The 238,593-nt window shown below is 54.6% G+C and overlaps 6 protein-coding genes, 2 long non-coding RNA genes, 1 other non-coding gene and 1 pseudogene across 29 annotated transcripts; 6 read left to right on the forward strand and 4 right to left on the reverse strand.

Moving 5' to 3' along the window:
• Positions 1–3,420: 3,420 nt before the first annotated feature.
• Positions 3,421–122,011, forward strand: FAM178B (family with sequence similarity 178 member B). 3 transcript variants are annotated; one of them, XM_017339843.4, is made up of 18 exons: positions 3,421–4,328; positions 19,361–19,429; positions 19,622–20,046; positions 22,103–22,164; positions 25,044–25,151; positions 32,069–32,221; positions 46,659–46,764; positions 49,922–50,006; positions 73,197–73,311; positions 79,950–80,037; positions 80,388–80,564; positions 80,769–80,866; positions 100,684–100,771; positions 105,792–105,917; positions 119,845–119,922; positions 120,280–120,432; positions 120,780–120,869; positions 121,653–122,011. In XM_017339843.4, the coding sequence occupies exons 2-18, from the start codon at positions 19,384–19,386 to the stop codon at positions 121,683–121,685; spliced, it is 2,031 nt and encodes a 676-aa protein (XP_017195332.4). In that variant the 5' UTR covers positions 3,421–4,328; positions 19,361–19,383; the 3' UTR covers positions 121,686–122,011. The 3 variants fall into 3 exon arrangements, with proteins under 3 accessions (XP_017195332.4, XP_017195318.4, XP_008251903.4); XM_017339829.4 differs by having other exon boundaries at positions 3,424–4,328; positions 120,780–120,885; XM_008253681.5 differs by lacking the exon at positions 120,780–120,869 and having other exon boundaries at positions 3,424–4,328.
• TRNAM-CAU (transfer RNA methionine (anticodon CAU)) lies at positions 97,762–97,834 on the forward strand. Its single transcript has one exon. It is a non-coding gene; the product is annotated as a tRNA-Met (tRNA).
• LOC149128008 (uncharacterized) lies at positions 121,415–122,834 on the reverse strand. The gene is made up of 2 exons (XR_016229180.1): positions 122,087–122,834; positions 121,415–121,669 (listed from the first exon to the last, which is right to left on the reverse strand). It is a non-coding gene; the product is annotated as an uncharacterized LOC149128008 (long non-coding RNA).
• Positions 122,835–126,213: 3,379 nt separating this feature from the next.
• Positions 126,214–136,020, forward strand: SEMA4C (semaphorin 4C). 6 transcript variants are annotated; one of them, XM_089326044.1, is made up of 15 exons: positions 126,214–126,412; positions 128,837–128,991; positions 130,394–130,542; positions 130,871–130,933; positions 131,036–131,134; positions 131,226–131,322; positions 131,450–131,566; positions 131,654–131,805; positions 131,900–132,075; positions 132,354–132,498; positions 132,602–132,824; positions 132,917–133,029; positions 133,938–134,095; positions 134,191–134,261; positions 134,390–136,020. In XM_089326044.1, the coding sequence occupies exons 2-15, from the start codon at positions 128,883–128,885 to the stop codon at positions 135,217–135,219; spliced, it is 2,502 nt and encodes an 833-aa protein (XP_089182170.1). In that variant the 5' UTR covers positions 126,214–126,412; positions 128,837–128,882; the 3' UTR covers positions 135,220–136,020. The 6 variants fall into 6 exon arrangements, with proteins under 6 accessions (XP_089182170.1, XP_069924866.2, XP_051691751.3 ...); XM_070068765.2 differs by lacking the exon at positions 126,214–126,412 and adding an exon at positions 126,674–126,881; XM_051835791.3 differs by lacking the exon at positions 126,214–126,412 and adding an exon at positions 126,745–126,881 and having other exon boundaries at positions 128,840–128,991.
• Positions 136,021–137,678: 1,658 nt separating this feature from the next.
• ANKRD39 (ankyrin repeat domain 39) lies at positions 137,679–152,006 on the forward strand. Of its 2 annotated transcripts, XM_089326047.1 has the most exons (5): positions 137,684–137,870; positions 141,858–141,911; positions 146,662–146,765; positions 147,439–147,642; positions 151,643–152,006. In XM_089326047.1, exons 1-5 carry the CDS (start codon positions 137,684–137,686, stop codon positions 151,784–151,786), a joined length of 693 nt encoding a protein of 230 aa, XP_089182173.1. In that variant the 3' UTR covers positions 151,787–152,006. The 2 variants fall into 2 exon arrangements, with proteins under 2 accessions (XP_002710063.2, XP_089182173.1); XM_002710017.6 differs by lacking the exon at positions 141,858–141,911 and having other exon boundaries at positions 137,679–137,870.
• On the reverse strand, positions 148,624–148,806 carry LOC127490436 (small nucleolar RNA SNORA73 family; annotated as a pseudogene).
• A 1,887-nt stretch (positions 152,007–153,893) lies between the features above and the next one.
• On the forward strand, positions 153,894–158,557 carry ANKRD23 (ankyrin repeat domain 23). 6 transcript variants are annotated; one of them, XM_070068769.2, is made up of 9 exons: positions 153,894–153,944; positions 154,784–155,060; positions 155,172–155,300; positions 155,871–155,999; positions 156,146–156,244; positions 156,332–156,430; positions 156,566–156,664; positions 156,805–156,903; positions 157,011–158,557. In XM_070068769.2, the coding sequence occupies exons 2-9, from the start codon at positions 155,016–155,018 to the stop codon at positions 157,104–157,106; spliced, it is 795 nt and encodes a 264-aa protein (XP_069924870.1). In that variant the 5' UTR covers positions 153,894–153,944; positions 154,784–155,015; the 3' UTR covers positions 157,107–158,557. The 6 variants fall into 6 exon arrangements, with proteins under 6 accessions (XP_069924870.1, XP_069924872.1, XP_089182171.1 ...); XM_070068771.2 differs by having other exon boundaries at positions 155,874–155,999; XM_089326045.1 differs by having other exon boundaries at positions 154,842–155,060.
• Positions 158,558–160,499: 1,942 nt separating this feature from the next.
• On the reverse strand, positions 160,500–175,536 carry CNNM3 (cyclin and CBS domain divalent metal cation transport mediator 3). 5 transcript variants are annotated; one of them, XR_016229181.1, is made up of 10 exons: positions 174,280–175,536; positions 168,607–168,750; positions 166,688–166,837; positions 166,175–166,344; positions 165,915–166,011; positions 165,511–165,644; positions 164,768–164,903; positions 162,861–162,961; positions 162,481–162,541; positions 160,500–162,375 (listed from the first exon to the last, which is right to left on the reverse strand). XR_016229181.1 is itself a non-coding variant. In XM_008253715.5 (8 exons), the coding sequence occupies exons 1-8, from the start codon at positions 175,493–175,495 to the stop codon at positions 162,311–162,313; spliced, it is 2,112 nt and encodes a 703-aa protein (XP_008251937.4). In that variant the 5' UTR covers positions 175,496–175,536; the 3' UTR covers positions 160,500–162,310. The 5 variants fall into 5 exon arrangements, 2 of the variants coding, with proteins under 2 accessions (XP_008251937.4, XP_051691802.3); XR_007915565.3 differs by lacking the exon at positions 162,481–162,541 and having other exon boundaries at positions 161,368–162,375; XR_016229182.1 differs by lacking the exons at positions 160,500–162,375; positions 162,481–162,541 and adding an exon at positions 162,630–162,663.
• A 3,975-nt stretch (positions 175,537–179,511) lies between these two features.
• CNNM4 (cyclin and CBS domain divalent metal cation transport mediator 4) lies at positions 179,512–229,594 on the reverse strand. Of its 2 annotated transcripts, XM_017339876.4 has the most exons (8): positions 228,086–229,594; positions 192,786–192,929; positions 192,435–192,569; positions 188,992–189,161; positions 188,650–188,746; positions 187,150–187,212; positions 182,277–182,464; positions 179,512–182,023 (listed from the first exon to the last, which is right to left on the reverse strand). In XM_017339876.4, exons 1-8 carry the CDS (start codon positions 229,485–229,487, stop codon positions 181,826–181,828), a joined length of 2,397 nt encoding a protein of 798 aa, XP_017195365.1. In that variant the 5' UTR covers positions 229,488–229,594; the 3' UTR covers positions 179,512–181,825. The 2 variants fall into 2 exon arrangements, with proteins under 2 accessions (XP_017195365.1, XP_002710076.1); XM_002710030.6 differs by lacking the exon at positions 187,150–187,212.
• Positions 229,474–235,006, forward strand: LOC127488128 (uncharacterized). 3 transcript variants are annotated; one of them, XR_007915573.3, is made up of 3 exons: positions 229,474–229,610; positions 230,171–230,246; positions 234,564–234,701. It is a non-coding gene; the product is annotated as an uncharacterized LOC127488128 (long non-coding RNA). The 3 variants fall into 3 exon arrangements; XR_016229184.1 differs by lacking the exon at positions 229,474–229,610 and adding an exon at positions 229,795–229,908; XR_016229183.1 differs by lacking the exon at positions 229,474–229,610 and having other exon boundaries at positions 230,099–230,246; positions 234,564–235,006.
• The last annotated feature ends 3,587 nt before the right edge of the window (positions 235,007–238,593 follow it).

The raw sequence follows: 238,593 nt of genomic DNA on the forward strand, positions 1-238,593 counted from the left end.
TCATCAACTGCTCACAAGTGTTCTCACCCTGTTGTCTTCTGACCCATCCCACCTGGCCCCCAAAACTCTGTCCGGTTACCCTCACCTTCCTCCTGGCCAAACCCCAGCCTCTGTTTACAATCTCATTCTCCCAGCCACCTCCCCTCTTTGACCACCTCCTCCTGCTCTCGCTCAAGCCAAGCTTCCCCCCCCTCGGCGCCCCAGCCTCTCCTCTTTGCTCTTCTTCCTGGCTCGTTGGTGGGTCCCCCCACTGCCATTGTTCCATTCAGCTCCTACACAGACAGCAGAGAGGGGTAAAAATGTCTTCACTCAGAAACTGTACACTAGTGCTGACAGTGTAGCTAAACAGTAGGAAACCCCAAATGTTCAACAGCAGGTGAGTTTGGTTTTTCTGAACAAAATGTGGAACAGTTATACTATGGAATACTTTTTTTTAAAATATTTATTTTGAAAGGCAGAGTTACACACACACACACACACACACACAGAGAGAGAGAGAGAGAGAGATCTTCTGTCCTCTGGTTCACTCACCAAATGGCTGCAACAGCTGGAGCTGGGCTGATCTGAAGCCAGGAGCTTCTTCCAGTCTCCCATGTGGGTGCAGGGGCCCAAGGACTTGGGCCATCTTCTACTGCTTTCCCAGGCCATAGCAGAGAGCTGGATCGGAAGTGCAGTAGCCGGGTTTTGAACCAGCACCCACATGGGATGCTGGAGCTTCAGGACAGGGCGTTAACCCGCTGTGCCACAGCACGAGCCCCATCATGGAATATTATTCAGCCATAAAAATGGAAGAATTGGGGCTATCTGCCATACCACGGATGAGCCTTGAAAACATGCTACTTAATGGGGGAAGCCTGACACAAAAGACCACAGGTGATGTGATTCCACTTATATGAAATATTCAGCACAAAAGTAAAGAGCCAGAGAGTCGATTAGTGGTTTTCAGCAGCTGAGGGACAGGAGGAACGAGGAGTGACTGCTAATGGGCACTGGGTTTCTTTTCTGAGAAGACTCTGATATCACATGATGGTAATGACAGTAAAACCTTGTGCGTTTACTAAAAACCATTGCACTGCACACTTTAAAAGGATAAATTGTATGGTAGATTAATTTTATCTCAATTTTAAAAAAATCAGGGACCAGCAATGTGGTACAGCAGGCTAAGCTGCCTCCTGTGACGCTGGCATCCCATATGAGCACTGGTTTGAGTCCCAGCTGCCCCACTTCTGATCCAGTTACCTGCTAATGCACCTGGGAAAGCAGCTGAAGATGGCCCAAGTGCTTGGGCCCCTGCCACTCACGTAGGAAACCCGAATGAAGTTTTAGGCTCCTGGCTTTGGCTTTTTCCAGCCCTGGCCATTGCGGTTATCCGGGGAATGAAACAGCGGATGGAAGATCTCTGTCTCTCTCTCTCTCTAACTCTCCATCTCTTTCCATCACTCTGCCTTTCAAATAAACAAATAATCTTAAAAAAAAAAAAAACCACAGGTGTCCATATGGGTCGTTGGTGCTATTGGCAGCAGGTTAGCCCACTTGCGCCTTAGCACCAGCCCCTAAAACTATTTGTTAAATATTTATTTATTTGAGATGCAGAGACAGAGGGGTGGGCATTTAGCACAATGGTTAAATGCTGCTTGCATCCTATATCAGAGTAGCAGGGTTCAAGTCCTGACTCTGTTCCCAGTTCCAGCTTTCTGCTAATGTACACCCTGGGAGGCAGCAGGCATGTGGGTACTTGCTATCCATATGGAAGATCCACATGCAGTTCCAGCCTCCTGGCTTCCATCTTCCCAGCCCTATCTGTTGTGGGCATTGGGGGAGTGAGTCAGTGGAAGGAAGATAGATTTCTCTCTTTTTCAATTAAATTAAGTATAAAAAATTAAAGAGAGAGAGAGAGAGAGAGCGAGCTCCCATCTGCTGGTTCATTCCCCGGATATTTGCAACAGACTCTGAGTGAGGTCAAAGGTGGACGCTGGGAACTCATTCTGGGTCTCCCACGTGGGTGGCAGGTACCCAAGCACTTTAGCCATCACCACTGTCTCCCAGGATCTGCATTAGCAGGGAGGTGGAGTGAGGATCTGGAACTAGAAATTGAAGTAGCAGGAACTTTGATGTGGGAGGCAGACATCCTAACTGCTGGGCCAAATGGCCACTTCTCAAAACTTCATTTTTGTCACATAAATATTATTAAGATCTTACATGAGAAATTTCTTTTGGATCTGAAAATAAGAGAAAGAAGTTTCCTTTCCTTCTACCTTAGAGATTCTACACTGCAGGGGGAAGCTTAGCTCCCTGTGTCCCACTCCCTGCTTTTCTTGGCTCTGAGAAGCTCACTCAGATTTAACATTCATTCACAATAATCGCAATAAGTCTTCCAAACAAAACGTGACTCTTCCTCCTCTTTGTGGTTGTGGCTTTCTATCTTCTAACAGTCATTTTGATATCAGGATGCGGAGAGAAAGGCATAAGCCCTGGAGTCAGAGAAACACAAGTTCAAAAGGCCCTGCACCTACGGCTGTGCAACTTGAACAACTCAGTTTCTCCAAAACTCTAATTTCCCTTCTGTAGGGTCATTACCAGGATGAAATTACAACGTACACAGGATATGCAGCACACACTAGATGATCAATAAATGATCATTACATGACGCCAGGCTATAAATGAATAGAACAGTTGAAAGTGTTGCTCCAGGCTGACCTTTAGGAGAATAAGCCACCACTTAGGTGGGGTGATTGAGTAAGGAGCAAAGGCCAACTTGCCCAAGCAAGCGTCCCCCTGGCAGTCAGTCCCAGGATCACTATTAGGGCTCTTGGAAAGATGTCTTTTTAGCTTGGTTAAGAGATCAGCTCACCAGGAGTGGGCACACGGCACAGCACTTGAAGCAAGACAGGTCGGGGGTGGGGGCAGCTCCAGCGCTGGGAATGACCGGGCACTGCAGGACCAACTACTGAATGGTTGAGCTGCCTAAACCAGCCCCACTTGCCAAACTTCCTTTTCTGCTCTTTCCAGGATCCTCCGGGAAGAATGTAGAGGGTCTCAAGGACACAGAACCTGAACAAAGACAAAGAAATGAGGGCGATGAACTCCTCAAGCGAGGGCAGAACCTCGGGAGATGAGGGGAAAGGCAGGTCTGTAGCATCGAGGGCCCTGGACTTGGACTCTGGGCTCTCCTAAACCAGCGTGGGGTCCCACAGCAGGCAGGTGGCGGCCAAGCCTCGGTCTTGTCATCTGAAAAGGGAGACAAGTCATCGCACCCTCCAGTCAGCTGTGCTGATCAACCAAGGTAACGCTTCTGGAAGCAATTTGTACAGTGAAAAAAAAAAGGGTAATTCTTATGTAGGTTATTATTCTCGACTTTGCCTAGGGCTGACTCTGTCTCTTTATATTAAATTTCACAATGGTGCTTATTAAAATGGACCTTCCTGTATATGTTTAAAACATTTGAAAATGGCGGGAGGTCGCCAAGGCACAGTGAAGCTTCCGAGGGGGAACCTGTCTCTCCCTCTTCAATATTCCTTTTGACAACTGCAAGTCAGACGAATTAATGGGCCGAAACTCCTGCAGGAATTCATTAAACCAAGTACAAACTCCAGCGCCCACGTTCATGGTGAAGCCGCCGCCAGCTCACCAGGGCGGCTGCACCCGGAAGTCCCCCGGACACTGCCAGCCCAGCTGAGCTCTGCTGCGCCCCGGCCTGCAGAACCAGAGTGCGGATCGTTCATTAGCTCCTCAGAAGCGCACGGCGTGGGTTTTCCTTGGCGATGGGGCCCGCGGAGGAGAAGGTATGGGACAACGCATGTCAGTGTCCTAGCTCCACACCAAGCTTGGTGAGCGTGAGTGGAAGCGCCCGTATTCCACACGGAGAGATGCGTGCCCAGGGCACAATGAGAGGAATAATCACGGCGATGGTGCCTCTCAGCATGCACACCAGCCGTGTCTCAGCTCTGGAAGGACCTGAAGGGCCACCCCGTCGGTTGTGAGTTCAAATCTTGACGCCACCCCCTGCTAGCCATGTGCCCTTGCTCAAGTATGCCTCAGTTTCCTCATCTGTAAAAGGGAACGCATCAGTCCCCGCTGTGGGCCCACGCCCAGCACCGGCCCAGAAAAAGTAAGCTGTGGATGCGCGCGACCCGGGTGCGCCGCCGCGTGCGTCCCGCGCGAGCGAACGAGCGAGTGAGCGACCTTGGCGTCTCTGGACGCGTACGCGGCGCGGGCTGTGCGGACGCGTCCTGCGCGCGGGCCCTGGGCCCCGAGCCTGGAACTTCTCTTCTTGCCTGTTGCCTGCTCGTGTGCAACGTTGCCAGCACAGGGAGGCCTGGCCGTCTGAGGTAGGGGAGCCTTCCGCCGCCAGCCCCTGGCGGGCTGCTGGGCCGCCTTCCCCCGCTGGCTGGCATCCTCCTCCGAGGCTCGGGCCCGCGCTTCCGGCCAGCCTCCCGGGCTTCCCGACCCCTGCCCTTCCCGCCGTCTGGGTTGGAGTTCCCTGGGTGCTGGCGTTGACCGCAGCTCAGGTGGTAGGACACCAGCCCCTGGTTACAGGTGAGCAGGCGGAGGTTGGGCGCGTGGAGAGCCACGCAGGGAGTAAACGGCCCAGCTGCGGCTCGTGTCTGTCCCGAGCCTCGTGGCCTTGCTATTCCTGTGGGCTTTTATAGGTTCCTTGGTGCGCTGCTCGCGCCCGTGTTTTCTACTTTGAGCCCGGCCATTTCCTGAGCACCGGGCGAGACCCTCCCCTCCGTGTGCCCAAGGCATGGCTTGCTTTGTCGGGGTGGTCTTCAGAGGCCTTTGAGAAATGGCGTGTGTTTTGGTTGGCTTGGCATGCTTTGTTTAGTGTTTTAGTGTTCCCTCCCCGGGCCACAAAGGGAGCTGCTGTTTGTCGTTCCAGAAAGGTGTTCTGTCCCCAGCCCCTGCCCCATGTGGTGGATGTGGAGTTCATGACACTCGAGAATTTTCCATTTGACTTTCTGGCTAAAACTCATCTCCTTCCACCCTTCAGACTGCGAGCTGAGTTCTTGCTGACCAGAACCGTCGCCCTCGCTAGCATTCCGAGGCTGTTAAAGATTTGTTTAAAAGAATAGATATAAAATGTGATGTTAGGAATAAGACATCTTGGGCCGGCGCCGTGGCTCACTTGGCTAATCCTCCGCCTGCGGCGCCGGCATCCCATATGGGCACTGGGTTCTAGTCCCGGTTGCTCCTCTTCCAGACCTGCTCTCTGCTGTGGCCCGGAAGGGCAGTGGAGGGTGGCCCAAGTGCTTGGGCCCTGCACCCCATGGGAGACCAGGAGGAAGCACCTGGCTCCTGGCTTCAGATTGGCGCAGCGCAGGTGGTAACGGCTATTTGGGGAGTGAACCAACGGAAGGAAGACCTTTCTCTCTGTCTCTCTCACTGTAACTCTACCTGTCAAATAAAAAAAAAAAAAAAAAAAGAAAAAAAGAAAAAAAGGAATAAGACATCTTGACAAAGTGATAACTATAAAAACAGGGCACTTGTACTATTCTAAATTAATCTTGGGTCTTTGGACATCAGGACTCAAAGTATTTGGGATCCCATAATTATTTGATCTCATAGCTGTTGTTTAAGACAGATTGTTTTATTTTTATTGTAGCTGGAATGGGGGGGGGGACAGGAAAGTAAGGTGACACTGTTGAAATCACACTGAGGCTACATGGGAGAGTGGGGGAGGGAGGCTGTCTGGTAGAGGTTGTGGGCTTGGGTTTGTGGGATTTGGGGAGGCGCCCCCTCCCCAGGCCAAGGGATGCATTAGGCAGATGGAACCACATTGGAGTGGAGCCAGTTGGTGGGGGGGGGGGGGGCGGAGGCTCTAAGATAATTGCAGTCCTTAGTTGAGTGGTTGGAGTGTGGAGGGCTTGGGGGAGACGGGGGAATGTAGAATTTAGATGTGAAGTCTGCCTTCCTGTTTGACTGGAGGGGGCCTTTGTCTCCTGCTGTATTCCTGGCATGGCACCTACCATACAGCACGTGCAGCACGTCAGACTAAGCAGAATTATCATTTGTCACCCATTCCAGGAGGCATGTTGGTTCACATTTTCACAGCTCCGAAATTGGGCTGGGGCCCGCAATCCATGGTGTCTTCCTTGTGCCATCATTTCACTTGGCAGCCTCTTGGCTTTCTTTGTGGCACAGAAAGTCACGGTGGCCCTAAAAGGAGCCGCATCCTAGCACTGATGAAGCAGTGCCGTCCACTGCGGCCGTGGTCCAGGGACTGTACGTTTCAGAGCTGGAGATGGGGGAAAAAAGAGGAGCGTTTATCAGATGGCACTGCTGTTGCTTATTTCTTCCTCTTTAAAAGGGTCTTGTGTTTTCAAGGAATGTGAGAGCGGTTGGCAAGGCGTGGAAACAACAGGTACCTGGGTGATAGATGACAGGGAAGAAATAGCTGGCAGATGTGTCTCCTTTCCAAGTAAAATTGGACTGCCACATATGCACTGGCAGATGAGTCCCTCTGACTGAAGCATGCTTCGTGGCGGGCAGACTTAGTCACCCACTAAGCAGGCATCCCTGACCCATGAGCCGCATAACCAGCCAGTCTGAGTGTACCTGACTCCTTTGAGATCCAGGCTGCAGCACCTGCTGACTTCTTGGCCATCCCTGGCTCTGTCCCATGGCAGAAACCTCTCAGTGCTATAACCACCTTCGGAGAAGAGACCATAAGTGCCTCAACCATGGCTTTCCGACGCTCAGCACCGTGCCTGACTCCTGAGAGATGCTAATTTGGAGTTTGTACAACAGAGCTGTGTTGGACAGTCTGAGATAAGGTGTCTTCCTGGTGCCTGAGTTGGAATCTCCATCTCATAGGAATCACGTTTTGGGTCAAGGTTCCGTTCAAGGCCCAAGTCCTCTGAGCTGCTGGTTTTGTGAGCTGACGTGGAGACCTTTCTTTCTTTCCAACCCCCATCCTTCTCGTTTCAAACACTTGGCTTGCTAAACGAGCTTGTGGGACTCAGTGCACTTACAGATTGGAAGCCCCTTGTAAATGAGCCACTTGGTGGCCTGGCTGCAGACACTGCAGGAACGTGGAATTCCATTTGTTGCAGCAGGTTGTCTGTGCCAGGCTTGGTATTGAAACAGGTAGGCAGGTCCCCAGCCTGGGGACAGTCAGAAAACTGAGAAACTCCTGGAAATACAAGGCCAAAGTTCACCTTCCTCCCTGTCTCCAGGGAAGGCATGAGTTGGATCCCGAGGGAGGACCACCTCAGGATCTCCGGGCCCGCCCCCTGCGCCCACTCCCTCACCCTGGCTGACCGCCCTTACTCCTGCTAGAATTAGAGGCTTTGAGCATGCAGAGCATCCCTTCACAGTTGTTTGTGTTGACGGGGAGGCTTTCAGGAGAGCGTTATTCTCCTCTTTTGCAAGCTGACTCCCGGGCTCCAAGGACACAGGTTCACTTTGCCTGAGAATGCGGCCAATGGCCACTGCCCTGCCACCCACCAGTGTGCCAGCAGAGTATTCCTTTCATCTTTGAAGGTGACTTTGAGGTTGGTTTTGTGGTAAATGTCCCATGGGTTTTCACATTTCAGTTTGGTTTTGTTGAAAGTACTGATTATCTAAGGTGTTTTGTTTTGTTGTTGTTTCTGTTTTGTTTTGAAGCTATTAAAGACAAATGAGGAGTGAGTTTTTGGCACAGCAGTTAGGGTACTGCTTGGGACACCCAAGTCCCTTATCAGAACGCCTGTGTTTGAGTCCTGGCTCTGCTCCTGATTCCAGCTTCCTGCTGCTGCACACACTGGGACAGTAGTGATGGCTCAAGTAGTTGGGTCCTTGCCACCTGTGTGAGAGATCTGGATTGAGTTCTTGGCTCCTGGCTTCGGCCTGGTCCAGCCCTGGCTGTTGTAGATATTTGGGGAATTAAACAGTGGATGATAGATCTCTCTCTCTCTCTCTACCTTTCAAGCACATTTTTCAAAAAATGAATACTAGTCTTCAATTCCTACAGTAAAAATTGTTTCAGGCAAGAATCAGCAGTGGATGCTAAAACTAGGAAATGAAAATATAATAAGACACAATATGTTTGCACAATCTCAAAGCATTTTCCCTTGAGATACCAATTAATTACAAAGGGATAAATAGTAATATTATAACAGAGAAACCTGGCAGATCTCACCTTAGCCAAGTAATTAAAGTTGGTAATAACAGTGATAGGACAAGATGACATCGTGAGCTCTGATATAACAAAGCTGAGGACACAGCTTTGCATTCCTGTACAAAATATGTAACCTGTATCCAATCACGAAGAAGCAACACACAAACCCAAACTGATAAAACTTGCCAAAAACAAAACAAAACAAAAACAAAAACAAAAATCACCAGCACTCAATAGTGTCAAAATAATGCATTCATACACACACACACACACACACACGAGACAGAAAAATAATTAATTATAAAGTAAACATACTAAAATATTAACATTTGGAAAATTTGGATGAAGAGCATCTGGGCATTCTTTTTTTTTTTTTTTTTAAAGAAGATTTATTTATTTATTTGAAAGGCAGAGTTAGAGAGGGGGCACAGAGAGAGATCTTCCATCTGCTGGTTTGCTTCCCAAATGGCCACAACAGCCAGGGCTAGTCCAGGGGGAAGCCAAGAGCCTGGAACTCTATCCAAGTCTCCCATGTGGGCAACTGGGGCCCAAGCACCTGGGTCATGTTCCACTGCTTTCCCAGGCACCTTAGCAGGGAGCTGGATGAGAAGTGGTACGGCCACCCACTGCGCAACAATGCCAGCCCCTCTTTCTATTATTTTTGTAACTTTTAGTAAGTCTGAAATTACTCCCAAATTTAACAAAATAGAACAAAAAAGAATTTCACCATTTTTTTCCAATAAAAATAATGAATGTGGGAATAGAAAAAATTTGTTGTGAGTATTTGGCAAAGATAGCTTGACAAATCTGAATAGTTTTTATAGTGTGGTTACATGAAAATCTTGTGTGTCCTGGTAGATGTCCAACAGAAATTAATAATGTCCTTCAAAAGACATGTACACGATATTGAGAACAGGTGTATTACTAATGCTCCTGCAACAAGGAACATTCCAAACAGCCATCAACAGGAGAATGGATACAGGCATTGTGGTGTATTCCTAGGATGACGTAGGATTTGAACGTGAACAGGAATGGACTGCTATTGCTACATGCAGACATCTGGTTGACTCTCCCATGCATGATTTGAAATAATCAAACACAAAGAAGTATAAGAAGTATGTGAAGTTCAAGGACAAGCAAGATAATTGTTAGTGATAGAAGCTGAGTAGTATTACCTTTGGGGATTATTGACTACAGGAGGTGAGAAAGAATCTTCAACAATGTAAAACACGTTCTGTGTCTTGATGGGGTGGTGGTTACCGTGTGTGTGTGTGTGTGTGCGCGTGTATCTGCGTGTGTGCTTTACATACACACGTATATGTAAAAATACTTAAGCTAAGTTATACCTGAAAATATATCTTGGGTGTATTATATTCTTATCTCTAAATGTAAGATATAAAATAATAAAAATTCTCAAAGGTGACATGTGATAATATGTTCATGACCTTGGGGTAGAGAAAATTCCTTCACCAGGGCACAGAAAGCATTAACCACAGGAGAAAATGTTGATAAATTGGAATACATTAAAGTTAAGAACTTCTTGGCCCTGGGTTGTGGCACAACAGGTAGAACTGCCACCTGTGATGCCAGCATCCCATATGGGTGCCTGTTTGCGTCCTGGCTGCTCCATTTCCATTCCAGCTCCCTGCTAATGTGATGAGAAAACAGTAGAGGATCACCCACGTGTTTGGGCTCCTGCACCCATATGGGAGACCTGGAAGAAGCTCCTGGCTCCTGGCTTCAGTTTGGCCCAACCCTGGCCATTGAGGCCATTTGAGAAGTGAACCAGTGGGTGGAAGATATTCTGTATGTATGTATGTGTGTGTGTGTGTGCATGTGTGTCTCCCTGCTCTCTCTCACTATAACTGTGCCTTTCAAATAAATAAAGTTAACAACTTCCGTTTATACACTGAACCATTATGAGAGTGAGAGACAAGGCATTCAGCAAGAGAAGATCTTTGCAGCATCTATAATTGATGGAAGGCCATTTTGGGAACATAAAAAGAATGCCCGGCCAGCGCCGCGGCTCACTAGGCTAATCCTCCGCCTAGCGGCGCTGGCACACCGGGTTCTAGTCCCGGTCGGGGCACTGAATTCTGTCCCGGTTGCCCCTCTTCCAGGCCGGCTCTCTGCTGTGGCCAGGGAGTGCAGTGGAGGATGGCCCAGGTGCTTGGGCCCTGCACCCCATGGGAAACCAGGAAAAGCACCTGGCTCCTGGCTCCTGCCATCGGATCAGCGTGGTGCGCCGGCCGCAGCGCGCCGGCCGCGGCGGCCATTGGAGGGTGAACCACCGGCAAAAGGAAGACCTTTCTCTCTTTCTCTCTGTCTCTCTCTCTCTCACTGTCCACTCTGCCTGTCAAAAAAAAAAAAAAAAAAAAAAAAGAATGCCCACAGATCAACAAAGATCAGAAAGGGCAACTCCATAGGCAAATGGGCAGACGTGAGCAGAGCAATTTGCAAAAGAAGAGATCTAGGCAGATGCCACCCTATGAAAAGGTGCTCTACCTCATTACAATCAGGACAATGCAAATTCGAAATTAGAAGGAGAAGTTACACTATACCTGCTGGAATAATAAGCAGTTTAGAAACACAATCTCACCTGCTGGCAAAGATGGAACAAGGAAAACTCTACTATCTGACTGGTGAGAGAGTGAATTCACTGTACCACTTAGAATCTACTTGGCCTTGTCTACCGTAAGTTGATATATGTATTCCCTGCGACCTACAAGTTTGACACCTAGGTCCTCTCCCAACAGAAGAGTGTGTGTGTGTGTGTGTGTGTGTGAGCATGAAAGGCAAGTCTAGGTATACACTGTTCATTGAAACATTCATAATAAAAAAATGGAAACACTGAAGATGTCCATCATCAGTAGGACTACTAAGTTGTTATTCATACAATAAAATGCTGTACACAGAGAAAGATGAGCACTTCCAAGGGCAGGTGTTGTGGTGCCGCAGGTGAAGACACCCCGGGGACGCCTGCATCCTAGATTAAGTGACTGGTCCATGTCCTGACCACTCCTTGCTTCTGATCCAGCTTCCTGCTAATGTGCCTGGAGACAGTGTGTGATGGCCCAAGTACTTGGGTTCCGGCTACCCACGTAGGAGGCCTGGATGGAGTTCCTGGCCCTGGCTTCAGCCTGGCCTAGCCCGGCTGTTGTGGGCATTTGGGGAGTAAACCAGCAGATGGAAGATTCTCTCTCTGTCTCTGTGTGTGTATGTGGTATGTATGTGTCATTTTGCCTTTCAAATAACTCTTTTTTTAAATAAAGAAAACGAATACTCACAAAACATAACATTGACGAAAAAGGCCATACACAAAAGCAATCCACACTTCTAAATTGCATATATGCAGTATTTAAAAAGCAGACAAAACAAATCACAGTGTTAAGGTCTGGGTTTTGGGGAGTTGTGATTCACAGGGAGCACAAGGAAGTCACTGGTGTCACTGGTTTGTTGTTGTTTGTTCCCCCTGGGTCATGTGTACCTGGGTGTGTTCACTTTGTACAAAGTTCATTGAGCTGTATTTTTACTCTGCTCCTTTTTTCTCTGTGTGTTGTACTTTAATTTCAAGTTCATTAACCTGATTCGCACCTAGCAGAAGTGTTTAAAATATATTGCATCTTGATCTACAATAACCTCCCACTCAATATTGTAAGAATCCATTGTGAGCCAGGCCCTGGGCTCGGCACTGGAGTATAAGACTTCCCGTGGACACTGAAGTGGCTCGAGGGAACTAGAACTGAGTGACCTTCAGCCATTAACTTGAACTACATAACTGGGAAAGAGAGGGAGAAAGAGAAAAGAGAACTGACTTATCAGAGTGCAAAAGACAGACAGACGTCCTGGGGGGGGGAGCGAGAAACTGAGTCCTCAATTGCATTTTTGCTCCCCCTGACTTTAAAAAGTGCCCCCACCCCAGCCATTCTGCGCCCCTCCCAGCCCAGCAGTGAACTGCTGAACTTGCAGAAACCAGGGCGTGCTGGGCTTTGGGATCTCGAGGAGCAGCCAAAACTGGAACAGCAAAAAACCGTCAGCTCCAGCGTGGAACAAAGGCTGGTATTATGTTTCCTAAACTTAGTGGGCTCTGCATTGTCGGGATGACACAGAAAGCACTTGTGCCCAGAAAAGCAACCAATTTAAAAAGGAGAGAGTGCCCTGCCCTCCCACCCCACCCCCTCGCATGCAGCTTCTGCTGCGTGGAATTCGTTCATTGGTACGTTGTTAGTTTCTGCTGCTTTTTCTATTTTATCATCTCTATGGACTTCTTTCTTAACATTTTTATGTATTTAATTGAAGTGTGGAGAGACAGACACAGAGAACTTCCAGCCACTGATTCACTCCCTAAATGTCAAAACAGCCAGTGGTGGACCAGGTCGGGGCCAGGAGCCCAGAAATCCATCTGGGTCTCTTACGTGGGTGTCAGGAGCCAAACTACATGAGCCATGACCTGCTACCCTATCCCCACCCCGCCGCCCAGGGCATATATTACCAGGAAATTGGAATCAGAAGTGGAGCCAGGACTCGAACCCAGGCACTCTGATACAGGGTACAGGTATCCCAAGCAGCATCGGAACCACTGTGCCAAACAATCATCCCCTTCATGGACTTGTGAATGCTAACATGTTAGGTTGGTTTGGTTGGTTTTCTTGCCTTTGGCAAATGTTCCAGACTCATTTGGTACTTTAAGATCCTCCAAATAAAAGTGTTTTTAAAGAACAATTTTAATTCTTCCCCTCCCCATCATTTCTCAAAAGGCGTAATCCATTACATCATCTTTTTTTTTTTTTTGAAGGATCGAGTTTTATTTCTTATTCTTTGCTTTTCCTTCCTGCCTTTTGATCAACAGCTACAGTGTGAGCCACTTTTAGCATCTTTTCCAGCTTCCTGTCACTGTACTCCTTTGTTTTCCTAGGAGGTCCAACTTCGTCATCAGCAATGATCTTTAATTTTGTTTACCTTGTACTTTTTTTAAAAGCAGTCTTGGTGCGATAGAATTCACACGTCATATTATTCACCCATTTAAAGTGTACAGTCCAAAGACTCACGCTGTCTTTACCCCCAATTTAAGGAAGTTCTCATCACCAGGGGCTGGCGCTATGGCATAGCAGGTAAAGCCACCATCTGCTGTGCCGGCATCCCATATGGGTGCTGGTTCGAGTCCCCGCTGCTCCACTTCCAATCCAGCTCTCTACTATGATCTGGAAAAGCAGTAGAAGATGGCCCAAGTGCTTGGGTCCCTGCACCTGCGTGGATGACCCGGAAGAAGCTCCTGGCTCCTGGCTTCAGATTGGCACAACTCCAGCCGATGCATCCATTTTGGGAGTGAACCAGTGGATGGAAGACCTTTCTCTCTGTCTGTTTCTCCGCCGCTACCTCTCTGTAACTCTGCCTTTCAAATAAATAAATAAATCTTTTTAAAAAAAAGTTTTCATCAGCCCCCAAATAGACACCTTTGCCCCTTAGTTGTCATTCTCCATCTTCCCTTCTTTCTCCCCGCGTTAAGCACTTTTTTTTTTTTATTTGACAGATAGAGTTAGACAGTGAGAGAGACAGACAGAGAGAAAGGTCTTCCTTCTGTTGGTTCACTCCCCCAAATGGCCGCTATGGCCAGAGCTACACCGATCCGAAGCCAGGAGCCAGGTGCTTCCTCCCAGTCTCCCACATGGGTACAGGCACCTAATCATCTGGGCCATCTTCCACTGCCTTCCCGGGCCACAGCAGAGAGCTGGACTGGAAGAGGAGCAACCGGGACTAGAATCCTGCACCCATATGGGATGCCAGTGCCGCAGGCAGAGGATTAGCCAAGTGAGCCACGGCGCCAGCCCCGCGTTAAGCACTTACTCACCTGCTTTCTTTTTTTGTTTTTAAATATTTATTTATTTATTTATTTATTTGAAAGAGTTACAGAGAGAGGAAGAGACAGAGAGAGAGGTTTTCCATTTGCTGGTTCACCCTCAATGTGGCCACAACAGCCAGGGCTAAGCCAGGTGAAGCCAGGAGCCAGGAGCTTCTTTCGTCTCCCACGTGGGTGGCAGGGGCCCAAGCACTTGGGCCATCTTCTTCTACTTTACCCATGCTGTCAGCAAGAAACTGGATTGGAAGAGGAGCACCCAGGACTTGAACCAGCTCCTATATGGGATGCTGGCATCTCAGGTGGTGGATTACCCACTGTGCCACAATGCCGGTCCCTAATATGCTTTCTTTTTTGTCTCTGGGTTTGCCCACTCTGGATATGTCATAATAATGAAACCTTAAAAACTAAAAATAAATACTAAAAAAGAAAATATATGATTAAAAATCTGGAAAGAAATTTATATTAAAAAATAAAAGAATGGAACTATACAATATGTAGTCTGTGGGCACTGGAGTCTTTGGTTTAGAATGTTTTCAAGGCTCATGTGTGCTGTAGCATGTAATAGGACTTCACTCCTTTTTTACGGCTGGGTAATATCCCTTTATATGCATATACCACATTATGTTTATCCATTTCACAAACCGATGGCCATTTGGCCTGTCCTCACTTTTTGGCTATTGAGAATAATGCTACTGGGCCGGCGCCACGGCTCACTAGGCTAATCCTCCGCCTGTGGCGCCGGCACACCGGGTTCTAGTCCTGGTCGGGGCGCCAGATTCTGTCCCGGTTGCCCCTCTTCCAGGCCAGCTCTCTGCTATGGCCCGGGAGTGCAGTGGAGGATGGCCCAAGTGCTTGGGCCCTGCACCCCATGGGAGACCAAGTCCTGCCATCGGATCAGCGCGGTGTGCCGGCCGCGGCGGCCATTGGAGGGTGAACCAACGGCAAAGGAAGACCTTTCTCTCTGTCTCTCTCTCTCTCTCTCACTGTCCACTCTGCCTGTCAAAAAAAAAAAAAAAAAAAAAAAGAAAAGAAAAGAAAAGAATAATGCTACTGTAGATATTTGGGTACAGGTTTTTTTGTTTATATTAGTTAACAGTTCTCCCAGCTTTTGCACCTAGAGGTTTCTGTGGTGGTCAGAAGGTACTTGGTATGATTCAAGCCTCTCTGAATTGACTGAGAGCTGTTTTGTGGTACACCGTATAACCCACCCTGAAGAGCAGTCCATACGGGCTTGAGAAGGGTGTGCGACTGTTCTGCTGTCGGAGGTGTTCTGTTCATATCTGATCACAGTGTTGTGTCAATCTGTTTTCTTTTGCTTTTCTGTGTGGTTGTTTGATGATCAAAAGCAGCATAGAAAGCCTGCAGCTTATTTATAGCTGTCTATTTCAGTTCTGTCAGTTACTTCATATGGTCTGGGATTCTGTTTTTAGGTGCATGTATATTTATAATTGTTATAGCTTCTTTTATAAAGTAATCAGTTGTGCTTCAAATTGATAAGCAAATATTGTATACTTTATAGTGTATACAATGTTGTTTAAAACATGTATATGTCATGGTATGGCTAAATTGAGCTAATGAACATGTGTCACTTCACATACTTACTAGTTTCTGGTGAGAACACTTCAAATCCAGCCTTAACAATTTTCAAGAATACTGTTTGTTATTATTAACTGGAATCGTTGTGTTGTATAATAATAGATCTCTTGAACTTATTCCTCCTAACTGAAATTTGTATCCTTTGGCCAACATAATTTTAATAACTTCTTGATAAAGTTACAGTTAAATGACATTAACATACATTATTAATGTATATTAATTACATTAATGTAGTGTCTGCATTAATATAGTGTCTTTTATCTCATAGTAATTTGCAAACATATTTATTTATTTATCTGAAAGGCAGAGTTACAGAGAGAGAGAGAAATATCTTCCATCTGCTGGTTCATTCCCCAGATGGTCACAATAACCAGAGCTGGGCCAGTCTGAAGCCAAGAGCCAGGAGCACTTGGGCCGTCTTCTACTGCTTTCCCAAGCACATTAGCAGAGAGCTGAATCCGAAGTAAAGCAGCTAGGACTCAAACCGGCGCCCATACAGGGTGCTGGCACTGCAGGCAGCAGCTTTACCCGCTACACCACGGTGCCAGCCCTCAGTTCTGACAGCTTTGCCAGCTTGATGTCTGCATTTGTGGAACAACAGACTTTTGAGGGTCCCTGCGCCAGATTTTTGTTGATGTTACTCCTTTGAATGTACATTTTAGCAGGGTCCCCCCCCCCTTTTAAATTATGTTCATTTTATTTGAAAGAGAGAAAGAGAGAGGAAGGAAGACGGGGGTGGGGAGAGAGAGAGAGAGAGAGAGAGATCTCATCCATTGTTTCACTCCCCAAATGCGTGCAGGAGCTGAGGCTGAGGGGTCGGCGCTGTGGCTCACTTGGTCTGTGGCGCCAGCATCCCATATGGTCACCGGGTTCTAGTCCTGGTTGCTCCTCTTCCAGCCCAGCTCTCTGCTGTGGCCTGGGAAGGCAGTGGAGGATGGCCCAAGTGCTTGGGCCCTGCACCCGCATGGGAGACCAGGAGGAAGTACCCGGCTCCTGGCTTCGGATCGGCACAGCTCCAGCTGTTACTGCCATTTAGGGGGTGAACCAACAGAAGGAAGACCTTTCTCTTTGTCTCTCTCACTGTCTGTAACTCTACCTGTCAAATAAATAAATAAAATCTTAAAAAAAAAAAAAAAAAGGAGCTGGGGCTGAGCCAGGATAAGTCAAGAGCCCAGAACTCCATCTGAGTTTCTCATATGGGTGGCAGAGACTCCAGTACTTGAGCCAACATCTGCTGCTTCCCAGATGTGCATTGGCAGGAAACTGGATCAGAAGCAGAGGAACCAGGGCTTGAACTAGGCGTGTGGGCACCCAGCAGCAACTAAAGCTGCTGTGTTTTATCATCACTATTATTTTTTATTCAAGAGACAGAGACAGACAGGAAGAACTCCCTTCTGTCAGTTCACTCCCCAAATGCCTCCGAAGTCTGAGGCCAGAGCCAGGAGCTCAGTTCAATCCAGGTCTCCCACGTGGGTGTCAGAGGCCCAGTCACTGGAGCCCTTAGCACTGCCTCCCAAGGTCTGCATCAGCAGGAAGCTGGAACTGGGATCTGGGAATCAAACTCAGACACCTTGGAATGGTACACGGGCCTCCTAACTGCTAGGCCAAACAGCTGTCCCTGCAGTTATCATATAGAGCTAGGTTCCCTCTAAATAGAATAACTGTTGCAGGTGCTAGTAGTGATATATTTTCTTACCACTTTGTCAATACTTGTTGTTATAAATTCTTAATTTTTATGATTTTTAAAAAATATTTATCTATTTGAGAGGCAGAGTTACAGAGAGAGAGAGAGAGAGAGAGCGAGGGAACGGTCTTCCATATGTTGGTTCACTCCTCAAATGTCCACAACAGCCAGCGCTGGACTGATCCCAAGCCAGGAGCCAGAAGCTTCTTCCAGCTCTCCCACATGGGTGCAGGGCCCCAAGCACCTGGACCATCTTCTGCTGCTTTCCCAGGAGCATTAGCAGAGAGCAGAATCAGAAGTTTAGCAGCCAAGGCTTGACCCAGTGACCACATGGGATGTCGGCACCACAGGCAGAGGCTTAACCAACTACGCCAGAGTGCTGACCCCATGATTTCATTATTACTGAGTAATACATCATAGTCACATTGATTTGAATTTCTTTCACTTTATTTGAGTTTGAGGCCTTATTGAGTAGTGCCTGGTTTTTGCAAACTCATTTCCTTTGATTATTATACTTTCCTTTAAAACACTTGTTTATTTTATTTGAAAGATAGATTTAGAGAGATGTTTTTCATCTGTTGATTCACTCTCCAAATGCCCACAATAGCCAGGGCTGCTGGGCCAGGCTGAAACCAGGAGCCAGGAGCTCTATCCAGATCTCCCACGTGTGGGCAGGAACCCAAATACCTGAGTCGTTATCCTGTTACCTCCCAGGCACACCAGCAGGAAGCTGGATCAGAAGTGCAGAGTAGGGGCCAGCGTGGTGGAGTAGCAGATTAAACGGCTGCCTAGAACACCAGCATCCCATATGGCCACTGGTTCTAGTCCTGGCTGCTCCACTTCCAATCCAGCTCCCTGCTGATACGCCTAAGAAAGCAGCAGAAGATGGGCCAAGTGTTTGGGCTCCTGCACCCATGTGGGTGACCTGGACGAAGCTCCTGGCTTCTGGCTTCGGCCTGGCCTGGCCCAGCCGCAGCTGTTGTACCAATCTGGGGAGTGAACCAGCAGATGGAAAATCTCTCTCTCTGGATATCCCTCTCTCTGTGTAACTCTGTCTTTCAACTAAATAAAAATAATTTAACAATTAAAAAAAAAAAGAAATCCTTACAAAAAAAAAATATGTCCGAAGTAGCCAGGACTTGGAACTGGCCCTCTGATATGGGGTGCAGGTGTCGCAAGAAGCAGCCGAACTTGCTGTGCAGCAGTGCTGGCCCTGGTTGGTGAAACTCTAGCCTTTCTTTCAGTATTAAGCTTTCGTCTGTGTTGCAGTTTATCTGAACCAGGGCCTTATCAGTGGGGGATGTCTGTGTACATGACTGGGCACGGGCAGCCCCATAAACTTGAGGAGGCTTGTTGGACCAGCCTTGAGTCTCTCTTTTTTTAAAGATGTATTTATTTTATTTGAAAGAGTGGAAGTGACAGGGAGAGAGACAGAGAGACAGAGACAGAGAGATAAAGTCCATCCAGTGGCTCACTCCCCAAATGGCTACAGTGGCTATGGCTGGGCCAGGCCAAAACCAGGAATCAGGAGCTCCATCCAAGTTTCCCACATGGATGGAAAGGATCCAAGCACTTGGGCCTTCACAGGCCATTAGCAAGATGCTGGATTGGAAGTGGAGCAGCCAGGACACAAACTGGCACCCACGTGGGATACAGGCTTTGCAGGCAGCAGCTTAACCTGCTTTGCCACAACGCCAGCCCCTTGAGGTCTCTGTATCACTCATTCCTTCAGCAGAAATGCATCGATGCCTTCCTACCACATGCAGATCTGCTAGTACTTGAGAAATGGCAGGACCAGGCAGCCCTGCCCCAGCCCTTGTGAGCAAACAGCCATAGAGGGCATGCAAGCAGGTCATCGTCTCATAACTCAGTGTCTCTGCCGAGTTGTGCTAGTTTGGGTCTTATCTAGGGTTGTGTACATGCTGCTGTTCTTACACTTGCCCATCACATCTGAAGTAAGATGTCAGAGGATGCTGTCTTTGCCTCAGCAACATGACCTTGTGGTACCAGGATGCTTGGTCCTGGGAGTGGACCAGGAATCCCTCCAGGGCACCTGCAGGCCCAGGCCCTCCTCCCTGGGAAGTGTGGGGGTTCAGAACCTTTACTCCTTTACTTTTCCTTCCAGCACAGACGGCCCACAGTGCACAAATGGCCAGGTCCCAGAAGACTGTGGCAGCCCTGCCTCAGAACAAAGGTGAGTGTCCCTCCGCCGTATAGAGCCCGCTCATAACCACAAACCCGGGGCTGAGGGATTTGCCACGCTTCCCGCCCACAGCAGTCCCAAGTTGCTCCCTCACCAGGTTGTTCCTCTCTTCACCCAGCGTGGCTCCAGGTCTGGGATGGTGACAGGCGGGCAGGGGCATCACGCACTCTGTCCTGTCCACAGGGATCCGGGCAGCCACCAACACGCCCATCCTGTTACCCAGCCTGAAGCGGGGTGTCCTGGACCACACCTTGCAGCAAGGGCTCCTCCGCCGCACCCGGCGGCTCTGCAGCCCCACTGCACCTCCAACCCCGACACGGCCCAAGAAGCTCAAGATGCAGGCGCCCGTGGACATGTTCCCCACCGACTGGAGCCCACCACCCATAGAGTTCCTGAACCCGAAGGTGGTGCAGGCTGGCAGGGAGGACGCTGCGCAGAGGCAGCTGGGTGCAGCAGGCCCGCGAGAGTTGCAGAGTCTCGGCAGAGAGGTGAAGCAGGATCGCCTGGGCCCGGACCCGAAGGGGAACACAGCCTCACTGCAGAGGTTCTGGGACGTGGCAGGCCCAGGCCAGCCGGCTGTGGCAGCACAGGAGGATGACCACACCCCGGTAAGCCAGCAGCCGTGCCTTGGCCTCCTCTTTGGCAACCCCTTCCCAGTCGCCCCCAGGTTACCTCTTTTTTGCTGCTCTCTCAGCTCTTAGAGCCTTCAGGCTGAGGACACAACCCCAAGACCCCTTTGTTTCTGCTTCTGACCCCTGCTAAAACATGAGTGGGAGTTGGGACCAAATTTGATGTCACTGCTGCGTGGGACGCCTCAAGGCTCGCATGGCTCAAGTTGGGATCATGGCCCCAGAACAAGGAGGAGCCTTGGTGCCACTGGGTTCTGGCACAGAGGCTCGGGCTGACTCTGGGCGTGTGGATGAGGATCCCTACGCGATGAACTTCAAATTGCGAGTCAACAACTGGTGCTAGCTAGACTGGGGACACTGATGGGTTGACAGATCCAGGACAGTTATTCTACAAATAGGGCTTTTATGGTTTGAAATAGACTGAGGTTGTTGATAACCTCAATGTTCATCACTAAGAAACTAATAACAGAAACTATGTTCTAGCCATATATCAGAACACCCTGCAAATGTTACACACACACACACACACACACAGAATCACATTGGCACTGATGTCATACAGGATCACAAGACATATGAGGGTACTGTGAGAAGGTTGTGGGAGGGGCCAGCACTGTGGCTTAGTAGGTTAAACCTCTGTGGCACTGGCATCCCATATGGGCATAGGTTCATGTCCTGGCTGCTCCTTTTCTGATCCAGCTCTCTGCTACAGCCTAGGAAAGCAGTGGAAGATGGCCCAAGTCCTTGGACTCTTGCATCCACAGGGGAGACCTGGCTCCTGGTTCTGGATCAGCCCAGCTCTGGCTGTTGCGACCATTTGGGAAGTGAACCAGTGGATAGAAGACCTCTCTCTCTTTCTCTCTCTGTCTCTACCTATCTCTGTCCTTAACTCTACCTCTCAAACAAATAAAAATAAATAAAAATAAAAGTTCATGGGAAATGGAATTAAAAGATAAGTTTATTTTGGCACAAAAGATTTTTTTAAATCTGTGCATAGTTTTTCCATGGTATGTGTTTTTCATGAACTCTTTGAAGAACTCGTATGTTGATTGTTTTCTTTTTTTTTTAAGATCTATTCATTTTTTTATTTGAAAGGCAGAATGACACAGAGAAAGGGAGAGACAGAGAAAGATCTTTCATCCACTGGTTCACTCCCCAAATGCTCAGAACTGCTAGATCTCTACCAGACTGAAGCCAGGGTCTCCCACGAGTTTGGCAGGGGCCTGAGCACTTGGGTCATGCTCTGCGGCCTTTCCAGGTGCATTAGCAGGGAGCTGGATCGAAAGCAGAGCAGCCGGGACTTGAACTGATGCCCTGCTAGGGGATGCTGGTATTGCGGGCGGCAGCTTAACCCACTGTGCCACAATGCTGGCCTCATTATTGTGTTGTTAATTGAGCAGAGCAAAGTGCAGGATAGTGTGTAGAGTATGCTATTGTTTGTGTTGGAGAAGGATCTATGATATGTTACTGTTTGCTTGTCTATTTCTAAAGGCACCCAAGGAAGGGTCTGGGGAGGGAGATGAAGAGGTTTTATTGTATACATTTGTGGTTTTGATTTTTTAATTGTGAGAGTGTATTGCCTATTCAGAAAAAGTAAAATAAGGGCAGGCAGTTGACCTAGCAGTTAAAACTCAGGTTAAAACGCCCACATCCCGTACTGCACCCTTTATCAGAGTGCCTGGATTCGAATCCTAGCTCCACTCCTGATTCCAGCTTCCTGCTAATGCATGCCCGGGAGACGGCAGGTAATGGCTCAGGTTAGCTGAGTCTCTGCCGTCCACATGGGTAACCTGGATTGAGTTCCTGGCTCCCTGCTTTGTCCTGTCCCAGCCCTGGCCATTATGGGTATTAGGAGAATAAACCAGCAAGCGAGAGAGCCCTCTGTGTTTCTATCTACCTCTCAAATTAATTGCTTTATTAATTTTAAAAAGAATGAAGACTTCAAAAATATTTTTTAAAAAGAATTTAAACTAATTATTTTCCTTCCCCTCCCTCCCCATCTTATTTCTTTCCCATTCTCGTGTCCTGTCTCTAGCTCACCCCTGGGGGCTCAGAGAAGTATATCAACAGCTTGGATTACCTGCTGCAGGAGAAGAGGTGAGTGTGGGAGAAGACCCATCATGGCACTCACTCCTGTGGGTATGGCAGCGATTTCAGGACTCCCAGTGAACTCCTGCCGGAATAAAGCAGCCTCCCCCACCCACGCCCAGCGTGCCCGTGTCATCTGATGAATAACCACATGGGCTGGTAGCCAGGTCCAAGGGTGGCATCTCCAAGGCAGAAGGCTCCCAGACCCCCACCACGTAGGAAGCCCTCATTCCACCTAGGTTCCTCTCTCCACCTAGGTACCGTTCTGCCCAATTCATGCCAGTTTGGGGGTGTTCTGTTAGAGGGAAATGGAAAAGCAGGCAGCTTTGGGGCCAAGGTATACGACTTGACCATGGCCGTGAGTGTTATGCTGGATGGAGGAGAGACTTCCAGCACTTCCGGTGCCTGGTCCTGACCACGCACTGGAGCGGGCTTTGTTCCTTTTCCACCAGCACTTTATCTGTTTCACACCTGCCTCTCCCTGCTAGAACAGCACAGCATGTAGGAGTCGGTTTCTAAAGGAGCTTCTAGTTAACTCCTCTCTGCCCATAGCAGCTTCGAAAGGCAGCGCCGAGGGCGGAAGCCCTGTGTGATCAGCATTGGCAATCCCTCAGGGAGGCGCAGGCGGTGGTGAAAGAGTAGCTGTTGCTCTGTGCAGTTAAGACACCTGGCGATGGGGCCGACTTGCATCAAGGGGCTGTGTTGGGTGACAGCACCAGATTCCTGTGGTACACAGTAGACACCTGGCCCTGTGACGTGTCTGGGGGCAGCTGCTTGTGTGTCTGGGTCATTCTCCTGGGGATGTGACATGTGCCGAAGTTAAGGTAGGGAGGGCACAGGGCTGCAGTGGAGCACTTTGGTTCCCGCCTCACTGCACCTGCCAGGACAGATGCTCACTCGTCTTTCTTCCAGGGTTGCCCAGCCCCATGCTCTTGCCCACAGGAGAGAGGTAAACATATGTGTGGGCCAATTAGTTGATTTCTGCCTTTGTCCATCCCTGGCCCTCTGCCCACCCCAGAGTCATCTCATCTCCTCCATGCAGCTCCTCTGGGCCGTGTAGCCCAAGACTTTTGCTGTTCAGCTCCTGTACCTGAGTATATTCTCTCCCATCTAGATTGTAGATAAGGAAAGGGACTGTGTCTGTGTGCATCCCTGGGCTGTAGATACTTGAAAATGTTGGAGGAAAGCAAGCAGGAGGAAAGCCGTCACTCCTGGCCAGTGCACCTGGCCTTGGGAGGTGCTTGCTCTGTCTTAGCTCAGAACACCACACACTCTGGGCTGACACAATAGTTATTTGTCACAGCTCTAGAGACTGGAAGTCCAAGATGAAGGTTCTGGCCCATTCAGGTCCTGGTGGAGAGAAACAGCAGCCAGCAGTCGGCTGCCTTCTTGCTGCGTCCTCTGGAGTCTCGTTTTATAAGGACGCTGATGCTATCAGATCAGGGCCCACACCCTGTGACCTCACTTAACCTTAATCACCTTCCTACTCCAAGTGCAGCTACACTGAGGGCTAGGACTTCAGCGTGCAACTGCAAACGTTCAGTCTCAAGCACTGTGTGTGGGCCCCTCTTCAGGCAAGGGATACGGTATGCAGCTGAAGGGGCAGCCCCTGGCCATCTGGAAATGCAACACAATGATTCCGGTCTTTGCCATGCTGTGAGGTTGCCACGAGGGGCCCAGAATAGTGGAGCTCGCTTCCCAGAGATATGCTTGTCCTTGAGCGTTGCAGGATACGGTGTTTTCCTGGTGGGGAGGGTGACGGCTCCTGTAAAGATGGCTGGGTCAGGACCTGCCGCTGCTCCTGGCCGCCCAGGATGAGAAAGCTCAGTGCTGTGAGTCAGGACAGCAGGCCAGATATGAGAGCTTTAAGCAGCCATGCTTTCCCACATGTTTAAGAAAAGGCACACCACTGCCTTTGCAGAATCGGACAGGAGGGGTGAGAGGGTAACAGCACTGAAGTGGGGCTGGGAAGGGGCCCATACCCAGGAGGTCCCTGGGAGGAGAGGGATGGGGCTGTTCCTGGGGCTGTTGGCAGGGTGGCGGGATGCTGGAGCCTGTGTGTGGAAGAGGGATGCAGAATTGGACGCGGTATCTGAGCCTGCTCACTCTCTGCTGGAAGTCATACAGTTAGGAGTGGAGCTCCTGGGCTGGAGGGGAGGTATCTGGGAGCTGAGGTCCTGAAGGCACAGCCAGGGTGAGCACCTGGAGGGGTGCACAGGGGCTGGGGAAGCTCCCAGGCTCCCTCAACAGCTTGTGGGAACCGGGACAGGAAGGCTGAAGGGTGCATTGGTCTCCTCTCTGGGTTTGTGGGTCAGGAGGTCAGGGCTCTGGCAAGACAATGGTGGGTGCACAGGGCCTCGGTGGATGCTGTTTGAAAAGGGAGGTGAGGTACCCAGCTGGTAGGAGAAAACCAAAGGCCTAAGGGTAAAAGGTAGGGAGAGACCAGGAATGAGCAGGGGCTGGAGGGCTGCCCTTTGTGGCGGCAGAGTCAGGCCAGGAGTCAGAGACACCCAGGAGCCAAGGGCCCTGGACTCCCCCCGTCGTGCAGCTGGGACCCAGGGAGAGCAGAAGAACCAGGCCCAGGCCTAGGTGTATGTTAGCATTCGAATGCCAGAACAAGGTGCGCAGATAAGCACACACTTGCGCTAAAACGCCTTCCTTCAGGCCTTTCTGCTCACCCGAGGCAGCACTGTTCACGCAATGCACCCGCCACCCCCAAACCCAAACTGGAGAGCCTTGGTGCAGGGCGGCCAGAGCTGCACAGCCTTCTGGTCCCTAGGCCTGGTCATGTTTCTGGGAGGGCGGGGTGTGGGGGAGCTGAAGTCCAGAGATAAGGCTGGACGCCCGGGGCAGCACTGACACTGGCTTTGGCTGTCTCCTCCCCGCAGGGAACAGGCCCTGGAACAGGAGCGAGAGCAGCTGCTCCTGCAGAGCTGTCTGGACCTTGACTCCTTGGATCTCAATGAAGATCAAGTGTCACTCACACCCGAGCACAGGTGAGGCCCAGGGGCTAGGCAGTCACCTCTGGAGGTCAGGGGCTTAAATGCCAACCCACCCTTGGCTCTGGACAGTTTTCTGCAGCCATCTGCGTACCGCTCGTGAGGACTAAGGCTGCCACATCCATTCATCCGTTCAGGAAATAGCCAGCACCCACTGTGCATCACAGTCTAGTGTGGGCCTTTGAGAACACAGAGATCATAAAACAACCTGCTCTGCCCCAATTATCTGCCCGGATCTCTTGGGGAAATACACAAACCCACAGTCTAGCAGAAAACTGCCTTTTAAGGGAAAATTACAGGCACGTGACATTTTCATCCTCCCCTGTCTGGGAAGAATAAGGTAGCTCTTGGAGTGCTGTCATCTGGGGCTCTGCCGGCCCTGATTTAATTGGGCCATTGGCTGGTAGGAGGGCTGGATTGATCTGCTCCGCGGAGACGCGGCGATGCCCGGGGACCACAATTGAATCTACCTTCAGGGTACGTTTTCCATCTGTCTCGGTCCTTTCAGCCTGTTATTACAGCGCCACGGACCAGGCAGGCTGATGCACCACTAAAACCTCTCTCACTGTTCAGGAGGCTGGCAGTCTGAGATCAGGGTGTCAGCCAGCGAGGGTGAGCTCCGGGGAGAGCCCACCTCCAGGCTGCACACTGTTGACTTTTTGTTAAGTCTTCAAGCGGCAGGAAGGAATTGGAGAACTCTCTGGGTTTCTTTTATAATCCCACTAATCCCACTCATGTGGGCACCACCCTCCTGATCTAGTCACCTCTCAAAGGCCCCACCTGAAAGTAATGCCATCACATTGGGGATAAGGGTCTGTCTTTCTTTTCTTCCTCTCTTCCTCCATTCCTCCCTTCCTTCCTTCTTTCCTTTTTTAAGGTTTAGTTGAAAAACAGGGTTAGAGAGAGGGAGAGACAGAGAGATTGTTCATCCACTGGTTCACTCCCCAAATGGCCATAACATCCTGGCTGGGCGAGGCTGAAGCCAGGAGCCAGGAGCCAGGAGCTTCATCCAGGTCTCCCACGTGGGCGCAGGGACCTAAGTACTTGTGTCCCCAGAGAGAAGTCATGGGGTCCTTGTCTTCATGCAAGAAAGAATTCAGGCATGAGACAGAGAGCAAAGTAACAAGGTTTTACTGGGGACAGGGCATCCGTCAGAATGGAAGGGACGGAGAGAGGGAGAGAGAGCGCCCAGTCACTCAGACTGGGGAAAGCAGGGTTACATAGTTAAATGGAGAGAATAGGGCTGCAGGCCTTGCGGACGGCTCAGCAGAGAGCAGAGAGGAGAGCGCCATCTTTGTTTAGACTCCTGGTTTTTAAGGGAGTCTCTTTACCCCCTCCCCCTTCTCCAGGACAAAGGGTTTGTTGAGTGTAAATTAGGAAATTCCTTCCCAAGTTTGTTATCAGACGGGGGAGTCTTGCTGGTGCTGGGCCAAGGGGCTCCTCTAGGGTGTGTATCAGGCCAGGGAGTTTTCCGTGGGGGAAGGGGGACCACCTGGCAGGTTCTCAGGGTCTGGGCAGGACTTTGAAATGCATTTGCAGAGCTGCTGTAGATGGCGGTTTCCTTAGGCTCTTTTCACACACATAGGCTGGTTTCTGACTTCCTGACACATTTGAGGAGTGAACCAGAGGATGGAGGATTCTCTCTCTCCCTCCCTCATCCTCCCCCCCACCCACTTCTCTCCCTCTGTCACTCAGTCTTTCAGGGTTGGCATCTGGCCTGCAACAAGGTGAGCCTGGGAGTCCCTGTGTATAAATGACAAAGCTGTGAAACAATGAGGTCACTTGAGGAGCCACAACAGAGAAGAGGAGGGGTTCCGGGGTGCAGGGCCATGGCATTTGAAGAGGAAGCAGAGGAAAACCAGAGAGCAGAGCGCTGGGCAGCTGGAGGGTCAGAAACCACGGAGATCAGGGCGGTCAGCTAGCCTAGCAGTTATGACACTGGCATCCCACATCAGAGTACCTGGGTTTGATTCCCGGCTCCAGCTCCTGGAAATCTGACAACGCAGATCCTCGCAAGTATTCGGGTTACTGTCACCCACAGGGGAAACCTGAACTGAGTTCCCAGCTCCTGGCTTCAGGGACGCCTTCCCCTACCACCACCATTTGGGGAGTGAACTAGCAAATGAAAGTTTGCTCACTCTCTTGCTCTGTCTCCCCCATCTGTCTCTCTGCCTTGCAAATTAAAAAGACAATAATAAAGAAATAAAAAGTCGAGATCACGGTGGCCTTGACCAGAGCAGCTCAGGTGGGCTGCTGCGAATAGGTTCATGGGAGGACAGGGGAGAAGAGAAAAATGGGGAGTGACTGGAGGCGGAAGTGGGATCAGGGTATGCTGGTGGCTGTGTTGTCTTTCCTTTCTTCCTGTCTCTTTCATGGAGGAGGTAGTCCCATGTTTGGATGCTAATGGGCATGCCACAGGCCTGTGGAGTTGGGGTGGAAGGTGAACTTCAGGAAGTACATTCCAAGGAGGCCCTGGGTGGGCCACTGGAGAGGAGTGGCCTCAGCCACATGCCCTGGCTGGTCTGCTGTCCAGGCCCTGCTTTCTAAGCCTGCATGTATGAGGGGCCCTCAAAAAGTCTGTGGAAAAATACAATTACAAGGTAAGTTTATTTTGGTATAAAAAATTTTGAAATCCGTACATCATTTTTTCATAGTGAATATTTCCTGTGACCTTCTTGAAGACCCCTTATATAATTGGCTTTCAAAATGTTTTGCACCAAGATAAACTTATCTTTTCCGTGAACTTTTATAGAATTGTATATGTATATATGTCTACATGTATTTAAAAAACAGAGCAACAGAGAGGGAGAGGGAGAAACAGAGAAAAGAGAGACACATCTTTCATCTGCTGGTTCACTCCCCAGATGCCAGCTACAGCCAGGGTTAGGCCAGGGCAAACCCAGGTCTCTAACATGGGTAGCCGGAACCCAAGTACCCAGGCCATCTTCTGTTGCCTTCCCAGGTGCATTAGCAGGGAGCTGGATTGGAAGCAGAGCAGCTGGATCTCAAACCAGCACTCTCATGCTGACCTTGTAAGTGGCGGCTTAACCCACTGTGCCACAAGGCTGGCCCCTCTGTAGATTTTTTTGAAGGTTTGTTGTGTTTAGGAGAGGTCCAGGCTGGGGTGGGTGAAACACTGACATATACTCTGAGTTAGCAGCTGTGTCCAGTTTCCTGAGTGACAACTTAGGAAGTGACAACCCCACCCTTCCTCGGGGACCCGTGTCGTTAGGGTCCCCCAATGCTTTACACTGTGAGTCTTGTTAGAGTAGCCCAGAGATGCCCACGTGCAGTGCCTCGGCTGGCCGTAGGCGTTTTTCTCTTGTTTTTCTAATCTCCTTCTGTTTACCACAATGGTCAACAGACTTTTCCTGTCGAGTTTTTGAGAGTAAATATTTTAGGCTCCAAGGGCCAGGCAGTGTCTGTGGCGGTGACTCAACTGTGCCGTGGCTGCGTGAAACCCCCCACGAATGACAGGTCAGTGGGTGCAGCCGTGTCGCAGCAGGGCGGCGTTGGCAGATGCAGGCGATGATGGGCAGCAGCCAGCTCACAGGCTGCGGTCAGCCTGACCCAACCTGGGGCGATCCCCGCCTCCAGACTGGTCGCAGTCTTCACTGTGGATCTGTGGATGTGTTCGGGTTGAAGCAGTCATCCCAGACAGCCAGAGAGAGGGCTCCTCCCACACTGCCCGGAGACCCAGGGGAAAGTTAGGGCAGAGTCACAGGCAGACCCCAGGAGGGCAGGTGCTGGTTCCTGCGGGCTGTGTCGGGAAGAGTCTGCCGGATGTGGTGGAACAGGAAAGCTGAGTGGAATCAGCAAGCCGAGGGCCACTGGGCCTCCCCCAGCCTGAGCGCCTTGGTGGCATCCTGTGTGACCGATCTCTCAGTTCCTGGGTTCTCCACTCACTGGATAGAAAGCCTTGGAATTAAACCTTTTAAAAATGCCCAAACACGAATAGTAATTCTCACTCTTCACCTTTCTACCGTGTCCATCCAGGATTCTGGATGCCAGGGTTGGGTGTTTTGAAATCCCTGCCTGTGCAGCTGACTGAAATCACTGATCGTTGTCTGGGCACGTGATGTTTTTCCAGGGGTGCTCCGAGAAAGCCTCTTTGATGGCGGCTGCTTTGAGGTGGTGGTTTTGATGTGGAATCATTTTTGCTGGGACTCTTCAGCCTTCTGCAAAATAAAAAAAGCCTCACTGATAGACCAAGGCCACAGCCACTTCCATGCCTGAATGGGGCTGAGGAAGTGAGGTGTGGGGTGGGGGTGGGCAGGGAAGGGGTGCAGGTCAGGAAGGGACGAGGGGGAGGGCGGGGGCTACCCATCCTCTGTCAGACAGGCCGGCCTGTGTGTGTCATAACCGCTCATAGAAGGGACCCCTGGACATCCACAGCAGAGTGTCTGCCCATACTCAGAACTGGCTTGCATCTCAAACAGGCGCCATCCTAAGTTTTCTCCTTTCTTAAAGTCAAAAGACTGTGATGTGTGCTGAGACCGGGGTGGGGGTGGGGGTGGAAGTGGATGTCTAAATGACAGCGTCATCCTCCGTGCACAGGAAATCTTCAATTAGACTTGTACGAGTCATCTCAGAACTCCTAATAATGCACATGCATTATCGTTAATATCACAAAAGTCTCTTTGAGCGATGGTTTGGGGGACAGGGCTAGAATGCCTTCACAGCTGAGTCTGTGTCTTACAGACTTTAAATAACCCATTCACTTCCTCTTAACTGTGAAAGCAACGTAGGAAGCAATAGATACTGTACCTCTAACAGCAAAGACACGAACAAAACAGAAAATTACTTTGCCATTTGTGGGGTGGTTTGCTGAGACTGCTTCTAAAAGCCTACAGGATCAGAATTTTCCTGGATTTCCATCATTGTTCTCATTCATGGTGCCATTTCATCCTTAGGATGGCCCTGTGCAGTGGGTAGTCACTTGGCCAAACAGCAAGGCCGATTTCACCTAGCCGACCTGGCTGGCCTGCTGGCCGTAGGCTCGGCTGGTTGTGGCCCAGTTCTGATGGGGACCAGGCTGCTGCTCTCCTGGTCTCCTCAGCTAATGGACCCTGCTGGGGACCTTGATCTGGGCTGTCTCCTGGTGAGACAGGAGGGCACAGTGTCTGTAGTGTTTTATTTTGTTGTCATTATTGCTGTGTGTGTGTCCTGTTGCTACAGTACCAAGCAGAGCAGCCTTATGAAGGAAACAGGAAATGCCTCTTCTGCGTCTCCCCTCCCCAATTGTTTCCTTTGGGGTGACCCTAGATCTTAGTTGAGTGTATCCTATGTGTGTGGAGTATTGTATGTGCCTCTTACGTTTGAGTGTGTGCCTGCGTATACAGCACTCCTCCCCATCGATGGTTTTGTTTTCTGAGGTTTCACTCACCCACAGCTAGCCCTGTCCGAGAATATGACGGGAAGCCCAGAAATGAGCAGTTTGCACTTTTTAAGCTGGGTGTCGCCCTGCCGATGAGCTCACTCACTGCCCCGGCGCGTCCCACCAGGGACACGGAGCATCCGTTTGTGCAGCATTTCTGGGCTGTATGCACTCCCCACCCGTTAGTCACTTGGTGCCCTCTCGGTTATCAGATCAGCTGTCAGGACATCACCGTGCTTGTGTTAAAGTAACCCTTATTTTACTTAATCACAGCCCCAAGTGCAGGATTCTTGATGCTAAAGAGAAGCCTTAAAGTGCTTCCTTTCAGGGAATAAAAAGAAAAAGAAAGAAAGCAAGCTCTCAACTCTTAACAGGGAAAGAAAAATTACTGTATACTGCAATTGCGAAGCTCCGCGGAAGAGCAGATCTGGCTGTGAAATTGTGAGGGAAGAAAGGGAACTCACGCTAGTTTTGCTGACACACCTCAAACTGCAGGAGGTGCATCCGCAATGCATAAGTGCCTGGATGAAATGGAAAAGGCGCTCAGTGATAGGGTTTGGTTCTATCTGTGGCTTCGGGCATCCACCGAGGGTCTTAGAACATATCTTATGTGGATAAGGGGATTGCCGTTTAGGTACAGACACATGGGCGCACAGATTCTTGTCATTTTCTCCCACACGTGTGCTGTGGTCAGCCGTCCACGCCAGTCCTATATCATGTAGGGACTTAGCTCATTCTCGGACATCGTCTCAACTGCCTCCATTTTTTCTACCCCCATTTCGGTAGGACGTGAAGTCCCAATGGTCCCCTCTCTGAAGGAGTTCCTTGTTCCTCCCCCACCCATGGCCCGGTTCAGTGCTGCTCCATCAGACTCTTGGGCGGGACAGGGCCCGAGGATCTGAATTCCAGCAGGCCCCCTGGGTGTCCTCATGATGGCTAGAGCTTGAGGCCTGCTGGCCCAGAAGGAGCATCCAGGCTCCCGCACCTACCCCTGAGACCCTCCCACTGCTTCGTGGTTCTGCCCATGCTGCCCCCTAGGCCAGCGCCTGCTCCCAACACTCAGGATGACTTTCCTGATCCCGGATGCACCTAGCACTTCTGTCCCCTACCCATCAAAGCACCATGTAAGCCATCTTTTGGCCAATCACTGGCCAGAGGCATTGCAGTGGTTTGCTTGCTTTTCCTGGGTGGCTTGTGCCTGACTCAGCCTTCAGCACCTGGCATCACAGACATGCAGTGAAAGTCTGACCTGGCCAGAGCCAGTGGGTGGGGCTTGAGCAGGAACCACGTCTCCTGGCCCTCAACTCCTGCCCTGAGGGAGGCATTGGACACCCTGACAGAATGGCAGAGTGGGGGCTCCTCAGCCTGTGTCTCATGGTCTCCTCCTCCATCAGCTGGCGGCACTGTCCCCCCTGACCTGCAAGGGAGACCACAGAGCAGGGGTGCCCAACTCCACCTGGCTTTCCATGGGGCCCTCTCCATGCTGCAGCCCCCGGTGCTCCTCTGATCCCCACTGTCCTGCCCCTTGCTTTGCCAGGATGCTGGTGGAGAAGTTCTCCGTGTCGCTGCAGGCCATCCCATCAGTACATCCAGGAGAGACCGTGTTTCTGCCTAGACACCACCCTCTGCCCTGTGCCCTGGACTCCTCACAAATGGAGCCACACAGCCACCTGGAAGGGCTGTTTCTCAGGTGGGTGCGCATGGGGTCAGGTAGAGGGAGTGGGCATTGGTAGTCAGGGCCCCTTCCTCATGGATCCCAGGGATGGGAGCCACTCAAGGGTGGGCATTGTGATGTAGTGGTTAAGCCACTACTTGGGCCACCCACATTCAGCTTCCAGGCCAGCTTCCTGCTGATGCGCACCCTGGGGGGTGGCAGTTAATGGCTTAGTTCCTGCCACCCACGTGGAAGACCTGGGTGAAGTTTCTGGCTCCTGGCTTTGGCTGTTTTGGGCATTTGGATAGTGAGCCGGCAGATAGACCATCTGTCATCTGTATCTCTCCGTGTCACTCTGCCTTTCAAATAATTTTTTAAATTATTTTTTTGAAAGGCAGAGCAACAGACAGACAGACAGACAAGCAAAGATCTTCCATCTGCTGGTTCACTCCCCAAATGCCAGGGCCAGGCCATGCTGAAGCTGGGAGCCTGGAACTCAGTCCCGGCCTCTCACGTGGGCAGCAGAGAACCAAGTCCTGGAACCATCACCTGTTTCCTACCAGGGTGTTAAGCATTAGCAGGAAGATGGATCAGGGGCAGAGGTGGGACTCACACCAGATTTGGGACATGGGAGTCCCAAGTTGGGGTTTAACTGCTGTACCACAGTGCCTGTCCCCCAAAATCAATTTATTTTTTTTTAAATGGCCACCCTAAATAAGGAAATCCAAAGTGATGTTTTGGCCAATCTTCACATGTCAACTTTTAGAAATGTGACCATAGTTGCATGTATATGCTTACAATGTTTAATGATTTCAATGCCTATCCTTTAAAAATCCTACATTATTGCAAACACCCAGCCGTGCGTTTGTGTGTGCATGTTGCTTTCTCATCCCCCGTGCCGCGGTTTCCTGTAACAGTCTGAGTCAGACTGGTCCTGTGGGTCTCCATCAGCGCAGGGGCCTCTCTCTGGGCCTCCCAGAGCGTATGATGGTCACTTCCCTCTGTGGTAGTCCCCCCCGCCACCGCTGCCCACTATGCATGGTTTCCTAGTTTCCTGCAGTTTCAGTTAGCCACAGGCCAAACACTCGCAATCCAAAAATACTAAATGGGCAATTCAAGGGATGAGGCAGTTCGTAAGTTTTAAATGGCAGGCCATTCTGGGTAGTGTGATGAAATTGCCGTGGGCTGAGTTAGCCTAAAATTAATCTCTCTCCCTGACGTGTCCCATATCAAAATCTCATGCCATGCTGCTCCACTCTGCCCCAGACATAGCCCCTCCTGTTGTACACGGTACTCACACTGTAACCACCACCATCTGCCAGTCACTCCGTAGCTGTCTGGGTTATCAGATCAACCTCCATGGTACTGCAGTGCCTGTGTTCAAGTCGCCCTCATTTTACTTCTTAACGAACCCCAAAGCACGAGGATCCTGATGCTGGCAATTCACCTACGGCAAAGGAAAACTGTAAATGCTTCCTTTAAGTGAAAAGGTAAAAGTTCTCAATTTAATAAGGAAAGTAAGGGGCCAGTGTTGTGGCGTAGCAGGTAAAGCTGCCACCTGTGGTGCTGGCCTCCCACAGGGGCACTGGTTCATGTCCCAGCTACTCCACTTCCAATCCAGCTCCCTGCTAATGCACTAGAAAGTAGCAAAAAATGGCTAAAGTGCTTGGGCTCCTGCACCCACGTGGGAGACCTGGAAGAAGCTCCTGGCTCCTGGCTTCAGCCTAGCTCAACCCTGGCCATTACGGCCATCTGAGGAGTGAACCAGTGGATGGAAGAGCGCTAGCTCTCTCTCTCTCTCTCTCTCTCTGCCTCTCCCTACCCTCTATAACTCTTTCAAGTAAATAAATAATTTTTGTTTAAAAAAAGGGAAAGAAAAAACTGTATGTTGAAGTTGCTGAGCTCTATGGAGGAATGAATCTTCCGTGATATTGTGAAGAAGGACATAGAAATTGATGCTGTTCTTGCAGTCGCAACTCAAAGTGCCAAAATTAGGGCCAGAATGCATGATAAGTACTTAGTTAAGTTGGAAAAGGCATTAAATGATAGAATTGGCACTCTCTGCTGTTCTGAACATCCACTGGGGGTTTTGAAACACATTCCCCACGGATAAGGGGGTTGCTGTATTTGTTGGAGACACAGCTCTCCTCTCTTGCATTGATGACAATGCAAGAGTCCGTCCCCAGCCCCAGGACAGCTGCCCTGTTCCACTTTTCTGGGGTAAATTCTGAACAGTATCACGTAACCACTGAGTAGGTGGATGAGTTTTGAAAGATTTACCACGTTAATATCCAATACTTGCAATTATGAGCTAATGCATCCAAGAACAAGAACAAGAAGGAATCTTCAGGATCCAGGGCAATGGCTGGCCAGACTAGCGCCCTGCTGGGTTGGTTGTCAAGGGGATGGAGAAGGGGCCAGCCCACTTGGAGAGAAGCACAAAGGTGGGGCTGCTTCTATGGCCTCTTTGGCCACATCAGGACTTAAAACACAGGAGTTAGGGCCCGGTATTGTGGCATAGTGGGTTAAGCCACTGCCTGTGATGCCGGCATCCCATATAGGCACCTATTCGTGTCCCAGCTGCTCTACTTCCAATCTAGCTCCCTGGTAATGTTCCTGGGAAAGCAGTGAAAGATGGCCCAAGTGCTTGGGCCCCTGCACCCTCATGGGAGACCTGGAATAAGTTCCTGGCTCCTGGCTTCAGCCTGGCCCAGCCCTGAGTGAACCAATGGATAGAAGATTGTGTGTGTGGCCGGCGCCGCGGCTCACTAGGCTAATCCTCCGCCTAGCGGCGCCGGCACACTGGGTTCTAGTCCCGGTCGGGGCGCCGGATTCTGTCCCAGTTGCCCCTCTTCCAGGCCAGCTCTCTGCTGTGGCCAGGGAGTGCAGTGGAGGATGGCCCAAGTGCTTGGGCCCTGCACCCACATGGGAGACCAGGAGAAGTACCTGGCTCCTGCCATCGGATCAGCGCGATGCGCCGGCCGCGGCGGCCATTGGAGGGTGAACCAATGGCAAAGGAAGACCTTTCTCTCTGTCTCTCTCTCTCACTGTCCACTCTGCCTGTCAAAAAAAATAAATAAATAAAATTTAAAAATAAAAAAAATAAAAAAAAGAAGATTGTGTGTGTGTGTGTCTCCTTTCTCTGTCTCTGTAACGCTGCCTTTCAAACAAATAAATGAATCTTTTTTTTTTTTTTAATTTTTTTTTTGACAGGCAGAGTGGACAGTGAGAGAGAGAGACAGAGAGAGAAAGGTCTTCCCTTGCCGTTGGTTCACCCTCCAATGGCCGCCGCTGCAGCCGGCGCACCGCGCTGATCCGATGGCAGGAGCCAGGAGCCAGGTGCTTTTCCTGGTCTCCCATGGGGTGCAGGGCCCAAGCACCTGGGCCATCCTCCACTGCACTCCCTGGCCATAGCAGAGAGCTGGCCTGGAAGAGGGGCAACCGGGACAGAATCCGGCGCCCGGACCGGGACTAGAACCCGGTGTGCCGGCGCCGCAAGGTGGAGGATTAACCTAGTGAGCCACGGCGCCGGCCTCAAATAAATGAATCTTTAAACACACACACACACAAGTCCTCATCTTTTTCCTGGCTACTTAAGGGCTTCCTTATGTTTATTACATTCCTTCTAAGTCCATCTTACTTTTTAATATAAAGATTACTCTTAATGTTTTGACATATTTCCTTTATAGGTGTCTCTCGTGGCATATCCTAAGCACATCTAAAGGCAGAGTGAGCTGTAGGATGTACCCCTGTGTACCCATATCTTACCTTCCACAAGGACCGGCTCAAAGCCAGTCCTATCATGGTCTATCCCTTCCCACATCATCTCCTTAAGACTGCCTAAACAAATCTGCTAACACATAACTTAATCTGTAAATATTTCAGTTTGTGTCTCTAAAGCCTAGGACTCTATTTTAAGTGTAACTTTAATATCATTATTACACCCCCAAAATAGTAATTTATTTATTTGCATTTTATTTGAAAGGCAGAAACAGAGAAAGAAACAGATGCCCCAACAGCCAGGGCTGGGCCAGGCTGAAGCCACAATGCCACCTAAATCTGGACCTCCCAAATGGTAGGCAGGGACCTAAATAGTTCAGCCATCATCTCCTGCTTCCAAGGGGGCACATTAGCAGGAAGCTGCATCAGAAAGAAGTGGGAGAGCCAGGACTTGAACCGGCATTCCAGGATGGGATGCAGGCATCTCAAGCAGCCTTTTAAGTGCTGTTCCAAATGCCCACCCCTAATTTCTTAGTGTCATTTGTATAGGTCAGTGTTCAGACTCCCTCCATTGTTTTATAATTTTTTTAGAATTATTTTATTTATTTGAAAGACAGAGTTAGAGAGAGAGATAAAGCCAGAGAGAGAGGTCTTCCATTCCGCTGGTTCACTCCCCAAATGACCACAACAGCCAGAGCTGGGCTGATCTGAAGCCAAGAGCCAGGAGCTTCTTCCAGGTCTCCCACATGGGTGCCGGGGTCCAAGGACTTGGGCCACCTTCTACTGCTTTCCCAGGTCATAGCAGAAAGCTGGATTGGAAGAGGAGCAGCTGGGACTTGAATCGGCGCCCACATGGGATGCCGGCACTGCAGGCTTGGGCTTTAACCAACTGTGCCACAGCGACGGCCCCTATAAATATTTTTGTAAGTGGTTTTCATCAGGATCTGAACAGATCCAAACACTGCAGTTAGACAATGTGATGCCAAAGGCGAAATACTAGTGCAGGGGCTAGTGTTGTGGTGCAGTGGGTTAAACTGCTGCCTGCGGCACCAGCAACCCCTATAAACACCAGTTCAACTCAAGGCTGCTCTGCTTCCCATCCAGTGTCCTGCTATTGTGCCCAGGATAGCAGTAAAAGATAGCCAAGCACTTGGGCCCCTGCCACCCACACGGAAGACCCAGATGAAGTTCTAGGCTCTTGGCTTTGGCCTGGCCCAACCCTGGCCATTGCAGCCATTTGGGGAGTGAACCAGCAAATGGAAGATCTCTCTCTCTCTGTATCTCTCCCTCTCTCTTCTGTAACTCTATGTTTCAAATAAGTGAATAGACCTTTAAAAGAAGGAAATACTACTGCACTGTATTGCTGCTCTAACGCATTTTACTATTCTTATTTTTTTGGACATCTATGTTATTTCCAGATCTTTTGGACAATGTGGTAGAGAATATTCTTATACATAGATATGTATCCGGAGGTTTAGAATATACTTCTAGCTGTGATGTGAGATCATTCTGTCTGAGATATCACCATCGAAAAAACTTCACATTGATGTATTGAAAAGGCAGTAATTAAAGAGATGATGCAGGCTGGGCACTTGGCCTAGTGGTTAGGATGCCCGCATCCCACATCAGAACCACCCAGTTTGATACCCAGCTCCGGCTCCTGACTTCGGCTTCCTGCTAGTGCGAACCCTGGGAAGCAGCGGTGATGGCTCAAGGAGTTGGATTTGCCTGGGCTGAGTTCTCAGCTCCCAACTTCAGCCTTGTTCAGTCCAGCTGTTTTGGGCGTTTGAGGAGTGGACCACTAGATGGAAGTGTTCTCTGTCTCTCTCTGCCTCTCTAATACATACATACATACATACTATTTTTAAAGAACAGTTGGGATCCACATTTGGTGTAGCAGTTAAGATGCCACTAAGGACTTCCAAATCCCATATAGAATGTCTGGATTCAAGTCCCAGCTCCGCCCCTGATTCCAGCTTCCTGCTGATGCACACCCTGGAAGGTGGTGGGTGGTGGCTCAAGTCCTTGGGTCTCCGACACCCATATGGAAGACTTGGACTGAATCCTAGGCTCCCAGCTTTAGGCTCAGCCCTGGCTGTTGTAGCCATCCGAGGAGTGAACCAGTTAGTATATGGGCGATCTCATCTGTTTCTGTTTCTCTTTTTGTCTCTCTGGTTTTCAGATAAATAAAAAGAATTTTTAAAAAGAGGTGATGAAAGGGGGGAACGAAAGAGAATGAAGGAAAAAGATAGTGGAGCTGGAGAAAGGAGAGGGGCAAAGGCTGGGCCAGCAGGAATTGGAGCGGAGGAGAGCAGAGAAAGGAGGCATCTTCCTGCGCTGCCTTGGCCCGGAGTTTGTGCTGACAGCAGGTTTTCTGTGCAGGCCTGGCTGGCAGGCAGGATGTGTTTGACAGATGAGATGGCCCATGGCGCGGTGACCTGGGATCAGAGCAGCCTTGCCAAATGGGGCCAGGTGGCCGCCCAGCTTCCCTGGAGCCAGGAATTCAGCCCCTCCTCCCTCCGATATGCTCATGCTGCACAGTGGGGAAGGTGATGCCAGCGCCTGCGACTGCAGTCTTGAGAAAGCTGCAGGCCACTTGCTGGAAGAATGCCCGGGCCCCTGTAGCCTCCCGGGCCCCTGCAGGGCAGTGCGTAAGGGCCACTTCCTGGAGGTCACCATTTAACCTTGGGTCATCTTTCACTTCCTGTTTGTGTCCAGGATTTCAAGTGCAGACACGCGGCACAAGAGTGGGGGCAATGGTAGTCTCTCAGTTACGACCCATGGAATTCAGCCAGAAGCACGGCCCCACAGGAGGGGCCAAGTGACTGCATCTCTCTCTCTCTCTCTCTCTCTCTCTCTCTCTCGTAGATTTATTTACTTGAAAGGAGGAGATACAGAGATGGGGGTAGAGAGAGATCTTCCATCTACTGGTTCACTCTCCAAATGGTTGAAACAGCTTGGGATGGACCAGACTGCAGCTAGGAGCGAGGGACTCCATCTTGGTCTGTCCCATGTGGGTGGCAGGGGCCCAGGCACTTGGGCCATCTTCTTCTGCTTTCCTAGGTGCATCAGCAGGGAGCTGGATTAGAAGTGGAGAGGCCCGACGCTCACATGGGATGCCAGCATTGAAGGCACTGGTTTAACCCACTGCATCACAGCACCTGCCTGCCCCGATTATGTCTCTGAAGAAGCAGTTGAGTCAATTCTTGCCATGCAAAAAGTTAACATTTTCTGAGCAGATGGTTTTTTATTTTCCTCATTTCTTCTGTATTTCTTCCTACAATGAACATGTATCATTTCTTAAAAAAAAATTTATTTATTTGAAAGACAGAAGAAGAAACAGAGAGTGAGAGAGAGGTCCTCCATTTGCAGGTTCACTCCCAAATGGCTGCAATGGCCGGGGCTGGCTGGGCAGAAACCGCAAACTAGGAGCTCCTTCCAGGTCTCCCACATGGCTGCAGGGGCCCAATGACTTGGGGCCATCCTCCGCTGCTTTCCCAGGAGCATTAGCAGGGAGCTGGATTGGAAGTAGAGCAGCCAAGACTCAAACGGGCAGCCATAGGGGATACCAGCACTGCAGGAGGCAGCTTCACCCACTATCCCCCAATGCCAGCCCCTTCGTATCATTTCTGTTATTAGAAGGGAATTCTATTCTATTGAGCCGGTGCCACGGCTCAATAGGCTAATCCTCCGCCTGTGGCGCCGGCACACTGGGTTCTAGTCCCGGTCGGGGCGCCGGATTCTGTCCCGGTTGCCCCTCTTCCAGGCCAGCTCTCTGCTATGGCCCGGGAGTGCAGTGGAGGATGGCCCAAGTACTTGGGCCCTGCACCCACATGGGAGACCAGGAGAAGCACCTGTCTCCTGGGTTCGGATCAGCGCGGTGCGCCAGCCACAGTGGCCATTGGAGGGTGAACCAACAATAAAGGAAGACCTTTCTCTCTGTCTCTCTCTCTCTCACTGTCCACTCTGCCTGTCAAAAAAATAAAAAAAAAAAGGGGGGGGGGATTCCGAACCCTGTCTTGTAATAGATTCTCTTCATCTGAACCAACTGTGAAATGTAGACACAGATCACGCAAGCCCCTTGTCTGGGGTTGCACATCAAGTACTGCAGACTTGTCGTCTGGGCCCAAGTGGCCTCCCCGTGAACGGATGCAGGATCCTGTGCAACTGGAGATGGTCTGGACGACCTCCTCTCATCCTCTCATCCATCACCAGGCAGGATGCATGACCTCAGGTCAGTTCCCTGGGACCGAAGTCAAAGGCCTGGATGACAGAAGCCAGTACCAGCCAATTCCAGGAGCTGAACTCCTCCCTCCTCCCTCAACAGCAGCCCTTGAAGGAGATCCAGTCTTCCTGAGTGGAAGAGTATGTGTCAGGACCAGACCCACAAACCGCACAGCTCAGGGCAGAAGCCAACTTGTGCAAGGCTGGAGATTGCCTGCCCTGCTCAGTTCATCGCAAGCTCCCCGAGGCGCTTTCAGGAGTGTCGGGGCACACGTTTGTCCTGTGGATGCACCTGCCACCATGGTTGTGAGGACTACACACTCCCCCAGGCCAGGCCTACCACGTGGATGCTTCAGCAGGCAGGAAGAGGCAGGAGGCAGAGGGGTCCGAGATTTGTTGACCTCAATGGCGCTTGTGCACCGCTTCTCCCTGAGGCCCACAGCCCCTGGTTTGTTGTTGTTGTTGTTGTTGTTGTTGTTGTTTTGCCACAAATCCCTCTCCTTCCTGGAGGAAGATGACCAGGTTGAAGTGCAGGTGAAGTGTATTTGTCTAGACTGGAGTGTCGACTAGGCTAGGACTTCCTACTGGCTGCCAGTAGGGAGCCCCAAGAAGAGAGAACAAGAGGAGGCAGCGATGACCTTGACTGTGGCTGGGGTCCCTGGGCTTCTTGCCCAGGTTGTACTTACGTCTCTTTAAAGAAAGAAAAGAAAAAAAGCAGGGGCAGGCTGGCGTTTGGCATAGCAGTTAAGGCTTTGCCTGGAGGCTCCTGTTCCATTTCAGAGTGCCTGGGTGCGAGTCCTGGTCCTGCTTTCCATCCAGCTCCCTGCTCATGCAAACTCTGGGAGGCAGCGGACAATGGATCAAGGATCTGGAACCTTGGCACTCACGTGAGAGCCTCAGATGGAGTTCTAGGCTCTTGGCTTCAGCCTGGCCCAGCCCTAGCTGTTGCAGGCATTTGGAGAGTGAACCAGCAGATAGAAGATCTCACTCTGTCTCTTTCTGGGTCTGTCTCTCCACGGATGAAGGGTCTCTGTCTCTGTGTGTCTTTCTTTTTTTTTTTTTTTTTTTTTTTTTTTTTTTTTTTTGACAGGCAGAGTGGACAGTGAGAGAGAGAGAGACAGAGAGAAAGGTCTTCCTTTTTGCCGTGGGTTCACCCTCCAATGGCTGCCCCGGCCGGCGCACCGCGCTGATCCGATGGCAGGAGCCAGGTACTTATCCTGGTCTCCCATGGCGTGCAGGGCCCAAGCACTTGGGCCATCCTCCACTGCACTCCCTGGCCACAGCAGAGAGCTGGCCTGGAAGAGGGGCAACCGGGACAGAATCCGGCGCCCCAACCAGGACTAGAACCCAGTGTGCCGACGCCACAAGGCGGAGGATTAGCCTAGTGAGCCACGGCGCCGGCCTCTGTGTGTCTTTCAAATAAAAATTTAAAAATAATTTAGAAAATTTAGAAAAAGAAAAAGTGGCCGGCGCCGCGGCTCACTAGGCTAATCTTCCGCCTTGCGGCGCCAGCACACCGGGTTCTAGTCCCGGTTGGGGCGCCGGATTCTGTCCCGGTTGCCCCTCTTCCAGTCCAGCTCTCTGCTGTGGCCAGGGAGTGCAGTGGAGGATGGCCCAAGTGCTTGGGCCCTGCATCTACATGGGAGACCAGGAGGAAGCACCTGGCTCCTGGCTTTGGATCAGCGCAGCGCTCCGGCCTTAGCGACCATTTGGGGGGTGAACCAAACTTTTCTGTCTCTCTCTCTCACTGTCTAATTGCCTGTCCAAAGAAAGAAAGAAAGAAAGAAAGAAAGAAAGAAAGAAAGAAAGAAAGAGAAAGGAAAGGAAAGGAAAGGAAAGGAAAGGAAAGGAAAGGAAAGGAAAGGAAAGGAAAGGAAAGGAAAGGAAAGGAAAGGAAAGGAAAGGAAAGGAAAGGAAAGGAAAGGAAAGGAAAGGAAAGGAAAGGAAAGGAAAGGAAAGGAAAGGAAAGGAAAGGAAAGGAAAGGAAAGGAAAGGAAAGGAAAGGAAAGGAAAGGAAAGGAAAGGAAAGGAAAGGAAAGGAAAGGAAAGGAAAGGAAAGGAAAGGAAAGGAAAGGAAAGGAAAGGAAAGGAAAGGAAAGGAAAGGAAAGGAAAAGAAAAGAAAAGAAAAGGAAGAAAAAGAAAAAGCAGGGGCCGGTGCTTTGGTATAGCAGGTAAAGCCACCGCCTGCAGTGCCGGCATCCCATATGGGTGCCGGTTCGAGACCCTGCTGCTTCACTTCTGATCCAGCTCTCTGCTATGGCCTGGGAAAGCAGTAGAAGATGGCCCAAGTGCTTGGGCCCCTGCACCCACATGGGAGACCTGGAAGAAGCTCCTGGCTCCTGGCTTCGGATTGGTGCAGCTCCAGCCATTGCAGCCATCTGGGGAGTGAACCAGCAGATGGAAGACCTCTCTCCTTCTGTGTCTCTGCCTCTACCTCTCTGTAACTCTGCCTTTCATATCAAATAAATAAATCTTTATTAAAAAAAAAAAAAGAAAGAAAAGAAAAAGCAGGGGCTGTGGAGGGGAAGCCTCATCCGTTGTTTGTTTCTGTTCTACGCAGGCATTTTATTGAAACTTTGATTTGAGTAACTTGGCAGAGGGCCAGCAACAGAGCCCATGTAAATAACTATGCTTAGTGTTTATCCTTCTGCCATCACTCGGGATCCCAAGGCATGCAGAGACTGTGCCCTCGGGACTGCTGCCCGCGAAGTAGATGAGGAGGGAGAGGCTGCAAGAATCCTCCCTGGACGTTGTCAGGGACAGAAATGCCAGGGAGATGGCTGGAGCTCCCCCAGTTCTGTGCCGACTTGTTTGTGTGTTTCCCTTCCGGGCCGATTCCCTCCCTCCCCGCCTTCTGCTCCAGTGGGCGGCCAGGGGCGGGCTGGGGGTGGGGTGGACGCAGACATCTGCCCTCTGTCATTGCTGTCGCGGCTGGGGATTAGCAGGGCTCTGGCTGTGGCTGCGCCCCATGCTCCTCTCATCTCCAGTCATGGCTAAGGGACCTGGGTGGGAACCTCCCTTCCCTGGGGTCCTCGAGGGTGACAGCTGTGTGCCTCACGCTCAGCCAGGCCTGTGTGGCACCTGCTATCCCCCACCCCACCCCCACTTCTCACTCCAAAATCCTCTGGCATTCTCAGCATAACTTCTGACCTCAGCATTGGCCTAAGCGCGGACGAAGGCACCCGCTTGGGCCCAGGGACGGCCTTCTTGACGTGGAAGCATGACGCGGGATTTTGTAAATCTGATAACATCTGATTGAATCGCCCGCAGCTTTTGAGCTTCCCCTGCATGCTCCTCCATTGCTTCCCTTTTCCCCTGCTGTGCACCCAGCCAGGGCAGTGTGTGTGCCAAGAGAGGATCCTTACGGCACACTTGAGGTTACCGAGGTTACCAAGGTTACTGCATGCCATGGTGACCAGGTGGAGGCTCATGCGGTTCTGCGGAAAGGAAGCAGCACTCCCCTGGTGCCAGGCGGGCGGGCACCACACCGGCTCGTGACCCAGCCTGCACCGGAGACAGCCCATGAAGCTCTACACGGCTCCTTGAAAGCTGTTCACTCGCGTTCGCTCCAAGGAAGAGCAGGACTGTGTCTTTGCCGGCGCTCTCTCTCTCCCGAGATCTTACAGATGAGACCCAGCCCAGCAGCAGTGGACTCAGAGGCAGACGGATCATTCTGCGGCAGGAACTCGGCTGCGAGGCCTGCTTAGCAGGAGGAAGACGTTGCAACCCCAGGACATCTCTCACGCAGAGCAGCAGCTGCAAATGTGTTACTCTGAGCCAACGGAGGCTTGTACCACCACCCCACTGGGAAACTGGCAGAGCGCCCGCTCGCCCACCGCACCACGCCAGCTTCTCCTAAGTGCCCCTGGAGCTCCAGCCTCCTCGACACATGGCCTCTGCTGGGGTCCTGCCAATTTGCAAGGCCCTCCAGACTTTGTTTACTTGGGTATTGTGCATGTACTTGAAGGCATTGCCTGTCAGGGTCAGCCCGCAAAAGTATCCGTGTGACCAGGCACGTGGGGCAAAGTGGCGTGTGCCAGCAGCCCGGGGCCTCACGCGTGTTTGGATGTACACATCAGGGTCTGTTTTCCAGTGGTAAACTTCGTAAGCCCAGGAACAAAGATGCTTTCTCCTCTGAACTTAAATGACTTGGAAAAAAACACACACACTTTGCAAACTGCCTGGACATCCTCAAGGAGACAGCAGCTTGGCTTGGGGGATCTTTACTGTGGAGCGTTCTGTTCCTGGCAGATTAAAGTCCTATGTCCTTTTTTAAAAAAGGAGAAAACGGAGGAGGATGAGGAAGAGATGGAGGGACGAGGGGAAAAAGGAAGAGGTTGGACTAACCAAGGAAATTTCTACCTAGGGTCGGGACGTTAAATTCTATCTATCTGAAATGTTCTTGGTGTGGATCTGGCCATTGAAATGGAGAACAGGAGCTGGTAGGCTCCAAACACAAAAGATAAAGAAGTAGGAAGACTCATTGCTTGCCATGACGGATTTATGCTATGCATAGGTGTTGAAATATTGCACTCTGCCCGATAAAAATGTGCCAGTATTCTACGTTAATCAAAAAATGTGAGTGATAAAATATTTTTAAAAAGGAGAAAAAACAACAAACTTGAAATTACTTTTTTCATTTCCTGGACTCCATATTAATTCTCAATGGGACATTATCTAGAAAGAGAAATATTAATAGTCAGAAAACATACAGAGAGTGGAGAAATCCACCCCAAAGACAGTCTCTCTGGGTGGAGTTGGGAAGGTGACCAAGCCCAGCCAACCCCTCTAAAATGACTTGCAGAGCACCTGTGCCCATCACGAGCAGAGCCAGCGTTGTGGTGCAGCATGTCAAGCTGCTACGTGCGACAGTGGCATCCCCTATCAGAGTACTGGTTCTAGTCCCGGCTGCTCGGCTTCCAGTCCGGCTCCCTGCTTAGCAGTGCTCCTGGAAAGGCAGTGGATGATGGCCCAAGTACTTGGCTCCCTGTCACCCACATGGAGACCAGAATGGAATTCCAAGCCCCTGGCTTTAGCCTAGCCCAGCCCCAGCCATTGTGGCCATTTGGGGAGTGAACCAGTGTATGGAAGATCTCTCTGTTTATCCCTCTCTTTGTGTCACTCTACCTTTTAAATAAATAAAATAAATCTCAAACCCACACACACGACTACTTCAACTCATTTTATGGAGACCTGGGATAGACCAAGGTGTCCTACAAAGGCAATGCTGCACCTAAAGCAGGCCTCCTCCCAGGCCGGTGGTCTGACTGCCCAGGCCAGCCAGAGTGGACACACCACAGGTCACAGGCCCATGGTCAGCCCGAGCGCCATTCCTCTGACTCGGGGACAGCAGCTGCTCTCGGTTTCTGAGAGTCCTTTATGGAATCCTTGTTGACTGTTCCCTTCCCAGAATTTCCTAGTCCTGGGAAATTATTTTCTGTTATTTTCCCATCTTCTCAGGTGTCCCCTCTGTGTTGGAAAAAGCCACGACAGACAGAAACTCAGTGTGTAAGCAGATACTGTGACGCTAGCACGGCTGCACGGTAATCCCGTCTGCCCCTCAGGTCAGGGCCTGCAGTCAAGGCACCACGACCCTCTACTCACCCTTAGTAAATGCCTCAGTTTCCCTCTCCATCAAAGTGTGCCACACAGAAGTATACTTAAAACACTGTGAGAGGCCGACGCTGTGGCGCAGTGGGTAAAGCTGTTGCCTGCAGTGCTGGCATCCCATATGGGCACTGGTTTGAGTCCCGGCTGCTCCACTTCTGATCCAGCTCTCTGCTATGGCCTGAAAAAGCAGTAGAAGATGGCCCAAGTCCTTGGGCCCTTGCACCCATGTGGGAGACCTGGAAGAAGCTCCTGGCTCCTGGCTTCGGATCAGTCCAGCTCCGGCCGTTGCGACCATCTGGGGAATGAACCAGCAGATGGAAGACTCTCTCTCTCTCTCTCTCTTTCTCTCTCCCTCCCTCCCTCCCTCTCTCTTTATAACTCTGCCTTTCAAACAAATAAATAAATCTAAAAAAAAAAAAAGCCACTGTGAGGGAGGCTGGCAATGGATTAAGCTGCCACCTGCAATGCTGCCATCTCATATGGGTCTGGTTCAAGTCCTGGCAGCTCTACTTCTGATGCAGCTCCCTGCTAATGATCCTAGGAAAGCAACAGAAAATGACCCAAGTGTTTGGGCTCCTGTCATCCATGTGGGAGACCCAGATGGAGTTCCAGGCTCCTGGCTTCAACTGGCCCAGCCCTGGGCCATTGCAGCCATTTGAGGAGTGAACCAGCGGATGGAGGATCAATCTCATTGTCGCTCTCACTCTCTGTAACTCTGCCTTTCAAACAAATGCATAAATCTTTTAAAAAGGGTTGGGGGGGGGGGCCAGGAATGTTCCTGGAAAGCCCTTGTGACAAGCAGGCAAGTTTGATGAGGGCACCTCGTGTCGAGGACTGGAAAAGCCTATTAGCTCTTGGAGCGGCTGCGACGTGACCATCTCCCATGGACCTCCCTTAACCTTGCTGCCTGTCCCCCAGCTCCTCGCAGGCCCAGCAGCTCTCCTTCCTGCACCACGGCCTCCTGAGCAACCTCTACCTGCACAGGACCAGCTGCCCGGTGCCCCTTCTGCAGTGGCTGTTCCAGGTGAGGACCAGACCAGCCGCTAGGTGGCGGGAGTGCAGCAGCCTCCTAGCTGGGGCCAGCCTGCAGGCGGGAGGAGCTGGGCTGGGCATTAACCTTGTCCTGCCAAGTCTGGGGCTGAGGGCAGAGGAGGGAGGAAAGCTGATGGGGAGTTAATCCTCACGGGGACCCAGGTGTGGCCTCAGCCTCTGCCTCCCACTCGGTGTGCACCTCTCCGGGTGTTGCCTGTGCCACCCAGAAGCCTAGCTTAGCTTTCCGGAGGGGCCTGGCGCTCCCAGTGGACTTGAAGTCCAACCCCTCAGTGTGTGGATCCATGCTTCCCCAACGAGGGCTCCTGTTGTGTCAAAAATCTCTTCCCCGGCCACCAAGGTCCCCTAGCTGATAGGCAGCCCCCTGGGGCAGGGGGGTGCCCACAGATTTAAAGCCGAGGGTGCTGGTGGGTCGGAGGGCTTGCTTCCTGTCTGCTGTTAGTCGGCCAGAGAAACCTGCAGCTGCGGTCTCTTCCCTCCTGGTTGTCTTTGGAACATTTTGCCTTGGGGGAACATCCACCCTGCCTGGGGCTTGCAACTTTTGGAGAGACAGAGACAGTAAAAACCCAGCAGGGACGGGCCCAGGAACCAACTGCTACAATCTGAATGCCTGGCATGAGGATGCCTGCCTGGCCTGGGCCCCCTCCCAGGGCCCCTGGGGATGGGCTGGTCACAAGTTCCAGCTCGTCCTGTTGCTGCCAGTTGGAGCCTGGACCCCAGCTGTAAATCACAGCCACTGTGCAGGGCGGGTTCAAGGAAGTCCTCCCCCTCGGCAGGCTGGCCACACTCCAGGCAGAGCCCTCCAGCTCCTTCTGCTTCCCCCCACCCCCAGCCCCCAGCCCTGGGGCCGCCTTCGTGCGCTGGTCTGCTGCAGAGGAGAAAGACCCCAGGCTCCTGGGGCCCTGGTGTGGCCCTTGCTCTCGTGTCCCTCTCCCCCCACGGCCTGGTGGGAGTGGATGGGGAGGAACAGGGAACAGTGTGTCCATTATTCTCAGCCCAGCCAGGACAGCTTCTCTCTGCTCCTTGCACAGCAGATGACGAAGCACACAATTAGGCATTGGGAGACACAAAGAGCCCAACTGAGAGGGCGCCCACAGAGGGGCCTTGTGTGACCCTGACACGGCGTGGAGTGCCCTTCCTCTTGGGGGGATCAGTCTCCATGAGGTCCTGGGACCCCAGAGCCTCCCCCAAGACAAGGTCAAGCTTGGTCACCTGTGGGTGTGTTCCTTAGCATCTGCCCTGTGCTCCGATGGCCCCATGTGCAAGTGAAGTGCGTAACCCTTGCAGACCGCCCTGGCCACTGCTCGGCCCAGGGCCTGGCATTGTCAGCGGGTGGAGGCCCCGGTTCACGCTCCATCCCCCACCACGGCGGAAGCCAGGTTGGCAAGAGGGGTGCCCTTGGCTTTGGGAGACCTCTGGGCAGTATGCTCCGCGCACTTCAGAAGCTTATATAGTTAGTGAGGACTCTGGCTGCAAGAGGTAGAAATCCAAGAAGGGCCCCCCTGCAGCCTCCTGGGGAGGAGAGCAAGAACGGTCCTGGGGATCCCAGGACAGGGATGTGGGTGGCTCTCGGGTGGAGCTGGAACCAGGATGGGGAAGCATCAGGAAGCTGGACCAGCCTCCGCTTCTCTCTCCTCCCCAGGGGGCTCCCTGGCCAAGCAAGACCAGGCTGTGTCCACAAATCTGAGTCCCCAGGAAGGACAATATAGTTTTCCTGAGAGGATTAAATGGTCCCCTGGTCCAGTCAAGGCAGCTGGGTGAGCGGGGCTGCAGGAGCCTACACGGACACCTGGGGTCCATCCTGGGAGCTGGGGGTGGTGAGTCAGAGCTCTCCAGCTCTGCTCAGTCCACTGCGTTCTTGGAGAGGCCATGCTGAGTTCCCCTGGGGTCTTGGTCCTGCTGCCCCCGCCCCCCAGAGGCTTCAGCCGATGTTCTCTCGGGGAACAGGCTTCAGCCACAGTGCTCTTGACTTCCGTGGGCTTGTCCACCTCGTGTGGACCTTCCAGGTGAGCCTCACCAGGGAGGATGGGCACGAGCAGGTAGCGTATATCCTCAGTGAGTTTCTAGAGAGTCGAGTGTTCAGCTGTAGAAGTTACAAGAAGTCACAGAGGAATGGACCCCGAGGCAGTGGCTTCCCTGCGAGTGCCCCAGCTGTGACGGGGAGGGCAGTAGATCCAGCAGAGGGAGGGGCTGTGCAGCAGGAGGGGTCCCCGACAGTCCTGAGGGGCTCTGCAATCCGGTGACCCTTTCGGGTAGCCTGAGTTGAAGTGAGGGCTCCAGGCCCTCAGACCCCAGCATCAGCCTGTCACCAGACACAGGCTGCACTTGGAGAGGTCATACTCTCGGGCCAGGTCCAGGAGTGGCATTCAGCCCTCGGGCACTCCAGAGCCACTGTGTCTGAAAGGGGGAGTTCCCTACAGCACCCACCACAGCTGTGAGCTCTCAGGAACCCCGCCCCGAGGCCTGGCCCCGACTGTGTGTCCCCAGTCAAGGTGGCACTGTGGGTGGGTGCTGGGTACTTGTTTGTGCCCACATCCCCGGCGCAGGACACACTGACTCCAGGAGCATTCAAATAAGGATCCCTGTTGTCTGGAGTTGTTTGAGGTTGTGGATCTGCACTCAGGACCAGGATTTTCCACGCCAGTGGTCTCAGATGACTGTGAAAGTAAAGCACTGACCCGGAAACAATTCGAGGATCCCAGAGCGGGGCCAACCTGGTCCTGCCCAGCTGACTGCGGTTGGTCAGTGCTTGCAAGCTCCTTCTCTCCTCTACGCTGGCCCCCGCCCTGCAGGGACATGGAGGTGACCGCAAGGAGTGAAAAGCCAGAAGGCCCCAGACCCTCCCAGAGGGAGGTGGACAGAGAAGGGAGTTTCAAGTCCCACAGACCTGGCTTTCACTCCTGGGTTAGCAACTAACGGGCTGCGTGACCCGAGGGGAGTTGCTCGACCCCCAAGCATGGTTTCCTCATCTGGACGATGACAGCAGTGACCACATCCTCCTCCCACGTGGCCTAGTGAGGATGAAATGGGATTTATTTAATGCGGGGTAGTGGAAAGGCATTGCCTTTGTGCCTTAGAAATGACCCTGCTCACCTGTTTTGTTTTTGTTTTTGTTTTTGTTTTTCTCCTAGCTTCTGACATGGCCTCCAGAAACGTCTTCGAGAGCCTTTGATCTCCTCTGGGACCTGAGTGTGGATGGGCTTTTCCGTCAGTCTGGTCAGTACCTGGTGCAGGGTGGAAGACTGGCGCCCTTGGCCCCGTACAGCACACGGCTGTCAGTGCCCCAGAGCCCAGCACAGAGGGAGGGGCTGGTGGCGACATCAGAGCCATCTTCGGCCCTGGCTCCAGCATTAGTAAAAAACTGAGCTGGCAGGCTCATTGGCACCTTGGTCCGGCCTCAGATCCTGGTCTCCGAGGCCAAGTCCAGGCTGACCTCACAGTCTCCTGGGATTCCAGAGCAGTCTAAAAATTTGGGTTCACACTGGGGTAGTCTCTGGTTCGAGGGGGACAGAGCATGCCTGGGAGGGTTCCAGGAACACATCCACAGAATCAGACCAGCTGCCAGGGTTGGCGGCACCGACGGGAAGCACCTGAAGCTCACCGCCCTCCCCACCACTGGCAGCCTCCCTCGGCTACTCGAGCAGCAGTGGTCCAGGCTGAAATGGGAGCCTCCAGTCTGTCCCTTGGCCCTGTCGTCTGGGGGGAACATGTTTAATTCATCTTTACTCCTTAAGATGTCAGAGTTCCAGGGAGCCATTAATTTTCCTCTTAGCGACTGCACCCTTCCCAGGCTGTCATCACTTGGCACCTAAACTTAGACACTTTGGCACCAAAAAATATCAAGTAACCATCTGAAAGTTGCTGGCGGTCCAGGGTGAAAGGGATTCCTGGGTGCCCAGGCCCCGCCTGTACCGAAGCTGTAGTCTACCTCTCTCTCCCTCTCTCCCTCCTTCCCTCCCTCCCTCCAGGGCACAAGACCACAGGACTCTGAAGGCTACGGGCATAGTTGCAGGGTGCACTGTGCACCCCAGCCCTGTGAGCTTCAAGAGCTGGCTGAGCTGGGGGCTATCTGTCAAACTGGAGGATTCCAGACTCCCCCAGCCAGTCCCCCTGTGGGCCCCTCACGCCGAGCTGCTGAATATAGCGCCAGTCCCAGCATCCTCTCCCTTTGCATAACCTCTGCCCCTGCAGCCTGGGCCGCCCTCTGGAGCCCCCGGGGCCTTCTCTGCGGCGTGCCTGCCCTTTTGGGGAACAGAGGCCTCCCTTGTGCTGCCCCTCTCCTCTGTGCAGTGGTATGTGTCTCCCCCGCAGGCGCCCAGGGGACAGCCCACTCTCCTTTGCTGCTTGCCACGTTGTTGTCCCTCCTTTCCCTTCCATGGGACGTGGCACTCCTGGTCAGTTCGGGTCTGGTTCCCCTCACTCCAGGTGTTTGCCGTGGGCATGACCTGAGAGGCCAGCCTGCATTCTGTTTGCCTGCCCAGGGGAATAGAACCTGTCCTAGACAAGTCCATGCCAAGGTCAGGATCTGGACTGATGGGGGAAACAGCAGAGGCCGGGGGCACAGAAGGACAGGGGCTTGCGCGGACATTTACATACAGAGCGGCGTTATTCCCAGGAGGTGAGAGGTGGGAGGAGCCCAGCTGTCTAGATGAATGTCATGTTCATGTACGGTGGGACCTCGTTCACCTTAAACATGAGAAAATTCCGACAGGTGCCACAGCACGGGTGAAGCTTGAGGACATCTTGCTAAGTGGAAGAAGCAAAAGGGCAAATACTGTGTGAGCCACTTCAGTGGGGTCCACGGTGTAGTCAGCTTCAGAGATAAAAACAGTGGTTGTCAGGGGCCGAGTGGGGACTTGGGGTCAAATAGGTGTAGAGTAGTTTAGAATGATGAACACGTTTTTAATATATTCTTTTTAACTTGAGAGGTGGAAGAGAAGAGAGAGAGAGAGAAAGAGCGCTCCCATCCACTGGTTCACTCCCCAGGTGTCCCTCAATGTAGGGACCCGCCTGCTTGAGCCACCACTGCTGCTTCCCAGGGTCTGCAGAGCAGGGAGCTGGAGTCAGGAGCCAGAGCTGGGAACTGAGCCCAGAGTCCGTATGGGAAGCAGGCATTTCCCCAGCATCCTAACTGCCAGGCTCAAGCCTGTCCCTGATGAGAAAGTTCTAGAGATGGCCGGGGTGATGGCTGCACAATATTATGAATGTACCTAACACCACTGATTCACACACTTCACAGTGGTTAAGATGGTACATCTTTCATCTATTTTACCACAACTGAAAAAAATAAATAAAAAAGGGGGCTTGGTCAAGAACAAAGCAGCCAGGTGCCAGGAGAGAATCTACCGAAAGCTGGAACTAAAACTCAGTCGCTGGGGCAGGTGTTTGGCACAGTGGTTAAACTCACCTCTTGGGATGCCCACATCCCGTATCAGATGCCCGGGTTCAAGTCCTGGCTGCACTTCCGATCCTGCCTTCCTGTTTCCTGGGAGACAGCAGTCGTGGCTTAAGTTCCTGGGTCTCTGCCACCACATGAGAGACCTGGATTGAGTTTCAGGCTCCTGGCTTCATCTTGGCCTAGTGTGCTCGCTCGCTCTCTCTCTCTCTCTCTCCCCGCCCCCCTCCACCTTTCAAATAAAGTAAAAATAGATAAATCAAACTGTTAGAAAAAGGTCTTTACAGAAAAGTTTAAAGGGGCTGGCATTGTGGCATAATGGGTTAAGCCTCATGGACTTACTCCTCCAAGGTAGAATTCAAGAGACTTGCTTTTCCAGCCTTCTTTCAAATACTGGAATTTTTAGTTTTCAAATTCCCATCTAGTTCTTTTTTTCTTTCCATAGTTTCCACTTCTTTACTGAGATTTCCTTTGTGCTCGAGCAGCATGGGCATACAGTCAGCCCTCCATACCCGTGGGTTCAGCATCCACAGATTCCATCAACTGTGGATTAAAATACTCAGAGAGGGGCTGGCGCTCTGGCATACAAGTCAAGCCACCTCCTGCAGTGCCAGCATCCCTTGTGGGTGCCAGTTCAAGTCCTGGCTGCTCCACTTCCAATTCAGCTCTGCTAATGTGCCTGGGAAAGCAGCAGAGGATGCCCAAGTCCCTGGGCCCCTGCACCCATTTGGGAGCCCCGGATGAAGCTCCTGGCTCTGGCTTGACCCAGCCCTGGCAGTTGTGGCCATTTGGGGAGTAACCCAGAGGATGGAAGATCTCTCTGTAGGTCTCTTCTCTCTCTCTCTCTCTCTCTCTCTAACTCTGCCTTTCAAATAAATAAAGTAAATCTTTAAAAAAGAGTACTCAGAGAAACACTTGCATCTGTACTGATAATGTTCAGAATTTTGGAGGCCGTTATTCCCTAAGCAAAACAGCAACCATTTATGTAGTATTTACACTGTATTGGGTGTTACAAGTGCCCTAGAGATGAATGATGGGGAGATGCTTATAGGTTATGTACAAATACTATTTTTTAAATTTTATTTATTTTATTTTTTAAATATTTATTTACTTGAGAAACAGAGTTATAGAGAGAGAGAGGTCTTCCATCCGCTGGTTCACTCCCCAGATGGTCTCAACAGCCAGAGCTGAGCTGAGCCAATCTGAAGCCAGGAGCCAGGAGCTTCTTCTACATGGGTGTAGAGGCCCAAGCACTTGAACTATCTTCTGCTGCTTTCCCAGGCCATAGCACAGAGCTGGATCAGAAGAGGAGTAGCCAGGACTCGAACTGGTGCCCATAAGGGATGCCAGTGCCACAGGAAGATGCTTAACCTACTACACCACAGTGCCAGCCCCTGCTTATACCAGGAGTGTGAGCACCCTCTGACCTTGCTATGAAGGGCCTCAGATATCATGGAACGACTGTGTTTTCCTTTGTGACAATGAGCACAGTCACAATAGCTACTTTAAAACCCTTGCCTGTAATTCTAGCATGAGTCATCTAATTCATTATGTGGACAGTTCAGTATGAAAGCCAACATTTATTTAAAATGGGTAAAGAAATCATACCAAATGCTGGACCTCGGGCTGTTCTCGTCCCTTTATCCTGGATCTCTTTAGAACGTGTTCCAGAAATGCTCATGTAGAAACGCTTGCTGATGGCAACCTGGCTTCCCCTCCCACCCGGGGCCCATGCAGTGGGGTAGCCATGGAGCCTGAGCCCAGTTACCTTTATGATAAACTGGATTCTGGCTAGAATACACCTGTTTCCTGCTGAAATAGCCAGAGCCCATCTCTGTTGTCTGTGGCTTAGGGCTCTGAGCACTCCAAAAGCTGCTCTTAGACCTGTCTCTACAATGGTGAATGAGTAAAATGGTTCTTCCACTGGAGAGGACCCACTTTCTCCGAGCAGACAGTAGAACAAGCCAGGGTTCCTTCTCCAAATGCCCACAATGGCCAGAGGTGGGCCAATCTGAATGCAGGAGCCAGGAACTCCATCCAGGTCTCCCATGTGGGTGGCAGGAACCCTATTGCTTGATTAGAAGGAAGCTGGATTCAGGGAAGAATTGGGGGGGGGGGGCGTGGCTTTTGGCGGTAGCAGCTGAAATGCGGATATTTATATGGAGTCTCCTCTTGGTAACTAATTCAGGGAAGACAACTACAGAACGCCCATGTAAACCCATCTGCAGCTGCATTTGCTGAGAGCCCACTGGTTCTCAGCCTTGCAGGTAGGACTTGGGCGTGCAGAGGTGCAAGGGCAGCAGGGAGCAGTGGCAGCAAAGACAAGGAGATGGCAGGAGCAGGGCCTCCTGAAAGGGCCACAGTAAGGGATGAGACCAAAAGTGTGGGCCAGGGCTGGAGGACGGGGGTGTCATTTCAGACACGGTGAAGCTTCAGCAGTGGTGGGCAAGGCCAGGATGAAATTTGTGTTGTCTGAAGCTGTAAGTCACCTTCTACACAATCCATCTTTCTAAGGCAGAAGAGTTTAGTTTTTAGTACGTTCACAGTTGTGTCACCACTGTATACCTTCAGAACATTTTCACCTCCCCAGAATGAAACCTCATACCCAGTCCCTCCCCCCACCCCCAGCCCTCCGTCGGCCACTGGCAATCCTCAATCGACCATCTGTCTCTGTGGATTTGCCTATTTCGCACATTCCATGTAAATGTCCATTTATCTGACCATTTATACGGTATGGAACCTTTTGTATCTGGTTTCTTTTTCTTTTTAATAGTATTTACTTGAGAGGCAGAAAGAAAAAGATAGAGTTCCTATCTGCTGGTTCACTCTCCAAATGCCCACAATGGCTAGAGCTGGGCCAGAGTGAAGCCAGGAACTCAATTCAGGCCTCCCATGTGGGTGGCAGGAACCCTATTGCTTGGGCCATCATGGCTGTCTGCCGGGACCTGCTTTAGCAGGAAGCTGAAGTCAGGAGCCAGAGGTGGGTATCAAACCCAGGTACTGCAGTATGGGCGGCGGGCGTCTTAACCGCTAGGCTAACTACTCACCTCCCGGCTCCTTTTCTGAGCAGAATGGTCAAGGTTTACACACGGTTAGCACACACCAAGACTTTATTCCTTTTTTGTGGCCGAATACTATTCTGCTCTCCATATATACCACGTTTTATTTATCCACTTCTCAGTTGATGGACGCTTGGATAGTTTGCACTTTTTGGCTCTTCCCAATAACATTAGGAATACTGGCATACAAGTGTTTGTGTGGGGATATGCGTTCAGCCCTCTCAGCTACGGACTTAGGAACAGAATCACTGGACCACAGTGTAGCTCTTGTGTTTAGCTTTTTGAGGAACTGCCAAACTGTTTTCCAAAGTGATTGCATTGTTTTACTTTCCCATCAGCCGTGTAGGAGGGTTCCAGCTTTCCCCATCCTCACCAGCATCTGTCAGTGTCCACCCTTTTGGCAGCAGCCGTCCTAGTGGGTGTGAAGTGGTGTCAGTGGTATCTCGTTTTGCTTTGGGCTTGTAGTTCCCTAATGAGGAGGCGTATCCATCATCTTTGTGTGTGCTTGTTTAGCCATTTGTATATTTTCCTTAGGGAAACATCTACTCAAATGCTTTGTTCATTTTTTTTTTAATTGAGTTGTCTGGTTTTTGTGATTGTTGTTGTTGAGTTGCAAAATTTCTTTATATATTCTGGATTCTAGACCCTCTTAGCAGACAATGTGATTTGCAAATATTTTGTCTCATTCTGTGAGAGTCTCACTCTTTTGTTAGTGTCATCATTTGATGCATGAAAGTTTTTAATTTAGATGAAGTCAACTTTATTAATTTATTTTTCTTTCTTTTTTAAATATTTATTTATTTGAGAGGTAGAGTTACAGAGAGGGAGAAACAGGGAGAGAGATCGTCCATCCACTGGTTCACTCCCCAAATGGCTGCAATGGCCAGAGCTTTGCTGATCCACAGCCAGGAGCCAGGAGCTTCTTCCAGGTCTCCCACGTGGGTGCAGGGCCCCAAGCACTGGGGCCATCTTCTGTTTTCCCAGGCCATAGCAGAGAGCTGGATCAAAAGAGGAGCAGCCAGGACGCGAACCGGTGCCCATATGGGATGCTGGCACTGTAGCTGGAGTCTTAGCCCACTACACCACAGCACTAGCCCCAAATTTATTTTTCTTTTGTGACCTGTGTTTCTGGTGTCAAACTTAAACATATCATTCTCTAATACAAGGTCATGGAAGTTGTTTTTTAAAGACTATTTATTTGAAAGGCAGAGTGACAGAGAGGGAGAGACAGCAAGAAAGACGTCTTCCATCACTGCTTCACTCCCCAAATTGTTGCAATAGCCAGGGGCTGGGCCAGGCCAAAGCCAGGAGTCAGGAACTCCATTCTGGTTTCACATGAGGGTGGCAGGGACCCAAGCACTTAGGCCATTACCCTCTGCTTTCCCAGGTGCATTGGCAGGAAGCTGGATTGAAAGCAAAGTGCTAGGACTCAAACAGGTCCTCCCGTGTGGGATGCCAGTGTTGCAAGCAGCAGCTTAACCTGCTGTGCCATAGAGGTGGCCTCTGAAAGTTTTCACGTACGTTTTCTTCTGAAAGTTTTATAGTTATAGCTCCTATATTTATGTCTTTGATCTGTTTTGAGTTCATTCTTATATATGGTGTGAGATAGGGACCAGCTTCGTTCTTTTGCATATGGATGGATATCAATTATCTTGGCAACGTTTGTTGAAAAAGCTATTCTTTGGGCCGGAGCCGCGGCTCACTAGGCTAATCCTCCACCTAGCGGCGCCGGCACACCAGGTTCTAGTCCCGGTCGGGGCGCCGAATTCTGTCCCAGTTGCCCCTCTTCCAGGCCAGCTCTCTGCTGTGACCAGGGAATGCAGTGGAGGATAGCCCAAGTGCTTGGGCCCTGCACCCCATGGGAGACCAGGAGAAGCACCTGGCTCCTGGCTTTGGATCAGCGCGGTGCGCCGGCCACAGCAGCCATTGGAGGGTGAACCAACGGCAAAGGAAGACCTTTCTCCCTGTCTCTCTCTCTTTCACTGTCCACTCTGCCTGCCAAAAAAAAAAAAAAAAAGCTATTCTTTACCCCATTGAATTGTCTTAGCACTTTTGCTGAGAATCAGTTAATCGTAAATGTAAGGATTTATTTCTGAAACCTCAGTTTCATTCCATTGATTTATATACCTGGCCTTAATCCTTTTCTCAAATTCATGACTATAGCTTGTAGTAATATTCGAAATTTGGAACCCTTCAGCTATAGCTTTTTTTTTTAACATATTCTTTTTTTTTATATTTTTTTTTAAATTTTTTTTGACAGGCAGAGTGGACAGTGAGAGAGAGAGACAGAGAGAAAGGTCTTCCTTTGCCGTTGGTTCACCCTCCAATGACCGCTGCGGCTGGCGCGCTGCGGCCGTTGCACAGCGCTGATCTGATGGCAGGAGCCAGGTACTTATCCTGGTCTCCCATGGGGTGCAGGGCCCAAGTTCTGGGGCCATCTTCCACTGCACTCCCTGGCCACAGCAGAGAGCTGGTCTGGAATAGGGGCAACCGGGAAAGAATCCGGCGCCCCGACAGGGACTAGAACCCGGTGTGCCGGCGCCGCAAGGCGGAGGATTAGCCTAGTGAGCCGCGGCGCTGGCCAGCTATAGTATAGCCTTTTAAACCTGGTTTTGGCTATTCTGTTTCCCTCTAATTTCTTTATGAATTTTAGGATAAGCTTGTCAATTTCTGCAAAATAACAGTTGAGGCTTTAGTGGTGGTTGTGTTGAATTTGTAGATAACTTTGGGTATTGCCATCTGTCTCAGTCCATTTTGTCTGGTGTAATAGAATACCGCAAATCGGGTAACGTATAAGCAATAGATGTTTATTTGGTTCATAGTTCTAGAGGCTAGGACGTCTAAGATTGGGGGCCACATCCGGGGAGCCCCTTCTTGCTGCATCATACCTGGTGGAAGGCATCACATAATGAGAGGGAAAGCCCACGGGAAGGGAGGGAGGGGCTGGTGTTGCAGTGCGGCCCCGCCATTTGCCATGCCAGCATCCCAAATCAGAGCACTTGCTCAATTCCCAGCTACTGTACTTGCTTTATAGCTCCCTGCTAATGCTTCTGGGAAAGCGGCAGAAGATGGCCCACATACTGGGGCCCTGCCACCCAGTGGGAAACCTGGATGGAGTTCAGGTTCCTAACCGTGGCCACTGCAGCGGTTTGGGGAGTGAACCAATGGGTGGGAGAATCTCACTCATGCACCCTCTCTCACTCTGTGTCTCTCCCTCTCTCTCTCTTTCACTGCTTTTCAAATAAATAATAAAAAAATCAATCTTAAAAATAAGGGTGGAAAGGGAGTTGAACTCATCCTTTTATGAGGAACCCACTCCTACAATAACTAACTCACTGCCTTGGTGATGACATTAATCTATTCATGATGGCAAAGACCTTGTGACCCAGTCAACTGTTACAGGTTCCACTTCCCAACAGTGCTGCACTGGGTTTGTTAAGTTTTCAACATAAGAACTTTGAGAGGCACATTCAAACCCAAGTATCATCTTTTTTTTTAAAGATTTATTTTGGGGCCGGCGCCGTGGCTCAATAGGCTAATCCTCAACCTTGCGGCACCGGCACACCGGGTTCTAGTCCCGGTCGGGGCGCTGGATTCTGTCCCGGTTGCCCCTCTTCCAGGCCAGCTCTCTGCTGTGGCCAGGGAGTGCAGTGGAGGATGGCCCAAGTGCTTGGGCCCTGCACCCCATGGGAGACCAGGAGAAGCACCTGGCTCCTGCCATTGGATCAGCGCGGTGCGCTGGCAGCAGCGCTCCAGCCATGGCGGCATTTGGAGGGTGAACCAACGGAAAAAGGAAGACCTTTCTCTCTGTCTCTCTCTCACTGTCCACCCTGCCTGTCAAAAAAAAAAAAAAAGATTTATTTTGTTTATTTGAAATATAGAGTTACAGAGAGGGGCAGAGAAAGAGAGAGAGAGAGAAAGTCTTCCATCTGCTGATTCACTCCCCAGTTGGCTGCAACAGCCAGATTTACACAGATCCGAAGCCAGGAGCCAGGAACTTCTTCCAGGTATCCCATGTGGGTGCAGGGGCCCAAGGACTTGGGCCACCTTCTACTGCTTTCTCAGGCCTTAGCAGAGAGCTAGATCAGAAGAGGAGCAGCCAGGACTAGAACCAGCACCCATTTGGGATGCCGGCGCTTCAGGCCAAGGCTTTAACCCACTGTGCCACAGCATTGCCCCCCCCATCCAAGTATCATCTTAATAGCATTAAGTCTTCCCATCCATGAACATGGGATGTCTTTCCATTTATTTGGTGCTTTCATTTATTTCAACAATGTTGTAGTTTTCATTGGTACATGTATTACATTCCTTTGGTTAAATTTATGCCCAAGTATTTTATCTTTTTGATGCTATCATAAATGGAAGTGCTTTCCTTAATTTCCTTTTCAGACTGTTCATTGCTATTGTATAGAAATAGAATAGAGATTTTTTAATATTGACCTTGTATCCAACATCCTTGCTGGCCTCATTTATTAGGTCTCATAGTTTTATCCGTGTGTATAGTATAATTTGGCTTTGAAAGAGAACATATTCTTGTGCAACCTAATTGCTTGAAAGAAATGGCTTCATATTTCTTTAACAAACATGTTTTGCCTGAGCCAGTGAAGGACTGGCCATTAACCTGGCACCAGTTTTACTGAGTAGGAAGCAATGCCCTGAGAAAAGGAGCTCTACCAACAAGATTGAGACAATTCAGAAAAGGAACAAAACACGCGTAGGTTCTTTCCCATTAGCTCTGGAAACAATGTTGTTCCTTTTTTACCTTCCATTCCATTCTCTCTCTGCCTCTGTAATATTTGTGTAGGAGGAGGGGGATATAACAAAATAGAATGACCCTGCTCAGTGCATTCTTTGGATGTTTTGACAGTGGGCGAGAAGTTCAACTCTAAGCACAAATTATTTTCATTTTCCTAGGCAGGGTCTTTGGATGTTTTGTTCTTTCTCATTGGTCACCACGCTTCTCCTTTGTCTCTAGACACTGGGACACTGGGACTCACTGGGACCTGCCCCAGGTTTGCAGGTCTCTTTGTTTTCTATTATTGTTTTCTCTCATTCTCTCTTATTCCTCCCTCTTTTCTCCCCCGCCCCCATAACATTCAGGAAGCTGTTTAAGATGGCCAGTAATCTGACCACCGAGGTCACAACAGGTAACAATAGGTAACAACCCCTATTGTTACTTCATAAAATATTCCACCTGTGTATCAAGTTTGCAATTCACACACTAAAGAAGGGAACCAATGGGAATGAAACCCTTCCTTCCTTAAAGTGACTTCCACCTCCTAATTACTCTTTAGTAACAGGTTCTTGTGATTACTTCCAGGGACAAAATTAATGCACACTGCATGTTATCTACATATTTTTATGCTGATGTTTACACTGTATTTCTTCTGGCACAGTGGGATCCATCTGAAGTCACCTCCAGGGTACAGTGGCAAGGCCATAGCCTGAAACAGGCAGGTCAGGCCAGGTTCTGGCCTGGGTCTCCTGGGTCCTTGGAGATGGGCTAAGTCACTGGGGTGCAAAAAGAAAACATGAACACTTATATTTACGCTTTAGCTTATCCAACTTTATTTTTTGTTAAAAAATTTTTTTAAAAATATTTTTATTTATTTATTTATTAGACAGGTAGAGTAACAGACAATGAGAGGGAGAGACAGAGAGAAAAGCCCTCCATCCACTGGCCCACTCCCCAAACAGCCAGAGCTGGGCTGATCCAAAGCCAGGAGCCAGGAGCTTCTTCCATGTATCCCACATGGGTACAGGGACCCAAGCAATCGGGCCATCTTCTACTGCTTTCCCATGCCATAGCAGAGAGCTGGATAGGAATTGGAGCAGCCAGGACTTGAACCACTGCCCATATAGGATGCTGGCACTGCAGGTGGAGGATTAACCTACTGTGCCACAGTGCCAGCCCCAATATCCAACTTTAAAAACAGTTGATCTCTAACAATTTAAGTGTTGAACAGTTTAACATTAACACATTTACATCCTAGCTCATCCTTCTTTAAAAATACAGTACTTTTTATTGAGGTGTAATTGGCATGCATTAACCTATACATATTTAAAGTGTGCAATTTATACCCATAAAATTGTCACCATAATCAATCTAATAAACATTTTCATCACACCCCAAAATTTCCTTATGCTCTTTCATAATTGAGCTCTCCCTCCTCTCATATCATAGGAAACCACTGATCCACTTTTTAATCAGTATGCGTTAATGGGCATTTTGCATTTTCTAGAATTTTACATAAATGGAATCGGGCAGCAGGTACTCTTTCTCTCAGCGTAACTGTCTTGAAATGCGTCCATGCCGTTGCATGTGCTGGTAAGGCGATGCCTCTTGGTTGCTGAGTAGTATTCCCTCATGTGCAGGCCACGGTTTCCATGTTGATGGGTGTTTCTGCTGTTTTCAGTTGGGGGCGCTGTTTAAGCTAAAGCTGCTCTTTGATTCTACAGATCCTTATGTGGGCGTCTGCTTTCCTTTCTCCTGGGTTAACATCGAGGAGTGGAATGACTGGATCAGACAGTAAATGTGTGCTTAGCAAGTTGCCAGACGTTCCGCAGGGGTTGCACCGTTTCCCGCTAGCAGTGTGTGGAGCATTCTCGTTGCTCCACACCCTCCCCAGCACCTGGCATGGTCAGTCCTTTTAATAGGTGTGTGATTTCAGATTGCGTTTCCCTGAAGACTGATGCTCTTTCGTGGTCATGGTTTCCCTTCTCTGGCTGTGTTGAGAAATATTCTCTCCTGTTCAATTTCCTGGAAGATTTTTTATAGAATTTGTATTAATTATTCCTTAAAATTGGTATTAATTCTTCCTTCTTTGTATTAATTCTTCCTTTGGTAAAATTGCCCAAAGAAGCCAGATAGTTTTGAGTTTTCTTTGTGGGAAGGTTTTTAACTATAAGTCTGATTTTAGTAGATACAAGCTTATTTATATTTCTTTTCTTTTTTTAAGAGTTATTTTATTTATTTGAAAGAGTTACAGAGAAAGGTAGAGACAGAGAAAGAGAGGTCTTCCATCCGTTGGTTCACTCCCAAATAGCTGCAACGGCCAGAGCTGCACCCATCTGAAGCCAGGAGCCGGGAGCTTCTTCCAGGTCTCCCACGTGGGTGCAGGGGCCCAAGCACTTGGGCCATCTTCCACTGCTATCCCAGGCCATCGCAGAGAGCTGGATCAGAAGAGGAGCAGCCGGGACTAGAACTGGCGCCCATATGGGATGCCAGCGCTTTAGACCAGGGTTTTATTTAAAAAGTAAGTATTTTTAAAAAGCAAGTATTTAAAAGCAAGTATCAATTTTGAAGCTGAATTCCTATTATCATCAAAGACCCCCAGGGAGCCGGGCCCAGGGGTCTCCTGGGTGGTCCTCCAAGTGTTTTCCCATTTGGGTCTGCACAACCTTCTCAGAACAGCAGCGCAGGAATTAAGAGTAGAGCTTTATTTCTATTGTTAAAGATTTATTTATTTGAAAGGTGGAGAGAGAAGGAGGGAGAGAGAGGGAGAGAGATGGGGGGTGCGGAGAGAGAATCTTCGGTCTGCTGGTTCACTCCCCCAAATAATCACAATGGCTGGAGCTTGGCCAGGCTGAGCCCAGGAACCCCATCCTGGTCCATCGCATGGGTGGCAGAGGCCCAAGTATTTGTACCATCTCCACTGCCTTTCTGGACACATTAGCAGGAGGCCAGATCATAAGCAGAGCAGCTAGAACTCAAACCAGCACTCCAGTATAGAATGCTGCCATAGCACGTGGCAGCCTACCCCACTGTGCCACAACCCCGGCCCCTGAGCTTATATATATTTACCTATTGTATTATTTAATTTAGATTATCTCTTTCTTCTTAAGTATTTTTAGTTTGTGTCTGTTTCATCTGTGTTGTCGAATTTATTGGCTTAGACTTTATACTATCCTCTTATTGTCTTTTTAATGTCTGCTGAGTCTGTGTTGATGAATCTTATTCTGGTATTGCTAATTTTTTTTATATCTTTCTGGTCAATCAGATTAGAAGTTTATCAAGTTTATCAAACATATTGATCTTTTCAAAGAGCCAGCTTTTGGTTTCATTGATTATGTCACCGACTCTTTTTTTTTTTTTTTTTTTTTTTTTAATTTTTGACAGGCAGAGTGGACAGAGAGAGAGAGACAGAGAGAAAGGTCTTCCTTTGCTGTTGGTTCACCCTCCAATGGCTGCCACGGCCGGCGCGCTGCGGCCGGCGCACCGCACTGATCCGATGGCAGCAGCCAGGTGCTTCTCCTGGTCTCCCATGGGGTGCAGGGCCCAAGCACTTGGGCCATCCTCCACTGCACACCCTGGCCACAGCAGAGAGCTGGCCTGGAAGAGGGGCAGCCGGGACAGAATCCGGCGCCCCAACTGGGACTAGAACCTGGTGTGCCGGCGCCGCAAGGCGGAGGATTAGCCTAGTGAGCCGCAGCGCCGGCTTCTGTTCACAGGGCAGCACACCCTTCACCTTAGTCCCCAGGCCTGGAGAGGTGGGCTAGAATCCAGGTGTGCCGCCCAGCTCTACTCTAATTCCTGCGCTGCTGTTCTGAGAAGGCTGTGCAGACCTAAATGGGCAGGAAAACACTTGGAGGACCACCCAGGAGACCCCTGGGCCTGGCTCCCTGGGGGCCCTCATTTGCACAGCCTCTTCACAGTCTCACATTGGAATTTGATGATAATAGGAATTCAGCTTCAAAATGATCCTTGCTTTTAAAATATGTTATTGTTGGATAGGATGATAAAATAATTTAATAGAAAATAAGAGTTGGTATTTCTGGAGAGCTTGACCTGTGCCTGGCATGGAGCCCAGGCTAGACCTATCTCATTTAATCGCACAACAACCCGGCAAGTAGCTACTGTTATTTTTACAGTTGACCCAGGGGCTGGCAAGTGTGAGGAATGCCCCCTGAGCGGCACACTGTTTTCATCATGCACTGGCTCCCAGTGGTCAGCCACCCGCCATCCAGCTCACCTGGTCTCATTCTCTCTGTGCTCTGCTCTTGCGCCCCCCCCTTTTTTTTAAGATTTATTTATTTGAAAGGCAGAGTGGCAGAGAAAAAGGTAAAGACAGAAATCTGCCATTTGTTGGTTCACTCCCCAAATAGTCACGATGGTCAGACCAAAACCAGGAGCTGGGAACTCCATCCAGGTCTCCCAGGTGGGTGCAAGTTGTCCAAGGACTTGGGCCATTTTCTCCTTTCCCAGGTGCATTAGCAGGGAGCTGGGTAGGAAGCAGGGCAGCCAGGACTTGACCTGGTGCTCTGATAGGGGATGCTCGCATCTCAGGCTGGGGTTTAACCTGGGGCACCACACCACCAGCCCCTCGCTGCCCTTCTGTTCTTCCCGTCTTTCCTCCTGCCACAGGGCCTTTGCATGTGCCACTCTCGGCCTGGGATGCTCTCCCCTACCCCAGCTGGGGTTTTGCCTTCTTAGCTCTGCCTTCTCCTCTGGATTACCCAGCTTCCCTGGCATAACTTCCTGTCACAGCTGACGTATGGTTTCTAATGGGCTGTGAGTCCCGGAGTGCAGGGACCATGTCTTTGCTTTGTTCTCAGCTTTAGCTTCCGTTGGCTTCCCGGCATCTGCGTGAGCCAGGCACACAGTAGGACCCAGGTGGTGACTCGTTGAATGAGTCGACAGGTCTCAGGAACGTGGAACACGTGCGCAGTACTGGCCGCAGAACGTCAGCGGCCCCCCGGGGCTGCTGCTCTGATTCTGTGCAGTCAGTCGGCTGTGGAGCTGCCTGTGTCTGCCCGGCTCTGATATCCGCCTGGACTCCCAAGGTCAGGGCGTGGGCTCCAGTGGCCCCGTGGGGACACGCACGCCTGCTTTGCCCAGCTCAGTTGGTACTTCCTTTGTTCCCTGACCCCATCAGTGGGGAGCCTGGAGTGCGGCTCTTCAGGTGCTGGGGAGCACAGGTGGCTTCGTGCCGCTAGTACCTGGCACCAGGGAAGTTTTTCTAGCCCCTGGTGATTCTCATGTGTGCTGGGGCTAAGAAGCTCCAGGCTTTGGGGACTGTGGCCAAGTCCTCAAACCTCTCAGAGGTGCAGAGAGCAGCCAGGCAGTCTCGGGGGCTTATCTTAGCTCTTTAACTCAATCCACCCTTAAAATGGGAGGGAAAATCAATCTAAGTGACTTGAACTTGGCAAGTACTTCTTAATATTTGACTTCTCAACCCCTGTCAGAGGGTGCCAGTGGCTCCCCCGGGACTCAGCGTCTGGCCATGACCGTCTTCAGCCATGGTTGAGCCTTCAAAGAGCTGATGCTTAGGCCCTGCCCTTGGAGATCAGCCCAAGGCACCCCGGGGGGAGTGGGCATCTTAAGTCCTCCCCAGGTGTTTCCACCAAGCAGCCAGGCCACAGGCAGTTGGCCTCAGGTGTAAGGCCATGAGATTTGGGGGTGAGAGTGAGCCCAGGCTGGCCTTGGGTTCCTGCCCACTCTCATCGTCTGCCCGGTGCGCCCGTCTGGAGCCAGGGTCACGGCTTTCCTTCCATCAGCGGTACCCAAACCAGGCTGCATATCAGAATCCCTTGGAAGTTCTTTTTAAATTCCAGGAGCCTGGGCTACACCCGAGAGTGATTAAAGCATGGTGCAGGGCGTGGACCCACGTAGCCTCCCCAAGTGATTCTGGCGTGCAGAGGAGTCAGCAAACCACGGGGTCAAGTTCTCGGCTGGGTCCCTGACACGGAGGAGGGCAGACACTGCTGTCCCTTCCACCGCTGGAGTCGGCTCTGCCCCCAAGGGAGACCTCTCCTGCTTCTGTTTTTGGTTTTAAGAGTGCTTCTCTTGTATTTTTTTAAAAAAAGATTTATTGACTTATTTATTTGAGAAGCAGAGTAACAGAGAGAGAGAGGGGAGGAGACAACAAAAGAAATCTTCCATCTGCTGGTTCACCCCACAAATGGCTGCAAAAGCCAAGTCTGGCCAGGCCAAAGCCAGAAGCCAGGAACTCCATCTGGATCTCCCTTGTGGGTGCAGGGGCCAAGCACTTGGGCCATCATCTGCTGCTGCTTTCCCAGGTACATCAGCAGGGAGCTGGGTGGGAAGCAAAGGAGTCCAGCACTCCCGTGTGGGCTGCTGGTGTGGCAAGTGGCAGCTTAACCCACTGTGCCACACCCTGGCCCTCTGTCCATGTCTTGTCACGGCGTGGCAGCTTGTTTGTCACTGCTGCGTGATATGACATGGATGTGCCATAGTTTATCTGTTCACCTATTGAAAGCCATCTCCGTTGCTCTCAGTTTTTGACAATTTGTGAATGAAGCTACTGCACACATCCCTGTGCAGCTTTTTGTATGGATGTCAGTTTTTGATTGGCTGGGGGTAGATACCAACAAGCACAATTGTTAGCGTGTGTTTAGCTTTGTAAGAAACTGCCAGACTTTCTTCCAGAGTGGCTGTAGCCCCAGCAATGAATGAATCCAGAATGAGAGAATTTGCTAGACTCTGCATTCAGACATGGTCATTACTGGGAAGCTTTTTGAGTCTAAATCCATCTCAAATTCTTACTTTTCAAACTTGGGATGGTGGCTTGCCACTACGTTCCTGAGTCACACTCAAACAGTTCTGCATTTTTTAAAAACAACTCAAGAGTACACAGGTGGAGAGAGTAGGGTAGGGAGGCAGCGTTGTGGCGTAGAAGGTTAAACCTCTGCCTGCAATGCTGGCATCTCATATGGACGTCGGTTCGAGTCCCGGATGCTCCACTTCCAATCCAGCTCCCTGGGATAGAGGGGGAAGATGGCCCAAATGCACCCAGCATCCTAGAGGTGCAGTCAGGTCTCTGCACCAGCTGTCGTCCGCCCACCTCTGGGCTTCTTTGTTGTTAGAGAGAAATACAGTTGTCGCTGAATGTAAGCCCAGGGAGGTTTCCTGTTTAATTGCCTTAGATTTTGGTCTTTTTTGTTGTATTTACAGCTGAACCTGATGCTAGCAGCTGTGAGAGGTCCTGTGGTGTAGCACAGTGTGACTGTTGTGCACACGGGGCCTTGGATGTTGGCTGGTGTTAGGTGACACCCGGCAGCGGTGTGAGTTACAGAGGGCAGGAGAGAGGAGAGGTGGCCTGGGGACGCTCTCTGTGAATTAGCAGGCCAGGGGCCTAGAGAGGTGGGGGAGGGGGTGGTGGTGCAGCCTGAGCTGCAAAGTTATGGTAAGGGTACAGTTGCTGGGGGGGGGGGCATGAAAGGGAGGGCCTTGGGCTCCGGTGAGCAGGGACTTAGAGGACAGTGAGGGCACTGCAGTGCTGATGGTGGGACACAGAGGAAGAAGAAGGTTCCAAAGGAGCCTGGATACAGGCCTTGCAATGGGCTGCTGGGGAGAGAGCCCAGGAAGAAGGAGAAGGCTGGAATTTATCAAGTCACCCGTCCCCGCCCCCGCCCTGGGGTGCACAGTTCTCTGCGGGGAGAGGCAGGGTCAGTGCGGGGAGACAGTCCAGCAGTGTCTTGTGCGTACCTTGTGGTTGGACTCACAAAGCGTGCACTCAAGTGTGGACTTGGTACAAGATTCTGTCTTCACTCAGTACAGGAGTCCTTTGATAATGACACTGCCTCCTCCCCAGACCAGCTGCTTCCCTTTGGCCTCCTTGCCCACCCCACCCCCTGCCCCAGACCCCACCCCTGGGCCTTGCACCTGCTGTGGCATCCTGAAGCAAGCCCTGGCCTCGGCTCTCTCTGAGCTTCCGCCTCCGCCTGCACCCTTGTCACCCATGTCACTTGCGTCCGCTCCATCGTCACCCTGACAGCTCTTCCTCCATGCTGCCGGGCTGCCTGGCACCGCTCCTTGTAGGCGTCCTTGTCACGTGCGCATCGTCTGGTTTCCCACCAAGCGCTCAGCTCCTCCCGAGCAGAGCTGTCTGGTTCGCTGCTGGGTCTCCAGCACTGTTGGAACAGCGTCTGGTGTTCAATTAACATTTGCCGAGCGAACGAGCATTTCAAACGACTATAGCTGGAGCTAATGGAGGACAGCTAGGGATATTGGAGCAGGTTTCAATGTAAGTGCAAAAGTGCAGAGGGGAGTTAAGTAATTAGAGCGGAGCAGGAAGGAAAGACAGCGCTCAGCGTCCCGGCCTCCCGCCAACACTCCGGTGAGGACGGGCTCAGTCTTACAGGGGAGCCTGCTTGCCGTTACCAACAACCCAGTCCCCTCCACTGAGGCTGGTGGTGCCTCCTTCCCCCCTGCAGCACCCTGGGGCCTCAGCGATGGTGTCAGATAATCAGGACCCAGGCAGGTGGTGCTGTGTGGCCCTCCCAGCCCAGCCCAGCGCTGCCCCGGGGGCTCATGAGCCACTGCATGCACGCTGAGCTATTGGACACCTAAGAAAAGCCCAAGATGGGAACAGAGGGGAATGTTCGAGGCCCAGGGCGGAGGACGGGAGCCAGGCCGTGGGGCTGCCTGGGAGGTTTTTAGGATATGAAGTTCTTTCAAAAAGTTTGCTGAAGGATAAGCTTGTTTTGACCCCTCCCCCCCCCCGAAAAAAAAAACAAAAACAAAAAATGTTGAAATCCATGCATAGTCTTTCTGGAACACACATTTTTCCATGAACTTTGTGAAGAGTCCTCATATGCATGGATTTCAACTTTTTTTGCACCAAAATAGACTTATCTTGTATTCTTTTATTTTTAAAGAGGTACTTATTTATTTGAACGGCAGAGCAATAGAGAAGGAGGGAGAAGCAGAGAGAGATCTTCCATCTGCAGGTGTACTCCCCTAATGGCCACACCAGCCAGGTATGGGCCAGGCTAAAGCCAGAAGTCAGGAACTCCATCCTGGTCTTCCCTGTGGGCAGGGGTCCAAGTCCTTGGAGCATCTTCCACTGCCTTCCTGGACCCATTAGCAGGGAGCAGGATCAGAAGCAGAGCAGCCGGGACTCTAACCAGGGCTCCAGTATGGGATGCTGGCATTACAAGTGGCAGTTTAACCTGCTGTGCTACAATGCTGGCCCCCAACTTACAACTGCTGCAACGGTCAGAGCTGGGTCAAGCCAATGCCAGGAGCCTGATATTCCATCTAGGTCTCCCGTATTGGTGGCAGGGCCCCAAGTACTTGTGCCATCTCCCACTGCTTTTTCAGGTACTTTAGCAGGGAGATGGATTGGGTGCAGAGCAGCTGGGACTCACAGGATACTGGCAACAAGCAGCTGCTTAACCTGCTGTGTCATAACGCTGGCCCCAAACTAACCTTTGGTTTCCATTTTCCATGAATTGTTTTAAGTCTCTTTATGTGCACGTGCGTGCTTTTTGCATTCCGTGCAAATGGTGCCAGAGGAGCGGCGGTGAAGCAGTCACTTCTTCCGTGGCCCAGATGGAAAAGCCCCCATCGTTTCGGCCTGCCACTTTTCTTCCACCCCCTCCAGGAGCAGCCTAAAGGGAGCCTCCAGCCCCTGCCTCTAGCCAAGCCCAGCTGTTGGCACCGGCATCTTGAAAGGCCCCGTGCCCTGGTGCTCCCCTGGGAGCCACCCAAAATACTCCTCCGCACAGGGAGACACCAAACTGGGGAGATGGAGCCTGGCCACCACCACGTGCCTGAGTTTCCTTCTGGGTCAGCCCTCCAGAAATCCCTCATCCGGGACACACGGCACAGAGGGAAGGCTGAGCACGTGGCCTACTGAGGCCACGTGGATTATGGATTCTAGGGTGGCATTTTCCTGTCATCACATAACCCACTTCCAGGGCTGGCAATGGGGACGGATTTATCCCAGAGCGTCCCAGGCCCCTTCCTCTGAAGCTGCCGCCTGGGTCACACGATGCTGTGGGGTGATCACCGTGTAGAAGACGGGCAGGGGAAAGGGGAGGGTGCCAGGCCTCGGGTTTGAGGCTGGCTGGGTCAGCACCGCTGCCTGTCGTGGGGTTTGACAGCAGAAGGTGCATCTGTGTAGGCTGAGGGGTGGACTGGCACAGACCCTCTGTGGGTGTGTCACTGGGGCCTCCCTGGGGCCTGGCCCTAGGTTGGCTCTCTTCCCCTCCCTGGAAAGTCCGCCCACCCGCCCACACGTGCGTGCACATACGCGCTCAGCGCCCCAAAAGCCCTGGCAGACGCTGCTGCCCTGCGAGTGGAATCTTACTGCGTTTTGCCCACTCCATTCTCTCCAGCTCGTTTGTGAAGCAGGCGAGGGGTATCATTACCGCTCTCTTACTTGTTAAGTTGCCCGAGCAGGAAGAAAAACAAACAAGAAAGTTTTTCCTCCTCCAAGAGTCTAATTACTTGGTTGGTGAGTCCCGACCCATATACGTTTCCAAAGAGAGAGATACTCGATGCCTGCTACAGAAATGGCCCTGGACGGCTTTGAGAGACCCTCTGCCTACCGGCCTGGCGCTGCAGCCACGCAGGACTGCGGCCGACCCTCCCCACCGGTGGCTTAGGAAAGCCTGTGTCCTGGGGTGGTCTTTGCAGAAGTCCCCCAGTCTAGCCTTCATTTCTCTGCACCTCGTTCTTGCCTCTGGTCTCCAGAAGTGCCACACTCTCTTGTGCCTCCCTGCCTTTGTCACTTCTGTCCCTCTGCCAGGCGTGCCCCTCCCTCTGCGTTACCTGCCTTGTTCCTTGCCTTGCCTGCTCCCCGCCCCCGACTAATCCCTCCTCCTCTGAGCCAGCCGTGCACCTGTCCTTGCTTTGCTTTTTGCCCAGCGCTTTCGTGTCTACTTCTTTCCCCAGCTCCTCTGCCTCCTCAGATCATTGCATTCCCTGAGGCCAAGGGCTCCACTGGTCTCCTTTTTATCCTTCGCACTTGGCTGGCTAGTTCCTTCACACAGTGGGTGCACAGGAGTAGGCCCTGAGGACAGAACACTCGCCCTCCAGATTAGCAGAGGCTCAAGCCTGCGCTAACGTGAGCCTAGCCCGGCTTCCAAGTTCTTGATTCAGATGCTGCCCTCATCGTTGTCGAATTCAGCGTTTGACCACATTTGCATTCTTGTCACCGCCAGCTCATCTCGGGCCGCGTTTTTCCACTTCCCTCCTCGTCATGCACTGCTTGGTCGGGTTTTGTTTTGGAGTCTCACCACTCACTTGTTTGTTCATTCATTCACTCATTGAGCGTCCTCCATGCCAACGTCTCCCGTGGGCGCTGGGCGCACACAGAGGTGACCAACACAGATAATAGCCACTGCCCCTGTGGGATTTACATCCTAATGAGGAGTGAGAGACTAGAAGCAATAAGTCAGCAAAGGGGAGAACGTAGCCAGGGCGGGCGATGCAGATGCTGCTTGTGACACCCACATCTCGCATTGGAGTGCCTGGGTTCAAGTCCTGACACCACTTCCAGTTCCAGCTTCCTGCTAATGCATACCCTGGGTGGCCATGGGTAATGGCTATAGTACTTGGGTCTGTGTTGTCCACATGGGAGACCCAGATTGACTTCCAGGCTCCTGACTTTGGCCTGGCTCTGTCCCAGCTGTTGCAGGCATTAGGAATCAATCTCTCTCTCTCTCTCTCTCTCTCTCTCTCTCTCTCTGCATTTCAAATAATTTTTGAAGATTTATTTATTTGAAAGGCAGGTTTACAGGGAGGGAGAGAGACAGAGAGATCTTCCATCAGCCAGTTCACTTCCTACATGGCCACAAAGGCTAAAGCTGGTCCAGGATGAAACCAGCAGCCCGGTACTCCATCTGGGTCTCCCACATGGTCCCACAGGGTCCTAAGCACTCTGGCCATCTTCTCTGCTTTCCCAGGCACATTAGCAGGGAGCTGGATTAGAAGTGGAGCAGCTGGGACTTGAACCGGCAGCCATGTGGGATGCTTGTGTCACAAGCAGCGGCTTAACCCACTGCCGGGTTAACAACACCAACCTCTCAAATACTTTCAAAAAAAGATACATTAAAAAAAAATAAGATAATATGTATGGCAAAAGGCTATGGAGTGGACCTTTTGATGAAGGAACCAGACATCCATTGCAGAAGAGCACGTGGAATGGGTAAAGAGTCGCAGCCCTCTTTGGAAGCTACATTCCACATTGTTTTTTATTTTCCTCCTCTCCTGGTTGTGAAGGCACCCTGAGTCGTGCAGTGTCTCCTCTTAGTTGATGTCATCGGATTATCGTTCACATTTGTTTAATTGGCCAAGGGAGGCTGGTGCCTGTAAGTCACACTTGCTGAGAGGGTGGTCCCAGGCTGCAGAGGGGAGCACGTGCACCCCTGGCAGGGACGGAGGTCGGGGGCGCACCTGGATGCTGCAGCAGGCGTGGTGACGAGGCCATCCCAGGCTCACACCTCGTGGCAGAGGGCCCTGCAGTGCTGAGGCCGGCATCTTCTGAGTTGCACAGTTTGGGAACGTTTGGTTCTGGACTCTTCATGCTGCTTAGCCATGGGCAGCTGAGCCCCCTGGTTGCTGGCCACTGTGGATGGTCAAGGGCCTGGTCATCCTTGGACCCTTCTACTTCAGTGCAGCCAGACCTTGAAGACAGAATAAGGGAAGGCCCCAGGGCCAGCGCTGTGGTGTAACAGGTAAAGCTGCCATCTGCAGTGCCGGCATCCCATATGGGTGCTGGTTCAAGTCCGGGCTGCTCCACTTCTAATCCAGCTCCCTGCTGATGAGCCTGGGAAAGCAGCAGAAGATGGCTCAAGTCCTTGGACCCCTACACCCATGTGGGAGACACAGAAGAGGTTCCTGGCTCCTGGCTTCTGATTAGCCCAGCTCCGGCTGTTGCAGCTATTTAGAGAGTAAACCAGCGGATGGAAGATTCTCTCTCTCTCCCCCGCCCCGTGTGTGTGTGTGTGTGTGTGTGTGTGTGTGTAACTCTGCCTTTCAAATAAATAAGTCTTTTTTTAAAAAAAAATGAGAAGGCCCCCAGGCTCTGGAAGCTCCAGCAAGCATCTGAAAACAGCCGACTGCTTTGTTCCTCCAGATAACACCTATGGGGGTGCCAGCAAATGCCAAAACAGTGGCCTTGGGCAGGGGTTTGTCCTGGGAGCAGTGCGTCCTGTCCTCCCCTCCCTGCCCTAACTCCCTGTCCTGCTGTGGCCTTGCAGATGAAGAAATGTACTTGTGGTACCCATCGCTGCAGGAGGTCATGGAGGTGTTCTACAGTCTGGGAGCCTACTGCCCTGCACTGTACCCGCTGGGGCCCTGCCAACACGGTGACCGGTGAGTACCTCCCCTCCTCCCCTGGGGTCCAACACTCACTTCCCAGATTCGGGCTCCAGCCCACGTGGCAGGGAGCCACAGAACAGCCACGCACGCCTGGGAATGCACATGTCGCACCGTGATTGGCGTGTGAGCATCCATGCTCACAGTCTTGGGACCGGCAGGAAGATGCAGGGGTGGGTGTGCCTTGCCAGTCCATCTGACAGCCTCTGTTTCTACCACTCAGAGCCCTGCTGCCCCCTCCTCCCTGGCAGAGTGCAGATTTCTCAGCCTGGTTAGCATCCTCCCGGACATGCTGTAGTACCCGTGGTCTCTCCTCAAGCCCATCACCTAACACCAGCTCGCGAGCCACAGAGCTGCGTTTGCCACATAATTTCTACGATGCTCAGTTATGCACTTGGTGAGCGCTTCCTGAGTGCCCGAGCTGGGTCCGGCCGTGGTGGAGAACAGCGGTGTAGTTCACCCATGTGCTGTCCCTGCCCGCAGGGGACAGAGCCATGCAGTGCTGGTATGCAAGTCACTATTGTCAGGTGCACAGCGACTAGGTCTCGGTCATAAACGTGTTAGATAGCATCATCTTGTTCTACAAATTACAGCACATCCAAGCTCTTTGGATTGAGATATAACTGAAGGTTTAGAGACCTGGACGGGCGGTTACGGAGGCCCCCCTCCCCACCCCCCGACATCTTTCCCTTGCCCTGTGCAGGAAGAGCCCGGCACTTCCCTGAGAACCTGTTCCACGACTGTGTTTAGTAATTGTCTGCCAAACCAAACCGCACCGGCTCTGCTATAAATACCCCCACATGTGCCAGCCTGCCGCCTCCTGCAGCTCGGGCTCCAGCTCTGGTGCAATAGGCCACTTGCCTCTGCCTACCCCTGAGCTTTGGCCACACCACCATCGCTGATGAATGGAGGAAGAGCTAGGCTTTTCAGAAAAACAAATGCATGTCGGGGAAGGGAGGAGGAGGACGGGGCGGCAGGGTAGGGTGGGAGCTGGCAATTAAAAGAGGAGTGGGATGTAGAGGAGCCGCTTCTGACTGCTCCTCAGAGCACTTGTGCCCACCTGGGAAGTGGGAGGTGGCACGGGGGCCTGTTACCCCCCCGGACTACACTCCGCTCTGCAGAATCCCCCTCTCCCTCCCTTCCCAGTTCTCCCCAAGATGTGACTGCTTCCTGCCCTTCAAGCAGCAAATATGCTGTCTCTGGAGGCAGCAGGGAGCAGTGGGCCCTTTAACCAGCAAGTGCTGGGGCACACAAACTCTAGCATGCAGACTTCAGCTCTGCCAGGCGCAGTTAAACCCTGTGTGGGAGGAGCAGAGCCCCGCTGTCCTCGGGCAGGGCCCGAGAGCTGCCAGCGCCACATGGCTGCATTGCCAGACAGGCCCTCTTCCCTTGGACCCTTCTGAAGGGGGGGATCCAGCTGACGGCTGCAAGGGCTGTTCCTCTACTGGAAGAGCAGGCTGGAGACCCCGTGGGTGGGTGACGGAAGAAAAGCCCGAGACGGTTCCTTGGGCTGCCCACTGGCTACTGCTGCACTTAGGGAAACCCTGGGCATCGTGAGGTTGGAGGACGACTCCTCCAGAGGATTCAGGAAGGTTCTGGCATCTCCTCCCCCAGGGGCGGATGTCTTTCCTGGCTGTATGGGCAGGCCTCCTTTTCTTTTTTTTTTTTTTTTTTTTTTTTTTGGACAGGTAGAGTTATAAACAGTGAGAGAGACAGAGGGAAAGGTGTTCCTTCCATTGGTTCACTCCCAAAATGGCCAATATGGCCGGCGCTGCACTGATCTGAAGCCAGGAGCCAGGTGCTTCTCCTGGTCTCCCATGCGGGTGCAGGGCCCAAGCACTTGGGCCATCCTCCATTGCACTCCCGGGCCACAGCAGAGAGCTGGCCTGGAAGAGGAGCAACCAGGACTAGAACCCAGCCCCATATGGGATGCCGGCGCCGCAGGCGGAGGATTAAAGTGAGCCACGGTACCGGCCCAGGCCTCCTGTTCTTGACCACACTTAGAGGCTTGTCCCTAGCCAGTTGACTCCACGGCAGGCAAATATCTTTTCTGCTGTCTTCAGGGATGCGCCAGTCTAGGGCTCGTATGGAGGGATGGAGGGGGCACCCTCAGTTTCCTCATCATGGCCAAGGCTGGAAACCAGGGGTTGAGAAACCTCTATGCATGGCTTCACAACTTGGCTGTCTCTTCTCTTATTCCAAAAAAGATCCTGCTTTACCCTGTTGTTCCTAATCTCAGATTTCATTAAAATTCACCACCATCTCTCACTGGAAAGGGGCTTCAAGATTTCCTAAAGGCACCATCCTAAATGCAGCCAGACCAAGGGGACCATCCGGAGTCCCCCCGAAATGAAAACAGAGAGGCTCCTTGCCCAGTGCTGAGGCTGGGGATGAAAGGGCAGGGGAGGAGGGACCAAGGTGTGAGCCTGAATGGAGAGCAGCAGAGAGAACGTCAGTACCCTTGGAGGGGGCGTGTGCCCACTCCACGATACAGATCAGCTTTGTCAGGGGCTCCAGTCTTACCAGGCAGCACAGGGCCGAGTCTTGGTAGCCGTGGCTGCTCCCTGATCACAAAGCCCAGCTGAAGAGTTCTGCTCAGAAATCCAGCCTTGGGGGCCGGCGCCAGTGACAAAGCAGGTAAAGCCGCTGCCGGTGGCACCCGCATCCCATATGGGCGCCGGTTCTAGTCCCAACCATTCCCCATTCCACTTCTGATCCAGCTCTCTGGTATGGCCTGGGAAAGCAGTAGAAAATGGCCCAAGCCCTTGGCTCCCTGCACCTGCCTGGGAGACCCAGAAGGAACTCCTGGCTCCTGGTTTCCGGATCGGCTCAGTTACGGCCATTGCAGCTATCTGGGGAGTGAACCAGTAGATGGAAGATACCTCTCTCTCTCTCTCCCTCTCCAACTCTGCCTTCCAAGTAAAAAAAAAAAAAGAAAAGAAAAGAAAAGAAGAGGCAACCCTGTGCACAAGCCAAGCAGATAAATTAATGACAATTAATACATTGAAAGGGCACCCTGCAGGGGCCAGTGGTGTGGCGTGGCATAGTGGGTAAAGCTGGCATCCCAAATGGGTGCTGATTTGTGTCCTGGCTGCCCCATTTCCAATCCAGCATCTCTACTAATGGCCTGGGGAAAGCACTGGAAGATGGTCCAAGTGTTTGGATCCCTGCCACCCACATAGGAGACCCGGATGAAGCTTCTGTCTTCAGCCTGGCCCAGCGCTGGCCGTTGTAGCCATCTGGGTTTGTGAACCAGCAGATGGAAGATCTCTCTATGTCTCTGTGTCTCCCCCCAAACCCCCATCTCTTTATCTCATTCTCTCTCTATATATATAACTCTGCCTTTCAAATAAATATATAAACCTTTAAAAACAAAGAAATGGCACCCATGAAGCATGGGGACAGATGGTGATTGGCCATCCTCAGACAGTGTAATTGGAACCAGTAAAATTTGCCTCTCTCTCCTTCCATTGATGGAGCGTTGGTTCTCTTTGTTGACTTTGCTGCTGTATAGAGCTGAGATGACAGGTGTGGTTTGGTTGAGTGGCACAGGCCTAAGGGAAAGTACCCTGTTTGGTGCCAGCATACAGCCAGCATGGCGGGGCACCTGGCCACTGGGTGCCTTCAGAGGGCTCTCAGCTATAGGGTGGCATCTTCCCCCCAAGAATGTGGGAGCACCGTACAGATAGAAAGTTGATTCTTTTGTTCAACTCGAGGAAAACAAATACAGAAACCTAGGTACAGGGCAGTGATGTGCAAGTGATCGTAAGATGAGTGACTCAGTAAGTGTTGCTGAGACCCCAGTCTGCAGACTGGGAACCCTGTCCCAAGAAGCTGGGACTGGAGACGGGGGCTCGCTCTTAACCTGCTAAGTCCAGGAGGGGAGCAGGGGTTGACAGGCTGTGAATTCCCGTGCTCCTCTCACGGGATGTGAGAGTGGTGGAGTCCCGGAGGCTGGCTGGTGCTGTGTCTCAGGATAGCAGTCACAGACACCAGTTGCTCAGGCACATGATTCCTGAGAAGGACAAGGCATAGAGGACCCCCATTTTGTTGCCTGTTTCCCTGCTGTCCCCAGGGGGACGTGGGCCAGGGGATTTCAGCAGCTCCCTGGGCGGCCGCCTGCCCCCTCCACCCAGGAAGGCTGGCTCTCCCAGCAGGCACACTTCCCCTCCCCAACCTGGAGAAGACGCATCACCAGCTCACACTTCCTGCATTCCTCCTCCCTCTGGCAGCACTGAACTGTCTGGAAGCCCATGTCTCTTCAGCAGATGCGCTAAGTCAACTCGGCAGCAACTCCACCCTTTGGGAAATCGGGAAAACATGCCCACCCATGCTGGTGAAGCCGGTGCAGGCTCACAGGCTGGTATGAGCCAGACCTCCCCCAGATGCGCAAAGGCCAGCCTCACCCATTCTCTGGCCTAATAAATGCCAGAAAAATCAAAATCTGAAAGAAGGGCTGAGCCAGCACCATCCTCCTGCTGCCTCTTGCTTGCCACCACCTTAGGTTTGTTAGCTGCAGCTTCCCTGGTGCCAGGAGACAACATTCTCCCCCTTCCCCTCTGAGAAGCAGCACAATTGAAGAACAGAGGCTTCCCCCTGGAGCAGCAGGAGCAGCCCTGTGCATGGCCGTGGCCTGGGCGGCTGCACCCGAGCCTATCATTGTCGACGGTGTGGTTGTCATCATCAGTGTTTTCATTTACTGAGAGCCTCTGTGATCGGGAACTCTAGACTAGTTCCTAAGAGTAGAGAAGCAGATGAGACAGCAAAGGGGAGCCTTGCCAGAAACCCACTTCACGTATGTGAAGTCAGCAAGTTGAATTTAACCAGAGAGAGGACCATTCAGGGTGGGTGATCCAGCTCAGTCTTCTGGCCGGTGAGCGTGTGCCAAAAACTGCAGCAATGGAGCTGTGACTGCCGTCCGCTCCTTCCCTCCCTTGACTGCTCATCCTGTCGCCCCAAGTCTGAGAGCTTTAAAGAGATTTCTTCACATGTTCCCGGCCTCCAGCTTCAGCCGGTGCCTCGCCAGACTGAATCCATCACTTGGGAAATTTGCCTTTCTGCACTTGTCAGTAGACAACCCATTAGCCCCAGCTCGCACCCACCCTGGAGGGGGTTTTCAAGAGGGTTTTGGATGCTAATTTTTGCCTTACTGACTGGCTTTAGAAACTCGCCGCACGGGACATACTTCTCAGCACGCAGAGGGATAGACACCATCATTACACACACAGAGAGAGAACTCTTTGGAGGAAGACCATTTGGGGAGCTTGGAGGTGTGACTCTTTGGTGTCCAAGTCCCGGAAAACTGAGGCTGGAGACTGCACCTAAATGGCAGCGTGTGGGAGCCATTTCCCAGGATACTTCCCCTCCCCTATTAATGCCCACCTCCTGGAGCCAGTGTGCAGTGCTCCACCTGCAGTGCTGGCGTCCCATATGGGCACCGGTTCAAGTCCCAGCTGCTCTACTTCCAATCCAGCTCCCTGCTAATGCTCCCAGGAAAGCACCAGAAGATGGCCCAAGTCCTTGGGCCCCTGCACCCACATGAAAGACCTGGAAGAAGCTCCTGGCTTCAGCCTGGCCCAGCCCACAGCTGTTGTGGCTAGTTGTGGCTAGTGAACCAGCGAATGGAAGCTCTCTCTATGTATCCCCCCACCCCACCATAACTCTGCCTTCCAGTTAAATAAAGTAAATCTTTAGAAAAAAAATTTCCCATCTCCTGGGGCCACACCCTTGTGTAGCCCCCTCCCACCTGAAGTCAGGCTAGCCTGTGTAACCAATAGAAGTCAGCAGAGGTGATGGGCTGGAACATCCGAGATTAGGCCATGAAATGCTGCAGCTCTGCCTCGGTCTCCCTGCTGTGTGGTCTCAGTTCTCTAGCTCTGGGAAGCCAGCTGCCATCCATATCCAGAGCCGTTTAGAAAGGCCCATATGCCGAGGAACTGGGGCCTGGCACTGAATGCCCATGTGAGTGAGCTCAGAGGCAAGTCTCCCAGTCCAACCAGGCCTGAGATTGACTGTAGCCCTGTCCAGTAGTTCAGAGACAATTCCCAAAATACCCTAGGCCAGACCCACTCAGCTAAGCTGTCTCTAGATTTTTTTTTTTTGAAGATTTATTTATTTTAAAGGCAAAATGACAAAGAGAGGGAGAAAGAGAGAACTCTTTCATCTGTTGGATCACTCCCCAAATAGCTGCATCAGCCATGGTTGGACAGGCCAAAGCCAGGAGCCAGGGATTCCATCCCAGTCTCCCACGTGGGTGGCAGAGCCACCTTCTGCTACTTTCCCAGGCACGTTAGCAAGAAACTGAATCAAGCAGAGTGACCAGGACTTGAGTCAGCACTCCAGTGTGGGGTGCTAGCATTGTAGGTGGCAGCAACACAGGCCCCTGCCTCTGGATTCTTGACCCCTAACAACTGCGTGAGACAATTGACATTGTTTTTAAGCCACTACACTTTGGGGTGCTTTGTGAGACCTTAGTAGGTGGCCAGTGCACAGGTGGGAGTGTCCTCAGCTGAACAGGTTGCTATGAGCCCTGTTCTGGGGCAAGGGAAGGTCTCCCTCTCTCTCTTTGTCCTCCCCTGTGCCTCCTCCTCTTATTTCCTAGTCATCTGTTGTTTTTGCTTTTGTCTGGACCTCAGGGTAACTGAAAATGAGGCCGGCTTGGACTGGCAGGTGGACTCCCCTCAGCAGTCGGCCTTGGACATAAGTCTGAGCTACATCTATAAGGTGAGTCGGGGGCCTTCCGTGCCCCAGAGCAACCTGGGTGCACAGGGCAGACCTGTTCCACAGTCTGATCCAGTGAGTGGCAGGGAGCTGCTGAGCTCAACACCATCACAAGCCCAGCACTGGGCCGAGGCCCTGGCCAGCATACTCCCCAGGCTGCACCTACCACCTCCAGACCCACAAGGGGCCGGACCCACAGACCCTGGCCTCGCTGCTCAATTCTCACACTCTCCGCTCCTACCTGGCACAGCCCAAGGGGCCCACGGTGCCGTCCCTCTCATGCACCTGACTCCCTCTCTCCCACCCCTCCCTAACACGGCCGCGGATAACTCAGTTCTCCCTGTGCTCCCCAGATCCTGACCCTGTGCGCCCTTGCCCGGCCGGGGGCCTACACAGACGGGAACCTCCTTGGCTTGATCGAGCAGCTGTGCCGCACTGGCCTGGACGTGGGGCTGCGCCTGCTGCCCAAGACGGACCTCCAGCAGCTCCTGCTCTTGCTCCTGGAGAACATCCAAGACTGGCCAGGGAAGGTATCATGCAGGCCAGCCCCTAGGGAACAAGGGCACCCCCCAGAGCACCAGGGGGACAGGGCTGGGGTGGGCAGCACTGCGTGGAGGTCATCCGCTGTGTCCCTGGCCTCCTCTGTGGGCAGGTTGTGGGCAGGCCATGGGGTAGGCTGTCGGGCAGGCGTGGTCAGGGGCTTCCTCCACAGCCCACCTGTGTACCCCGTGTAGCTGCAGCAGCTGTGCTGTGCCCTGAGCTGGGTGTCCGACCACCATCACAACCTGCTGGCACTCGTGCAGTTCTTCCTGGAAGTGACCTCCAGGAGCAGGTGGGTGCTTCAGTGTGCCTCCTCTCTCAGACAGTTAGGCCCAGCCCCAGCCCCAGCAAACCTCCGCACTCGGATTTCCAAGCCCCAGAAGGAAGAACTAAAAATACAACTCACTAATGAGTTCTTTACAAATGAAAAAAAATGCCTAATTTTCCTAACATGTTCTTATTAGCAAAACAATTGCCTTGTGCAATTAGCCTCTGCCTGCAGTGCCCCGCCCTCCATTCTTCGGCTCCCCCCACCCAAGCTCTGCGGTGGCTTTCTACTCCGACTTCAGCTGGTCCTGCTCCTCCCGTCCCCTCCCACACCCTCCGTTTATTATTTTCTGCGCGGCATTTATCTCTGCCAGGAGTCGTCTTACTATTTCTTCACCCGTTTATGACTGCCTCGCTCCTCTGAGTCACCTCCACCAGAGGAGGTAACTTGTCGGGGTCACCCCAGGTGCAGAAGAACAGTGCCTGGCACAAGATTGGCACTTTGCAAGTGCTTTTCAAATGGTGGGCAAGGTGAACATACAAACAAACTCAGCCCAGCCGGAGACAAGGCCCATTGGCTGGGCTTGGCTCTCCATCTCCATCTCCATGGCCGCAGGGAGTTCCCATCCCCTCTGCTCTCTGGGCCCAGCCATTTGCTGTTCTCCTAGGAAGATTCCCCTTCCCACCCAAGCCTCCGGCTGTTACCCTGCACTGGGCCCCTGCCACGGGTGGCTGCCTGTAGCAGGCTTAGCGTTTGATCCCACCTCTCACCCCAAGGCCCAACCAGGGAAGTACGCAGTGACTGAGAAAGTCAAGTACAGTCATGCTGCGTCCTCCTATAGGGGCGCTTTAGGCCTTCCTCCCAGAAGGAGGTTTTTGCTCTGGATTCGAAAGAATGAGCTTCTGGCCAAGGCCTGTGGGTGCCTCAGAGGACTCCATCTCCATTCAGCCCGGACACCTGGCTGTTTCCAATTGCTGGCCTCTGCCTCCCTGTATCCCCTCCATTGCCCAAGCTGGAAACTGCAGTCCTAAAGGGTTCTTCCATCCCCACCTCTTTTTTTTTTTTTTTAATTTTTGACAGGTAGAGTGGACAGTGAGAGAGAGAGAGACAGAGAGAAAGGTCTTCCTTTTGCCGTTGGTTCACCCTCCAGTGGCCGCATAGCATTGATCCGAAGCCAGGAGCCAGGTGCTTCTCCTGGTCTCCCATGGGGTGCAGGGCCCAAGCACTTGGGCCATCCTCCACTGCACTCCTGGGCCACAGCAGAGAGCTGGCCTGGAAGAGGGGCAACCGGGACAGAATCCGGTGCCCCGACCGGGACTAGAACCCGGTGTGCTGGTGCCGCAAGGCGGAGGATTAGCCTAGTGAGCCATGGCGCTGGCCCATCCCCGCCTCTTTTACCTTCCAGCCTCAGTCCTGCTCTTTCAGCTTTCTGAACTCTGAATCTTAAATCCGTCCTTAGGTCAGCTCCATTGGCGGGTGCTTTGTCCGGGTCATATGCCATCAGTCGCCTCCTCCCCAACCCCTCCTGCTTCCACTTCACGGCCTCACCTGCTGGGCAGCAGAGGTGTTCTGTTTCTCCCCCTCCCCACCCCGTCTGGTCTGCAGATACTGAGATTACCATGTCTTGCCTCGCTTTGCTCCCCGCTAAGTCCAAACGCCTTAGGCTGACCCCAAGGCCCTGTCATCTGCCTCCATTCCCCATTTACTCCAAGCAGGCCACGTCGTTTGTGGTTACTTTCCTCTCTTCCTCCCCCCCCCCCCCCACACATCCCTGTATCTGTATCCATAGCTATACAGTAAACCTGTTCCCAGTGGAACAGGTCCCCAGATACCTGACGCTCACCCACCATCTCTGTGGGTTGGCCTTGGACATTGATGCGAGGTTTCCATAGGATCAACTTCCTGAAGTGATACTGTGGTCCTAAAACTGCACCTCTAAAAACGTAGCCAGGTTAATATACCCCAGTGGTTATGAGAACGCCTGTTTCTCCACACCGTCATTAACTCGAGTAGCCTTGTTTTGTGTTGTTTTGTAGTTTTAGCTGATCTGGAGGGTGGGAAGTGTCATCCCGTGGTTCTGATTTTCATTCCCCTGGTTGCCAGTGGAATCGAACATCTTTCCCTGTATTTAATGGCCTTTTGTGTTTCCTTACTATAAATTACCTTTTGGTGTTTCTTACCTGTTTTTATATCAGGTAATTTATCTCCTCATTAACTGTATTGATTTACGTTTTGTTTATTATACAAGTATATGCTGCAAACAGTTTTTTCCTAAGGTTGTAAATTGTCCTTTTCAAATCTTTATGTGTGGTATCTTTCACTGAACTGAATTTTTTTAATTGTTCATTTTCATTTTGTTTAAAGGCAGAGAGACAGAAAGAGAGATATAAAGACAGAGCGGGCCAGTGCTGTGGTGTAGCAGCTAAAGCTGCCACCTGCAATTCCACCATCCCCGTCATTTGGAGTCTGGCGGCTCTACTTTCGATCCAGCTCCCTACTAATATGCCTTGGGAAAAGCAATGGAAGATGGCCCTGTTGTTTGGGCCCCTGTGCTCACGTGGGAGACCCAGATGAAGTTCTTGGCTCCTGACCTCAGCCTGGCTCAGCCCTGGCTGATGTAGCCATCTGGGGTATAAACCAGCAGATGGAAGATATCTCTCTCTCTCTAAGTCTGACTTTCAGATAAATAAATAAGTCAAAAAAAAAAAAAAAAAAAAAAAAAGAGATCTTCCATGTGCTAGTTCATTCTCCAAATGTCTGTAACCACTATAGCTGAACCAAGCCAAAGCCAGGAGCTCAAGTTTTTTTTTTAAAGATTTATTTATTTATTTATTTATTTGAAAGGCAGAATTACAGAGAGGCAGAAGTGGTAGGGAGGTCTCCATCCACTGGCTCACTACCCAGATAGCTGTAATGTCTGGAACTGAGCTGATCTGAAGCCAGGAGCCAGGAGCTTCCTCCTGGTGCAGGGGCAGGGGCCCAAGGACTTGGGCCAGTGGAGCCCAAATCTTTTTTTTTTTTTTTTTTTTTTTTTTTTGTGACAGGCAGAGTGGATAGTGTGAGAGAGAGACAGAGAGAAAGGTCTTCCTTTTTTGCCGTTGGTTCACCCTCCAATGGCTGCCACGGCACGCTGCGACTGGCGCACCGCACTGATCCGAAGCCAGGAGCCAGGTGCTTCTCCTGGTCTCCCATGGGGTGCAGGGCCCAAGCACTTGGGCCATCCTCCACTGCCTTCCCGGGCCACAGCAGAGAGCTGGCCTGGAAGAGGGGCAACCGGGACAGAATCTGGCGCCCCGACTGGGACTAGAACCTGATGTGCCGGCGCCGCTAGGTGGAGCCTACTGAGTCGCGGCGCCGGCCGGAGCCCAAATCTTAATCCAGTTCTCCTGCAAGGGTGACAGGGGCTCAAGTACTTGAATCATTACTTGCTGTCTTCCAGAGTGCACCTTAGCAGGAACCTGGACCGGAAGCAGAGGAGTGGGGACTCAAACCTAGGTAGTCCAATACATAGCCAAGTCCAAACACCTTGGGCTGGTCCCAGGTGTCCCACACAGCATCCTAACCTCCATACCAAATGTCCACCCCTGAACTGGATATTTTCAAAACCACTTTCTATAAATTTGAGATTGTAGGACAGGCTTAGATTTGCAGTAGTACAGAGGGTTGACTGGTGTTTTTGTGTAATTGAATCTTCTGTCTTGACTAGGAAGGCCTTCCCTACTCCAAGACCTCAAAAATAGTGTGTTCTCTTTTCTTCCAGTACTTAGATAACTTCATTCCTAATCTTATCTGGAACCCATTTTTTTTAGGTATGAGACAAGGATCTGACTTCATTTTTTCCATTCTTAAAGAGCCAATGGACCCAACACCAGTTTTTCTTGTCTTAATTCATCCTGGGGCAGGCATTGTGGTGCAACAGGTTAAGCCACCACTTGCAACATCTGCATTCCTTATCAGACTGCTGGATCCAGTCTTGGCTCCTCTGCTTCTGACCCATCTTCTTGCTTATGTGTCTGGGAGGTAGCAGAAAATAGCCTGGACACCTGGGTCCCTAAACCCACATGCGGTACCAGGATGGAGTTCTAGGCTCCTGACTCCAGCCTGGTCCAGATCTGGCTGTTGCGGGCATTTGGGGATTGAAGCAGCAGATGGAAGATTCTCTTTCTCTCCATCTCTCTCTGTCACTCTGCCTTTCAAATAAATGAATAAATCTTAAAAAAAAAATCCCACCTTTCCCCAACAGAATTGAAGCCACCTTTCTCAAATTTTAAATGTACAACTTCACTCACTCATCTGCCAGCCACATTTCGGGAATCAGTGTCTTTTGTAGGGTCTCGGTAGCTCCAGGACCCATGGCAAGTGCCCCTCTGCCGCCGAGGAGCAAACACAATGAGCATCCTTCACCTGGCTCCCAGACAGACCTGTCCACCCTGGCCAAGAGCATCAGGGAGGGCAAAGCACTCATCAGGATGAAGGCTGAACACTTAAAAACCGTATTCTGGCCGGCGCCGCGGCTCACTAGGCTAATCCTCCGCCTAGCGGCGCCGGCACACCGGGTTCTAGTCCCGGTTGGGGCACCAGATTCTGTCCCGGTTGCCCCTCTTCCAGGCCAGCTCTCTGCTGTGGCCAGGGAGTGCAGTGGAGGATGGCCCAGGTGCTTGGGCCCTGCACCCCATGGGAGACCAGGAAAAGCACCTGGCTCCTGGCTCCTGCCATCGGATCAGCGCGGTGTGCCGGCCGCAGCGCGCCAGCCATGGTGGCCATTGGAGGGTGAACCAACGGCAAAAGGAAGACCTTTCTCTCTGTCTCTCTCTCTCACTGTCCACTCTGCCTGTCAAAAAAAAAAAAAAAAAAAAAAAGGAACAGAACACGGTTTCTTTTTTTTTTTTTTTTTTTAACAGGCAGAGTGGACAGTGAGAGAGAGAGACAGAGAGAAAGGTCTTCCTTTGCCGTTGGTTCACCCTCCAATGGCCGCCGCGGCCGGCGCACTGCGGCCGGCACACCGCGCTGATCCGATGGCAAGAGCCAGGTACTTCTCCTGGTCTCCCATGGGGTGCAGGGCCCAAGCACTTGGGCCATCCTCCACTGCACTCTCAGGCCACAGCAGAGAGCTGGCCTGGAAGAGGAGCAACCGGGACAGAATCCGGCACCTCAACCGGGACTAGAACCCGGTGTGCCGGCGTCACAAGGCGGAGGATTAGCCTAGTGAGCTGCGGCGCTGGCCTCTGTTCCTTCTTTAGAGAATCATTCAAATGGCCCAAAATTCAAAAGGCACCAGGGAGCAGACATTGAAAATGTGCCGCTACCCCTGCCCCCTGAGCCCCCTAGCCTGCCCCTGGCTTCCGTCTGTGCGTATGTGCGAGTATATGCATGTTTTCCCTGCGAATGCCTCTCACTACAAGGTATGCCTTGGCAGTCGCTCCAGATTGGGTTGTAAAGAGCTTCTAATTCTTTCTTTACAGCCTCCTTGTATTCGGTGCAGGTCTTTAGTTTGCGCCGCACCCCCACACTCCCTGCCGGGCCGATTTGGAAGAGCTTCTGGCTGCCTTGTTCTGCTCTCGCTGGTGGCCGCCCCACTGGGCTCAGTGCCCAGACTGACCCCAGGAAGAAGGGAGAGCAGGTTGTTGTACAAGGGGCTGTTGCACTCTTAGTCTACTCGATTGGTTAAGCACAAAGCAAGAACGCCCACCGACGTCTGTGCTTGCACTCCCTCCCCGCTCGATGATCAAGGCTGCACGAGGTGCGCTGAAGATTCAAGGAACAGTTGAGCTTCACTATGAGACATGAAGGCAAATGCTGGTGCCAACCCCCCGACAGGAGGCCGATGGGAAGAGGAGTTTCTCGGAGGGAAGTCTGCCTCGGGACAGCGGCCCCACTATAGTAGCTCTGGGGAACCACTGGGAGGGGCCTGTGCGACCCCAGCTTCTGTCCAGGGTCTCCAGTGTGCACCCTGAGCAAACGCCTGCTGCCATGTGCAGGAGCCCCGCAAGGGGCAGGGGGAGGCCGCGGGCTGCCCACGCTCCACTGAAGGCCAATGTTCCCCGGCCGGGGGGCCCAGCCTTCTTCACCATCTGCGCCTGTTTATTAAATATCCAGTGCGTGCTGCCCCATGCGGCCTTCAGAGTCGAGGGGGAGGTGAAGCCAGCTTAAGAACACTGCCTAGTCGGATAGGGAAGTAGACAGAGTCTCCCTAACACAGGTCCTAAGACTGGCCGTGACCACAACACTGAGCTTTTTGCCTGACAGGTTGGCATAGATCCGCCAGAACAGTGGTGCCCAGCATTGGCAGGGTGTGAGGGAACAGGCGTGTGCTCCCCTGCTGACCCTGTGCACATCTGCGCCAGCCCTCTGGGGGGCAATTTGGCAAAATCCAGTAAGTGATTTTAAAACACGCAAACCCTTCCATAAACCGTTTAACCTGGAGGAACCAGAGAGTGAGCAAAGATTTATTGATGAGGATGCTTGGCAGAGTGAGGTTTACAATAGTAACACATCAGGAACAACTCAGTGCCCCAACATAAATAAAGTTCCACCCGGACTATGAGCTATTTTATAGCACATAGTAATGACAGCGGCCGGTGTCATGGTGCAGTGGGTTAAGCTGCCGCCTACAGTGCTGGCTTTCCATATGGGCGCTGGTCTGAGTCCCGGCTGCTCCACTTCTGATCCAGCTCCCTGCTAATGTGCCTGGGAAAGCAGCGGGAGATGGCCCAAGTGCTGGGGGCCCTGCAGTCACATGGGAGACAGACTTAGGTGGAGTTTCAGGCTGCTGACTATGACCTGGCCCAGCCTTGACTGTTGCAGCAATTTGGGGAATGAACCAGCAGATGGAAAACCTCTCTCTCTCTCTCTCTCTCTCTCTCTCTCTTTCAATTAAATAAGATATATCTTTAAAAAAATAAAAGTGGGTATTGAGGGGCCGTAGGTTAAGCTACTGCTTGGGACACCCTCATCGCGTATTGGAGTTCCTGTTGGGGTTCTGGCCAGTCCACACTTCCAACTCAGCTCACTGCCAATGCACCTGGGAGGCAGCAGGTGGTGGCCCAAGTACTTCACGTTCCTGCCACCCACATGAGAGATCAGGGTGAAATTCCTGGCTCCTGGCTTTGGCATGCCTTAACCCTGACAGTTCCAGGCATTTAGGGAGTGACCCAGTAGATGCAAGGATCTCTCTCTCCTCCTTTCAGATAAGTAAATAAGTTTTTAAAATGACAGAAGAAAGGGCAAGTTGAGGAAATAATGCCAAATGAAAAAAGGTTGTAAAACCATGTATAAAATATGATGCTTATTTTTTTTTTAAGATTTACTTATTTATTTGACAGGCAGAGTCATACACATACCAGAGTGAGAGAGAAAGAGAGATTTTCCCTCCTCTGGTTCTTTCCCCCAAATGGCTATAATGGCCAGGGCTGGACTAGGCTGAAGCCAGGAGCCCAGAACTCCATCCAGGTGTCCCATGTGGGTGACAGGGGCCCGAGTACTTGGGCCATCTTGGGCTGCCTTCCCAAGCACATAGACAGGGAGCTGGACCAGAAGTGGAACAGCTGAGGCTCAAACATGTGTGCCCATGTGGGCTGCTAGCATTCCAGGCAGTGGCCTAACCCACTGTGCCACAAGGCCAGTCCCGTGATCCCAGTCTTCTGTGGGAGGAAAGGGAGCCGCTGGGTGTGGAGATGAGTGAATGTCAGTGGCACAGGTCTTCTGCAGGCTCATTCCTCTTTCCCACACATAGCACTGGCCTCTGAGTTTCTCTTCTCTCCCAATACAACCTGTCTGTCCACTTAGCCAGAGTCACTTGTGTTTAATAATTGTTTTAAAGCTTTGTTACAGAAAGTCTCAAAATACATACAAAAGTAGAGAGAATAGAATGGGTCCATAACCCCACCGAGCCCACGGGCATCTACTGCAGGCATGGGGATTCCTTTGGCCCGCACCCACCCCCAGCCCCAGCTCCCTGTGAAACCAATCCCAGAGTATCCCCAGTTTGTCTCAGTGGGTAGCCCTCAAAGATAAGGCGCTTGCGGGTTGTTGTGGTCATTCTTTAAACATAACCACATCATTATCACACCTAAACCATTTCACAATAGAACCCGTCACAAGTATTTGACTCACTTCTTTGCTCTAGAATTTGCCAAGATTTTGTCATTTTAGAAGGAAGCTTATAGAGGTGTTTTGTTTTTTTTTTTTTTTTTTTTTTTTTTTAAGATGTATTTAGTTAGTTATTTGAATAGCAGAGTTGCAGGGAGGGAGGGAGGGACAGAGTCTCCCCTGTGGATGCAGGGGCCCAAGTAGTTGGGCATTCTCTGTTGCTTCCCCAGGTGCATTAGCAGGGAGCTGAATCAGAAGTGGAGCAGCCAGGACTCGAACCAGCACCTTTATGGGATGACAGCACCGGAGGCGGTGCCTTTACTTGCTACACTACAGCTCGGGCCCCTAGAGCTTTTTAATAGAACTGTTTGGTCCCCGTTGTGGGGACCCCTGCCCACTGCTCTTTCTGCAGGTGTATCGGGAACGTGCCAGGCACCTGTTCCATGTTGGCAGGAGACTCCCGCTTGCTCATCATGGTGGTCCCTGCCCAAAGTCACTGCCTCGGAGAAGCCCTTGTTTTCCACATCAGCCCCCACCTTGGGGCTCTCCAGGACCTCACTTTTCTTTCTTTAACAGTTTCTACTTATTTGAGAGGCAGAGAGGAAAATCTCCCAACCAAAATGCAATAGCCAGGGCTGAGCCAGGCCAGAGCTGGGAGCCCAGAACTCAATCCAGGTCTCCCACGTGGGGTAACAGGGACCCAACCACTTGAGCCATCGGTGCTGCCTCCCAGGGTGCACATTAGCAGGCAGGTGGGATCAGAAGCAGAGCCAGACTCAAGCCCAGGCACTCTGATAGGGGATGCAGGAGTCCCAAGCAGCACGTTAACTAAGGTGCCGAACACTTGCCCCTCTTGCTTCTTTTCCTCCTGTGTTACCTGCACCTCTCCCATAACAGCGTAAGTGACCTGAGGGTGAGGTCAGCGTCTCCTCCAGGCTGTCCCCCAGCACCTGGAACGGTGACCATAACGTCACAGGTGCCCCGTGCAGAATCAGTGGTAAAGGGCAAAACTGGACTCTCTTCTTCTCTCTGCTGTTGTGATCGAACTGCTCTGGGGCTTGGGGCGTGGTCTGGGGATGTGCCCAGAATTTGGACGGCGCTTCCTGTGTTGGGGGAGGCTGCTGGCCGTGCCTGCCTCTACGCAGAAGCTAGGGACAGATGGCCTTTCTTTCCGCTTCTTGGGAGCTAGAACCACGCTCTACTGCTTGGATGTTCCTGAGGGAAGGAGCCAGGGACGGCAGCCCTCAGCAGACTCGGCCTGGTGGGACTTTTCCCGGGTCACTGCTGCTGCCCAGCATCCGCTGGCCCTGTTCTCTGCCTTCCGAGAATTCTGGAGCTTCCCACTGTCCCCTTAGCGTGTTTTCTGTCCAAAGCAGCCAGCTGAGGACGTTCTGTCTGGCCACCAAGGAGGAACTGGCTGATAAAGTAGAAGTTCAGGCAGCTGTTGGGACGAAGCAGCCTTCGCACTCCGGGGTCACTGCGTGCTGGGGACAAGAGCAGCGAGGTTCGCAAGTGCACCAGAGCTCTCCCCAAAGCCCTCCGGTTTCCTTCCGTCGCCGCGGGACCACAGGGCCCCACCCTCTGCTCTCCCAGCTTGCCGCTGCGTCCAGGCCCTGACCAGTTCCTGGAGCACTTGCTCCACTGTTCACTCCCTTCCTGCTTGGTCTTTAGATCCGCCCACCTTGCAACTGCACGGCCACACGGAGTCCACCCATTGTCCCCACCTTGGCTGCTGGCCTCACTCGGAGTTCCTGGTCGGCCTCCCTGGGCGCACAGCAGATTGCAGACTTCATTACACCTTCGTGGTCGCAGCCTCTGCACTCCCAGCCAATCACATCCCTGCCACCACCACGCTGCAAACCTGACACACTCACAAGTCCCACCTCCTTCCTCTCCACCAAACCGGCCACTCTAGACCCCAGCAATTTTGCCTCTTCCGGAACCTTCTGCAGTCATCTCTCCTTGTTCCCATACTGTTAGCTTTTCATCCTCTGCTGGCTCTTTCTGCACAGCAAATCAACATGCTCGTGTGTCTTCCGCCTTAGAACAATTCTACAGGTCTGTCTCCAGCCACACCTTCCTCCAGCTGGCTCCTGCTGCAGCTCCAAGTTCCTTCACCCCCTCATGCCCCCACCCTCGTTCTCACACCTTGTCTGAATCCTACCCACCCTTGGGCACCTGTGGGATTCTTCAGAGCTCAGAGCATCATAGGGAGTTCTCACGGGAGAAAACAGACATCTGACCCCTCAGAGCGGACAAGGCCAGAACATTCTAGGAGGAGGCAGCCAAGGTCCCATCGTCCTAGGGACCTCCGAAGGGTTGCAAATCAATTAGTGTGAGGCAGGTCAAGGTCACTGTTAAGGTTCCATGGCCGGTGCTGGGAGAAGGACAGTAAGGGGAAAGCAGGTCACAGGCAGGCCACAAGCATGAGGAGTGGCGGCGGCCACGTGGCTCGCTCTGGCGAGTGGGTGGGAGGTGTCCAGTGACTCACAAAGCCTTCATCTGGCACCAAGCGTTCCACTTAAACCTCTCCATCACCAGTGACCTGCTGATGCCCTTCGCTCATGGACGGTCTGTCTCCATCCGTTCTCCTGACTTCTCGCTGTCTCTGTCGGGCCCAGGCCTTGGTCTGCCTCCGAATTCTGCCCCTAGTCCCTCTTCTCTGGTGGCTGGACACAGGTCCACAGGACCATCTGTGCTGGGTGCTGGGTCCTGGGAGCTCCACCCAGACCGCCCTACCTGGAAACCAAGTCATTCCTCGGCTGCCAGGAGCATTCTTCCCCCAGTCGTCACTGTCGCTGTCACCGTACCTGAGGCTGGCTCCCTCCCTTGGGGGCAGCCCGGCTGCCTGTTGCTTGTTGTCCAGGATGTCTCTGAAGGAGCCGGCTAGCCCCAGAGCTCCTGTGAGGTCAGCTAAGGCGTTTGCTGCAACCCAGCTTTCCCGAAACCCAGACCTGCTTCCTCCACTCACCTGCGGGAGCTCACCAGCCGCAGGGTGCTCTCCCTCCCTCTGCCCTCCTGCATAAATTTCCTGCAAGCTGGTCTCCACTTCAGAACCCATTTCCTGGGGAAGCCAGCCTGAGACAGTCTCATGCACACACGTGCCAGTGGCTCCCGAAGCAGTACTGTTGACCAGACTCTTGCTAAGCACTGGATCAGCGTGGGCAAGTGTTTGAGATCTGAGCCTGAGTCCCAGGGACAGGCTGTGTCCTTTGGAGCTTCCTCGTCTCCCACAGCGTTCATCCGTCCCGACTGTCGCCGCCTCAGTTCAGGCTCTTAGTACAGCACCCCTGGGTTTCTGACTGTCTTCTTGCGGCTCTTCCTGGTCTTATCCACCCCGAAGCAGTCAGGCGATGTGACCCCCCCCCTTCAAATGTGTGTCTGGTCCTGTCCTTCTTTTGTCCTCCAGATGAAATGCAAGCCACTCAGTGTGATGCTTGGTGTGCAAGGGCCTTGTGCCTCTTTTTCCAATCCCACCCGTTCCCCTGCTCCCTGCAGGCTCCCATGCACCCACCACATCATAGAACTTTGCAGCCACCCAGACTCACGAGCAGCCCTTCTCTCCAAGCTTCAAATCCGTTCCTCTTCCCATCATCCTCCCAACACAGGCCCTGACTACTGGCCACTGAGCCAGCTCCGGGGCTGTGAGCAGGAAAGACAGGAGCTGTGGCTTTGCTCTCTGGGTCCTTGGGCCTCAGTGAGCATGCTCACCCAGGAGTCAACAAAGCAGAAAGAGATGGGACTTTGCTTTGGTAGCAGATTCTAAGAAGAAAGATGGCTCAAGCGGGCTGGGAGACACATCCTGCACTAAAGCTCAGTATGAATTGCCACTTTCCCGGAGAGGGAACGCAGAGAAGGGATCTGAAGGCCGCGGGGGCTGGGCCCGCAGGGGTTCACCCGTGAGCTCAGGTTTTTGAAAGATGTGGAAGATGGACAGGATACCAGGCCAGACAGACAGACACATGGCATGGACTGGCAGTGGCATTGCTGGGAGATGCCAAGGGCCGTGAGGAGGGGCCTCTGTGTTTTTGTTTTTGTTTTTGTTTTAAGATTTATTTACTTTTTATTTCAAAGGCAGAGTTACAAAGAGAGGGAGACACAGATAGAGGTCTTCCATCTGCTGTTTCATTCCCCAAATGGCCGCATCAGCCCAGCCTGACCCAGACCAAAGCTGGGAGCCCAGAGCTCTTTCTGGGGCTCCCACATGTGTGCAGGGGCCCGAGCACTTGGGCCATCTTCTGCTGCTTTTCCCAGGCCGTTAGCAGGGAGCTAGATTGGAAGTGGAGCAGCTGGGACACCGGTGATTATATGGGATGCCAGTGTCTCAGGCAGCAACTTAACCCACTTCGCCACAGCGCCAGCTCCTGTGTAGTTAATTTTTGAAGGAAGGAGCACAGTTTGAGGCTGACAGTGAGATGTTACATAGTTGAAGAAGGAACAGTGCTACATAATTCCTATTTTGTTTCTAGGGTCTTTGTCATGGAAATTAATCATTCATCTGGAATCAAACATGGGATAATTCAGAAAGCTCATAGAAAATAGCATTAAAAGATCAGTTTATTTTGGTACCAAAAATGTTGAAATCCATGAAGCCTAAGGGAGTGTTGGCGATGGTAGGACAGCACCCCACTGTGCAGACTGAACTTCAGGCCATGGATGTACACTTGGGGTGCCTTTGGAGCAGGGAGGGTCCTGGGAGGTGGGGGTGACCTGCCCCTCGGCGTCCTTCCCCCGGGGCTGGTTTCTGAGTACATACTTAGAAACTGGTTTGTAAGACTCCTAAGAAATCGAACTAGACTAGGCCTATTTCTCTGTTGCCACATGGACCAGACTAGCACTCTGCAGAGGGTTGGGGAGCGCGCTGGGTAGAGCACTCGGTAGAGGCTGTCACCCTGTGCAGGGACAGCATGAAGAAATGCATGCTGAGTGATGGGAGAATCAGCCAGGCTCCTCCTCAAAGGGTGCTGCCGGGCGCCAGAGTCCGCCCCGGGCAGGCCCCCGCGGCCACCCAGGGGCCCGCACTCCCTGACAGGTTGGCCAGGGCACAACCAGCCAGCGTCTTGGATGAGGTCATTAGTGGAACAATGGTCAGATTCACAGTTGACATGAATACAACTGACAGCGAACTGAAGCTCCCCGAAGATCTGCCCAGACCGTCACAGGGGCTGAATCGGAAGCAGAGTCCCAGCTGCACAATTAAGAACAGGATCTGGGAAGTGCGGCTGCCGGCAGACGTGTGAAGAGAGATTTCGGGCGCAATCTGTTAACTGCTTCGCGCATCTCGGGGCTGCCAAGAAAATGAGCATCCGCCACTGCTCTGAGCCGCTCCTTTGAAGGGGAGCTGTTGGCAACCCCCAAGGGCCTTGGCAGGACCCAGGGACAGTGGCGAAAAGACAGCGAAAGATGGAAAAGTGGGGCTGTTGCATCTGGACAAGGGGTGGCCGTGGGAACGCAGCCACTGCCTTCAAGGGCACAGAGGGGCCTAACCGGTCTGCGGGCCGCCAGGTGCAGAAGGCGGGAGCTCTGGGCGGAAGTCACAGAAGAGCAGATTTGGACCAAACGTAGGGAAAACGTCCTTCGGTTAGTCCCACAAATGACCTGGGCCGCTTTGGCACGTTCTGTGCTTCCTTTGCTGAGAAGAACACTTGCTAGGGCTGCAGCAACAGGAGCTGAATGGGCGACTATGCAGGCGTTAGACCAGGGAATTTGAAGGCTTTTTCTAAACCTAAATTTCCATGATTTTATCCTAATTCCAGGGAAGATAGAGAGGGAGAGAAGGAGGATGGGAGTTGGGTTGTGACTGCCCTGTGTGTGTGTGTGTTTTACAATTTACTTACTTGAGAGCAGAGTGACAGAGAGAGGGAGATACAGAGAGCGAGGTCTTCCACCTGCTGGTTCACTCCCCCAGATGACCACAATGGCCAGAGCCTGGCCAATCCAAAGCCAGGAGCCTGGAGATTCTTCCAGGTCTTCCACGTGGGTGCAGGGGCCCAAGGACTTGGACCGTCTTCTACTGCTTTCCCAGGCCATAGCAGAGAGCTAGATCAGAAGAGGAACAGCCAGGACACAAACCAGTGGCCATATGGGATGCTGGCCACACAGGCAGAGGCTTAACCTACTACGCCACAGTACCAGGGCCCCCGCCCCCCGAAGAAAAGGACACAAAATGCATGTGCCACTCAGCGCACTTTGCAAGGGCGCATCCCTGGAACAAGCACTGGACTGTGAGAGGAGTCACACGTCCCCCAAGGCGCCCTCCAGCCCCTCCCAGACTCTGCAAAGGGAACCCCTTCCCCATCGCCATTGCACAGGTTCATTTTGCTTCTTCGTGAGCATTTTCTCTCTCTCTCTCTTTTTTTTTTTTTTTTTTTTTTGACAGGCAGAGTGGACAGTGGGAGAGAGAGACAGAGAGAAAGGTCTTCCTTTGCCGTTGGTTCACCCTCCAATGGCCGCTGCGGCCGGCGCATTGCGGCCGGCGCACCGCGCTGATCCGATGGCAGGAGCCAGGAGCCAGGTGCTTTTCCTGGTCTCCCATGGGGTGCAGGGCCCAAGCACCCGGGCCATCCTCCACTGCACTCCCGGGCCACAGCAGAGAGCTGGCCTGGAAGAGGGGCAACCGGGACAGAATCCGGCGCCCCTACCGGGACTAGAACCCCGTGTGCCGGCGCCGCTAGGCGGAGGATTAGCCTAGTGAGCCGCGGCGCCGGCCCGTGAGCATTTTCTCTAAATGGTACCACGCGGAATTCTCCGTCTGGCTCCCTTTGCTCACGTTTCGTTCAGGGGACCACCACGTTGATGTGTCGGTTGTACACGTATCCTTTGTTGGCCAGGTGGAGAACCACCAACTGCGTCAGTGGCCATGGTATCGCTGTGCTGGAAGTGGGGCGAGTGATGTGTGCAGGAATGGCCCTACGGGCTAGTGCTCATGGGGAGGTTTCACCAGTGTCTAGCCCGGATCCTGGTTTGCCGGCAGTCATGTGCAAGGTGGACAGAGGATTGCAAGTGAAGGTCCGGGGGACAAGTAGTGTGACGCATCCCTGACAGCGGAGAGGCAGCTGGGGACAGCCCCGGGGACGCAGGCCCGGCGGATGCCGAGGGAGGGTGTCAGGCAGAACAGGCCATTGCCGTTGCTTCCTGAGCTGCCCTGGAGACGTGGAAAAGGCAGCTCATACCTTTGGCCAGATGCCAGATAATCTTTTAGGGCCGTTGAACCTTGACAGGGCCTGGCTCCCTTTGGAGGCCATGAAGACAAGGGGCTCCCATGCCACCACCCTGACATCCCGCTGGCCCACACATCACTGGTGCCTTAGCCTTCCTGGGTGCTTCCGCAGAGTGCCTCCCTCTTGTAGGAGCTACACGGCTGGCCAGAGGCTGGCAAAGCAGAGCGCCTGCTTGCACCGCCCCGTGCTCCACTCTGAGTTTGGAAAAGTCATCTTCAAGTCTGCCAGCACCTTCAGCTCCTCTGCATGCTAATCCAGCGTCCTGGTCTTACCAAGTTCCGTGGGGGGAAGGGAGGAGACGAGGCTGGCTCAGCCTGGCCTGGCCTGAGCGTGCAGGGCTGGCGCCCGTTGCCTTATATGACAGTGGCTGGGATGGCTTCAACGGCCTGTGCGTCCTCCTCTCCCCGCCTGGTTGGAGTTCTGGGGAGGCCTTGCCGACGGGGGCAGGGCAACCTCTGGGGGGAGGAAGAGCCAGGGCCAGCCTCAGCCACCCCCACCCCTCTGCTTGTGCCCTGCCCAGTTTGGGTGGTGCGTGGGGGCGAGTCTTCTTTCTCTCCATTTGTAAACTGAAAAAGTGGGCCTGCCCCCTGTCCTGGTGTGTGTGTGTGTTGGGGGAGGGGGGCCACTGGGAAAGCAGGGACTGTGTGTACAAGCAGGCAGGGCCACTAGGATGAAAGGCAGTGGGCGGGCGGCGGGGTGGGGGGATGGGGTGGGGGTGGGGCGTGCCGCTCTCAGATGTGGGTTTCTTTTCTTCTATTCACCCCTTTGCTGCTTTTTCTAGAGCTTTTCTTCCTTTCTGGATTGCAGCCCTGTCCTGACCCACCCGGCCCGCCTCTCCGCTTCTGGAGCCACCCCCCAGCCCTGCCAGTTCCCTCCCCGCCAGGTTGGCGGGCGAAGGCGCTCCCGCGAAGGCAGGCCTCGGGTGTGGGATTAATGAAGCCCAGATGTAGGACTTGTGACTCTGGCTGCAGAGCAGTGGCCACGGAGGGGCCATTTACCTCCCACTGTGTCAGGGCCCAGCTGCTGCAGGGGCTCCCGGGGAACAGCTGGAAAGCAGGTCCGGGCTGCCAGTGAGGCAGGGGGAGGCGGCAGAGGAGAGATGCGCAGGGTGGGGCTCTTGGGGAGGAGTGGGGTCTAGCCTGCACCCACAGAGGTCTGGAGAGGGTGCTGTGGGTCCAGGGGGCAGCAGGGATGAGGGGCTCCATGGGCATGCCTCTGCTCGGAACTCTACCTCTGCTCTAGGGAAGGTGGAGGGGGTGCAAGGCGTAGAAAGGAGTCCGGGCGACAGGGAAACAGCCCGAGAGAAAGCCCCGCACTGGTTGATGCCAGATCTTCCAGGCCAGACCTGGAAGGGGTGATGGTCGGTCACTCTCAGGGCTACCAGACGGATATCACGTGTTACAGAGAGCAGATATCACATGAGACAAACTTAGGCTAAAAAAAAAAAAAAAAAGGAAGGAAAAAAGAAACGTTTTAGTTTGTCTGCAATTCAACTGTAACTAGACATTCTATATTTTGATTTGCTCCATCGAGAAATCTCCCTCCCTCTGCAACTGAATTTCATTCCTTTTCTTTTTTTAAACATTTATTTATCTGAGAAGCAGAGAACCTGCCTCCTTAGCGCAGTAGGCAGCGCGTCAGTCTCATAATCTGAAGGTCCTGAGTTCGATCCTCAGAGGAGGCAGTTTGGTTTTACTTATGAAATTTGTATTCATTAAATAAAAAGGTTTCTTTGGGGAAAAAAAATAAAGGGAGAGACAGAGAGAAGTCTTCCATGTGCTGATTCACTCCCCAAGTGGCCACAATGTCTGGATCTGGGCCAGACCAGAGCCACGAGCGTGGGTGGCAGGGGCCCAAGCACTTGGGCCATCTTCCGCTGCTTTCCCAGGCACGTCAGCAGGGAGCTGGATCAAAAGGAGATTGGCCAAGACTCGAACTGGCGCCCTTATGGGATGCCAGCATCACAGGCTGCGGTTTAGCCCACCATGCCACGTCACAGCCCCCTGAGTTGCTTTTCTAAGCGACAAACAGAACAGCGCACAGACCATTCAGCGTGGGGCTCCGTGGGCTCACATGAAACCAGCATCCAGATGGAGAAGGAGAACGTGTCCAAAGCTGCCCTCCTCCCGCTGCCCAGGGTCATAGGTTTCTCGGCTCCCAGCAGCCGCGATAAGCCCGTTCTTGTGCATGATAGAAGTGAAAACCTACACATCTATTCCTTGTATCTCCCCGCGCTCCATGAATGTTGTCCCTGTGAGGTGCTTGGGGTGCAGTCACAGTCACCCTCCGTGGGACTGAGCTGGACACGCATGGCCCAGTCTGCTCACCCACTGTGAATCTGCCCTCGTGAGCACCATGGGGTCTCTGGTTCTCGTTTCTGCGTGCCTGAGAGGACTGCTGGGTCATGGGGTAGGCTGGCTTCAGTTTTGGGGAACAGGTGTGTCCACTGGCATTCCCACCAGCGGGGTGTGACTGCCTGCGCCTTCCCTGACACTGGCAATTGCCTCTTCTGCACTTTAACCCTCCTGGTACGTGGTTGGTATACCCTTTCTGCTTTCTCTAGTTTTAGTTTGTTTGTTTGTTTGTTTGTTTTTTATGTATATAAAGATTTGTTTATTTAAAAGGCAAAGAGAGAGAGAGAGGAGGAGATAAAGATCTTCCATCCACTGGTTCACTCCCCAGAGGGCCACAACATGGGTTGGGCCATGCTGAGGCCAGGAGCCCGGAGCTCCATCCAGGTCTCCCACATGGGTGCAGGAGCCCAAGCGCTCAGGCCATCCTGCGCTGCTTTCCCAGGCACATGAGCAGGGACCTGGATCGAAAGTGGAGCAGCCGGGACTCGAACCAGTGTCCACATGGGATGCCGGTGCCATAGGCAGCAGCTTAACTGACTAGGCCGCAGCGCCGGGCCATTTTCTCTATTTTTAGTTCAAGAGCCCCTTCCTCTGACTTTCTTGACCATTCCCTAAGAAAATGAACAGCAGCTTTAAGAGACACAACCTAGGGTCTCTGAACCTGCGTCGCTCAGCTACACCAGGACTTCAGGGAATCCACTGTGGCCCCGCGTGGGGAAAACTGCGGAGGCTTCAGCGCCAGCCGGGACGTGACAGGGCTCAGCCCCTCCCGCCCTGAAGGCCTTCCCAGGGAAGCATCATTACCCGGGTCTCCCCTCCTGCCTCTAGCTGTGCCTCGTGTCGGGTCCCTCTGTTCCTTACGGTGTCCAGGCAGGGCCGCGGCTGAGGGCGGGGTGTCGTCAGCTGAGGGCGTGTCTCCCCGCGTCGCTGAATCCACGTGTTTCCCATCGTGTTCCAGCTTCCACACCTCTCCTGAGCTTCCCTGGCGCTGCCTTTCTCAGGAATTAAGGGCTGTGGCCGCATCAGAGTCCTCGCCAGCTGTTTCCTATGGGGGTCAACAGCAGGTGGGGGTGCCAGGATTGCAGCCTCCGCGGTGGAGACAGACTGTGGCTTGGGATGCAGCGGCTGTGGCCCCGGGAGCTCAGACAGGGGAGGAGCTTGTCCCGCTGCGTGTCCCCTGGTCACATCAGCCCTCTCCAGCCCCCTGGCACCGCAGCCCCATCCTCCAGTCTCTACTTCTCTCCTCTCTTCTTTTTTTCACTCACCCTGTCGCTCAAGGACCCATGTTAGTTGGAGGCCCAAACCTTAGGGTCTGAGGACCCAACAATGGCTCATTCCTGAGGAGAAGGTGTTAGGTCCGGGTGGCGCAGCGTGGTGGCTGCACGCAGAAGCCCACTCCAGCTGACTGAAGCCACAGGGGCTGTTCTGGCTCAATCAGGCTCACCCACCACATGGTGCAGGGCCCGTGGCACGTTCCCAGGACCCTGGCTCCGTCCCCCTGCAGCTGCTGGCCTCCCTGGCACTTCCTCTTCTGGGCTTTCACACCAGGAAGGCAGGATGGCCACAGCAGCTGCGGGGTAGCTGCGTAAGTGGCCCTGCTTGCCTGCCTGCCTGCCTGGACCTTAGCACGTACTCTTGATAATTCAACAAGGCCCTGAGGCCACCGCTCAGCAGCTGACTGGGTCACCCCGGGCCTACCCCGGCGGGCCAGGTTGGGGTGGGGTGAGGGGAGAGGTTCTTGGAAGGAGAGGTCACTGGATGATGGGTGAAGACAGCCAAGGGTGGCCTCCCCAGGCCAGGTGCCCCACCTGCTCAAAGCTGAGGAGCCCCGCGGGGGAGGACGCCCCAGGGATGCAAAATGGGTTTTTCTTCTTCATTGTTCTCCCCTTCTCTCTATGTGTACCTTTTTCGCTTTGGCTGTCCCCCCTGCCTGTTTTCCCTGTCCGTCTATCTATACATCGCTGACACATAATCTGAGAGTACACAAGCAAGAATGTTGAACTTTGCCTGGACGGCCCCGTGGCTAGGAATGGGTGACCGTGGGGGGTGGGGGTGCCGCTGGGAAGAAGAGTGCAGTCCCTTGTCCAAGGCAGGGCCCCCCACCCCCACCACAGCCCAGCCCCCACTCAGCTTGCTCCCCCCTCCCCTCACTGAGGCTTTCTCACTCCTTCCCTCCCAGGCAGCTCCGAAGCCGGCTCAGCCTCATGGTCATCGCCCGGATGCTGGGCCAGCAAGAGGCGCTCCCTGTCTGGCAAGAGAAGACCCAGGTGAGTCTGTGCCCGGCACAGGCAGGGCCTGGGGTTGGAGACTGCCCTCACCAGGGCCTGCTGGCTCCTCAGGCTGCTCCCTCCGACTCTAGGGAGCCTCTGCCCAGAGTGCCAAACTGCGTTTGAGCTTTGTACTCAAGGTCTTGCCTTCAACAGCGACACACAAGGTGCTGAGGATGGAGCCAGGAGCGGGGGCCTCTGCTGTGATTTTTTTTATAATTGTGATAAAACATGCATAATGCAAAATTTATCATTTCACCTTTTTTTTTTTTTGCTTCACTATTTTAACTGATTTTCTGTGCAGATTTCTGAGTGTTCAGGTCAGTGGTACTAAGGACGTTCCCACTGGTGTGCCCACCCTGGTGCGTGTGTGTGGATGGAAGGTGGCATCCGTCCCCAGAATCCTTCCATCTTCCCAAACTGAAATCCCATCCCTGTTGAACCCTAACTCGCCATCTCACAGGCCCCGGCCATGTAACATTTTATAGGGAGAAAACAATCTCCATGAAAAGGAATACTATTAAATCCAAACCTCTAGGTTGCCCGCGCCGGCTGTCCCTGGGCCAGCAGGGCCATGGAGTCGTCTTCCTTTTCCATTCTTCTGCTTGCCAGGGGGCTCTGACCGCAGCCTCTTGCAGCTTGGGGTCCCTGGAGCAGCAGCGTCACTGCCAGCCCAAGGCTGGAGGTCAGGGAGGTTGAGAGCACTCTCACCTCCCCAAGGATCTCGCGAGACTCCTGGGAGAAGCCCTTGGTCCAACTGAAGACAGGTACTTGGGCAGACGGCTGCCACTCCAGCCCCTGGAGGTGAGCAGGTGAGCCTGGCCACGCCTGCCCTCACTGCTGGCAGGATGTTCCAGCACGTCCACAGGCCAGGCTGGGCTGTATGGCTGAGACCAAGACAGGACTTGGCGCAGCTGGAACTTCTTGTCTTTCTCCCACGAGCTGAAATGTCACCTCCTCCGGGAGGCCTTCCTGACCTCCCAACCCAATATGCCCCAGCTCTGTCTGCTACTCTGTCTTAAATTGCCTGGGCATCCACCTCCTGAATCTGCCTTCTTTTTATTGTATTTTATTTATTTATTTGAGAGGTGGGGTTACAGATAGTGAGAGGGAGGTCTTCCATCTGCTGGTTCACTCCCCAAATGGCCACAACGGCCAGAGCTGTGCCCATCTGCAGCCAGAAGCTTCTTCCAGGTCTCCCACATGGGTTCAGGGGCCCATGCACTTGGGCCATCTTCCACTGCTTTCCCAGGCCATAGCAGAGAGCTGGATGGGAAGAGGAGCAGCTGGGACTAGAACTGGCACCCATATGGGATGCCGGTGCTGCAGGCAGAGATTAACCCACTAAGCCACAGTGCTGGCCCCGGTACTTCCTTCTTTACTTGTTCAGCATCCCTGCTCTCTGGCTGCCCCTCAATACCTAGCACAGGGCCTGGCGCACCCTGGGGAGGCAGTGCCTGCCTGAGGGATGAGCAGACAATGTCTGGGTGTCCCCAGGCTGCGACCTTGGCAGAGGGTGGGGGTTGAGTGAGGAGGTGACCTGCAGCAGGGTCACTTCACAGGTGACCATGTGAAGAGGGGAGAGCAGAGAGGCCCAACGACATTGTGAGGGGCGCAGGCTGCAGAGATGCAGCGGGGGGCGTCCACAGGACTCCAGAGAGCAGCCTGGGGGAATGGCAGTAGCATTGTCCAGAGGGGTCACCCAGCCTGACGGAGAGCAGAGCACAGTGTCCTGGGCTGGAGGCGGGGAAGCAGGGTGGGGACAGATCCGCCAGGAGCATCACCGAAGAGACTGGACGGGCAGAGGGTCGCTCAGGGGCAGGGCCAGTTCAGGGCTTGGCGGTTTGTGTTGGTTTGGGTTGTTTTGGCCAGAGCCTGTGCAGGGAGAGCGAGGGAAGTGTGGAGAGCGTGCATCCCCAGTGGAGACCCAGGGGAGGCATTCAGGGAGGAGGGGCTGGGCTGAGGAGGGGAGGGGCAGGGGACCGAGGAGAGTGACAAGGGCCTCCCCCATGGGGAAATGGCCCCAGAGGTCTCAGTGGCTCCTAAGGGCTGGGTGTCTTGCCACCTGACAGGGGCCCACCCAGCTCCAGTGCAGCTTTGCACTCCCTGGCCCCCAGGGCTGTTCCACCACAGCAGACGGCCCACCTGCTCAGCAGACACCAGCTAGGCAGCCCAGGCCCCGGGCAGACAGTACCCAGACTTCCTCAGGAGAGAGGGGTGAGCCAGCCGGCTGCGGCCGCTGTGACTAAATGTGCCCCGGGACACCAAGGCAGCTTCTCCCTGTGGTGCCCCAAGCCAGGGCTCTGAGGATGAGTCCGTGCTTGTCCTGCAGAGAGGAGAGGGAGCCAGAGATGCGAGGCAGCTGCAGAGCTGGGGCGGACCAGCAGGGGCCTGCCCATGGCCTTGCCGAGCGCTTCCCCATCTCCACTGCAAGCCCCGGGCCACTCGGGCCTCTCCCTGGTCTCCAGGCTGCAGGCACTCCCCTTTCCAGTCGGGCCTGTAAGACGGATCTTCCCGAAGCTCGCCTTCAAAGAGCCACTCTGTCCCCCATAGCCGCCACCATCCAGCCTGCACTTCCGCTTTCCCAGCATCGCCATGCGCTGCCCCCCTGCAGCCGGTTCTCAGCCCTCCTCAGGGGCCAGCCAGCCCCTGGGTCTCTCATGCCACCACTGTGCCTGTGCACTGCCCCTTCCTCCCTTCTGCCTGCTACAACAGTGCAGCTCTCGCTCACACAGCCCCTGCTGGGTCCTGGGAGACAACCTACGTGCCTACCCCTCACAGCAGCCCTAGGCGCTGAGCGCTCCTGTGATGATTTCTACTTTACAGCTGGGGAAACTGAGGCAGGGAGCCTCCTCGGGGTCAGAGGCCTGCCCTTGCCCACTGACTGCAGTGTGTTGGATGCAGGGCTCCAGCAGGCCTACCTGAAAAAAGGTGGGTGGGAGCGAAGGAGGAGGGGGCGGCTTCGCAGTGCCTGGGCACAGGCTCCAGGGAACAGCAGTAAGTCACGGGGCCCACCAGCCCTGTGCGCACAGGAGCCCCTGCCAGGATTCAAGCGCAAGAGCAACAGGCTGTGTGGACAGCTGGCTCTCTGGAGCCAGAATCTGCCTCCTCCTGCCAGGCATCTGATAAGGTTCTGCAGTGCTATCTTCCTGGGTGATCATTTGCTTCTTGCCCCAAGGTGTGTCTGCCCTAATGCACCCCAGTGTTTGGGGATGGGGGGGGGGGAAGCGCTGGTCCTCCCCAATCCTGCTGGGAACCCACATGGCCCAAACCAGCCCTCGTGCAGTGCCGGAAGGGGGCCTGCCTGTAGTAGAGAAGCCGGCTGGGAACGGCCTGAGCTGAAAACAAAAGAAAATTAGCAATCAGCTCGCAGGGGCGGCAGCTTGCTGAGCACAAGGAAGCTGTTTTCGTGGAGTGAAAGGAAAAACACAGAAGCCAGCAAGCTGTCGGTGCTTCTCCTGGCCAGCCCCGCCCAGGGCTCCCGCAGCAGGGAAGGTCCCTGTCCGGGTGAGGCTTGCCTGCCTGCTCGCCCCCGAGGGCCGCTCTGGGGGCGTGGGCTGCAGGGCCGGGCCCCTGTGCTTGCACAGCTGTGAGCTCTGAGCGAGCAGGGCTGTTTTGGAAACTAACCCCAGACTTGGGAAGCCTGAACGAGGCGGCGCGGCTCCGGGTTTAGTGAAGCCCCAGATGGTGCCTCTCTTCAACCAGAACCTTCTCTCTCCTTCCCCCTGCCTCTCCCCTTCGAAAGGGATCAGACACTAAGCCAAGAAGCCCTGGCCCCCTTTCAAGGGCCAAGTCCCACCTGACTCCTAGGCTCCAGCCCAGCTGTTCTTGCGGGCTGTCTGAGCTTAAGGCCGGCCGAGGTGCTGAGCAGGTGTCTGCCAGTGAGTCACTGGAGGAAGCCAGGTGTGCCTTCGGGCTGGGCTCAAGCAGGGAGCTGGGCCTGCAGGAGGGGGCTCTGTCCCTAGCCCGTAGCCACCCGCACCTGCTAGATCTAAGGAGAGGGTACATCTTTCATCCTCCGCTGCCCCAAGGGTTGCATGTGGCCTCACAAAGACCAGGGACCAGGAACCCCACGGCCTCTGCCCTGGCCATGCTCCAGGGCAGCTGGGCAGTCCTTGCTGGGGGTGCCCCCAGGCTGCTCAGATGGGGTGCATAGGCTGGGCCTGAAAGGAGGGGCTGGCTGCAGACTCTGCCCAGGGGCTCAGAACCTGCCTGTTTGGGGAGGGTGGGCAGTTCTTTAAAAACTAAATGGGGAGGGAGTGGCCGGCCAGTCGATGAAGTGACACATCCGCAGGACTTGGTGGGGAATCCCCACGTGAACAGCCCGGCCGTAAAAGGACAGTTCTTGAGACCCTCAGAGAACACCGAACACAGGTGTTGGGTGATAGTACACAATGTTTAGTCATTTTGTTGGGCAAGAAAGTCGTGTTTATATTGGGGAAAGTCCTGGTCCCTTTTTGTTAGAAGCTCTTTATGGGTAAAAGGATCTGATGTTTGGATTTGCTTTTTTTTCCCCCCCTCCGGCTTTCTCTAGAAGGAAGGAGCAGGGTGCGGGGAGAGGGGAGAGGACCCACAGAACATGCAAGGCAGACAGACGATGAGCGCAGGCCTCGCTCTCCGCGAGGGACAGGCAGGGCCCAGCGCACGGTCTCTCCTCGGCGTGTATGAAGACTGGGGGCTGTGCAGAGAGGGGGCTGCGCCTTGCCAGTGCCAGAGGAGACCGCTGTTTGGCCCTCGGTTCCTCAGGGAAGCGGATTCAACCGTAAGCCTCAGCAGATTGCCTGGCTCGCCTCATAGAGGGCTCACGATGTGCCCAGCACTGGGTGTGACCCTCCTCTCCCAGGGACAAGGTGTGTGGGCCGTGTTCCAGGTGAGATCACTCAGTCCCACGCAGCTCGCAGGTGAGACGTGCCCCCGGGTCTCTGACCCGCTGCCGCCAGCCAATGTGTCCTTGGAGCACCCCGAGCACTTGCCGTGCCACCCTCTGTGATTGACAGCCTCCCTTCTCCGTCCTCCCCAGCTGTCGATGCTCAGCCGGCTCCTGAGCCTCATGAGGCCGTCATCCCTCGGGCAGTGCCTGGGCTCGGATCCTTTGCCACCCTGCCAGAAGCAACAGCCAACGACCGGTGCTGAGCTAGACCACAAGGTGAGCACCCAGCACCTGCCTGGCACCGCCCTCGCAAGCCACAGGGAAGGCAGGGCTGTCTGCCTTGTACAGCCTGCGGGTCCAGCGGCTGCCAGTCCTCCCAGGGCCCTGGGGCCATGCCAGGACAGAGACCAGCGGCTGCCTCCCTCCATGGAAGGGAGGTGCTCATCATCTCTCCAAGGCCTATCATTAGTGCCCTTGACCGTGCTGCTCACACGGGCGCCGGGGATGCCGTGTGCACAGGCGTGCAAGGGGAACACATGCCTGGCCCTGCGCGGTACCCTCTGCAGCCTGGCGTGGCTCTGTTGAGGGGACGGGGGAGCTGCAGTGCTGCAGTGTGCAGCCGGGTGGGGGATGGCAGCAGCCATGGAGGAGAGGGGCAGGGATGTGTAGAGATGGGAGGCCGCCATCCTGTTTGGTAGGACAGAGCTGGGCCTGGCCCCCTGTCGGCCTTCACCGTGCTTGTTCCTGAGGCCAAGTCCTTGGCTTTGCCCTGACTCTTCCTCATTGGTTTTCCAGACCTTGCCCAGCTTCCTTGAAAGCCATGCATTGGTGGAAATCAGGGGCAACAAGGAACCCCCCGTGGGCCTGGAGGTTGTGGGGTTTCAACCGGGAGGCCTGTGGGCCCCTGGGGGTGAATCTTAGAGCCAGGGTGGGGGGTGCATCTCAGTGAGGGCGTCTATCCCTAGAAACCCAAGGAGAGCAGTGCAGATAGAGATCTCCCTAATTTAGGAAGGTGGATGCTGACGCTCCAGAAGCCCAATCTTTGGGCATCACTGTGCAAATCAGATAAATGAATTAATTACTTAATGAACACACAGGGTCCATTAGGAAGATGGGATAGTCCCGGGGTGCACGCTCTTCTTCCGGAATGTGTCGGCAACGTTATCTTTGACATGTGCCTAATACTAGTCCCTTCCCAGGCTTCTTCCTCCCAGGAGAGTGTGCGCCGCTGCCACAGGCCCTTCTGCTCTGCCAAGGATCCCTCAGGAAACAGGAGCTGGTCCTGGAGGCTGGGCCAGCCCCAGGGTGGGGTCTTCGTGAGCCGGATGCAAGGGAGGGGCCGAGTAAGGGAGAAACAGAGAGGTCGTGTCTGGTCTGGCTGAGCCGGGAGCATGCCCCCGACCCCATCAGGCAGCCATGTGGCCTTTGCCAGGTTGGAGACTTCCCTTGGGCCCCGTGTGGTCCTGAGCCTGCCCCGAGGCAGGACATGTCTGGTCAGCAGCCTGGCTGGGGGGGGGGGGGGGGGCGCAGGGGCAGTGAGCGGCCGGGGTGTCCTTTATCCTGTCACACAGGTAGATGAGGACGCCTTTGACCCGGAAACACAGAGGCCAGCACGTCCCAGCAGAGTGTCCCAAAGATGTAGGGGATGCTGGCCTGGGAACAGAAGGGGTGGATCTCAGAATGTGCCCTTACCACAGCCAGAGACCACCTTAGAACCTGCTGGACCCCCTCCACTTCTGCCTCTGAATGAGCAGCGCTGCAGTCAAGGGCGGAGGAGGGAAGGAGAGGAGGAGGCAGGAGCAGTGGGCGGTCGGGAGGAAAGAGTGTGCAACACACACACACACACACACACACACACAAGGCCTGGGCTGGGAGGAGCTAGGTGGGGCAGGTGCCTGGGCCCAGCTCCCACCTCAGCCCCAGCCGCCCGACTCCTCATTAGGCCTGAGCACGTTTCATCTTCAAAGAGGGGATCACCCTACTCACCAGCCAAAAAGAGCGGCCGGCGTCGCCCGCGCTGTTTTACGGGAGCGGTGGTCTGGGCTGTGGCTGAGCCTTTCATCCGTGGAGCTCAAAGTCTTGGCCTTTTTTTCCCCTCCGAGTACAGTGAGGAAACTGAGGCCAGGGCCTGGGGGAAGCGGCCACTCTCCCAAGCCTTGGGGCTGCTGGCGGGGGCCATCTGCCTTTTGATGCCTCCCATCCCCCTGCCCTGCCCCCTCCTGTCTGGGAGATTTCCTGCCCTAAACTGCGGGTCACAGCCCTCCTCCAGGCCTGCAAATAAACACTTCTGCCCAGCTTCTCTCCCCTGTCTCCCCACCTCCTCTCCCCGCCCCAGGCCCTGGTCCAGGCACCGCCCTCCCTCTGGGAAGTGGCTGGGAGAGCGGCTCCCTGGTGCCCAGGACGTGATGTGACTTCATTGGCTCCCTTTACTTGTCTGGCTATGTGGCGAGACCACGGGTACAGCTGGTGCCTCGCACTGTTGCATCCTATTTTTGCTGCTAGATGAATGAATGAATGAATTGTATCCTCCTTCCTTTCCCTCTCCAATCTGTCTTCTTCCACCCTGTTCTGGCCATCCACTCTGGCCCCCATTCTGGAAACCTCCCTCCCTGTGCACGCCACCTGACCAGTCTCCCCATGAGGTTGCAAGAGTTTATGGCCTAGGCTTCTGTCGGAGGCCCCCAACTTCAGAAGTGTTACCTACATAATGAGAGAACCAATCACGCACATTGTTTCTAATTATAAGCTAGTGAGGCTCCCGCCTGGGAAAGCTAACCTCCAAGTACTTTGACAAAAGAAGCAACATGCTCCTACAGCAACACTGCCTGGAGGGGGCGGGGAAGTGGGGGGGGGGGTAGGGGGGAGCAGGAGGGGAGGCAGTGCGGGCGTGGGTTCCTGTGCTGTCTGTCTCAGCGTGGTCAAAGTCACTGAGTGAATCATGGCCAGGACTGTATGGAACATAAGAGCGCCTATGGAACGTCCTCTTAGACAAAACCATGATAATGGCGTTGGCGTTTTAAAGTGCTGAGCCCTTGGCAGTTCTAGGGGGTCGTCCTGTGCTGGCTTGCTTGTAGCTAGGCTGTCCGGAGAAGAAGGAACGTGTAGGTGGGAGTGATGCGTGAGGTCTGGTCCAGCCCAGGGAGAGGCAGGTGCACTGTTTGCAGAGGAGCTGTGGGAGGGAGGATGTTTTCATACAGGAGAGTCTGATGCGCTGAGATTTGGCTTCCAAGAGCTTGCCTTTGGCCCCTGGATCCCAGTTCTGCAAGAGGCAAGCGCCTTCCCAGGCTTGGACTGGGGGACACCATCCTTCTGGCCCCAGGCAGACAAACATTGCGTAACCTGATTCAGTTTGCCACTGTCTCCTCAGAGCTACCAGCTCAGCCCTCCAACCCGGAGCCAGAGGTTTCCTGGGCCATTTGCTTTTCTTTTAGCTGACTCACAGAAGCCTTGTGGGGCCAGATTTTGTCTAGCTGTGTTCTGTCCAAGGCCGGGGTCACGGTTCATTCACCTTTATTGAAATTATTGACATTTTGGTCCAGTTAAACGTGCCGTTGCCCATCCTGGCCCTGTTTGCCACTCTGGCCTGTTATTTCTTGCTTTGCCTCGTGCCTTTGGCTACGCAGATGCCTTGTCTAGCCATGGGATTTTTTTCCCTCTTAGAGTTTGGGGCAGTATATGGAAACGGGATCTTTGGGGCACCATGGAAGTTTTTGCCCAGATAGTTAAATCTGCGGCTGTGACGGGACCCATAGGCAGGCACCAGTAGACTTTCTCCATGCACAGCATCCAGGTCCCCGGGATCTAGGCTCCTGAGCCCGAATGTGGCTCTTCCGTCACACAAGCACGCCTGTGAAGGGTTGATTTTCCCGGGGGTTGGGCGATGCTAGGATAAAGGGCACACAGCCGTGCGGCCACCTTGAAGCTCACCCTGGGTGTTTGTGCAGCTCCCCGCCGAGGGTATGCGTGCGTGAGCACGTGGTGGTGTGTACCTCCTGTGTGTCTGCGCGGTGTGCCATTGGTGTTGAGAGAGTTGGCCAACAAGTTTTACTGCTTTTGCGCTGGCTGCGGCTCCTGCAGACTGCAGCTGTCTGTCCCTGTGGCTGGTGACCCTGCCAAGAGCCGCCTTAATGGGAGGTTGTGGCGGGGAGAGGCCTGTCTCCCTGCAGGGGTGGGGCAGGGAGGGTGCTGCTGCCCTGTGGCCCTGCTGTCCTTGCTTCTGACCTCTCTCTCTCGATGGCACTCTCACCCAGCAAGGGCCCATGGGCCCTTGCCCTGTGTGTTACCCTGAAAGACAAGTAGAGCCTGGAGCCTCCGGGGCCCCCTCCCCACCAGTCTCTGTCTTTTCTCCTGCGAGTGCCAGTTCTTTCCCTCCTGCCCTTCACGGTGCACTGTAGGGTGAGCCCAGGCCAACATTAGGAGGGCTGCCAGGAAGCAGACTGGCTTGGAGGAGGGGAAAGGAGGTGGTCCCTCCCCCAGCTAGTCTGTGGTTGGCTGTGTCTGACTTCTGCCAGCATGATGAGCAGTGGACATCTCCAGACATAAACCTCAAAGAGAGGGCGCTGGCCTCTAGGAAGCCCTCCCAAAACGGAGCAGGGAGACCTCTGCAGATCTGGGAAGCGGCCAGTTTTCTCTGAACACGCCAAGGCCGTGCGAGGTCGTGGCCCAGGCCAGCTTTGCTGAGGTCCCAGGCATTCCAGCTGCCTTGCCAGTGCATGAGCAGGGCTCGAAGTGACAGAGCTGAGCCGGGGAGGGCAGGCTGGTGCAAGCCCAGCTGGCTTGAGGCCTTGGCAGGATCTGGGCCTGCTGTGTGCCCTGCCCTACCTGGGCCCAGTCCTCCTGGGGTCCCCAGCTTAGCCTCTAGCAGCATGATTCTGTGAACGGTCTTCCTACCATCCTGATCGAGGGAGAAATAGATCCTGGCTCAAACTTTGCCATCCACAGAGCCCTGCCTGATCCACACGGCTTTAGCCCTGCAATTCCAGTCCCACTTTCTGAACCCCGGCAATGCGTGTCTTCCCCAGAAACCCCCTTACACTCAGCTTCCTCAAAGCAAGGCACACATTGCTTCACCCACCTGAGCCGAGTCACCTGCGACGGCCGGGCCAGAGCTTCTCAGCCGTGTCCCCGCGGCTGCCATTGAAATGCCTGAGCCTGAGCAGGTGCAGCCTGCCAGGAGGGACCCTTCCCCCGCCTCCCCTGCACCAAGCCCGCCTCTCTCCCTCTTCTCCCTCCCAGGCCGGAGCCAGCCCCAAGTGGGTGAGGGGCAGGGCTTCCTACGTCCTCCAGAGGACTGAGGAAGGTGGGGGAGGGTCCCACATACACTGTCCTCAGACTGGAGCAGCAGTTGCCGGGCAGACCCCAGCCTTCTCGACTGCTCTCTGCCTGTCCACCTTTTGTGTCCCTTCTTCCCCCGTCTCTGCCAGGCCTCTGCAGTTGACAGAAATGCAGACCCTGGGCTGTCCTGGGACAGCTTATCAGCTTCACCCGGTCCGGGGGCTGAACTGTGTCAGGAGTCGGTGTCACTCCCTCTACTCCCTGACTCTGTCCCTCGATATGTCCCAGGCCAGCTCTCCCCTCTCGGTTGTGAAGAACTTAGCAACCCCAGCTATAGGGGAAAAAAGAGCTGCTGCCCTAGGGTCTTCCCCAGAGCCCCAGAGTCAACTCTCAGTGCTTTGCCTGGGTCATGTGCCCATCTCTAAGCCAATTACAAAGTCAGGCTGGGATCCAGGGATTGGCTAGCCTGGGGTCACGTGTCCATCCATTCGGTCAGCTGAAGTCACCACCATGGAACCACTTGGCCTGAGTGTAGGAGGTGAGAGGTTGGGACACACTCACAGAGGACGGGGAAGGGTGCTGGAAGCCCAGGAACTGGCTGTCCCATCTTTCCTGCTCTTAGCCAGGAGCACTGGCCTTACTCTGGTGTCCCCATGGGGTACAAGGACGGCGGCACTTCCGAGCTTCAGCTGGGCCAACGCTCCTGCAGACAATTTAGGGAGCAAGATGAGGAGGATGGAGGAAGCCTTGGCTTTTAAGGATGCCATTGCTCTGGGAGGGTGGCCATGCGAATACTCAGGCTGGTTCCCATCACTCACACAAGCCATGTGCTCACCTAAGCACTCATGTCACACATGTACGCACACGTGTGCCGAGAATCCTGCCCCTCGCTGGGTCACTGGCAGAGCTGAGTTTTCCAGTCCACGTCCCCTTGGGGTCAGGGTTGCTAGTCCCAGGGCCAGTGCTGTGACATAGAAGGCTAAGCCTCTCTCTGCAGTGCCAGCATCCCTTATGGGCACCGGTTCCAGTCCTGGCTGCTCCAGTTCCAACCCAGCTTCCTGCTATTGTGCCTGGGATCGCAGTGGCAGATGGCCCCAGTACTCAGGCCCTTGCACCCACATGGGAGGCCTGGATGAAACTCTTGGTTCCTGGCTTTGGCCTGGCCCAGCCCTAGCCATTACAGCCATTTGGGGGAATGAACCAGTGGATGAAAGATAGCCTCCCATCTCTCTCTCTATCTCTGCCTTTCAAAAATAAATCTTTTTTAAAAGATTTTATGTATTTATTTGAGAGATAGTTACAGATAGTGAGAGGGAGAGACAGAGAGAAAGGTCTTCCGTCTGTTGGTTCACTCCCCAGGTGGCCGCAAAGACCAGAGCTGCACCAATCCAAAGCCAGGAGCCAGGAGCTTCTTCTGGGTCTCCCACGTGGGTATAGGGGCCCAAGGACTGGGGCCATCTTCTACTGCTTTCCCAGGCCACAGCAGAGAGCTGGATCAGAAGAGGAGCAGCCGGGACTAGAACCAGCGTCCATATGGGATGCCGTTACCACAGGCATAAGATTAACCTACTGTGACATGGCACCGGCCCCCAATAAATCTTTGTTATAAAAAGTTGCTGGTTCCAGCTGGAGAAGCAGGAAGAGCCCACAAGTCTCGCCTGTCACCTCCCATCACCGGCAGCAGCAGCAGCAGCAGGAAGCCAAGAGAGGAAGGGTGGACTGGTGGGAGCCCTCCAGGCAGCTTTCCCCCAGCCTCTCAGCTCGTCCCGCAGCAGATGCAGGAATGGGGGGAGCACTCAGCGGTCACCCCCCGCAGTGCATGCACAGGAAGAAAAAAGCCCCAGCCCCCAGCTCTTTCCCACCCCAAGCCACTGTGCCGTGGGCTCCTCGTTCCCTGTTTGTCCTCAGTACGGAGAGCAGGAGCCAGAGCCACTGAGGGTGCGCAATCACAAGTCTGGGATAGAGCTTTAAAAGGGAATCCCACTGTGAGGGGCTCTCAGATCTCTGAACTCACTGTCTGGGAAGCTTGGGGTGCAGGGGAGCAGGGATGCATGCTGGGTCGTTGCAGTCCTCCGGCAGCCTGGGAAGAGAGCGCACGCTCTGCACCCAGCTGGGCCCCGAGAGCCACTTTCCGCGCTGCGGCCATTCCTACAGCTGAGCCGGAAGTCCGGTTCCTGTCCAGATGCTGCCAGCCTGTCTCCCATCACCCTAAATTGGCCTCCTTCCTGCTCCACCCACCCCCCACACCCAAACAAGCGCTTTCATTGACAGAACTGAGTGTCCAGTCTAGCAAGCTCCAAGGAGAGCCAGCAGGCCCCGCCCGTGACGGCTGCTCTCTGGCCTCTTGGCCCAGTGTCTTCAGGGACCTGAGACTAGGAAGAAGTGTTACGTCACCCGCCTCTTTTCCCTGTGTCCTTGTCATTTCCTGCTCACCAGGAATTACGACTGCTGACCTGTCCTGGCCAGAGGCGCTTCCAACATCAGCTTTCCTTTAAGAACAGAACTTCAAATACAGCCCTTGCTTCTTTAGTGCCTGCCAAATCCATGCTCAGGGGGTGTAACCTTGGAAGAGGAGCTGCGTCGACAAGGCTGTGGGTCATGCAGCGTGCTGGCGGGGTCTGGGGAGAAGTGGCGTCCTGGGGACAATGGTGGGTGTCACCATACTCCAGGATGAGTTCAGATGGAGGCAGGGGGTGTGGGGTGTGCCTCCCTGCTTGCCCGTGCTGATGGACGCACTGGCTGGCCAAGCGCTGGCTCCCTCCCAGGGCCTGCAGGTAGCCAGCTTGGGATTACTCATGGCTAATGATTGTTGTTGTTTGTTCCACCTGTGGTAGAGTACCTGGCCATGCCCTTGGGGGTTGAAGCTTAACAAGACTCCCACCCCCACCCCCACCCCCGGGCAGCACTCCAGCACACCCCCCCCCCCCGCCCGCCCGCCCTCTGCCAGGCCTCTAGGAGGCCCTGGCTCTGGTTGCCGCGTACACAGCGGTTGGCTGTCTCCCCAGCGTCAGTTCCCTTTAGGCCCTCCCCGCCCCCATTGCATGCTCCCTTGCACACATGGGAAGCTTGTCTGGACGAGGTGTGAGAGCAGCCACCTGTGTGTGGCCACACCTGCCCTTACTTGGCACGATGTCATGCATGGCAGGGGACCTCCCCAAGTCTCAGCTTCCACGTGTGTTGTAAAATGAGGGTCCCCAGGCCCTCTCTGCGCCCCACTGGGTCAGGACACTGTGAACGGATGCTGGAGGCTTCCATTTAATACAAAGGGGAAAGGCAGTCCCATGACCCAGACCTAGCCTTGAGCCTGAAATGGCCCAAGGCAGGCCAGCACAGCTTCAGTCTTTCCCAGGCTAGTTGTCTTCTGGAGCTCATCTTATTTTATTTTTCATCTATTGTAAAGGCAGAGACAGCGGAACAGAAAGAGGTGTTCCATCCACTGGTTTACTACCCAAATGCCTGTGACAGCTAGGGCTGGGCAAGGCCAAAGTCAGGAGCCTGCAACTCAATCCAGGTCTCCCCTGGACATGACAGGGACCCAAGTACTTGAGCCATCACCTCTGCCTCCCAGGGTGCACATGAGCAGGACGTTGGACTTGAAAGTGGAGCAGGGCCTCGAACCCAGGCACTCCGACATGGGATGAAGGCGTCCCAGGCAGGCATAGCCGCCATGCCAAACAGCTGCCCTAGTGCTGATCTACCTGTGCTTGCATCTGAATCCCTGAGAGGACCCACGGGTGGCGATGCTGGCAGGTGGGGCACAGATCCTCTCTTGGGATCTGTCAGCAGGCAGGGCTGCACTGGAAAGGTGAAAACGAAGGAGGCTGTACTGGGACCTTCCTGTCCCAGGGCTTGGGCATCAGCAGGCATTCAGGGCCAACTCCCTGAGCAAGAGCCAGGGACCCCTGTGGGGTGAGCCCCTGCGTGTCAGCAGCGTGGTTGGGAGAGCCACGTCCTTTGGGTCAGCCTCCGTTCTCCCCTGCCCCCAGCCTGCAGCTGCCCCAGAGCTGCTCTCCCAGGGTCCTCCTGCAGGGTCTGCCGTGCCCACCGTGCCTGGGCAGCCTCCAGGGAAAGGGCTTGGTCGTGACCTGCGGCAGGAGGAACTGTGACGTGCGAGTAGCTTCCGGGGACAGCCTCTCCCCTCCTCTCTACCCATGTTCAGCGTAAATACGCCGGGCCTCAGCCTGCTCCCTTGGCAATCGCTGGAGGGGAATTTTCTAGAGTATGGAGTTCCTGGGAAATGCCCACCCATTTTCCCTCTGCTCTGTGTCAGAAGTGCTGAGAATGGATCCCGCTTGAGCTGGAACACTTGGCTGGCGGTTCCTGGGGTCAAAACCAGCGCAAACGAAGCTGGGAGTCATTGGTCATCTCCCCCTCTGCGGGTGACAAGGCCAAGCAGGCTGCTCACTGTCACTCCTCCCCGTTTAAGGCAGGGGAGCCAGGAATGAGGCAGCCCGCACGGGGTTGCTGGGAATAACCCCCAGACTCTGGGGAGACCCAGGCAACAGGAGCTGCAGGCCTTGCTGGCAGCGGCTACAGAGGCTGTCCCTGCCTTGTCTTGTCGGTGCTGGGTTCAGGCACGTCGCTCTCCTTGCCTGCAGACTGCGTCTTCCCACGATGTTGACTGAGGTTTCCCGGGTCCCATCTCCCATCGGGACTTCCCAGCCTCGACTCATGTCCTGCGCAGAAGGAGCTGGGCTGTCTGGGTTGGTCAGGGACCTGGCAGACAAGATCCTGAGGCCCGGACGAGTGTAGCCGCCACCAGCCACAGGGGGCTCACCCTGAAGCCATACTGACTTCCCCCAACACTGAGACCTGGAAGGGACCGCCTCAGGCTCGTAGCAGTGGAGGGAATGGACAGGGCAGGCACGCAGGCAGGGGTCACTGCGTTACGTGCACCTGCCCAGCGGCCACCCCTTCCTGAGCTACACAGGGAAGCTGCAGCCTGGGTCTCTGCGGTGCCAGCCAGGACAGGAGCAGGCTTGCCAGAGTTCAGGGATTGGTCAGACCAGGAAGGGAGCAGCGAGTGTGTGGCGCTGGCACCTGGCTGTTCACCCCAGGAGGAGTGACGGCCCCTCCCTCGCCCAGCCCTGCCTGCCCCACGCTCCTCGCCCTCCGGTCTCCCAACTTTAACCAGCGTTTCCAGGGGAAACTCCTGGGGCAGAGCCCCTGGTTTCTGCTAATGGCTGGCTCCTCCGCCCTTCACACTGGTTGGGGGTGGGGGAGTTCAGAAGGGGCCAGGCCTGACTGTATGCTTCGTCTGGACCAGATCGGACCCCCTCCTCCCGCTCCTCACCTTCAAGACCATGGGGCTGTGGGAGGCAACAGGAGATGGGGCTCTGTGTGTCCTGTGCCAATTAGGAAACCCTTTTTCAGAAGCAAAAACAGGGGAGTCCAGCTAGGGCCAAGCTCCCCGCGTGCCCCCAAGGGAGGGCATTGGCTCCGCTGCTGTCCAGGTCATGAGTTCTGGCCACGGGTGGAACCTGGTCCCTTTAAACTGGGTCAAAATACTCCTAAAGGGGCCTCCCCTCACGTGGGTCCACCTCCAAGTGCCCTGGAGCACCAGGGGAAAGGCAGTGGCCTGCAGGCCAGGGCTGGCCGGCGCCTGGTTTTCCCCTCTGGAGAAAGTGCTTCCATGAGGAGGTCCCTAGGGCTCTCCTTCCGGACGCGCACCCCGTACTTGCTATTCTGCCCCCTACGCTGTTCACAATAGTTTTCCTGGGATTTTCCCTGCAGATTCGATCGTGGGGATCAGCAAAGGAAGCGAGTTGTGAAACCAGAGCCACTCACGTGCTCGCTCTGTTGCTTAGTCAGTCCCCACTGCCGGGGTGAATGGCCCGGTCTTCCTAGAGCGTCCCTCAGCTCTGGCCATGCCTCCTCCCAGAAGGAGAAAAGTTCCACAGCCGAGACCCCTCCTCTGGGCTGCGGCCTGCCCCATGCTGGGAGGGTGCCTCCCCATGACAGGTGTCTGAGAGGTGCAGGTGTCTGAGAGGTGCAGGGTCCCCGTCTCCCCACTTCTGCATATGGCCCAAGGCTGTCTCACCCAGCCATCCCCACACCCCCTGGGGCTCTGTTGCCCTTGCTTGGATTCTTTTTCTTTCTTTTTTTTTTTTTTTTAAAAAAAGATTTGTTTTTATTATTAGTTATTTGAAAGGCAGAGTTATAGAGAGGCAGAGGCAGAGAGAGAGGTCTTCCATACACTGGTTCACTCCCCAGATGGATGAAACAACCAGAGCTGGGCCGATCCCAAGCCAGGAGCTTCCTCCGGGTCTCCCACGTGGGTGCAGGGGCCCAAGGACTTAGACCATCTTCCACTGCTTTCCCAGGCAACAGCAGAGAGCTGGATCAGCAGTGGAGCAGCCAGGACTCGAACCAGCGCCCATATGGGATGCCAGCACTGCAGGCGGCGGCTTTACCCACTACGTCATGGCCCTGGCCTTTGGATTCTTTTCTTTGCTGCTCTCACGGGCAGCTCACTCAAGGGCAAGTGCTTTACCCTCGGTGCCCCGGTGCTTAGGTGCAGTGAGTGGGCAGTGTGTAGTTACAATGAAAACAAACACGCTTTCCTTGTATTGTGGTCGTGAGAGTGAAAGCACGCAGGGCAGAGACATCACCTTAAAGAAAAAGTCCGGGGATGAGAAAGGACGTAGCGCGGGCCCTCTGCCCGGGGGAGCCACTCTTCACACTGGCACAGACTCTGTCTCCTGCTGCCCCAGGGTCCCCGTTATCCACCCACCAACCCAGCACGCACCCCACCCCCCGCCCACTCTGTGCAGCCAGCCCTGTCCCTGCACCAGCTCAGCTGGCTACCTGGCCCGGCAGTCCTTACTTGCCCTGCCTCTGTTTCTCTCATCAGCCCTCAGGACCTGTCTGCTGTTGTAATCTGCCCACCCCTGCCCCTACAAGGCCATCTTTGCCTCAAATCCTGCCGTTCCTTTGAGGCCTGCGTTAGCTTAGTCACTTCCTCTGGGCAAACACTGAGCTGCACCCACTCCTCCCCACTCACGCCCACCACGCCCCCTCCCCCCGGAAAAAAAGCTAGAAGGACCCTGTCTCCTTTTGGTTTGCGGGGCAGCTGAGGTTGCTGGAGGCAGCAGCCCTCTGACATGACCGTGTGTGTGGCTGTCTGTGTCTTAGTTAAGGCACGCGGGGCTGTGGTCTCTCCCTAGGGAAGGCCAGGCCTAGAGCAAGGAGCCCCGAGGGCCGCTGAGCACAGCCCGTGCCAGCAGGGAGCAGCTCCCCAGCAAGCCCACCCGCCCGACACCCTGGCTTTCCCCAGCCGGGTCTTCCCTGTGATGCGGGAGAGTGTCCCAGTCCGGCCAGCCCAGCTGTTGGGCTGAACAGACCCGGTCCTGGGCAGGGCAGTGGTTGCTACTGGGGACCCAGATGGCCTCTTTCCTCCGACTTTTGCATCATGGTATTTGTTCAGGGCTGGCGCTATGGCATAGCGGATAAAGCCACCGCCTGCAGTGTCGGCATCCCATATGGGTGCCAGTTCTAGTCCCGGCAGCTCCATTTCCTATCCAGCTCTCTGCTGTGGCCCGGGAGGGCAGTGGAGGATGGCCCAAGTGCTTGGGCCCCTGCACCCACATGGGAGACCTGGAAGAAGCTCCTGGCTCCTGGCTTTGAATCAGCACAGCTCCAGCTGTTGCGGCCATATGGGGAGTGAACCAGTGGATGGAAGACCTCTCTCTCTCTCTCTCTCTCTCTCTCTCTCTGCCTCTACCTCTGTAGAGCTGTAACTCTGCATTTCAAATAAATAAGTAAATCTTAAAAAAAAAAAATTTCATCGCGCCAAGGCAGATGCTCTCAGAAGCGCTTTTGTGCCGTCCTGGGGTGGCCTCTGTGTGCCCAGAGGAGCTGCTGCCATTTCTTGGGCACTGCCTGGTGCTCTAAGAGGGCAGAGTGGTCAGCGCACCACTCTGGGGTTTTGGGCTGCAGCCCCATCATCACCAAGCTGGAGTGCTGCCGGCCCCCTCCAGAGCCTGCCCCCGCCCCCGCCCCCTGCCCGCCCCCGGCTCACGCCTAGAGCTGCCTGTTTGCCAGTCCTGCCACCCGTCTTCCCTGAGACCTGAGGAGTCTGAAGGGGACAAGGCAGGACGAACCTCTGGCGGGGGGCTGTGGGCGAGGGTGGGGTGCCAGGAGCCGGCGCTCTCCTGTTAGGAGCATCCTATCTTTGCCATGGCCCCCATTTCATTGTTTCCACATAGTAGCTGAATGTCCCATAAGCGAACAGGTGCCAATAGAGTCCCAGTGTTTCCTGGGACCAAGCTGCTCTCTAATCAGATGGAACTGGCCCTTGTCCTGTGTTCACCTTTGAGAGCATCCCATGGCAAGGCTGAGGGTGCATTTGGTGGGGAAGGTGTGTGAATGCCCAACCAAACCACCTCCCTCCTTGCCCCCGCATGTAGGCACAGGTTGTCAGCTGTCAGGCAGAGCCACAGCCAGGTGTGTGCAGGTGGCATTTCACAAAGGAGGGGTGCAGAGCAGGAGCTGTACACCTGTGGGCTTTGCCCCCCCACCAGAGGGGGTGCTTCTTTGTTTGCACAAAGGTGTCACAGGGGAGAGTGGCACCCGGGTCAGAGCACGCACAAACATGGTCACACGCATGCACAGGTCACAGTGGATGGGTGCCTCTGTGCCTCCCCAGCGGGTTTCCTCTGCTGGAGCCCTAGGAGAAGCCGGGAGCAGTGTGTGCTCTGGGTGGCAGAGAGAGCCATTCATTAGAGGGAAAGCTGGGGGGGCTGCCTGGGGGTGGGGTCGGTTCAGAGTGAGGGGGCCCAGAGTGGCGGCTCACCCAGCGCCCTGGAAGATGCCTCCCTGGGCCCTGCCGCTGGCCTCCGTGGTGAGCTGAGTCCCTCAGAGCCCAGGGCGCGCCGGTGAAGGGAAAGCCGGGACTTAGGAAGCAGGTCTCCCTGCACTGTCTCTCCAGGTCTGCTACCTGTGCCACAGCCTGCTGACCCTGGCAGGGGTGGTGGTCAGCAGCCAGGACATCACTCCAGACCAATGGGTGAGTCTCGCAGGAGGCTGGGGTGGGCTGGGGGCCCCCAGCTGTGTCTTTTCCACCAAGCAGCGAGCAGTCAGCAGGATGGAGCTCGTCCAGCTGTCAGGAGCGGCCGAGAGTGGGAGGCAAGAAAGAGGGTGCCGAGGGGAGCCAGGGCCTCTCCCCTCCCGCCGTGTCCCACTGGGTGCTGACCCAGCCCCCCCCCCCCACCGTTGCCCCAGCCCTCTCCTCCTTTTCCTGCCCAACTTCCCAGCTGTCACTCACTCATGTCGCTCCCTTCCTCTGCCCCTGTTTTCCCCCACCCTGCCCTTCGGATGCGCTGGCCACCTGCCCACGGCCCGCGCGCTCCGCCCGCCTCCGCAGGGGGAGCTGCAGCTGCTCTGCATGGAGTTGGACCGCCACATCAGCACCCATATCCGGGAGAGCCCCCAGGCCATGCACAGGACCAACCTCAAGGACCTGGCCACCCAGACCTACATCCGTTGGCAAGAGCTGCTGGCCCACTGCCAGCCCCAGGTGGTGCCCCCTCCGGTCCCCCAGCCCTGGGAGGGGAGGGAAGTGGTCAGGCAGGGCTGACCAGTGTCAGCAGTATGCGTCCACCCCCTCGGCAGCTGCTGAGCCCCAGGCCGGGGGGCAAAGGGTGGGGAAGGAGGAGATGCCTCTGGGGACTTCCATCATTCTTGTCAGGAATCCAGTGCCCCAGGGTGGGGTGAGGGGACCGGGAGAAACCTACTGCTGGGCAAATGCGGAGAAACAGTTCCAGAGAAGAGAAGGCCCAGGCTGGCGTGCCAGTGTGTGGCTAGCAGTGCCAAGAAGGAGTGCCAGAGACCCCAGCTGTCCACCCTTGCCCGTTTGTCCTGCAGGCCCTGGGCTGGCCTCCTGCCCCCGTAGGAGGACCACTGTTCGGCTGCCCTGATCCATCCATTTCTGGAGCAACACCCTCCACCCTTCAGGTGTCAGCTCCTCAGGGTAACACCATGTGTATAGCTTATAGCTATTGAGTGAACCCACATAACCCCCACCAGGCAGCCATGGTTAGAAGCCCATTGTACAGATGAGCAAACTAACTAGAGGCCCTGAGAGGTGAAATAGGCCATCACATAGGCCACTCCTGGGAATGTCAGAATTAGGGCCCAGAGCCAGCCTCACCCCCAAGCCCTGCTCTGTCCTCCCCCTCCCCCTCCCCCCACCTCGGGCCTCCATCTCTACAAGCCTCAGCACCTGCTGGGCTGGCTGGGCGCTCTTCCCCTTGGTGGAGACAGCTGGGGCTGCAAGAACCATTCCCTGCCCCCATCCCCTGCCTTGCAGGGCTCCCTGGCTCTCAGCTTGCCTCTCCTCTGACTCCCTCCTGGTCCTTCCCTCCATAACCTCTGACTTGGGCTGACACACTGGCCACAGGCTGTGGCTTGGGGCTCAGATTTCACAAGTCTCTGAGAAAGCTGGAGAGCAAGCCTCCCCCTCCCGCCCCGAGGAACGAGGAACAGGATCACACTACGTCTGCTGGGAAGCAGTGGTGTGGTTCTCTCGAAGACAAGGGAAAGTGACTGGTGGCCTGGCAGAGCGGGACGGCAACCCCTTGGGTGTCGGGCGGTGAGCACTGTGGCCAAGTGGCCTGCGGACTTGCTGCGTCCTTGTCCAGGGCCTTGAGACTCAGAATTGTTGCTTGCAGCACCTGGCAGGGGGGAGGTGGGCAGGGTCTGGTGGCCTCAGGACAGCCTGTTTTTCTCCTTGCACAGGCCCAGTACTTCAGTGCCTGGAAGGACATGTAAAGGGGCAAGGGTCGGAGGTCAGAGTCAAGGGCAGGGGAAGCCCGGATGCCAACCAGCCTGATGCTGCAAAAGCATGCCTCTGCCTGGGCTCCTGCCCTCTGCCCCCCACTCAGCAAGGGATGGGCCTCTTCCCACCTGGCCCAGCCCTCTGCTCTCCTGCCTCCCCTCCCCCCAGCTCCTCTTCCCCAAGGCTTTTGTCTCCATAGCTCTGGTTCCCCCGGGGCCTCCTGGGTCCTGGCAGGCCTCCGTCCTCCCCGCCCTCCTTCCTCTCTCTGTCACTAATGTGAGGTTTCTTTGTGCACATTAAAGTCTTATTTCGGCATCAGTGGTGTAGAAGACTTCCTTCAATCCCTATCCCCAGGGCTCCGGCAGCCTCTGCGCCTGCCCTGCCCAGTTCTCACCTCGGACAGTCACGTGACTGGGCCAGGCCCTGCCTCCGGCAGCAGTGGGCTCTTTGCAAGTCTCAGGGGAGGAGCATTTACCCTGTGGCCAGAGAACTGTCCAGGGAGGGCAGGGGGAGGGCAGGGATGAAGAACATTTGTTTGGACCCAGTGTGGGACCCCTCCCCACGTCCCGCCTCCGCTGGGGAGGCTACACTGAGATGGTGGATCAGGGCTGTAATTACGCTTAATTCGATTTATTGTTGAGGCCTGAAAGCAACTCCCCAGACTCAGGGGTGGGGGCGGGCCCAGAGACAGTTCCAGATCCTGCTTTTGCTTTCCCGCGGCTTTGCCTGGATCAGTTTCATGGGTCCTGAGCCCTACCAGGGTACTGGATAGCTTTGACCTGAACCCCCTGGAGGAGTGAGTGGGCCTGTGTCCCCCAGGAGGCTACTGGATATGCACATTCCTGCCCACTCCTCTGACCCTGGGAATCCGTGTCCAGTCTCCCCGTCCTGATGTCTGCTCGGTTGGGATGGAGTTTTGCAGGAGGCACGCGAGGGAGCCAGAAGTGGCAGCCGGTCTCCCCGCCACGCACTCCCCAGATTGGCCTGGGCCCACTTCTCAACGCAGCCCTAGGTGGCTGCCGCGCACAGCTGGCTCTGCGCATGCGTCTCTGTCCTTTGCTGTGCTTCGTGCACAGGGGTTAGGAAGAAGCAGGCCGACCAGGAGAGAGACTGCTCCAAAAATAAAGGACTTTTTTTTGGGCTAAGGGGCTTCTTGCACAGACCCCCAGCAGAGCGCGTCCCTCCCTGGGCCTGTTCAGACACAGTTCCTTCTCTGGGTCACGGGCATGCTGGGAGCCTGGGGGCATCTATTATTCAGACAACCCCGGGCACAAGCCCGGTGCAGCGCAGGGCACCACACGGGCCACCTTTTCTGCCCTGCAGCCTTTGCCAAACGAGAGGTGGAAGAAACCCATTCAGGGCCAGCGAGACTTGGATGCCCAGGCGACTTGATGGAGAGTTCTGGTTTCTGTTCCTGGCTGCGTCGCCTGCGTCCTTGGCTGGGAACCCACCACCCGGCCGCAGGCCCCAGCAGCGTTACGTGGGCCTCAGGCCGCCCCCTGAGTAAGGGGACTCCAGGGAGCCAGCCACCTTCGCCCGCCCTCAGGGATGCCCCTGCTGTGCCACCACACATCCTGACAGTCAATCCTCAGAAACCTGGAAATCACCTTTGAAATTTCCCTTCTTTGTTCTCACTGCCAAGGGCAGAGAGGCGATCCTGAGAGTCTGAACCAGGGAGTTTCCAGTTCTCGATGCCGCCCCTACCTGGTGCTGAGAAAGGGACCCAGCTGGCCATCAGGGCAGACATGGGGAGCCCTGCTCCCCAGCCCTGGCTGCTTGTTCCCGAAACGCACTCATCCCCAAGAGAGAAACAGACACCGAGGGGAGAGGAGGTGTCGGTGACGGCTCAGGCGCTCCACAGCCCTGGCTGAAACCTGAGCAGAGGTGCACCGTGGGAGGTCACCCAAGGGTGCACGCTGTCCCCTGGGGCATGTAATGGGCCCTCTCTGAGACTGGCTGGGAGCTGACCAGATCATCTAAAAACTGGGCTGGTGGGCAGGCATTTGGGACAGCCATTAAGACATCCCTTGAGACACCTGCATCCCATAGCAGAGTGCCTGGCTCCACTTCCGATCCCAGCTTCCTGCTGCTCTGACCCTGGAAGGCAGCAGGTGATGGCCCAGTATTTGGGTCCCTGCCATCCGCATGGGAGATCTGGACTGAGTTCAGGCTCCAGGATTTGGCCTGACCCAGCCCAGGCTGTTGTAAGCATTTGGGGAACAGATGGAAGCTCTCTCTTTGTGTGTCTGTCTCTCTTTTTATTTTAAATAAATAATAGAACATTTAAAAATCTTTAAATTCAGCCTTCACAAGGCCAGTCTGTCCCCAGTGGTGCTGGCAACTTTACCACTTGCCCTGCAGGTCTTCGACCTTTCTAGATCCCCAAGCCCCTGGGAAAAAGTGGGGGATATCCTGATGGAAGCCACTGGAAAAGCAGCATCCGGGGCTGTGATGACCGATGTTTTCCTGCTTCCTTTTGGTGATGGTGGCTGGGAGGGGCCGGGAAGGGAAAGGCTTCCCAGGTGGACAGCTTTGATAACTCTCCCTTTAGAGGAAGTAGGGAGAGGAAGTCCTTTTCCTATGTCCCCATTCACCTCGGTCCCCAGGCCCTTGGAACGGTCCCTCCCTGAAGGGTGGTTGGCCCAAGTCTTGTCATTTCCCCATCTGTGCGCTTGCTGGCTGACAGCAGCTCCTGGCTGCTATGGGAATGGCCCAGGGAGCGTTAACCAGAGACCCCAGTGTGCACCTGGGCTCCCTCCTGCCAGGGAGCTGCCTTGGGAGAGCGGGTGGGCAGGCAGGCGGGCAGCTCCAGGGCTGGGTACCAGGCCTAACGTACAAGAAGGGGGCAGGGGACACTCGCTTTTTTTAGGTGGACTCCTGGGCCACCTGAGGGTGGGGTGGGGGGCTGGCCTGAGCTGCCAGTGAATCGCCATCTCAAATCTTAGCTCCAGGAGGCGTTTAGCGCGTCTCTTCCCCTGAATTGGCCACAAGCAGTTGAATACAAGGGGCGAGTAGGAAGGTATGTCGGGCACAAGGCTGGTGGGCGGAATGCCAGGCAGACCCCAAAGAGACTGCACAGGCACTTTTTTTTTCTGGCCTTGGTATCTTTTTTTTTTCTTAATGGAAGACCCAGGAATACTCATTTTTCTACCAGTTTGCGCTTTTATTAAAAGTATGAATCATGAACAAGCAGTCCTACAGGAAACTTTATCTTCTGCCCAGCCACCCACGGAAAAGGGCCAGCGCTGGGAATGAACAGAACCCAGCAGGAAATGCATGGAGGTGGGGAGAAGGGGGCGGCTGGAGCCTCAGCTTGGAGGAGACCTGGGGGGGGGGGCTCCTGCAGGCTCTGAGCTGGAGGAGGCTTCTCTCTGCCTCCATCCCTGGCTTCGGGGATCCCAAACACCTGCCACCGAGGGACGGAAGAAGGCAGTCTCCGCTGCTGAAACCAGATCGCCTTTTGAAACTTTCCACTGGGCCATCCTGGAGACACGGGGCCAGAGGGCTCAGGTCTCTGCTGCCTGGTAGCCCTCACACCTGGAGGCTGGGGCCGAGGCTCAGAAGTGAGGAAAAACAGGGACGGGAGCTTTGTTGGGGCTATCTGGTGACTGCGTGGGAAGACAGAATTGGGAGTTCCAAGCCCTGATCGCGGACACTGCCACTTTGCACATAACGAGCCTTTGGACCCACTGCTCCACCTTTTGAGACTCATTTTGTCTATAACACCAGAGACACACAATCGCTACTCGCTAGGGGGTGGCCATGAGGGAGGAAGGAGAAGAAGGTCCCTGAGGCAGGTTGCAGAGTCAAGCTCTGTGCTGGTGTTGAGACACATGGCAGGCTCTGCTGCAGGGAGCCTGTCCCACCCTGCCCCGTGGTGAGGCTCACCCACCTGCCCCTATCTCCAGCATCTCCAAGGCCACAGCTTTTTTTTTTTTTTTCCTCCTACTGGGAAGGAGCTGGGAAATGTGGCTTTGGCCAGCGCGGGAGAAGGGGCCTTTATGTGTGACCAGCAAAGACTCAATTGTTACTGAAACCAAACTGGCCGCTTTTCTCAATTATCTCCACTGCTCTTCTGGTCTCCACTTTTCAGATGCCAAGTTTTAACCCAGAACAAAAGCTGCTGTCCAACTGATTTATAATCCAGACCTGCTGCCGGGGACTAAAGCGTTCCTTCCCTCCAGGACTGCTGCACCCTGGCTTAAAGTGGAAGCTCCCCTCTCTCCCCGACCCCAGCCCCTTCTGCCCGAGCCAGGGGCTGGCATCTGCCTCCAGGTGCCCTTGGGGCGGCTGCCCTGAGGTTCCTCTGTCCACCTGCCCAGCTGGCAGGGAGGAGGACGGCTTGCTTGGAAGAGCAGCTGGGGGCGAGGCAGGCCGGTCTGGAGGTGGCTGCTTTCATCGGAACATCAGGGCTCCTGCCACTTGTTAAGCAGCCTTCCAGTGCCACCAGGAGGAGTCATTTCCTGGGGGAAGGCTCTGCCTGGAACCTAAGAAATAAGTAGTTGAGTGTCTCCGGCGACTGGGGGGAGGGGGGTCTTCCTGGCTGGCCAAGCCCATTGTTGCCTGAGGGCAGGGGCCAGTGGGGCCGTGGGGGACCCAGGAAAGAGGCAGAATTTGGAGTCACGTTCGCCCCGAACCGGTTCTGCTGTTTAATGCTTGTCACTGGAGCGCCACTCCGAACCCCACCGTAAGTCTTCGGGGGACACTTGGGAAAGATCCGGTGAGTCCGATCCCCCCCTGCCCGCCGTGGCAATGCCCGGTGTTCCTCCCCGTCCCACCCCCGTCCGGGCGCCAAGGCGCACACGGCGACTGCCCGGCACGGAGAGGCCGGGCACTGGGGGTCCTAGCCCCCCCCGGCGAGGGCGGGCGACCAGGCGGGTGGCAGCCCCATCCAGGGCGGGCCTTTGCGTCCCGCCCCCGGCCTGCGCTCGCCCCCCCCCCCGCCTGACGTCAGGGAGGAGGGGGCGGAGAGCGCAGGCGGTGGTGGAGAAAGAGCCGGCGCCCGCCGCGGTGGCGAGGGTAGCCCGAGCTCTGCGCGCGGACCGAGCGGGGACGGAGGGGCGGTGGCAGAGGGGCTGCGAGGAGGGCTGGCGGCCGCGCGCGGGCGGACGGCGGCGCGGGCTAGGGGCGGGCCGCGGTCGGAGCAGAGCGCGAGGGCGGCGCCCAGGGATTTGAGCTGCGCGCAAGAGGTGAGTGAGGCCAGGCTTGCGCCGGGCTGGAGCCGCGGGGCCCCGGGGCCGCCGCTTTGTCCCCCTGCTCGGGCAGGGGCCGGGGGCGCGGAGACAGCTGTGCGTCCGAGCACCTCCCTGCGCGCGCGGCGGGCTGCCTGGAGCGAGCTCGGGAGCGGGGCGAATGGTGCACGCAGCCCCCCAGGGGGCCGGAGGGGTTGGCCGGTTGGTGAAAGCGGGATCGGGGGAGTGGGGGTCCCCTTGTGTCGTTCGGCTGGCGGCCGGGATCCTCGCCAGGCTCCCGAATTGCCCCCCGGCTCCCCCACCCCCGACGGAAAGTTTGGGGCGGGCTTGGACCAAGGCCGATGTTGTGGGATCGAATTTCCCTGCCGCGGCCCCCCGCCCGCCCGTTCCGCTGGGGAGGTGGGTCGTCCCGGAAAGCCAGGCCCCCGGCCCCCGTCGGCCACCCTGTCCCCGGCTAGAGCGCTGCCGTCCACGGGCGGCAGCTCGGGGTGGGCAGTGGTGCGGTGCGCGCCGCCTGGACCCCGCACCCTTCCACCCCCTACCGCCTCTGGCTACCCGTTTCCCCCGCCCTGGGAGGAGCTGGGGGTGGGGGCGCCGCTGCGCGGGCGGGTCCTTGGAAGGAGCGCGCCGCGGGATCCAGCCCGAGCCTGGGGTAAGCGGCAGAGGCAGGGTCGGAGGTGCACTGGAGGGGCAGGTCGGGGGCGATCGCAGCCCCAGCCCCCCACCCTTCCCGCGCTGGGGTTCTGGGCCGACAGGGGGCGTCCGCAGGCCGGGCTCCGCCACGCTCCCAGCGCCGCTTTGTTTGCATTCAAATCCCCGGAGCGGGGGGAGGGGAGAACTCGGGGTGGGGTGGGGGACCCGGGACGGGGGTCTTGTCGGGGACCCTTTGTTTTGGGGTGAGCAGGTCCCCAGCCTCTGGATCTGTGTCCCCGGCACGGGAGGGCTGGAGCAGTGGAAATCAGTCCCGTTGGCCTGCCCAGGCCGGGGTCCCCGGGGCGCAGTCCGGGAGTTGGGAAGGTTCGTGAGACCCCGGGGGAGTGCCGCAGGCGCCGGCCGTGGTGGCGGTGTGTCCCCCGCGATCCGAGAGGAACCCCTCGTGTTCCCCACCCCCTGGCCCTCCCCGCCCCACCGGCCAGCGCCGCGGGGAGATCGCTGATTAGAACGCAGCGGGCTCCTGACCCGCCACCCCTCAGCCCATGGGCTGGTGTCTCCTAAGAGGCGGTGCGAGGAACAGGATGAGGCCCGGGTCATTTCCACGCCCATCCCACCCACTTCCTGCCTCCCTCTTGGGCAACAAAGGGGCCTCGGGAAGCTGGGCCCCTTCGGCTCCCGGCCCTGCTGATGTGGAACGGGGTTTTGGGCTCTGCCGGGCTATTGTCTGCGCTGGGGGAGGGGACCGGCCGGGCTGGGACCTCTGCACGCAGGCAGCCTGCTGCACCCAGTGCTCGTGGGAGGCTTTGCCCACTGCCTGCCCCACACATGCCCCCCGCCCCACTGAGAGGTTGGCCTCTCTGAACTAGGTCTTCGCGCCGGTGGAGCGGCGGTGGATACTGGTCCTGCTGCCCGAGAGTTTATTTTAAGCAACTCTCAAGCCTTTTAGGCTGTGGAGAGAGAGATCCCTTTTAATTTTTCTAAACAACTTCTCTTGCTAAAGAGGGAGTGAGGGCCTGGAGGCCAAATAGGGCCTCTTGGTGTTTGTACACGCCCCCAGCAGCCTCGCCCCGCCCCTGCCTCCCAGGGAGACCCCATTGCCCCCAGGTCTAAGTGGGGCTGGGGATGCTGAGCCCCGCGTGAGGCGCTAGGTCCCCTTCCATATAGAGGACCGGAGGTGATCCAAGGACTAGTGGAGAGGCCTGATCAGGTGTCTTGGCTTGGCCTGCCCTGTGTCTTGGTGCCGCCAGTTCTGGTTTGTTTTTCTCTACCTGTCATTCTGACCATGTCTTTCCCCTCAGCAGGGCAGGTGGCCTGGAGCTGGAGCTTAGAGCCGGGGCGTGTGTCATGGCCCCGCACTGGGCCGTCTGGCTGCTGGCAGCAGGGCTGTGGGGCCTGGGCATTGGGGCTGAGGTGTGGTGGAACCTCGTGCCCCGGAAGACAGTACCTTCTGGGGGTGAGTGCCTGAGCTTGGGAGGCGCAGGAGCAGTGGCGGGTGGGAGAGGGCTGCTTTCGGCAGGATCAGGTGCGCGCTGCTGAGGCCCTGCCCCCAGCGTGGATGCCAGGTGCTGGTGTGTGTGGCACAGCTTTCTAGGAAATGGGAGTGGCCCAGAGGCCCAGACCTGGTCATTGAGGTCAGGACCTGGAATTCGCCTCCTTCTGACACTTGCTGGTGGTGCTAGGCATAGCTCACCAACTCCCGCCCCAGACCTGGCTGTCCAGAATGCAAGGGGCAGAGGCCATCCTGCATTGCTCTCCCCATCACTAGTGGTGCCGGGAGCCCGCACAGAGAACACTGAACCAGGACGGGTGTAAACCAAATACCCTCCCGCCCCTGCTAGCTTTCCCAGCCCTCTGTGCTCAAGAACCCCCTTATCAGCCCCGGTAGATCCTCCACAATTCCTGTGCTCATGCCCTCTGCTGGCCCTGGATGGGGGTGTACGTGTGCGTGCACCTGCTCGCATGGGGTCCACAGCGGGAAGCCCACAGCCCTCCCCGTGCACATGCACCTGTGTGAAGAGGTGATGTCAGGTGTTTGTATCATCCCTGTGCTCTGGGGACCTGGGATGAGCTCACCTCCCAGAGGCTCTACTCTGGCGCTAATGACGCCCTCCCGTGCTGGCCTGTGTCTGCATCCGTTGACTTAGGGCTGGTTTGGGGGATCCTGAGGACGAATCCGCAGCTCTTTGGGGCCTAGCATTGAACCACGTGATACTTGAGCGTCACTGTGCTCTGTGTGTCCCGGTGGCAGCCAGGCTTCCCAGGCCCCGGGCGTCAGTGCCAGCTCTGGTTTCCCGAGCCCTGACTTCCTCCTGGTCCCCCTGGCACTCCTGCCCACCCCAATGGCCAGCTGTGCTTGCGTCTCTGGCAGCCTGGGTCTGGATACCTGCTGGCGTGAAGGTTTCCTGAAACAAGGAGCACTCATGGCTGTGCCGTACCTCCTGCCCTGCTGGACCCCGCCGTCTGCCGTGGGCAGCGGAACAAAGAAAAAAGCAGCCTCGGAAGCTGAGGGGCGGGGCAAGTGCCCAGCTCTGAGGCCAGAGGTGTGACTGACCCCGGGAGGGAGTGCCATCAGTCTGATGGCTTCCTCTGGCCGGAAGCTGTGGCTGAAATATCCTTCCTTCCTCCTCGCAGCCCGGATTTGCCGCCTCCCAGGCTGGGGATGGCCAGGGAGGCCCAGGGGGCGCCGGCAGAGCCAAAGGCTCTTCAGCACGTGCCCTTTATTGCCGGGGGTGGCTTGCACGTGGGGAAGCCGGGACTGCAGGGAGAGAGGAAGATGTTGTGGGAGTGCTTGGAGCCCCGGGGAGGCCTGCCCAGCCTCAGCCCTGCTCACGCCCACCCCATCCTCACTCCCACAGAGCTGGCCACGGTAGTGCGGCGCTTCTCGCAGACGGGCATCCAGGACTTCCTGACACTGACCCTGACCGAGCAGACCGGGCTCCTGTACGTGGGGGCCCGTGAGGTCCTATTTGCCTTCAGCGTGGAGGCTCTGGAGCTACAAGGAGTGGTGAGAGGTGGGGCAGCGGGAGGTGCACGGGGTAGGGGGGAGAGGGCAGGACCCCGAGGGGCTTGGCTCGCTCCGGCTGTCCCGCAGCCCAGCTGCCCCCCCCCCCACCGGGGATGTCTTGCTTGGCTTCCCACTCCACCCACTCCTTAGGACCAGCGAGTTCACTCTCCTCTTACGGGGCAGTTTGGGACTTCTGTCCCCTAGCGGACAAAGCTCCCGGAGAATGGGGACTGTGCCTGTGTGCTACGTGTCCCCGCATCGCTGCTGCAGGCTTTCCGGGGGACATGCCTAGCACGGGCTGCCACTGATGTGTGCTCCCCGTCCTCAGATCTCCTGGGAGGCCCCGGCTGAGAAGAAGGTTGAGTGTTCCCAGAAAGGAAAGAGCAATCAGGTGGGTGCTGGGCCTGGGGAAGGCGTGCCGGTGCTGGTCTCAGTCCATCCTCGCCGGCCCTCGGGACTCTCGCTAATTAACCAATGCCTTTCCCCCCTCCAGACGGAGTGCTTCAACTTCATCCGCTTCCTGCAGCCCTACAACGCGTCCCACCTGTATGTGTGCGGTACCTACGCCTTCCAGCCCAAGTGCACGTACATCGTGAGTGCCGCTCCCCTGCCCTGGGTGCCCCGCCCCCACCCCCGCCCCCGCCCCACCCTGGGCGGCTCCTCACGCCCCTCCCTGCCCATAGGACATGCTCACCTTCACTCTGGAGCGCAGAGAGCCGGAGGACGGCAAGGGGAAGTGTCCTTACGACCCAACCAAGGGCCACACTGGCCTCTTAGTGGGTGAGTGGCTGCCCCCGATGCAGGCTGGCCCAGTCCCCGGGACCTGCTCCCACCGTGGGGCTGCGTTGGCCAGAGCGCAGCCATGCATGCCTCACTGGTGGCCGGCCCGGCCCTGTGTCTCTCACAGATGGGGAGCTCTACTCGGCCACCCTCAACAACTTCCTGGGCACGGAGCCTGTTATCCTGCGTAACATGGGGCCTCACCACACCATGAAGACCGAGTACCTGGCCTCCTGGCTCAACGGTGAGCCCCGAGGCGCTGGTGTGGGGTGGGGCTGGGGGTAGCCCAGCGCCTCGCCCCGCTGACCGACCCCCGCTCCGCTTCCCGCAGAGCCTCACTTTGTAGGCTCCGCCTACATCCCTGAGAGCGTGGGGAGCTTCACGGGGGACGATGACAAGATCTACTTCTTCTTCAGAGAGCGGGCCGTGGAGTACGACTGCTATGCTGAGCAGGTGGTGGCTCGAGTGGCCCGCATCTGCAAGGTACCGAGTCATGCGGCAGGGGCTCCGGGGTGCTCTGCCATCCTCCCACCCCCCCCACAGGGCTGACCAGCTCTGTCCCCTTGTCACCTGCCAGAGCGACCTGGGGGGAGCGCGGACCCTGCAGAGGAAGTGGACGACGTTCGTGAAGGCGCGGCTGGTGTGCTCTGCGCCCGACTGGCAGCTCTACTTTAACCAGCTGCAGGCCACGCACACCCTACAGGGCGCCTCCTGGCACAACACCACCTTCTTTGGGGTTTTTAGGGCACGATGGTGAGTTGTTGGCCCTGAGTCTTGGGGGGTGAGGGAGGAGCAGGTGCAGGGGTTAGAGGCGGGGAGTGGGTGTGAGAGCCTGCACCAGGCCCCTGGTGGGGGAGGACTCGGGCACCTGTCCCTCTCCAAAGCTCCCTGTGGGAGGTGGGCAGGGTGTGTCCCAGGTGGCACCTCAGAGTGGCCAGTGTGTCCTCCTGCCTGTATCTCCTTGCTCTGTGCCTGGAGCCAGGGCTGGCTGCCACACCTGACCCTTACGGTCCCTGTCTTCGCTGCAACAGGGGCGACATGGACCTGTCGGCAATCTGCGAGTACCAGCTGGCAGACATCCACCAGGTGTTTGAGGGCCCCTACAAGGAGTACCGGGAGGAAGCCCAGAAGTGGGGCCGCTATACCGACCCGGTCCCCAGCCCCCGGCCCGGCTCGGTGAGTCCTTGGGGCAGGGGTGGGTTGCCGCCCTCAACCCCTCACCCCTGTGTCCTTCCCACCCCTCTGACGGCTCTCCTCCCCACATCCCTACCCCGGGCAGTGCATCAATAATTGGCACCGACGCCATGGCTACACCAGTTCTCTGGAGCTGCCTGACAACACCCTCAACTTCATCAAGAAGCACCCGCTGATGGAGGAGCAGGTGCGCCCTCGCTGGGGCCGGCCCCTGTTGGTGAAGAAGAACACCAACTTCACGCACGTGGTGGCCGACCGGGTCGCGGGGCTGGATGGAGCCACCTATATAGTGCTGTTCATTGGCACAGGTAAGCTCGTGGGTGCACCCACGGCAGGGAGATGTGGCTGTCCTGGGGCCTCGGGCCCTCTGACGGACCCCTTCCATGCCCCGCCTCCCTAGGAGACGGCTGGCTGCTCAAGGCCGTGAGCCTGGGGCCCTGGGTCCACATGATCGAGGAACTGCAGGTGTTTGACCAAGAGCCGGTGGAGAGCCTGGTGCTGTCCCAGAGCAAGGTAATGAATCAGGCACCACACCCGCACTGTCCCCTGCCCCCTCCCCCCTTCCTGGCTTGCTTCCTCTCGTCTCTGCCTTCCCCAGGCTGGCTTGTGTGCTTGGCCAGCCTAGCACAGGGCGCTGAGCTTGGGGCGAGTTTCTAGAAGCAAACAGAATCTGCACTGCCTGGGGCCACCATAGCCAGGTCCCTGGGAGGCCTCAGTAGCTGCTCTCACTGTTCCCCTTAGGCTCCGCTTATCATGCCACGTTGACCTGACCCCTCCCAGGCTGCGAGCTGTTGGTGGCACCCACATGACATCCAGTCCCCACCAGTGGGACAGCTTTCCCACCAGTCCCCAGTGGGCTCTGCCCCGGAGCCCGTACTCCCTAAAGCGCTCTCAATGTGCCCTCGCGCAGGGCTCCTTCCTGGCTTGTTTGCAGCAGCACTGCCCTCCCCAACATCCCCCCCCTCCACAACATCGATCGTGGGTTTGTTTGCCTTTCACCGGCCATTGTGATTCAAAATTGTTCCCTAGAACATGGAATAATGGCAGAAAGAAAGCGCGTGGTTGAATAAACACGCAGATTGGCAGTCACCCTTGCAACAGAGCAAAACACCTTATGCAATGCTGCTGCTACTGAGAGAGCTGCTTGGCCTTGAGAAAAACGTATTTCCTGCAGAGAGAGAGAGAGTATGAGTGTGTGTGTGTGTGTGTGTGTGTGTGTGTGTGTGAGATTATGCTGCTCGGCCTTGGCTCCGTCGCCTGTTTCTAATAAGGTCATGTCTGTAAGGTGCTTAGGGTTGCGTGTGGCTTGTAGTAAGCCCGCCCTCCGTGCAGTCTTTGGGTCTTAGCGCTCCCGCTGTAGCGCCCTCTGGTCCTTGTGTGCCCCCTGCGCTGGCCTGGCCTGAGCCCCTCTTCTCCTGCAGAAGCTCCTCTTCGCTGGGTCCCGCTCCCAGCTGGTTCAGGTGCCCCTGGCAGACTGCGCCAAGTACCGCTCCTGTGCAGACTGTGTCCTCGCCCGGGACCCCTTCTGTGCCTGGAACGCCAACACCAGCCGCTGCGTGGCCGTGGGCGCCCACTCCGGGTGAGGAGGGCTCCTGGCGTTGTGGGGCCCCCAGAGGGAGAGGAAGGAGGGGTGGGTGGAGCCGGGCTGCTGACGGGTCCCCCGCTCCCCCGCAGATCCCTGCTGTTGCAGCAGATGAACACCTCGGACACCTCAGGTGTCTGTAACCAGCGGGGCGGTAAGAAAGGTGAGCTGGCTTTTCTGTGCCCCCTTCCATCGGCCCGGGCCCTGGCTCCGAGCTGGCGGTCCCGCTCCTCTCCCCCCGGCCCTGGGTTTCCTGCTCTAACTCTGCCCTTTCTCTCTCTGCCGCTGCAGTCAGGCTCACTCCCAAGAACATCACCGTGGTGGCGGGCACAGACCTGGTGCTGCCCTGCCGCCTCTCCTCCAACCTGGCTCACGCCCACTGGACCTTCAGGGGCCGGGACCTGCCCGCCGAACAGCCCGGCTTCTTCCTCTCGGATGCCCGACTCCAGGCCCTGGTGGTGATGGCTGCCCAGCCCCACCACTCCGGCACCTACCGCTGCTTTTCAGAGGAGCAGGGGGCGCGGCTGGCTGCTGAAAGCTACCTTGTGGATGTCATGGCGGGACCCTCAGTGACCATGGAGGCCCGGGCCCCCTTGGAGAACCTGGGGCTGGTGTGGCTGGCCGTGGTGGCCCTGGGAGCTGTGTGTCTGGTGCTCCTGCTCCTCGTTTTGTCACTGCGCCGGCGGCTGCGGGAAGAGCTGGAGAAAGGTGCCAAGGCCGCCGAGAGGACCCTGGTGTACCCTCTGGAGCTGCCCAAGGAGCCCACTGGCGCCCCCTTCCGGCCTGGCCCTGAAACCGACGAGAAACTTTGGGATCCGGTTGGCTATTACTACTCCGATGGCTCCCTCAAGATAGTGCCTGGACACGCCCGGTGCCAGCCTGGAGGTGGGCCCCCCTCTCCTCCTCCTGGCATGCCCGGCCAGCCCCTGCCTTCTCCGACGCGACTTCACCTGGGGGGTGGGCGGAACTCAAACGCCAACGGCTACGTGCGCTTACAACTGGGAGGGGAGGACCGGGGAGGCCTTGGGCACCCCCTGCCTGAACTCGCCGACGAACTGAGACGCAAACTGCAGCAGCGCCAGCCCCTGCCCGACTCCAACCCCGAGGAGTCATCAGTATGAGGGCAGCCCCGCCACCGCAGTGGCGGGGGGCACGTGGGAGGCGCAGCTCCTACTTTGCACAGGCACCAGCTACCTCAGGGACATGGCACGGGCACCCGCTCAGCATGGGCACTGCCACTTGGTGTGGCTCACCAGGACACCGGCCTCATGGGAGGCGTCTTCCTCCTCTCTGTGGATCACGGACATGTGGGACCCCAGCCGCCAAAACCTTCCAAGGCAGAAGTTTCAAGTTGTGTGTGTGTGTGTGCGCGTATTTGTGTTTGTGCGTGTGTATGTGTGTGTGCACGCGTGCACATGTGGCGTAGCCTTTCTGTTCAGTCTTCCCTTGGCCTGGGGTCTCCCTGGTGAGTCACTGGAGCTATGAAGGGGAAGGGGTCGTATCGCGTTGCCTCTCTTACCCCCACCTGTCCCAAGCGTGGGGCAGTGCTGTACATATGGGGGTGGGGTGGGCAGGGTGCGGTACCCCTTTGGGGGAGTGCAGGGCTCCGTTGGGGGGAGGGGGGTGGGCCTGGTCCCGCCCCCAGGGCTGTGAATGTTTTCAGGGTGGGGGGAGGGAGATGGAGCCTCCTGTGTGTTTGGGGGCAGGGGTGGGCGGGGCCTCCCTCTTGGCCTGGGTTCAGTGGTATTTTATATTCATCCTCCCCCCATCCAGGGCTGGGGAAGGTTGTGCAGGGGCGAGGTGGGCATATCCTCTCAGCCCTAGGGGGAGGGCCCCTAACTGTAACTTATTGTGTCCCACGTATTTATTTGTTGTAAATATTTGAGTATTTTTATATTGACGAATAAAATGGAGAAAATAAAGCTCTCACGGTAATGGGGGCTAAGGCATGTGAGCTCAAAGTCTTTTAGGTACCAAGAGGCAAGGCTCCGTGTGGGTTGAGCCAGGCTGCCCTGGGCCCCCGCACGCTCCCTGGGCGGTGCCCCTTCTGCGGTTCCAGCCAGCCTGTGCCCCTCTCTGCAGGGAGCATGGCCCAGACTCCTCCAGGGTTTTCCCACAGTGGTGGCAGCAGGGCTGGGAACCAGACCACGGCTGCAGCCCCTTGGGAGCCAGCCTTGGCTTCGGGCCAAAGGGAGAAGTCCAGGCACTGGGGGAGGAGGAGGAGGAGGAGGGGCCTGCCTTCCCAGAACCCGGGGCAGTGAGGGGGCCGAAGGAGGGGACTTCCTAGAAGCAGTTTTAAGCTCGGGTAGGCGGTGAACATGGTTATGCTCACTGGCGTGAGGGATTGGGCGCCCGAGCAGTTTAGGGGAAGAGAGATCCCGTCTGGCCTTTGGTCCTCCGGGAAGGAGCTGCTGCTGCCACCCAGGGTGTCCTAGCGAGGGAGAGGCCTGGGGCCAAGATGTGAGAAACAACAGGACCCAGCCTGGACTCCTTCCCGATGGCTTTAGACACGCCAGAGTCCAGCCCATGTCCAGGACATGGAAACGAGGTCCCCCGTGGCTGTCACAGCCTCTGACCCAGGCTTGCTGGCACGGGCTGCCCTGTGTGTGCTCATCTGGCGACTTGAGCGTGTACACTCAGTGCCAGTGCCGGGTCCGCAGGTGTCAGTCTGTGAGGTTGATACATGAAGACTGATCTGGTAAACCAGGTGCCTGTGGTGGGAGAGGTGATGGGGAGAGGGGTGGGGCACAAACCTAGGTCCTGGCCTTGCCTCTGGGGCTTCTGTGGGGCTACTCCTACTAGCAGGCCAAGTTGTGGCCAGCTGCCCCTTGCTGAAGTAACACGGTGCATCTGCAGGGAGCCTTTGAAGAGGTCACGGGGACTAGGCATTTGGCACAGGGGTTAAGACGCCACTTGGGACGCCGGCATCCCATAGGTGTGGCTGAGTTTGAAGAGCTCCTTCGCTTCGCTTCTAGCTTCCTGCTAATCTGCACCCTGAGAGGCGAGTAATTACTTGACGGTTCAAATAACTGGAGCCCTGCTGCCCACGGGAGAGACCCAGACTTGACTTCCGGACCCCTGGCCGTTGGGGACGTTTGGGGAGCGAACCAGACAATGGAAGATATGCCTTTGCCTAGCTCCCTGCCTTTAAAATAAAGTGCTTTTTCAAAGGTCACTGCGCGGCCACGATGGTGTGGGAAGAGGGGGTGAAGGATCGTGGAGCTCGCCCGGGGAGCCCAGGTGGACAAGGGCGGTGAGGGAAAAAACCTGCTAGGCCTCTGAAGGTTACATAAAAACTCTGGCCGGGCCTAGCCGCCTCGCCTCCGCATCCTGGCAAAGCCCCGCCAGTCCGCCCCGCGGGACCCCACTCCCAGGGCCCAGAACCACCACGCCGCCGCCCTCAGCCCTCCGCTTAGTCTCGGACGCCCTCGCGTGGCGCTGTCGGGTGACGCCGGGGCGCAGCAAGTCCCGCCCCGCCACCACGATTCGTTCTCGAGCTAAGGCCTAAGACCCTGGATTGGCCGGCTCCGGGGAGGGGGCGGGACTCTAAGGCCAACGGCGCACGGTGAGTGGCCAGATACGGGGATGGCGGGAGGGGCACTGCGTCCGTCACTCTGGCCAGCGGGGGCCGAGCGGGTGTCCGGCCCCTGGGTTGCAGGCGCAGAAGCTGCAATGGCGGCTCCACGGCCGTGCGTGGATGGGCCCTGCTGCTCTCGCCCCAGCGCGGTGCCCGGCGTGCAGCAGACGCTGGAGGAGATGGACTTCGAGAGGGGTGAGGCGGGCGGTCGCGTGGCCCCGCAGGCCCGGAGCCCGGCCCTTTGGGACCCTCAGGGTTGCGAGCTGAAGGGGGAGGCTGCGAACGGCACCCCGAGGGCTGCGGGCCGTGTGCGGGGAGGGCGAGGAGGGGTCTCACGAGCCCGGTATGAGCTCGGCCATGGAACACTCGTCTTGGCGAGCAGGCGGGCAGACAGCCATTGGTTTCTGTAGTTTTTCCGAGTGGGGAGGCTGGGCCTGGAGACCCGAAATTGCTCGGGCGTCAGAGAGGGGGATCGGGAGCAGAATCTGCACCTGGAGGCAGGGAGCTTCGGGCCTGGGGGCTGCCGCGGCGCTGCGGCCCGGGGGCGCCTGCTGGGGTGGGCCCTATGCATGCTTTAGGGAAGGCACAGAGCTGCCCGCCGGCAGCCTTCGTGCCAGCTAGGCGGTACCCCTGGGCCTTCGGGGCTGCCGGGGAGGAACGGGGGGAGGGCTGGCCGCCCGAGCCCCCCTTCTGCGAGTTGGAGCCGCTGTGCCTTTTTACCGTGCTGTGTCATGACGCCTTGCGGAGGCAGCTTCCGTAGTAAGAGCGCTCCTGCTTTATAGACAGCCGCATTCCACCGTCGCTGGCACCTGCCCGCTTCCCTGCGTGTGTCCTACTGCCACCTCCTGGCCGACTGCAGTAGTCCCCCTGCTTCCCCTCTTCCATCTCCCACACAGCAGCCAGAGAGACCCTTGCAAAATACCAGACCAGACCAGTTCCCGTTGCTTTTAGAATAAACCCAAAAGCCTCAGCCCCGCCTGCCAGAGCTCTGTGGTCCTAAGCGCTGCCCACTGTGCTTCTCTACCCTCCTTTTATTTCCCAACCTTTCCCTTCTCAGTCACCGGGCATCGGCCACACTTGCTTTGGTGTCTCAGTTAAACGAGACTTCTTGAGTTACGCCCTCCTTCTTGCTGTCCTGTCCCCCAAGGAGCGCACTTCCTGCAGGGGCCGGCGTGGGTGCACTGGTTGGGGTGCCCCACCGCCCGCTTTGGAGTGCCAGCTTTGAGTCCCAGCTCGGGTTCTGATCCAGGTTCCTGCTAACGCACACCCTGGGAGGCAGCAGGTGATGGCAGAGGAACCTGGGTCCCTGCCACCCAAGTGGGAGACTCAGATCAAGTTCTGGTCTCCTGGCTCCAGCTTGCTCCAGCCCTGGAAGATGGAAGATCTCTGTCTCTCTGCTTTTCAAATAAAATAGAAAAAAAATGAACTTCCACAACCATTAGGCTGGTATCTGCCTGATGCTTTGCCTTCAGATCCTCAGCTGCGGATGGTCCTGCCCTGTAAGAAACTTTGACTGTCTAAAGACATTTTGGGGGCTCAGAGCTGTGGGCGTAGATAAAGCCACCGCCTGCAGTGCCAGCATTCCATGTGGGCACAAGTTCAAGTCCCAGCTGCTCCACTTCCAATCCAGCTCCCTGCTAATGCACCTGGGAAAGCAGTGGAAGATGGTCCAAGTCCTTGGGCCCCTGCACCCGCGTGGGAGACCCAGAAGAAACTCCTGGCTTCTGTCTTTGGATTGGCCCAGCTCCGGCTGTTGCGGCCACCTGGGGAGTGAACCAGTGGTTGGAAGACCTCTCTCTCTTTCTCTATGCCTCTGCCTCTCTGTAACCCTGCCTTTCAAATAAATAAATAAATCTTAAAAAAAAAAAAAGCTATATGAACACTTTAAAAATTTGTTTTTGGTTGTCAAAACCAGGAGGTGCTGCATACACACTGCAATGCCTAGGACGGCAACCCCACAAGCAAGAGTTATCTGCCCCAAAATGTGGATTGTGCTGCTGTTGAGAAAAATTAGCCCTGGGGCTGGTGCTGTGGCATAGAGGGTAGAGCGCCAGCATCCCATATGGGTGTAGGTTCGAGTCCCGGCTCCTCCACTTCTGATCCAACTCTCTGCTGTGTCCTAGGAAAGCAGTAGAAGATGGCCCAAGTGCTTGGGCCCCTGCACCCATGTGGGAGACCCAGAAGAAGCTCCTGGCTCCTGGCTTTGGATTGGCCAGGGTCTGGCCATTGCGGCCATCTGGGGAGTGAACCAGTGGATGGAAGACCCCCCCCAACCCCGCCTCTGTAATTCCGCCTTTCAAATAAATAAATAAAATCTTAAAGAAAAGAACCTTGGGCCGGTGCCGCAGCTCACTAGGCTAATCCTCCGCCTTGCGGCGCCTGCACACCGGGTTCTAGTCCCAGTCGGGGTGCCGGATTCTGTCCCGGTTGCCCCTCTTCCAGGCCAGCTCTCTGCTGTGGCCAGGGAGTGCAGTGGAGGATGGCCCAAGTGCTTGGGCCCTGCACCCCATGGGAGACCAGGAGAAGCACCTGGCTCCTGGTTTCGGATCAGCGCGGTGTGCCGGCCGCAGCGGCCATTGGAGGGTGCACCATCGGTAAAGGAAGACCTTTCTCTCTGTCTCTCTCTCTCACTGTCCACTCTGCCTGTCAAAAAAAAATAATAAAATAAAATAAATAAGAAAGAAAGAAAAGAACCTATCCCCATCCATGCTAGGGCCTTCTTCTCCAGGTCACCCTGATAAATCTGTCATCTTTCATTGCTTTCATCAAAGCAGTTTTCATAACTTGATATTATTTTGTTTATTTAAATTTTTAAAAATATTTTATTTAATTATTTGAAAGAGTTACAGAGAGGCAGAGAGAGACAGGGAGGTCTTCCATCTGATGGTTCACTCCCCAAAGGGCCACAACAGACAGAGCTGAGCCAATCTGAAGCCAGGAGCCAGGAGCTTCCTCCGGGTTTCCCATGTGGGTGCAGGGGCCCAAGGACTTGGGTCATCTGCTGCTGCTTTCCCAGGCCACAGCAGAGAGCTGGATCAGAAGTGGAGCAGCCGGGACTTGAACCGGCGCTCATATGGGATGCCGGCACTGCAGGCAGCGGCCCCTTAAAAAATCATTTAAAATTTCCTTATGTATTTTGTAGGTTGGATTTTTTTCTTCATGTCATATCTCCGAGTTCATTTTCTTTCTTGCGGAATGGTTTTTTCAGTGGGGACACTTGTTTTCTTTGTGTGAGAGTTCAGCTAAGTGTAGAAGCCCTGGCTGACAGTTGTTCCCCCTCAGTCCTCGGGAAGGAAGCGTTACTCCTGGGTCTCCCCGCACCTGCTGCTGCAGGCAGTCGGACGGATGGCCTTTCATGGGTCATGAGCTTGCTTACTTTTTGGTGACTTTTAAGTGTTCTCTTTATTGCTGATGGTCAGTCAGTCAGTCCATCATGCGAGGCCTGTTTTTGTTAACCCTCCTGGGGAGTTCATGTGATTTTTGTCTCCCATTGTATCCAGTTTTCTTTCCCTCCCTGTTTCTCTCCCACTCCCTCCCTCTCTCTCATCCTCTGGAACTTTTATTAGACCTGTGTTGGTACATTGGGTCTTCCACATTTCTCTACCTCTCTGTAGTATTTTTCTCTTTATCCTTTTGTGCTGTATTCCAGGTGAATTCCAGATCACTAAGTCTCTCTTCAACTGGGTCTGTCATACTGTTCAATCTATCAGTTGTTTTATTTCAAATTATTTTTAGTTTTTAAAAATGGATTCATTTCATTTATTTGAAAGGCAGAGAGAAAGAGAGTCAGACAGATGTCCCATCCACTAGTTCACTTTCTAAATATCCACAACACCCAGGGTGGGGGCAAACCAAAGCCAGGAGCTGGCAACCCAATAGGAAGTTACAGTGACCCTCTGACTTAAACAGGAAGCTGGGATCAGAGGCGGAGACAGGAGCTGACCCCAGGCGTTTCCATATAGGAGGGTGGCATCTTAACCGCGCTCCCAAATGCCTGCCCCTGGCTTGGCTTTTTAATTTTAGAATTTGTTATTGGAGAGAGTGAATCTGCTGGTTCAGTCCCCAGATGCCCACGGTGGCTGGGACCTGGCCGGGCCAAAGTCCAGGGGTGGGAACTCAATCCTGGTCTCCCATGCAGGTGGCAGGGATTCTGCTACTGAAGCCATCACCGCTTCCTCCCAGGGTCTATATCAGCCGGAAGCTGGAATGGGGAGCTGGAGCCAGGACGCAACCCAGGTACTGGGAGGTGGGAGGTGGGCGTCTTACAGGTGTCAGAACTGTTAGGCAGCCGGCGCCTTGGCTCACTAGGCTAATCCTCCGCCTGTGGCACCGGCACACCAGGTTCTAGTCCTGGTCAGGGTGCCGATTCTGTCCTGGTTGCTCCTCTTCCAGTCCAGCTCTCTGCTGTGGCCCGGGAGTGCAGTGGAGGATGGCCCAAGTGCTTGGGCCCTGCACCCGCATGGGAGACCAGGAGAAGCACCTGGCTCCTGGTTTCGGATCAGCGCAGTGTGCTGGCCGCAGCGGCCATTGGAGGGTGCACCATCAGTAAAGGAAGACCTTTCTCTCTGTCTCTCTCACTGTCCACTCTGCCTGTCAAAACACACACACACACACACACAACAAACCTGTTAGGCCAAAGCGCTGCCTTGGTTAATTTACTGCCTTCTGTTTCATATCTGCCTATCGTTGGCGGCTGTTTTTGCCCAACATGTCAGTTTGTGGATTCTCTCTTTGTGTCTGTGAATATATTAAACATTGCTGTTTTAAACGCATTTTTAGATTGTGCTGTGACAGCTGGTGTCTGCGGCCTGCATTTCTCCTTTGTCTTTGCTGACTGCCTCTCATGGCAGTGGATCATTTATTTCATGCTTTGCAATTTTTCATCTCACAGTTTTTGTTTTTGTTTTTGTTTTTTTTAAAGATTGATTTATTTATTCGAAAGGCAGAGCTCCAGAGAGGCAAGGCAGAGGTAGAGAGAGGAAGGTCTTCCATCTGCTGGTCTACTCCCCAAATGGCTGCAATAGCTGGAGCTGGGCCAATCCAAAGCCAGGAGCCAGGAGCGTCTTCCAGGTCTCCCACATGGGTGCAGGGGCCCAAGTATTCGGGCTGCCTACTACTGCTATCCCAGGCCATAGCAGAGAGCTGGATCAGAAGTGAAGTAGTGGGGCTGGCGCCATGTCTCACTTGGTTAATCTTCCACCTGCAGCACTGGCATCCCATATGGGCACTGGTTCTAGTCCCAGCTGCTCCTCTTCCAATCCAGCTCTCTGCTGTGGCCTGGGAAAGCAGTAGAAGATGGCCCTAGTGTTTGGGCCTCTGCACCCGCATGGGAGACTAGGAAGAAACACCTGGCTCCTGGATTCAGATCGGTGCAGCTCCTGCCGTTGCAGCCATTTGGGGGGTGAATCAACAGAAGGAAGACCTTTCTTTCTGTCTCTCCCTCTCACTGTCCGTAGCTCTACCTCTCAAATAAATAAATAAATAATCTTTAAAAAAAAAAAAAAAAGGCTGGCGCCGTGGCTCACTAGGCTAATCCTCCACCTGCGGCGCTGGCACCCCAGGTTCTAGTCCTGGTCGGGGCGCCGGTTCTGTCCTGGTTGCTCCTCTTCCAGTCCAGTTCTCTGCTGTGGCCCGGGAGTGCAGGGGAGGATGGCCCAAGTGCTTGGGCCTTGCACCTGCATGGGAGACCAGGAGGAAGCACCTGGCGCCTGGTTTCATATTGGTGCAGCGCCGGCCGTAGCGGCCATTTGGGGAGTGAACCAACGGAAGCAAGACCTTTCTCTCTGTCTAACTCTGCCTGTCAAAAAAAAAAAAAAAAAAAAAGTGAAGTAGCTGAGACTCAAACCGGCGCTGTGGTGCAGCAGGTTGATGCCCTGGCCTGGGGCACTGGCATCCCACATGGGCGCCGGTTCGAGACCTGGCTGCTCCACTTCTGATCCAGCTCTCTGCTGTGGCCTGGGAAAGCAGTGGAGGATGGCCTAGGTCCTTGGGCCTCTGCACCTGCCTGTGGGACCCGGAGGAGGCTCCTGGCTCCTGGCTGCGGATTGGCGCAGCTCCAGCCGTTGCAGCTTTTTGGGGAGTGAACCATTGGATGGAAGACCTCTCTCTCTGTCTCTCTCTCTCTGCCTCTCCTCTCTGTAACTCTGAGTTTCAAATAAATCTTTTTTTTTTAAAAAGATTTATTTTATTTATTTGAAATACAGAGCTACAGAGAGAGGTGGAGACAGAGAAGCTTTCCATCCACTGGTTCACTCCCCAGATGGCCACAACGGCTGGAGCTGCGCCGATCCACAGCCAGGAGCCAGGAGCTTCTTCCGGATCTCCCACACGGGTGCAGGGGCCCAAGGACTTGGGCCATCTTCTACTGCTTTCCCAGGCCATAGCAGAGAGCTGAATTGGAAGTGGAGCAGTCAGGACTCGAACCGGCGCCCTCAAATCTTAAAAAAAAAAAAAAAAAAAAAAAAAAAAAAAAGCGCCCATGTGGGATGCCGGCATTGCGGGCAGAGGCTTTACCTGCTATGCCACAGCGCCGGCCCCATCTTAGAGCTCTTCAAGGCAGTGTCTGCACCCCTTTGTGGGAGAGTCTCAGCCTGCCTTGGCTGGCTTGTAGAAATACTTTTAAGGGAGGAGGGGTCTTTTAAAAAGTAATTAATTTGAAAGGCAGAAAGAAAAGGATAGAGAAAGAGACCTCTTCCTTCAACTGGTTCACTCCCCCAGATGCCTGCAACAACCAGGGCTGGACCAGGCTGAGGCCAAGGACCAGGAACTCCATCCAGGTCTCCCATGTAGGTGGCAGGGACCCAAGTACTTGGGGCGTCCTCTGCTGCTTTCCCAGGTGCATTAGCAAGGAGCTGGATGGGAAACAGAATAGCCAGGACTTGAACCAGTGCTCAGATAAAGGGATGAGGGTAAGCCGTGCAGAGGCTTAACCTGCTGCACCAGAACACCCACCCCTAGAGGTCTCCCTCCCTTCCGGCAGTTACAGAGAGAGGTCTTTCATCCACTGGTTTACTCCCCAGATGGCCTCAATGGCCAGGGCTGGGCCAGGCACCAGGAGCTTCATCTGAGTCTCCCATGTGAGTGCAGGAACCCAGTCACTTGGGCCATCTTGCACTGCTTTCCCAGGCACATCAGCAGGGAGCTGGATTGGAAGTGGGGCATCTGGGCCTCAGACCAGTGCTCACACAGGATGCTTGTGTCACAGGTGACGGCTTAACCCTGCTGTGCCACAGTGCCAACTCCTGGAGGTAATCTTACAGGGTATTTTTAAGGAGTTGCCTCTGGGGCCAGCGCTGTGGCATATGGGCACTGGTTCTGGCTGCTCAACTTACAATCCAGCTCCCTGCTGATGGCCTGGGGAAAGCAGTGGAAGATGGCCCTAGTGTTTGAGTCCCTGCACCGACTTGGGAGTCCAGGAGGAGGCTCCTTGCCCCTGGCTTTGGCCTGGCCCAGCCCCAGTCATTGTGGTTATTTGGGGAGTGAACCAATGGATGGAGGACGTGTGTGTGTGTGTGTGTGTGTGTGTGTGTTTAACTCCACCTTTCAAATAAATAATAAATCTTTTTTTAAAAAAAAAAGTTGCCTCTGCCTGGCCCCTACAGAATTCACTTCTCTGGGTCACCTTGGGCAAGTCTGGATTACAGCAGCGTCCTCTCCTGGCGATTCTGCCCTCCGAGGCACCTGAGCCGGGGCGTGGGACTGGTGTGGGCTCCTCCTCTGCTGTCCCCGCACACCTGCTCCCTTCGGGTTGCCGTTCAGCTGCCCCCTCTTGGAGAAGCCATCCCTGATCACTGCCTCTTCCCCTTCCCTGCTTTTTCTTCAGAGCCCTTGGCACCACCTGTCTTCCTTTATAGAATCCAGAGAATACCTGGGTAAAATTACACCATGAAATAACATTTATGTGCCAAACATAGCAAGGATATGTACACGATATACAAGTGAATATATGTTGGTTTCTCGTCTGTTTCCTGTAATTAGAAAATGAGCTGCAAACAGCCAAATTTTAAAAAATATTTATTTATTTGAAAGGCAGAGATAGAGATCTTCTATCTGTTGGTTCACTCCCCAAATGGCCACAGATGCTGAAACCAGGACCTGCTTCCAGGTCTCCCACGTGGGTGCAGGGGCCCAAGCACGTGGGCCATCTTCTACTGCTTTCCCAGGCCATATCAGAGAGCTGGATCAGAAGTGGAGCAGTCGGAACTCAAACCGGCACCCACATGGGATGCGGGCACTGCGGGTGGTGGCCCTGTGCTCTGGGCTCTTGAGCTTCAATGCCTGCTCACCACTTTGGCAGGGGTTTTCACTTTGTTCCTGGCACCTGGTAGCTTCCTTTTCTTGCTTTTGACCTTGACTCTATATTCAGACATTGCAGATACTACTTTATTTTTTTTTTTTTTTTAATTATTTTTTGACAGGCAGAGTGGACAGTGAGAGAGAGACAGAGAGAAAGGTCTTCCTTTGCCGTTGGTTCACCCTCCAATGGCCGCTGCGGCCGGCGCACCGCACTGATCCGATGGCAGGAGCCAGGAGCCAGGTGCTTTTCCTGGTCTCCCATGGGGTGCAGGGCCCAAGCACCTGGGCCATCCTCCACTGCACTCCCTGGCCACAGCAGAGGGCTGGCCTGGAAGAGGGGCAACCGGGACAGAATCCGGCGCCCCGACCGGGACTAGAACCCGGTGTGCCGGCGCCGCTAGGCGGAGGATTAGCCTATTGAGCCACGGCGCCGGCCCAGATACTACTTTATCTACCATTACATGCTGGAAGAGGGAGGAGGGGATTTCTGTGACTGCCTGATTGGACAAACCCTGTGTCTTGTTCCCAGCTGTGTCACCAGCGCCTGGAGCAATCCTTGGCACAGTGAATATTTGTTGAGTGAACAAATATTGTCCATTTCACAGGGGCGAACAGTGCAGTCAAGGGGTAACAGAGGTGCCGAGCATCGGCAGCCAGGCACCGTAACACAGGCCCGTGCTTCACTCTGCAGGGATCTGGGCGGCGGCTCTGCACGGGGACCTGGGCCGAGTGAAGTATTTCATCCAGAAGGCCACGGACCCCAGTCAGCCTGACTCTGCCGGCTACACTGCTCTGGTGAGCTGGGAGGAGCACGGGAGTGGGGGTGGGGAGCTTTAGCTTGGGGTGGGAAGCTGCCTCTGCCTTCCCTTCTTCTGGCAAAGTGCTCTCTTTGAGTGGACAGTGAGAGAGAGACAGAGAGAAAGGTCTTCCTTTTGCCGTTGGTTCACCCTCCAATGGCTGCCATGGCTGGTGCGCTGCGGCCGGCGCACCGCGCTGATCTGATGGCAGGAGCCAGGAGCCAGGTGCTTCTCCTGGTCTCCCATGGGGTGCAGGGCCCAAGCACTTGGGCCATCCTCCACTGCACTCCCTGGCCACAGCAGAGAGCTGGCCTGGAAGAGGAGCAACAGGGACAGAATCCGGCACCCTGACCGGGACTAGAACCCGGTGTGGCGGCGCCACAGGCGGAGGATTAGCCTAGTGAGCTGCTGCGCCGGCCACAAAGTGCTCTCTTAACTGTCCTGTGAACCGGGTTTTCAAATGAGCATCCCAGCTTTCTGTCAGCTGCTCAGTTCTGTCTCGTGACAGTCCCAGGAGAGAGGAGTGCTCGTGTCCCCGTCTTCCCTGTTGAGGAGGATGAATCTAGATGTCAAGAAGCTCGCCCAGGTCACAGAGCCGCTGGGGCTGGCCCCTGCGCGTGTGCAGGCCCCGAGCCCGCCCAGAGTCCGCTGTCTGACCTCACTCCCCGCAGCACTACGCCAGTCGCAACGGACACTACGCCGTGTGCCAGTTCCTGCTGGAGAGCGGAGCTAAGTGCGATGCCCAGACCCACGGGGGCGCCACCGCGCTGCACCGGGCCAGCTACTGCGGGCACACGGAGATCGCTCGGCTGCTGCTGTCCCACGGCTGCAACCCGAGGCTGGTGGACGATGACGGCATGACCAGTCTGCATAAGGTAGGCCCCCTCACCCTCTGAGAGGCAGTTTATGCGCATTTATGACATACGTATGTCAATACATTCCTCCCTTGCTGCCACCTTGAATTTCTTCCAGAGGAATGACTGTTTGAAAAGATTTATTTATTTATAGGAAACAGAGTTACAGAGAGGGAGAGGTAGAAAGAGAGAGATCTCCATCTACTGGGTCACTCCATAAGTGGACACAGTGGCCAGGGCTGGGCCAGGCTGAAGCCAGAAGCCAGGAGCTTCATCCAGGTCCCCCACACGGGTGTATCTGCTGCACATTAGCAGGGAGCTGGATTGGAAGTGGGGCAGCAGGATGCAATCCAGCACCTGTATGGGATGCCGGCGCTGCTCTGCACCCCAGCACTAGCTCCAGAGGGCGAGGATTTTAACAAGTGGCTCTGGCAGGGTGTTGTGTCCCAGGGGGTTAAGCTGCTGCCTGGGATATCTGCATCCTGTATTGGGGTGCCTGGGTTGGAGTCTCACCTGTGTCCAGTCAGGCTTCCCGCTGAAATACATCCTGGGTGCAGGTCACGGCTCAGGTACTGGGGCCACGTGTCTCGGTTGCTCTGCCTTTCAAGTGAATAAAAATCTATATTTTTAATGAACAGTCATCTTTATATCAGTTCACAATACATCAATATTTTTAGTTTCCTTAGGTGAACTGCAAACATTTATATCAGAAATAAAATACATTGGTCTTTTTAAATAATCTAGCTTCTAATGCTTTCACATTTGTACCATTCAATTATTTGGAAACTCTTGAATCCCCAAAATCTACAAATGTGCCCAAGATTTTTCAAACCTGCTGCATTCCCAAGTTGTTTTATTTATTTTTTGAATCCTTTACCAGCTCTCCCTGCTAGACAAGGGAGCCCGGGCCCCAGAGTGGCTCCTCTGCTCCCCTGAGAGATAGTGAATCTGAGATGACATTCCGAAGCCTCTCACTCTACCGTGAGACTCCAGCCTGCTTAGACGTGTTTCCTGCACGGCTCATCTCCGCAGCCATTGCCTGCAGGACTTGGGGAAGCTGCAGGAATTGCAGGCGCAGACGCCAGGCCCACGTCATCTCCAGCGTTGTGGGGAGGGGCTGTACAGCACAGGACAAAGCCCCTGGACAGAGCCAGGGAGAGCGCCCTCCCAGGGCATCCACAGTGGAAATACTTTTTTTTTTTTTTTTTTTAAGATTTATTTATGTGAGAGGCAGAGTTACAGACTTAGAGGGAGAGAGAGAGAGGGGGAGCTTCCACCCACCGGTTCACTCCCCAAATGACTGCAACAGCTGGAGCTGGGCCAATCCACAGCCAGGAGCCAGGAGCTTCTTCTGGGTCTCCCACGTGGGTGCAGGGGCCCAAGGACTTGGGCCATCTTCTGCTGCTTTCCCAGGCGATAGCAGAGAGCTGGATCAAAAGAGGAGCAGCCGGGACACAAACCAGCACCTGTATGGGATGCCAGCACTGCAGGTCGAGGCCTAGCCCACTACACCACAGAGCCGGCCCCAGAAAATAAATTTTAAAAAGTGGTGCTGGGGGCTGGTGCCATGGCGCAGTAGGTTAATCCTCTGCCTGTGGCACTGGCATCCCATATGGGTGCAGGTTCAAGTCCCAGCTGCTCCTCTTTCAATCCTGCTCTCTGCTGTGGCCTGGGAAAGCAGTGGAGGATGGCCCAAGTCCTTGGGCCCTGCACCCACGTGGGAGACCTGGAAGAAGCTCCTGACTCCTGGCTTTGGATCGGCTCAACTGTGGCCATTTGGGGAGTGAACTAACAGAGGGAAGACCTTTCTCTCTGTCCTTCCCTCTCACTGTCTGTAACTCTAACTCTCAAATAAAAATAAATAAAATCTTTAAAAAAAAAGTGGTTCTGATCATGCGCATTTGGAATCCTCCAGAGGCTTTCTGTTCCCTTCTAGGGACAGCTCCCACCACCCTCTCCGTTTTATTCCGAGTTCTTATCCATGTGTCCCTTACCCCAAGGACCTGCTGATCTTCCTTAATTTACTACTCTGTCTCCCCAGGGCCACACGTCAGACGCTATTCCTCCTTTCTAGATGCCTGTCCCATCCCTTTTTACGTGGGCCCCTTTTACGCTTCCTTCTGGACTGTAACACATGCACACCCTCCCTTCCTCCCTCCCAACCCTACCCGCCCTTGACCCCCAGACCTGCCCAGCCATGTGCTCCCTGGACGCGAGGTTGCCTGACTGCTGTGACCCTGAGCTTCCCCACTGGCCGCCTGTCTCTCCCTGGAGACAGCTGGGCCTTTATCTCACCCCTGTGGCAGCCCTGGCACAGGTGCTCCACAAGTATGTGCTGAACAGACAGCTGGGTGTCGGGTTTTTCTTAATCCTTGCCAGTTGGCTGGGCAGACTGCCTAGGTCTTAATGGTGTGAAGTGGTGTCGCTCCGACGTTTCATCACCACAGTTCACATGGTGGGTGTTTACAGGCAGGGTGCTCCATGTTCACCTGGCTGGCGTCACCCACGGGGGCGCAGCACTTTAGATGCATCGCATCCCCTGTTCTCTCATGTGGACAGGGAAAATGTGTGAGGGCTGGAAGTTATTCTTCTTTGCTAGGTTTTAAAATAAGCTATTTGCAAACTTTTTTTTAATGATTTATTCTGTTTATTTAAAAGGCAGAGTGACAGAGAGGGAGAAACAGAGAGAGAGCTCCCTGTGGCTTACTCCCCAAATGGCCGCAACAGCCAGGGCTGGGCCAGGCCAAAGCCGGGAGCCAAGATCTCCGTCTGAGTCTCCACATGGGTGCAGGGGCCCTAGCACTTAGGCCATCTTCCTCTGCCTTCCCAAGCACATTGCAGGGAGCTGGATTGGAGGAGCAGCAGCTGGGACTTGGAGCAGCACTCCAACGTGGGGTGCCGGCGTCACGGGCAGCAGCCTAGCCTGCTGCACCACAGTGCGGCCCCTGGTATTTTGCTTTCCGTGAGGAATTCTTGGGGCCGCATCTCGCCCTGCTCACAGCAGACCGCTGCTTGAACTAGGCAGCGAGACAGAAGCCACAGCCGGGTCTGCGCTCACCAGGAGGACCTGCTGCGTGAAGGTTCGGGCTCCGGAGGTCCCGTGGTGGATTCTGGGGCTGCTTCTCGCCCTGTGCGGGCCCCTGGCGTCCGTCAGTTTGCTGGGAGGTGCGGGGAAGGTACAGAGCCCAGCCGTCAGCAGGGCCGACTTCGCATCCCCACGTTGCCACGGCAGCTCGGGGACCTCGGGCAAGTTGCTTCGCTTCTGTGCGCTGCAGTCTGTCTGGGGCAGTAGTGGCGATTCCCACCTCCGAGAGGTATCGGGAAAGGTAAGCTACACAGTCGCTTACCTCGGTTACCTTTAGCGACATTTAGGAATTGCTGCCCAGGGGCCGGTGCTGTGGCACCATGTGGGCGCCAGTTCTAGTCCCGACTGCTCCACTTCCAATCCAGCTCTCTGCTATGGCCTGGGAAAGCAGTGGAAGATGGCTCCAGTGCTTGGGCCCCTGCACCAGTGTGGAAGACCTGGAAGAAGCTCCTGGCTTCAGCCTGGCCCATTGCTGGCCATTGTGGCCATCTTGGGGAGTGAACCAACAGATAGAAGAGCAGTCCCTCTCCCTTCCCCCGCTCTTAGCTTTGCCTTTCAAATAAATAAACAAATCTTAAAGTGATGCCCAAATGAGGATCCGTGTCTCAAAGGAGAAGAGAAGGCTGGGAACCCGAGCTCGTCTGGCGGCTGCCCGTGGCGCCCAGCACCCTGCAGGTGATGGCTGAATGGCCGAGCTGTTTGTGTGGCTCTGACCCAAGCCAGCAGTGGCCACAGGGTGGAGACATAGAAAGAAAGACGGGCTCCCGCCAGAGGGCCCTGGGCCCTCCACCGCCTCCTGGAGAGTCGCTGGGTTTCTAAAGGAGTTCGAGGAAACCGCCTCAGGCCGGCCTTGGCCCGCTTCCTCAGGATCTCAGAGGAGCAAGAAGGGGCAGGGTCTGGCAGGGGTGAGCCTGACCTGGGTGTGTCTGTCCCCAGGCTGCGGAGAAGGGCCACGTGGACATCTGCTCCCTGCTGCTGCAGCACAGCCCGGCCCTGAAGGCGGTCCGCGACCGGAAGGCGCGGCTGGCCTGCGACCTGCTGCCCAGCCACAGCGACCTGCGGGACCTGCTGGCCGCCTGAGAGAGAGGCCGCCCTCCTGCCGCACGCTGTGCGGAGGGAAACTGAGGCCAGAAGACCCCGGAAGAACCCCGCCGGGCCTCCGTGGATGTGAGGGAGGAGGTTTGGTGGGGCGGGACGTGCCTGCGCCCGGACAGGCGATCATGTTCTGAATCAGGTCCTGTGGGAACGTCCATCCATTTGGAAAAACCAATAAAGTCAAATCCCTACCTCCGCCCACAAAGATAAACCTCAAGATGAACGACCAAAAATCAGAGCACACAAGTGCGGCGCCCGTGGCGAGAGCTGCCCCTGCTCCGTCGGTCCCCCGGTGGCTGGTCCGAGGTGAGAGTGGTTACAGGGGGCCCGCCCCAGGGCCACCGTGGGGACTGGGGGAGGGGAGCTCCGTGGCGAGTGCTTTGCTTAGTTCCTGCTCCAGACGTGCTCAGTGCTGGCAGGGTCGGAACCCACTCCTTCCGGCCTGTGACCGGCAGAGGGCGCTGCTGCTTTAGTCTGCGGGCGAGTTACAGTGAGGGGAATACTGCTTCCCGCCCGTGTCGATTTCTTTTCTTGACCCAGAAAAGCCGTTTATATTCGGCATATCGATCCTCTGTTTTACACGTACATTTATGTCCATTCGTTTCAAATTTCTTCTGTCATGCTGTCACTTAACTCTGTTGGTGTCTGGCCACGGAAACCGGTACAGTCACGGTAGGTGGCAGTCTGGCCACATGTATTTAAATGAGCAGAGCCAGGAATCTGGCGCTTCTGGACTGCTCCCCCGTGGCTGCAGGGAGGTTCACGTGCAGGCACTCAGCCTGGGGGGCCCCCCGCAGAGGCGGTGCTGCCTGGGCTAGGGGCCCGAGGCTGCTTCCAGCAAAGGGTGCGTGCGTCTGGAGCTGCAGCTGGGCGGAGGAGAGCCAGGAGAGCAGGGAGCGCGTGCCTTCTCCCGGCACCCACGCGGGCTTTCCCCTGGGCCGGCAGGCCCTGGACTTCCTGTTTACTTTTGGGTTTTTAATTAGGAAGACTTTTTAAAATCAGCGCTAGCCCTGGCAGGGCGAGTGCTTTTTTGCTGAGTGTCTGGGGTGGAGCCTGCTGATTGCAATGCCCCTGTGCTCAGAGGCCGAGGCGCACAGGCTGAAGTCTGACTTTTTCTTGTCCACTTGTCCTCGTTCTAGTCTGGGTGAGTCTTTCCTCTTGTAGCCAAAGAGTTCTGTCGGAAAAAAAAATCCCCTGAAACCCCAGAGCTTAGTTTCTTCACTGTCTCGGGTTCTGTTGTGTGAGCTTCTGGACTTCACGGCCAGAGCTGCTGGCCTTTGGCCCTTGCTGACCCCGGCGCTCCCTGCTGTCTGGCGATGGCGGCCGCTGGGCTCTGGAATCTTATTTACTGGCTCTCAGGTTTCCTCGCAAAGGTCACCGCTGGGCGATGGGCCTGAGATCCAGGACTTTTGCTTACGGTGGCCTGAGACAGACTGCTCTGGGGCTGGTTTCATGGTTCCTGCTACATCCTGGGACCCGGGGCCGACCGCAGCCCCCCTTCCCTGTGGAGGGTGCACTCATGGCTGGGGGTGTCTGGTGGGGACCCACAGGGAGCATGGGAGACATTTGCGAGGCCCAGCCCCCCCACAGTGGCTGGCACAGCGTAACTCGGGCTGCCGGCATGGGAGGCAGGAGGGATGGGGGCAGCCTTGAGATCACACAGAGCTGTTTGTGCATTGTCATGTAGAGGCCAGCTCTTCCCTGCAGGATTCTGGCCAGCTTGTGCCAAGGTCACTGGGCCGGGTCTTGGAAGTTTCCCAGGCAGCCAGACTTCCAACAACATGGAAGCCCAAACTGGTCTCTTCCCTGGCGGGTGCGAACGCAGCAAGGTGGGAAAGGTGTCCCCTTGAGCACGGGCTCGTGGCTGGGCCGCGTGCTCGGTGGCTCAGCGGCTCCGAGCGGAGTGGGGTATGGCAGAGGTGCAGGCGAGGGCGTGTGGAAGGCGGCGGCTCCCTGTCTGCCTCGCGGGCTGCTTTCCCAGGCTGGTATTTTGGTCGATGTGACAGAACCCCAGAGTCATCTGTCCTTCCCTGCCCCCACCCGCCCCCAGGAGGAGGCCGAGCTATAAGAGGGCAGCGCCCGGGCTCTCACTGGGGGTGCGGAGAGCGGGGGGACCATGGACTTCATCAGCATTCAGCAGTTGGTGAGGACAGGGGGCGCCCCCCGGCAGGTCCCTGGCTATCGGGTGGCGGGCAGGCAGCTGCTCACTGGGGTCTGAGGGTCAGGGCGGAGGCACCAGGAGGTGGGCAGCTCCCGTCTGCTCTGTGCCTGGTTCTGCATGAGCTGCTGGCAGGCAAGGAAGAAGCTGGGTGTGGTGGCCGTGAGAGTCCTGGTGTGCACCGAGCCCCGCCCTGGATCGTGACAGGGAAGGGAGGCGGCAGACTCCGGGGAGCACGAGGGTGGCCACTGCTCTGGAGGGCCTGGGTGGGGGCAGGGAGAAGGGCATCCTTGCCCCAGGGGTGCTTTGGGCTTTGTCAGTGTTGGGGACCTAGAGGATGTCACGTTGCCCACCAGCAGTGGGGCCTGGGCAGCGTTGCTTTAGAAGGGAATCTGGTTCTGTCTGGCCGGGAGCCCCAGCCCCGTCATCCTATCATTCCAGCCTGTTCTCCCCACAGGCTCGGTCCTCAGTGCTCCCCAGCTGTGAGGGGAGGACTCACTCCCAAGCACGAGACCAGTAACTCCCGTAACCGCCCCAGCTCCTTTAGGTTAAGTGCAGGTTGGAGCCCGTTTTATGGAGACAGTTTCCCAGCAAGCGGAGTTGAATTCCCCCAGGGCGTGTGTCTCAGTCCCTCTGAGCTTGTACCGCAAGGCAGCATGGCGTGATCCGGTAGGAATCTAAGGCAGCAGCCCAGGAGGGAAGCTAAGCGGTCATCTGGCTCAAGGGTGCCTGGGCCCTGGCCAGCGGTATGGATGGATGCGGGCTCGCCTCACCCCTGGGTCCTGCTGACAGAGCAGGGCAGGCAGAGGTCACTCATCCCCCAGGACGTCACCGCGGATGGGAGGCAGCCTCTCCAGTCCCCAAAACTCACCCCGTCCACAGCCCTCGCCAGCCGTCTCCCTGGCACTGTACAACCCTGTTTTCTGATTGCTTGTCCTCTGCCTGTTCCTGCAGGTAAGTGGAGGAGGAGTTGGGAGGAAAGCGTTGGGAATCGGACATGGAGTCCCCGACCCCGGAGGCTGGCCCTGTGACTGGAGGCTGGGGCCCCAGGAGGCCATGGCCCGGGAGAAGCTGAGAGTGGAAGAGGAGAAGAAGGTGAAGGTGAGCGCTGGGTGGGAGTGGGGCAGCCACCCCAGGAGCCCCGCCCTGCTCCGACCTCTGGCTGACGTCTGGCCTGCTCCTGTCTTCCGTCCACTCGCTGCGCCTTCTCAGCTTGAAAGATTTAACAGCTCCAGAGTCCATCTGGAGACGCTGGCTGACCTGGAACACTTGGTTCAAAGACGGAGAGAGAAGCGACTGAGACGCAGAGTCCCCCCCAGGGAACCTGAGCCCGTGGTTAAGGTGAGTGACAACGTGGGGCTGCAGGCCCGAGGAAGCGTTTCCTGTGGCGGGTGGCCAGGGGGGGCTTCCTCGCGGAAGGCTGCAGCCCAGGCAGTGCAGAGGGATGGCCTCCGAGGCCGGACTCGCAGAGCAGCCCCTCACAGGGTGGTGCCCGTCTGCACGCGCTCAGAACCTGCTCCTGCCCTTCCGCTGTGCTTGCAGCTCCACCCCCTTCTCAAGTCCCTGGGCCTGCGGTGCCAAAGGAGCCCTTCATCCGAGGGCGTGTCGTGTCGGGCTGGGGCTTGCTTTAACAAGTCCACGTGGCCCCGCCTTGACCGTTGCCAAACGAGGTCACCCTCTGACACAGTGCGGGAGAGGACTTCACCACGCTCGTGTCGATCCCCAGCACTCTCTTGACACCTGTTGTCACAGTCTCCAGGGAGGGCAGGACTGAGAATTTGTGCAAACTGGAGTTTCTATCAGCCAACTGTGGGCGGGTCCAGTCAGCTGCTCGGGGACCAGGCTGGGCTGTGCGGCCAGGGGTGCCCACAGGCTTGGGAGTGATTCGGCCTTGGCCTTGAACTCGTGCAGCAGCAGCAGCCCCCGGCCCAGCTGGAGCCTGTGGCCCTGGAGACGTTCCTGAAGGCAGCTGCTGAGAACCAGGAGACCCTGATTGACAAGTACCTGGCCGACGGCGGGGACCCCAATGCCCACGACAAGGTAGTGTGGTGGGGGTCACTGGGCTTGCAGGACCCGCGGCTGCAGGCATGCTGTCCTCAGCCCTGTGGCACTGGCAGGAATCCACTGGGACCAGGGTGGGGCCCGGGGCTGCGCTCCCTCTGCCTAATCGCCCACGTCTCCCCCAGCTCCACCGCACTGCCTTGCACTGGGCCTGTCTGAAAGGTCACGGGCAGCTGGTGAGCAAGCTGCTGGCGGCAGGTGCCGCCGTGGACGCACGGGACTTGGTGAGAACGGGGTAGACCCCTCCTCGTGGCGGACGCCCTGCCTCGCCTACCTGCAGGTCACGGTGCTTTGTGGCTTTCGTTGTGCAGCTGGACAGGACCCCTGTGTTCTGGGCCTGCCGTGGAGGACACCTGGACATCCTCAAACAGCTGCTTAACCAGGGGGCCCAGATCAATGCCCGGGACAAGGTGAGGGACAGGGTGCCAACTTCCGGTGGCCCGCTGGGAGGAGCAGGGGAGCAGATGCTCTTGGTGAAGAGAAAGCACAGCCCTTTGGGAAGGAGGCCCTGGCAACCGAGACCCACCGCTGACCCCCCACTGCAGATCTGGAGCACCCCCCTCCACGTGGCCGTGCGCACGGGGCACTCTGACTGCCTGGAGCACCTCATCGAGTGCGGAGCCCGCATCGACGCGCAGGATAAGGTAGGTACTCGGGGCAGCTCCACTCAGGGACCTTGACCCTGTGCCAGATCAGAGGTGCAGTCCAGCCCCACAGACCTGAGTTCTCTGAGCAGTGGCCGACAGCAAACGCGGGGCAGCAGCGTGACTCCTTCCCTCTGCAGGAAGGCGACACAGCCCTGCACGAGGCTGTGCGGCACGGCCGCTACAAAGCCATGAAGCTGCTGCTGCTCTATGGAGCCAAGCTGGGCGTGCAGAACATGGTGAGTGGGAGCTGGGCCGAGGCCCGCAGCGTGTTGTGGTCTCGATGGCCAGTGTAACCCCTGAGAGCAAGGGGCAGACCCCAGTGACCCTGTGTCCTCATCCCCAGGCCTCCCTGACGCCGGTGCAGCTGGCCCGAGACTGGCAGCGGGGCATCCAGGAAGCACTGCAGGCCCACATTGGGCATCCCCGCACCCGGTGCTGACGACAACAGACCTGTGGGGTCACTCAGCCACCATTCCATCCCTTGCACCTCCTGCGCTTCTGCCCCCTCCACCCCCAAACTGGTTCCTGCCCTGGGCCCGAGTCCCCCCAGGGCTTCACTTCCTCAGGCAGCTGTCAGGCCCCAGGAGCAGCCCCGAGCCCAGCGGTGGCAAGCAGGCCTCTCCGTGTCGGGCTGCGCTGGGCTGGGCTGGAGAGGACCACAGGGCGGCAAAGCAGGGCCAGAGGAGGGCCGGCGGGGTGCAGCAGAAGGGAACAGCCCTGGGCTGGCTGCTCGACGCCCTCGGTGTCCACAAACCCCCAGGCCGGGAGCTGTGCCCTTGCTCAATCGCCTGTGGCAGCAGCTGCTATCCAGGATGGACGGGAGGCGATGGATGCAGGCCATACAGGTGCCAGGCACGGCACGGCGTGGCTGCCCGATGCCCGTGGGCAGGGTTTCTCCAGAGAACTCCAGTCCCGTCAGCAGCAGCCCTGACAGGGTCTGGAATGGCTCTGGCACTCAGTCTCCAGGCCTCTGGAGGTGGGCTCTGGCCTTCTCAAAGCGCTGCCCAACAGGTTTGGGCCCACAGCAGGCCAGACCCACCAGGCTGCCTCAGAAGTCCCAAGACTGAGGAGCCAGAGCTAAGGCGCTGGGGAAAGCTTTCGCCCACTGTCTGAAGGCCTCTGTCCACTGCCTCCTGCACTGTTGCTGGTGGCTCTTTTTTAGGGGTGTAGGTGTAAAGGGCCTGGGTGCTGGGGATTGCCTGTGGCCCACCCAACTCTTGGGGCGGTGGCCCGTAACCCTAGTTTGCTCGAGGCTTTTTGCCTACCCCACCCCTGGACTGGAGCTCCAGCCTGGACCCTGCAGTTGCCTGCCACTCCCATCCTGCCTTTGAGGCGGGGCAGCGAGGCGCACGCCTCCCCCGTCCAGTCTGCTGACGGGGCAGAAGGAGGACCTCACCCCACACACTCTGTCCTATTCCAATGTCCTGCACGTCAAGTCTCACTGGCGCCTACTGCTGGTGGGGCTGGGTCTTTAAGCGCCAGAAAGTGAATCCTGAACAGCTGTCCTCAACTGAGACCCCAGGCTGAGGGAAGGGCTGGCCGGTGGAGGCACAGCCTCCCTCGTGTGGTCCTGGGCTCCACGCGGCACCTGAGTGGACACCCCTTTGGCGGCAGTTATTTTGGCCTGCCGCCAGTGCCCTTCTCAGGCCAAGAACAAGGCTACTACGTTACTACATAAAAGCTGACCAGTGCCCCATGGCACAAGCAACACTACCTTTCCATGGGCAGCTCATGCCCTGTGGTGACAGCCAGTGTGCACACACTGGGGTCACGAACGAAACAGACATCCAAGACCATGGAAAAGACAAGTCCTCATCCAGGAAATGAGGACACTTTGCACCTTTTTATACCAGTCAGTATCTTCTGTTCATTAAAGCGGTCGATCACCCAGCACAGTCTACCTGTCTTCTCTAGGCTGGGTCTCAGCAGCAAGGCTCAGGCCTAGCAACCACGGCCTCACAGCCGAGAGGCCGCTAAGTGTGGGGTGGCACGGTGGGTCCCAACGCAGGGACCTCTGCTCCCTGACGGACACACTCAGAGAAACGGTCAGCCTCAGCGACTCATGGGACCCAGGAGGGGCTGAGAAAGTCCTAGAGGCCAGACCCAGGTGCTGGCGTTAGCAGACAGATGTGTCTGTGTGTAGGCAATCTTAAGGGATCTAGAGACAACACACCCATCTAGAATAAGGGAGTCCAGCAAGATCTCTGGACACAAGACAAACAGAAAAATCTATCCACCCAATAGCAATGAACATGGGGACACAGAACAGAGTGCGCCATTTACAGTGACTCCAAGAAGGAAACATCTAGGCTTAAAATTAGCAAAAGGATCTATATGGCAAAAACTGCAATGAAATCAAGGACATAAAGAAATGGGGACACACAGCACAGTAATCAGTTCTCCCCCAAACTGATAAATACGGTTTGAACACGCTTCCTATCAAAATGCCAGTGAGTTTTGTAAAGGTAGAAGAGGTTATTCTAACACTCATGAAAAACATTAAAACAATTCTGGAAAAGACTAACATGGGAAGAGGAGTCAGTGTACCTGACTTCAGGACTTATTACAGAGCGACAGCAATCAGCACTGTACTGGTAAAGGGACGCCTGGATCAGTGAAACATGAGACAACACAGGAAGAGGCCACACTGACACACCCACTGACCTTGACCAGTGTGCAAAAGCAATGGAGGGAGGACTGTCTTCAACAGTCCTCAACAGCTGGACCACCTGGACAGCTACAGGCTGTAAGAAAAACTTAACCTGGGGTAGGCACTATGGCATAGCAGGTAAAGCCATCACCTACAGCGCCAGCATCCCATATGGGTGCCAGCTCAAGTATGGCTGCTCCATTTCCGATCTGGCTGGCTTTCTGGTATGGCCTGGGAAAGCAGTGGAAGACGACCCAAGTGCTTGGGCCCCTGCACCTACATGGAAGTCCCGGAAGAGGCTCCTGGGTTCAGGTCCGCCCAGCTCCAGCTGTTGCAGCCATTTGGGTAGTGTATCAGTGTATTGAAAACTTCCCCCGCCCCTCTTCTTCTCTCTAACTCTTTCAAATAAATAAGTAAATATTTAAAAAAAGAAAAACCTAAATACTACAGTTAACTCAAAATGGATCGCAAATTTAACTGTAAGACATAAAATAGCTTTTAGGAAAAAAATACAATCTTCAGGACCTAAGACTAGGTAGAGTTCTTAGATACAACACTAATAGCAACATGATTTATAAAAGAAAAATTGGTAATACGGGATTCATCAAAATTAGAAACTTTTGATCCACATAGGACCCTGTTAAGAGGATCAAACTACAAACTGGGAGAAAACATTTGCAAACCAGAAGTCTGACAAAGGACTAACATTTAGAATATATAAAGAACTCTTAAAACAATAAAAAAATCCAGTTAGAAAATGGACAGGAGACATGGACATCTGACATGAAAAGATGCGCATAACTAGCATTAGGGAAATGCACAAGAAAGCCGCCGGGAGGCACATGCCTACCAGGACGGCAAAATGGGAAAAATCAGCGACACCAGCAGACTCCTACAGTACCAGGAAGCAGCCATTCTGAAAACATTTGGCTGTTTCTTTCAAAACACTCAACACGCAACAACCAAACAACTGCACTTCTCCCGGGGAAAGAAAGTAAGCTTTACCCAAAAGCCCGTCCAGGGATGTTCACTTCAGCTTTATCTGGAGCAACCAAAACCTGGACACAACCCAGATGTCCTTCCAGGAGTCAGTGACTACACCCTGGACCACCACCAACACGCCAACAACCTGGGAGGAATCTCCAGAGAATTGTGCTGAATTTAAAAAAAAATCCCAAGTGGTTATACACTGTATGAATCCTTTTATACAACATTCTTGAAATGACAAAACTGTAGAGATGAAGAACAGACTAGTGGTTGCCAAGGGAACGGTGGCTGGGGACAGGGTTGGGGTGGCTCTAGGGGTGGTCCAGGGGGAGGGTGGAGGTGCTGGAGATGGTTCTGTATCTTGGCTGTGGTGGCAGTTACACACATCTACACATGGGACACGATGATGGTGAGCTGTGTACCCCCACAGCACACCAGTGTCCAGTGTTGAAGAGAGGGCGCAGGAGCCCTCTACCTTTGCAACTTCCTATTGATCTGTAACTACTGCAAGGGGAAAAAAAAAACAAAATCACAAGTGCAACCTGGTATCCTGGACTGGGCCCTCCAACAAGAACAAGAACATTATTGGAACAAATAGTAAACTCCACATAAAATCTGTAGTCTGGTTAACAGTATCACACAAATGTTAACTTTTTAGTTTTGACTAAGGTACCCAAGTTGTGTAAGATGTTAACATCTCAAAAATAAAACCCTGGTGCCCAGACTCTAAGTCAAAGTTGGGAGGGGGCGGGGTGGGGCAGGTACTAGCACCTCTCACCTGCCAGGTATCCTGACACGTAGCCAAGGTTCCGAGCCCCTGTTCTGCACAGAGATGACGTTTTCAAGTATCTGTGCCCACCAGGGCCTGCCCCTGGAGCGTGTGCCCTGACAGCAGTTCCTAAGCCTGCATACCACTGTTCTTTCGGCCTCTTGTCCACATATGAGGGCCCCAATTCCTTTGAGAAAGCCTCCAAAAACCGTCCTCCCTCCCCAGACTACACTCCTGTCTGTGACGCCCATTTCCACACAGCTCAACTGTGAGAAGCGATTACAGCAAATTAGAGGAAAATGACAAAGCGCCTTCTTACTCTCACTTCTCAGACAGAAAAATGCAAGGAACTTTTGTTTCAGAGACACAAGGAAAACGTGCAACTTTTTTTTCTTTTCAAGAGTGGTGAAAGGACGCCCGACTCAGACGATCCTTTCCGCCAACACCCTGCACCTCACAGCCACACCCTGCTCCCGGGAGGCCTGAGAAAGGTGCACCAGGTGGCTCCTCTCCCCTGCCAGCCGCTAAAGAAAGGATTCGATGCAGCGTAAAGACCCCTTCCTGCCGTGCGTGCTCTCTCCTGGAAACACAGAAACTGACAATACCATTCACGGCAACTAAGCACAGCAAGCAGGCAGCAGAGCTGTGCCGGGCAAGCCTCTGCCAGGGGGCCGGGAACCTCCACAGGAGGGAGCAGGACCAGAGGGACACACCTGTGGGGCTCGCGCACACGGGACAGGCTGGGGAGTGTGCACTCCAACATGGCACTGTTCAGGGAAGCCAGGAAGTACAGCCTGGACAAGGCCGCGGGTCTGCACCCCCAGTTGGCACTGGTGCTCACAGTGCTGCCAGCAGCGAAAGGTTGGCAAATGGACAGCAAAGGACAGGTCACAGCCAAGAAGGCAGTGACTGCACTCACGTCGCGGCTGCGCCCGGAGAGGTGTAGACACACTGCGCTGTCCCCACAGCCAGCGGGGAGAGGGGACTAGAGATGATGCTGCTCCTTTCATTGCTTCCAGAAGCAGGCCCGGAGGGCTATGCCCCAGCTGACCCCCATCTCCTACAGGACAGCAGGGCCTGCTCACGGCTCCTGGCACTGCCGTCTGGTTGCGGCGGCCCAGGACCCACACCAGTAAGGGCCATCTACAACGTGGCCTGCAGGGGGTGGGGACTTCTCGGCTCCCGCCAGCTCCCACGTGCTTGTCCGTTCCCCGGCTCGGGGCTGCCTGGCAAGCAGTTAAACTCCTGGGTTCCGCCCAGGGCTCTCCTCCACTGGGACGCTGGGCCTGCTGTGGTTAGACCCTGAAGGAGAGAGGGAAAGAGGAGTCAGTATGTCAGCTCCTAAGGGGAGCAGGGCCTCACAAGACAAGCTAAGTCCTCTTAGAACAGGAGGGGCAGGGAAGGCACCTGAGGAAGCAGCAAGGCAGAGCTGGGAGTGCTTGCTCCGTCCACCGCCTACCTCGGCCTCCTGAGGGGAGATCACCCTAGGGTAGGTGCCGTGGGGAGGCAGGGGCCGTGGGCTTCTGACCCCAGGGTGTCCAGGCCGCTGTGCTGGGCAACAGCACCTGCCCTGGACAGCTGCGTGCGGTGCTGGCAGGACACAGAGCAGGTGTTTCATCGCCTCCCACCTCCCAGCAAGAGGGACTGTCACACCCACTCCCCCCCCCCCCCCCCATCTCACCCGGGAAAGCCGGCCCTAGTCTGCACAGAGCTGCCTGGGGACCCCGCCGGCAGCTAACAGGCCGGGAAAGGAAAGCAAAAGGAAAAAGGAAAGAAAAGATATTTACCTTGGGTGTTTTCTTAAAACAAAAAAATGCTCACTAGTCCACAGTCATTTATCAACTGCAGTTTCCAAATGTGCCAAAGAGGGAAATGTCTACTGGGAAGGCTGAAGAGAGCAGAGGGGAAGAAAGAGGAGACAGCAGTTGAGCCCCAACAGTGAAGCCTCTCGCCCAGGGCAGCGCCATGGGCCGCCAGGTGCTGGCGTGCAGGACCGCAGGGAAGCCAGGTGCCTGAGGTGGCTGACAGGGAGGATTTACTCAGAACCTGAAATGGGGGGCCCAGGAAACGTCTTCGGTAAAGCACTGCATTTCTAGATGCTGCAGGTCTGTTACAACTCCGCACCAGTCTGCCGCCCCTGCTGCAGACAATTTAAAGTTCGAGAGCCCAAGTCTCCAAAGACTGGTTCTCACCTGCCCTGAGTGGGGCCCCAGGGAAGTCGCCACCTGCGCAGCGACACTAGGCTCTTCTGGGGAGGGAGGTGCCCAGTGCTCAGGGACAACCCCAGGAAGAAGAGAGCAGAAAGACAGGCAGGCCTCACTGGGGGCAAATGTCAGACTGCACGTAGGTGACAGTCACCAACATAAAGTCTACAAAACAGCGGAGGATCTGTTAGAGAGCAGACGCCCCACAGAGCTGCTCTAAGTGACTCACAGGACTGCCCGACGAGCAGCTGGGGCACAGAGGGTTTGGAGGTTCTGAGATGTTTGATCAAGGAGGCAGAGAGGGCGCGCGGCCACTCCTGGACCAGGTGTGCACCTTGGGCAGAGGGACTCAGCGTGGGGAAAACCAGAACCAAAGGCTCACATTTAGCAAGGCAAAACCTCTCGGCTTTTGGGATCTAAGGCTAACACGACGGCGTGAGCTTCCACACGGGGGACACCCCATCACAGGGAGTAAAGGCAGGACCCCGTCAGCCCGGGAAGGCGCAGCGCCCCAGAAAGGCTGCCTTCCTCCAGAGGCCCTGAGGAACAAGGCCTCACGTGCAGTCAGAGCTGCAGCCCCGGGGCTGAGCCATCACCCCGGCACGGGGAAGGCCTCCTGCCCATCACTCCTGCACGCCACCTCCCAACTCAGAAAGGACCCTTCTGGTAGAAGCGTGTGGTCGGATTCTCAGGCGCAGGCCCAGGTGAGCAGGTCTGCTCTCTGAGGGGCTCTCCAGGCACCTGCACCCTGACTCGTGCTCCTCACCTGTAGAATGGACGTGCCCACCACCACCTGAGACCGGGGACGTAAGACCAGCGAGGCACGCACCCCACAGGGCTCGTCTTCCTCACTGGCTGCGGGGTCGGGGGAGGAAGTAGGGTACCCGGCCCGGCGCATCCTGACACAACTGTCTTACAGGATAAGAACCGGAAGGCTCCCCTTTTACTCCTCCAACCCACAGCCCACATGACAGAGCCCTCCTTCCACTGTGGGGCTGGCTATCCCATGCCCTCTCACAGTGTGGGCCGGGTCTTCCTGCCCACCACGGAGCCCCCGGCAGGACAGCGCCTGTCCTGCCCCCTCCTCAGCAGGGGCCCTTCTCGTTTCTGATGTGCCCGCAGCCCTCCACCTTTGAGCCGGGCCCTTGGTGACCAGATTCTCCTCGCCCAAGTGACCTAACCCTAACCCTGAACGGCCAGAACAGCCTGCATGTGATCTTATTCCCATTCACCAACTGTTCCCCAGTTAGGAGAACCCATCCTGAAAGGCCTTCAAGGGAACACGGGGACTTCATGTTTTACTTCAAATGCCAACTGGTCTACTGCTCAGTGTCGTCCAACACAAGGGACAGGGCTGGGGAGAAAAACAGAAAAAGCAGGGCAGAGAGCGCGCACGTGTGTGTGTGTGTGTGTGTGTGTGTCAGCTGCCAGGACTGCCGGCGCACAGCCCCCTGGGTACTCAGACCACAGGACGTGCCCCCGAGGCTTACCGGCTGCAGCAGTCTTCTCAACGAGGAGCCTGGTCTGGCTGCCTGGCACGACCTGGAGGTTGGCACTCTCAGGGGACGGTGGCAGGCTCTGGGCTCGGGTAGCCAGGAGTGCATTGAGGTACTGTAGCCGTGTAACCTGGAGCACAGAACACATCACCCAGCTGATGCAATTTGTAAATCAAGATGAGGAGGTACAAGGGGTCGCACACAAAGCACCTGACCTAGAGGGGAGAATCACACCGGGAGGGAAAGGATACGAGCTGAGAACAGCAGAGAAGGGCGGTCAGGCAGAACGTGTCAGGCCTCAGAGGGAGGCAGGGGCCGAGGCCTGGACCACAGCAGTCTAGGGGTCTCCTGCAGGCCGAGCACAGGGCCTTGGGCAGTCTGGGACAGAATCGGTTTGCTTTCAACCCATACAAACTTGTCACCAGTCGGTCTAGCCTCACAGAGACAACAGAGCTGGGGTGGGCATTTGGCCTAGTGGTTACTGAGACTGCCTGGATTCAAATTCTAACTTCGCTCCCAATTCCCACTTCCTACGAATGTGCACCTTGGGAGGCAACAGGACACGGCTCAAGTAACTGAGTCCCTGCCCGTCATACCAGAGACCAGGACTGAGTTCCCAGCTCTTGGCTTCCACCTGGCTGCTGCAGGCATTTGGGGAGCAAACCAGTGGACTGAGAACTCTGTGTCTCTCAAGTAAAGAAATAAAACCAGCACCAACGAGCAGCCCGGGCGGTCACCTTAATGAGCTGCAGGTCAGACAGGGCCCTCACGGTGTAGTCAGGACAATACGTAGAAGAGCGAGTGCCATCAGCTGCCTCGGGCTGCAGGTCACGGCAGGCAGGTGAGCGCGAGGACACCGGGGACTGGTGAACTATTGAAAGGAACAATCAGTGAGGACAGAGGCCAAGGTGGGATGCGGGCAGCCCTCCACACACAGCCCTAAGCGCTGTCCCCACACATCAGCCTTGAGAGTGTGGGGAAGACCCGGGGGAGGAAGACTACATCAGGGACAGTTCTGCAGGGATGGGGTGAGCAAGGGACAAATGCCGCCCCGCCCTCTGGGCAACACCTGCAGGAAGCATGGCTGGGGGCCCTGCGAGCCAGTGGGTCAGCCCCCAGCTCTGGCAGAGGCCACACTTACCCGAGGACGGCGCCGTCAGGGCAGACACTCCATAGTAGGTGAAGGCCCCATTCTCGAACTTCAGGCCCTCTTTCCCAATCTCCACCTCAACTCTGCCCTGGGAGGGAGGCGGGGCAGGGACGAACAGAGGTGCACAGTTACACTTCCCACCAGAGGAGAGCACAGGGGAGCGTACCTGATGTCCCTGCTCCCACCCCTGCGGGCAGGCCCTTCCCTGGTTCCTGAGGACCCCGGCTGCACCAGGCCCGGGGCCCCGTTACCTGCAGGATGAGAATGAAGTAGTCCACCGGCCGGCTGCGCTGGTACAGGTAGTGGTGTGCAGCCAGGCGGTTGCTCTCGTCAAACCGCACTTCCTGGTTGACACTGGGGTGCTTCAGCAGGTGCAGCAGGACTTTCTCGGAGACCCGCAGCGGGCTGAACACTTCCACCTCTGATCCACAGTGGGAAAGGCAGCCCGTGTGACCACACCTGACTCCCACAGCCCCCTGGCTCTCCGGCGTGGCCTCCGTGACACAACACGGGAGAGCTGGCATCCCCCCACACCTGCCCGGCTGAGGTTCCCTGCCTGTGGCTTGCCTGGGGGCCTCAGCCCGGTCTCGCTCTCAGCCACCTGGCAGAAAAGAACCCCTCAGGTGACAGACACGCCAGGGCTGCAGACAGCAGCACAGTCCTGCTTCCTGGGAACGGGCAGCAGAGCACGCATCTGCCCGGGCCATGTCCTGACGCACTGGACAGGGAGAGAGAGCAGGGGCGAGAACCTCCCTTCCCCTCACCTCGGGAAAGGAAGCGCTGGGTAGCCAGGAGCAGCTGAGGGGAGATTTTGACTTTATATTCATCATCAGACACCTTGAACAAGGAGAATTCCTCCTTCCGCTTGAGAGGGGCACTCAGAGAAGCCGGCCTCTTCCTTGCCAGGGTCTCCCCTGAGGAGGTAAGACGACAGTGAGTATGGGCGTCACCGGCACCTCCAAGCAGCCCTGTTACCTCTTCTTCCCGAGGCTCGGGGTTCTCAGAGATGGCACCAGAGCCCAGGGATACCTCCTGGGCACTGCTCCCTGGTCAGCACCTGATGCCATTCCTAACACACAGTGATCTCGAGCCTGGGACAGAGCGGGGCAGTATCCCACACTCAAAATACGTCCCAAAGAAGTACACAAAGGACCACTCCTTGCCTTGGAGTCGGGTGAAGAAAACGCTGATAGGAGAGCAAAGCAGCTTATAAAGAACGGGCCAGGGGCCGGCTCTGTAGCTTAGCAGGTAAAGCCGCCGCCTGCAGTGCCGGCATTCCATATGGGCGCCAGTTTGAGACCCGGCTGCTCCACTTCTGATCCAGCTCTCTGTTGTGGCCTGAGAAGGCAGTAGAAGATGGCCCAAGTCCTTGGGCCCCTGCACCTGCGTGGGAGACCCAGAAGAAGCTCCTGGCTCCTGGCTTCAGGTGGGCTCAGCTCTGGCCACTGTAGCCTTTTGGGGAGTGAACCAACAGATGGAAGACTCTCTCTCTGTAGCTCTGCCTTTGAAACATATAAACAAATCTTAAATCTTTAAAAAAACAAAAACAAAAACAAAACAAAACAAAACAAAAAAAAACAGGCCAGAGGCAGTGTTGTGGTAGATCGGGTTAAGTTGTTGCCTGTGACATGAGCACCAGTTCAAGTCCTGGCTGTTCCACTCCCGATCCAGTTCCCTGCTAACGGGCCTGGGAAAGCAGTGGAAGACGGCCCAAGTGTCTGCGCCACACAGATGTGGATGGATTCCAGGCTCTTGGCTTCAGCCTGGTTCAGCCTTGGCTGTCCCAGCCATTTGAAGAGTAGACCAGCGGATGGACGATCTCTCCCCGCAACCCCCTCCCCCCAATCTGTCCCTCTTTCAAATACATACTAAAACAAATCCTAAAAATGAAACTAAAAGCAGGCCCTCCTGCCCACTAAGACTCCTCACTGAGGGGTGTGTATTGGAGGACAAGGGGTGCAAAATGGTAGCAGCTAACCTGGTGCCCCTGTGCCTACGGCAATCTCAGGAACCAAAGCAAAGGGACTGTGTTTGGGGACAGACGCCTGGGCCAAGCAGTACGCTTTGCAAGCGCGTACAGGTGGGAGGCTCAGGGTCCCGAGAACTGGGGCGAGGGGCCTGCCATCAAGGACAGGCCCTGGGTCTGTCCCGCAGAGCCCAGCTCTCATCTTAGAGGAACAGAGGCAATCAAGGGCCTCAGGACTGCCCGCTAGGAAGACCCCCTCTGGGAGGGACGGGCTGTCTGGGGAGACACTCTGTGATACAAAACCAACCTGCAAAAACCAAAGCAGGGAGAAAGGCAGAAGGGTGGAGAAGGTCAGGAAGGGCAGAGCCCTCCCAGGGACAGGAACCACACAGGACTGCTAAGTCCCCAGCACACTTCACATGGGGACTGCAAGGCCGCCGGTGGGAGAGGCTGCCAGGACTTGCATGGGGGCACAGGTGTGAGCCCTGCTGCAAGGGGCGGCACTGGCCCAGCAGAGCTGAGGACAATGGGGCCTGATGACAGCTCTGGCTGGGGATCCGGTGGTTTCCAGCAGCATGGAGACCCACCAACTCTCTCTCTCTCTCTCTCTCTCTCTCTCTCACACACACACACACACACACACACACACACACACACACGTGCATCTCAGGAGGCTCGAGGGAGCAGCAGACGGAGCTGCCAGGGGTCAGCACTCACGGTAGTCTTCCGACTCGTCCAGGATCTCGGACTTGATGATCTCCTCGATGACGTCCTCCAGGGTGACCAGGCCCAGGACCTCGTAGAAGGGGTCTCCCTCCCCCTCGTTGTTCACCCTCTGCACGATGGCCAGGTGGGACTTCCCTGTGGAGGGGGGACACTCACGTAACAACTTCCTGGAGGCCTTTTTTCGTTTTCCGGTCCCTCCAGTACAAATACACCAAAAGGACGGGCGCGGACATCCGTGTTTCCACAACGTGCTGGGCACTAGGCTGCGCTCTTCCTAGGTCCTCGCTAAGCCTCACACACTTAGGAGGAGCAGTCTCATTTTACACAGGAGGAGATGAAATCTCAGAGATCACGTTCACCTGCATGAGGCTGCCCAGGCAGAGCAGAGCGCGGATTCAGCCCCAGAGGCATGGCTTCAAGCCACAGATGTGGTGTAGACACGGATGCACCCAGTCCAGAACACATGAGCACCTTGCACAGCAACCAGGCTGCAGACATGTGCTCCTGAGGGCACAGACCCCCAGGGACAGTGGAACTGGGGTATACTCCCTGCAGGGCATCAGCGGTCCTAGAGGGGATGCAGCTGAGCAAGCAGCCATTTGGGGCCCAGTCTGGACAGCAAGAGCAGCAGCTGAACTCTCTCTCTTCCCCTGTGTCCTTCTGTTAGCTCCCAACTGGGTTTAGTGAGGATAGTGGCATAGAGTGGGCATAGAGGATAAAGCCACTGCCTACAGTGCCAGCATTCCACATGGACACCAGTTCAAGTCCTGGCTACTCTTCTTCTGATCCAGCTCTCTGCTATGGCCTGGGAGAACAGCAGAAGATGGCCCAAGTCCTTGAGCCCCTGTACCCAGGTGGGAGACCTGGAAGAAGCTTCTGGATCCTGTTAAGCCCAACTCCAGCTGTTGCAGCCATTGGGAAGTGAACCAGCAGATGGAAGATCTAGCTCTCTCTCTCTGCAATTCTGCCTTTCAAGTCAGTAAGTGAAATGGGTGATGCTTCTAGTCTTGGCTGCTCCTCTTACGATCCAGCTCTCTGCTATGGCCTGGAAAAACAGTGGAAGATGGTCCCCCTGCACCTGCGTGGGAGACCGGGAAGCAGCTCCTGGCTCCTGATTAGCCCAGCTCCAGCCATTGCGGCCATTTGGGGAGTGAACCAGCGGATGGAAGACCTCTCTCTCTCTGCCTAATAATCTTAAAAAAAAAAAAAAAAAAAAAAAAGGTTTAAGGAAATATTAAAGGGAGAAATCCAGCTGAAGTAGCTGTCCCCCTTTCCCTGAGAAGACCAGAGTCCCTGGAGAACACACTGAGTCCTGCTAAGCCATAAGCACTGAAGAGCATGGGGTTGCCAGATGCTTCCCCTGCCCGTCTGGGGCCCCATTTTTACAAGGGTCAGGGCCGCCCTGCCACATCCCTGGTCAGGCCAGACCAGGAGGGCCAACGGCATGACAGTCTCTGGATTCTCAGAACCAAGGCCCAGGCTCTAAATGGCGGTCTCAGGGCAGGGGGCGGCCTCACCTCAGCCCCTCCTTGCAGACATCTGGTCCCTGTGGCAGTTACCCAGAGAAAGCTCCTTGCTTGCAAACGCCTGTCAAACAGACACGCGTTCCTCTGTGACAGGTCACACTGGCATGACCCAACAAGGAACAAAGAAAGCAGGGCCTCCAGCAGAGTCCCTGAACAGAGGCCACGCAATGAACTCTCAGCACGGGCCCAGAAGGCACCTGGAGGAAGCAGTATGGAGACACAGAGAGGGCACTGTAGGGGACTCGCGTTTACTCATCTGACGGCTCCCTCGAGCCAGCGGACACAGCCACGGGCAGGTAGATGGTGTGACCCGCTCCCGCACCCAGAAAGCTCTGGGACAGCGCTGCAGTTTAAATCGTGGTCAGCAGGCTCAAGGGCGCTTCTGCTACTTGGGCGCGGCAGGACTGACCCTTTCGTACTGCCTAACTCCTAGGACCTTCAATTGTGCAGCTGGGGCTGAATGTTTTCCTCCTTTCCTTTTTGTTTCGTTAAGAAATGCTTATTTATTTGAAAGCAGAGTGACAGAGACAAGAGAGGTATCTTCCATCAGCTGGTTCACTTCCCAAATGTCCTTAACAGCAGGGCGAGATCAGGCCGAAGCTGAGGGCCAGGAACCCCATCCACTCCCACGGGAGCGGCAGGGACTCAGGTACTCACGCCATCATCTGCTGCCTCTCAGTGCGAGAAGCTGGACCGGAAGTGAAGCAGGCCTCGATCCCAGGCGTCCTGCGATGGGATACGTGCATCCCAAGCAGCAGCTGCACCGCAACCCCCGCCTCCCTTTTGGTTTCTGAGTGAACTGTGTGAACGTGAGGCTCGGAGGAATCAGGCGCTACCAACGCTCCTCCCTGCTGTCCAGGCCCGTGGCAATCATCTGGCTTCTCAGACAGCAAACTGGAACTCTGCAGTCTCCTGCCACCCCCATCCTCTCTGTGGCCGCATGCCCTTGAAGAGTCTTATTGGGGTTGACACAGAAGGCAGGGGTTAGTGGCCTGACACAAAACACCAGTCATTCCCCACCGCTTGGAAGCACTCGCGCTTCCTGTGAAGTTTGCACAAGATAGTCCGCCCTGCCTGAGGGGCGCCTCTCCCCACAACACAAGGTTCCCCGACACATGGTGCTTAGCCAGAGGGGAATGGGGTGCAGAACAGTAGCTGCTAAGATGCCGAGGCCTCCAGCTCCAGCAGGTTCAAGGGCACCTCCACCTCAGACGCATGACAGAGAGAAAAGGAAACTGACTTTCAAAACCTCACCTGCCACGAGGGCCGCGATATGCCCACTGTTTGCAGGCAGAAGAATGCGTGAGGAGGTTAGGACCGACGGGCAGACAGACACAAAGGTTCTGTCGGGGCTGCTCTGAGCTGGACGTGCAGAGGAAGCTCCAGGAAGTCGCTGGAAAGGCGGGGCCATTCTGCCCCAAGGACGGCCTCAGTCCCCACGACTGAGGGAGTCAAGGGGGCTACAGGGCTCCCCATTCGACCTCCAGTGCACTGTCAGGCAGCTTCTGGAACATTCTGACTGAGGCACGAAGTCCTTCCATCCCCAAACCCTCCGGCATCAGCCTGTCTGAAAACCTGCTCGGTTCCCCAGAGCTGCTCAGAGTGGGAGCAGCCTGTATCGTGCCCCTCCCCGCCCCCCGCCCGACAATTCTTTCCTCCTCAACGTTTCCACCGAAACCTGCCCACCGGCCTATCTTCAAGCTCAGGAGCCGGGGGCCCCCATTTCACCAAGGGCCTGTCTGCTTCAGGGCGTGTGCGTCTTCCTGTCCCACTCACTGCCCCAGTGCTTCTCTGCAAAGGCCACGTACATCCTGGCTGCGGCCTCCTCCCCGACCACACTCGCCTTCCCAGATCTCTGCCCTCAGCTTCCGGGAAACGCCGCGTCTCTGGCTCCACTCCTCCCTCAGCGCTCTCGCCTCTTCTGGGCAGTTCCTCCTGACCCGACCCGACCCGACCGTCCAACCCCTTCTGCTCGTGTGCTCCCCTCCTGCCCCAGCCTTGCCCTTGTGTCTCAAGAGCAGCCGCCTGCTGGGAGTTTGCTTCCTGGGACACTGCACAGGCACAAATGCCAATGCCCAAAACAAGCTCACTTGCACGCCACCCTGACTCTGGGAAGGGCAACACCCCCGTGCGGGCAGAAACCGGGCTCTTCCTCACGACTCTGGGGTGACCACCGAATCTTCCCAACCCCATCGCCACAGCCTCCCGAGTCTCCCCTCCAGGGCACAGCACTGTGGCCGCTCTGCTCTCATCACCTCTCATCTGGATCCTGGCATCCTGGTTTCCGTCCCAGCCACCGCTCACTGAAGACCTTGGCGACCGAGTGCAAGTCACGCACGTGAGCCCAAGCCCGCCTGGCCTCCGTGAGCATTTTGGTTGGGAGGCACAACAGCCCTGAGCCAAGCTCACCTGGCCTGACCCTAAGGGTCTGGAAAGTGGAGAACGGCCCGCCTAGACCTCATCCTGAACACCACGACCAACTCCCGAAGCTTCTCGCTTCAGTTCCAGATGGGGGGAGGGCGACCCTTTCCTCCCCACTGCCCCACATCCCCTCCAGGTGACTGCTTAGAAGCTGGTGCCAGGCACTTGAGTGAGCCGAGCATTTAAGACACCTTGAAATGTGACAGCTTAGGCCATCAAAGGGACAGCTGTGGCCTCTATACAAGTTCCCTACGCAGAAGGGATAAAGCCTGCACTTGCAGTGTGACCTCTGCTACTGGTTCCCCAGGAGTAGGCGAACCTACCCATCTGCAGAGCTCCCAGCCGTGAGCAATCATCACCCTCCTAGCAACGAACACCCAGGCCCCGGCGCCCCGCATCTCCTCTCCCCGATCCTCTCATTACCCCTCCTATCGCTAACCACTGAGGACCCTGAGCCGGGAGAGGCAGGCAGCCTTCCCTGGGCCCAGGAGCACAGTGCAGGCCAGGCAGGATGGAACGCACTTGGCTGACTCCAGGGCCACACTGCTGACCACCACGCCTCGAGAGAGCCCACTGTTTGGGATCTAGACAGAGTACTTGCCACCAGCACGCTGTGTCTGGGCCCCACACAAAAGCCCTCCCCAGAGTAGGGCTGCATGGCCACGTTGAAGGGAAGGAGCCAGGGCCCCCAGAGAGTCCACCAGACCAGACACAGCTGTGGGTCCAAGAATTAAAAGACATGTGGAGTGCAACGCACCTACCAGGGTTTGGCCCGAGGCTGTGCCCAGTGCAGGAGGACCATGGTCACTCCTGCCAGGGCTGTCGGAGGGCTCTGCTCACGTGCTAACAGCCCGTCCACAGCACGGGGTGCCCCCACCCCGATCCTGCGGGAGTTCAGGTGAGAGAAGCACATAGCACCCCCAAGGCTGACAATGCAGACGGCTGCAGAGGGACCCACATTTCACACGCTGAGGGCCTGTTTTACCTTCAACCTTGGAGTCACTCAGAAAAGCCAGGGTTGAAAGGAGGGGTGAAAAGGAGCTAGAGGAGAAGCTGAGAGACCCTGAGGGGAGGTTTAAAAAAAAGGGGAAGTCAGGGGAAGGAGAGATTAAATCAGCATCCACGAAGCTGCTTCTGATGAAATCAAAGAGAAAGTTCTCTCCATACCTGTAGGAAAGGAGGAGTACTGATGAGTCATGCCCTTGTCACTCAGAAAAACAGCCATCAGCCAGGGACCCCACCAACGCCCTGGGGACACCACAGGGGCAGCTAGGCCCGGATCTGGAAGCCACCTTCTCCGTGTCCTTTTAGTTTCTATCCAAGAGTTTCAATCTGCTACATCCGACCCCAGGCACAACAGAAATGGCCTGGGAGCCGGGAAGACCCCGGAGGGTTAGAATCAGTGAGAGGTATGTCCCCAACACGGGGGCCACCGTGGAGAGAGAGAGAGAGAGAGAGAGAGAGAGAGAGAGAGAGAGAGAAAGAGAGAGGTGTTTGCGTTCCATGGCACTCTGTCCCCTCTGAAGGGCGGGGTCCTTAAACACTTTAAAAGGTCATTCCCATCTGCAACGCGACCACCCTCTTAAAACCGGCCCTTAGAGGGCCCCCTGCCCTCTCCAGGAGTGGGGCCTTTTCCCCGACGGTCCCATGAGCCCCTCTCCTTCCCCAGGGCCAAGCTCGGGCACGGACATCCCCTCTGCGGTGCCCCAGCCGTTACCTCGCTTGAACTCCTCCAGGACGGCGTCCAGCTTGGTGTCGTTGAAGACGAAGTGCAGCGGGTGGTTGTAGAACCGCGTAATGGTGCTCAGAGGCGTGCAGTCTTCCGGGTCCACGAAGGCCAAGTCCTTGAGGTAGAGCATGTCCACGATGTTGGAGCGCTCCTCCTCGTACACGGGGATGCGCGTGTGGCCGCTCTGCATGATGCTGGCCAGGACGCCGAAGTCCAGCACGGCGCTGGCGTCCAGCATGAAGCAGTCCTCGAGCGGCGTGAGCACGTCCTCCACCGTCCGGTAGCGCAGCACGCCCTTGCTGAGGTCGCTGTAGGGGTCGCCACCGCCGCGTGCCAGCTCCAGAACGCGCTCGCGCAGCCGCCCGGGGCGCGCCGCCAACTCCAGCAGTTGCCCCACGGGCAGCGCCACCGGCAAGGTGAGCAGCACCGCCAGGCGGCTGAGGCCGAGCGCGCGCGGCGCCAGCGCCAGCGCCCAGCGCCCGCTCACGGCGGCCGGCACCACCTCGCCCACTAGGAACACCAGCCCCGCGCAGCCCAGCACGGCGGGCACGGCGCGCTGGCCGGCTGCGCGGTACAGCAGCACCGCCAGCGCCGCCTGCGCCAGGCTGGCCAGCAGCAGCAGCGCGCCCAGGGCGCAGCCGGCCCAGCGCCGCGCGGGCTCCAGTCGCCGCGCCGCCGCACGCTCCGCCTCCGAGCCGCTCTCGCGAAGCACCTGCACCTCGGCCGGCGCCAGCGCCAGCGCACTCAGCTGCAGGCCCCGCGCCAGCGCCGCCAGCGCCAGCAGCCCGGCCGCCCCCAAGCCCAGCGCCCAGGGTGGCGCCGCCTCCTCAGCCGCCCCGCCGCCCGGCTCCACGCGCACAGCTAGCAGCGCCGAGTGCGGGCGCACGGTCTCGGAGCGCAGGCACAGCAGCGCGCGCCACTCGTCCGTGGGGGCCGCCCCCGCCTCCTCCTCGGGCGCCGCGGTCGACCCACTCTCGGGGCAGCCCGACCCCTTCGGGGCCACCCAGGTCCAAGAGCTATTGGCGAACCCGGAGCCGAAGAGGCGCAGGCGGAAGGTGGCCTCCGGCGCGGCCCGCACCGCTCCTCCGTCCTCCTCCAGACAGAAGCCCAACACTCGCAGACCTGGCGTCGCCTCCCCCGCGGCGTTGCCCAGGCAGAGCGCGGCGAACAACCAGCCCAGCCGACCCGCCGCCGCCGCCGCCATCGCCTGCTGCCCCCTCTCGGCCTCTCGCGCAGCCTACCCCGCTCGTCCCGCGGCCTCCGCCTCCCGCGGCCCAATCATGACCGGCCTTCGCGCCCCCTCGGCCAATAGACGGCGGGCGGGGGCGGGCCCTAGGGTCGGACTAGGCTGCGCCGGGGAGTAAACAAGCGGCGGCGCGGGGCGGGCCGGGGGCGTGGGGTTCTCCGCCCCAGCGAGCCCCGCCGCCGCTCCGAAGGCACTGGGTGGCCGGCTCTCGGAGGACGCGGAGCCGCGAGCTGGGGCGTGGCGGGGCGGGCAGGGCCTCCGACCCGTCCCGAGGCCTCGCGGGAGCCGCGGGCCCTTGCTCGGGACTGGAGCACCGAGCGGGAGCGGGTGCTCGCCTGAGCCGCGGGTCCCGGCGTACCTGAAGTTGCCGACGGAGATGGAAGCGAGTGGGAGCGTGCTGTTTTCCTAGGAACGGGCCCTGGGAGCCAGAACCAGCGGCTGGGGTTGTGCCGAGGTTTAACTGCGGCTGTAGGCCCCGGGACGCCAACACAGGCCCCGTCTTCAAGGAACTCGCGTTCCCGCCGGGGAGACGTGTGGTGGAAACGTGCACACAAGATCCCAGCCTCACTGGATCCTCACAGCTACTCGGTGTAACTAGTGTCTGACAGGAGAAAGGCGAAGTCCAGGAAGACTCCGCGGGCGTGTTGGGTTCCGAGGCGTCGGCGTGGCCGTAGCCGCGATGTCAGGAATCCCTGCCCGGCTCCTGGCAGTCCGTCAGTCCGAGGCCGAGAAACTCCTCAGGACCGCGCAGTGTAGGGTGATGCACGACCTTTCTAGTCTAACTGCATTCAGGCTGGCCCCTGCAGCTGAGCTTATTATTTCTTCTCTACACTTTTGCGGTTTTTTTTTTTTTTTTAAAGGCGGATAGCCCCGTGCCAACTTGCTCTGTCATGAAAACGACAGTTTATAAGTTTAGGGGAAGATGTTTAGCATGGCAGTTAAGAAGCCCCTTGGGACACCACATTCCATATGAGCTTCTGGACTTGAGTCCCAGCTCCACTCCCGATCCCAGTTTCCTGATCATCTGCACCCTGGGAGGCAGCAAGATGGCTCCAGGATTTGGGTCCTGGCCACCCACATGGGTCGATCCAGATTGAGTTTCCAGGTCTGGCCTTCTCCTGGTCCAGCCCTGGCTGTTGCTAGCATTTAGGGAGTGGACCAGCGGATGGCAGATTCTTTCTCTGTCTCTGCCAGTCATATAACTTAAAAAAAAAAAAATTGTTTAAAAAATTAAAAAGTATGCAGAGTGGCCACAATCAAGTGGAACATATCTGTGTGGAAAGTAATGTGCCAAAATGAGTCTGACCAAGGGGGAAACATTTTGTGAAAAACTCTTAAGATGACAGTCATAGTGTCTCCTCACATAAACGCAGAACCAAGACTGGGACAGCTGCCTCTCCCTCCATGTTCCCTAGTCTCGGTGGCACTTTGTCTTCAAGCAGTTGGCCTTTCTTGCATTTTACAGGAGCAATGGTGACATCGCTGAGCCTTTCCAAGTGATCATCTGCCTTTTTTTTTTTTCAAAGAGTCATTATTTATTTATTCAAAAGGCAGAGTGACAGAGAAAGGTATCTTCCATCTGCTGGTTCACTCCCCAAATGCCTGCAACAGCCACGGCTGGGCAAGGCCAAAGCCAGGAGCCCGGAGCTCCATGCGAGTCTCCCATGTGTGTGGCACGGCTCAAATACTTGGACCTTCATCTGCTGCCCTCTCGGGTGCATTAGCAGAGCAGGTTTGGAAGTGGAACTGGCACTCTAACGTGGGAAGCGGGTGTCCCAAGATGCTGTTAACTCAGTGTGCCACAGTGCCCACCTCCTTCGATAAAGAAATTTTAAACACTGACTTCAAAATTTTTTTTAAAACTTAAGCTTAGTTAACTAGAAATTTTTACACCTATTCAATGGATTGAGCTTCTTTAGTTCTCATTTCTCTGTCTCCAAGATAAAAGGCCTACATTGAGAGAGAACTGATGGATGTGCTTCAAACATGTCAAGTGCCTGCGAAGTCGTTAATTAGCGAAGAACAGTTCCAGAGGAGAGAGGAGTTAGAGACAGGGCTCTCACCTTTGTTGAGGTACTTTTTCCTTAGTCTCAAGTGGTAGCTTTGGGATCTGCGTGGAAGGAAGGCCTATACTTCCGGGAATGGAAAGTTCCTACCTGTACTTGCAGGGAAGAAAAGTCCTTGTCAAGGTCCCTGCGGGTGCCTAAAGGTCAACCAATGAGGATCAGACCCGCCTCAACCTTTAACCCCCATGCCCTGTATCTATAAAAGGAGCTCTCCCAATCTCGGACGCGCGACTTCCCCGGCCCCCGCTCTGTTGCTCTGTTGGGACCGGGGAACCTCACCCGGGAGCGGAACCCCAATAAAAGCCTGTGAATTAATTGATTCGTCTGCCTGGGAAGATTTGTTACGCGCTGGACACCTTGCATCAAGTACCCTTGGGAAACAACAAATTCTAATTCTTGGAGGAAAAAAAAAAACTTTGCATGGCAGAACAGCTGGATGAGACTTATAAAGTGTGACTACCCAGAGATACGCATCGTCCAGTAGGAGGCAAACAAAGCTGCTCCAGGTGGCATTCACCAGCACTTCACCAGCTCGTTCCTTGCTCCGTGCCATTCTCTGTCCCATCCCTGCTTATCCACAGCATCAGCGGGCTTTAAGGTCCCTCACTGCAGAGGGACAAAGATGAGAGAGAGGTCTCTTGCATCCACGGGTTCACTCCCCAAATGCCCACAACAGCCAGGGTTGGGCCAGGCCAAAACCAGGAGCCAGGAACTCCACCCTGGTCGTCCATGTGGGTGGCAGGGACCCAAGCTCTTGGGCCGTTATCTGCAGCCTTCCCAGGCGCATTAGCAGAAAGCTGAGCGGCTGGGATTCAAAGATGGTATGCTGGCATATCACAAGCCACGGTTTAACTGGCTGTGCCACAATGCCTGCCCCACAAGTCTGTTTTTTAAATATACAGCAGTAAGTGCTATAGAGAAAAGCAGGGCAAGATAAGGAGACAGAGGGGTTGGGGAAGGGTTGGGAGATGCTGTTTGAGATGGGGGTAATCAGGGAAGCCTTCGACAAGGAGGTGACATTTGAACAGAGACTTAAAATAGGGGTGAGCTTCACTCCACCCGGAAGAAGTGTCCTAAGCAAAGGAGACAGCAAGTCAAAAGGCCCTGGTGTGACCGTCTCCATAGGAGGTCTTCCTCACTAACTCACTGATGAGTCCGCAGCACCTGGCCCGTAGTGGGTCTTGGATGTGTGAAGCAGATGGAGCCCTCCTACGCACATTTTCTATTTGTTCCTCCTTTCTTCTGGAATATCCTCTTCCTTTTGTCACTTACCCAAGTGCCTCCCTTCCTCCAGACTCCCCAGTCTGTCTGCTCAAGTTAAGCCAGGATTGTGGAGCCCTGGCCTCAGTGTACTTGATCGCTCCCACCAGCCAGCAACATCTACACGTGCTGGAAGAGGGGTCTGTGCAGCTGCAGCTTCGGGGTGGGTGCAGGGAAGTGACTGTCACTCAAGGCGTCCAAGGGATGAACACTTCAACTTTGAAACCACAACCGGCCCCGGAGTAGCGCCGCTGCAGCGTATAAAGACGCGATCATACTTCTGGATCAAGCTCCATTCACCCCTCTGCTCCCAGGAAAGGAAGGGGTGAGCTGCCCGTCCCAGGTGCGCCTCCAGCTGCTGCAGGTTAAGCCCCTGTGGCAGCTGGTTCACAGGCTGTGGCCATGGCCCGGGGCACTTCACCTGAATGTCTACCAGCACCTGCCACTCTGGACTCCTGTGCCAACAGCCTTGACCGTGGATCCATTTTGTAAATTAATTTCTGCTAGCCTCTCCCTGCTAAACGACCTAAGGATACTCTGCTGCCCCTTGTCCTGTCTTATGTGACAGCCAGCCACAGTCACTTCTGCATCTGTGACAGACAGGGAACACGGACACAATTCAAACATGCCAGGTGCAGCTCACCAAGATTTATATATATTTCATCTTTTATTACCAATCAAAAATAAATTCCATATATTGTTTAGCAAATATTATCATTGTTTTGTGACAAAAGACACAAGAGTCATAACAACAAAACTCCCCGAGAGTCAAACTCATAACAATGCCAAAATAAATCACAAAAATATACAAATTAAAATCTTACGCAAAATAAATAGGAGTTACTTGCTACGGTGGCTGTGACTTGCCTACCCATTTGGATGCCAGTTGCAAAGGTCTCCCTAACAAGGAAGACAAGCAGGGTGGGCCAGGTCCAGGGTATGGCTCAGCCCAAGAACCGGAGGTTGGAATAGGAAGTGAAAAATTGCACTGGGAGGAGGAAGTCATCGGACCAGTAATATTTGGAAATAATTATGACCCTCTACAAGAAGTGATTGTAACGGGGAAGGAACGGGGGAAGGACCACCTGTTGGTAGAAACTGTGTGTGCACAGAGGTAGCTGTGGAAGTGCGTACACCTGCTCCTTTTGCTGCACGCACACCCACTTGGGTGGGGCCGATGCGTTTTGCTGTGCCTGCACACGGATCGCTCAGGAACGTGGCTCTGCCGGCTCTTACAAGGACTCGGGAGCAAGCTGCTCCTGCAGAAAACAAAGAGGTTTCCCTACCAGGGACCAAAGGTCCCATGTCTTTTTTTCCTTATGGATGAATGAGAACCCATGGGTGTCACCACCTACCGTTCGGGCTTTTAGGAGTAAATTCTGTGACTGAGGAAGCACTCAGACTGGCCAGGGGCAGGCGGCTGGAAAGCAGAGCACTTGGGGTGACAGGGCTCCGTGGACTGAGACAGGAGTGCGTGAATACTCAGGCGGGAGGCCCGCGGTCTCCTTTACCTGGATCTCAAGGCCCCAGCTTCTTTCCCACCTGACAGAAGGGCCGACACAGCCCTTGGTCCTACGGCCTCCCCAGCGGAAGCCTGGAGCTCTGTGGCAGGGTCAGGTCAGCCCAGGAAAAAGGCGCCGGGAAGGCTTTCCCACAGATGGCACCTTCCGTACAGGACCACTGGCTGCAGACAAGGCCCGTGTGACTGCCCAAGGATCTCGCAGGCACGGGGAAGGGGGGCCGCCAGCTGCATGCCTTTAGCAGAACTCTCTTTTCCTGAATTCCAAAGGTGGATGAACAAGGTCAGGTGAGCCTTGGGCCGCCGCAGAAGAAAGGGCAATTAGAACTTGCTCAGTGGCTTCCACCATGTCCTCTTGTCCCCAACCCCCGGGAGGAGTGAGGTTTGGGGATTAGAAACAGGGAGTTCCGGAAAGGGCTTCATGGCGACAGCTGAGCCTTGACTCTCCTTGTGAGGTGGCGGTGGGATTAGCTGCTAACAACACAGACGCCAGAGTCACCTTGACAAGTCACGTCCGATGTAGAAGATGCCAGCCCCGCTGAGGGGGCAACCTTTGGTACGAGTGAGGGCAGGGCAGCAATCAGACAGGCCTGGGGCCCTACTTGATGCTCTGAGTCAGCCCCAGGACCAGGAGGAGGACATTGTCCCCAGGGCAGATGGGAGGCGGGGGAGAGTCCTCGGCTGAGCCCCGACTCACCGGGACAACCGGGGAGGCTCCTGGGTCCAGCGGTTGACAGGAGTACGTGTGCTCTTCTCTACAGCTAGATAATCGTGTCCCTGATCACAGTTATCCAGCAGCCCTCGGCCTTGGCGACTTCAGACCAGCCTCGGTGCACATGTCCACACCACTGATGTCAACACCACGTGGTGCTCTGCTTCCTGGGGACAGCCGCCTTCTTCCCGAGAGACAACTCGCCCCCAGCAGGCTCTGGGGTCCCACCTCTGCAGCTGGAGGTGGCGGCAGAGGTGGAGCAGGTGCAGGAAAGGGAGGGTGGGCTCCCTGAGTCAGGGACAGAAGCTGGGAGGTCACGGCTGGGAGCACATTATGGCTATTGCTTCCCGGGGTGAGATACCCTCCCCCTCCGGAAGAAAAAAAAAAGTTTGTATTTTTTTTAAATAAAGTTCCTTAACCCTGTCTTCCCTTCCCAAAATGATACTTAAAAAGAGGAGCACTAAGTCCCATTTAGAAATTCTTTCAGTAAAAAATTGCCTTTGCTCAAGGTAGCCAGCCCACTGTCCCACCAGTCCAGGCCAGGTAGCCACGGCCACCTCCGAGCTGGTCGGAGGCCCCCAGAGAGGCCAAATGCCCACACAGGGGCCATCTGGCTGCTCAGCTGGCTGGGCCATGGCCGTCTACCCTTCTGGCTGTACAGGCTCCCTCTCTTGATGCGGGCCCACTGGGGAGGCCCCCGCAGGGTGGGCGGGGGGCCCCGGGCCCTCCTGTCAGATGACGCTCTCGTGGGAGCCTTTGTGCAGCAAGGAGTTGCGCTCGTTGAGAAGCGTCGTCGTCTCGTCCACCACGGGCAGCTCACATTTCTCGGCAGGGCTGTCCATGCAGGTGGTGCACCCGTCCATGGGGAACTGAGGGCTGTTCTCCATGCGCGAGGCCAGCAGCCCGTTCTGGTACTGCTGCCTCGTGATCTGTGGGAGGACGGGGTGAGTCCATGCTGGGCGGGCGCTGGCAGGCAGACCCCCGCGCCAGCCCTGGGCGAGAGAGGCGCACCCAGGCAGAGCCTCTGGAAACCCTTGCAAAGAGGAGGACCAAGAGCAAGAAGCCAAAGCCCCCTGGGGCCTGGCCCTCGGGGCGGGTTTAGTGGGAAAGGCAGCAAGTGGCCAGTTCCAGAGCAGAGCGATGCAAACACGCAGCCGCACGCAGGACCTGGGAGGCACTCACCTTAATGTACTGCAGGTCCATCAGCGCCCGCACGCTGAAGTCAGAGATGTACTGGCCCAGGACGGAGCTACCGAACTGGTTGCTGCTGCCCGCCAAGGGGGTCGTAGCTGTGGTCGCAGCATCTGTGCGGTCCGGGTAACTGAGGGAGGCCGAGCGGCTAAGGGGCATGGGGTGGGCCGGGGAGCGGTCTGTAGGGGAGAGCAGAGCCATCAGCCCAGGAATCCTGGTGTCCGCTCCCAGCCATGGATGGAAGCCCAGGTGCAGGAAAATTCTTAGGGACACACAGAACCACACAAGATCTGACCTCATCAAAGCCAGAGTTAGTTTGTTTAGAAGTGGTGTGTAACACGTGCTAAAAAGTCTGCCAAATCAAATAAACCAACCAGAAAACAGAAACCAAAACACAGTTTACAGTTACCAAATGCCCCATTTCTCCGACAGCTCGTCACCCGGGGTGACACCATGATGACCCTCCCGTGGTGGACAAGCTGCTGCCTTTGTTTCAATACCAGCTTACTATGGCAAGTGACGTAAACCGTACACTTTTAAATGCACACATCCTAAAGCGCTCAGAGCTAAAGGCATCTCAGTCTACCCAAGCCTGTCCGCACCTCAGATGGCCTGGCAGACACAGCGAGCAGCTGTTCCTTCCCACAGGAACCCACAGGCCCTTTGAGTTCCAGGCTTTGCAAGTGGCACCTGGAGTAAAGGTGGTATGGCCTCTTCCTGCCGCTAGGGGCAGCACAGACCTCCTTCCGTGGGAAGGGGGAGGTGACTCCAGCTCAAAATTTTGAGGAAGGAGGGGCAGGCATCTAGCCTAGTGGTTAAGACTCCGGAGTCCCATGTCGAGGGCCAGGGGCTCCACTCCCAGTTCTGGTCCTCACTATAGCTGCTTGCTGAAAGAGACCCTGGAAGGCAGCACTGATAGCTCAAGGAACCGGATCTCGGCCCCCTACGTGGGAGACCTGGCCCCCGTGCAGATGGCAGCTCTCTCTGACTCCATTTTTCTGTCTCCCAAATAAGTAAGCAAAAATTCAAGCAAAAGAGGAAGGGAAAAGGCAGCTGCACACGTTGCGCATCATTAGCGTAGCTAGGAAAGCACGGAAAACACTGACATACACAGAAAAGCTCCTAGTGAAGGCACGCAGGCTTTTAAAGCCCAGAAAGTGGACCAAGCTCATCGGCTTAGTTACTACTATGTAGTACTATGTTAGCTGCTCTAACAAACGGCTACTGAAGAGCGTGAACGTGAACGCTGTGGCTCAATGACCAATAGGGCTTCCAACAGTACAGAAGAATTGAGTCATGGTCTCCCCTTGTGCTTAAGTAAAGCTTGACTTTCATTTATAAGAGTAGGAAACTACAGTCTATTTCAGGAACAAGAAATAAAGGGATCATTAGAGAACTATGTGCAATGCAAGTTCCTACCTTGAGTAATAACTTTGATAAACTTCTAGCGTAACAAAAAAAAAGAACGTTTATCTTTAATTAAAAAAAAAGATTTATTTATTTATTAGAAAGGCAGAGCATCAGAGAGAGAGAGAGAGAGAGAGAGAGAATCTTCCACCACTATCCATTCCCTAGATGGCTGCAAAAGCCAAGTCTGGGCCAAGCTGGAGCAAGGAGCCAGGAACTCCGTCTGAATCTCCCACGAGGGTGGCAGGGGCCCAAGTACTTAGGTCGTCTGCTGCTGCCTCCCCAGGAACATTAGCAGGGAGCTGGATGAGAAGCAAGTAGCTAAGACCTGAACTGGCACTCCAACATGGGATGCTGGGGTTGTAGGCCGCGGCTTAACCCATTGTGCCATAGTGCCAGCCCCAGAATGTTTTTAGTTAATGCTTATTGACACCCAGAAACAGGAACTGAATTTAAAACCAACACAAATTAGTGACATGACCTATTAAAGCTAAAGGCCCTAGTGGCTGGTGTTGTGGTCCAGCAGGTCACGCTGCTGCCTATGACAGCACCATCTCATTTAAGCACCAGTTTGAGTCCCAGCTCCTCCACTTTCATGCCAGCTCCCTGCTAATGCGCCTGGGAAAGCAGTGAAAGATGGCCCAAGCGCTTGGGCCTCTGCCACCCACATAGGAGACCTGGGTGGAGTCCCAGGTTCCTGGCTTTGGCCCAGTCCAGCCTTTACTGTTGTGGCTATTTGGGGAGTGACCAGTGGTACAAGATCTCTCTATCTCTCCCTCTCTCTGTAACTCTTTCAAAAAAGCAAAAAGCTAGAGATCCTGAAAATAAATAAATATACTAGAAGGTATGCCTCTGAGTAATGAAATGATGTTTTAGTTTCCCGATCTCCTAAATATGCTATATTGCTTTTATGATTAAAATAAAGCAATATCACAAAAACTAGGAAGTTTGACAAGGTTAATTATATCTCTTGGAAGAGTAGCCTAAGAAAATCATCTTAGGAGTGGGTGTTGTGGCACGGTAGGTTAAGCTGTCACTTGGGACACCATGTTCATATTGAAGTGTTTGGTTCAAGTCCTGGCTGCTCCACTTCCAATCTGGCTTCCTGCTAATGCATCTTGGAGGCTGCAAATGATGGCTCAAGGCTTGGGCCCTTGCCACCCATGTGGGAGACTCAGGCAGAGTTCCTGGCTCTTGGCTTCTGCCTGGCCCAGACCTGGCTGTTGCAGGCATTTGGGAAATAAACTCGCAGATGGAAAATCTCTCTCTCTCCGTCTCTCTCTGCCACTATACCTTTAAAATAAATAAATAAATCTTTAAAAAGAAACACAGAAAAAATTTTTGGCATAAGGAGATGTTATCTATAATAAAGACCCCCATGATTATGCATAAAGCAGAGAATTCATAAAGGGAGGCCCACCTGCTCGGTGCACACTGTGTGGATTTGACTAGTTTATGTTCCTGTATGAAGTAAAGACATCAGAATTCGAGACATGCATGCTTAACCCCCTGGCTAGCCGTGAACAGCAGCAAGTGCGGAAGAGGGAAGGAAAGCCGAGGTCACACTGGCGGGGTGTGAAGGGGAGTGCAACTTCCTCTAAGTCACTCTTTTATTTATTTTTGAAACAGAAGGTCAGAATAGCAAGGCAGGCTTTGGAACAATTAAGAAAAAAATTCCAGCTGTACAAATATGAAGTAGGAAACAAATGACTGAGGGTTTTTAGGGCTGCTGAGGTCCAAACAGCTCAAAGATGGCTATAATGTGGGGCAGGCACTTGGGGCAGTGGTTAAGATGCCACTTGGGAAACCTACATCCCACAGCAGAGTGCAGGGGTTCAACTCCTGACTCTACTTCAGATTCCAGCTTCCTGCTAATGTGTACCCTGGGAGGCAGCAGGCCATGGTTCAAGTGGCTGGGCCCCCCATCACCCACGTGGGAGACTCAGATTGAGTTCCGGGCTCCTGGCTTTGGTCTGGCCCAGGCCCGACTGTTGCAGGCATTTGGGGAGTGAACTACTGGATGAGAGTGCTCTCGCTCTCTCTCATTCAAATAAATAGAAATTAAAACAAAAAAGGTGTCTGTGAAACTTGTAATGTTCCTGACCCACATGGGGCTCCCCAGCCCAGGCCAGGATCTGCTGCGAGAGCAGCGCCAGCCCACACTATGTGGCCTCAGTGCACATGAGAATCCTAGCACACCTCACACTGAGTGAGTTTGGCCCTACACTACTCCCTCCAACTCCTAGGACAGCTATCAGAAGTGTGATATCTGGCTAGCACTGTGGCACAGCAGGTAAAGCGGCCGCCTGTGACATTGGCAAATCTTATGTGTGCCAGTTCGAATCCCGGCTGCTCCATTTCCAATTCAGCTCCCTGCTATGGCCTGTGGAAGATGGCCCAAAGTCCCTGGGTCCCTGCACCCATGTAGGAGATATGGATGAACCTCCTGGCTCCTGGCTTCTGCTTGGCTCAACCCTCACCACTGTGGCCACCTGATGAGTGAACCAGTGGATGGAAGATCTCTCTCTCTCTCTCTCTCTCTCTCTCTCTCCCTCAAACTCTGACTAAATAAATAAATAAAACTGTTTTAAAACATGATAGCAGGCAGGGTCCACCCAGTCCAGCTTGGCACCATGTCCAGAAAGAGCAAATGGCCTTTTTCTAAATTCTTTTCCAGCTAGAATAGGACATTTTAGTTGTAATAGAGAAAAAAAAAAAAGAAAGAAAGAAAGAAAGAAAGAAAGAAAGAAAGAAAGAAAGAAAGAAAGAAAGAATAATGGAGCTCCAAGTAAACACTTTATATCAGCCCTGTCACCTCCTGCCCCTGACAGCTCTATGGAGGCTAGTATACGGATCATCCTCCTTTCCACGTGAGGCCCGGGGATGAACGGGTGTCATTTAGCTGTGACTGTGGAGGTGGTGTTTGAAGGGGGCCTGACACTGGGACTGTGCTGCTAACTGCCCTGTGCCACCTCTCCCGGGCACACAGACACAACGAGAGAACAGAAAGCCAAGGCTGTGAGGAAGGCTAAGCAGGTGCGAGAAGAAGCTGATGAGTGAGAAGTCACCCGGCCAAGGCCAGGGAGCGGCCTGCAGCAGGGGTGCAGAGCAGCTGCCCGGTCTCCTCCAGGCTTGCCCTTGCCCTTGGTGGGCAAGGCTGGCGAGTGCACACTTGGCCTGGCTGGGAGCAGTCCTCTATTCCCGGCCTGTCATCTGCGGGTATGTTTGTGTGTCTGTCTATAGGGGTTTGCACATGCATCTTCTCAGAGACTTAAGGACCTTTGGGGAGGCCCTTTGAGAACAAGGACAAAGCCACCCAGCAACTGGGCCCCAGGCCGGGCAGAGCCAGTACAAGGCAGGCTGGCCCCCAGGTGTGCCCAGAGGAGGAGTTAGTGCAGCTGCGGGGCAGCCAGGCGACAGGTGGCAGTGTGAACCTCTCTAGCCATGCCACATTTACCTGAGAGCCAGGAGAGCAAGGAGTTCCGCTTGCCAAGCGGACACCTGACCTGGGTTGACGGCGCTGGAGCAAAAGAGGAGGAGGGTCAGTATCCAGGGCCAGGTCAGGAGGCAGGACCCGGAGCCACAGGAAACAGCATGGAGAGACAGAGCTGATGGGAGCCCGGTACCACCAGCAGAGGGGAGCACAGTGGGAAGGGGGCGGAGCTCTGGCAGGAGGGCTGCTCTGCCCTACACCGAGGACAGAACTGATGCTGGAATGAGCCCAGAATCATCCCCCTCCCTCCGGGCCACCCACATCAGAACTGAGGGCTGAAGGGAGAAGGATGGAGCCAGGAAGCCTGGCCAAATCGCCAGGGCTGTGCAGCAGGGATGCAGCATCTGGGCAGTCACACATAACCACTCTCCTTCCACACAAGACCTCCCCAAGGCGGATGACGACAGGAGCTTCTGGGACAGGCAGGCAAGTCCTTCCCAGACCTCAGGCGTCCAGGCAGGGACCCCTACTCCAACTTGGTGCCTTATCCACCACCCCCGCCAGCAGCTGTGCCACCCTAGCTCATCCTGGTGGGGCACAGAGGATGCAGTGTCATTGCACACAGGTGTCCTGGCCCCCAACATGGCTTCCTTTGTGTCAAAGGACAGGTTCCCCAGGAGCCACAGCCACCCGCCCACCAGCACGGCCTGAGTATCACTGGTCAACCCCGCAGCAGGCTCCCGAGGTCAGGGTGCACATGGAGTGAGGAGCGAGTGGGGTTGGATTGTGGGCCCTGCCTGCTGGGCTCCCACCCTCAACACACAGCCTCTCTGGCAGGGGAGGAGAAGCAGAGTGTCTCTCCCCAGACCTCCCATAAGCACTCTTGGAGGGGACCCTGTTCCCCCTCTGGCTGCCCCCAAGTCCCTTTATTCCATCAGAACCAACCCTTAACCAAAGGCAGTGGCTAAGCCCCTGGAAAAGCTAAGACCATCTGTAACCCACCCTGCTAAACAGGCCCTGGCCTGGCTCCCAACTATGGGCGCTCTGGGTGCCCCAGTCCTCACCTCCGCCTGCTGTCACGGGCAGCAGGGGCACTGAGGCCGCCTGGCCCTGCCAGTCCATCCTGGTCTCCTTACACTTCTCTCACAGCGGGCCACGAGCGCTTCTGACTTCATGTAATAGCTACCTAAAGGCCTGTGACTTTCTGAGGCTCCCTGATGTGTCCTTTCCTACCCATAGTCCACCCCCCTGCCCTCCACGGCGGGTCTCCTCACCCTCTCAGGATACCCGCCTTGGTTGCCCAGGCCTTCGCTAAGAATTCCCTTCTCGTCTCTGTGACTTGGGCCTCTGGACCCCGTTGAAAGGGGCAAGTCACCCTGCTCTTCCAGGCCACCTCCTCTAGGCCCTGGCAGCCTGGCCCTCACCAATACACACACCACCGCCTCTCCACCCTCACTCCCACACCTTAAACCACCTCAGTTCTGGGATGCAGGAGAAAGGTGCAGGCCCAGCCCTATAACTCACCAGGGGGGACCGAGGTCAAGGCCATGGTCCCATAGTAGGAGAAGGCACCCGTCTCAAACTTCATGTTCTCCTTCCCTGCCTCCACCTCCACCTTCCCCTGGAAGAACACAAGGTCAGGGTTACAGGGAAGAAAAACAAGGCGGAGACAGGTGTGGCAGTGAGGCGCGGGAGTGGCGCAGCCAGCCGCAGGAGGCAGGGGTGGCCCAGAGTCCTGGCGTGCTCAGGGCTCTGCCCTGCAGGTGCAAGGCGGCCCCGGGGGAGAGGACGAGCACTGTGGGGCGAGCAGAGGCTGCGGGGCAGCAGAAGCTGGGGTGGGGAGTGGCCCGAGGAGGAGGCGCGCACCTGCAGGATGAGGATGAAGTAGTCGGCGGGCTTATTTCGGGTGTACAGGTAGTGGCGGACGTAGTACTTGTTGTGCTCATCGAACTTGAGCTCCTGTATGACGTCTGGGTACTTGAGCAGCCGCAGCAGGATCTTCTCCGATATGAGAGAGGGGCTGAACTGGGGGACCTCTGGAGGAGGAGAGAGGGGGGATTCACGCGGGGCCAGGCCAGCAGCCCGGGGGCTCGGTCACTGCAGCGGCAGCCCTGAGCTGAGCTGGTGCCCACTGGCTCAGGCACTCCCTCACTTCTGCTCCTGGCTGCTGACTGCTTAGACCCAAGTCTTCCGTCTGCCGGCGCTGGCCGGGATGGTGGCCCTGGTCCCAACAGCACATGACCTTGGGCTAACTATCTAACCTGTGCCTCAGTTTCCACATACATCAACTGGGGATAAAACCTCATTGGGTGGTTTGCGAGGTCAAATGGGATAACACAAATAAAGCACTTAGACACACTCCTGGCACGTGGGAAGTGCTTAATCAGTGTCCCTAGAATTACCAGGATCATCACTATGGGGACAGGCACTCGGTACAGAGGGCTAAGAAGCTGCCGGGAATGCTGGCATCCCATATCAGAGTGCAGGTTTAGAGTGCTGGCTGCTCCGTTTCTGATCCAGCTCCTTGCTTAATAAACGGCCCAAGTGCTTGGTCCCTACCACTCATGTGGGAGACTCAGATGGAGTTTCAGGCTCCTGGTTTCAGCTTGGACCAGCCCTAGCCATTGAAGCCATCTGGGAAGTGAACCAGCAGATGAAAGATCTTTCTCTGTCACTCTGCGTTTTGAGTAAAAAAAAAAAAGGGGGGGGTGGGAGGTGGGTAGAGTGGCACTGTGGCATAGTAGGCTAAGCCTCTGCCTGCAGTGCCGGCATCCCATATGGGCACTGGCCCCTGTCTTGGCTGCTCCTCTTCCGATGCAGCTCTCTGCTATGGCCTGGGAAAGCAGAGGAAGACGGCCCAAATGCTTAGGCCCCTGCACCCAAGTGGGAGACCTGTAAGAAGCTCCTGGCTCCTGGCTTCAGATTGGCCAAGTTCCAGCCATTGCAGCCATTTTGGGGAGTGAACCAGCAGATAGAAGACCTTTCTCTCTGTCTCTGTCTCTGCCTCTCTCTCTGTAACTCTGCCTCTCAAATAAATAAATTAAAAAGGAAAAACAGTAATATTTAAAAAAATTTACTATTGTTATCAACATTAATATTGTAGTAGCAAACATAAAGGAAAAAGAATGATCACACTGCTACCAACTGAGGGCTGGGAAGGAGGGTGGGTTGTGCAGAAGGGATGGAGGAGGCTGGTATTTCTCCAATCTGTCACCTAGGTCCTGGCGACTGAACCAGGGGTGAGAAAACAGAAATGTCACTGGTCTCGAGGTCAGTTCCTGCAGGGCCCAGCACACACAGGCAGGGGGCAGGCAGGAGACTGAGACCAGGGTGGAGCACAGGCTCTTCGGGCGCATGGGCAGGCAAGGGGCGAGTTCCAGCAAGTGGAGGGCCCCCTTCTCCTTACTGATCTCCGAGGTGCCCTCTCAAGGACTTCAGGCTTATTGCAAAAGTAACTCTGGGGTGGGGGGTGGGGGGGGTGGGGGGGGATGCGCGCACTGTGGTGCAGTGCGTTAATGCCCTGGCCTGAAGTGTCGGCATCCCATATGGGCGCTGGTTTGAGTCCCGGCTGCTCCTCTTCTGATCCAGCTCTCTGCTATGGCCTGGGAAAGCAGTACAATATAGCCCAAGTGCTTGGCCCCTGCACCCACATGGGAGACCTGGAGGAAGCTCCTGGCTCCTGGCTTCGGATCGGCACAGCTCTGGCCGTTGCGGCCAATCGGGGAGTGAACCAGCGGATGGAAGACCTCACTCTCTCTCTCTCTCTCTCTCTCTCTCTCTTTCTCTGTGTAACTCTGACTTTCAAATAAGAAAAATAAATCTTTAAAAAAAAAGAAAAAGTAACTCTGGGGGTAGGCGTTTGGCACAGCAGTTAAGTCCCAGCTTGGGACACCCACATCCCATACTGGAGTGCCTGGTTCGAGTCCAGCCTCCTCCTAATACACACCCTGCAAGTACCTGGGTGCCTACCATCCGTGTCAGATACCCAGATGGAGTTCTGGGCTCCTCACTTCAGCCTGGTCCAGCCCTTGCAGTTAAAGAACCAGTGGTTGGAAGGTCTCTGTCTCTCTCTTTGCCGCTGTCTCTCTTTGCTTTTTTTAGTTTCGTTTTTTTAATTTTAAGATTTATTTATTTACTTGAAAAGCAGTTACAAAGAGAAAGAAGTCTTCCATCTTCGGGTTCACTCCCCAAATTGCTACCATGGCCAGGGCTGGGAACTCCACCCAGGTCTCCCACATGGCTGGCAGGGGGCCAAGCACTTGGGCCATCCTCCATTGCTTTCCCAGGTGCATCAGCAGGGAGCTGGATGGGAAGTGAAGCAGCCGGGACTCTGACACTCACATGGGATGCCAGTATTGCAGGCAGGAACTTAACACACTGCATCACAACACCAGCCCCTCTCTCTCTTTTTTTTTTTTTTTTTTTTTTTTTTTTTTTTTTTTTTTGACAGGCAGAGTTAGACAATGAGACACAAAGACAGAGAGAAAGGTCTTCCTTCCGTTGGTTCACCCCCTAAATGGCTGCTACATCCAGTGCGCTGTGCCGAGCCGAAGCCAGGAGCCAGGTGCTTTCTCCTGGTCTCCCATGTGGGTGCAGGGCCCAAGCACTTGGGCCATCCTCCACTGACTTCCCAGGCCACAGCAGAGAGCTGGACTGGTAGAGGAGCAACCGGGACAGAACCGGCGCTCCAACCAGGACTAGAATCCGGGGTGCCAGCGCCGCAGGCACAGGATTAGCCTAGTGAGCCATGGCGCTGGCCCCCTCTCTCTTTTTCTGCCTTTCAAACAAATTATAAATAAATAAGTGTTTCTTAAATTGTTTTTGACAGATAGAATTAGACAGTGAGAGAGATATACAGAGAGAAAGGTCTTCCTTCTGTTGGTTTACCCCCCAAATGGCCGCTACAGCCAGAGCTGCGCCAATCTGAGGCCAGGAGCCAGGTGCCTCTTCCTGGTCTCCCATGCGGGTGCAGGCACCCAAGCACTTGGGCCATCTTCCACTGCCCTTCCGGGCCACAGCAGAGAGCTGGACTGGAAAAGGAGCAACCGGGATTAGAACCTGGCACCCATATGGGATTCTGGCACTGCAGGCGGAGGATTAGCCAAGTGAGCCATGGCACTAGCCCAATAAGTATTTTTTGAAAAACAAAAAAGTTAAGTTGGCTGCTCCCTGGAAGCCTGCAGTGTAAGCCCTAGGGAGGAGGGAGGTGCACTGTGCCTTCCAGGGGCCTGGCGCTGTCCTGGCACCTGCTGCCCCTCTCCCCTGCCTGCACTTCCACCAACACCACTTGGCCCTCTCTGTGCTCCTACCCGTGGCCAGGAAGCGATGAGCGGCCAGGAGGAGCTGGGGCGAGATTTTCACTTTGAGTTCGTTGTCAGCATCCTTGAAGGCTGAGAAGTCACGCTTGTTCTTCTCAGACACTCGTTTCCGGCTCCGGTTGTCAGCTGCGAGAGAAAGAATCTGGAACTCAGAGCTGACTAGAACCCCCTCCGCCCCTCCCCCCACCCCACACGCCAGCAGCTCCGGCCCGAGGACCAGCGCAGCCTCCTGTCCCGGCTCCCACGGGCTCGCTGCTCGCCGGGGCCTCTCCACCCAGGAGCCCCAGGCTTCTGGGTCCAGGCAAGATGGGGGCTGTGGCCCGTGGAGAGAGCTGAACTCACTGTACATGTCCGACTCGTCCAGGATCTCGGACTTGATGATCTCCTCGATGACGTCCTCCAGGGTGACCAGGCCCAGGACCTCGTAGAAGGGGTCTCCCTCCCCCTCGTTGTTCACCTTCTGCACGATGGCCAGGTGGGACTTCCCTGCGGGGACAACGGGAGCACAGGCGCCAGGCATGAGACTCTCTCCACCAAACACGGGCACGCTGACGGTCGTGAGTCACAGGGGTGGAGGCCTGCCGGGGTGCGTCCCCTTTCCCGCATTTTCTGACGTTTCCGTGGCAAACAGATACTGCTTTTATGAGGAGGAAAACCAAGCTCCTTTTTAAAGGCATTCCGTTAAAGAGCACTTGTTTAAAACTGGCAAGGCCCTGCCTGATGCCACTCAGCACGGGCTCCTGGGGCTCCCGGACCAGGAAAAGACCCGCACTGACCAGACGGGACAGCTGCACGCAGAGGGTCCCACGCTGCCCACTCGCACAGGGCCACAGGGCCTTGGGGCCACAGTCAAGCTCCTTCGCGGGACTGTCCTTGGCAAGCTCCCTTGCTGGGACCCAGGGGCTGCAATACCGCCCCAAGCAAAGGCTCCCAGTTCCCAAAGCCATTACCAAATTAGCCCACTGCAATTAGGTCGGCAGAGACGATAATTAGAGAGGCCACCCCTGACCTAATCTAACACAGGAGAAAGTGTGGAGCCAGGGGCAGGGCGGGACCCTCCACAGAAGCCGCGTGGGTGGCAGCGCTTCCAGGCTCCTTTTCGGGGTGCCCCCTGCTCTTATGCCACAGCCCCAGTGAGAGACAAAAGGGGGGCACCAGGAAGGGTATGGAACTGTGTGCACCTGGGGAAAGAGAGAAGCCCTGGGAGACTGGACAAGGGGCTTCCCCCATACCATCCCCCTTCACAACCCACCTGTGGGGGCCCCTCTCTGGGGACTGGACACTCTGTCCAACTCCCGGGGGGAGAGGATGTTTTCCTTGTCTTTAAGATCACAGAACCTCCGTGCCTCCTAACCCCCAGCTCCAGGATGGGCTCTTCACAACTCCCAGGGGCCTCTAAGGGGAAACCCAGAATGCAAGGGCTCCTGGGTCAGGTGAAAAATGAACACTGTGAGGCCGACGCTGTGGTGTAGTGGGTAACGCTGCCACCTGCGGTGACGACATCCCATCCCATATGGGTGCCGGTTTGAGTCCCAGCTGCTCCACTTCCTGACCAGCTCTCTGCTATGGCCTGGGAAAGCAGTGGAAGATGGCCCAGTCCTTGGGCCCCTGCACCCACATGGGAGATCTGGAAGAAGCACCTGGCTCCTGGCTTCAGATTGGCCCAGTTCTGGCCGTTGCGGCCATTTGGGGAGTGAACCAGTGGATGGAAGGCCTTTCTTTCTTTCTGATTCTGTCTCTATAACTCCACCTTTCAAATAAATAAATAAATCTTTAAAAAAAAAATAAGATCATGGCGCAGCCCATGTGATGCGGCAGGGCGGGTGGTGCTTTGTGAGTCGCTGACACATGTATGAGCACTTCCCACTACAGCTGAGGTCAGAACGGCTTTAGCACCTTGCTGGACAGAACCGTGGCTGGCCTTGATCAAACATCCCCTCCTACAGAGACAGGACAACAAGTGCCGAGGGATCGGCCGGGCTCCCCGGGCAGGGCAGCAGCCAGTCAGCCCAGGGCCCCTGGAGTCTGCTCGGGGCTACCAGGATCTGAGAACTAAGAAATGCACCAGATAAACTATGTCGCCAAACGGGACAGAAAGGAAAGCAAGGCAGCTTTTCCCACTCTGGCATCCCCAAAAGGGACAAACAGGCCTTCCACTTACTCCGCTGGTGGTCAGGTGAGAGGGTACAACATTTCAGGAGGCCAGCTGGGCAGGATGTCTTGACATTACGGGCTCCTAACCTTGGACTCGGAAACTCCTGTTCCAGGAGCTCCCCCTCCAGAGAGGGCACCTTCACAAAAGCAATGGGGAATCGCTGCAACATTCTTTTTTTTTTTTTTTTTTTTTTTAATTTTTTTGACAGGCAGAGTGGACAGTGAGACTGAGAGAGAGAGAGAGAGAGAGAGAGAGAGAGAGAAAGGTCTTCCTTTGCCTTTGGTTCACCCTCCCATGGCCGCTGCGGCCGGTGCACCGCGCTGATCCGATGGCAGGAGCCAGGTGCTTCTCCTGGTCTCCCATGGGGTGCAGGGCCCAAGTTCTTGGGCCATCCTCCACTGCACTCGCTGGCCACAGCAGAGAGCTGGCCTGGAAGAGGGGCAACTGGGACAGAATCCGGTGCCCTGACCGGGACTAGAACCCGGTGTGCCGGCGCCGCAAGGTGGAGAATTTTCCTAGTGAGCTGCGGCGCCGGCCTGCAACATTCTTTTTAATGGCCCCAACCCAGTGGCCACGGGGCATGAGCCCAACACGGGGGCCGCAGCTGCTCCAGGGAGGACACCATACAGCTGATGGACAGGATGTGGCAGACACTGATACAGGCAAGAAAGCAACGAGGACCAAGAACCCTGCCCATCCTACCTTTTGGGTGGACTAGCCAAGGCTGAAAATAACCAACACAGCTGCTGACCGAATCCCGGCCATGACGTAGAGCCCATAATATCATTATAATAAAATTATCATGGCTGACACGCCCACCGGGCACCTGACAACCTGACACTTCCCAGACTTCCAAGTGGCAAGAAAATGGGTGGAACTCACAGCCCACCCCCTACGAAGACTCAGTACCTCCAGATCATAAGGGATAACCTCACACTCTGCCAAGCGTGCTCTCAGGTGTGCTTTCACTCGGCAAACAAATCCCTCTCCACCGTATCTTGCTGTGGCTGCTCCTTGAATTCCTTCCCGTGTCAGAGGCAAGAACCTGGACCCCGCCATCCAACAACAGATCCCAAGACAGCTCTTGCTGGAAGAGCAGGCTAAAGGTAGGGCCTGCACAGCAACCAAGTGGGGCGCTCAGACGTGCCTGGACAACAGAGGCCCCCTTTGGAGGGTGTGGAGCTTGTGGGAGGAGCCTTGAGATCCCTTCTCTACTGTTCTGTTGATGGGCATATTTTACTTAAGCTTTACTTATGATGTTGGAAGAGGGGGGAGATACAGAGAGAGAAATCTTCCATCTGCTGGTTCACTCCCCGATGGCCGGGACTGGGCCAGACCAAAGTCGGGAGCCGGGAGCTTCATCCTGGTCTCCCACATGGGTGGCAGGGGCCTAAGCACTTGGGCCAGCCTCTGCTGCTTTCCCAGGTGCATTAGCAGGGAGCAGCTGGGACTCAAAACAGCACTCATATAGGATGCCCGTGTCACAGGTGGCGCCTTAACTTTGTGTCACCACCCTGGTCTCTATAATTTTTTTTTTTTTTTGACAGGCAGAGTGGACAGTGAGAGAGAGAGACAAAGAGAAAGGTCTTCCTTTGCCGTTGGTTCACCCTCCAATGGCTGCCGCAGCTGGCACGCTGCAGCTGGCGCACCGCGCTGATCCGAAGCCAGGAGCCAGGTGCTTCTCCTGGTCTCCCATGGGGTGCAGGGCCCAAGCACTTGGGCCATCCTCCACTGCACTCCCTGGCCACAGCAGAGAGCTGGCCTGGAAGAGGGGCAACCGGGACAGAATCCGGCGCCCCGACCGGGACTAGAACCCGGTGTGCCGGCGCCGCAAGGCGGAGGATTAGCCTAGTGAGCTGCGGCACCGACCTGGTCTCTATGATTTTTTTAAAACTGCAAAACAAGTTGAGGGAATAAAGCGAAGGGGGACAACAGGAAGGCGACAGGAGCGTCTGGGTGGGCGAGGACCCCCGTGCAGGCGATGGGGGAGCGTCCTCTGCCGAGGTTAACTGTCCTGCCCTCGCTCTGGAAGCTCGGATGCCACAGGCTCAGACTAAATCCTGGCCAGTAAACAGTCACGGGTTGCGCTGGCCTCACGAGGAAAGGTTGGCAGCTTCTCTCAAGGGCAGAAACATCCCTCAAGTGGGCGAAATGAGCTGAAGCCCCGGGCAAGGTCTTGGTGCCACTCCAGCTCAGCTGCCTCCTCTGAGGCCTCTTTGTTCCCGGGAGTCACCGCTGCGCGTGGGCGCCCTCTGGCGGCAGCCGTCTGCGCGACAGGCACCGGGTAGGCGTGCAGCCCTGGGCACTGCGGATGCCAGCACCTTCACCCTTGCTGGGCCTGCTAGGAGCTCCGGGCACTGGCGCTGCTGATGGCTGGCTGGCTGGGGCTGCACACCGGGTTCCTGCCTAAGGGGCCAGTCGTTCCTCCTCTGCTGGGCCAGACAAGGTCCCCTGGGCTGTGTTGGCCTTTTTCTAATTTGTTTGCCCAGAGGGGGCATGTTTTCATCCTCATCCTGTCAGGATGACAGGGTCTCACTCTCAGATGGCCTGCTGACCACAGGGTCACTCCCTCCCTGCTCCTGACAATCCTTCCTCCCCTGGGCATCCCAGACACGCCCTCCCTGTGTTCCTGACCTCAGCGGTCACCCCTCTCCCCAGCTTCTAATGCCGAGCCCTGGCACCTGGTCCCTTACTTCAAACACAACGCCCAGGGCAGCTCCACCCTGGCCTTGCAGGGGATCAGCCTGAGGGGGGGTGGGCCTGGCCGCCTCTCTTTACTACTCTACACCCACTCAGCAGCAGAACCAGGAGAAGAAGGATACAGAATAAACAGTTATTCGATGTTTTAGTAACTGAGCGGTTTCTACTTTATACCTCAGAAATCACTGCTAACTGAAGAATCATTTTAAAATAAGTGGATCAGGGCCGGTGCTGTGGCATAGTAGGTCAAGCTTCGGCCTGCAGGGCCGGCATCCCATATGGGTGCCAGTTCGAGTCCTGGCTGCTCCACTTCCGATCCAGCTCTCTGCTGTGGCCTGAGACAGCAGTAGAAGATGGCCCAAGTGCTTGGGCCCCTGCACCCACGTGGGAGACCCGGAAGAAGCTCCTGGCTCCTGGCTTCAGATTGGCCCAGCTCTGGCCACTGTGGCTATCTGGGGAGTGAACCAGCGGATGAAAGACCTCTCTGTTTTTTTGCAACTCTGCCTCTCAAATAAATAAATAAATCTTAAAAAAAAAAAATAAGCAGATCAACTTGAGGTTTACTTTTATGATTTTCATTATATGGAACTGAACTCTAACAAGAAACTATTGTAATGAGCCATCTCTTGGGGGTGGCTGGGGAGAGAAATGAACATTTAAATAACACAGCTGCAGCTGGAAAATCTCATATTTTTCAAAGTCTGAATGATGAAGTCAATACAGCGAAATTTTCATCGTTGGTTGAGCCACATGAAATTGCAATATTTGATAGTTTTTGACCAAAAACTGCAATTTCATGGTTTGGTTTAACAGTATAGGACATTCGGGATGGCTTTTGTTTTCTTTTTTGTACTTTTCTTTATAATTCCAAATTTCCATAACAAATACTATTAATTTCATAATCAGAAATATATTAAAGTAATTTTTAAAAAAATCCTAGCACTACTTGTTCTGGGAATCCAGGTTCCTGAGCCTTCCTGAATTTAAGTGCTCCCACAAAGGGCTCCCAGAAAGGAGCACCTGGAAGCCCGCTGGCCCCTCCGACTGCCCGACTGGGGACTGCCCTGGGCCTCACCTGGCAGTCCGCCTGCCCAACCCGCCCTTGCTAACCTTTGTCCTGGAGCAGCCAGCTAGGACTCCCCCCACCTGCTAGAGAATTGCAGGTGAGGCCTCTAGACACCCTAGAGACAGCCCTCAGGCAGGCAGTCACACCCCCACCACACACATACACACCTGCCAGGTCACCAATCAGAGGGCAGGCAATGAGCGGACCCACAACCTGCTTGAGGCCATGGGCAGCCACTCCCACTCCTTGGCCTCCCTTGCAACGCTTCTCCTTCTGACCTTGGCTCACACGTGGCTATCCCCAGCCCCAGCCCCCAGCCCGCTTCCTCCCATAGCATCAGCTGCCCAGCGTCCATCTCCCACTGACCAGGCTACAGCCCAGGGAGCGTTGTGCTGGACAGTCACTACCACTCATGCTGCCCCCGCATGACCTTCCGGCCACAGCAGGTGCTCTGAACCCTCGGCTGGCTACAGAAAGGTCTCCAGGGGCACCAGAAAGCCCAGTCCCCATCCTACACAATGCCCATTTTAGCAAACTGCCAGGATCCCCTTCCCCCATGCAAACAAAAGGTAACAATCTTTAGTCTCTCAAAGTCCATAAGGAAACATTCCTAGATGCTGGGCTTCAAGTGCACATGGGCACTGGTGAGAGGCCCCACTCATTGGCTCAGCTGCCTTTCTCATAGGGAAGACACCAAGGACCCCAGATCAAACAAGGGGTCCCACCATTGGATACGGATCCTTGATACCTTCCCCACTAGCTGTCCCAGGAAGTTCCAGTCTCTTATATCCCAGGTTCCCAAGAATGACCCCAAGCTCTCAGGTTCTCCCTAGGAGGGGGGTCTGGCCTGGCTGCCTGCACACCATAGCCTTGTGCCCTGGGCTGCACCTGCAGACATTGTGGGTCCCCTGACTGCCTGGCAATCCCCTCCTTGCTCCTCCCTTTGCCCAGGCTTGGGCAGGATTAAGCTGGTTATTAATAGTGCTGACCTCAACCAGCAGGCGCAGCAGCGGCCCAGCCCGGCCAGAAGGCAGAGCCAGAGGAGGAGAGGTGCCAGCCAGACAAGCGCCTGGCCTTCCAGCCTTGGGGAGGTCCGGCCAGGTTCATCCACAGTCCCAAGCAGGCCTCACTGTCCTCCCTGCCTCCCAGAGAAGCAGCTGTCGGTCAGGACTGTCAGTCCAAGCAACGGCCAGGAGACCAGAGGCTGCGGAGCCCCAGCAGGCAGCCCATACCCAAGATCTCTGGGTCCCTGGACACCCTGGGTCTCCCAGCCTGGGAAGAGACAAAGGTAAAGCTGCCTGAGCACCCCAGGGGAGACCCCTGTGTGGCCTGCAACTCCAGGGGCCTGCAGGGGCACAGCAGCACCCGAGGCTCAAGCCAGGGTGCCGGGGGTCTGCACAAAAGTCTTCTCTTAATAAACTGCCACTGGCTGGTTGTCACAGAGCTGTCCCTGGAGCTGGCAGGGAGACGGGCCCAACTGTACAAATCACTGCTTCCACGGCAGGTAGGCGCTGCTCTGTCCTCAATTTTGATATAAAGTAAAATATATTCACTATAGGACTTATAGGCACTAAAATAGCGTGGTGTGGGAGGGCAGTGTTCGGCATAACGATTAGGATGTCACCTGGGGCCCCTGCACCCCACATTCGAGTGCTTGGTTTGAGTCCTGAATACTGTGCTCCGGATCCAGCTTCCTAAGGCTCGCTCTAGGAGACAGCAGGTGATGTCCCTGCCACCCAGGCAGGACAGCCAGATGGGGTGTCAGGCTCCTGGCTCCACTGTGGCCTGGTCCCGACTATTGCAGGCATTTGGGGAGTGAAGCAGAGGATAGAAAATCTCTCTCTATCTCTCTCTCATCTCTGTCTCTGTCTCTCTTTCAAATAAAATGAAAATAAATGTTTTAATTAAAAATAAAATAGTGTGGTATTGTAGAAAATAATACAAAGCATCAGAAATAAACTCCAGCAAATTGAGAACACTATACATAGTAACCCTGTCATTTTATTTTATGTATCATTTTTATTTATTTACTTGAGAGGCAAAGAGGATGGGGTATGGGAGGGGGCAGTGTTTGTAGATGGACAGAGTGCTTCACTCACCAAAAGCTCACACCAGGGGAGACCGAGATGCAATCCAGGTCTCCTACATGGGAGGCAGAAACTCAATGACTGGAGCCGTCACCACTGCCTCTTACGGTCTGCACTAACAGGAAGCTGGAGTCAGGAGTGGAGGCAGAACCCGAACCCAGATCCTCCAGTTTGAGCCATGAGCACTTTGATCTCCAGACCAAATGCCTACCCCATAAACTTGGCATTTTTTTTTAAAGATGTATTTTTATGTGAAAAGCAGAGTGACAGAGAAAAAGAGAGATTGAGAGAGATTTTTGTTCACTCCCTAAATGGCTCTAACAGCCAGGGTTGGGCCAAGCCAAAGTTAGGAGCCCAGAATTCCATGCAGGTCTCCCACATGCGTGGGCGGCAGGGGCCCAAACACTTGGGTCATTCTCTGCTGTCTTTCCAGGAGCAGCAGCACAAAGACAGACCGGAAGTGAAACCAAAACCACCACCACTCCATTATGGGATGTCGGCCTCACACACACAGCTTAACCCACAATGCCGGCCCCAAACCTGGCAATTTAAATCAAAGGAGAAAAAGAGATGATTTTTGATGAAAGGTTATAGGGCTAGGTTTGCTAACTGGTCCTGTATCATTGTTTTATACAAGCCTTTATCAGTCAATGGAAAAAAAAAAAACAGTCTAATTTTAAACACAAATACAATAAATACAAATTAAAACCAAGACAATACAAAATTTAAAAAATGAACTATCACTGGCCAGTGCCGCCTCTCACTAGGCTAATCTTCCGCCTGTGGCGCCGGCACTCCAGGTTCTAGTCCTGGTTGGGGCGCTGGTTCTGTCCTGGTTGCTCCTCTTCCAGTCCAGCTCTCTGCTGTGGCCCAGGAAGGCAGTGGAGGATGGCCCAAGTGCTTGGGCCCTGCACTCTCATGGGAGACCAGGAGGAAGCACCTGGCTCCTGGCTTCGGATCTGCGCAGCGCGCCGGCTGTGGCAGCCATTTGGGGGGTGAACCAATGGAAGGAAGACCTTTCTCTCTCTCTCTCACTGTCTGACTCTGCCTGTCCAAAAAAAAAAGAGCTATCACTTTTTTTTAAACCTATCATACCTGCCAAGATTACAGCAGTAATCTCAGTGCTGGGAGGAAAACTGCCCAGTTTTTCTTCAGGAATTTGACAGTTTGTGTCAAAATCTAAAATGTACAAGACCTTGAACTTGGTTATTTCTTCCACCCCAAAAAAGTGATTTTTTTTTTTTTTTTGACAGGCAGAGTTAGACAGTGAGAAAGAGACAGAGAGAAAGGTCTTCCTTCCACTGGTTCACCCCCCACAAATAGCCGCCTCGGCAGGCACACTGCGCTGATCTGAAGCCAGGAGCCAGGTGCTTCCTCTTGGTCTCCCATGCCGGTGCAGGGCCCAAGCACTTGGGCCATCCTCCGCTGCCTTCCCAGGCCACAGCAGACAGCTGGACTGGAAGAAGGGCAACCAGGACAGAACTGGCGCCCCAACTGGGACTAGAACCCGGGGTGCAGGCAGAGGATTAGCCTAGATTAGCCTAGTGAGCCACGGCGCTGGCCAAGAAACTGATCTTCAGAACAAAGGAAATACCCAAGCCTTCATGGAAGGTGTGTCCAGGAGATCAGCGTTATTCCTATCACCAAACTGCAGTCACTAAAAAGGCTGACTCAGACATAATTTATTTAAAGAGGTGGTGATTCAGAGTTTATATGAAGCAAAAAGTTATAAAATAGTACAGTAGGAGCAATTACTGTTTTTTATTTTTGTTTAATGCATTTTATATCCAATATGTTCTATGTTTTACTTTTTTCTTTTTAAAGATTTACTTTTTTTTTTTTTTGAGAAGCGTAGTTACAGAATGAGGGACAGGTCTTCCAACCGCTGGTTTATTCCGTAAATGACTGCAACGGCCAGAGCTGAGCCGATCCAAAGCCAGTAGCCAGGAGCCTCTTCTGAGTCTCCCCTGTGGATGTAGGGGCCCAAGGACTTGGGCCATCCTCCACCGCCTTCCCAGGCCACCAGCAGGGAGCTGGATTGGAAGTAGAACAGCCAGGACTCAAACTGGCGCCCATAAGGGAGCTGGGGTGGCAGGCAGAGGCTTGACCTACTATGCCACAGCACTGGCCCGTTTTACTTTTATAACCAAAATGAAAGAATGCTATTTTCATCTTAGGAGGAAGGAAAAAGCAATGCAGTTTGTGGCTGGCTTATGCCAGAACACACCAAAATATTCCTATTTTGTAATGGGATCAGAATGACTTTCATTTCTTAAGCATTTCTTACTTTACTAAAAGTTTCTAAAACAGGGGCCAGCATGGTGGCACAGGGAGTTCAGCACTGTCTGCAGTGTCAGCATCCCACACGGGTGCCAGTTCGAGTCCCGGCTGCACCACTTCCTGTGGCCCAAGTGCTTGGGTCCCACAACCATGTGGGAGATCTGGAAGAAGCTCCTGACTTCAGATCAGTCCAGCTCTGGCCATTTGTGGGCCATCTGGGAAGTAAACCTACAGATGGAAGCTCTCTCTCTGTAACTCTTTTAAATAAATAAATAAATCTTAAAAAAAAAGTTTCCACACCAAATATATGGTTGGTGCCGGTTATCTGTGGGGTAACCACCGCAGGTACCAAAATCCATGGATGCTCTAAAGTGCCTTTCATAAAGTAGTATAGTGTTTGCGTGGAACCCACCCAAGCTCTCGCACACTTTAGATCATTTCCTGATCACTGACAACACTAACACAATCTAAGTGCAGTGCAAGCAGGTGTTAGTTGTTGTATTATTTAGGGACTAATGCCAAGAGAAAAAGCCCCATGCTGAATGCAACTTTTTTTCCCCAAATATTTTTACATGCAGTTGGTTCATGCAGAAAACACGGATGTGGAGAGCCGGCTGTACTACATTTATTTTCAGTTTTTCCTTAAGAAATACAATATGAGGCCAGGATTGTGGTGTAGCGGGTAAAATTGCCACCTGCACACCAGCATCCCACGTGGGCTCTGGTTCCAGTCATGGCTGCTCCACTCCCGATCCAGCTCCCTGCTAACGTGCCTGGGAAAGCAACGGAGGATGGCCCAAGTCTTCGGGCCCCTGCCACCCACGTGAGAGACCCGGATGAAGCTCCTGACTCCTGGTTTTGGCCTGGCCCAGTGCTGGCTCTTAAGGCCATCTGGGGAATGAACCAGAGGATCTCTCTCTCCCTCCCTCCCTCTCTCCTTCCTTCCCTCCCTCCATCTCTCCTTTCTCTCTGTCCTTCCTTCCCTCTCCTTCTCTGGGTAACTGTGCCTTTAAAATAAAAAAAAAACTGAAAGGAAAGAAATGCAGTACGCACCCCCCAGCCCCCTGCCTTCCTTTGTGCGCCCACTGGAGCGCAGAGCCCACCTGCCTCACCTGTGGCTTGTTCCCTGGTTAGAGGGGAGGTGCCAGGATGGATTAAGCCCTTCCCTCCTGCAGATGGCACAGACTGTTGCCAATCTTTTCTCTTTTATTGCAGATAAAGCTGTAACAAAAATCCCCGTAAGACTATCGTTTGACTCACAGGAGATTATGATACACAATAGATGTGAAGTCAATGGGCCAAAGGGCTCACGCGTGGGCAAACTGGACAGAAACCTCCAAATTCCTTTCCACAGCAGGAGTCCTGGTTTATGCTTTCTCTGGCAGAAGTCACGTTTGCTGGTTCACGATTCAAGCCTCACCATCTCCCACAAGGCCAAAGATAATGCAGGGCCGCTAGGTACCTCTTTTTGTTTTTAAAGATTTGTTTTCTTTGAAACGCAGAGTTACCAAGAAAAACAGAAGAGATCTTCCATCCACTGGTTCACTTCCCAAATAGCCACAACTGGGGCCAAGCCGCAGCCAGGAGCTTCTTCTGGGTCTTGCACTGGGGTGGCAGGGACCCAGGCACTCGGGCCATTTTCCTCTGCTTTCCCAGGCGCATTAGCTGGGAGCTGGATGGGAAGTGGAGCAGTCGGGCCTCAACCAGAGCCCTGTGGAATGCTGGTGTTGCAGGCGGTGGCTTAACCCACTGTGCCACAGCGCCGGCCCTGCTAGGGATGTTTTTAGGAGAGAAGAAATGACAACGGAGGGCAAGACTCAGGGAAACAGGAAAAACAGAGAGGAAGTGGTAGATGCCAGCCACAGGGAGTGGAGAAAGAGATGCACATGCTGTGACCCATTGGCCACAGACACACAAGGGAGCCACCTGTCATGAAAACACCTGCTGGGCCGTCCTGGGCCAGGCCGCACAGCCCCATGGCCACGACTCAGAGGAACTTGTCAGAGCAGACTGTTCACGCGCATTTTCCAAGCTAAATATGTAAGTTTAGCTTTTGGGTTTGTGCACAGCCTGAGCCGTGGGCCCTGACCTGCCTGCATGCCCCGTCCCTGCCTGCACCCACTCACTCACTTTCCAGCTTGCTGGCAGGCAGCACGAAGGAGGTGTGCTGTACTCCCGCACGGCTTCACAGACTCAGGTGAGTGCCCTCGCAAATCAGACGGGGGCTTATCAAGACCAAGGAAACAGCGGACTAAAGAGGCCACGAGCGAGGCAAGCCTCTGCCGACGTGGCGTGGGGGAACAGTACCTGTGGAGTCAGGGCTGCCACTCGGGACAGACTCACAGGGGATGAAACCCACCTGAAGTGAGGACAGAGCGTGGGCTACAGGCAATAGGAAGATAACGCTTATTACAACTTGCCTTCAACAAAATTTTGTTTGCTTCATAATGTGTACTGGCAAAATCGTCCACCTATATAATTTGTGAGTGAATGGAGGTACAAACTAATGGATCAAGGCTCGGACCACGTGGGTGAACGTTTGGACAGGTGCCTTTAGGATAGTCTGGTAGGCATTTGACCCAGCAGTCCCACTTCTGGGAATTTACCCAAACAAAATGAAGTCACCGGGTGAAAGAGCTATCTGTACCCCCATGTTCACTGCAGCTCAATTCACAACAGCTAAGATATGGAGCCGACCCAGAAGCCCATCTACTGATGACTGACAAAGAAATTATGGTACCTACACACTATGGAGTACTACTCAGCGATAAAAAAAAAATGAAATCTTGTCTTTTGAAACAAAATGAATGCAACTAGAAACCATTATACTTAGTGAAATAAACCAGTCCCAAAAAGACAGTTACCGTATGTTTTCCCTGATCTGGGGTAACTAGTAGAGTACCTAAAACGCAATGTATTAGAGTGAAATGGACATTTTCAGATTCAGTGATTGTTTGCAGCCCTTGTCTCTTCTGTTGAGGAACAGTGTTTTGGTTTTTTTGTTTGTTTGTTTGTTTGTTTTGCCAGGCAGAGTTAGACAGTGAGAGACAGAGAGAAAGAGTTATAGACAGTGAGAGAGAGACAGAGAGAAAGGTCTTCCTTCCGTTGGTTCACTCCCCTAATGGCAGATGGCTGGTGCTGCGCTGATCCGAAGCCAGGAGCCGTGTACTTCCTCCCGGTCTCCCATGCGGGTGCAGGGCCCAAGCACCTGGGCCATCCTCCACTGCACTCCCGGGCCACAGCAGAGCTGGACTGGAAGAGGAGCCACCGGGATTAGTACCCAGCGCCCCAACCGGGACTAGAACCTGGGGTGCCGGTGCCGCAGGCGGAGGATTAGCCAAGTGAGCCACAGTGCCGGCCAAAAGAGGATCTTTTTAAAAATTAAGAATGGGAATGGGAGAGGGAGGAGGAAGAAGGGTTGAAGCACGGGCAGGAGGGGGGTTTGGCTGGGAAGTAGCACTATGTTCCCAAATCTGTATATATGAAATACATGAAATTTGTACACCTTAAATACAATTTAAAAAAAAAAATGGTGGGGCGAGAGTCTGGCACACAGGTTAAAGTACCGCTTGCAACACCTGCATCCATCGCGATGCCCCGGTTTGAGTCCCAGCTGCTCTGCTTCTGATCCAGCTCCCTGCTAATGTGCCTGGGAAAGGTGGGAGGGCAGGGTGAGGGGGGCTGGGACTCAGAGAATTCAAGCCCAGGGTCACACTGCATGGGGCGATCCAGCTGGGACACACCGCTGGGACTCAGGTTCCAAACAGCTGCTCCTCCTGACCCAGGTGTCCCAGGTAAAGCCGCCGACAACGGGTGGTGGGGACCCTGAAACTGCTCCCTCACCCTGGGAACAGATCTCCACGCCTGATTTTCCTCTAGCTAGTACTTCAGTGTTCTAGCTTTCAATACGGAAAATATCACACATACACGAAAGTAGAGGTAATAATATAATTACACCCTCACCTAATTTAAACAATTAAGGAATCCTCACGGCCAATCTTGTTTCCTCTTTTACTCCCACTCACTCTAGGGGCTTATTTTGAAGTAAAGTTCAGATTTTATCTGCAAATACCTGTAAATTTTACTGTAAATATTTTATATTACCATATGCATCTCTATGAGGACTTTAAAAAATAGTAGTATCGTACCAAAAAAAAAAAAAAACATACAAGTATAGGCTGGTTTTTAAAAAATTTGTGGGAAATTATTTAAAAGAAAGTTATGCATGGGTTTCAACTGTTTCTTGCACCAAAATAAACATCTTCTAATCCAATTTTCCACAAACTTTTTTTTTTTTTTTTGACAGGCAGAGTGGACAGTGAGAGAGAGAGAGACAGAGAGAAAGGTCCACAAACTTTTTGCAATACATGTATATTTCTTTAAGGTCATCAACTATCCAGCGTGCTAATTTCTTCAATTATAATGTTATTGTGTACATTTAACTGATTTTTACATTTTTTTCTGATACTGGTAACAAAAGTGGAAGGAAATTAAGATTGTTTATAATCCTGTCTTGCAAGGATAACTACTGCTAACTGAGTACTTCCTTTAGTGTCTTAAAATGAATGCATATAGATAAAATTTCACAGTATATATTTCTACCATGAATTGGACCATCACATACAGATTTGTACTCTATTTTTTAAATACTTTCCATTGTGAACCAGTGGATGGAAGACTCTCTCTCTCTCTCCTCTCTCTGTATAATGCTGACTTTCAAATAAATAAATAAATCTTTAAAAAAAAAAAAAACACTTTCCATTCTTTGTATTTTCCCAAGTCACTGAAAAATATTTTTTTTGACAGGCAGAGTTACACAGTAAGAGAGAGAGAGAGAGAGAGCGTGCTGTGCCGATCTGATGCCAGGAGCCAGGAGCAGGAGCCAGGAGCCAGGAGCCAGGATCCAGGTGCTTCTCCTGGTCTCCCATGGGGTGCAGGGCCCAAGCACTTGGGGCATCCTCCACTGCACTCCCTGGCCACAGGAGAGAGCTGGACTGGAAGAGGAGCAACCGGGACAGAATCCGGCGCCCCGACCGGGACTAGAACCTGGTGTGCCGGCGCCGCAAGGCGGAGGATTAGCCTAGTGAGCTGTGGCGCCGGCCTGAAAAATATTTTAAAAATCAAACGGCCTCACAATATTTCCTTGTACAGATGTGAACCCAACCTCAACCCCCTCTGGCTCTGAAATGGTGCCTGCTCCTCTCTGTTTGCTCCACAGAAGCCCTGGCATCTGAATCTATTTGGCTACACTGCCATGTCCTTAAGACCGGGGTCAAAGGACAGGCTCTTTCAAGTTTCTGGAGTTATCTAAGGAGTCAGTTGAGACCTCATGTGCCCTGCAGGACACAGCCGGGACAGTTAGAAGGTCTTGGTGTGAACTGAGAGATAAGAGCCAGCAATCGCAAGCAAGGGCTGTCAGAGGTGGGAGAAGACAACAGAACTTGAGTGATTTGACACAGCAGGAGCCAAAGCAGAATGTGGAGTGAGTGGCTGGCAGCCTGGCATCTGGGTGCAGGCTCTCTCCAAAGGGGTTATGACCTGGAGGTGCGGAGGGGGTGTCCCACCAGCACCACCGGCCCTCCTGTGGGCTTGAATCCCTCCAGCTAACTGCTTCTCTCTTTCCACATAGTCCTCTATCCTCAGGAGCCTCCTGGCCTCTTCTGGAATCAGAGCTGGAGGCATGCTTCCCAGCTGACTGGCTAAGCACTCCAGCAGCCCCCCCCCCCAGAAGGAGCCCCTTCCTCATCAGGCCTTTGCTTGATTCCTCATGGAGACTGGTGGCTCACTACTGCCTTGTGAGTCACCCATTCATTGGATGGACCTGTTTGTATAACCAGGTAACTAGTCTACAGTCAAATCAATCTATAAGCTGGCCCATAATTAATGAGCCAGGTTAGTCATAAAGATTCAAAAAGAAATTCTGCTAAAGACTCTGCTAAAATCCAGGTACATTTAGTCTGGGACTAGCTTTCCAATAAACTAGCCTAGTAATCTAATCCAGCCACACACTCACAAAAACAAATAAACAAAACAAAAAACAAAGGAAGATTAAATAAGCTATTTTTTTCCCTTGGTGAACCCCGATCAGCTCCTTGCAATCATATACCGTTTTCAAATGTGTACTAACTAATTGGAATTGTTCCAGATCTTGATATCAAAACTTGAAGAGGGAGAAAAGCTACAGCAACAGTTCTTGTGACACAAGTGAGAAGCAGGAGCAGGCGGGAGGAGGAAGAGGATGAGAGTATCACTTGGTATGTTCAAACTTGCTCACCTAAACAGGGCTATTAATTATAAGGCGGGAAAGACTTAATTATGAAACAATTATTTTTCCTGCCATTAAAAAAAAAAAAACCTGATGCCATCTCATAATGTTTTCTTCCGTTTCTCATAATAGCAGGAAAAGCAATTACAGGCCTATCTCTCTCTCATGAATGTAGATGCCAAAATTCTAAAACTACAATTAAACCCAGTGGTGAGTAAAAAGGATAAAACATCACAATTAAGTTACTTTACTCCAACCATGCAATACATGTTTGAATTAGCACGCAAAAATCAGTGCATTTCAGAATAAAGAAGAGAAAACATTCAATTATGTCAACGGAAACAAACCAAAAAAGCACTTGATAAAACTCAACTACTGGCCTGCGCCGCGGCTCACTAGGCTAATCCTCCGCCTTGCGGCACCGGCACACCAGGTTCTAGTCCCAGTTGGGACGCCGGATTCTGTCCCGGTTGCTCCTCTTCCAGGCCAGCTCTCTGCTGTGGCCCAGGAGGGCAGTGGAGGATGGTCCAAGTCTTGGGCCCTGCACCTGTATGGGAAACCAGGAGGAAGCATCTGGCTCCTGGCTTCAGATTGGTGCAGCGCGCCAGCTGTAGCAGCCATTTGGGCGTGAACCAGCGGAAGGAAGACCTTTCTGTCTCTCTCACAGTCTGACTCTGCCTGTCAAAAAAAAAAAAAAAAAAAAAAACAAACCAAAACTCAACTCCTATTCATTATAAAAACTCTTAGAGAACTTCATGGATCTGATACAGGAAATCCACACAAAAGCAAGAGCAGAATCACACATAATGATCAATTCTCTCTTTTTTTTTTTTTTTTTTTTAAGATTTATTTATTTGAAAGGCAGAGTCTGGGAGAGGAGAGACAGAGATCCGGTTCACTTCTCAAATGGCCGCAACGACTGGGGCTAGGCCGGGCTGAAGCCAGGAGCCAGGAGCTTCCCCTGGGTCTCTCATGTAGGTGCAGGGGCCTAGGGACCTGGGCCATCTTCCATTCCAGGTAACTGCATCCTAAGAGGAGCAGCAGTGATGGGAACAGTGCCCATACAGGATGCTGGCGCTGCAGCAAGGCTTAACCCACTGCACCACAGCACTGGCCCTCATAATAATCAGCTCTGAAGCCTTCTCCCCAAGGAGAAGGAAGGTGACAGGATGCCCACTGTCACTGTTCAACGTGATCCCAGAAGTCCTGGCCATGAAACACGATGAAAGATGTGAAGGTTTGTGGCTGGCAGTGGGTTACGTCACTTGTGACGCCTGGCATCCCTTATCACACACCAGTACAAAACCTGGCTGCTCCCTGCTAACGTGCAGAAGATGGCCCAGGGACTTGGGTCCCTGCCACCCATGTGGGAGACCCAGATGGAGCTCCAGGCTCCGGGCTTCAGCCTGGCCCAGTCCTGGAGGTTGTGTCCATTTGGGGAACGAACGAGCAAATGGAAAATCTCTTTCTGTCTGTAACTCTGCCTTTCAAACAAATAAAATAAATTAAAAAAAATAAATAAAAATTAGAAGGTGTAGCAGTAAGTAGTGAATAAAGTTAATAAATAAATAAAGTTACCATCACTCAAAGGCAACATAATTATATATTTAGGAAATTCAAAAGGATCTGAGATAAGACATCAGAGGTAATCATGGGGCTGGCCTCCTGGCGCAGTGGGTTAAGCAGCTGCCTGCAACACCGGCAACCCATACAGGTGCAAGTTCAAGTCACAGCCACTCCACTTCCAAGCAGCCCCAGCCGTTGCAACCATTTGGGGAGTGAATCAGTAGATGAAAATTCTCTCTCTCTGCCTTTCAAATAACTAAAATCTTAAAAAAAAAAAAAAAAAAAAAGAACTTATAACAAGGTCAATATATAAAATTAATTCTATTTCTCTACACATGTGTTGTACAATAAACAAAAAATGTATTTGGGGGCTGACATTGTGGTGTAATGAGTAAAGCTGCTGCCTATGGGACACCAGCATCCCATGTGGGCGCCAGTTCAAGTCCTGGCTACTCCACTTCCGATCCAGCTCCCTGCTAATGACCTGGGAAACGCAGCAGAAGATGGTCCAACTACTTGGGGCCCTGCACTCCACATGGGAGACCCAGAAGACACTTCTGGTTCCTGGCTTCCACCGGGCCCAGTGCTGGCCATTGTGGCCATATGGGGAATGAATCAGCAGATAGAAGAACTCTCTGTAACTCTGAGTTTCAAAGCAAATAATCTTTTTAAAAAAATGTATTTGGTCTTTGACCATGGTTCTTGGCACAGAGCTTAGAAAACCTTTGGAATTTTCTGAGTGCTGGGAGTGTCTGTGTTTCGTTAATGAGCGGCTCAGGGTGGGCTACTGACAGTTGCAGAACAAGGGCTAGTCACCTAGTCACGGGGAGAGAGGGTGGAGGGTTGGTGGCCTGGATGACATAATCGATCATGCTTCTGTAATGAGGCCTTGTTTTGAAAAGGGCCACAGGCCTGGGGCAGGAGCCTTGCTCTGGGACCCTCCCACCACCCTTCAAAATACAACTATAATCGTAAGGGTAACACTTTACTAAACCCTATGAGTTGTTCCAGGAAAGTGGGCCAAGGGACCCCCAAACTTACTGCCACACGTGCAGGGGAACCCCAACTGAGGCTGGCAGCTACAGCAAGGGAAGTCCTGCGTTGGACAGAGCCCTCTAACCTGATGCTATCCCTGGGCTGCCGGCATCCGCAACAAACTACAGGACACCCCAGCTCGGGTGGAAATGGAACAATGTGTAGCACACGTTTGGAAAATCAAATTTGAAAGACCTCATTTTAGATCATCAATTATCTAGGAATAAATCTAAGACTTCTACACACAAAAAGTATAAAATATTATTAAGAGGAATTTTGAGGACATAAACAAATGGAGAGGCAACCACCTTTGCAGGCTAGAAGGTTCATTATTATAAAATGTCAAATTGGGGTAGGGGTGGAGTTAGGCAGCTGTCTGCAGTGCAGGCATCCCATATGGATGCCAGTTCGAGTCCCAGATGTTCCACTTCCAATCCAGCTCCATGCTAATGGCCTGGGAAAGCAGTATTAGATGGCCCATGTGCTTGGGCTCCTGTACCCTTGTGGAAGACCAAGAAGAAGCTCCTGGCTCTAGCCTGGCCCAGCCCCAGCCACTTTGGCCATTTGGAGAGTGAACCAGAAGATGTGGAAGATCTCACCCTCTCTCTGTTGTGTCTCCCTCTCCCTCTCTCTGTATCTCTGGCCTTTCTAATAAATAAGTAAATCTTTAAGGTGATCTATAGATTCAGTGCAAGTCCATGTAATTCTCAGGTGAGACGAAGAATGGCCAAGAGAATTCTGAAGAAGAAACAAAGGCTTAATATTCTTTTTTTTTTTTTTTTAAGATTTATTTATTTATTTGAAAGGCAGAGTTACAGAGAGGCAGAGGCAGAGAGATAGAGAGAGAGAGAGGTCTTCCATCCGCTGGTTCACTCCCCAGATGGCTGTAATGGCCAAAGCTGTGCTGACCCAAAGCCAGTAGTCAGAAGCTTCTTCCGGGATTCCCACTTGGGTGCAAGGGCCCAAGGACTTGGGCCATCTTCTACTGCTTTCCTAGGCCACAGCAGAGAGCTGGATCGGAAATGGAGCAGCCAGGACTCCGGTGCCCAAATGGGACGTCGGCACTGCAGGTGGCAGCTTTACCCGCTACGCCACAGTGCTGGCCCCTATATAAGTTTCGATAGCTGGTAAAATTAAGCCTTTGGGGGCTGTTACAGCCATCTGGGGAGAGAACCAGAGGATGGAAGACCCCTCTCTCTCTCTCACTCTCTTTCTCTCTCTGTCTCTGCCTCTCTGTAACTCTGCTTTCAAATAAATAATTTTTAAAAAACTTACTATAAAGCTGCTACAATTATGTCCATGTGGTATTGAACAAGGTAAAAAAAAAAAAAAAACCCTGAAGAGACCAATGAAACAGAAGAGTCCAGAGCCAGCCCCATGTGTACTTAACATGTCAGTGAGAAAGGAGTCTGTTCAGTAAGTAGTACTCAAGTCCTTGGCTAACTAAACAGATAAGAAAAATGTTTCTGGGGACCGGCATTGTGGCTCAGTGGGTAAAGCCGCCACCTGCGACACTGGTACCCCATATGCACACCAGTTGGTGTCCCAGTTGCTCTACTTCCAATCCAGCTCCCTGCTAATGGCCTATGAAAACCCGTGGAAGACAGCTCAAGTGCTTGGGCCCCTGCACCCACGTGGGAGACCCAGATGAAGCTCCTGGCTCCTGGCTTCAGCCTGGCTCAGCCCTGGCCCAGCCGTGGCCATTGCACGCATTTGGGGACATGAACCAGGAGATAGAAGACCTCTTTCTCTCTCAACCCTTCCCCCTCCCCCCACCCTATCCTACCCCCAACTCTTGCTTTCAAATAAGCAAATCTAAAAAAGAAAGGAAAAGGAAAACCTCTAACATCAAAGACAAAACTAGGGGTGGGCACTGTGGGTGTAACACCACTTGAGACACCCTCATGCCCATCACAGTGCCTTCTAGTTCTGGCGCAGCTTCCTGTTAAGACACGATCTAGGAAGTGGCAGGTGACAGCTCAAGCACTTGGCTCCCTCCCTCTCGTGTGGGAGACCCGGGGAGTTCTGGGCTTCTGGCTTGGGCCTGGCCCGGCCCAGCCCCAGCTGTTGCAGCCATTTGGGGAGTGAACCAGTGAATGAAAGAACCCTCTGTCCGTCTGTCTCTCAAATAAATACATTTTTAAAAAAGATTCCAGAACGATTATAGATCTAAACATAAAAGATAAACAAACAGTTTCTAGAAAATAACATAGTGGACTAGCTTTTGGATCTGTGTGTAGGCAAAGAATTCTAAAAAGCCTATCAAAGGTACTATTAACCACAGAGGACAAGACCAGTAAATTGGACTTCTGTAAGAACTTCTAGTCATCAAAGGGTTTGTTAAGAGAGTGAAAAGGGGGGTGATTGGGGAGCTCTGGGTCAAAGTACACGAACTTGCAGTTAGACAACAGGAACAAGTTCAAGGAGCTATTGTACAACAAAGTGACTAAGTTGGTAACAATGTATTGTATACTTGAAAATCGCTAAGATAGATTCTAAATGTCCTCATCATGAAAAAATTCTAAGAATGTGAGGTAATGCATGTTAGCTTGTTTTAGCCATCCCACAGTGTATACATACATCCAACCACCATGCTGTGTACTATAAATACAATTTCATCTGTCAATTTAAAAAAGTAAAAGCTATTTAAACACCAGAATTCTAAAGAGATAGAAGGAAATCTATGGATTTGCAATACAAAGGTCTGATAAAGACTCCACATACAGGGGCAGTGCTGTGGTGTAGTGCCTAAGCCGCCACCTGCAGTGCCGGCATCCCACAAAGGCACCAGTTCATGTCCTGGCTGCTCCACTTCCCAACCAGCTCTCTGCTATGGCCTGGGAAAGCAGTAGGAAGATGGCTCCTGTGCTTGGGTCCCTGCATTCTCGTGGGAGACCTCCAAGAAGCTCCTGGCTCCCGGCTTTGGACTGACCTAGCTCTGGCCTTTGCAGCCATTTGGGGAGTGAACCAGCGGATGGACCACCTTTCTCTCTCTCCCTTTCTCTGTCTGCAACTCTACCTCTCAAATAAATAAATAAAATCTTAAAAAAAAAAAAAGAGTACATATACACATAAAAACAAAATATATAAAGAAGTTAGAGGTTATTAAGAAGGCAGACAACCCCTTGTAAAATAGACAACAGTGACAAACATTTCTCAAAAGAGAATATCCAAATGGACAACCAGCATAGGAGATGTGTTCAGTATTGGGCTGGCAGCAGGTTAAGCTGCCAGCACCTTTCCCTGTGGGTTGTGGTTCAAGTCCCAGCTGCTTCATTTCAGATCCAGTTCCCTGCTAATGCGCCTGGGAAAGTAATGGAAGATGGCCCAAGTACTTGGATCCCTGCCATGCATGTGGGAAGCCGGGATGGAGTTCCCAGATTCTGGCTTCCACTTGGCCCAGTCCCAGCCTTTAAAGCCATTTGGGGAGTGAGGCAGTGGATGGAAGATAGTCTCTCTCTCTCTCTCTCTCTCTCCTCTTTCTCTCTCTGTAACTGCCTTTCAAATAAATAAATATTTTTTAAGAAAGTGTACTTGATATCATCAGTCTCTAGGAAAATCTAAATTAAAAACACAATGAGGCACAACCTCACCCACCTGAATGTCGAAAATAAAACACAAAAATGAATTCCTGACAATATTAGCACGAGTGGGGATAGGAGTGTAAATGGATAAAACTTGTAAGCACTTTGGAAAACTGTCTCCCCTACACCTGTCCTCTGTCCAACAACAGTCCCAACAGAATTGCCTCCACACAGTCACCAAGAGGCATGCCCAGCATTTGTAACAGTCACAAACCAGACACACATCAGCATGGTGCACGTACACGACAGAACACTCTATAGGAGCAAAAAGAATCAAATACAGCGGCAGGTGTCGGGCGCCGCGGTTAGGTTGCCACTTGGGACACCCACATCCCGTATCAGAGCAGTGTGGTCTGGGTCCGGCCTCCTCTGCTTTTGATCCAGCTTCCTGCTAGCGCACGTCAAGTTCCTGGCTCTCTGCCATCCATGTGCAAGAAGACCCTGATGCAGTTCTGGGCTTCGGGTTTTGCCCTGGCCCAAACTAAGCTGTTGCAGGCATCTGGGAAGTGAACCAGCAGATCAAAGCTCTCTCTGTCACTCTGTTTCTATTTCAAAGAAAACACAACAATAAAGCACTACACAGATGAAGTTCATAACCTCAGTGTGGAGAAGCTGGACACACACACACATACATATATGATTCACTTATAAAAGTCCAGAAATAGAAGCAATTAATCCACGATGATTGGGGAACAAGGCAGTGTACCGGGAGGCACATGGTGGGACTTCGAGGGTATTGCTAGCGCGTTACTGCCTGAGCTCCGTGGTGGTTGCATAGGGATGTTTGTTTTGTACACAATGATTTGGGCACTTTCCTCTATTTATATTATACTTCAATAAAAGTTTACTCAAGACACAAACCGAGGGACCAGCGTTGTGGCACAGCGGGTGAAGCTGCCACCTGTGATACCAGCATTCCGTATGAGTACTGGTTCAAGTTCCAGCTGCTCCACTTCTAAACCAGCTCCATCTCTTTCCCTGTCTCTGTAACTCTGCCTTTCAAATAAATAAGATAAATCTGTTTAAAAAAAAAAAAAAAAAGGCCGGTGCCGCGGCTCACTAGGCTAATCCTCCGCCTTGCGGCGCCGGCACACCGGGTTCTAGTCCCGGTCAGGGCGCTGGATTCTGTCCCGGTTGCCCCTCTTCCAGGCCAGCCCTCTGCTGTGGCCAGGGAGTGCAGTGGAGGATGGCCCAGGTGCTTGGGCCCTGCACCCCATGGGAGACCAGGAGAAGCACCTGGCTCCTGGCTCCTGCCATCGGATCAGCGCGGTGCGCCGGCCGCAGCGCGCCGGCCGCGCCGGCCATTGGAGGGTGAACCAACGGCAAAGGAAGACCTTTCTCTCTGTCTCTCTCTCTCACTATCCACTCTGCCTGTAAAAAAAAAAAAAAAAAAAAAAAAGAGGGAGAGAGAGAAAACCTAGAACTGAAAGACTCTAGCCTAGAGCTAGTGGAATCTCCCAATCTCTCATCTACTAATGGCTACAGTCTACAGTGAAGTGGTTAAGAACCCACCCTCTGGGGCCAGTGTTGCGGCACTGCAGGTTTAGCTATCACCAGCATCCCTTACAGGATCTGCCTCTGATCCAGCTCCCTGCTGCGAAAGCAGTGGATGATGGCCCAAGTACTTGGGGCCCTGCCACCCATGTGGGAGACCCAGATGGCATTTCAGGCCCCTGGCCCAGCCCTAACCATGGCAGCCATTTGTGGAGTGAACCAGCAGATGCAAGATCACTCCCTCTTTCTCTGCTTTTCAAATAAGATAAATCTTTAATATTAAAAAAAGGCCAGTACCACGGCTCACTAGGCTAATCCTCTGCCTTGCGGCGCCGACACCCTGGGTTCTAGTCCCGGTTGGGGCGCCGGTTCTGTCCTGGTTGCTCCTCTTCCAGTCCAGCTCTCTGCTGTGGCCCAGGAAGGCAGTGGAGGATGGCCCAAGTGCTTGAGCCCTGTACCCACATGGGAGACCAGGAGGAAGCACTTGGCTCCTGGCTTCAGATCAGCGCAGCGTGCCGGCCGTGGCGGCCATTTGGGGAGTGAACCAACGGAAGGAAGACCCCTCTCTCTCTCTCTCTAACTCTGCCTGTCAAAAAAAAAAAAAAAAAAAAGACCTCTGGAGGCAAGCAGCCTGGGGCTGCCACACAGCTGTCAGGCCACTGGCAACGATTCCCAGCTTCCAGGCTCATCCACAGCACCTGGAGGATTAAGCAAGATTCCCTGAAATGTTAACATTCCCACAGGCACTTCCTTCTTTAGTCTCCCCCAGTTGAAGCCCTTCTTCCCTGGAAGGACAGAGGCCTGGACGCGGCTGCTCTTCCTCACCTTTCTGGCCTCCGACACCTTGAGGTAAAGCATTTTGTGCTCTGATTCTGGGGCATTTTGGGGGAGACAGACTGGGGCTCAGGGTGAGTCTCTACTCCCCTGGACGCCCCTCTTGTGGTGGCCTCCTGCCTCCCTCCTTCCCGACTCAGAAACCAGGGAGGGGGCAGAGGCTGGTGATCCTGAAATGACACTCCCAAGTGCAAGTGCGAATGCGGCTTCCCTGCCACAGCCACCCTCGATCATGCTCCTGCACCTGGAGCACCAACGTGCTGGCAATCAGCATGGCGGACTGAACTTATTTCAACTTGCAGGGAAACAAAAAAAAAAAGAGAGAGAAAGAATTTGTTCAGTTCTAAGTTTCTCTTCCACACCTTTTTTCTTTAAGCTCTGGCTTCTGTGACCCTTATGATATAGGCACTAGGATAGCTGATAACATGGATCTGAATTAGTATCTTTTTTTTTTTTTTTTTTTTTGACAAGGTAGAGTTATAGACAGTGAGAGAGAGAGAGAGAGAGAGAAAGGTCTTCCTTCCGTTGGTTCACTCCCCAAATGGCTGCTATGGCTGGTGCGCTGTGCTGATCCGAAGCCAGGAGCCAGGTGCTTCTTCCTGGTCTCCCACGTGGGTACAGGAACCCAAACACTTGGGCCTTCCTCCACTGCCCTCCCAGGCCACAGCAGAGAGCTGGATTAGAAGAGGAGCAACCAGGACTAGAACCCGGAGCCCATATGGGATGCCAGTGCCGCAAGGCGGAGGATTAACCAAGTGAGCCACGGCGCTGGCCCCATACTGGGTTCTTTTGAGCTCTACAAGTTTATAGTCCAGAAAAAGGCAACACTGGTCAGTGGGTTAGCCTGCCACCTGGGCCAAGATGGACAGCTGCTGTGGCCACAGGCTGCCATCAATATCAGCTGGGGCATCTTTTGAATAATAATTTTTTTTTTTAAAGATGTTTATTTCTTTGAAAGGCAGAGAGACAGAGAGACAGAGAGATTTTCCATCTGCTGGTTTACTTCCCAAATGACCACAATGGACCAGGGCAGGGCCAGGCCAAAGCTTGGAGCCCAGAACTCTGTTTGGGTCTCCCATGTGGGTGGCAGGGACCCAAGTACTTGGGCCATCTTCTACCCAGGCACATTGGCAGGGATCAGAAGTGGAGCAGCCAGGACTTGAACCAGTGCTCAGATACGGGATTGCAGGAGGCAGCTTAACCTGCCGTGCCACAACCTGGTCCCAACGATAATTTTAAAAATAGCTATTCTTTACTGCATGATGACACAGCGCTGGGCATGGAGCTCACCACTCTCCATGCCTGACCCGTTTCGTCTCCCCACAGCCCTAGGAGGGACACACAGCTGTCTGAAGGGGAGCACCAGCAACTAACAGGGCAATGCCTCTGAGCCCAAGAATCAATCCTTATTCTGAGCGTTTCACAAAAAATATTGAATGCCTCTGAGCCCAAGAATCAATCCTTATTCTGAGCGTTTCACAAAAAATATTGCATTGCATACACCATATACTCATCTTTTTAACTTACCTTTAACGTGTAGGACTATAACATATGCTGTGGACTTTAGCCTAAAGCAGGACTACAGGTGCTGGAGCATGTGCCCACACAATGGGTGTGTGGGGTGGGTGTGTCTGGGAGGGACTGACCTGTGCCTCTGGAGGAGGGTGTGGGAGGGGCTGTGCCTGTGCAGATGTGCACTGGGGGAGTGTGAGCGCAGGGTCTGTGAGCCTCCTGTGTCTGGGGGGTGGGGGGAGAGGCATGTGTGCAAAGGAGCTTGCCTGTGTAGGGTGGGGGAAGGGTCCTCCTTCCAAGCCATGCTCTGGTGCCTGCTGGCCAGAGACCAGGTGTTTCAAAGAGCCTGGGGAAACCAGTCTTGCCAGAACCCTGCCCAGGTCACAATAAATCAGCCCTGCAGCATGAAGTGGCTCTGACCTTAACGTCTGGGGAATGTTTCAGCAGCACCAAGCTGAACGGCCAGCAAGCCAGGCTGGTGCTGTGCAAAGCCTCTGTGCTCGCCTTCCTGCACAGCCACACAGAGTGCCCATCTCATCCTGGTGTTCGCGATACAAATCCCCCAGAGGTTCCTCCCAAGGATGCTAGAGATAAAACAGGATTTCATTTCTCATCAGAGCAGAATTCGGACAAACCAATCTAAACCATGATCCCAAAAACAGGACACAAAATTGCATGTAGACGATGTGTGATTTTCCATGTGAAAACACATTCAAGAGGCTCAGGGAAATGAAAATAGCTTATATCCTGTTGTTTGCTATAAGCTTTTAAAAACTAAAACAGTGGGGGCCCGCAATGTGGCACAGCATAAAGCCACTGCCTGCGGTGTCAGCATTCCATACGAGCGCCAGTTCAAGTCCCGGTTGCTCCACTTCTGATCCAGCTCTCTGCTATGGCCTGGGAAAGCAGTAGAAGATGGCCCAAGTCCTTGGGCCCCTGCACCCATGTGGGAGACCTGGAAGAAGCTCCTGGCTCCTGGCTTCAGATCAGCGCAGCTCTGGCCACTGTGGCCATCTGGGGAGTAAATCAGCAGATGAAAGACCCCTCTCTCTCTCTCTCTCTCTCTCTCTGCCTCTGCCTCTCTGTAACTCTGCTTTCAAATAAAACAAATAAATCTTAAAAAAAAAAAAAAATGTTGAGCCGGCGCCGTGGCTCAATAGGCTAATCCTCCACCTTGCGGCGCCGGCACACCGGGTTCTAGTCCCGGTCGGGGCGCCGGATTCTGTCCCGGTTGCCCCTCTTCCAGGCCAGCTCTCTGCTATGGCCAGGGAGTGCAGTGGAGGATGGCCCAGGTGCTTGGGCCCTGCACCCCATGGGAGACCAGGAAAAAGCACCTGGATCCTGGCTCCTGCCATCGGATCAGCGCGGTGCGCCGGCTGCAGCGGCGGCCATTGGAGGGTGAACCAACGGCAAGGGAAGACCTTTCTCTCTGTCTCTCTCTCTCACTGTCCACTCTGCCTATCAAAAAAATAAATAAAAAAAAAAAAAAAGAATTAAAAAAAAAAAATGCTAAAACAGTGAAAGCCACAGGCTCATCATGGATTTGTTTAGATTTTTTTTAAGATTTATTTATTATTTATTTGAAAGGAAGTTGTAGAGAGAGAGGGAGAGACAGAAGAGATCTTCCATCTGCTGGTTCACTCCCAAAATGGCCCCAATGGCTAGGGCTGGACCAGACCAAAGCCAAGAGCCTGAACTCAATTTGGGTCCCCCATGTGAGTGCAGGGGCCCAAGCCCCATCTTCTGTTGCTTTCCCAGGCCCATTAGCAGGGAGCTGGATTGGAAGCGCAGTAGCCAGGACTCAAAACAGAGCCCATATGGGATGCCAGCACTGCAGGCGGCAGCTTTACCCGCTATGTCACAGCTCCCGTCCCGCCTCAAAGCTGCTCACAAGATGTCCTGGCACACTCAATGTGAGAAGAAGGGAAACCCAGCTACAAGACAGGCAGGATGGAGGGGCCCCCCCGCGGGGCACCGTGGGAGGGCAGCCACACCCCATGACAAATCCAGGGGCTTAGAGAAACGGCTAGAGGGGGCCACACCATGGCTCACTTGGCTAATCCTCCACCTGTGGCACCGGCATTCCATACAGGCACCCGGTTCTAGTCCCGGTTGCTCTTCTTCCAGTCCAGCTCTCTGCTGTGGCCCGGGAGTGCAGTGGAGGATGGCCCAAGTGCTTGGGCCCCTGCACCCACATGGGAGACCAGGAAGAAGCACCTGGCTCCTGGCTTCGCATCGGCACAGTGCTGGCCGTAGCGGCCATTTGGGGAGTGAACCAACGGAAGGAAGACCTTTCTCTCTGTCTCTCTCACTGTCCAACTCTGTCAAATAAATTTTTATTTACTTATTTATTTATTTGACAGGCAGAGTGGACAGTGAGAAAGAGAGACAGAGAGAAAGGTCTTCCTTTTGCCGTTGGTTCACCCTCCAATGGCCGGCGCGGCCGGCGCGCTGCGGCCGGCGCACCGCACTGATCCGAAGCCAGGAGCCAGGTGCTTCTCCTGGTCTCCCAAGGGGTGCAGGGCCCAAGTACTTGGGCCATCCTCCACTGCACTCTCGGGCCACAGCAGAGAGCTGGCCTGGAAGAAGGGCAACTGGACAGAATCCAGCACCGCGACCGGGACTAGAACCCGGTGTGCCGGCGCCGCAAGGTGGAGGATTAACCTATTGAGCCGTGGCACCGGCCCTCTGTCAAATAAATTTTAAAAAATAAAATAAAAGAGAAACGGCTGGAGGGAACAGCAGCTAAAGCGCCAGAGGGTCCTCTTAGCCTGGGGTCATCTTGGGCCCTGCTGCAACTTCCACAGGGAAGTTCAAAGTCTCTCTAAAACCACAGGCGGGCTAGGAGAGAACCAGCCCCGCTACTGTGATGCAAGGAGCCTGTCCTTCCCCGTGGGCTACGATGAAAGCAGCCTCTGCCGAAGTCAGTCAGCAGACAGTGACACAAGCGTCTGGCCTGTTCTCCTTTTTCATACAATCTCTCCCTGGCCATGCAGCCTTTCAGGAACCGCATTCAGGGAGTGACAAATGCGCTCTTGACCCCTGCCCTCAAGAAGACAAGGCCAGACCCTGCACCGAGGCCATGCTTCTTTGCCCTCCAAGAAGATGCCCTGGCTGTTCAATTGTGGGGCCAGGCGTGCAGAGAGAAGGCACGTGGTGTCTTGTACCTGGAAGCCCCTGCAGAAGAGCTGGGAGGCAATCAATACGAGTTGAAGCAAATTTTACACGACGCTGGCAAGAAGGGCTCTTCTTGTGCAAGTTCTCCCAGGACAAGAGGGACGGAAGGGGAAAACGCCACGTCACACCCTTGGTGATCCAGCTGACGCGTCCCCTCATGGACGTCTGGAGTGTCTTCCCCCTCCCTGACCCACTTCTGTAGAACAGCCCAGGGTTGCTGCATTCCCACGCATGCACCTGTCACTTTTCAAGGTTAAACATCTGTTCAGTATTTCCCATGCTGACCAGAGGTGTGCAGGAAACCACTGGAACTGCGTTTCCTAATTAAAAATACAAGACTTGAAAAGCAACCGCCAGTGCGTGTGATCCAAGAGGCTCTCATCAGGGCCTACCTGCAAGGCCAAACCTTCCAGGACCCACACCAGAGCTTTAGCAAGAGAAACATAAATAGACTGGTGAGACTGCTCTCGGCTCTGGCTCCTTGGTGGGAACCAGCCCAGGGGCTGCGTGCGTGGTGCCGGCAGAAGAGGTGCAGCTGCCCCTGGCTGGCACAGCCCAGCCTGCTCAGTGCCCGAGCTCCTGCCCACGAGCATCGCACTAAAGAGAAAGTGAGAAAGAGCCTGGCCGGCTCTCTGTCAGCTGCCCTCGCTGGGCCCTCTGCCCTGTGCTGAGCACCATCCAGGAGCAGGCAGCTCCTGTCACTCTCTCAGATATACCTGCCCCTGGGCAGCTTCTTGAGATCAAGTCACCGACTGGAGACTGTTTCCAAGTGGAGTTGATGGAGATCAAATGTTAAGCTGGCCCAAGCCTCCTGTGGCTCTCCTGTCCCATCCCACAGATGTGCTTGGCCTCCCTTCTCTAGGGAGGCTCCCGGATACCATGCTCCCAGGGGTTTTGTTTACAATGTATTCATTTATTTGAAAGGCAGAACGACAGAGGGACAGACAGAGAGATCTTCTATCCTCTGGTTTACTCTATAAAAGGCCTCATCAGCCAGGTCTGGGACAGGCCAAAACCAAGAGCCCAGAACTCAATCTGGGTCTCCCATGTGGACAGCAAGGGCTCAAGAGCTTGGGCCACCTTCCACGGCCTTCCCAGGAGCACAGCAGGGAGCTGCATTGGAAGTGGAGGAGCCGAGACCCACGGCGCCACACTGCCAGCCCCTTTCTGTCTCCTGGAAGGAGTAACCTCCACCAGGCTTTTGCAGCTGTCACTCCCCAGCACTGTCCTTGACACTTTCTTACGTTCTGCGTGTTCTCACCTGACTCCTAAACCTTTTAGCCTCGTCGTGCCCTCACTGCTGAGACCCACGTGGACGTTCGCACCTGCACACTTGCTTAGATGTTCTACAAACTGGTTGGTCCAGGGCCAGCAGCAGCATCTGACAGCTTGTCTGAAATTCAGGTTCTTTGGCCCCATTCCAGATCCACTGAGTGCCAATCTGCATTTTTAATAAAAAGCCTAGGCGGTCTGAGCGCACGTTCAAGTGTGAGCAGCTCTGGCCTGCACAATGCTGAGCACCGAGAAGGCACCCAGCAAACGACAGCTCTGTTATTACCACCACCTCCTTCCCTCCATCCTCACCAAAAGGCCTCTTGGTCATGCTCTCCCTACTGTAGTTAAATGACATCATCAACCCAAACCCCAAGCTGCAAACCTCAGAGGCTCACAACTGCCTCCTGGCCCTGACTGCCCATCTCTGGAATGATTCCGGAGTGCTGCTCCTCTCACTTCACAAGCATCTCCCGGGCTGGACCCTCCTCCCTCAGCCCCGTGGCACCCTCTCGGGGAGCTGTGCGAGCTTTGTTTACCTGTCTCCCGGCTAGACTGCGAGGTGTGGGAAAAGGGCTGTTTCATCCATTTCTGATTCCCCAAGCCAGCACAGTGTCTGACACATGAATTGCCAAAAGTTCAACCAAATGAATGCACAGGCAGACAGGTGGGGGTGAGGTGGCAGCGCTAAATTCCGAAGGTGCATCAGATGACAGGATTCGAAAGGGAAGGCAAAAATCAGGCAGTATTTTTTTTTCTCAGTTTTATAAAATTGTCCCAGGAATAAAGCTACTAAGTGGGGAGAAAAAAAAATCCAATGTGGCACATATGTAAAAATGGTGGCGGTGGGGATTTTTAATGAACGTATTTCAAGGCTTTTTCCCACCCTACAAGTTACACCCCATTCCCTTGCAGTACCAAGTTCATGGGCACCTCCTGGGTCGGGGACTGAGCTGGGTGGAGTTTACAAGCACCTCTGCGCAGTCAGTGGTCTGGAGGGTTATAAGGTGGGTGGGGAACGATAAGAGTGCTAAAGATGAGCCACCTGCCTAGGAGGGGCAGGAATGCCCCAGAAGGAAGAGCACGGGCAAGAGCTGAGAGGTAGGGGCCACGAGGGGCCAGCGCGCCCACATTCCACAACCTCCACAGGGAGAACTCACTCATGACTGGGCTGGCAGAGCATCAGCAAAGGAGGCAAAAGGCACGCGGGGCCAGCAGTGACCTGGGGCACCTTTGTTCTAGGATTCCAGGCTCTGGACAAACCCATCTACAACACCCAGTAATACAAACAGTTCTAGGCGAGGTTTAAGGGCCAAGGTTCAAATCCCAGGGGCCTCTGAGTAGCCTGCCGGGCTAGAACAGCTCGCCCACTCCACCGTCTCCTTCGGGCAGCACCTCTGCTCACATGGTCTCGCGTGTGGCATGCACCTCCCTGAACAGCTAATGCAAACCGCCTCGGCCTAGGAGGCGGAAGCAGCAGGGTGGCTCTCATGGCCCGTTCCTGAGTTCTGGGGTCAGCTCAGCCCTGGCCCCTAGAGGGAAGGAGGGGATTCAGGACTTACTTTAATGAGTTCAGCTGAGTAAACTCCTGGTGGCCAAAGATCACTGGCAGAGAAACTGAGGCACAAGGAAGGGAAACCAAGCACCACACTCAAGGCCCCAAACTTGGCTCCTGGGCCCTTGGCCATGAGTCGTCGCAAGAGCTCCTCCTGTCTCTCCTGGTGCAGCAGGAAACACCCAGCCCCTGATAACTAACCACATTTCTCTGCATCCCTCATCCGCTGCTCAAAACTGGAACACTTCTAGAAAAGGGTTAATTCTCTCCCCAGGCAGGCAGGTCATTCCTTCATTCACTTTCTCATTCAGTGATGTGTTACGGAGGTCTCACTTTCCAACCATCACCACCCTAGGGGCTAGAGCTGGGTGGAGAACCAAACAAGAGCCCTGCCCTTTGAAACTTACATTCTCTCGGGAGGAGGCAGCCAGCCACCACCACCACAGTAACACAGAGATGTGACAGAGTGCCATGTGCCAGGAGACAGAAAAGCTAGCACAGGGTAAGGGAGCCGGGGAGGCTCAGGGTGGGACAGGGGTGCGGTTCCCCACACGCAAGGCCTTGCTGCAAAGACCAGGCTCCCGGGGACACAAGGAAGGAAGAAAGCAGGCCCTTCGGGCTTCTGGGGTAGAACATTCCAACTGAGGGAAGAGCCAGGGCAAAGGCCCCGGGATGGGAGCGTCCCAGTGTGCTCAAGGAACAAACAGCACGGAGGCCTGCCAAAGAGTCATCCAGTCATTCATCTGCTCGCCATTTCCGGAAGACCCATCTCTCCGCCTGGCACTGGGTGGTGAAAACACGAATAAGGCCTGGGCCCCAAAGGAGCTGATAGAGGGTGAAGGGTCCAGGAGAGACCCTCCGAGGACGCTGGGCTCTGCTCTGGGGGCTGCTAACCACACTGGCTGTGCTGCAGATCCTCAGGCTCACTTGTTTTTCTTAGCTAAAAAAGAAGCCTCCCAAACACTAGACATGTAAAGAGAATCTTTTAAGCTGCAGAAGCAGAGGAGGGCTCTACCATGCCCTGGGTGGCCTCAAACTAAAGAAGTAGATGCCAGATGGAAGGCTATGGGAAAGGCCACACCGGGGAGGGTGGCGATGGACGAAGCTGGGATGAAGCTGGGTTTTCTGAGCCCCCCGCCCCCTGCCCAACCAGGAAGTGAGAGCATGAGGCCCTAGGGCCTGTTCATGGGGGGGTGGCAATCACACCTGTGCCAGCTTTTACCAAACCTTCCCAGCACCTCCTCCGGGGCTTGGCCTCGGGCTCCAGGCCTCTGTTAAGGAGACTAAACTGCAAATCTGGAGAGGTCAGCCCAGCAGTGCTCCAGCCCAGGTGATGTCAGCTCTATTTTCCCAGCATAATGAAAGTGTACTTCTTCACCAGTCAGAGCGCAGAGATGGCCCTGCCAAGACCCAGGAAACTCCCACACAAGAGGTTTTATCCTTGCTGATCAGGGGCTAGAAAGCCCGGCCAGGCCAATCCCTACTGGCTGGATCCAGATCTCCAGGGGGAGGTACGTTGTGTGTATCACCAGCAAGACCCAAAGACCACAGCGGGAACCCAGAGGCTACTGGGGGTGGGGCACAGACCCTCACTCTGCCTCCCTCCGTACCTGGAAGAAACAGATTCCTGGGTCTGTGCATACAAAGCTCCCCTAGAACCTGTGTCCCCCCAGTCCTTAGGGGTGGGGGCTGTCTCCCATTCGCGCATACACGGCTCCCCTTGGCCTCAGCTCTGATGTGGAGAGTCGGCCTGTGAAACTTTAAAACGGAGGGTGCCAACTCATCATCCTAGCCTTGTCCCTTGCTCCTGGACTTGAACATCTTCTCAGACCAAACCTGGCCAAGCCAGCCCCTTCCTCCCCGGCCTGCTCCAAGCTGCCTGCCACTCTCTGCTCCCAGCCCCAGGCCCCGCCTGGTGGATGGCCTCGGCCAGTAGCTCTACCCCAGGGGAAGAAGGCTTGGCAGGCCTTCAAAAAGCCGGGTCCCCAGGTTTGCCATGAACTCCCCCATTCTTTTCTAAAGCGCTTCCCTCTCTGCCTCCCACTTCCTAGGGCCAAGGGGTTTCTGACTCCATAATTGGCTTGTTTACGGCCACTCCGAGGGTTTCTGAGTGGCAGGGGTGGGAGGAAAGTTGCTGGGAGTAAGGAAAGGGGTGTGTGCCTTGAGCTCTGAGGCTGGTGAGTAAACTCTCCCAGAGCCTCTCTAACTACCTGAGAACTGGCCAAGAACCCATGCGAGAAAAAAAAAAAAAAACAAAAACACCAGGCAATGCAGGGCCGGCTGAGGATTCCCAACACACCACAGCAGGCAAGCTTATGTTTGGCGCCTGGGAGAGACAGAACAATAACCCAAGCTTAATCTGTGAGCTTCTACTGAATGGCAGAAAGCATTACTTGGCATTCCGAGCAGGGAGCCAACTCGAGACCTCCCGATTCAGCTTCTGTGGGCCAGGTACCTCAGTGACGTCATGCCCCTGCCATAGCTCCAGGCTCAGGACAAACTCAGTGTCCACACGCGCCCCCAGGTATGCCAGCCTGCCCCTCCATGACATGGATCTGATCATTGATCGGCTCATGGGAACAGCCCACCTGGGCCACCAGCACGCCCTCTGCTTCTCCATCTGAGTTCTCTGCCTTCTTCTTCTTCTTCTCCATCGTTCTCGGCTCCCTCCCCCCACCCCGTGATGGTTTCTCCAGTTCCCCGAGCCTTCCCCACCCTACTGCACGCCACACTCTAACTCTCCAGCACCCTGGTGCTGGCCTCTTTTCAGGCACTTGCCTTATTCTGTTCTGCTCCAATAGCTCCCCAGGGCCTCACTCTACTCCTCCAAGCAAGCAAGCGTGTCTTTATTCAGCTCTGATCCATCCAAAGCAGAAAGCCCAGTACCCGGCAGGCAGCCGACACTTAAGAACTGTTTGCACCGTGCCCAGTGCCGCTCACCTCAGGGGCACGGACATGACAAGCAGAGGGACACGGAGAACGAAGACCAGCAGGCACAAAGCATCCTAGACAGGAGGCGTCTCAGGGAAGCGTGGCCGAGGTCGCCACGTCCATGCTTACCCTTCTTGAACTCCTCCAGCATGGCATCCAGTTTGGTGTCGTGGAAGACAAAGTGCACCGGGTGGTTGTAGAAGCGGGTGATGGTCTTCAGCGGGGTGCAGTCGTCGGGGTCCACAAAGGCCAAGTCCTTGACGTAGAGAATATCGACGATGTTGGACTGCTCGTCTTCGAAGACGGGGATGCGGGTGTAGCCGCTCTCCATGATCTCGGACATGGTGTTGAAGTCCAGGATGGCGTCGCTGCGGATCATGAAGCAGTCCTGCAGCTGCGTCATGATGTCCTCCACGGTTTTGGTCCGCAGCTCCAGGGCTCCCTGGATCATATTGAGCTCCTCCTTTACGAGGTCGTTATAGGGCTCGGTCACCTTCAACATCTCCATCAGCTTCTCCCGGTTGTAAACGGTGCGAATCTCCTGGCCCAGAAAGAAGTCCAGGAGTTTGCTGATGGGGAAACTGAGCGGGAAGGTGAGCAGCATGAAGAACTTGGTGAGCACGATGGTGTTGGCACCCACGGCCAGCCCGTGGCGCGAGCACAGGGCCTGAGGGACGATCTCCCCAAAGATGACGATGCCGATGGTGGAGGAGGCCACAGCCATGATGCCGGACCCGATGAGGTTGTCTAGGAGGATGGTGAGGGAGGTGTTGACCAGGACATTCCCCAGGAGCAGCGAGCACAGCAGGTAGTTGCCCTTGCACCGGATGGGCAAAATCTTGCGGGCGTAGCGCTTTTCCTTCTCTGTGCCACAGTTCTGCACAATGCGCAACTCCATGGGGTCCAGGGCCATCAGCCCCAGGTTGAGGCCCGAAAATATACCCGACAGCACGAGCAGCACCGTAATCAGCAGGATGTGCAGCCAGAGCGGCAGGAACCTGCCAGTCTCCTCCACCATGAAGAGCAGCGAGTCCTTGTCCGTCCACTTGACCCAGGGCTCATCGGCGCGGGCCCGGGTGCACAGCGCATACAGCTTGACGTTCTCGCTCCTGCGAAGGAACTTGGTGAGCACCACCAGCATCCCGGACGTGTTCCCGCGGCTCACGTTCACCAGCTTTTGGACGACCAGGTCCTTGGTGAGCTCTAGGCAGTTGGTGGAGTTGTGGGCGGTCTCGGCGTCGTCCACCTCCGTGAAGGAGATCAGGTTGCTGGAGATGTCGCCCAGGCGCTGGCCGTACAGCCTCAGGTTCACCGTGCTGCCCTCGGACACGAAGATGATGCCATCCGGGTTCATCCCACACGACTTGTTGCAGCTCGCCAGCCTCATGCCCACGATCTTGCCCCGCTGCGGGGTGCCCTGGCCCCGGGCCCCCCGCGCCCACAGCAGCACCGGCAGCACCAGCGCCGCCAGGAGGAGGCGCCCTCGGGCTGGCCCGCCGCCCGGGCGCCCGCCCCCGCCCACCGGCGCCATGTTGCTCCGGCTCTGCCTCCGCCGCCGCTCCCCGCGCCCCGCCGCGCGGCCCCGCTCGGCGCCGCCGCTCCTGCCGCTCCGCCGCCGCCGAGCCAACTGCCCGGGCCGCGGGCCTGACGTCAGGTCAGCGCCCCGCCCGCCCCGCCCCGCCGGCCCACGCCCCTCATTTGCATGCGAGGGCCCGCCCCCAGAGAGCGCGCGCCCCGAGCGCCGGCCCTTAAGGGGGTCCCGGCCCTTAAGGTGGAGCGGCGTGGGAGCGCGGGAGCCGCCGGCAGGCGAGCGCCCCGCCCTCCGCCTCCACGCCCTTCCGCGCCTTTCCCCGCCTTTCTCTCCCGGCCTCGCGTGCTCGGCTGCTTCCAGATCCCCGGCGGTCTGCAGCTCAGCCCGGGGTCGGCGGCCTTTCTCCGCTGGCACGGCGAGGGTGGGAGGAAAATGCATTTCCTGATTTAGAAAAAGGGAACCGGAGGGCTCACCCCTTGGAGTCTTTGCTGACCCCCTCCCTCCGGGGGCTTTTGCTGACCTTGTGCCAAGACCAGAAATAAAGCCCCCTCCCTCAGCCCCGTCCCGCCCCAGCGCATGCTTCTATTGGCCAGGGGGGCGGGGAGGAGCCTGCAAATTGGGGAACTGTGGAGAAAGAAGGGCCAGGCCTTGGCCTTGGCTTATCTCCGGTCATCTCCATTTAGGTGCGGGCAGATACTGAGCCGTTCCCACAGCTCAGGCACGTGTTCTAGGCTCGTAGCAGTGACCGGCAATAAACAGGTAAACCCTAAGGGGTGGATAGGGGTTATTTCCATTTTACAGATGCTGACATGGAGCCTCGGAGGCACAAATCCGGTTCTGCCCGGATTGTGGTCTCAGCCCCTGTCTGCACCTGTACTACAGCTTCCTGAGCTGGTGGGAACAGAACAGTGCAGCTCTGGGAATATCCCGCCTGTGTAGCAGCAGTAGCTGCTGCCGCCGGCCCTTCCCGGGACCAGATTCAGCGACTGGCCAGCTGGGGCAGCTGCATGTGGAAATGCGCTGGGCAGCAGGCCTGGCTTCCTGGACAGTCCTGCCCCCGTGTCAGTCAGCAGCTATGAAGTGTGCCCCAAGCACTGGGGGGGGGGGGGGGGGGAGGCTGCAGCTGCTCACCCTTGGAGGGGGAAGCAGACAGACCTCCTTACCATAGCTGCAGAGAGGTGAGGCGAGCCCTGGGTCTTGGAGCCGTCTTTTCCCAGCTCAGGACAGATAGGCATCACTCTCTCCCTGCACCAGTTCTTCTGTTTATTTTTATTTTGGTGCACTGTGCACCAATAAAAGTAACAATCAATAGCAGCCAGAAAGAGCCTGAACAGAGGGAAACAATGAGTGTTGTAGGAGGAGGCGTGGCTACAGAGAGACCTGATTTGGGAAAGCAGTTAGCAGGGGCTGAGGGTTCTGGAAGCAGGGCCAGCCTGAAGTCCCTTGCAAGGAGCTGCCTCAATCCATTTTCCACCGTGTGCCCGCAGGCCAGGTTCTTCAGAGAACAAGAACCTTGGGGTAGGCACTGGCCAAGACAGAACCCCGACAAGCTGTTCCCTCTCTCTCCACCAACCAGGAAGCGCCACTTGCATTGGCCCCACTGCAAGCATGGCTCTTAGAAAGACTTCTGCCCAGCCCACCTCATCCCTTCCAGCCTGGCTGCCTTCCCTCCTCCATACTTCAAAACTTTCCCATTCTATTATCGACCAAATTTTGGCTATTTTTACCCTGCCGTTTTCATGCTGTCCGCTCTCAGAAGCTCGGTAGGTACACACAATGCAGAAGGCAGCAAACAGAAGGAAAAATGGGCTCTGAGTGTGAGAACAATGGTGAGGGTCTAATAGGAAAAAAAGAAAAAAAAAAAAGCAGCCTCTGGTACAGGTCAGTTCATCACATCACGATTAGGTGAATAGAGCAGGCTCAGTAAAGAAGTGAAATTCCCCTTTGTTCTCCCAGGGCTGCCATCTTGGGGGTAGGGGGGTGGGGGAGGATTCAAATCCGGGAGAGACAATGTAATTCGAGACGTGTCAGGAGACGCTAGGGGTGCAGGCCGGAGTCCAGCTTGGGTCTCTGCTTGCATCCCTGGTGAAGGGATCAAACCTTTGCTCACCTTTCCACGCCTGCCACATGAAGCACCTCTCCCACAGAGTTGGGACACCACGGGGACCGGGCAGCTGTTAAAATGCAGAGGTGGGAAGCCCTGATGCAGGTGTGGCTATGGGAATGGCAGAAACAAACGTGCGAGCAGGGGCCGCCGCGCTGTGGCTCACTAGGTTAATCCTCTGCCTGTGGTGCTGGCATCCCATTTCGGCGCCAGGTTCTAGTCCCGGTTGCTCCTCTTCCAGTCTAGCTCTCTGCTGTGGCCTGGGATAGCAGTGGAGGATGGCCCAAGTGCTTGGGCCCCTGCACCCACATGGGAGACCAGGAGGAGACTCCTGGCTCCTGGCTTCAGATCAGCATAGCTCTGGCCGTAGCGGCCATTTAGGGGGTGAACCAACGGAAGGAAGACCTTTCTCTCTGTCTCTCTCTCTCTCTCTCTCTCTCTCTCACTGTCTGTAAACTCTACCTGTCAAATAATAATAAAAATAAAAATAATAAAGCATGCAAGTGGAAAGCCTGTCTCCGAGGGGACAGGTGAGTTCATTGGATGATGCCTTGACTCAGTTTCCAGCCCACATCATCTTAGCAGGTGGGGACGAAAGGCCCGAGGTGTAGGGTGTCAGGACTCCCATCTGAGACACAGGCTTTGTTGAGGAGACAAAGACATCAGATTAAGGGGTCCAGGCCAATGGAAAGCATGTGCCTCTGGGAGAGGGTCGAATACTAGGGGGCGTGGCACCAGTGAGGGGAGTTTTTTTTTTTTTTTTCCTTGAAAGTCAGAGATTTTGAGAAAGAGAGATGGAGAGTGAGAGAGAGAGAGAGAGTGAAAGCTGTTCTATCTGCTGGTCCACTTCCCAGATGGCTGCAGTAGCCAGCGCTGGGGCGATCTGAAGCCAAGAACAGGAGCTTCTTTTAGGCCTCCTATGTGGGTGCAGGGGCTCAAGCACTTGTGCTATCCTCTGCTGCTCTCCCAGGTACCCTAGCAGGGAGCTGGATCAGAAATGGAGCAGCCAGGACTCAAACCGGTGCCCATATGGGATGCCAGCTGTGCCCTAGCACCAGCCCCCAGGAGAGTCTGTCTGCATTTGGAAGGCAGGCAGAAGGACCCACCATGGGGGTGCAGAGCACAGCTCTGAAGGTACCTGGTGGGGAGCTGGCTTGGCCGCTGCCTGCCCATGTGCCCTGGGCACTGGGACATTCTCTGGGTGTTGTGCTAGAGGATGCATGGTAAATAATTCATAAATGGCAGCCCAGGGTAAGTGCTCAATGAACACACTCAGTGACCACGATGACGATGGAAATGATGCAGCCAGGGCTTCTAGAGGACACTCGCCCTCTTCCTGGGCTCCAGTGTGTCTCCAGCCTGCAGCAGCCACAGTCTCCTTGCTCTCTTTCCCTTCCCTTTCGCGCTTCGGTAGAAGATGAAGTGACGATCACCGAGGACTAAGCGAGACCCCATGGAGAACCTTGGGCCTCCCCGGGAGGGAGGAAAGGAGCCCTGGGGGGAGTGAAGCTGGGTGGCAAGAACTTGCATGGGACTGCGAGGCACAGAGGGCAGCAGGCTGGAAAGGCCAGGAATCCAGGGAGAGAGGAAGCTTCTGACTCCGCATCTGACAGATCCGACAGCCCCTTGTCACGGAAGTCCCTGCTGGTACCAGGCTCCGGGGAGGAGCCCCAGACAGCACCGTGTCTGAGAGGGGCCGGGCAGATCCCAGGATTCAGCACAGGCACACACACACACACACACACACACACAGTGTGCTGAGCACTCTCTGACCCCAAGGCAGGCTACCACAGCAAGCTTTCCCAAAAAATACAAAGACCCCCCTCTTGAATTTTTCATTTTATTTGAAAGGCACAGAGCCAGAGAGACTGGAGACAGATAGGGATCTCCCATTCGCTGATTCACTGCTCTGCTATCTGCAGCAGCTGAGGCTGGGCCAGCCTAAAGCCAGGAGCCCAGAACTCAATCCGGGTCTCTCATATGGGTGCCAGGGACCTAAGTCCTTGAGCCATCATCTGCTGCCACCCAGGGGTTCCTGATAGCAGGATGCTGGACAGCGGAGCAGAGACTCAAAGCAGGCACTCTGGTCTGGGATGCAGGCTCTCAACTGCTGTGACCTGGAGCTCCATCCTAAGTGGGGCAGCAGGTTAACCTGCCCCCAAAGAATATAATTTTAATTGTACATACCTGTGGGGGTACCATGTGATGCATTGATGATGCTTGTATACAGTGTGTAATGATCACAAATACCCTTATTTAAGAAATAACTTCATCAGTCAAGAAGAGCAAGGGAGAGTGAAATAGCAAATACGGAGCATTTACAAAGGTTGACGAAAAATGTACTTGGAGCCCTTGTCCTCGTTTTCTGACCCTTTCCTGAGCTGGCAAATGGAAAAAGGCTACAGCAGAAATGTCAAAGGCCCTATCCCTTGTTAGCAAAAATGAACCGGGGCAAAGCACTCTGCCTCACAGGGCTTGGTTTCCCCATTTTTAATATGTAGATCAAGAGACCTTTCCAGCTGTATCGAAAGAGATAAATGAGCCAGTGGTTGAAGCACGGCTCCATAAATATTAGTTTTCTGGGCCGACATTGTGGTGTAGCAGGTTAAGCCACTGCTTGTAATACCAGCATCCTGTATGGGTACCAGGTCGAGTCCTGGCTGCTGCACTTCTGTTTCAGCTCCCTGCTAATGAACTTGGGAAAAGCAGTAGAAGATGGCCCAAGTACTTGGGCCCCTGCACCCACACGGGAGATCCAGACAGAGCTCCTGGCCTCAGCCTGGCCCAGCCCGGGCCATTGCAGGCATTTGGGGATTTCTCTTTTTGTCTCTCCCTCTCCTTGTGTGTGATTCTGCCTTTCAAATAAATACATATTTAAAATAAATAAATATGAATTTTCTTCTCTCAGGCTAGGATTTTCACATTATATTTCATTCATCTAATCATTCATGCATTTTTATATGTTTTACTAGGATTCTAACATTGCTAAACTGAGGCCAGTTGCAGTGTTGTGGTACGGTGGGTCAAGCCACCACCTCCAATGCTGGCATCCCATCTCCGAGTGCTGTTTCAAGTTCTGCCTACTCTGCTTCCCATCCAGCTTCCAGCTAACGTGCCTGGGAAAGTACCAGAAGATGGCCTAATTACTTGGGCCCCTGCCATGTACATGGGAGAGCCTGATGGAGCTCCAGACTCCTGGCTTCAGCCTGGCCCAGGCCTGACTGTTGTGGTCATTTGGGGGGTGAGACAATGGATGGAAGATCTCTCTCTGTCTCTCCCTCTCTCTGTAACTCTGCCTTTCAAATAAATAATAAAATCTTTAAAATAAGACAGAATTGCTAAATTACATATATTTGGCACAACAAGCTTGTATAATACAGAATGTATCAAATAGAAAATGTGCATCTCCATTGTGTTTTCTGTGAAATATTTTGCCACCTGCCATCTGCCCTCTTCACTGCTTCCTCTACCTCCCTCTGGGCTGGAGACTGTCTTCCACTGGGTTGAGGGTCCCTCAAGGGCAAAATCCGTGTCATAGTTGTCCGTAGCAGAGGGCTCAGAATTCCAGACCCATTTGTGAAATTGGACCTTCCACCGGCACCGTGGCTCACTTGGTTAATCCTCTGCTTGCGGTGCTGGCATCCCATATGGGTACCTGGTTCTAGTCCTGGTTGCCCCTCTTCCAGTGCAGCTCTCTGCTGTGGCCTGGGAGGGCAGTGGAGGATGGCCCAAGTACTTGGGCCCTGCACCCACGTGGGAGACCAGGAAGAAGCACCTGGCTCCTGGCTTCAGATCAGCATAGCTCCGGCCATAGCAGCCATTGAGGGTGGTGAACCAACAGAAGGAAGACCTTTCTCTCTGTCTCTCCCTCTCACTGTCTAACTCTATCTGTCAAAATAAAAAAAAAAAAAAAAAAGAAAAGAAAAGAAAGAAAGAAGCTGGACCTCCTACTGCTGAGGGGGGTTGAAAGGAGGAGGAAGCACTGAGCCAGAGGCTTTAGATACAAAACAACAGCTCTGCTGCCCAAGGCTCTATTTACACACTGATATAATTTCTGCTCATTTCTTTAAAAACAAAAATATGGGTGTTAATTCAGCGACAGCTCTGGATTGATCCACCATTTGGGAGGCACTTGGTCACATGCATGGTGAGTGGCTATTTTTCTGGAATGCCCTTTGGATGACTCCATGTGATCTGGTGGGAGTAAGAATGCTCTCTATGTCGATGGCACCCACACCCACAGTACCTGGCACAATCCGCGTGTGGCAATAAATCACCTTAGAAGTATTGAGGACGTGTGTTCCCATTCCCTGGTCTGATTGTGTCCTAACCTCACCTAGAAATGGAGACAGCCTTTGAGATCTTCATTCCCTAGGGTCCGGATGGCTTCAGGTTTATTCCAAACACCTGCCTAGGCACCAGCTTCCTGCAGGATCTTTTTTTTTTTTTTTTTTTTTTTTAGATTTATTCATTTACTAAAAGAGCAGAGTTACAGAGAGGCAGAGAGAGAAAGAAATCTTCCATCTGCTGGTTCACTCCCCAAATGGCTTCAACAGCCAAAGCTGGACCAATCCAAAGCCAGGAGCCAGGAGCTTCTTCTGGGTCTCCCATGTGGGTGCAGGGGCCCAAGGACTTGGGCCATCTTCTACTGCTTTCCCAGGCCATAGCAGAGAGCTGGATAGGAAGTAGAGCAGCCGGGACTTGAACTGGAGCCCATATGGAATGTCGGAGCTTCAGGCCAGGGCGTTAACCCACTGCACCACAGGGCCAGCCCCACATTTATATTGTTAGATGTTTTGAGTAATCTAGAGATTATTTAAAGTACATGACATAATGAGGGTAGGTTATATGCAAATTACATACCTTTATACAAAGGACTTGAGCACCCAGAGTTTGGTGTCCATGAGGGTCCTGGGACCACTCCTCCCAGGAGACTGAGAATGACTGTACTCTGTGCAGCTTCACCCCAACCCTGCACGGGGCCAGGCAGGATCTCACTTTCCAAATGGAGATTTGAAAAGGTTAAGAAACCCTTTCATGGGGCTGGGATTGTGGCACAGTGGGATAGGTCTCTGCTTGTGGCACCAGTGTCCCATATCCAAATGTGAGTTCAAGTCCTGGCTGTTCTTCCCATCCAGCTTCCTGCTCATGCATGTAGGAAGTAGCACCTCCCCCCTCCCCGCTATTCAAATAAAAATAAGTCCAAAATTTTTTAAAATAAATGAGATGGCAAATTTTTAGTGGATTTGACTGGACTTTTAATACTAAATGTCATACTGAAGCTATAGGGATGCAATACCTAAGCATGCGAGGGGAAAGAGAAAGCTAACAGAAATTGGTTACAAGTCTTACATGGAAAAGCAATGACAATCACGTCTCATTAAGGATCCCAGAATGGAGATTTTACAGTAAACTGGCTATGATTCTGTTTTTTTAACTCAAGTCCTCGGAAGGGCAGCACAACACAGGGTTAGAAGGTCTGGAGTCAGGACAGACTTGAGCAAGATTGCAAACCATGTCCACATGATCCTGAACAGATTTCTACTCTTTTCTAATATTTATTTGAATGGCAGAGTGACAAAGAGGGGGAGGAGAGACAGAGAGATCTTCCATCTGCTGTTTCATTCCCCAGATACCTACAAAAACTAGGCCAGGCTGAAGCCAGGAGCCAGGGACTCCATCTGGGTCTCCCATGTGGGTGCGGGGACCCAAGTACATGAGCCATCACCTGCTGCCTCCCAGGGTGCACATTAATCAAAGCTGAAATCAGAAGCAGAGCCAAGACCCAAACCCAGGCACTCTGATACGGGATGCAAGCATTCCAAGTGGCATCTTAACCACCATGCCAAATGCCAGTCCCCCTTTTCTGCTTTGTATCACCTGTGCCCTCTCCCTGGAGACCCTCTCCAGCCTTGGGGACCAGTTTCTGCTTCAGGGACTTGGAGGTGGGGCAGGGCTTTGGTTAGTCTTTCCTTCCTCCAATTGCTGCAGTTAGTGGGGGTGGGGGGAGTGTGGGTGGCGTTGCGTGCACCTGTCTGGTGCTGAGTGAAGGGGACCCGGATTGGCTCTGAGATGCTCCTCTCTTCCTTTTGCTGGGTCTCATTTCTGGGTGCTGGGGTTTGGCAGGGATGAGAGAGAGAGAAGCCCCTTTCTGGTAGGGACAGCTGCTGCTTGTGTGTGGCTTGTGTCTGGATATTGGTTGCTTGTGATGGGAGGTTCAGCTCAGCCCCTGTTGGGACTCCTTGCTATTGGGGTTCCCTTTGCTTGGCTGGAGCCCTCTTAGGCGAATTTACCCAGGGGGCACAATTGACTGTGCCAATGCCAACCCCTCTCTCTACCCCAGATCTCTTTTTGATTTTCTCCTCTATGAACTTCAGGAGTCATGGGCAGAGGCAAGTTCACTGCCTGAGCTCACGTCTGCTCAGGGCATGAGGTGGCAGTCTGCGCTCACATTCTCTTGGAGTGCCCCTTTCCCTCGGCTTTGCAGGTGTGTTAATTACCTATTGTCACCTAAGAAATGAACGCCCAAACCTAGTGGCTTCAGACAGTAAACATGTGTAAAGTCAGACTTTCCTTAGGTCAGGACTTAGGAAGCGGTTTAGCTGGCTGGCTCTGGCTCAGCAGTCAGTGTTTGCTGAGTTGCTGGCACCTGGAGGCTTGATTGCGGCTGCAAGACCCACTCCCAAGCTCAGCCCATGGCCCTTGACAGCAAACCTCAGCTTTTCACAACCTGCAGGTGGGGCTGCTCACAACACGGTAATTGGCTTTCCCTGAGAGAAGTGAAGTGATCGAGGAAGGAAAGAGAACCAGGATGGCTCATCCTCAGGACTAATACACCCCCTGGGGCCAGCGGTGTGGTGCAGGGGGTTAAACTGCTGCCTATGACGTTGGCGTCTCCTATGAGCACCAGTTCAAGTCCTGGCTCCTCCACTTCTGATCCAGATTCCAGCTAATGCACCTGGGAAAGCAGCGGCAGAAGATGGCCCAAGTGCTTAGGCTCCT

Source organism: Oryctolagus cuniculus, chromosome 2 (genome assembly GCF_051225735.1).
Source record: "Oryctolagus cuniculus isolate XC-2025 breed Fujian yellow rabbit chromosome 2, ASM5122573v1, whole genome shotgun sequence".
Lineage (NCBI taxonomy): Eukaryota > Metazoa > Chordata > Mammalia > Lagomorpha > Leporidae > Oryctolagus > Oryctolagus cuniculus.

Coding starts and splice junctions, on each gene's coding strand:
- CNNM3 (XM_008253715.5), bottom strand. CDS start 175,495: ATGGCGGCGGCGGCGGCGGGTCGGCTGGGCTGGTTGTTCGCCGCGCTC. Junction 166,345..166,687: donor CCAGCGCTTCCTTTCCCGAG/GTGAGGGGAAGG, acceptor ACTGTGGATCAG/AGGTGGAAGTGTTCAGCCCG. Junction 162,376..164,767: donor TGAGAAGACTGCTGCAGCCG/GTAAGCCTCGGG, acceptor TCTCTCCTTCAG/GGTCTAACCACAGCAGGCCC.
- CNNM4 (XM_017339876.4), bottom strand. CDS start 229,487: ATGGCGCCGGTGGGCGGGGGCGGGCGCCCGGGCGGCGGGCCAGCCCGA. Junction 192,930..228,085: donor GCTGGAGGAGTTCAAGAAGG/GTAAGCATGGAC, acceptor TTGTCCCCGCAG/GGAAGTCCCACCTGGCCATC. Junction 188,747..188,991: donor ACTTCATCCTCATCCTGCAG/GTGCGCGCCTCC, acceptor GTGTTCTTCCAG/GGGAAGGTGGAGGTGGAGGC.
- ANKRD39 (XM_089326047.1), top strand. CDS start 137,684: ATGGCGGGAGGGGCACTGCGTCCGTCACTCTGGCCAGCGGGGGCCGAG. Junction 141,912..146,661: donor GGAGCCAGGACGCAACCCAG/GTACTGGGAGGT, acceptor TTCACTCTGCAG/GGATCTGGGCGGCGGCTCTG. Junction 147,643..151,642: donor GCATGACCAGTCTGCATAAG/GTAGGCCCCCTC, acceptor GTCTGTCCCCAG/GCTGCGGAGAAGGGCCACGT.
- FAM178B (XM_017339829.4), top strand. CDS start 19,384: ATGGCCAGGTCCCAGAAGACTGTGGCAGCCCTGCCTCAGAACAAAG. Junction 73,312..79,949: donor CCCTGCCAACACGGTGACCG/GTGAGTACCTCC, acceptor TCTGGACCTCAG/GGTAACTGAAAATGAGGCCG. Junction 119,923..120,279: donor ACATCACTCCAGACCAATGG/GTGAGTCTCGCA, acceptor CCGCCTCCGCAG/GGGGAGCTGCAGCTGCTCTG.
- SEMA4C (XM_089326044.1), top strand. CDS start 128,883: ATGGCCCCGCACTGGGCCGTCTGGCTGCTGGCAGCAGGGCTGTGGGGC. Junction 130,934..131,035: donor AGAAAGGAAAGAGCAATCAG/GTGGGTGCTGGG, acceptor TCCCCCCTCCAG/ACGGAGTGCTTCAACTTCAT. Junction 131,323..131,449: donor CCACACTGGCCTCTTAGTGG/GTGAGTGGCTGC, acceptor TGTCTCTCACAG/ATGGGGAGCTCTACTCGGCC.
- ANKRD23 (XM_070068767.2), top strand. CDS start 153,918: ATGGACTTCATCAGCATTCAGCAGTTG. Junction 155,301..155,870: donor AACCTGAGCCCGTGGTTAAG/GTGAGTGACAAC, acceptor GAACTCGTGCAG/CAGCAGCAGCCCCCGGCCCA. Junction 156,000..156,145: donor ACCCCAATGCCCACGACAAG/GTAGTGTGGTGG, acceptor CGTCTCCCCCAG/CTCCACCGCACTGCCTTGCA.